The sequence below is a fragment of the Pristis pectinata genome, chromosome 1 (genome assembly GCF_009764475.1).
Source record: "Pristis pectinata isolate sPriPec2 chromosome 1, sPriPec2.1.pri, whole genome shotgun sequence".
Lineage (NCBI taxonomy): Eukaryota > Metazoa > Chordata > Chondrichthyes > Rhinopristiformes > Pristidae > Pristis > Pristis pectinata.
In genome coordinates this window covers 20,558,291-20,795,552 of record NC_067405.1, presented here as the reverse complement: position 1 = coordinate 20,795,552, position 237,262 = coordinate 20,558,291, and the positions used below count along the sequence as shown (strand labels likewise).

At 39.6% G+C, this 237,262-nt stretch overlaps 2 protein-coding genes across 9 annotated transcripts; one reads left to right on the top strand and one right to left on the bottom strand.

Annotated features, from left to right (window-relative positions):
- Positions 1-15,014: 15,014 nt before the first annotated feature.
- orc4 (origin recognition complex, subunit 4) lies at positions 15,015-89,039 on the bottom strand. Of its 8 annotated transcripts, none has more exons than XM_052026947.1 (15): positions 88,988-89,033; positions 85,983-86,058; positions 77,068-77,277; positions 72,731-72,804; positions 61,549-61,639; positions 54,591-54,666; positions 50,406-50,491; positions 46,035-46,083; positions 41,368-41,519; positions 35,115-35,288; positions 31,567-31,653; positions 27,567-27,675; positions 25,771-25,866; positions 23,601-23,665; positions 15,015-18,134 (listed from the first exon to the last, which is right to left on the bottom strand). In XM_052026947.1, the coding sequence occupies exons 2-15, from the start codon at positions 86,037-86,039 to the stop codon at positions 17,952-17,954; spliced, it is 1,509 nt and encodes a 502-aa protein (XP_051882907.1). In that variant the 5' UTR covers positions 86,040-86,058; positions 88,988-89,033; the 3' UTR covers positions 15,015-17,951. The 8 variants fall into 8 exon arrangements, with proteins under 8 accessions (XP_051882907.1, XP_051882917.1, XP_051882908.1 ...); XM_052026957.1 differs by lacking the exon at positions 77,068-77,277 and adding an exon at positions 76,633-76,763 and having other exon boundaries at positions 88,988-89,029; XM_052026948.1 differs by having other exon boundaries at positions 88,879-89,008.
- A 182-nt stretch (positions 89,040-89,221) lies between these two features.
- mbd6 (methyl-CpG binding domain protein 6) lies at positions 89,222-234,101 on the top strand. The gene is given in 13 exon segments (XM_052025728.1): positions 89,222-89,524; positions 168,172-168,863; positions 175,494-175,596; positions 177,850-177,932; positions 177,934-178,028; positions 180,659-180,723; positions 180,725-182,317; positions 182,319-182,393; positions 182,395-182,755; positions 189,940-190,932; positions 203,850-204,064; positions 207,044-208,255; positions 232,098-234,101. Coding segments are annotated over 12 exon segments (4,977 nt in total). The 5' UTR covers positions 89,222-89,524; positions 168,172-168,753; the 3' UTR covers positions 232,170-234,101.
- The last annotated feature ends 3,161 nt before the right edge of the window (positions 234,102-237,262 follow it).

Genomic DNA, 237,262 nt, shown 5'->3' with positions numbered 1-237,262 from the left:
GTTGTATGGCACACCCAACACTTGCAAGCTTAGCTTATCTCCCCCTCAGCCAAATCGCACATTGTCCTGACTTGGAAATATATTATTGCCCCTTCACTGTCACAGCGTCAAATCCTTTGAACTTTTTACCTAACAGCGCTTGTAAATTCCTTCACCACAATGACTGCAGCAGTTCAAGAAGGTGGCTTATCAGCACCTTCAGGGGCAATTGAGATGGGCTATAAATATCTGTGATACCCACATCTCAAAACATTTTAAGGAAAGGAATCTGCAGTTAAACTCCAAAACACTTGGAGTTTAGCTTGTGCCAAACACCTCAGTTCCAATAGTTTGAACTCAACTACTATAACCCACTTGTTCTCAAGAGATTCTGGAAAAAAAAGTTAACATTTAATTAAAAAAATTAAAATCTGAAATTCCATTTTAGCAATATAATGACTGTAAAACTGTTGTACAAAATCGCATTGAGTAAATGCCTTTATTCACCCCTATCATATATTTGAACCGGTAACCAATTAGTATGCAGTTTACCCATTCTAATTAGCAGTTTTTAATTCTGTATGCTCTAGCAGTATTCAGTACTCTTGATAATGGCTGCCTGCAAGAGATGTGAGCTTTTATGGTGTTCTGGTTAGTGAGTGGGGATGAACAGGGCATTGCCCAAATCTCTCTCAAACTAAAGGCTACAATTATAAAGTATAGAAATAGGGAATGGAAGAAATGAATCAACTAAATCCATGTGCCTACTGGCATTTTTTTAAATTTGTCTGTGATTACAAAGACCTATAGCAAGTTTTTAGATTTTTCTATGTAAGCTGCTAAAAGGAGGAATTTGCAGGTTTTTAGATTGGTTACAGTGACAAGTGAAAATTATAAATAGATAAATGTAAACCACACACAAGCTAATAAACTTTGGTAAGAAGAATAGAACAAGAAGCAGAATGGGTTTCTGAAGAAAAATTAAAGTATTACAGCATTTTACATCAGTAAATCACTTAAAATTGTCATCAAAATACTGGGAATTTACTAAGGGATCAAAAATTGCAAAGCTATATTAAATATGCAGCATCCTAATCAGTTTATAATTGTGAGCTTTAGCAATTCATAATTCTATTCTATAAAAAGGTTGTACAAGCACTGATCATTACAGCCAAGATAGGTTTGAACTGTTCAGGACTCTAACAAGGAGCTTTGGCGATAGTGAACTGTAAAATTACAGATGGTTTGAACGTGGTGAGAATGTTTAGATCTTGGAGAATCCAAAAAACTTTTCAAATACAGAATAGTAACTAAAATCCAAAAGGAAAATTTGACACAATGTAACTGAGATGTATAATGTTCAACCACAGGAAGAGGTTGGGAAAAACACCTTAAATGATTTTGAAATGAATTGATTGCATAAGAGGGAAGTGAAAGAATATTTTGTTGAAAAGTGGAACTGATGTGGATGGATTGGGAAGAAACTAGTTATTAATAAACACGAGCACGTGCTAGTTAGGGTAAATATTTTTCTGTGCTTTTGTATCTGGTGCTTGAATATTCATGGTTTTAACTGATCAAAGTAACACTCCAAAGGCCCATTTGGAAATTCATTCTACCAGTGAAAAGCAAAATTCTGTGCCAACAATAAACATCAACATGCAGATCTTACATTTTCAGTTCATTTTGCTTTCAGAGTGCTGTGCGTGGCTTTTGAAATGCTCATCTTGGTTACTGACCAACCCCTTTTCGCAGTTGTATGGTAGTTGCATGATAGTGGTGAAAAACGCCAGAAGAGTTAAAATGCAGATGGAAATTGGATTTTTTTTTAAAGAAGTATTCACCATTATGAAAGAAAATGAAGATTTTATTGAAGTAATTAAGATAAAGCCTGAAGTAGTCTCAAATTATTGTTTTGATTTACTTGCACATTATAGATGGTAAAAGTTGATGCATCATTCAAAAGCGAATATTTTTCTTATAATTGAAAATACTTCATTTAATGAATACTAATAAAAAAAACTGGAAAAAAATCCTCTAAACTGGAAGAAGTTCCCCCAAAATGAACCAAAAAGATTCAAGCCCCACACATTTAATTCAGTTATGGTATGGGCAGTCCACCCTCGGGTTCCTTGTCATGTGTTTGTGATGCAGCCATTAATTCAAACCCTTGGGTTGCTGCAGATCACCTGCAGGTAGTAAGCCTCCCACAAAGTGAGGTTTATACTCAAACTATGTTTTAATTTCCCAAGAGGTATTAGCTTATGCTGATGAAGTATCAAAATGTTTATGACTGTGATGGATAGAAGACAATATGTTGGAAATTTGGCTTGTCCAGTGTTTAAAGAGTATTTTTAGTTTTCATATTCCAGAGAGAATTTTTGAGGAGAATTTTTTGAGAAAACTTTGGAATCTTCTCTGGAGGAATAGGGTGCTTCACTTTGGATCAATTTTTGTATATTTCAACAGTAATTGCACTTCAGAAATCCACTGATTAGTTGATTCTGTTCTCACTATGTCATCTCATCTACATTGGAAAGACCAAACACAGCTTGCGTGACCACTTTGCCGAGGACCTTGATTCAGTCTGCAGGGGTGACCCTGAATTATCCATTGCCTGTCACATTATTTCATTCTGCTGCCACTCTGAGCTCTCTACTTAGCCTCTAATGCTCCAACAAACCATAACTGATATTCAAGGAACAGGCTCTTTACTGCTGACCAGGTACATTACAGTCTTCCAATGTGACCATTGAATTCAAATTGTTGAATCCACTGCCCTTTCCTGTCTCCCTGTTGGTTTTTACTTATGGTAATTTCAGACTTAGTCATCACCTGTTTACACTGCTTCTTCAGACGCACTAATTTGCTATTCACTCACCTTTATCACCCAAAAACAATGCCAGCACTTGTATCATTAAGTCCATTTGTCACTGGCATCATTATCATCACCAACCCTTCCCCAGGTTTAATGTGCTTAATTAATTGATTCATGAGTATACAGGTTCCATTGTTACTCAGTTTGTCTGGCTGCAAGTTACTTGGATTATTATAAATCTTTGATAGGAATTGCATGCTATCTATTACAATTGATCACGGTAATAAATTATACATTTAACTGAATGAGCCAGCACAAGAGTAGAAATAGTCTTGGGTAGAACCTCTCCTTTCTCTCTCAAACTTTCCAATTCCTCCTTTCTCCTCACTCCCCTCCCACCCTTGCGTAGAATGGTACAGTTCACTGTTATCAGACTTTTAGGTGGACAAATGAAGGGATGTATAGTGGCTTGGATCATCCAGTTACCTAACTTTTCCATGCATATTTGAGAGGTTGGGTATTCTGGATGCTTACAGACCAGGTCCTCAAGGGATAACCTATTTTGTTACTGCTAATATTTCCCCCCCAGTTGATTTTTATTTTTCCTTGCCCTGAAAACTGACTAAATCTTGTATTAAATTTTCTTTGGAATGCATAAATTTGTGAAAACGTGGTCCTAAGTATCACTGCAAGTTTCACTCTTCCATGCAATTACACTTGAATGTCTGTTAATGTAAGCATAAGCAAAGGCCTTGTCATCTTTGCTCTGTGATCCTCGGTGACTTTCTTTACAGCTTCTGTTGTGGAATGTGCAACTGAATTTATTTGATAGTTGAATAAAACTTGGTGTAATGTACTGCATTTGATGCTCACAAAGCAGTTCCATCTGTATTGGAGAAAACAAATTTCTTAGATAGACAGATTTCTTAGATTCTTAGACCAAATTTCTCAGATTTCTTAGACTCTTAGATAGACACATGAATGATAAAGAAATGGGGGGCTATGTGGGAGGGAAGGGTTAGATAGAGCAGGATAAAATGTCGGCACAACATTGTGGGCCGAAGGGCCTGTACTGTGCTGTAATGTTCTATGTTCTATTGAGCTCTGATATATTTAGCAGAAGCAGTTTGGCATTCTGATCAGAAGATCAGCCAGAAGAGTGGATTTGGTTCTGGCAGTGGAGCAACTTCACATTTTGAACAAAAGTGTCTGTTCAATTTTCAACAGTAATATTAGCTAAATTTAAGGGGGAAAGATGTACATGCTTGAAATATCCAATAAAAACAAAGTCAGAACAAGTTAGATATGTTTGTATATCACTCATCCTGGTAGTAGGTAAATTGTTCTATTCAAGTGTAATTACTTCATCTGAACAGATGTTCCTGCAGGCTGTGTAGATTTGAGGGTTGGAATAGACATCTAGAGATGGGCAGTTTTTAAACAACTTTGAAGTTTGAAAGTACTTTGCAACCAATGAATGTCACCCTTGTTCATGCAGGAAACATGTAACTATTTTGTTTACAGAAAGATTCCACAAGCAATATAATGCTAACCAAGCAATTTATTTTAGTGATTTTTTTTGTTGAGGGATAAATATTGGCCAGGACTAGAGATAAATCTAATGTTAAAGATTTGGAAGAGGCCCGTCATATGAGGTCTGAAATCACAGGTACAAAGGACTTGGGAGTCCTAGTTCAGGATTCCCTTAAGGTTAACTTGCTTGCAGGTTCAGTCAGTGGTAAAGAAGGCAAATGCAATGTTAGCATTCATTTCAAGAGGACTAGAATATAAAAGCAAGGATGAGGGGACTTCAATATGTGGGTAGAAGGGGAAAATCAGGTTGGTAGTGGAGTACAAGGAAAGGAATTTGTACACTGTCTACGAGATGGCTTTTTAGAGCAACTTGTGTAGAGCCCACAAGGGAAGAAGTGGTTCTGGGTTTGGTGGTGTGTAAAAGACAGACTTGATCAGGGAGCTCTAGGTGAAGGAACGCTTAGGAGGCAGTGTCCATAATATGATTATATATCCACCCTGCAGTTAGAGAGAAGCTGAAATCTGATGTAGTGATATTACATTTGAGTAAAGGTAACTACAGAGGCATGAGGGAGGAGCTGGCCAAAGTTGATTGGAATGGGACCATAGCAGGGAAGATAGTCGGGCAGCAAGTTCTGGGAGTAATTTGGAGGACACAGCAGAATTTCATCCCAAGGAAAAAAAAGCACATTAAGGGGAGGACGAGGCAAACATGGCTGACGGGTTAAGTCCGGGACAGCATAAAAACAAAAGAGGAGGCATACAATATGGCAAAGATTAGTGGGAGGCCAGAGGATTGGGAAGCCTTTAAAAGCCAACTAAAAAAATTGCAAGGGAGGAAAGGATGAAATAGGAGGATAAACTAGCCAATAATATAAATGAAGATTCCAGACCTTGTGTATCTTAAAGAGGGAGGCAAGAATGGACATTGGGCTACTTGAAAATGATGCTGGAGAAGTAGTAACAGGGAACGGGGGCATGGCGGAAGAACTAAACTACTTTGCGTCAGTCTTCACAGTGGAAGACACCAGTAACTTGCCAGAAATTCAAGAGAGTCGGGGGGCAGAGGTGAGTGTAGTGGCCATTATTACGATTATTAAGGAGAAGGTGCTGGGGAAGCTGAAAGGCCTGAAGGTGGATAAATCACCTGGACCAGATGGACTACACTCCAAAGTTCTGAAAGAGGTAGCTGAAGAGATTGTGGAGGCATTTAGTAGTGATCTTTCAAAAATCACTGGAGGCAGGGAGGGTCCCAGAGAATAGGAAAATGAAAAATGTGTCTCCTCTGTTTAAGAAGGGAGGGAGGCAAAAGACAGGAAATTATAGGCTGGGTAGCCTGACCTTGGTGTTTGGTAAGATGGTAAGAGTCCATTAGTAAGGATGAAATGTTGGTGTACTTGGAAGTATATGATAAAATAGGGTGAAGTCAGCATGGTTTCGTTAAGGAGAGATCTTGCCTGACATATCTTGAGACAGTAACAAGCGGGTTAGATGAAGAGTCAGTGGATGTTATTTACTTGGATTTTCAGAGGGCCTTTGACAAGGTGCCACACACGAGGCTGATAACCAAGAGCCCATGGTGTTAGCGACAAGGTACTAGCATGGATAGAAGATCGGTTGACTGGCAGAAGTCAGAGTGGGGATAAATGGTCCTTTTCAGAATGGCTGCCAGTGACTAGTGGAGTTCCACAGGCGGCAGTGTTGGGACCACAACTTCTCACTTTCTACATTAATGATCTGGATGAAGGAACTGATGGCATTGTGGCCAAGTTTACAGACGATACCAAGATGGGTGGAGGAAAAGGTGGTGTTGCAGTGACTGAGTCTGCAGAAGGACTAGGACAGGTTGGGACAGTGGGCAAAGAAGTGGCAGATAGAATCCAGCACAGAGAAGTGTGAGATTATGCTCTTTGGTAGGAAGGATGGAGGGGATGAAAAGATGGATTTTCTAAATGGGGAGAGAATTCAGAAATCGGAGGTGCAAAGGGACTTGGGAGTCCTTGTTCAGAATTCCCTCAAGGTTAACTTGCAGGTTGAGTCAGTTGTAAAGAATGCAAATACTATGTTGACATTCATTTCAAGAGGACTAGAAATATAAAAGCAGGGATGTACTGCTGAGGTTTTCTAAAGCATTGGTCAGACTGCATTTGGTATATATTATCTATTTTGGGCCCTGGAGGATGTGTTGACCCTGGAGAATCCAGAGGAGGTTCACAAGAATGATCCTGGGAATTAAAAGCTTAACATATGAGGAACATTTGATGTCTCTGGGCCTGTACTCAATGGAGTTCAGAAGGATGAGGGGGATCACATTAAAACCTACCGGATACTGAAAGGCCTGGATAGAGTGGATGGGGAGAGGATGTTTCCATTAGTAGGAGAGTCTAGGATCTAAGGGCATAATATCAGAATAAAGGGATGTCCCTTTAAAACGGAGATGAAGAGGAATTTCTTCAGTCAAGGGGTGGTGAATCTGTGGAATTCATTGCCACAGAGGGCTGTGCAGGTCAAGTTATTGGGGGTGTATTTAAGGCAGGGATTGAGAGGTTTTTGATTGGTAATACGGTTAAGGGTTATGGGGAGAAGGCCAGAGAATGGGATTGAAAAAAAAATCAGCCATGATTGAATGGTGGAGCAGATTCCATGGGCCAGATGGCCTAATTCTGTTCCTATATCTTAGGATCTTATGACATTCTAAGTACTGTGCTGGCTTGTTTAAATCTTAAGACGGTCATCAACCCACAACTACTAATTTGGACATGGAAACTACTAATTGAACCGTGGTTGGCATTATTACTATACATGTTTGTACAAGATTTTGGATACATCTTTGATGTAACATCACCTGAATGTTTTTTTCCCCCAGTCAGAACCTTTTTGAGTACGTTATCAACTGGATGAGATTTGTTTCATCTACATACTTCCATAAATGCCACCTGCAGAGGGTGTGTGCAGCCCAGCATCTTTATCATTGCTGACTCACTGACAGCAAACCAGAAAGTAAAAAAAACATACCTTCTATTTAGCTTTTTTTTGCAAAAACCTGAATAAAACATTACAGGAAAACAGATGTATTAGAAATTGCTTCCAATTTTAAAATTATGGAATATACAACTGTTATACAATCCACAGAAAATTTTCACAGTTGAAAGCTCTTAAGAATTGGCACTTAATACACCGTTAAAACTCAGTTACACCACATTCCACAAGGTTTAAGATTTTGTGGGATTTACAGTGAGAATAGTGGTCGTGTTAAATAAATTGCTGTTCGTTACACTACAGCATGCCCTATGGAGACTGGATAACTTCTATATTTCCATATTTAATTGCTAAAGGTTGCTGTTCTAATTAGGGTAATTATGGTGAGTACTGATAGTTTTGCCAACACTGGAAATGTTAGTGCAATAACTCCTACCAACAGAAGGGATTGAAAACAGCAACACATTCGCCAGAACTTGCATGGATTGCCTGGGTCCACCAAGTTTATTTCCACAAATTAACCATCTTAATTATTTTGTTGGAATGATCATCAAAATTTAGATACCTTTGATTCCATACTTGGAGAAAAGTGAGGACATGCATAAGTCAGGAGCCCTCGTACACAAAACCAAAAGATGCAGCAAACTAGATTGGTAGTTTATCCACCGATTTTTTTTTTTAAAGAGTCAAAATGCACATTTTTAGTGATTTCAGATTTTTATGCTATTGCCTTTCAGAAAATAAAAAGTATTAGTCTTTCATGAATGTACCTGCTGATCTGTACGATTTGGGCTTCTGCTATTTCATGGAATTATTATAGTCCATCTGCACTCCTGGTCCTGCATTTTTCTTTTGCTGCACACACCCTCTGCAGGTGGCATTTATTTAAGTATGTAGATGAAACAAATCTCATTCAGTTTCTAATGTACTCAAAAAAAAAAAATTCTGACCGGGGAAAACACTGATTTTTATTTCTACCACCCCAGATCCAAGATTAGCGAAATGAAACAGCTTTTCCTCAGAACTTGTTTGAATTGATTGTCCAAAATGTTGAATCTTTTTCTCTGGCCCTTGAACCATATGCTGATGGGAACAGCTTCCCTCTTTTTACCTTGCCTAACCCGGCCATAATCCTGTATACCGCCATCAAATCTCCTCTCCACATTGTTTTACTCAAAGGAAAACAACACTAACTTCTCCATTCTAACTTCTGAGTCGAAATCTCTGGATCCATTCCAGTGCATGTTTCCCGCACCCTCGTAACTTCATGTCCTCCCTAAAGTTTGCAGCTGGAAGGGTATATGCTGAGGATACATGGGGTCACTAATGACATTTATGGAACAAGTGTGGAACAGGAGACAAGATAACAGGTAACTTTTTAAACTTTCCAATCATTTTTTTTCCGATTAGTTTTTGGTGGGAAACAGTTATCTTTGAATTACTGTATTGGAATAGTATTGCATTGTGCTCAATGAAATTGCAGCAAAGCATTCCTATCTGTACTAAGAAGAGTTTATATTTTCTAGATTTACTATTGGTTACTTAACTTTTTTAATTCATGAAATCAGGAACATTGACCAAGTCTGGGTAATTAATGAGAGGTTAGGTTATTTGCCTTTGATTATTAGTGATAAAAGGGGGTCAGACTGAAAGGCAGAATCTCAAAGATGGTAATCTCTGGTTTACCACTCATGTCATGAGCCAGTAAGGGAGCTACACAAGGTGGATTAGTTTCTTTCCAACAGAGCTGGGCCTAAAATCCTCATGGGGACAGTTGTTCATGTCATCAGCAAGGGCTAAATCAGCATAGCAGGAGGATGGGAAAGTATCAATCGTTTCAGATGAGAAGGTGGCAAAACTGTATGCATAAGGTAGGATTTTTGGTAAAAGTCTGAAGCAAAGAGGAAACAAAGACTGGAAAGGAGGCTCAGGAAAGGACTGGAATGATAGCTCAACATTCTTGGTTGCAGAGTTTTGGGATGAGTGAGAAAAGAAGGGCTTAAAGATGGGGCTGGATTGGTTAAGGAACCAATTACAGTTGTGAGAAAGGGTAATATACTAGAAAGATCAACAATTGTAATCCATATGGGTTGAACATCAGAAATAAACAATGAGTCAATCTCATTGCTAGAATTGTATTAACAGTTCCCAAATGTCTGGTATCAAAGAACAAATAGTAGGCAGGCTTCTGAGAAGTAGAAAAATAACAAGGGAATAATAGATTTTAATTACCCTAAAATTGACTCTGACTCTGTTATTAACATAGTAAATGGTACAGAAGGTACAGAATTCTTGAAATGCATTCAGTAATTAATGCTTGCGAAACCTAACGAGAGGGGACGGTCCTGGCCTTAAATTCAGGTGGAAGGGAGAGCACATTTTTGAGGCAGCAATTGAAATTCAATTAAAATTAGTATTTTTGTGGAATAGAGAAAAATAGATCAGGTGCTAAGAACCCAAGGGGCAACTTCTTTGCACACAAGGTGGTGAGTATATGGAATGTGCTGCCAGAGGATAAGATGAGATATTTATTTATTAGTCACAGTGAAATGCATCTTTTTGCGGTAGAGGCAGGTACAATTACAACATTTAAAGGACAATTAGAAAGGGCCATAGATAGGAACAACTTAGAGGGGTATGGGCCAAACACTGGCAAATGGGACTAGCTTAGATGGGCACCTTGGTCGGCATGGACAAGTTGGGACAAAGGGCCTATTTCTAGGCTGTATTGCTCTATAATTCTAAGTGTTCCAAGTTGGACTGAAGTCAATTTTATCAGGGAAAGAGGTAATTCACTGGAAACAGGAAAGTCACCATTTGATTAATAGGAAGCATTTAAGGAGGAGGGAGGGTTCAAACCAAATATGTTCCCAATAAAAGTGGGCACTCTCAAATTTAGACCCCATGGATGTTGAGGAACATGCAAGGTAATATAAAGCAAAAACAACAGGAAACTGGGACAAATAGACCTTAATACTTCAGACAGCCTGGAGGAGAATAGGAGATACAGTATTGAAATTAGGAAGGCAGGCAAAGAGGGTGCATGGTGGAAAAAAAACTGGCAAGGTAAAATCCTGTTTACTAAATGTGAAGGAAATCAGTATAACAAAGTTTGTCCAATCCCACTAGAAATCAAAAGAGTAGATGGAGCGTGGCAGCAAAAGACCTCTAGTTCCAAATGAAAACTTTCCATGTGCCTTTTGCAAAGAGAGATAAAAACAGATCTTGGATCAGATCATGCCTCCTTTAGAGCTGGCGATTTCATGGAGCACCAGCAACTATCTGCCGCTTACTCTTCATCTCGTCTCCAACTGTGTCTGGTGGCACAGTGCAGACGTTTTGAGCAGACGCGCCAAATGGACTCCGCTTCCAGCCCATTAGCTTTGTGCCAAGACTGGCTGGTGTAAGAAGCCCTGAGGAGGAAGGCAAGTTCCAGATAATCTTATTAAAGCAAGTTTCAGAAAAATTTAAAACTGTTCAAATTTCTGACAGTGGAAATCTGCCAAAAGACTGTCATGTGTTCATGAAGTGGAGCTCAAGTTATGCTGCCTGAGGCTTCCTTACCACCTGCACTCCACTGTGTTTAACAGGAAGATTTTGGGAGCAGGGGGGAAGGGTAGCCACCTGTTTGACCCTCCCCCACCATATCTAGACCAACTTGGGACAGTCAGGCTGAATCCAAAGCAACCTGGCTCATTGATAGTAAAGAAGAATTATGGTGGAAAAACACTCGGAATGGTAAACAGTGGAAAAGATGACAACGTTAAGGGGCATTGATCATTAAAATGGATAAACTGCCAGGCCATGAACTCTGACCAGCCAATCTTCTTTGGCTGCAGGGATCGTGCTGGAGGACTGCAAGATTGCTAATGCGGTTCTGTTGATTGGAGAAAGGATGGTAGGCAGGGAAGACAAAGGTTACTAGAATATTCTTTGAGAACAGGATATATGATTCATATTGGAGCCACTGAGAATATTGTTAAATTCATTTGGGGAAAGGAGCACATGATTTGATGAGTTAAGAGGAGGAGACGACAGGGAGGGGGTGGACAATATTGAAAAAAACATCCATGTGCAGGACCAAATGATTATAGAACGTGTGCCTTTATGCAGCAATTGCAAATGTGGCTTTCCCAACTTTTTCATCAACTAAATTTGTTAACCGGCTGAAAGAGCAGATGGTGCATGACTAGCTGTTAAAAGGAGGTACGGATCTGTAGACCATGGCAGTTTACATTGCCTGCACATTCCTTTCTACAACAGAATAATGTTAATAGTTAAAATGTGTGTGATCTGTAAGGTATGTTTAGGCCATGGTGCTCTCACAAACTCTGTTCAGCTGGTCATTTAAATCCCACTCCACAAAACCTCCAACTCATTCAGAACTCTCTATTGCCCACGTTCTGCCGTGCATCAAGGATTCTGACTGACCGTTATAAGACCATAAGACAGGAGCAGAATTAGGCCATTCGGTCCATCAAGTCTGCTTCATCATTCAATCATGGCTGATTTTTTTTTTACAAAACTCCATTCTCTCACCTTCTCCCCATAACCCTTAACCCTTTTACCAATCAAGAACCTCTCAATTTCTCCCTCAAGTACACCCAATGACTTGGCCTCCGCAGCCCTCTGCAGCAATGAATTCCACAGATGCACCACCCTCTGGCTGAAGAAGTGCCTCCTTATCTCAGTTCTAGAGACATCCCTTTATTCTCAGGCTGTGCCCTCAGATCCTAAACTCTCCTAATGGGGACGTCCACTCTTATCCAGGCCTTTCAGTATCTGGTAGGTTTCAATGAGATCCACACCACCTGCTCCCCCACCCCCCCAAATCCTCTGAATTTCATCAAGTACAGGCCCAGAGCCATCAAATGCTCCTCTAAAAATCTACAAATTCTCTTCAAGCCTTGGGTACAGCTTTCTCTTTCCTACTGAGTCTCTCCCCTACATTCTGCTCTTATGTCTTATGGTCTTATAACGGTCAGTCAGAATCCTTGATACACGGCAGAACATGGGAAATATAGAGTTCTGAATGAGTTGGAGGTTTTGTGGAGTGGGATTTAAATGACCAGCTGAACAGAGTTTGTGAGAGCACCATGGCCTAAACATACCACACACATTTTAATTATTAACATTATTCTGTTGTAGAAAGGAATGTGCAGGCAATGTAAACTGCCATGGTCTACAGATCCGTACCTCCTTTTAGCAGCTAGTCATGCACCATTCTGTCACTGTCAGCTTTCAGCCTCACACTATTGTACTTCATTCGTGCATTCTACCTGGCTGGCAGGGTTAACGTGAACCACAAAAAGAGCAAAATTAAAGAAATGAATTTTGTGGTTGACAACTTAACTTGATTTTATTACTCAATTCTGCTATTAAATTTTTGGAATAAATCTGTAACTTAAGCTTCATGAAATTCCCTGATCCTTCACCAGAAAAATAATCAACGTTAACTGCTGTTACCATCATGGAGTCAGTTGTACACCACTGAAGCATGTCCTTCGGCCCATCGTGTCTGTGCTAGCCATCAGGTATCTATACTCATCCCATTTTCCAGCATTCACCCTGTATGGTGGTTCAAGTACTCATATAAACACTTGAATGTTGTCCTTCCACCAGCCCCCTCTGGTGATGCATTCCATATTCCAACAACTCGAGAAAAAAAATCTCCCTGAAATCCCCTCTAAATTTCCTATCTCTTACCTTAAACCTATGCCCTCCGGATATAGACGTCTGTGAAGGAGAAAAATTTTCACTATCTACCTATCTAGTCAGTCGTACAGCATGGAACTAGGACCTTCCCTCCTCCCACCCCCCCCCCCCCCCCCCCCCCCAAGTCTGTCAACCATCAAGTGCCCATTTACACTAATCCCATTTTATTCACTCCACACTCCCATCAACTCCCCCAGATTCCACCATTTACCTACCCACTAGGGGCAGTTTACCAACCTACGCATCTTTGGGTCATGGGAGGAAACCCACATGGTAACAGGAAGGAAGTGCAAATTCTAAACTAATGGCACCGGAGGTCAGGATCGAACCCACATCCCTGGAGCTGGGATACTAGAACCCTACAACCTGCACAACTGCATCGATGTCCCTCATAATTCTGTCAGGTTCCCCTCCCAGCCTTCTCCACCACGTGGAAAATAAACCCAACTTGTCTGGTCTCTCCTCATAGATGCAAAGCTCCTTCCCAGGCAACGTACAGGTCAATCTCCCCTCTACCCTCTCCAGTGCACAAACATCCTTCCAATTGTGTGGTGACCAGAAAAGCACTCTAGTACTCTAGCTGTAGCCTAATGTGTTATTATTTCCTCCCTACTCTTTATATCTTCCCATCACATTTATTAAATTCCATCTGCCATTGCTTTGCCCACCTCACCAACTGATAACTTAATGTTGTCAAAAACTAACCTCGTCTCTATTGTGAACAGCACCAATTTTCAGGTCACCTGCAGCCTTACTAATCAGACCTCCTACATTAACATTGTTGATGTACATAACAAGTTTCCCACAACCAATCCTTGTGGTGTACCACTGCTCACAGTCTTCCAATCATAACAGCAACCTTTGCCCGTCACCCTCTGCCTCCTATCACCAAGCCAATTTCAGAATCAGGTTTATTATAACTGACCTATCGTAAAATTTGTTTTGCGGCAACAGTACAGTGCAAGACATTAAAAATTACTGCAAGTTACAAACATAAATAGTGCAAAAGAGGACTAATGAGGTAGTGTTCATGGGCTGTTCAGAAATCTGATGGCAGAGGGGAAGAAGCTGTTCCCGAAACCTTGAGTGTGGGTCTTCAGGCTCCTGTAGCACAAAGGCTTTATTGACATCCACGTGGATTACATTAACTATTGCATTACCTGACACACTTAAGCGATGTCTCAGGAAGGCGACATCCATCATCCGGGTCATGCCCTCTTCTCGATGCTGCCATCAGGCAGGAGGTACAGGAGCCTGAAGACCCACACCTCGCGGTTCAACAGAAGCTTTTTCCCCACTGCCACCAGGTTCTTAAACCGACCTGAAAAACACTAACGCTACCTTGGGCTCTCTTTCTTTTTCTCTCTTTCAACTTGCACTAATATCATCATGTTTATTTTATTGTTTAAGTTATGCATAATTTATGTCAAATTTTGTTAATTTATGGTTGTCTCTAATGTACTGTGCTGCTGCAAAAACCTAATTTTCATGCCATTTATACGCTGTGTATGTATGCCTATGACAATTATCTTGAACTTAATCACCTCCTTAAAAAGTTCAAATTAACCCTTAAAGCCATGCTGACAATCCTTATCGATTCCTGCCTCTCCAAGTGCAGATTATTTCTGTCACTCTCAACTTTTTCTAATAATTTTTATTGATGTTAGATCACTGGCCTGTAATTACCTGTCTTATCCGTGCTGCTGCTCGTGACTAAAGGTACAGTACCACATTTGAGGTTCTTCACTCAACTGCCACCTTGCCTTCAGCCAGAGAAAATTTCAATGTCTCTGTCACAGACCTAACAATCTCCTCCTTTGCCACCCATGTAACTTGGGATACATCCCATCAGGCCCTGGGGATTTATCCACCTTTAGGCCCACTAAGACATCTAAAACCTGCGACATTTTGATGGTAATTTCTTCTGGAACTTCACCCCCGCCACCCCCTCCACCCCCCCCCCCCCCCCATCCCTGAAGTCTCCAAACCACAATGCCCTTCTCCAAATGACATTGTGATGAGAAGTGACAGATGTGAGAGAGTCATTTAAGACCTTACCCACATTTTAATTTCAAATCGGCCCTACTCTTTCCAATTGTTCTATTGGCTTTAATATACTTAAGTTTTGTGGTTTTCCTTGACCATGCTCACTTCTGCTGTTTCATGTCTTCTCTTCACCCTCCGACAGACCGTCCCTGGGTTATGAATGGATTTTTTTTAAAAGGCATCCATAAAATCACTCGATCTGGTAACCATACCTTCACAGTATTGTAATGAATGAGGGCTAATTAACATGAACATTTATTTATCGTTTTCCTCTGGATGACAATTAGGATGTTCCATGTTCAATGGCTGGTTTCCATGAGCTTGAAGTATCAGTGCACGTTTCATTGTTAACTAGAGTGTCGTCCTCTTTCTCCTATTAGCATGTCAACTTTGGATCTAATTTGCCAACTCGCTTTGGATACCACAGGCTCTATCTTTTTGGACCAGCCTTCCAGGTGGCCAAAGGTCGACATGCTAATAGGAGAAAGAAGGTGATACTCTATTTGCACAAGTGTCAATAGAGGCGATTGCTTGTCAATTTTCAAAGCAATTCTCTACAGTGGCCTCATGCAGTGAAACTGGAAACCTGTATCCTTAAAAGACAATGCTGTCTGATTACTGTGGGGAGGTTGCATGTAAACAGGGTTTCTTTTCCCCCCTAAGAATGGGTCTTGTTTGAATTTAATCATATTTATTGAAGCTCGTTCCTGTGTATGGGTGTCCATAAGTTGGGTGTTGGTTACCTGGGGAGGCTGTGTAACTACTTTGTACCACCCATTAAAGACAACTAATACATAGTTTTTTTTAATGATAACATGCTCTAGAACAAGCCTATCCCCATCCCTGAAATCTGTGACTAAAGTGTCTTTACTCTTAAGTTAATACTTTTGTTTTTGTGTACCACCCTACTCTTTTAGACTTCTTTCAGGTCTCTAAACCTACCATAAGCTATTTTTTTAAATCCAAACCTTGATATCCCTTGAATGCAGAGTCCCTTGGGCTTGTTGGCCTTGCCTTTGACCATTATGGAAAATGCTGGCACTGAACACCAACTATTTCCTTTTTGAATGACTGTCACGTGCCACATGTAGATTTATCTGCAAGTAGCTGCTCCCATTCTCCTTATGCTAGCTCCTGTCTTGTATTGAAATCAACCTTCCCCTAGTTCTGAACCTAGGGATATAGAGGGTTTGATTTAGTATTTGAAAGTGAGGCCTTTCAGGAGTATAAAATGTTTAGGGTATATTTAAAAAAAAGTAATTGGGGCCACAAAATATCACCGGCAAACAATATTAAGGAAAATCCCTAGATTTTGTAAGAACAGTACAGTGCATTCAGCCCATGATGTTGTGTTGATCTTGAAGTATTAATTGCGAGAGGGTAGCCAGAGAAAGAGTGGGACAAAGGGGAAATCTGTGCATTGAGCTGGAGGATGTGGATGAGGTCTCAGTAAATGTAGATAAAAAGTATTCACCTAAGATGTTGTTTTTGCAGGTTTTACAGAGGGGGATAATGTTATTCCTGAGCATGTTAACCTTAAAAAGGATGTAAATAATGTCTCATAAAGGTGGATAAATCTCCAGGCCCTGGTGAGATGTATCCTAGGAGGCAAGGGAGGAGATTGCTGGGGCTTTGGAGATACTTAAGTCTTTGTCCACAAGTGCATACTGGATGGCAGTAAATATGGTACCTTTATTCAAGGACAGCATTGGAAAGCTAGTTAATCACAGGCTAGGGAGTAAAACAACAGTGGTAGGGAAGTTATTGGGAAAAATTCTGAGGGTCAGGATTAATCTACACTTGGAAAGGCAAGGGTTAATAAGGGAAAGTTAGCACAGCTTTGTTAGTGGGCGATTATGCAGGTCGTCCCCAGCTTACAAACTGCCTGTATGTATGAATGAGCATGTGGGAGATGGGTGTGAGGGATTTGCTGGCTGCTGCTGGGCTGTAGGCATCTTCTGCTGTGTGGGAACTCTGCAGCTGCATTGTCTGATTGTGAACTGTTTGGATTACGAACAGTTCACAGGAACAGAACCCTGCTGCAAACTAGGCATTTTGAATGAGTGTTTTTCTTCCCAAGTATCAAAATATATTGGTGATGTGTGATGTGATCTGCATGGACTTTAAGGCCTTTGACAAGGATCCACATGGAAGGCTGATCCAAAAAGATAGAGTCCATAGGATCTAAGGGAAGTTGGCAAATTGGATCCAAAGTTGACATGCTAATAGGAGAAAGGGAACATTGGAGGGTTGCTTTTGTGATTGGAAGCCTGTGACCAGTGGTGTACCACTGGGATTGGTACTAAGACTTATGCTGTTTGTCATATACATTGATGAACTGGATATAAATGTAGGAGATATGATTAGTAGGTTTGCATGTGACAAGTAAATTGGTGGTACTGTTGATAGTGAAGAGGATAGTCTTAGGATACAGAACAATATTGATCTGCTGGTAAGTTCACAGAGCAATGACAGATAGAATTTAATCCTGATAAATGTGAGGCGATGCATTTTGAAAGGTCTAATAAGGGCAGGATATACACCAGGAAGGGTCTGTTTCTTACTGTTTGACTCTGACTCTACAAATATCATTGCTGAGAATGTACCATTCTCTGTACTTCAACATTTACAAACATGAAAGCTCATTTCTTAATGAGGGTAAATGTTAATTTGCACATTCATAAAAGTTAGCTATTTTTCTGGGATTTCATCAAAACAATTTTCAAATTACTGCTATAAAAATTTAATTTTTCTGGTAGGAATATATATATATATATATATATATGTAGGAATATATATATATATATATATATACACACACACACACATACATACATACACAGATTAATTCCATAATTTATATATTCCAATTTCAAGTGGCTTATTCCAGAGGCGATGATGCCCAGAGACGGACGTCTGTTGGACACTGCGGATACTTCTGCAGTGCATCCATTATCTGACTGCTGTCCAGTAGTAGTTTCACCAGCTGGTATTCTTTCTGGGTTCGGACTGATGCTCCTTCCATTGGTTTAATCAACTCCAGTTGATGCAGGTGTTCAAACGCCTAAAGTGAACAAAAGAAAAACAATTTGGCTATATACTAACAAGGGAAAAAACTGAAGTGGAAGAAAGATGATGGTGTTGGAAGGGATAATTGCCTTCTGCATCAACTGACTGGAATTTCAACCAAACTATCTGCAGACCAGCAAACTGAATCACATCAAAGACGTTAATAGGTGTTGGCAAGTTTATAATTTTCCTTCAATTTAATTTTTAATTGATACATTGAAGAAATGCGACTGTCACGAGGCAAGAGCAAGAAAATTTAAAACTCGGCACCACGGTATTGATATTAATTAACTTTCATCAGATTGAATTTTCGAAAATGATCTTCTCATAAAAGCAAGCATGTTCATACTAAATGAACTGCTCAGTACATACAGTAGATGGAAATTCCACAAATTTCCCCTGCAAAGCAATTTTTTCTGTTAGTTGTAAGTGCTTGATGACAGAAGTGGGCAAAATGGACAATTCCTCCAGCTTTCATGCACAGTTCAAAGCTGATGTCTGAAAGCTGCAGTCAGCAGTAGTCTTCTGATTCACACTGTTGCTGCTTTTGCAGATTGAATCTATGAAATCGGTGATTTAGCCTGAACTTAAATTTAAAGTGAGATTGTTAAGTGGAGATAATATAAAGGATACTGTTCTAAAAGGGGTGCAGGAGCAGAGGGACCTGGAGTAAAGGTGTACAAATCATTGAAAGTATTGGTTTATTATTGTCACTTGTACTGAGGTACAGTGAAAAACCTGTCTTGCGTACCGATGTACAGGTCAATTCATTACACAGTGCAGTCATATTGAGTCAGTACAGAGTGCATTGATGTAGTACAGGTAAAAACAATAACAGTACAGAGTAGAGTGTCACAGCTACAGAGAAAGTGCAGTGCAATAAGCTGCGAGGTCACAACAAGGTAGATCGTGAGGTCACAGTCCATCTCATTGTACAAGGGAACCATTCAATAGTCTTATCACAGTGGGGTAGAAGCTGTCCTTAAGTCTGGTGGTACGTGCCCTCAGGGTCCTGTATCTTCTACCCGATGGAAGAGGAAAGAAGAGAGAATGTCCCGGGTGGGTGGGGTCTTTGATTATGCTGGCTGCTTCGCCAAGACAGCAAGAGGTAACGACAGAGTCCGGGGGGGGGGCTGGTGTCCGTAATGTGCTGGGCTGTGTCCACACCTCTACAGTTCCTTGCGGTCCTGGGCAGAGCAGTTGCTGTACTAAGCCGTGATACATCCAGATAGGATGCTTTCTATGGTGCATCTGTAAAAGTTGGTGAGAGCAGGCTGAAAAGGTGGTTGATACGGCACATAAAATGACAGGCTTCATCAGTAGGGGCATAAAGTAGAAAAGAAGGGAAGTCAAGCTGAACTTCATACCAGTTGAGGCTGGACCAGGGTTTTATAATGTGTTCAGTTCTGGTCACCTCATTAAGACGTGAGGACATTAGAGAGAGACCAGAAAAGATTTATGAGAATGGGGTGCAGTTCTAGTGTTATAAGGGTAGAAAGGAGAGGCAGGAACTGTGTCCATTTGAAAAGGAGAAGATTGGATTTAACAGAAGTAGATAAACTGATCTGAAGATGGTGGATAATGGAAGGATACTATTATTGGTGGAGGAGTTGAGAACTAGAAGAGACTAGAGGAGGCACAGTTGTAAAATAAAGTGGAATCTGTTTTTAAAAAAAACACAATATGGTTTGCATCTGGAATGCCCGCAGACGTGGTGGAGGCAAGTTTCATTATGGACTTCAAGACAGAAATGGATTTAAAAAAAAATATTGTCACAAACCAGCAACAAAAGAAACACACTGTGCATGATTCAGTGTTAAAAACTATTTTATTAATCACTACTTATGATAATATGTAAAATAAAAGTAAAAATGTTAGTATGTTAGAATTCAAAAATGTTAAACCTTGAACGTTAACCCCAAAACTAAACTCGTCGTGTGTGTGTGTGACAAAGTCCAAAACTCCCAGTTCCGGAATGGTTCTTAAAGTTCAGTTCCGCAAGCCATAAGGTGAAACATGAGCAAGGGCTTCTTCAACAACCACCGTTGTCTGAAGATAAGATGTAGATGTAGAAAAACATAGAGAGAGTACATACGAAATCCAAATGTCCCATGATGGAACCCAAACGACACTTCAGTGTTTACTCGGTAGTGACTTCCTCACCCCGAAAAGCATCTGAACCGTGGTCGTCCACACACAAATACCTGTTTCCTTCTACAGGTCAGCAACAAAGTGAACTCCACTGGATTACTTCCAACTTCCATACATGGATTTCAGTGGCAAACACAGTTATTGTTTCTCATCCATCGATAGAGAAAACAAGCAGGCTGGTGTCTCTCTCCCTTCTCTCTCTCTCTCTCTTTCTTCTTCAACGTCATTACGTCCTTTATCTTCTGTTGACGTAAGCACGCCCCACACACACAAACACACACACTCTCTATCTTAAAGGGACTTTCACTGAGTCCGTAACAATATTCAAAGCTTTAGAGAAGGAACTGGGAGGTAGAACTGGTGAGGTGTTCCAGTAGAGATCTGGCATGAAAATGACGGGCTGAGTGGCCTCCTGTGATGCAACCATTATGATCATTTAGTCAGCAGGAATTGAATTTTTACCGTCATTTTTTTTAACTGTTTGAGGTTATGGAGGTCATTCGATGCTGACATTTTTTTTCCCCCCAAATGCTACATTTAAATGAATCTTGCTATTTGTTTCTCACCTAGTCCCACATCATAATCTAGCCACCCTTAAGAATGCTTGTCTGACTGATCAGCCTGTTTGCTCTCTACCATCCCTGACTGTATAGGCCCCTATTCATGATGCAAGTTCAAAATGATTGCAAGGGAGTAAATTTACCCACTACAACATCGTGAAAAACTTTTTAACGCAAAGGCCAGTGCTGTCCCTTTGCTACTGCCTGTAAAATACAGGCTATTACCTGTATTTAGTGAATAGCTAATTGCAGTATCTGAGGTCTCCATCAGTCCTCACACTGTTAATAACTGCGGAAGAAAGTCAGGGCAGCTTCTAATCAACTAATCCTAGGATTAATAATGGATAAATGAATGAACATTACTTTCAACAGATGGGTTCATTTTTCTTAATCACATTTAGCATTACAGTGGTCAACTCCATAGGTGAATGCTTATCACTTAATCACACGATACCAAAGTATGAAAAGCTTTATTGGATTACCCAAAATAGTTGGCGCCTCGACATTATAAGCAGTGCCTTTGTGACTCATTTTATCAGAAACTGCTCCATTTAAGGCAGCTGCTGAATATGTAAATAATGTTCATGCTGGGGCCTTCAACATGCAGGGTTCTGAACTTCACAAGTCAGAAGTTTGCAGAACCTTTGAGTATAAGATTTACCAGAATAAGAGAATAAAAATAAATCTGAGTCTTATTTCAGAGACAAGAAAGTTACAAGGTTAATATTACTGAAGTACTTAAAATTATGAAATGCAAGAGCCAGAAATGGCAGATTCTTTTGCTAATGTGGTGATGAAACTTTCCAATAGTACTCAGATGCATTTTTGTACATTCTGTTCAGAAATTGGATTTGAATGAAAGGTTCTGTATTTTATCTTTAAAATCAAATGGAATAAGTAAAAAACTTTGCTTCAGTTCCTAGCATTTGTTTCCATGGAGAGATTGTTCCCCATGCACTAAGTATGTAATGTTATAATTTAAATTGATGTACTGATGTTGAAAGCAGTAGTTGAAAGTAGAAACATACAAAATTATCAGCAGATATTCTAAGATTCTATGCAAATAGCATTATATATAAATATATATTTTGGTGTTTATCTGTCCATTATTTTGATTTTTTTTCATATGTTGATGTAATTATGTTACACAGCATGAAATTATATTATCATCCAGATTGCTTCAAATAGGTCAATTCTTAATCCTCCCATCTAGCAACTCTGGAAGGACAGATTACAATTTATAAAACTACTAAACTGTTGAATGCAAAGAGTTAGCTGGGAGTATAGATAAATATTGGACCTATATTCTTCAAACATTGCTTATTCTATAGAAAATAATACAGCCAAGAATATACTGCAACTGTTTGAAGGCTGCAGGGAAGTCAGCCAGGGTTCTTGTTCTTGATTACAATCTAGTAAAATTTACCAGAAAGGAGTTTTTCTTATAATCAGATTAGGACTGAATTTGGCTGGTTTGTCACTGATCCACACAAATCATACACAATGTCTATGAAACTTGGACTGAATGTTTACTAGTGTGTGAGATTCCACCTTCAGGAGAAGAGAGCATGCAGATTAAGAGTGGCAGAGAGAAGAAAAGTAGCATAGGGGAAAAAGAATTTAAGGTCATCAAGAAAACAGAAGCAGGAGTAGGCTCCTAGGCCCTGTCATCCCTGCCCCACTATTCAGTATGATCATGGCTAATCTATGCTGGCCTCAACTCCTTTTCTGTGCCCCACAATCCTAATCTTTCAAACTTATTTATCCCCACCTTAAATATATCTATGATCTGTCCGCCACAACCACCAGGGGTAGAGAACTCCAGAGATTTACTACCCTCAGAAGAAATTTCTACACATCTCAGTTTTAAATGACTGGCCCCTTACTCTGTAGCTATATCCCTTTGTTTGTGACTCTCCCAACAGTGAAAACATTTTCCCTAAAAGTGGTGACACACTAGAAAGGGTGGTGAAGCAGGCATAGGGGATGCTTGTCTTCATTGGTCAGGGCATTGAGTAGAAAGGTTGGGATGTCACATTACAGCTATACAAGGCATTAGTGAGACTGCACTTGGAGTAGTGTGTGCAGTTCAGGTCACCACACTATAGAAAGGATGTGATTCAGCGAGAGAGGGTGCAGAAAAGATTCACAAGGATGTTGCTGGGAGCAGAAGGCTTGAGTTCTAAGGTGAGGGTTGATAGGCTGGGACTGATTTCCCTGGAGCAAAGGAGGTTGAGGGGTTACCTTATGAAAGTTCAAAAAATCATGAGGGGCATAGATAAGATAGATAGTCAGTTTTTCTCACAGTAGGTTAAGGTGAGAGGGGAAAGTTTTTCCACAAACTGGGCAGTGGGTACATGGCACTGGATTTGCTCTGTGCTGCATACTTTGTTTATTGGTATCGATAATTGGTTTATTATTGTCACTTGTACTGAGGTACAGTGAAAAACTTGTCTTACAAACTGACCTTACAGGTCAATTCATTACACAGTGCAGTTACATTGAGTAAGTACAGTACAGAGTAAAGTGTCATAGCTACAGAGAGTGCAGTGCAATAAGGTGCAAGGTCACAACAAGGTAGATCATGAGGTCATAGTCCATCTCATTGTGTGCCACTTTGCTTGTTGATGTCCTGCTCACTATCCTGTTCCACCACTCTCTCAGCTCCTCTTGATTTATTAAACATCCCGTTATTGGAGCCCTCCATTCACCTAGTTAGTTTGATGTTTACATAGTGTAAGTTTTCTTACCTTCAAAATTACGGGCTTCTCAAAATGCATAGAATTAGACTTCCTTTGTACAAACTTCTGAAATTCTGTAATGCAAGAACAGGTGGTAAAGTAATGGTAGATTTTTCAGCACATCTTTCAAAATGGATGAGTTAAATTCTTCAACACATTTTTAAATAGTTTATTACCCCTCAATTTCAAGTCATCTTCTTGGATTGGAGAGGAACTTCTCAGCATTTGTATTTTTTTAAAAAAACTAAAGCCTCCAAATTATCTACTACTGTTATTAGCCTAAAGTTTAGTATATGCAAAAATATTCTGAAAAAGTTAAATCAGATCAACTTTTTGCCAGGAGTTCTAAGTTTTGTAAATCCAATCTGGTTAAGTTTCATCCATCTTTTCCTATTATCCTGAATAGTTGGTGTATTTTAAACATTTTTTTAAGTGAGGGACATGCATATAGTGTACACATACACCCCTAAAATCCCTGGACACTAAATTCATTCATTTGATGCAACAATGCATCAAAGCAACAGTCAAATAAATATGACTACCAGAATTTAACCAGCTTAAATTCATTTGTAACCCAAAGCACAGACAACCTTTATCATAGCCAGCTAGATGACAGCAATGACAGCACACTTAAAATCCAGATGTCCTTTAAGAATTCAAGCCTTCAGTGATATTAGTCACCAAGACAGAACTGTACTTTGTTTGTAATAATTGGCGTAAGTTTGGCAACTTTCTACCACTGTTTTCCCACAGAAATATAACCTATTTATTAGGAATGAAAAACTGGATTGTGTATTTTACGACACATTCTATCATCAGATAAAGGTGAAATGTATTTTCAAAAGAAAGGACTATGGCTACAAATTGAGTCATTTTTCTTTATTTATTCACTTTCAGGACTGGGCATTGTCGACAAGGCCAGCATTTATTATCAATCCCTAAATGCCCTTGAAGATGGTGGTCAGCTGCCTTCCTGAACCAGTGTTAGTGCTGCTGAATAGGGAGTTCAGGATTTAGACCCAGAAAAATCTTAGTGTGACTTGGAAGTGATCCTGCAGATGGCAGTGTTCCCATGCACCTGCTGCCCTTAAACATCTTGGTAGTCGAGAGAAGCTTGGGAGACACTACCACAGTATCCCACTTAAGTAACTCTGGTGCCCCTTGATGAGACACATTACAGCTACACCTTTTCCCTTGATCTAATACTATCTTTATCTTTAACCTATCTTGATAACCACAGTGGCAGCACCTTTCCAGCTGGGCATTTTGCCTTTAGAAAGTTATGTTAATTCAGTTACCCATTGCTTGTTTTCTGTCTTACCTTCTAATGTAGTTTCCCAATCTACCTAATCCATCTCGAGCCTTATGCCTCAATTTTTTTTAAAAATTCAGATTTAAGACCCTAGTTTCAGCTTAAACTAAATCTTTTCCAATCATTAAATAAAATTCTATTATAATTACTGTTCCCTAAAAGTTCCCTAACTACCATATTTTCAATAAAATCCCAATCATTACACATTTCCTGCTCCACACTATTACTGCTAACTTGGTTTGTCCAGTTTTTGTATTCCTGTATTACTTTCATTACGTGCACCTCTAATTTCATTACACATAATTGGCCATGCATTACCACTACTGCTTGGGGGCTCTACAACCAATTCCCACCACTGTCTTCTATCTCTTGCTATTTCTTAGCTCCACCAAAACTGCTTCTTCGATGTGATTTTTCTGAGCCAAGGTCCTCCCCCACTACTGAATTTATCCAATGTTTAATGCAATCACAACACTGCCTCCTTTTCCCCTTTTTGTTTCTCTTTCTTCAACATTAAGTATCCTGAAATATTTAATTCCTAACCTGGTCACTTTACAACCATATCTCTTACAACTATTAGATTGTACCATTTATATTTATTTGTGCCACTAATTCACATATTATTTTCTGAAGGCTATATGCATTCTGATAAGAGCCCTTAATTCTGTTTATTTACCATTTTCCCCCTTTTTTTGTGTTCTGTCCCCTCCTGACACTCTGGTTTCACTACCCTGTTCGTTCTCCTTAACTCTAAGCAAGATAACTGGGGGCGAGTTCTGGTGAAGAGAAAGTTAAAGCCATTGTCTGCAGCCCTAGTTATTCAATTGCCAGGGCACAGGTCCCATTTGCTTTCTTAAAAAAACTCACCATTGTAAACCATTTCAAAGTTAAATGGCTGTCCTTCATAGGTGGAATTCAAGTGCTTCATGGCAATAATTAGGCAGAGTTCCAGCACAGATAGACCTGTAAGGAAAAATGGGGCCAGATATTAAAATTCACAAGATAATTTCAAATGAAGACTGTTTTAAAAATCAAAGGCAATTCCCAGGTTGACTGCAGCACATTTCTACAATGCTCAAAGATTTCCTCAGCTATTTGAAAAATTAGAGCATGTGTGCTAAAGTGAGATGGTGAGGGGAAAAAACAAATGAGGATGAGAGCAAAATAGTGTATTTGCACAAGATGTTCGATTGAGAGTTAATTGTGAAATGCACAAAGTTGTAATTTCTGATCATAGAGTTTCTCTGCAGGGCGAGGCAATTTTTCTACCAAATGACCAGCAATTTTTAGACTAAGCAAATAAGTAGCAAAAAAAAACAAACGAAAGCTGCAACATACAAGTAAATTTTAATGTGGTAAAAAATGCAAAAGGATTCAAAATACCTTTCCCTAGAAGAGAAACAGAAAACCTATATTAAACATTTTTAACATTTTACCATTTTCCCTCATTTAAACAGGTTATAGAGCGAAGGAAGGGAATTTCCTTGGCACAAAAAGCATCTATTCAGCCCAATGAGTGCATTGTCAGTTCCATTCCCTTGCTCTTTCCTTCTGAAAGTCCTTAAACTAATGCTGTCAGCATGGTGCAATAGAAACCAGGAATGTCAGTATTAAAAATACCATTGGATTTATAATCAAAGAGCACACAAGCACTTTGTTGGGGATGGCCTGGGAGAAGGTATTATCAGCATGTTCCCCATTATTCATGACTCATCTAAAAAATTTAATTGTTGTCAACTAGTTACATAAAAGCTAAATGGGACTGTATCACAAATTTACAACATAACAAAATTGCAAGCTCCTAAAATAAAAGCAGCATCCAGCCAATTCATAATACATAGATGCTGTATCTTCAATTGCTGCAATATACAGCCAACTAAATACTAAGATGTTAACACCGATTTTAGTCCTTGTCACAAACTTCATTCCCTAGCTACCCACTCCACATCTCTCTACAGGAGCTGTCTAAAACTGAAACTGACTATTTATGACCTTGGTGTTATGTTGACAATGTGTTCAGAACCGAAACCACCAAGCTCTACCTGTATTACATCTCCTGACCTTGCTCCTGCCTCAGCTTATGCTGCTGAAAATTTCATCCATGTCTTTAAGATCTGACTATTTCATACCTATGGCTAGCCTTTCTCGAAAATGAAGGTCATCCAAATTTAAACCACCTTTCATCATCTCTGTTCTCACTATCTCCCATTTTAGCATTGTCTCCATTTTAAAAATTTCTCACCAGTTTTTGAATTTTTCCATGGCTTTCACTCTTTAACCCTAACTACTTCTTGCTCTGCAGCTTTCTGACTTGTCTGCATGTTTCCGATTCTGGTACCTTGATCATCCCCAAATCACTCCATAATTGGTAGCCATAACTTCAGCTGCTGAGCCCCTAAGCCCTGCAATTCCCTATCCAATCCTCTCCACCTCTTTCCTGTTTACTAATAAAGCCTTCCTTTTATTGAGCTTTGGGCATCTGCCCCAATATCACTTTGTCACTCTATCAAGTTTTGATAACACTCCTGGTAAGTACATTTGGAGATTTGGCCAAGTCAGAAGGCTTGCATTACAAGTTCCTGCTCTATTTTCAATGGTTACAAACGTAGAGTATTAATCCTTTAATCTCTGGTTTCTGGACTAAACAACATTGTTCTTCTTACCATGTAGTATATTTGCTTTGGAATCCATTGTGTACTGTCTACTGGCATCCAGAAGATCCATTGATTGGATACTTGGTTTGGAAACAGTCACGTGACTAAGAGTGAACATCTGAAACCAAAATAACTAAACATTATTTGTAGTTCGTTCAAGATGTTTCCTTGGTGTCACAGAAAATATGGCAAAAGGCTTTTCTGTGCGGTTAATGACATTTAGCATCTGTGACATTTTGTTAATCACTGCTCAGTAAAACAGCAGTTCTATTTGAATAATGGGTCTGAAGGGTTATTGGAATGTGATTTAAATCATACTTAATCATTTCAGTTTATGACAAATTAGTCAGGATAAAAGTGTATAGGAACAAAGTCAGGAACAGGTCAAGAGCCAACTTTCCAGAGTGGGAGGGTTTAAGGTGGGTCCAAGCATACTGAATGGATACTGACAAGAATGGAACCTGCAGAAGGCCATTTACTACCAACTGCTGTAATACCTGAAATTATGAGGGGCAAAGATGGAGAAACAGTTTCCCTTCATAATGGCATTTATAATCAGAGGGCATAGCTTTAAGCTAAGGGGGAGATTTAGAAGAAATTGGAGGTTTTTTTCCATCAAGAGGATGGTTGAAACCTGGAATGCATCATCTGAGTGGGCAGTGAAAGCAGTTATTCTCATGAGATTTAAGTATTTAGATATGCATTTAAAACATCATGATATAGGAGGTTACGGGCCAAGTGCTGGAAAATTGGATTTGTATAGGTAGCTACTTGATGGTTGGCAGAGACACAGAACATAGAACACTATAGCACAGTACAGGCCCTTCGACCCACAATGTTGTGCCAACATTTTATCCTACTCTAAGATCTATCCAACCCTTCCTTCCCACAGACATATGAATGAGAGAAATGGGGGGCTACCTAAGAGTCTCTTAAATGTCCCTAATGTATCTGCCCTCACAACCTCTGCTGCCAGTGCGTTCCACGCACCCAACTTACCCCTTGTATCTTCCTCTAATCACCTTAAAATTATGTCCCCTCATGTTAGCCATCGTCGCCCTGGGAAAAAGTCTCTGACTGTCCACTCTATCTATTTCTCTTATCATCTTGTACACCTCTATCAAGTCACCTCTCATCCTCCTCCTCTCCAAAGAGAAAAGCCCGAGCTCACTCAACCTATCCTCATAAGACATGCTCTCCAATCCAGGCAGCATCCTGGTAAGTCTCCTCTGCACCCTCTCTAAAGCTTCCACATCCTTTTGCACCCTCTCTAAAGCTTCCACATCCTTCCTACAATGAGGTGACCAGAACGGAACACAATACTCCAAGTGTGGTCTAACCAGAGTTCTACAGAGCTGCAACATCACCTCACGGCTCTTGAACTCAGTACCATGACTAATGAAGGCCAACACACCATACACCTTAACAACACTAACGGCCTGCATGGCAACCTTGAGGGATCTATGGATGTGGACCCCAAGATCCCTCTGTTCCTCCACACTGCTAAGGGTCCCACCATTAACCTTGTATTCTTGTCTTCAAATTTGATCTCCCAAAGTGTATCACTTCACACTTATCCGGGTTGAACTCCATCTGCCACTTCTCAGCCCAGGTCTGCATTCTATCAATATCCTGTTGTAATTTACAGCAACCTTCTACAATATCCACAACACCACCAACCTTTGTATCATCAGCAAACTTACTAACCCACCCTTCCACATCCTCATCCAAGTCATTTATAAAAATCACAAAGTACAGGGGTCCCAGAACAGATCCCTGTGGAACACCACTGGTAACTGACCTCCTGGCAGAATATGCTCCATCTGCCACCACCCTCTGTCTTCTATGAGCGAGCCAATTCTGAATGCACAGCCAAATTTCCCTGGATCCCATGCCTCCTGACTTTTTGAATGAGGTTTCCATGAGGAACCTTATCAAACTCTTTACTAAAATCCATGTACACCACATCCACTGCTCCACCTTCATCAATGTGATTTATCACATCCTCAAAGAATTCAATCAGGCTCGTGAGGCATGACTTGTCCCTCACAAAGCCATGCTGACTGTCCCTAATTAGCCTATGCTACTCCAAATGCCCATAAATCCTGTCTCTAAGCATCTTTAGTAATTTGCCCACCACTGAAGAAAGACTCACTGGTCTGTAATTCCCAGGGTTATCCCTACTCCCTTTCTTAAACAGAGGAACAATCATCTGGCACTACTCCCGTGGCCAGTGAGGACGCAAAGATAATCGCCACTTCCCTCACTTCCCATAATAACCTTTGATATATCCTGTCCAGTCCTGGTGACTTATCTATCCTAATGTTTTTCAAAAGTTCCAGCACATCCTCTTTCCTCACATCGACATGCCCTAGTGTACCAGCCTGCCGTATGCCATCCTCTCAAAAGTCATGGTCTCTCTCTCTGGTGAATACTGAAGCAAAGTATTCATTAAGAACCTCCCCTACCTCTTCTGACTCCAGGCACATGTTTCTAATTTTATCCCTGAAATATTTATGAAACATGATGCACTGAAGGGCCTGTTTCCGTGCTGGATGATTCTATGTTTAATAAACTAAGAACATTCTTTTTTGGAAGAAATGAGCATTTATGTAAAATCTTTCATATCTTTGTCCCAAAGTGTTGCAAGAACAATACACTACTTTGAGGAATACTCACTGTTATTATGTAGGGAAATAAACATACAGGAAGGTTTCAAAAACATCAGTGAGATAGATAAAGATATCTAATAGTATTGACTGAAAGATAACTGCTGGTCAAGTCACTCGGTGAACTCCTGGACCTTTTAAATCTCTATGCTGGTTGACAATGGTTACAGGCCTGGATGGCTTACATTCCATTCACATACTTCAATAGCTCTCTTAAATTTTGTTCAGCAAGGGTTAATAGGCAGGAAACAGCATTTAATTTGATGTTTCTAAGTAAGGATTTCTCCATATTTGCAGCACCAAAAGAAGGTTCAATTGAAAGGTTTGAGCCAAGAGCCAAGTCCTCCCTTATAGGACATACAATATTCCACTGTAGAAGATCATAAATGTTAATAAAATATCATTCTTTTAAGATTATATCAGAAACTGAAATAGAAGTAGAGTGACCTTATATTTTGAACCAGACATTTTTTTGGGAAAGCACACCAAATATTGAAACTTAAGATAATTACAAACTTCAAATTTTATTAAGTAAGCTTCCTCAAAACCACCTTTCTTTTGGAAGCTAACAGATAATAATACTTCCTGGGAACTCAAATATTAGCTAGAATTACATAGTTGGCTTAGGTTGCTGTAATCATGTACAGTTCTACAATATTATCTATTTGTGCATTGCCAGATGTCATAGGCTATGAACAGATAATGCTGGAAATATTCAGCAGGTCAGGCAACATTCTATAGAAAGAGAAACAAAGTTGGTGTAATATTAACTATTTCTCTCCACAAAATGCTGCCTGACCAGCTGAGTATTTCCAGTACTTTTTATTTCAGTTCTAGCATCTGCAGTTTATCAATTTTCTTGGAGCCGATCCTTTGAAAAGTCATCCATGATCATATGACTTTTTCCAAGAGAAAAATTGGAAGCATTCCAAATCATACTTGTTCCAGTCATTAAATAGTACTAAAATTCAGCTCTCCAAAAAAACATTTCGTACTGTTTCACTAATCAGCTCCCTCTGGGAGTTGCATACCGCAATCAGAATCCCAAAGACAAATTCCTCAGGTTCAAGAGCACTTCTAAGATTTCAAACCAAGATAACTTGGTAAGAATATAAAACAACCAATACCAATCACTAGTTACCTTAACACTCATGGGCTGACTAATCAAGCTGAGTGTGGTAAGGATTTTTCCCATCCAGTCCCATCAAATAAGAGGACATTATGTTCCAGTGTAAACAAAATTCCATTGTGCAGCACCAGTAATTACTCTTATCAAGAAAATTAGTAAATTGTTACTTTAAACCTGTATGAAGTATGACTTTGAGTTAATAAACTCTTACCAATAACACATGCAGAGAACGGAAATCCTTACTAGAGTTGAAGTGCTTCTGTAGAATATCCACCACAGTCTTGTCTTTGCACAGTGACTAGTAGGGTAATAATATTTCAGAGGGTGTTAAATAACTAAGTAGTTCAGGCAGATTGCAAAACAGATAACACACAAAAGGAAAAATCGAAATTGACTTGCTTGGGAAGAACTAAGAGTATCGCTCATTGTACCCTGTTCATTACAAGGGGATCATCATCAGAAAGTGCTAGATTATTAAAAGTAAGACAAAGAGCCATGACAGTCACTCAGTAACCATGACACAAATAGGCAAACTTGTAAAGCATTACTTGTTTGTAATTCTGTTATATAGCAGTTGTTTTACTGATATCTATGCAATACCATATAATAGAAATTTTCAAAAATATTTCTATAGTTTCACTTGATGTACCAGCAAATATTTAAGAAAGTGAATAAAGTCATTGTTGTCATTGCTAGATTTTCTTTTGGGGCTCGGTTACAGTAACTGTCATCACAGTTTCTGCCAACTAACAATCAGTTTTTACTAGTTACTGAGAAGATAAAGCAAGTGAATAAAAGGAACTTCAGTGACAAAAGAAAACCTTTCTATATGGCATCAGGAATGGAAATAAAGGTAAACAAGTGCTTTTATGGTCAATGTGGCAACAAAATGACAATATCGTCAATGACATTGGAATCCAAGTTACTCTGCAGGTGCGGACTTGAATCAGATATCCCAGGAGGTAGGCCTGCAGTATCCAATGTCTTTTTTTAATGATCGACTACCCAGCCTAATTCAAGTGAAACTAGGACCAGTAATTTGGTAATAGGTGAATGAGGCCTTTCCTATTTGGTAATCCTGGAAATTACTGCCTTGAATAAATGAAATGTATAGATTTGAGTGAACACCAAAGATAACTCATACAAAATGTCAAGAATCCTTTTGTTTTAGTTATCTCTTGGGCACACAATTTCTTCTTAAGCCTCTTTTTCATTACCTTTGCATTTTCCTTCAAGATCCTCTTACAAAGCTAGTTGTCTGACCTTATCTAATGTCTCCTTTTGTTTAGTATTTATTTTTGGTTGATTATATCTCTGAAGCATCTTGCTTTGGAAACCTGTTTTGTTATGTTAAATGTGACATATGAAGACAACTTGTCAAAGTGACTCTTAACACATGGTGAAAGATATCAGCTCATTAACAGTTAAAATTGAGGAACAGGATAAACATAGTACTTATTTCCAAAATTGTCCAAGATTCTAAACACAGCATTAAAATAAATTGTGAGAGAGTTGTACATAACATTTGTGAACTAATGAAATCTAATTTCTTGAACCAAATAGCAATACCATTGATATGGAAGCTCATTTGAATAATCTTAATTCATGCATCCATAAACGAACACCATAATAGCATCCAGTTAGTTCATCAATGCTCAGTCAAGGGAAACTGGCAATTTGGATCTGAAATTGGTTCAGTAGCTGGAAGAAAAGGGTAATGATTGTGGATTGGGGTTCCACAAGGCTCTGTACTCATTCTTTAACTTTTTGTAATGTAAATTAATGGCTGGGGCAGGAGGCTCGCAACAGTAAAGATTGCAAATAAGTCAAAAATCAGTCATGCAATTGTAATTAAGGAGGAAAGTATTAGACTTCAGAAAAATATAGATGGCCTGGTCAATTAGGAAGCAGCAAATGGAATTTAATCCAGGGAAGAGTGAGATAATACATTTTGGGGAGGCGCAAAAGGTCAGGAAATATAAAATAAATGGGAGTGGTTTGGAGGAACAAAGGAAACTGGGAGTTTATGTCCACAGATCCCTAAAGGTGATTGGAAAAGGCCTATGGGATTTTATTAGCCAGTATTAGAATATAAGAACAGGAAGGTTTTTCTCTAGAATGGTGTACAATCCTAATTAGACCTGGTTCTGATCACCAAATTATAAGAAAGATGTGACTGCACTGAAGAAGGTGTTGAGGAAATTTATAAAGGTGTCAGGATTGGAAAAATCTAATGTGTGGAAAACATGAAACACCAGAAACTTCTGGAAGTCTATAAGATTATGAGGGGCCCTAATAAAATAAATAGGAAAGACTTATTTCTCTTGTCAGAGTGATCAAAAATCAGGGGGAATAAGAATTGGTAGAAAAATTAGAGGAAAGATGAAAAATCCTCGTCAATATTTGGATATATACTTGAAAAACCATGACCTGAAGGTCCACAGACCAAGTGCTGAAACCTGGGGTTAGGCTAGGTAGCCCTTTTTCAATGAGAAGAGCATGATAGGAGAAATGGTCTCCTCCTTTGCTGTAAATTCACTATGATTATTTTCCTACTTTTGTCACAGTAAAGAAATTCTCCACTCTTAAGGTGCAAAAATACACTGGATTGCATTAGTACACTACAGTTATGAATTAACATATACATTGGAAACAACATTTATCTTATTTGCATTATTTTGAAATAAGGTACCTAGAATGGACATTACAGCAGAATATTATAGCAATCAACCTCAGCACACTAAATTGTCACAAGATCACAAGACAAGGGAGCAGAAGCAGGCCATTCGGCCCATCGAGTCTGCTCCAAGGAAAAGGGAAAAAGAAATGGGGAATAGGGAGGAAAAAAAAACCTATTCTAATCCCAGTTTCCAGCCTTATCCCCATATCCCTCGATACCCTGACTGTTTAGATATCTATCTCTTCCTTGAACACCCCCACTGATCTGGCCTCCACTGCTGTACATGGCAAGGAGTTCCACAAACTCACCACCCTCTGGCTAAAGAAATTTCTCCTCATCTCTGTTTTGAAATTGTACCCTCTAATTCTAAGGTTGTGCCCTCTGGTCCTGGACTCACCCACCAAGGGAAACAGCCTAGCCACATCTACTTTGTCCTTCCCTATCAACATTTTAAATGCCGCTATGAGGTCCCCTCTCATTCTTCTGTACTCCAGTGAGTACAGTCCAAGAGCTGACAAACGCTCATCATACGAAAGCCCTTTCATTCCTGGAATCATCCTCGTAAATCTCCTCTGAACCCTCTCCAACGTCAGCACATCCTTCCTAAGATGTGGGGCCCAAAACTGCGCACAATATTCCAAATGAGGCCTCACTAGTGCCCCGTAGAGCCTCATCAACACTTTCTTACTTTTATACACTATACCTCTCGAAATGAATGCCAACATAGCATTCGCTTTCTTTACCACCAATCCGACCTGGTGGTTAACCTTTAAGGTATCCTGCACGAGTACCCCCAAGTCCCTTTGTACTTCCGTACTTTGAATCTTCTCTCCTTCTAGATAATAATCTACCTGCTTATTTCTGCTTCCAAAGTGTACAACTGCACATTTCTCAACATTGAATCTCATCTGCCATGATAGATATTGATAGAAATTATTTTTACCTTTCAGGTTAAAGGTTTTATATTCATGGTTCCTGATGCATTGATAATATTAATATGGAATCTATTCTTAAGATTTTATAAAGAGGCATTTATCCATTACAATTAGTAGAATTGATATTTGTAGGAAAAAAGTTACCTCAATATTTTGATTCCATTCTTGTGCGAATCTCCCATCAGGAAACTCTTTTGGTAAACTTAGTTGTTGCTGGAACACTTCCACATACTGCCTGAAGCTAAATGCATTCAGCAAATGAATTTGTCTGTGGGAAAATCTGGACTTCACCCTCTTCTCTAGCAGTTCCAAAACATCCTGAAGTTTCAACAGAAATATATGGTGTCAAATACTGTAAGAGACAGCTGAGGGATTGCTACCTTTCTTCAAAGTTGCTGAGAAATTAATCTATTAGCACTGGTGTAACATGGTTGCCAGAGTATCAGCAATCTATAGTACTCCCCTTACGACATTTGGATCCACTGAGTATTTTGTTAAGTCGATTAATCAAAGACTTCCATTGGTTACTTTCCTATCTGGTTCAATGTTTTGAAAAAAAATTTGGAATTCAACTTAAATTCTGATTGTATTTATAAGACGTGAAGTATGACAAGTAGTCTTGGATGAACTTTAAATTTTCGGTGAAATGGTTGGGGATTCTGAATCCAACATTTTCAACTCCTGCTATAGTTCTGTACTTTCACCATCACTGCTGTTTCCAGCTTATGATTTCCACTCATTTCCTTAAGATATGCTTTCAGCATGTCTTCTGACCACCATGGGATCTTTGCCCATGGATGAGTTGGGGAGAAATCTGACATCTGCACACAATGTCCAGTCCAGCAGAGCTGATGTACAAGGATCACTACCACGATGCTACTAACAATGGCTTTAGGAAGGAGACTGTCATTGGTGCAAGATCTTCTCACTTGATGTTAAGAATCTTTAAGGCATTGTTTATGGTGCCTCTTCAGACTCTGTCTTATCAGGAGGTCACCCTGGTTTCACATGCAGAGATGGCAAGTGCATAACAGACCTGGATTTCGGTGTCCTTTCAGTGAAAACATATCGGACCTGTTACTCAAAGAAACTGCTTGTGCTATGTATACTAGGTTGAATTTGACACTGTTGTTACTGAGATCTAAGAACTGTTTAAGGTCCATACCTGGACAGTTATTTGCGATGCATCGTGTCCAAGGCCTGAGGCAAGTTGATCTTAGTGAAAATCCCAGGTTAGTTAATTCTCTGCGAAAAGATCTTGTGTACACTGTGGTGATTCTCAGTGTGCGAGAGGATGGCACAGTACACCCCAAGAGTCTTTGTTAGGTGCAGGTAGGGGATTGTCTGGCAAGGTGATAGGGTTCTCCCCTTGCTGCTCTGGTAGCTGCAAAAGCCTTTTATGAATCTTGAAATGGGCCCACAAATGATAAAGAGAAATTGGTGGATCAGAGAGAAGAGGATCCTTCGCATAAGGCAGCTACAGCAAATAGGAGAACAAATTGTCTCATTTTCCATGCCACTGGGCTAGCATCCTCAATTGTCAAGGTTGTGTGGTGATGTGTACCAACTTCTTAATATTAAATGAAATCACATACAGGCTTTTACCACTGGACTAACATCTTTGAAACCGTTTACCCTATGGTGATGGACAATGGCATCAAAAACAGGACAAATCTAGTCTCCAGCTCAGGTAGTTAGATAGTCACCTGGGACCTGGAGGAGATGGTGCAATTTCAGCAGCTGTTGTTGCTACTAAGCAGTCCTCCGAGGATCTCCTCTGCTCATTCCCAAATGGGGATGGTGCTAAAAAAGGTGCCCTAAACTTAAGTTGTCTCATCCCCATCCACCCCTCCCACCACCATCACCACCCACCACCACCCCCCCCCCCCCCCCCCGAATGGAGTTCCACATCCATGAGAATCACCCTCCCTGTGGTTTAAACCACAGACAGTGCAACTTTTACAACATGGAGTTCTTGTATTTTGTTGGATTAACAGAGACAATGTACAACAGATAAGGTGTACAACAGATAAAAAGAAATGCTATGGTTGTCAGGGATATTGGGAGATACAGCAATACTGCTGCTGATCTGAATGTGGCAAGGTACCTGCACAGAGGTCAATTAATAGAAGGTAGATACTACACCATGTTTGTTTTTACAGGGAAAGCCTGCAACAGATAAATGCATTGAAGGTACAGGCTTTACAATTGGGAGTAAAGCTTGTTGAACAATTGACTCAATTTACCCAGTCTTTCAGGCTGAGCAACAACCAATTGCTTATGTCACTGGCAAATGTGCTCTTGCTTCATGCTGACAAGGACATGAAGGAACAATCCCATTCAGATCATAGAACATAAGACAGTGCAGCACAGTGTGGGCTCTTTGGCCCTTGATGTTATGCCGACTTATATGAACACCTACTCCTTGATCAGTCAAATCCTTCCCTCCTACACAGCCCATCACCCTCCATTCTTCTTACATCCATGTGCCCATCCAAGAGTCTTTTAAATTTCCCTATTGTATCAGCCTCTATCACCACACCTGGCAGTGCATTCCAGGCACCCACCACTCTGTGTTTAAAAAAAAAACCTACCTCTGACATCTCCCCTAAACTTTTCCTCCTCTGACCTTAAACTGATGTCCTCTGGTATTGGCCATTGCCGCCCTGGCGAAAAGGTGCTGGCTGTCCACTCTATGCCCCTCATAATATTATACACCTCTATCAAGTCACCTCTCATCCCCCATCACTCCAATGAGAAAAGCCCTAGCTCACTCAACTTTTCCTCATAAGACATGTTCTCTAATCCAGTCAGCATCTTGACAAATCTCCTCTGTACCCTCTCTAAAGCTTCCACATCCTTCCTATAATGAGGCGACCAGAACTGAACACAATAAGTGTGGTCTAACCAGAGTTTTATCGAGCCCAACTCTGCATCCCATCTATATCCTGTTGTAACCTATGACAACCTTCTACACTATTCCACAACACCCCAACCTTTGTGTCATCTGCAAATTTACTAACCATCCCTCCACTTCCTCATCCTAGTCATTTATAAAAATCAGAAAGAGCAGGGGTCCCAGAACAGATCCCTGTGGAACAACACTAAGTCATGGACCTCCAGGCAGAATACTCTCCAGCTACTACCACCCTCTGCCTTCTATGGGCAAGCCATAGAAACATAGAAAAACTACAGCACAATTCAGGCCCTTCGGCCCACAAAGCTGTGCCAAACATATCCCTACCCTAGAAATTACTACCATAGCCCTCTATTTTACTCAGTTCCATGTACCTATCTAACAGTTTCTTGAAAGACCCTATCGTATCAGCCTCCACGACCGTTTCCGGCAGCCCATTTCCACGCACTCACCACTATCTGGGTAAAAAAACTTACTCCTGACATCTCCTCTATATCTACTCCCCAGCACCTTAAACCTATGTCCTCTTGTGGCCACCATTTCAGCCCTGGGGAAAAGCCTCTGACTATCTACCCTATCAATACCTCTCATCATCTTATACACCTCAATCAGGTCCCCCCTCATCCTCCAAGGAGAAAAGGCCAAGTTCCCTCAACCTGCTTTCATAAAGCATGCTCCGCATTCCAGGCAGCATCCTTGTAAATCTCCTCTGCACCCTTTCTATGGCTTCCACATCTTTCCTGTAGTGAGGCGACCAGAACTGAGCACAATACTCCAAGTGGGGTCTGACCAGGGACCTATATAGCTGCAACAATACCTCTCGGCTCCTAAATTCAATTCCCCGATTGAAGGACAATACACCATATGCCTTCTTAACCTCAGAGTCAACCTGCACAGCCGCTTTGAGCGTCCTATGGACTCAGACCCCAAGATCCCTCTGATCTTCCACTGCCAAGAGTCCTACCATTAATACTATATTCTGCCAACATATTTGACCTACCAAAATGAACCACTTCACACTTATCTGGGTTGAACTGCATCTGCCACTTCTCAGCCCAACTCTGCATCCTATCTACGTCCCTCTGTAACCTCTGACAGCCCTTCAAACTATCCACAACACCCCCAACCTTTGTGTCATCCAAAAACTTACTGACCCATCCCTCCACTTCCTCATCCAGGTCATTTATAAAAATCACGAAGAGTAAGGGTCCCAGTACAGATCCCTGAGGTACACCACTGGTCACCAACCTCCACTCAGAATACGACCCTTCAACAACCACTCTTTGCCTTCTGTGGGTCAGCCAGTTCTGGATCCACACTGCAATGTCCCCTTGGATCCCATGTCTCCTCACCTTCTCCATAAGCCTCGTATGGGGTACCTTATCAAACGCCTTGCTGAAATCCATATACACTACATCTACTGCTCTCCCTTCATCGATGTGCTTAGTCACATCCTCAAAAAATTCAATCAGGCTCGTAAGGCAGGACCTGCCCTTCACAAAGCCATGCTGACTATTCCTAATCATATTATACCTCTCCAAATGTTCATAAATCCTGCCTCTCAGGATCTTCTCCATCAGCTTACCAACCACTGAGGTAAGACTCACCGGTCTATAATTTCCTGGGCTATCCCTACTCCCCTTCTTGAATAAGGGAAGAACATCTGCAACCCTCCAATCTTCTGGAACCTCTCCCGTCTCCATGGACGACGCAAAGATCATCATCAGAGGCTCTGCAATCTCCTCCCTCGCCTCCCACAGCAACCTGGGGTACATCTCATCCGGTCCTGACGACTTATATAACTTGATGCTTTCCAAAAGTTTTGGCACCACCTCTTTTCTAATATCTGCATGGCCGCTGCAAGTCCCCACTACAATCCCCCAGATCTTCTTCCATGGTGAATACTGATGTAAAGTATTCATTAAGTAGCCCGCTATTTCTTCCGGATCCATACACACTTTCCCACTGCCGCACTTGATAGGCCCTATCCTTTCGCATTTCATCCTCTTACTCTTCACAGACTTGTAGAACGCCTTGGGGTTTTCCTTAATCCTGCCCGCCAAAGCCTTCTCATGTCCCCTTCAGGCTCTCCTAATCTCAAGAAAGAGAACTTCCTTCCTTTTAGCCTTGTACTCCTCCAGATCTCTAACATGACCTAGCTCTCTGTACCTTTTATATGCTTTTCTTTTCCTTTTGACTAGATTTATTATAGCCTTCGTACACCACGGTTCCTGTATCCTATCATAACTCCCGTCTCATCAGAACACATCTATGCAGAGCTCCACACAAATATCCCCTGAATATTTGCCACATATCTTCCGTACTTTTCCCTGAGAAGATTTGTTCCCAATTTACTCTTCCAATTTCCTGCCTGAGAGCCTCATAATTCCCTTTAATCCAAGTAAACACCTTTCTAGCCTGTCCGTTCCTATCCCTCTCCAGTGCTAACGTAAAGGAGAGAGAATTATGTTCACTATCACCAAAATGTTCACCCACTGAGAGATCTGACACCTGACCAGGTTCATTACCCAATAACAAATCAAACACAGTCTCATGTCTGACCAGCATTCCCAAGGAGGACAAGATTGTTCAATAATCAGTCAGCTAGGTATCACATCTTTGGGACAGTGCTTTTGGAAAATGAATAGGAAAGGCCATTTCAGTGCAAGTAACCATGGGCTAAATTTTAAATTACTAGGAAAAAATCTCTAGCTTTGAAGATTTTAGCAGAGTAACATTCTCAGGATTTAAAATCTTAAAAAAAAATTGGTCAGCATTTATATGGTGGGCAAAAGGCCAGTTTCTGTGCTATATAACTCTGTGACCCTAATTCCACATTCTAAACGCCACTGATCACATTCAATATTGTGCCATGGTTCTGAATGTGCCGCTCATGACCAATTCTTGGGTAAAGAGATGCAGTTATTATTCCAGTTCAGAGTCCCTGCAGAGGTTATGCTTTCAGTTTTTATCTTGAAAATTCACATCCAGTTCCAGGACAAAATCTCACAGAAAGACAATGAGCAAATGGAAATGTAACAAATTCCTGGTCTCATTCATTTGCTGCTGAAAGCAAAATGTAGGCTTCTCTATGCTAATAGGATGCTGCTTTGAAGACAAGAGACTGCAGGTGTTGCAAAAAAAAAACAAACTGCTTGAGGAAGCCAGTGGATCAAGAAGCAACTATGGAGGCAAAGGGGTGGTCTACATTTTGGGTCGTGACCTTGCATCATGTCTGCTGATAATGCTGCTTTGAATTTTGCATCCTACTATTCACCATTATTTTCTCATCTTAAGCACCCTGATAATTTCAATTTCTAACAATCTCCAGCAACACTAGATGGTGACAATAAAAAAAACTGTATAGGAACAAAAAAACACAAATGAAAGACATACTTTAAGAGCTGAATCTGATTTTGCGAAAAACAAATGATGTTCATTTTCTTTTGGGAAAAATAAAGGAATTTCTTGTACACTTACCAGTCGACAAGTTAGACCTATTACTGCTACAGGTGTCTGGGCTGCCTGAGCAATATCAAGGAGGTTATAAAGCAATGTCTGATTCTTGTGATGAGCAAAGAGGTCAAACTCATCCAAAATAAAAAGCACTGGCCTACTGCTGCTGCGGTTTCCTAGAAATAAGAGTATCAAATATTAATTTAAAAAGACACTTGCAGTTTTCTTTTCCACATCAGTATTTAAAGCTGTTGTATTTTCTCGGCTTTTTTCTTCCTTTATCATTTTGTAAAGCTTTCACTCTCTTTAATTATCTTCCTTGGCTAAAAGTTATCATCTTTGTTTTGACTCAGACCATTCAAAGAAGGAACGGCAATTTCACCCGTCAGAAGAATATGGTCACTAGGTACATGCCATCACCTCTCAAAAGTGTCATCTCTACCACAATAAAGGACAAGGGCAGCAGGCACATGGAAAGAACATCAGCTGAAGGTTCCTGAAGTCGCACACCATTAGAAATAATATCATAATCCTTATGGTAGCTGGGTGTAAATTTTCCAACTCTTTACCCAACAGTTATATGGGAGTATCTTCTCCAGAAGGATGGTAGCTGTTCAAGGTGGCTACTCACCATCATCCTCTCAAGAGCATTTTGACTTGAGCAGTAAATGCTGATGTTGCTAGTGGCACCCACATTGGTAAATAATTTTTAAAAAACTCAAGGATTAATAGAAAATGAGAAGAATCTAAACATTCGAACAAAACTGCAGAGAAATCCAAAGCCCATTTTTATTCTGGTCTTGCTGGAAATCATTATCAACCCCATCAAAAGAAACTCAAGGAATTTCCAATTCTGAAACAATGCAGGAATTCAAGGAGTTGTCTTCTTCTTGATTTAGAATTACACAAATAAAACAATGGTAGATTCATAATACTTTAGAAATTATATCCATATCTAACACATATTCAGTTTTTATTTTTGATCATTGCCTCCTGTGTTTCCCTCTCTCTCTCACTCTCTCTGGATTTTCACTAATGGCATAAAGCATTCTATTCTTTTAACTAGAGAAAGACGAGTCAATTTTGTAGAGCAAAAACAAAAGTGCTGGCTGCTAGAGGAAAAACTTTGCACTCATCTTGGGGAAAATGTGCATCTGATAGCTGGAACCATATTGCCCAAGGTAGGTTTAACTGTTGCTTGGACTCTGTTCATGATTTAGAAATATCACAATTCCAGTCTAAGTAAGCAAAGGTTCATTAATACCTAGCATGCTCACTAAAATTAATCATTAGGTTTGTTTTCTTTTGTACTTTTTTCAAGCTACTAGCTTCCATCCTGCCATTTAAAAAGAACCTTTTCCTAAATTATCTTTTAATTTCTTCCTCCACCCTTTCAAAATGATCTTCCTATTTTGAGATTGCACAAGTGCGCTACAGCTAGACTCAAATCCAGTGGCAAACTAGGAAGTCAGATGGCACCTGACCTCTACATCCAGATGAAGGGCCTCAACGTGAAACGTTAACTGTCCATTTCCCTCTACAATTGCTGCCTGAACCGCTAGAGTTCCACCAGCAGTTTGTTTTTAGCTCTAGATTCCAGCATCTGCAGTCTCGTGCATCTCTGACCTCTAGGTTATTTCTGACTTCAGCTGTGCTCACACAACCATCTGAAATGAGCTGAGCCATGAAAAGGTCCCTGCAGCACTGCCTGCTATCAGCCATTGCTGACAATGATCACCTTCAATTACAGAAGCCATCCCAAAAATACTCCAGAGTAAACACAACAGCTGTTTCCATGGAGATCACAATGAAACTCGTGCCAACCTTCAACTAACAATTCCTACCCATTAATCTATAAGAGATTCAGGCATGGTGTACCTAGTGTTGCTTTTCCAAATAAAAAAAACTATTTAAAATAGTAGAATGGTTACAAAATGCATATAATTTAACAACAGAAAATGCTGTGACATTCTCTACAGCTTCACTTTCAAGGGGAAAGTGAAATGCATGTTATTTTCTTCTATAAGGAAGATCTTTCAAATCAATATTGAAGGTAAAACTAATAATGCAACTTGGAAAGAATCCCTCACGTTGAATGATCTTGTACCCAGAAATTCAGTTTGTGATAACATTTGCGATTCATTAACTACAAGCAAAGGGAAAGTAAATTAGCTTGATCTATCCAAGAATTTGAGTCACTAGGTCTGAACCTGTCCTTTTTTTTGTTTTTGTATTCATTCTTGGTATATTTAGTTTGCCCTATGTTCAGCAATATAGAGGTCTTGGTTAGTTGAATTACTGAGGACAGGCTGAATTCTATATTACAAATGGAAAGGTTCTTTAGAATATGCATAGCTCCACAGCAAGTGATACATAAATTGACAGAGGCCATGAAAATCAATATAAAGAAATACTGCAGATGCTGGACACCTGAAATAAAAACAAAGTGCTAGAACCACTCAGCAGATCAAGCAGCATCTGTGGAAAGAGAAACAGTCAACATTTAGACTTAGGCCAAATGAATTACCCATTTCTGCACTGCAAAGATTATCTAATGAGACCCAAGCCCAAAGGAACCTACGATTCCAGGGAAGGTTTAAATAAGGAAGGTTTAAATAAAGAAGCTTTGCACAAATGCTGAATGGTTGTCATTGAGGCCAAGGGAGTAGTAAACAAATGTACAGCTCCAGGGGAAAAAATGTACAGAAGAGGGAAAGACCAGTTTCATCAGTCACAGCCTCCCATCAGCAATTTTTAAAACCAGCTTTTTTAAAAAAATATATAATCATATTTGTTTTAAGGAAGCAACCTAAAAAGATAAAAATATAACTTTATGAAATAGTACAATTAAATAATAACATTTTTTGGACGTGCAGATCCAACATGAATTTATCCAGTGCTATTTCCATGGAACTCACAAATAGTTTCTTTAATGGTCTTGCATTAAATGTTACAATGAGATAAAATCAGAGGTGCCAGCATGCGATCTACTGGCATGAAAGAGACAAAAACAGAAAGAGGAAAAAGGGAAAAGTAATCTACACAAGACAAATGGGAACAGAATAATTTTCAGCATTTTGAGTGTACATGACTATTCTGTGAATTTTACAGATAAATAATTCTTGATTTTAAGAGGGCGTAGCAAATGTTTACTCCATCCTCAGTTTTCAGTTAGATTCAATTGTTTACTCTACAAATAAAATGTGCATCCATTTAACATCTTCTGTGCTTCTACTTAGTTACATTTTTGGATTCACTCCAGGTATGTTAGGTAGTGTTGTATTTTATACATTTTATAATACCAAACCAATACCAATAAATTGACATACGACTTTACAGTAACCACACCAGAAATCAGGACAGCTCCACTTTAGTAAGGCTGATAAAACATTGCAACTAACTTGTATAAATGCCAAAATATTTTATCTCCTCCAGCATGGGGGCCACTTTACCCCATGCTGTTTTAAGATCGTTGTACAGTCCAAGTTCAGAGAGGCTATGATTCATAACTTTGTTTTTGTAACTTATTAACATTAAACATTTGGGACTTTGGCTTAAGCTCTGATAAAAATTAAATACTTCTGGAATCTGATCGTCCAAATTTGAACTTTGCACAGCTGAACTAACCAAAAAAACACAAATCCTAATTTAAATTCCCAGATGAATGAGAAACACCTAAACAATTGAACTCCTGAAAGATTATTCTGAAAGATTACTGTCTCATTTACTTACTATTCCTAGGTTTGCCTACAAGATTGCGAAAGCTAAAATGGAGCAATGTAATTTATGTTCAAATGGCGATTCCCTGATGGCTGAGTGCATGGAGCTGAGCTGGACTGGCTTTGTCCTGGTGATCTCAATTAGAGCAGCAGTGAGGTGAGAACAGGGTCACCACACTTGGCATCCTTGTCTTCATGCAGGGAAGGAGAGCAAAACAGCTGGGTTTCTGCTCTCAAGTGACTCTGTGGGGACATTTGAGCAAGGAGGTTTACACTCTTGTTCAGCCAAATATCTCACTCAAATCATCAATGTATACCTATTGTGCAAACTTAAACATAAAGACCAGTCACCTGAATGAGTCAAAGAATTGTACAACACCAATGAGCCCTCTACGCTAATCACATTTGTCTGCATTAGGTCTGTATCCTTCAATGCTTTGCCTATTTCAAAGTGTCTAAATGCCACCTAAACACAGTAATTGTATCTGATTCCATCACCTCCTCTGGCAGTGAGTTCCAAATATCAACCTCTCTGTACAAAAAAAAACCCTCTGATTACCTTTAAAATTCCTTTCTCTCATCGTAAACTATTGCCTTCTTGTTTTGATACCCCTACCATTTCACCATAGGTTTTGACTATCTACTCTATCTATGCCTATCATAATCTTTTATCAAGTCACCCCTCAGCCTCCTTTGCTCCAGGGAAAATAAGCCCAGCCTATCCCAGTTCTCCCCATAATTAAAGTCCTCCAGTCTAGGCAACATCCTGGTCAATCTTCTACTTGCTGGTAACATGCTGAAAAAAGCAGAAAACAGGCTCCAAAAGTTGAAGTGAGGAAAATCAGCAGAGTAGAAACACAATAACAAGACAATCAAATTTGACTCATGTAGTGTTATGTAATTAACAACAATTATCTTAAAAATTACCAAGTGATAAACTTTAATGAAACAATCAACAACAAAAATCTGTACCTTTTTTCAAAGCTTCAAGAAGAAAAGCAAGATTTTCAGCAGAACTGCCCTGTAATTACAGCATAAATGTAGTCAGGTGCTTTTTCTTCCCCCCCCCCCCCCCCCCATTTGTCATGGATTTTGTGCATATACCAAAGAATTAAAATTATATTTAAATGTTATCCTCCAGATGTACTGCATGATGAATAAGATGTTGTATTTTTGCAATTTATGTAGTTGCAATGACATCAATTCAGGATTAACAGGCCAAGTTAGTTTTACATTATTGCTCTTTGGAAAGCATGAATAGAAGTTTCAAAATAAAACAGCAAATGCTGAAATCCAACATAAATAATGAAAATGCCAAGGATACTCAGCAGTTCCGGCACATCTGAAACAGAGTTAATGTTTCAGGTCAGTGACCAGTTCTCATGAAAGAACCACAATTAACCTTAGGTGTTCACTATGTTTCTTTCTCTAAAGATGCTGTTTGACTTGTTGTGTGCCCCCAGCAGTTTCTCTTTTACTTTGGTACTTTAAAAACAAAATCGATTGTATTAAGAACCACCATCAAGGACCCTCTCCAATGTATTGTTTAGTACTACAATCACACTAAATGGGATAGGCTCAGAAAGATCTGGCAACTCAAAACTCGGCATCCATTAAGACACGGTAGCAGCAGAAATGTATCTCACCACATGATGCAACCTCATTGCACACCTGGGAATCAACCCTAGTTCAACGAGTGCAGAAGGGCAAGCTGGGTGCAGCAGCAGGCATGCTTAAAACTGAAGTGCTAATCTAGTGAAGCCTCAACACAGGACTTGTTGAAGAATTCAGTCCCTTGGAATAGAGGAAGATAACCATCAGGTTCAGGTGGTTCTTCAGGTGCCTGAGGGGTCCAGTTTTGGATGCACAAATTCTTCGGCAGGGGACACGTTCCAGCGCAAGGGAGAGTATGTTGCAGCCCCAGGTTGGCCCCCTTCTCCTTTCTTCACCACACCATTCTGCCACAGCATCAGGTCATTGGGCCTTGAAATGATGTGTGCTTTGATAGGACGGATGACACCATGCCGAGCAGTTATTTGTGCCTTGCAGACATGGATTTTCTGGCCACTGTGAGACGTTGGCCTTGATTGTGTCATTCTACTGTTTCTTCTGGGTGCCATTTGAGCATTGGCCAACAGAGCTGGGAGGAATGAGTCTGGCAAGCTAGAATGTTTGTGGGTATCTGAATGCAATGGCTTAGCTATATGACCTTATTCCTCAAGAGCAAGTCTTTGATGGTGGTGGATGCAGCTTCATGGCCTTGCATTAGTCTGATGGTCCTACCATTTGCTCCACAGGATTCAATACAGGCACCACTAATGGAAACTCTCAAAGACCTTGATATGAATTTGGTAGATGAGCAGTATAGCTGGCTGCAGTGTAGGAGGGTGCTCAACATGACGGTTCTCTAAACTAGGACTTCTGTCAACTTCAAAAGGTCCCCATTTTCAAAAACTTGTCACAGAACTACGTGTGCGCTAAACAGTAAAAATGCCATGCACAGATAGAGCTAAGAGATCTCAAAGAAAAATGATCAAATCAAATCTCTGTATTTCTGATATATCTGTTCATGAATGGTGGGGGACAAACAACTAAATGGGAGGAACTTGCAAGTACGTTTCTGTCCTCATCAATAACGGGCCCAATCATGTTCAGGCAGAAATGCCATGAGGCTTCCTCGTTACATCCAAAGCATCTAGTCCTCAGCCAATTCAATTCATTCCATGTGCTGTGAGCATTGGATACATGACAGGTTAGGAGATTAGGCAGTATTATTGTTGTAACAGAGAAGGCCTACAATCCAGAACTAGACAGGTAAGTAACCAAGCTGCTTTTGCAATTACAGCACTGGCATCTATCAGGCACACCTCAAGGATGCGTGCTTAGCCCACTGGTCTACTCTCTCTATACTCATGACTGTGTGGCTAAGCACAGGTCAAACACCATCTATAAATTCGCCGATGATACCACTGTTGTTGGTAGAATCTCAGATGGCGAGGACGACACTTACAGGAGCGAGGTAGATCGGCTGGTTGAGTGGTGTCGCAACAACAACCTTGCACTCGTCAGCAAGACCAAGGAACTGATTGTTGACTTCAGGAAGGGGAAGTCAGGAGAACACACAACACACAGTCCTCATTGAAGGATCAGCAGTGGAAAGGGTGAGCAGCTTCAAGTTCCTGAGTGTCAACATCTCAGAGGATCTATCCTGGGCCCAACACATTGATGCAATCACGATAAAGGCACGTCAGTGGCTCTACTTCATTAGGAGCTTGAGCAGATTTGGTATGTCAAAGATTCTTACAAATTTCTGTAGATGCACGGTGGAGAGCAAACTCACTAGTTGCGTCACAGCTTGGTATGGAGCCTCCAATGCACAGGAGCACAAGAGGCTGCAGAGGGTTATAGACTCAACCAGCTCCATCACGGACACAACCCTCCCCACCATTGAGAACATCTCCAAGAGGCGGTGCCTCAAGAAGGTGAGATCTATCATAAGGACCCTCACCATCCGGGACATGCCCTCTTCTTATTACTACCATCAGGGAGGAGGTACAGGAGCCTGAAGACCCAAACTCAATGATTCAGAAGCAGCTTCTCCCCCTCCGCCATCAGATTTCTGAATGATCCACGAACCCATGAACACCTTTCTTTTACACTGTTTATTTATTTTTGTAATTTATAGATTTTTTATGTCTTTGCACTGTACTGCTGCTGCAAAACAACAAATTTCACGTCATATGTCAGTAATAAAAAATCTTATTGTAATGTGAATCTCTGCTCAATCAGTCTACTCGAAATCATCAGCAATAACCTGCTCACTGACCAACAGAGGTTTCGCTGGAACCACTCATAGAAACATGGAAGGAGAAAGAGTGGGCCATTGCCCTTCTGGCCTGCTCTAGCTTTCAACATTATCATCCGCTCTAGTACCCTGCTTCAGCCTTTCCCCATATCTCTTCATCCCTTTTATATCCATCTCCTTACTGGATATATTTAATGTCTTAGCCTCCACTGCCCTGTGGTAGAGTTCCAGAGATTCATAATCTTTTGGCTTAAGAAATTTCTGCTGATTTTGGTTCTATATGGCATACTCATAATCTAAGGCCGTGACCCCTAGTTCCAGATTCTCTAGCCTTCAGGAACATCTACCCTGCATCAAGTCCTTTCAGAATTTTACAGGTTTCTATGAGATCTCCTAAGCTCCCCAGAATACAGGCTTGATCAACCTTATGTCTGCTTATATATTGGACCTGCAATCCTAGGAAATAATCCAGAAAATTTTCATTGCACTCCCTTCAGAAAAGGAGACCATGAACTGCACACAAAACTCCAAAGGAGGTCTCACCAGGCCCTGTGCAGCTGCAGCAAGGCATCCTTGTCCCTGTACCTAAATCCTCTAACAATGAAGGCCAATGTACCATTTACCTTTCCAATTGCTTTTGTACCTAAAAGCTTGCAAGAACATCCAAATTTCGTTGCACCTTCTCATTTCCCAATGTGTCACCATTCAAATAATAATCTGTCATTAGAACCAAAGTGAATAACCTCCCATATATCCAAGTTAAAATGCACTTGTCATTCATTTACCCACTCATACAACTTGTCTATATCAAACTGGATCCCCTTTGCATCCTCCTCTTAGCTCACAATCACACCCCCAACTCCTACCCGATCTACAACACCTTTGTGTTGTTTGCAAACTTGGAGAGTTTGGTTACATTTAGTTCCCTCGTACAAATCATTGATACGTATGTTGTGAATAGCTGGGGCCCAAGCATTGATCATCATGTTAACCCATTAGTTACCACCTACCACCTGGAAAAACACATGTTTATTCCTACTGTTTCCTACCTGTCAACTAATTTTCAATTCATGTCAGTATACTACCCTCCCAATACATCTCCTCCAACATCAACATCCTGGAACTCCCTCCCAATAAAGCTGAGGAGTAACTTCACCAGAAGGTTTGCAGCATTAAGGAATGAGTGACACACAAACCTAGAAAAATCCCAATTGTGAAAAAAGGAAAGAAACATGATGGGAATAAATGTAATTGGAATAATTATAAGACATTTGTGATTTTACACACTTGCAATATTAGTTCTAACATGTGGAAACAGCAGCACATTTAGATACTTCTGCAAAATTTTTGTTAAAAATTGATGTCAAAGGGTAGATCAGGTCTACTGATGTTAAAATTATTCACTTACAGGAGTTAACTCATACATACTGAAAGATGTTGGTTTTAAGACTTTCATTCCAATTTTTAAAAGGCTATTGTAATTTTAGGTACAAAAACATACAAAATGTCACAATTGAAAAGTCAAATAAATAACTCACAAAAACTTTATCTCCAACAACATTCTCAAGCTGAAGCTGCCTTGTGATTTCTTTCAGTGCAATCTTGTCATCTGTTTGCAATAACCCTAAGATGTAAACAAAAATCATGACCACAATAGTCTTACTACTTCAACATTTGTACAAATGGGGAATAAAAATAAAGCTATTTCCCACAAGAAAAATTTCTCCTATTTCTTTATGACATAGAAGGGCCCATAAAATCAGAGCAATCCCATCAATCCCAATCCACTACTTATGTCCCTGTAACTTATTCTCTCTCACATGCCCATTAACTCCCCATTCAATTCTCCTACCACCCACCTACACTAGAGTGCTTTGTAGCAGCCAATCAGGTTTCCAAGCAGCTGTCCTTCATTGTGGAAGGAAATGGAGCAGCTTGAGAAAAAAAACCACACAGGAACAGGAAGAACATGGAAATTTCACACAGCACCGGAGACCAGTCCTGACCCCAGATCACTGAAACCGTGAGACAGCAACATTATCTTCAGCACCAGAGTTGATCGGTGACAATAAGTAAAAAAGTCCTTTTGTGTTTAGAAAATATTTCTCATTCAAATAAGCTGCAGAGAGAAAGCTCATAGATGTAAATTAAAGTGCCAAACAAATTTTCCTAAGATCACTTGATAGTCAAAGGACCACATTTGAACCTTGAGATGCAAGTAAGAACAAACATAAAAGATGGTTAATAATAGCAAATAGTTTTCTTTTCGAAGGTTTTTGTTATTGTTGCTTTTTTATATTAAAAATATATCATTCAACATCAAAATGTTTCTGTAAATACATAAATGAAGCTTCTTTACAGAGACCAAAACAAATAATATAAAAATGAAAACAGAAGTGAAATTAATTGAAGACAACAAAATGGACAAGTACCTATCTAATAACAACCTTTAAAGAAATGCATTATACCTTTAAACATAGTAAATTTTATTAATCCAATATGTTCTTTTTGAGATTGTATTATTGACCAGATATAGAGGGAGGAAAATATATGATGGTGTAATTAGACTTTCACAAAAGGTCTTCAATAGAGAACTGCTTGAAAAAAAATCATGAAAGCAGCATGGTATAATGGAATATGATGGAGTAGCCATTGTAGTTAAAAAGTAGTCATCAATTACAATTTACTGTGCTGAAGGAAGAACGTGAAGGAGAGAAAATGTGATTTATCCATTCATGTTCCTGATGCATTTTAATTAACTTGGAATTCAGTCGGTCCAACTTTAGATCTGGAAATGATACGAAGCTAGGGAGAGAAGTCAGGTGGGCTGGAGAAAATTGTCATGGTCTAACCAAGCGAGTTCATCAAATTTGCACCTGGATTAACCAGGAACAAGTTCCATACTATACAATTTGAAAAGATAATCACTTGGCATGTTTATAAACAAAGATTAATTTATTTAAATTAAACACAGTAGTAGGCCAAACACTATGTCCTTGTGCTGTCAGCTCAGTAGTTCTTTCACCATGTGGAAACTAGAGGAGAGTTGAAACTAGAAAGTTGAGCTCTCCACTCCAGAATTTATCCCAAATCCCTGAGTTTATCCATTTTTTTTTGTGTTGAATGCCTATGAAATATGTCTTTGACAGTTTAAGTACAACATATCAAAGGGTTTTCCCCACAGTCCACAAAGTGGTGACACTTCCTCAATATATCGAAGATTTGTCAACCAAGACTACCTCTTGCAAATGTCGATGTACTACTATACAGATGATATTTATAAGAGATAATTAATTCCATAACTAAGAAAAATTATTCTGCTGTTACCCGTGTGTATGTGCCACCTTTTGAAGATAGGCACCAAGCTAAGTTGTTCCCAATCTCCATGGACCTCATAGGGTCAAGCTCATTGCAACAGTCCTGAGGCTCACAAATTCCTTCCAAAGGTTCAATATTGGAATATCAGTGGTCCCTGGGGTATTATTCGCTTAATGCACTTTCAGTTCATTTGGATTGATATCATCCGCATAACAAAGAAATTGATATTGCTTGGTTTATCTCTGCTTCAGGTAAGATCATTATTTATAACTTTTCTTGTAAATAGTTATAAATACTGCAGTTTATTTAAGTTTGGGCTCGTGTTCAGGAAGGTTTAACATTATTCTTTATAAGCTACCAACTTCTGGCCTCAAATACAAGAAATGCTGGAAACAGTCAGGTCAGCTAACAAAGGGTGACAGAGGGTCCCTGAATTGAAACATTAACTCCGTTTTTCTCTCCACAGAGGCTGCCTGACCCGAGTGGTTGCAGCATTCTCTGACTTTATTTCAGATTTCCAGCATCTGTCGTTTTTGGAACTGCTCCGAGAACTGGCATAGTCCTGATGGTCTCCTTCTATGTTTTACAGAAATATGAGAAACATCTCATATGATCCCATGGCATAACACAGCCACAAGTGTAGAAATGTTCTACTGGGGATCAAAGAAAGGAAAGGGTATTCTGAAGTACAGTTTGTTGGTTGGCTTATCTCAGTTTATATTGCAGGACCACTGTAAAATTAGACAAAAATGATTTAACACAATTCAAAATCCCTCCTCCTGAGCTGCAGCTAGGATGCAAAGAAGATAATAAAAATAAACATAGAACAGTACAGCACTGGACAGGCCATTTGGCCCACAAAATTGTGCTGATCTTGATGCTAATTTATACTGAATGTCCTCCTCCTATGTATCATCCATCTCCCTCCATTTCCTTCACATTCATGTATTTTTTGAAAAGCCTCTTAAGCTCCACCAAAATGCCTGCTTCCACTATTACCCCTGGAAACCCATTCCAGGCACCTTCCACTCTCTGCATAAACAAGGAGATTTATCAGATGACATCATTTTCTCTTCCCCACTCCTTGCCCTCAACCGCTTCAGATAAGGTCAAGAAAGACTTTTCTTAAAAATAAACTTCAGTAGTAATATATAATTGTCCCTGAATGCAATAAGGGACTAATTTTCAATCTGCAGCTGGAGTATACAAACTGCATTATTGGTCAAGCACCTATTCCAGACACTAAACTGTTTCATTTTCCAATGTAAACAAATAAACAGTAGTTTCTACTGCAGACACCAGTCAGACAATGCTAATTTTATGTATTGGCATCAAGCTGAAAATTACTTTCATCATCTCAGATTTCATTGTTTACTCCAAATTCTCTCCAATCCAATTGATTAAGACAGCTTCACTCTATACAAAACCCTATTACACTGTATTAACCCTGTGCGAAGTACAGGAAGGAGATAGAGAGCTTAGTGGAATGGTGTCATGACAACAACCTTTCCCTCAATGTCAACAAAACTAAAGGGCTGGTCATTGACTTCAGGAAAGGGGGCGCTGTACATACACCTGTCTACATCAATGGTGCTGAGGTCAAGAGGGTTGACAGCTTCAAGTTCCTGGGAGTGAACATCACCAACAACCTGTTCTGGACAAACCACGTGGATGCCATGGCCAGGAAAGGTCACCAGCGCCTCTACTTCCTCAGGAGGCTAAAGAAATTTGGTTTGTCCCCTTTGACTCTCACCAACTTTTACTGATGCACCATAGAAAGCATCCTATCAGGATTTATCATGGCTTGGTACGGCAACTGCTCTGCCCAAGACCGCAAGAAGCTGCAGAGAGTTGTGGACACAGCCCAGCACATCACGGACACCAGCCTCCCCTCCTTGGACTCTGTATTTACCTCTCATTGTCTTGGTGTAGCAGCCAGCATAATCAAAGACCCCACCCACCTGGGACATTCTCCCTTCTCTACTCTTCCATCAGGTAGAAGATACAGGAGCCTGAAGGCACATACCACCAGACAAGGACAGCTTCTACCCCACAGTGATAAGACTATTGAACAGTTCCTTTATACAATGAGATGGACTATGACCTATGACCTCATGACCTCACGATCTACCTTGTTGTGACCTTGCACCTTATTGCACTGCACTTTCTCTGTAGCTGTGACACTTTACTCTGTACTGTTATTGGCTTTTTTAACCTGTACTACATCAATGCACTCTGTACTAACTTGATGTAACTGCACTGTGTAATGAATTGACCTGTAAGATCAGTTTGTAAGACTAGTTTTTCACTGTACCTCAGTACAAGTGACAATAATAAACCAATACCAATACCAATAGATCCACAGGTAAAAGATACATAACACTCTTTTGGAAAATGTTACTTACCATTTAAGTGCACTTGCAGAAGATTTTCCTCAATTTGTTTCATTTTCTTCAGTTCATTTAACACACTCTTCAGCAGCTAAAGAAAACAAAATAAGGGTTCAACACTTAAGAAGCCAAAGCTCTTTCTTTGGCATTAACTATTAAAGATGCAAGATTAAAAAAACTCAATAGCACAAGGCACAGACACAGAAGAAAGACAAATAACTTGCACCCATTTGAGAGGTGGAGGGTGCACAAGACCTCTGATCAATCATTGTAGAGAGGTCTGGGCACAATGTTGTTTCTGGTCTTGGAGCCAGTACCTGCTCTTCAGTTTTTGGAGTAGCTAGTATCAGTTGGAGCTGGCCATGAAAAGATGCTATGTGTCAATAGATGATGCTGGAAGTCCTTCTGCAGATGGCAGTTTATTTGAGAGGACAAACACAGAAGGGAGTAAACAACTCATAAGTCACTCTAGAGATAATATGGAGAGGAGCGGAATCATAGTTTAACCATAGTGGAGAATGAGATGGTCAGGAAAATTCTTGAGGCATACACATGAACAGAAGTGAAACCATGAGTCTGGATTCTGTCTTGGTAGTGGGTTTAGATTTTTTAAAATTATTTCAATTTAATTATTAATTATCATTTTTATCAATATGGGGTATTGTGATTTTAAGTATGATTTAACACAATGTATTCTGTAGTATTTTGTCTTTTTTAGGATTCATGTACTCTGTATTTTCTATGTGGAATTAATAAAGATATTGTAAAAAGAAAGAAAATTCAGTCCGAGCTTCAACATTGTTACATTAATACGTATACCATCTCTCCACAGCAGAATACCCTTAAGTTTAATTTTAAAAATTAAGTGTTGATTATGGAAATCTGAAATAAAAACAGAAAATGCAAGAAACACTCAGCAGGTCAGACAGCATCCATGCAAAGAGAAACAATGTTCCTGGTCAAAAATCCTTCATCTTGCCAAAGGGCTTATTTAAGTTCCAGACAAGTTCTTCAAGATAGAGCCAACTTTTCAGGTCAATGTCCTTTTCATTAGAACTGGGAAATATTTGGAAATATGCATTTTTTGTTGCAGCAAATGGGGAGAACAAGTGGAATGTCTACAATAGGATGGACACTAAGAAACTGAATGAAGCAATAATAAAAGGATCTTCAACTCAAAACATTAAACATGTTTGTCTCTTCACAATGTACATTGATCCACACAGCATTTCTGGACATCTTTGACATTTGACATCCTAACCTATTCTGAGTACGTCAGATTACATACGTTTCACATTTTAACTTGTCCTGTTGTCCCTTCCTGGCCCCTTGAAATGAAAGGGGGCTTAATATTGAGGTCATTTAGTAGTAAGAGTAACCTCTATTTTGAATCCTAGCCAACTGGAACCATTAAAAAAAAACAAGAATTATTACTTTTGACAAGCATAGAAATGTTGTGACTGCATTAAAGCTGCTCTGACAAATGTTTTGCTGAAAACTTCAGTACTGCCACTAGAAGTCTCAACCTAAATCTAGAAATTTAAGCAGAACTTTCCCACTTTGCATTCCACTGTATGCAGTTCACTATTCTACATGCTTAGTTGATTGCTTTAGCAGTGATCACATATGTCAAATGCAATTTACTAATATTACTAGATCTCTTCCAACTTGATTCTTACTCAACTTATGGTACAATAGTTTTCCATTTAAACATAATTTTATCTTTCATTGTTCATAGAATTGCACATTTAAGTCTAACATGCAGTCTAAATCCTTGGCTGTTTCTTCAAATTCAACTGTTTTTGTCCAGTTTCCCCCAACATTTTAGATATTTGAACATCTGATCAGTCTGCATCGAATCCAGTGCGGTAATATATATCAGAAATTGTATTGGTTCTAATAATATCTATGACAGCCTAGGTAGTGCATTGCTGCAGCTCAACACGATTCCCTTATCAAGTACTGGCCAAAAGATAAAAATAATTAAGACTGTTCAGCAATTTAAAAACATTAATTACAAAGTAATCACACTGTTAATTGCCCAGTAACCATCCTGGAGCAACCCAGTCTTTGCGTAGATTGTAATGTGATGCTTTGTGCTTTATTAGGTCTAATCATTTGTTTGCAAACACTGAAAATTGGCTTTACCCCAATTCCTTTCTTGGACTCACTTTAATAAGAATAGATTCTCTTGTCTGGGATTAGGCAGTTGAATCACAGCCTTGGCAATAATGGTGCTGCTGGTAGTGGTGACTGAGGGGGGTGGGGTGAGGTTTTTGCATGTTACATCACAGCAAAAAAAACAAATCACATTTATTTCCATTACGCTAAGTTTAAAAAAAACTGTTATTAACATTATTAAACATGGGGCAGTTTAGGACCACAAGGAATCCTTAGTTAAGATTGTTTTGGAAGAATGGAGTTTAGGATCTAGAAGGAGCCTTTTGCTGCAGTCAGATCACAGATGTAGAATAAAACAAATTCTAAAACAATTTCTTTCTTTTATTTTCAAGAACTGTCAACAGATATAATTCATGCCTCAATTTTCCTTCAAATATCCATGCTCAGTAACTGCAATTTATTTTACCCTTCTAAAAGCTTCACAATTGTAGATCAGAATCCAGGAGGTATGATTAGTACGTCTGCAGACAACACAAAAATTGGTGGAGTCATAGACAACAAAGAAGACTGTCTAAGGATACAGTGGGACATAGATCAGCTGGAAGGTTGGGCAGAGTGGTGCCAGATGGAACTTAATCTAGATGAGTGAGAGGTAATGCACTTTGGGAGGTCAAATTCTGAGAGGACATATAGAAGGGACCTTAGGAGTGTTGATGTACATGAGACCTTGGGGTGCAAGTCCGTAGCTCACTGAAAGTGGCGACACAGGTGGATAGGATAGTTAAAAAAAGAATTTGGTATGCTTACCTTCATAGGCCAAGGCATGGAATATAAGAGTTGGGACATTATGTTGCAGTTGTACAAAATATTGGTTAGACTGGACTTGGAGTATTGTGTACAATTCTGGTCACCACATTACAGGAAGGATGTGGTGGCAATAGAGAGAATGCAGAAGAGATTCATCAGGATGTTCCTTGGAATAGAGGACTGTAGTTATAATGAGATTAGATAGATGGGTTTATTCTCACTGGGGGTGATCTTATAGAGGTTTACAAAATTATGAGGGGCACAGATAGGATAGACAGTCAGAATAGAGACACAAGAGACTGCAGGTTCTGGAATATGGAGCAAAGCACAATCTGTTGGAGGAACTCAGCAGTACCTGTTGGGGGGGAGGAATTGTTGACATTTTGGGTTGAGACCCTGCATCAGAACTCAATTTGATAGTCAGAATCTTTTTCCGAGGTAGGGAAGTTTAGAACTAGAGGCTTAAGGAGAAAGGGGAGAAATTTAAAGGAGATCTGAGGGGTAAGCTTTTCCACACAGAGGGTGGTGAACAGGTGAATATTTGGAATGAGCTGCCTGAGGAGGTGGTGGATTAGACGAGGTAAATATGCATAAACAAGGTGAGCCATAAGCGCCCATTTCTGTGCTGTACGTTTCTATGATTAACACAGAACAGAACATAGAACGGGAACAGGCCCTTCGGCCCATGATGTCTGCGCCAAACACGATGCCGAATTTCACTGAATCTCTTCTGCCTGTACATGGTCCATATCCCTCCATTCCTGCATATTCATGTGTCTATCTAACAACCTCTTAAATGCCACTATTGTATCTGCTTCCACCACCACCCCATTCTATGGGATTTTTCTTTCAGTCCCAGGTTGCTTTTGGTTCAAGTATTAATCTTTGCACACTCTATTTGGATGGGTCACTTTCTTTCATAACAACCAAGGAAGGTTGCCCCAATTATAGTTTACTTAAATGTTTGAAATATTGGGTAAAAATTTTATTTAGTTTTAAGGGAGTTAAAAGTCATCATATCAGTGATCTGTGCCGATAACAGACTTGTTGAAGCAGGCATGGCCAAAAACACAATTTCTTATTCCAATAAAACATAGTTGTAATAACAGTATGCCACACGTGACCATTCTTTGCCTCATTATGATGTTCCCCCAAGGCTTATTCAAATAGCCCATTTTTTGGAATAGATGAAAATCAAAATTTATTGTGCCCCACAATGCTGCCCAGCTCCATCTCTGTGGAAAAGCACTGCACTTCTCAACTATTCAAAGGCTACTGACCACCATGATTCTGGACTTTTTTTTAATGCAATAAGCCACAGGCACAATATTTTGCCCCAGCATCTACTTTGGCAGTATTACATTAATCTGGATCCCTCCAGCAAAATAGGAAGTTCCAAAAGCTCATTGCTTAAAAACTTTTGAAACATTAATTGCTAACCTCAAATGATTTTCTTTCACTGCACATTATTATTTTTCAAGCAATACTTTTTCCATTTTCTGAACGGCTTTAAAGAGGTTGAAGCCATTCAGTACAGGAGGCACAAGAAATTAGTTACTTCGACTCCTGAGGAACATCAAGTGGAAGCAAACAGATATGCTATAAATGGAAATGATGCACCTAATGGCATACACACTATGATCTTGAAACAGTCCTCATGGATGGTAAATGTAACTGAGGTTCAATGAGGGTGTGGGATATGGATAAACTTTAATTAGATTAGCATTGGTAATCAGCAGTTTAGATTAAGAGTCATACAGCACAGAAGCAGGCCCTTCGGCCCAATTCATCCATGCCGACCAAGGTGCCTTCCTGAGCTAGTCCCATTTGCCTGCATTTGGCTCATATGCCTCTTAACCCTTCCTATCTATGAATCTTTCCAAATGCCTTTTAAACATTGTGATTGTACTTGTGTCTGCCTCTACCACTTCCTCTGACAGTTCATTCCATATACCCACCATCCTCTGTATTAAAAAATTGCCCCTCAGATCCCCTTTAAATCATTCACCTCTCATCTTAAACCTATGCCCTTTAGTTTTCTCCTCTAGGAAAAAGATTGTGACCATCCACTTACCCATGCCCCTCATGATTTTATAAACTTCTACAAGGTCACCCTCAGTCTCCTTCGCTCCAGGGAAAACAGTTCCAGCCTATCTAGTCACTTCTTATAATTTAAGCCCTCCAGTCCCAGCAACAGCCTTGTGAATCTTTTCTGCACCTGCTATAGCTTAATCTCATCCTTCCTACATTGCTGCAACCAGACTGCACACAATATTCCAGGTGAGGTCTCACCAACGTACTGTGCTGTGGCAACATGACGTTTCAACTCTTGTATTCAATGTCCTGACCAATGAAGGCAAGCATGCCATACACCTTCTTCACTACTTTATCTACCTGTGACTCCACTTTCAGGGAACTATGTACTTATATCACTAGGTCTCCCTGTTCTATAACACTGCCCAGGGCCCTGTCATTTACTGTGCAAGTCCTGCCCTGCTTTAACTTTCCAAAATGTATGCCTTGCACTTGTCAGAGTTAAATTTCATCTGCCATTCCTTTTCCTAGTTGGTCTAGAACCTGCTGTAACTTTCAACAAGCTTCTTCACTGTCCACTACACCACCAATTTTGTTATCATCCACAAACTTACTGATCATGCCACTTACATTCTCATCCAAATCATGAATTTACATGACAAACAACAGGGGACCCAGCATTGATCCCTGTGGCACACCACTGGTTACAGGTCTCCAATGTGAAAAACAACCCTCCACTACCACCCTCCGTATCCTATTGGCTAGCTCATGCTGGATCAGGTATGAGCTCAGCTTCCGAACCAGCCTACCAAGTGGTACCTTATCAAAAGTCTTGCTAAAGTCCACAGAGACAACATCTACCCCCTGGTCATCAATCCTATTGGTTACCTCTTCGAAAATCTCAATCAAGTTCATGAGACACGATTTCCCAAGCACAATGCCATGCTGACTATCCTTAATCAGTCCTTCCAAATGCAGAGAGATCCTGTCTCTCAGAATCTCCTTCAATAACTTACCGACCACTGATTATAGGCTGACCAACCCATAGTTCCCTGGCTTGTCCTTGCAGTCCTTCTTAAATAAGAGTACAACATTAGCCACCCTCCAGTCTTCCAGTACCTCGCTCATGGCTAAGGCAGTACAAAAATCTTTGCCAGGGCCCCAGCAATTTTTTTCCCTTGCTTCTCAAAATGTCCTAGGATACACTTGGCCAGACCCTGGGGATTTATCTACCTTAATGCACCTCAAGACCACCAACACCTCCTCTTTCATAATATTGTAATTTCTCAGTTAACTGTAATAATGTTCAGGACTCCTACACAGTAATGCCAGAACAGATGAATTCAGCAATGTCGTTCCAACTGCAATCTGACATTGGCACCCAACAGCAGAGCACCAACTTGCTGCAGTTTCCAAATCTGCCTGCTGAACCTGTGCCTTCAGCAATACCAATTATCTCTATGGAAAGAAAGGGAGGGAAGTTGCAAGTAATTTAAATTTTTCAATTCATTGAGTTAATAAATCTATTGAACTGTCATACATTGTCCAGTGTAAAACAGCATTTAGGTTTTAAAATAATCTTCTAAGCAATTATTAGTACATCAAACTTTTAAGAGTTGAATATTTTTGAATGTCTGTAAATCCCAGAGACATTCACAAACATTAAAACTCTGACATCTTTGACAGACTGTCGGCCTGCAGATATGGCTTAAGCAGCTGTGAAAGCATTTCTGTGCACAGGGCTTGCTATTTATGGTTGAAAGGCCCTCTTCAGTCTGGATAACAAAATATTTTACCTTCCACAGTGATTAGCAACGGCCCAAAACAAAAAAAAAGAACAAAACTCAGAGCAAGTAAGCTGCTGAAGGCATTACTGCTTTCTTCCTATAGATTGTCAGACTGTCTCCTAATACTTCATCCCACCTCCCCATCCCAGCCTGAAATACAGCATAAAATTTCCCATCACTGAGAATCCCACAAATGAAGAACAAATTGCTCAATAAACTCATACCATAGTTTTTCCTGCTCCTCGGGGACCAACAATTAGGACAGAGTTGCTTTCCCCATGAACAGCTGTTTGTTTTAGAAGATCCAACAAATTTCTGAAAAACAGTGAAGCAGCAGATAACAAATTTACATACATTAACAAAAAATGGTGTTTCACAATACAACTGTTTGTCCTAGAATGGAGCACTACATCCTCACATCACTACATCATTATATTTTCCTTTTATCCTGCTGAATTTCAGTTCTGTTTACTTCTTTGCACTTCAGCCACTTGGGCTAAGCACAAGTGTAGTGGTGGTTGCAAATCCACCATAAAGTACCAAGTAAGGATAATCATGGAGGCAGAGATTCGAAACGAGTACTTTACATCAGCCTTTACCAAAGAAAATGCTACTACAGTCACAGCAAAGATGTAATTAACATTCTGTGTGAGCTAAAAATTGACAAAGAACAAACACTACAAAGGCTTGCTGCTTTTAAAGTGGATAGAACACCTGGTCCAGATATCAAGACAGCAAGGACTGAAACTGCAGTGACGCTGACCATAATGCTCCAAACATTTATGTTTTAGGGACATTGTTTGAGGACTGGAAGTGTTACAGTCTTGTTCAGAAGAGGCGTAGGGATAAATCCCCTGCAGGCCAGTCAGATTTACTTGAGTGTCATAGAGTCTCAGAACTGTGCAGCACAGAACTGGGCCCTTTGGCCTACCGTGTCCTTGCCAACCTTGATGCCCATCTACTCTAATCCCATTGACCCATATTAGGACCATATTTTCCTACACCTTGCCTACTTTAAATATCTGTCTAAATAGTTCTTAAATGTAGTAATTGTATCCGATTCCACCACCTCCTCTGGCAGTACATTTGGAATTGGAATTGGTTTTTTATTGTCACTTGTACCAAGGTACAGTGAAAAACTTGTCTTGCATACCGTTCATACAGATCGGTTCATTGAGGTAGTACAAGGTAAAACAATACATAATGCAGAGTAAAGCGTCACAGCTACAGAGATAGTGCAGTGCAGGTAGACAATAAGGTGCAAGGCCATAACAAGGTAGATTGTGAGGTCAAGAGTCCATCTTATCATACTAGGGAACTGTTCAATAGTCATATAACAGTGGGATAGAAGCTGTCCTTGAGCCTGGTGGTACATGCTTTCAGGATTTTGATCTTCTGTCTGATGGGAGAGGGGAGAAGAGAGAATGTCCCAGGTGGGTGGGGTCTTTGATTATGCTGGCTGCTTTACCAAGGCAACAAGAAGTAGAGACAGTGTCCATGGAAGGGAGGCTGGTTTCCATGATGTGCTGAGCTGTGTCCACAACTCTGTGCAGTTTCTTGCGGTCCCGGGCAGAGCAGTTGCCATAACAAACCGTGATGCATCCAGATAGGATGCTTTCTACGGTGCATTGATGAAAGTTGGTGAGTGTCAAGGGGACATGCCAAATTTCTTTAACCTCCTGAGGAAGTAGAGGCACTGGTGAACTTTCTTGGCCGTGGAGCCTGTGTGTTTGGACCAGGACAGGCTATCGGTGACGTTCACTCCTAGGAACTTAAAGCTCTCAACCTCAGCACCATTGATGTAGACAGGTGTATGTGCACTGCCCCTTCCCTTTCCTGAAGTCAATGACCAGTCTTTTTGTTTTGCTGACATTGAGAGAAAGGTTGTTATCATGACACCATGTCACTAAGCTCTCTATCTCCTTCCTGTACTCCGACTTATTGTTACTTGAGATATGGCCCACTATGGTGGTGTCATCTGTGAACCTGTAGACGGTGTTGGAGCAGAATCTGGCCATGCAGTCATGAGTGTGTAGGGAGTAGAGTAGGGGGCTGAGGACACAGCCTTGTGGGGCACCAGTGTTGAGAATAATCGTGCCGGAGGTGTTGCTGCCTATCCTTACTGATTGCAGTCTGTTGGTCAGGAAGTCAAGTATCCAGTTGCAGGAGGTGGTGCTGAGTCCCAGGTCTTGGAATTTGGTGATAAGTTTGCTTGGAATTATAGAAATGAAGGTGAAGCTGTAGTCAATAAACAATAGTCTAATGTAGGTGTCTTTACTGTCTAGATGCTCCAGAGATAAGTGTAGGGTCAGGGAGATGGTGTCCACTGTAGACGTGTTTCGACAGTAGACGAATTGCAGTGGGTTGAGGTTTTCTGGGATACTGGACTTAGTGGGTGCCATGAACAGCCTCTCAAAGCACTTCATCATGGTGGATGTCAGAGCCACTGGGTGGTAGTCATTAAGGCACGTTACCTTGTTTTTCTTCTGTATCGGGATGATAGTGGTCTTCTTAAAGCAGGTGAGAACCTCAGATTGAAGCAGGAAGAGGTTAAAAATGTCTGCAAATACCCCTGCCAGCTCATCTTCACAGGATCTGAGGACACAGCCAGGGACACCACCTGAGCCAGATGCTTTCCACAGGTTCACTCTCCGGAAGACTGATCTTACGTCCTCAACAGTGACCATGGGCTGAGGCTGTCGGGGTAGGTGGTAACATACCAATCCTCTTCTCTTCAAAGCATGCATAGAATGCATTAAGCTCATCACGAAGGGATGCGCTGTTGTCAACGATGCTGCCCGACCTAGTTTTGTAGCCCGTTATAGCACGTAAACCCTGCCACAACTGACAGCTGGTCTGGGACTCTATTTTGGACTGATATTGTCTCTTGGCATCTCTGATAGCTTTACAAAGGTCGTATCTCGATTTCTTGTAAAGGTCAGGGTCACCTGATTTGAATGCTGCAGTCCTGGACTTCCGTAGTGAGTGGATCTCCCGGTTCATCCATGGTTTCCGGTTTGATAGCAACCGCTCTATGTAAAAAAACTTACCTCTTAGATCCCCTATAAAATTCCTTTCTCTCACCATAAACCTTGTTTTTGATATCCCCACCATAAGGAAAAGGTTTTGACTATCTACCCTTATAAGCTTATCCCCTAACCTTCTTCACTCCAGGGTAAACAAGCACAGTTTATCCAATCTCTCCCCATAACTTAAGTCCTCCAAACCAAGCAATAGGTGGGGGAAAATTCAATAAACAATTATAATGGTTAACATTAGGAGTCAGCTGGACAAGTATGAATTGATTAGAGAAAGGCAGGATTTGCTTAAGGCAAATCATGTCTAACAAACATTGTAGCGGCTAGCTACACACTACGAAAAGAAGACACAGGGTCGCTGGTTTTGAAATCAGAGGTCGAATGCCAACCAGGGCGCGGTGCGCCTTTAATAGCCAAAAACTTCCCGCGCTACAGTTCCCGCGCTGACGTCACGTGCGGGTCACCTGACCTTCCTGTGCGCGGACTTTCCCAGCTCAACAATGGGGAAGAAGGAGGGCCCCGCGCCATCTTGGATTGGGGCCTCTGACGACGTTGCAATGTCGGGAGCCAGTTCGATGCCGGTGCGGTGTGTCGCTACATAACCCCCCCCCACAATTGGCAATACCGTCGCGAAAACCAGAATTAAATAAACTATGACTTGAGTGGCCTGCCCCTGCGCCGCGCTCGCTGTACCACCATGGGTCAGTCCGAGTCTAAATGAGCCGGCTTCAGCCGGTCAACTGTAAACACCTCCTCGCGCCCCCCAATGTCCAGCACAAACGTAGACCCATTGTTCCTGACGACCCAGAACGGCCCTTCGTACAGCCGCTGCAGCGGTGGTCGATGCGCGCCCCTCCTGACGAAGACAAACTTAGTCTTGGAGGGAAGTCAGCATACGGGTCGGGGCCTGTCCGTGTCGTGAGGTGGGAATCGGGGCCAGGCTTCCAAGCTGCTCGCGCAGCCAGTCAAGCGCCACGGCAGGTCCTTCCTCTTGCCCCCGAGGGGCTGGTAGGAACTCACCCGGGACGACTAAGGGTGTTCCATAGATGAGGCATGCAGGTCCTCTTTTGGCGTGGTGCGTATCCCCAGCAGGACCCAGGGGAGTTCGTCTACCCAGTTGGGCCCCTTAAGGCGGGCCATGAGTGCCGACTTCAGGTGGCAATGGAACCTCTCCACCAGCCCATTGGATTGCGGGTGATAGGCAATGGTGAGGTGGATCCGGGAACCCCACAAGTTGGCAACGGCAGATCACAGGCCGGAGGTGAATTGAGCTCCCCTGTCTGAGGTGATATGTGCCGGGACACCAAAACGGGCCACCCAAGTTGACAAAAGGGCCCGTGCGCAGGACTGGGTGGAGGTATCTGCGAGGGGAATGGCTTCAGGCCAGTGGGTAAAACGGTCGACAACCGTGAGGAGGTACCGCGCTCCTCAGGGGACTGGGAGGGGGCCGACCAGGTCGACATGGATATGGCTGAACCTCCGGCAGGTAGGCTGAAAATCCTGCAAGGGGGCCTTGACGTGCTGCTGTACTTTCAAGGTCTGGCAGTGAGTGCAGGACCGGGCCCATTCACAAACCTGTTTATGCAGGCCATGCCAGACAAACTTGTCTGACACCATCCTGACAGTAGTCCGGACAGATGGGTGTGCAAGGCCGTGGATGGCATCAAACACCCGTCGGTGCCAGGCAGCTGGGACGATGGGGCGGGGTCTACCTGTGGAGATATCGCAGAGCAGGGTGCGCTCACCTGGGCCTACCAGAAGGTCTTGCAGTTGCAGGCCCAAGACTGCAGTGCGATAGCTGGGCATCTCCATGTCCGTTCGCTGTGCCTCCACCAAGGCGCCGAAATCCACCCCCGGGACAAAACTTGGATGGTGGGCCATGACAGTGCATCCACGACCACGTTCTCTTTCCCAGACAGATGGCGGATGTCAGTGGTGTACTCTGAGATGTACGACAAGTGCCACTGTTGCCGTGCTGACCAGGGATCTGAGACCTTGTTGAAGGCGAAGGTCAACGGCTTGTGGTCGGTGAAAGCTGTAAACGGCCTGCCCTCCAAGAAGTAACGGAAGTGTCTGATGGCCAGGTACAACACCAACAGCTCGTGGTCGAAGGCGCTATATTTGAGCTCTGGCAGTCGAAGGTGCCTGCTGAAGAACGGCAGCGGTTGCCAACGCCCTTCGATAAGCTGTTCTAGCACGCCTCCGACCACTGTGCTGGAGGCGTCGACCGTAAGGGTAGTCAGGATGTCCGTGCAAGGATGCACCAACATGAACCACATCCGCCAAGGCCTGCTTGGTTTCAATGAACGCGGTGTGAGCCTCTTCCAACCAAACAATGTCCTTGCCTCCGCCTGACAGGAGAGCAAACAACGGGCGCATGATGTGGGCCGCGGATGGTATGAACCGGTGATAAAAGTTTACCATACCGAGGAATTCCTGCAGGCCCTTGATGGAGGTGGGCCTGGCGAAATGGCGGATAGCGTCGACCTTCGCGGGCAGGGGCTTGGCACAGTGTTTGTCGATCCGATGGCCCAGGAAATCGATTGTCTCCAGTCTGAATTGGCATTTGGCTGGGTTGATGGTCAGGCCAAAATCCCCCAGGCGAGAAAAAAGTTGGCGGAGGTGCGTGAAATGTTCCTGGCGGCTGTTGCTGGCGATCAAGATGTCGTCAAGGTATACGAAGGCAAAGTCAAGGTCGCGCCCGACCGCGTCCGTGAGTCATTGGAAGGACTGAGCAGCATTCTTGAGACCAAAGGGCATCTGGACGAATTCAAAGAGGCCGAAAGGTGTGATCAGCGCCGTCTTTGGAATGTCGTCTGGATGCACCGGGATCTGGTGATACCCGCGGACGAGGTCGACCTTGGAAAAAATGGACCGCCCATGCAGGTTTGCAGCAAAGTCCTGAATGTGCGGCACGGGGTACTGGTCTGGGGTAGTAATGTTGTTGAGGCATCGGTAATCGCCACAGGGTCGCCAGCCTCCGGCTGCCTTGGGGACCATGTGTAGTGGAGAGGCCCATGGGCTGTCCGACCTGCAGATGATCCCTAGCTCCTCCATTTTTTTGAATTCCTCTTTCGCGAGGCGGAGCTTGTCCGGGGGTAGCCGCCGGGCGTGGGCGTGGAGGGGAGGGCCCTGGGTGGGGATGTGATGCTTGACGCTGTGCTTGGGCAAGGTGGTGGAGAACTGGGGCGTTAGTACGGACGGGAACTCTGCCAGGACCCTGGCAAACTCGTTGGTCGATGTGGTGACGGAGTCAAGGTATGGGGCCGGTAGCTTGGCCTCACCCAACGAGAACATTTGGAAGGTCCTGGCATGTACCAAACGCTTACCCCGCAGGTCAACCAGCAGACCGTTGGCGCGAAGGAAGTCTGCCCCAAGGAGTGTTTGCGCAACAGCGGCCAGGATGAACCTCCAAGTAAAGTTACAGGTGCCGAACTGGAGGTGTACCAACCGGGTGCCAAAGGTCTGAATGGCGCTGCTGTTGGCGGCTCTGAGGGCGGGTCCTGGTGTGCAGTTACGAGTCTCGCGGCTGTTGGGAGGCATGACGCTGACTTCGACTCCGGTGTCCACTAGGAACCGACGTCTGGAACGCCTGTCCCACACATGCAAGAGGCTATCCGGGTGGCCAGCCGCCGTAGCCATCAGCAGCGGCTGGCTCTGGCATTTCCCGGAAACCTGCATGGTGGCCGGCATCTGTGGGTGTCAGCACCCCACCGCTGGTGGTAGAAACACCATTGGTCGGTCGGTGTCTCAGACCTGGTGGTGGGCGGGAAGCGTTCGATCGCCGGGTCTGGCCTGCTGGGCCGCTGGGTACGTGGCGTGGCAACACGCTCGACAGACGCCCCGCTCTCCTTTTTCGCCCGCCAAAGGACATCCGCCTGGGCGGCCACATTCCGGGGTTTGCTGAAATCGGCATCCGCCAGGAGCAGGTGGATGTCGTCGGGTAACTGTTCCAGGAAGATCTGCTCAAACAGCAGGCAGGGTTTATGCCCATCTGCCAGGGCCAACATCTCGTTCATGAGCATCGAGGGGGGTCTGTCGCCCAACCCATCGAGGTGGAGTAGGCGGGAGGCCCGTTCGCGTCGGGAAAGGCCAAAAGTCTCGAGAAGGACGGTCTTGACCTTATCGTACTTCTCCTCCTCCGGGGGCACCTGGATGAAATCCTCGACCTGGGCTGCGGTGTCTTGGTCGAGGGCGCTCACCATCTAATAGTACTTGGTGCCATCCCTGGTGATCTGGCGAACCTGGAACTGGGCCTTGGCCTGGTCGAACCAGACACTGGGTCGGAGGGTCCAGAAGGTGGGCAGTTTAAGGGCTACTGCCTGTACCTCTTGCTGTGCAGACATCGTGGGTCCAAAAACATTTGGGCCTGTCGGGGTCACCAATGTAGCAGCTAGCTACACACTACGAAAAGAAGACACAGTCGCTGGTTTCGAAATCAGAGGTTGAATGCCGACAGGGGCGCGGTGCACCTTTAATATCCGAAAACTTCCTGTGATGACGTCATGCGTGGGTCACCTGACCTTCCCGCGCGCGGGCTTTCCCAGCTCAATGATGGGGAAGAAGGAGGGCCCCGCGCCATCTTGAATCGGGGCCTCCGACGACGTCGTGATGTCGGGAGCTGGTTCGATGCCGGTGCGGTGAGTCGCTACAACATCATAGGTTTTTTTTTGATAGTATAATGGAGAAAGTAGACAAATGAAAGATGGTTGATGTGCTTTATAATCATGTCCATAAGGTGTTTGATTAGGTGTCACACAACAGTCTTAACATCAAGAATGAAGGCCATGGAGTAAAAGGGCTGTGTCAGTATGCACAAAAAAAAATCAGCTAAGAGAAGGAAAGAGAGTAGTAGTGAAAAGTTGTTATCTAGACAGAGAGGAGGACAATAGAATTCCCCAGGTGTTATTACTCAGACAACTACTTTTCTTAGTTTACTGAAGACTTGGACATGGGTGTACTGGGCACAATTTCCAAACTTGCAGATGAAATGAACCCTGTAGGCATAGTGAATTGTGTGCAGGATAGATATGGACTTCAGCAAGCTACAACAATGCTGGTGGCATGGGCAGAGAGGTGGCAGTTGAAATTTTCTGCTGGAATCTGTTAAATTTTAGTAGGAAGAACGAGAAGAGTTGATTTAATGAAAGGGCAAAGTTCTAAGAAGAATACAAGCACAGGGAGGTCTGTGAGTTGAGAAGCATAATTTGTTGAAAATGGTTATAAAGAAATTGGTTACGAAACATACAAGCTCCTGGGCTTTAGATGAATCTTGTCAAAGCACTGATGCAGCCACAGTTAGAGTACTGCACCTCGATAGACTAGAATAACTAATGTTACTTACCTTGGAACAGAATCTGACAAAGGTATTTTGAAATCATGAAGAGAACAGATGGAGTCAAAAGACAGAAACTGTTCCTACTACAGGAGGGGTATAGAACTAAGGAAAATAGAATGAAGATGATTGGCAAAAGAACCAATACCAACAGGAGGAAAATCAAGTGCTTAGGATCAAAAGGGAGCTGGACAAGTATTTGAAAGGAACAACTGGCACTACTATGGGGAGAGGGTGAGAGTGAGTTTTGCTAGATTGCTCTTGAATGGAGCCCCTACAGATTTGACTTTCTGTAATGATTCTATGATTCTACATTTCACTCATCTTAAGTCAACAGAGCTCAAGTTATGATGTAAAACCAAATACTAGAAACAGGATATCAATCACAATGACTTCTATTTTTGAACCTTCTCTCCTAAATGTCAGTTCCAAGGCAACACTGAAAGATTTAAGATTTTATTTTAATAAAGTATTGAAAAAATACTGGTCTTTCATAAATGAGAGTCACTATGCAATTGAATAAGATTGAGCCAATCAAAATGTCAACATTTATGACTGGTTAGTTACATCTGATTAATTTACATAAGTTTATTGAAAAGGTCACTGGTATGTCATAGGAAAAAATATACAGATTAAAAGCAGAATATTCTGGGAATACTCAGGAAGTTATGCAGTACTTGTAAAGAAGTTGAAACTTAAGATTGGCGAATGTTTTTTGCCATTGTCGTTAAAAATTATCCATTTTTATAGAAACACGCATAAGGAAATACAAGTTAATAAAAAAAAGTACATTAAAGGAAATGTACTCAGACTAAACCTGATTGGTGAGGGATTTGTCAATGAGAAACAAAACCCTCAGTATTAATAATACAGATGCAAAGATAAATTTTCATTATTTGTTAGGAGGCAAAGTACAGGTCCTCCACAGGTTACAAACGCCCAACTAACGGACACCCCGTACATATGAATGAGCATTTGGGAAGCCAGAGGGATGGATCAGGATAGATTTGCCGACTCTGCTGGGTTGCAGGGATCTTCTGCTGAGTAGGAATGGGCATTTCAACGTGTTTCTCTCCCCACCCTAATTATTGGCCACAATAATTGGGGGCTGGGTCGAGCTGAGAACACTGAGCAGACTCACTTGCTCACTCACTGAGTCAGTGAGGTGGCTGACAGCCACTCTTCCCACACCTACTCACTCTCCCATCAAAGCTGTTTCTGTCATCCTCTCCCACACACTGCTTTTGTTCATTTTCAACATAAACAGTTTAGGTTACAAATGGAACTCTGTTGTAACCTGGGGACTGCCTGTAGATTGTGAAGATGGGAGTGGGATCTTGGGTGGGCAAAACCATGGGAATTCAGAGAAATGCAAGTCTATGTACCTTGGGTCAGAGAATGAATAGTACTATTTTCTTAATGGTAGGGGCTAGGAACAATGGTGGTGCAAAGGTTTAGATGCCCAAGCACACAAACTACAAAATATTAATGCATGATCAAAGAGATTGGAAGAACATAGGTCTTTATTTCAAAAGACTTTCTTTCGTAAGACCATCTTATTTAGGAGAATTTAAGATATGGGGCATATCTTAAAATTGTGAGTGAAATCAGGATTGACACAATGGGAAGTAAAAATTAATAACATTTTCCACCAAAGGGTTGCAAACTTTTAGATAATTAAAACTTTTAAGACTAAGATCAACAGATTTTGTAAAGCAAACGCATCAAGAACTATGAAGAAAAGCCAGATAAATGGGGTTGAGATATTGATCTACCATGATCTAATTGGATGGCAGAACAGATTTGAGAACCGTAATGGGCTACTCCTGCTTTGATGCAAGCTGACAGATGAAGAAAGGCAAGTTGAGCAAAGTATTGGAGGGTTTTGTAGCATTAATATTGAATCAGTTTGTGCGAAAGAAGAAAAAGACAATGGATAAAAGCCATGAAACTGGAAAGGGTGATAAAAAGCTAAGAAACATTTATCTACATCAAAACCACGATGTAAATTCCATCTTTTGAAATCCTAGAGCTTTGTTGTTCCTTTCTGCAACAAGATACAGAATGTAGTGTACTGCATGTTATTGTGCAAAATACATTACAATTACACAATGCCTAAATAAAGACTTTTCTGTGGGAACAAGTATAAAAATATTCCAAAGCAGTCAATAAAATCATTATTTTCTCTTGCCATTTGAAACTAATTTCAAGCATATAAACTAGTCACAAAATATTCTTAAACTGGATTGCAGAATCTACAGAAAACAATCCTTAATGATTTACCTTCCAGTTTAGCATTCCAAAAATTTCTTTGCCCTGACCAGTCTCCTTATCTTTCCATGCAATGACTGAAACCATGACATTCTACTGAATGAAATCATTGGTATTAACTGCTTTCCAACAGATTCCAGATTTGCTACACTGCTAAATTTTTTGACATCCAGAAAAAGGAATGTGTACTTGAATACATATGTTCAACCAAGCGAAAGCACTCTCAATGAGACACTATTGCTTGCTAACAGGAAAGAAAAAAAAGAAATCAAGCTTCATCAAAGCTATGACACATATCAGCCACGTTAAGCAAACTTCCTATTGACCACATAAAGCAAATATCCCAGTGGTTGGATTCTATGATCCCACAGTAAAAGTCTATAAATGCAAGCAGCAAAAAGTCACAATGCTGTTCACAAAAAAAGAGTAAATCCTGGAAATAATCAGTTCTAATGGAAGGTCATCAACCTGAAATATCAACTCTGTCTCTGTTGCCGCAGATACAGAGTGAATTGCTAAGTACTTCCAGCTTTCTCTCATTTTTATTTCAGATTTTTAGCATTCTTGTCTTTCTATTAACAAGAAGTTATAGGGTTAGAAATTTTAAAAAATACAAATGCAAGAAATATAACTGAAACAAAAGATACGTCAAATTACAAGTACTATTTGCAGTTCAAAATAACTTTTTTGACTTTTAGGTTAGTTACTTAAAGTGTGGTTCATGCACAGCATTATGATGCTGCTGATTCATATATCACTTACTTGTACTGAGCTTCTACTCCAAATGGTTTACAAGGGAGATGGTGGCAGAATCGTCTTCTCAATGTCATATGAACCTGCATTTCCAATGTAAAATAAGGTAATCATGTTATGAGTAACCAGCATTGCACAAATCTACATATTCTGTCAGAAGCAGAGACCATTTTGCTTTCATTTGTATTTAATTGAGATACAAGTGGTCACCAATGCTTATTAGAAAGCAGAAAGTTTAAAATTAAAGTGTTTCTCATTATTGGACTGGTAAAAGAATATTAGAAACAAATCCATTTCTAGTTGGTATGGTACTGCTAGCAAGAAAAAGCACAAAAGGGACAAAAAACAAAGCTCTGGCAAGAAAAGGTAGAGCAATCCATTAATGCTGGGAATTCCTGGGTCAAGGAGAGCTTTGCTGAACATTTTAGAGGGCAGAAGCCAGAATAAAAGGGTAGGGGGAAGGGGAGGAGCACGAGCTGACAGGTGGTAGGCGAATCTACTATCCCCTCCTATCAGATTCCTTCTTCTTCAGCCCTTTGCCTCTTCCAACTATCACCTCCTAGCTTCTAACATCATTCCCTTTTACCTCCCCTCCCCCACCTACCTACCTCACCCAGACTCATCTATCACCCACCAGCTCGTGCTCCTCCCTCTCCCCTTTTATTCTGGATTCTGCCCTCTTCCTTTCCAGTTCTGATGAAGGATCTCGGCCCAAAACGTTGACTGTTCATTTCCCTCCATAGATGCTGCCTGACCTACTGAGTTCCTCCAGCATTTTGTATATGTTGGCCTTACAAAGCCAGCAGCTGCGTTTGAAGACACAAGTGACTGCAGATGCTCATCACCTTCCAGCCTTCAGTTTGAATGAAGATATATACTTTTGTCTCTATTATCAATAATAAATGTTCAAGTGATAATTATTAACGGTTGTTTTCAAAATATGGCATTCCAGTTAGGTACAATTTCTTATCCACTAATTCCATTTTAGACATTGAAAAGCTATTTGCTGAGAGGTTCCACAGGGTTCAGTGATATGTCATTGAAAAAAAAGATCAAAAACTGCAAATGCTGGAAATCCAAAATGAAAACAGAAAATGCTGGAAATACAGCATCTGTGGAAGGAGAAATACCGTTAACATTTCAGCTTTAAGACCCTTCACTTGGAAAATGTTTGAGTTTGTGTGTTTAGGGAGGGCAAACAATGCAGTGAATGGTTGGAAACTGAAAAGAAGGAACACAGTATCACAGATCCCTTTGGGAAGCTAGTCAGGCAAATAAGATGGCCAAGAAGCTACATGGAATGCGTCTTACTGGCCAGAGCACAGAATACAAGAGCAAAGAGGCCTTACTAGAATTGTATTAAATATAGCTATTAACTCATGTGGTTAACATGATTGCAAATGAAAATAATGCAGCATTGCCATTTTCAAAAAAAAAATTCCACAGAACTTCCTTGGAGTTGCATCAGTCATGTCACATTGGGATATGTGATGTGAATTCCAAGGCAATGTCTCAGAGAGAGATCTCATCGAATGATGTGCTGAATGGCCTAAATCCATTCCTAGTTTTCCCCAATAACATCAAGGGATGAAACAAGAACTACTTTTGGCCACTTAGTTCATTTTCTAATAGGTATTAGTGCAGAATAATAGTGCAGAAAGCCAAATCTAACCAAATGCCACTGACACTCTCAAGGAAGCTACAGCAGCAGTTGATGTAGGAAAATTGAAAAGCCCAAACTGGGCTGGTAATGATTAATAATTTTCCCATGGACAAATTGTTGATATATTTTGGCTTGGAAATCTTTATATAGAAACACCCTGCTATGATATTTCCCAGGATTGATACATCTCCTGAATGAGCACATCCTTATCAAAAATATTCGCATTCCATTGTTATATAACAGTGCAATTAAAATGGTGATTAGTTCCAATATTCTTTTTTAAATAGCACAATTCTTCTTTTAAATAGCATGATTCAAGTTATAATATGCAATAGGTGGAGTTAAAATCTGGCAATTTCACATACTGACATTGCTCTTCAAATACTATCCTTAGGACTGCTCTCAGGAGATACAAGGATTTCTACTTATCTTGCTTTGGAACCAGTTAATGGATGCACAGGAGGTTAATCTGTTTTTCCTGCATTTCACAAGCTCACCACCATGGTGACTTGCTTTACCTCAGTTTTTCCAAATCATATACATCATAACACAAAACAAATGAAATATTGAAAATCTGAAATAAAAACAGAAAATTGGATTTCACCTGAAATGTTAACTGTTTCTCTTTCCATTGATGCTGCCTGACCAGTTCAGTGTTCCCAGAATTTCCCACTTACACACTTTAGTTGTACGGAGAGTACAGGTGAACTCTGCATTATAGTTGTTTTAGTTACAGAAATTCACCCTTACTGAATTCACAAATCACTAACCAAAATGTTTAGATACAGAATAAAATTCACTCTCACAGAATATGTATGAAAAAGAATCAACACAAAATTAATTTTTTTTTCCAATCTGCATTTCTTGTCACATGCAGGTGAGCTTCATGTTACAGAAAAAAAGCAAATATGGACCATTTTCTAGGAACACCCCCACCCACCCTGCGAGTCACCTGTAAATAGATGGGAACTAATCGGCATGCAACAGCAGTTTGAAGCTGACCCTACCAAATTAGATTGCCTCCATTCAGTTAACATTTTCTTTGAGTCATACATGGGAAGCCTAATCTTAACATGATTGTCCACCAACAGGCTATGATATAAAGTATTTTACCAATTCCTTCCTAAACATCTTCTGTTCATCATTCCCAAACACTCTAACAAACTGCTGCAGATGCACAATTGAAAGTATCTTGACTGGCATCATGGCCTGGTGTGGCAATTTGAATGCATAGGAACGTAAAAAGCTGCAAAGAGTAGTGGACTCTGCCCAATACTTCACGGGCACATCCCTTCCCACTATTGGTAGTATCTACAGGAAGCACTGCCTCAAGAAAGCAACATCTATCATCAAAGATCCGCGCCATCCAGGCCATGCTATCTTCTTGCAGCTACCATTGTGCAGGAGGTACAGAAGCCTGAAGTCCCATACCACCAGGGTTCAAGAACAGCTATTTCCCTTCAACCATTCGGTTCTTGAACCAACTGACAAAACCTTAATTACTACAGTTCAGCAACACTATCACGATGTTGCACTCCAATGGACTTTTTTTTGTTCTAATTGTGTTTGTTCCTGCACAATTGTGTATAATTTATGTTTTTCTTGTGAATGCTGCTTATATGAAGCTATGTGCCTGAGATGCTGCTGCAAGTAAGTTTTTCATTGCACCTGTGCCTATATGTACTTGTGCATGTGACAATAAACTCAACTTTGACAGGTTCCCAATTTTGAAAAGCTAATTGTTTCAATTATCCTCCCTCATACCTGATGAACTGCTATAAAGCCATCCCCAATCTTAGATTTGAAGTGTTTTGCATTAACCAAGTTCTACTGACAGTCTTCCTATAACTGTGCAGTTCACAAAATATTGTTTTCCTGCTTGGATTATTTTACAAATGACATATCACCCGGGAGTTCTATTAACACAGCAAGTTAAATGTAATGCTTAATTCAAAACTGTGAGAGATTCACACAAAAATAATTAATTAATATATCTGGTTTGATTTAGAGCTTCCTGCAATTAAAGCCCCGACAATCCCTTAACTCCATTGTTCCCTTCCACCTCCTTAACACCCCCAACCCAGAACAGTTCAGCAAAAAAATTGAAAGAGCATTTGGTTTCTGACTTCATGGAAGAACACACAGGAATACTCCTGGAAATATAGAGAATTATGGGTCTAGACTAAGCGAGCTCAAAGAAACTAGCAGAATACTGGAAAATTAATAAAAGGCAGTAAGCCCTCAGGACCTGATGACTTGCATCCTCAGATTTTGAAGGTGGCAGCAACAGAGATGTTGGATGCACTGGTTGTCATCTTCCAACACACCACAGATTTTACTACACATCCCATAGATTGGAAGGCAGCAAGTGTAATAACACTATTTAAGAAAAGAAACAGAAAATAAGGAAAAATAGATCAATTAACCTGTTGTCAGCTGTAGGAAAGATGCTAGAATCTATTAAGGAAATGATAAGGCATTCAGAAAATAATAACAGGATTGGACAGAGTCAACTTGGACTTAAGATGGAAATCAGGGTTTGACATATCTGTCAGAGATTTTTTTTGTTTGTTTGCTGATTACTAAAGACCCAAACAGGTAGATATATCCTTCAGAACTTGCCAGCTCAGTCAGTGGTGGTGCTATCAAGTCACTCTTAATGACTGACGTAGAAGTCACTCACCCAGTGTACATTTTGTTCCCTTGCTTTTGTCCGTGCATCCTCCAAGTTTTGTTCAACATGGAAGAGCACCAATTCATCAGCAGGGGGAGCACGGGAGATCATAATCCAATGGGGCAGTATGATTTTCGGCTGCTCCCCACCTCTCAGTAGGGCCAGGTTAAACCTGGCGCCTGCACAGTAGTTTCTATTCAAATGAATAGCAGGAATCAGCTGTATGGAGAAAGGCAAGTAGTTATGTTTTTTTTATTAATGTTAGCTTTAATGATTTTAGTGTTTTTAATGTATGGATGTGTTTTAAATCTATTAAACGTAACAAAAAATAATATTTTTTTCTACTCAATGCTTGTGAACTCTAAAGATGGTCACATTCAAGGGCTCCAACCACACTGACCACTTTGAAGCCTGCAAGACTGCTCCAATGCTTCTCCAAGAATTAAATGTGCTTTCATGCTTTACCCTGGATTTTCCTTGACTGATATTAGACTAACTGATCTGCAGTTACCAGGTTAATCACTCTTTCCCAAACTGAAACTTCTAACACAGGCACTTGTCCTTGAAGACAACACACCACAACAGTTGCACACCATCCCTAATTTCAATGTGGTCATTGATATTTGAAGATTATTTCTTCCATTACTATTATAATACTTGTTCCCCATTACATCCATGGCCAAAAATGAAGTATTATGGAAACATTTACCCAAGCACCAACAGGAGGGGTAGGCCTCTTAAGCCTGCCTGCCATTCAATATGATCATGGCTGATCTGCTGCAGGCCTCATCAGCTCTTCTGTCCCAGTTTCCCAGAGCTCTCAATTCCCTAATCCTTCAAAAAATTTACCTATTTCATCTTTAAGTACCCCTATGACATAGTCTCCACAACATTTCAGGATGGAAAATTCCAGAGATTCGCCACCAATTTGCCACTTTTCAGCTCATTGGACAACATCTCTCTCAGAACCAAACTCAGTAAACCAGGAGACACATTTGAAAAAATTGCTATAAAGTTTTTAAGATTAGAAAGCACATTCATATATGAAACAAAGTGGAAATCATTAAAGCTAACTTAAATAACAGTACTGATGACTCCCGCATTACAGGGGAGTTGTGTTCCTAGAAAATGTTCCATAACACGAAGCCCAGTCATCTGTGTATGCATCAAGAAATGAGAGTTGAAAAAAAATTCTACTGACTTATCTGCAAATTTTTGTAACCCCATCGGCCATCGCACAGGGATTGCCTATATTGCCAACTTAAACCATTCTTCAATGACAGTCAGTTCAGTGTGCCATAGAACCATAGAACAATACAGCACAATACAGGCCCTTCGGCCCACAATGTTGTGCCGACCTTCAAACCATTCCTAAGACTATCTAACCCCTTCCTCCCATATATCCCTCTAACTTAAATTCCTCCATATGCTTATCTAACAATCTCTTGAACTTGCCCAACATATCAGCCTCCACCACCACCCCTGGCAGCGCATTCCATGCACCAACCACTCTCTGGGTGAAAAACCTCCCTCTGACGTCTCCCTTGAACTTCCCACCCATTACCCTAAAGCCATGCCCTCTTGTATTGAGCATTGGTGCCCTGGGAAAGAGGCAATGGCTGTCCAGTCTATATATTCCTCTCAATATTTTGTATACCTCTATCATGTCTCCCCTCATCCTCCTTCTCTCCAATGAGTAAAGCCCTAGCTCCCTTAGTATTTCGTCATAATCCATACTCTCTAATCCAGGCAGCATCCTGGTAAATCTCCCATGCACCCTCTCCAATGCCTCCACATCCTTCCTATAATGAGGCGACCAGAACGGGACACAGTACTCTAAGTGTGGTCTAACCAGAGTTTTGGAAAGCCGCATCATTACTTTGCGGCTCTTAAACTCAATCCCGCAATTTATGAAAGCTAACACCCCATAAGCTTTCTTAATTACCCTATCCACCTGTGTGGCAACTTTCAGTGATCTGTGGATATGAACCCCAGATCCCCCTGCTCCCAGAATACTGCCATTTACCTTGTATTCCATCTTGGAGTTTGTCCTTCCAAAGTGCACCACCTCACACTTCTCCAGATTGAACTCCATCTGCCACTTGTCAGCCCAGCTCTGCATCCTATCAATATCCCTCTGTAAGCTTCTACAGCCCTCCACACTATCCACAGCACCACCGATCTTTGTGTCATCTTCAAACTTGCTAACCCACCCTTCCACCCCCTCATCCAAGTCATTACTAAATATCACAAAAAGTAGAGGTCCCAGAACAGATCCCTGTGAGACACCACTAGTTACAGCCCTCCAATCCGAATGCACTCCCTCCACCACAACCCTCTGCTTTCTACAGGCAAGCCAATTCTGAATCCACACTGCCAAGCCTCCCTGGATCCCTTGGCCTCTGACCTTCTGAAGAAGCCTACCATGTGGAACCTTGTCAAACACCTTACTAAAGTCCATGTAGACCACATCCACTACACTACCCTCATCAGTCTTCCTGGTCACCTCCTCAAAGAACTCTATCAGGCTAGTGAGGCAAGATCTTCCCTTCACAAATCCATGCTGGCTGTCCCTAATCAGTCCATGATTCTCCAAATGCTCATAGATCCTATCTCTAAGAATCCTTTCCAACAGCTTGCCCACCACAGACGTAAGGCTCACTGGTCTGTAATTCCCTGGACAATCCCTACTACCTTTTTTGAACAAGGGGACAACATTCGCCACCCTCCAATCCTCCGGTACCATCCCTGAGGACAACGAGGACTCAAAGATCCTAGCCAATGGTTCAGCAATCTCCTCCCTCGCCTCACGAAGCAGCCTGGGGAATATTCCGTCAGGCCCCGGGGACTTAACTGTCCTAATATTTTCTAACAGCTCCAACACATCCTCTCTCTTGATATCTACATACTCTAGAACATTACCCTTACCAACACTGTCCGCAGCATCATCAAGACCCCTGTCCTTGCTGAATACTGAAGAGAAATATTCACTAAGAACCTCACCCACTTCCACAGCTTCCAGGCACATCTTCCCACCTTTGTCTTTAATCGGACCTACCTTTACTCTAGCCATCCTTCTGCCCTTCACGTACGAGTAAAAAGCCTTGGGATTCTCCTTAACCCTACTCGCCAAAGCCTTTTCATGTCCCCTTCTCGCTCTCCTCAGCCCCTTAAGTTCCCTCCTTGCTACTCTCTCACGAGCCCTGTCTGATCCTTGCTGCTTACACCTTACATATGCTGCCTTCTTCTTCCTAACTAGTTGTTCCACCTCCCTTGTCACCCAGGGTTCCTTCACCCTGCCATTCATTCTCTGCCTCACCGGGACAAATTTATCCCTAACATCCTGCAAAAGATCCCTGAACATCGACCACATCTCTATAGTACATTTCCCTTCAAAAATGTCATCCCAATTTACACTCTCGAGTTCTCACCTTATAGCCTCATAATTCGCCTTTCCCCAATTAAATATCTTCCCATCCTCTTTGCTCCTATCCCTGTCCATGACAATTCTAAAGGTTATGGAGCAGTGGTCGCTGTCCCCCAAATGCTCACCCACCGATAGATCTGTCACCTGACCCGGTTCATTAACAAAAACTAGATCTAATATGGCATTCCCTCTAGTCGGCCTGTCAACAGACTGTGACAGGAATCCGTCCTGGACACACTTAAACTCTGCCCCGTCTAAACCTTTGGCACTAAGCAGGTGCCAATCAATATTTGGGAAGTTGAAGTCTCCCACGATAATAACCCTGCTATTTTCGCATCTTTCCAAAACCTGCCTCCCAATCTGCTCCTCAGTATCCCTACTGCTACCAGGGAGCCTATAGAATACCCCCAGTAGAGTAACTGCTCCTTTCTTGTTCCTAACTTCCACCCATATTGACTCTAGAGAGGATCCCTCTACATTATCCACCCTTTCTGCCGCTGTAATAGTGTCCCTGACCAGTATCGCCACCCCTCCTCCTCTTCTTCCCCCCCTCCCTATCCCTTTTAAAACACTGAAAACCAGGAATATTCAATATCCATTCCTGCCCTGATGTCAGCCATGTCTCTGTGATAGCCACAATATCATAGTCCCATGTACTTATCCAAGCCCTCAGTTCATCTCCCTTATTCCTGATGCTTCTTGCATTTAAGTAAATGCACTTTAGCCCATCCGCCTTACTACTTTTATAGCCTGTACTCTGCTTCTCCTTCCTCAAAGCCTCTCTACCTGTTAGATCTGACTTTTCCCCTTCTTCCTCTGACCTACTCCTCCAGTTCCCATCCCCCTCGCAAACTAGTTTAAACCCTCCCGAACCACCCTAGCAAACTTGGCTGCAAGGATATTGGCTCCCCTCAGGTTCGGGTGTAACCCGTTCTCTCTGTACAGGTCCCACCTTTCCCTGAAGAGATCCCAATGATCCAAAAATCTAAAACCCTCCTGTTGATCTCTAAACCCCACTGATGGCATGCTTAACTTAGTAGGAAGATTGTGTATTTAAGTCCCATTCAATAACAAAAATCTAAACTGACACTCGTGTTGAAGCACTGTTGACAGTGCTGTCTTTAAGGCCAGGACTTGAGGGACTGAGTTACAGGGAGAGGTTGGACTGGCTACGACTTTTTTCCTTGGAGCTTAGGAGACTGAGGGGTGATCTTATAGAGGTGTATAAAATCATGAGGAGCATAAATAGGGTGAATGCACTCAGTCTTTTTCCCAGGGTTGAGAAGTCAAGAACTAAAGGTCACAGGTTTAAGGTGAGAAGGGAAAGATTTAATAGGAACCTGAGGGGCAACTTTTCCACCCAGAGGGTAGTCAGTATATGGAATGAGTTGTCTGAGGAAGTGGTTGAGGCTGGTACAATAATAACTTTTAAGAGGCAGTTGGATAGGTACATGGATAGGAAAGGTTTAGAAGGATATGGGCCAAATGAAGGCAAATCAGACCAGCTTGGATGGGCATCATGGTTGGCATGGACCAGTTGGGCCAAAGGGCCTGTTTCCATCCATTGTACATGACTCTAGCAAGAACCTAAATAAAACAAAGTATTGTCAATAGAGTCACAAGAAATTCTTCAGATGCAGGAATCTGGAGCAATACACAAAAAGTGCTGGAGGAAATCAGCAGGTCAGGCAGCATCTATGGAGGGAAATAAATAGTCGATGTTTCAGGCCGAGACACTTCATCAGGACTGGAGAGGGCAGAAGCCAGAATAAGGTGGTGGGGGGAGAGGGAGGAGTACACGCAGGCAGGTGACAGGTGAGTCCAGGTGAGGGGGGAAGGTAGGATTGGGGGGGGGGGGGGGAGTTGTAATAATCTGAGAAGTGATAGGTAGAAGAGGCAAAGGGCTAAAGGGCTGAAGAAGAAGGAATCTATAGGAGAATGCAGTGGCCCATGGAATAAAGGATGTAGGAGGGGAGGAGAGGAGATGGGCAGGTCATCAAGGCAGGGGAAGGGAGCTACAGGAATAAGGGAAGGGGTTACAGGAAGTTGGAGAAATCAATGTTGAGGCCATCAGGTTGGAGACTCCCAAGGCGGAATACGAGGTGCTGTTCCTCCAACCTGCATCTGGCCTCAACGTGGCAGTACGGGAGGCCATGGATAGACATGTCAGTATGGGAGTGGGATGTGGAACTTAAGTGGGTGGCCACTGGAAAGTCCTGGCTGTTACGGCGGATGGAGCGAAGGTGCTCAACAAAGTGGTCACCCAATCTGCATTGGGTCTCACCGATGTACAGGAGGCCGCACCGGATGCAATAAATGACACACTCGGACTCACAGGTGAAGCGATGCCTCACCTGGAAGGATTGTCTGGGACCCTGAATGGTGGTGAGAGAGGAGGTGAAGGGACAGGTGTAGCACTTGGTGAAGTTACAGGCATAAGTGCTGGGGGATTATCAGTGGGGAGGGACGAGTGGACAAGGGAGTCGCGGAAAGAGCAGTCCCAGCAGAAAGCAGAGAGAGGAGGTGAGGGGAAGACATGCCTGATGGTAGGATCCCGCTGGAGGTGGCAGAACTTGCGGAGAATGATGCGTTAGATGCAGCGGCTTGTGGGGTGGTAGGTGAAGACGTGGGAAACCCTCCCTGTCCCTTTTATGTCATTTGGAGGGGAGGGGAGGGCAGATGTGCAGTAAGTGGAGGAGATACGGGTAAGGGCAGCATTGATGGTGATGCAAGGGAAACCCTGGTTTCTGAAAAAGGAGGACATCTCTGATGTCCTAGAATGGAAAGCCTCATCATGCGAACAGATGCAGCAGAGGCAGAGGAAGAGGATGGCGTCCTTACAAGTGACAGGGTGGGAAGAGGTGTAGTCAAGGTAACTGTGGGAGTCAGTAGAAGATGCCTGTGGTAATCTGTCTCCGGAGATCTAGAAAGGGGAGAGAGGTGTCAGAGATGGACCAAGTGAACCCGAGGGCAGGGTGGAATTTGGAGGCAAAGTTGATGAAATCGATGAGCTCAGTACGGCTGCAGGAAGCAGCCCCAATGCAGTCGTCAATGTAGCAAAGAAAGAGTTGGGGGACATTACCGGTGTAGGCTTGGAACATGGACTGTTCCACGTAGCCAAAGAGGCAGGCATAGCTGGGGCCCATCCAAGTACCCATGGCTACACCTTCAGTTTGGAGAAACTGGGAGGAGCTGAAAGAGAAGTTGTTAAGGGCGAGTACCAGTTCCACCAGACGGACAAGGGTGGTGGTGGAGGGGAACTGGTTGGGTCTGTTATCAAGAAAGAAATGGAGATGCTTAGGCCTTCCTGATGGGGGATGGAAGTGTACAGGGACTCGACGTCCATGGTGAAAATGAGGCGGTCAGGGCCAGGAACTGAAGTTGTTGAAGTGATGGAGAGCATGTGAAGAACTGGAAGTGTAGAACTGGAAGAGCCATCCAGCACAGAAACTGGCCCTTTAGACCATGCCAACCAAGGAGTACTCTTGAGCTAGTCCCATATCCCTCTAAACCTTTCCCATCCATGCACCTGTCCAGATGTCTTTTAAACATTGTAATTGTACCCTTCTCCAAAACTTCTGGCAACTTGTTCCACATGCCCACTACCCTGTGTGTGGAAAAACCTACCTCTCAGGCCCCCTTTAAATCTTTCTCCTCTCACCTTAAGCCTATGCTCTCTAGTTCTAGACTCCCCGGCCTGGGAAAAAGATTGTTACAATCTATCTTGTCTGTGCCTCTCATTTTATAAACCTCTATAAGGTCACCCCTCAGCCTTCTTCACTTCAGGAAAAACAGTGCCAGCCTATCCAGCCTCTCCTAATAACTCAAGCCCTCCTGAACCATTGGTTACTTGGATTATTTTCTTTCAATCAAAATCAAGCAATGCAATGTACAATTAAGATTTTTGTTACAACCAGTTTACTTTCTCCAAGTCAAACTATCAGACAAAAACTTGGCTCACTTAACAGTGACGAAGTCAGACCATGGGCTCCAGTCCCATCCCACAATTTTACTCATCTACATTACAATTTTTTTTAATGGATTTAAATGTCATCTTGTAACTGAAAATTAAATCTGCTGAGTATCTCCAGCATATCTTCCATTTCACAACTCCAGCAACTGCAGTGTTGTGAATGTCAATGTTCCAGCATCTTTTTTTTTCTTCCTTTGTCACCAAACTTTATTCATCTTCTACTCACTTCTCCTCCAAACAAAACCATTTGCAATTATAAAGCCTTCAACCTCTCTGCCAGCACTATCACTAACTGTATCACATCTCTCATGGTCTTCACCCTTTGTTCTCTGCCACTAAAATGTGCTTGTTTTCTAACTTTGCCTAGTTCATACAAAACATCATTGTCCCAAAATAATAAATCTGTTTCTCTTGAAAAGATGCTGGCTGACCTGCTGACTACTCTAGCATTTTCTGTTTTTATTTTATATTGTCTGCGTATTGCCTTGGGTCAACTTGAAAGATCAGACACAAGAACTCAAATTGGAGCAGGAGTAGGCCACCAAGCCCCTCAAGCCTTCCCACCATTCAATATGATAACAGCTGATCTATGAGACCACAAGATACAGGAGCAGAATTAGGCCATTTGGCCTATCGAGTCTGCTCTGTCATTCAATCAACACTGATTTTTTTCCAACCCTATTCTCCTGCCTTCTCCCCATAACCCTTAACCCCCTTACCAATTAAGAACCTATCAATCTCTCCCTTAAGTACACCCAATGACGTGGCCTCCACAGCACTCTGTGGCAATGAATTCCACAGATCACCCTGTGGCTGAAGAAATTCCTCCTTGTATGCTGGGTTCAACTCCAATTCTGCATAACCCTCAAATACTTGACCTTTCAAATATTTATCTATCTCCACCTTAAATATATCTAATGATCTGGCCACCACTCCCTCAGGGGCAGAGAATTCCGGAAAAGAAATTTCTATGCATCAGTTTTAAATGACCAATCCCTTACTTTACAGCTATTATCCCTTGTTCATGTCCCTTCCACAAGTGAAATCATCTCAACATCTACATATCAAGCCCTCTTAGGATCTTATATGTTTAAGTAAGGTCACTCCACATTCTTTTAAACTCCAAGGAGCAGTTGAAGAGCAGATGTGTTCTCCCTGTGTCCAAGCCAATACTTATCCTTCAACCAACATTAAATGTTGACCTAATTGTTATTCTTTTGGAATTTGTTGTGTTAATTGGTCACTAAGTTTGCCTTAATACAAAACAAAGGATATGAAAGATGTCCTAAAGATGCAAGTTATTTCTTTAGTAAACTACGTTTCTACCATTAGTGCATTAACTGGGGAGGATTGGGGGAGGATAAGGAACACCGTAAAGCACAATGTACTCATCTTCAAACAATGTGTTTTTAAACCACAATTTTTCAGTGAAAATCTTGTATAGAAATTTAGCAAAGCAAATGCACTCAAAACCAATTTTTGTATCAAATGAAAAATCATATAAATTAGTTTATATATACAAACCTCAGCAATGCACTCTCCCAAAGATAAACTGCTGTCCTTAGTTTTTCTTTTGCTCATGATGGAAATTATTCACAAACTGCAAAACAAGTTAAGAATAAACAGGATCCAATCATTTCAAATGTTTCACAATTGAATGTTGATTATTCTATCAGAAATATCTTCAGCATTAAAAGTAAGGATGATTTTATCAAAGTTTACTTCCTGCAGACAAGTTTTTATTGACAATTGAGGTTAAATTGCAAAGAAATCGCAGTTTTTGAAAATTAGAATTTGCGGTTGTAACAAACTACTGGTCTGAGATCTTCTTAGTTTGCTGTACAGCCTCAGTAGGTTCGTTGACAAAGCTGTGCATCCTAAAATCTCTTTTTAAATATTGCAAAGGCAATAATCAACAACATCCACGAACATGGGTAGCAACACTGAGTCTCTATTTCAATTGACATCACACAGCTCATGGAGTTATGCTCCAGTCAATGAAAGATGTAGGAAAACTGCATAGAAAAGGGTGGAGGTGGGTCATTGCAATTCCAACTCATTTAGGTGCACTCAAAAATTAGACTGGAACATGGCGAAAAAGTTATACCTTCAAATTGATGCATATTGAAAATGACATCATATAATTAATTCAGACAAGTTTTAGATTATTTCTGCAATAATGCTCAATTTATTCCAGAAATTCACGCTCTACACTGCGAATACTAATTTGATTTACCCCTCATATAAAATCCCACTTGATTACCGTAATATCCATTACATGCACCTCTAATTTCCACATTTATACATGGCCTATGTCACTACTAATATTCAGTGGCCTATAAATAATTTCACCAATGATTTCAATCCTCTTTAAGAAAGCTACTGTAACTCCTTTTCCTTGTTGTATGTTCTCTTTAAATACTAATATTGTACCCTAGAATATTTAGTTCCCAGCTTTGATCAACCTGCAGCCACATCTGTAATGGCAATTAGATCAAATCAGTTTACATCTATCTCTAAATTAATTCATCTGCCTTGTTGCAGATGCAGCGTGTATTAAGATAAAGAGCCTTTAAATTTAGCCTTTTAATATTTTTTTTCTGAACTGAGAGTCATAGAACATGGAAACATGCAATCCAGCCCACCATATCCATGCCAACCATTGAGTATCTGTACTAATCCCATTTTCCAACACAAAGTTCTGTTGCCTTCTATGCCTCATCAATTCAAGTACTTGTCTAAATACATCCTAAATGTTGTGAGAGTCTGTGCATCCACCACTCCATCAAGCAGCGTATTCCAGATTCCAAATATTTTCTGGTGAAAAAACTTCTTCCTCAGATCCCCAGAAAACCTTCAAGCCTATGCCCTCCGGTTCTAGTCATGCCTGAAAAAGTTTCATATTAGGTCGCAATTGGAGTACTGTGTGCAATTTTGGTCACCCTGTTATAGGAAAGGTGTGGTTAAACTGGAAAGAGTGAAGAAAAGATTTATGAGTATGTTGCCAAGACTTGAGGGCCTGAGTTATAGGGAGAGGTTGGCCAGGCTAGGTCTATATTCCTTGGAACGTAGGATAATGAGGGACAATGTTGAAGAGATGTTTAAAATTATGAGAGGCATAAATAAAGTGGATGGTAACAGTCTTTTTGCCAGGGTTGGGGAGTCCAAAACGAGGGAACATAGACTCAGGTTGAGAAGGGAAACATTAAAATGGACCTGACGGGCAACCTTTTCCACACGTAGGGTGGTGAGTACATGGAACGAGCTGCCAGACGAAGTCGTTCAGGCAGTATGATAGTGTAATTTAAGAAACACTTGGATAGGTACATAGAGTGGTGGGGCTTAGATGGATATGGGCCGAATGCAGGAAATCGGGACTAGCTGGGTGGACACCATAGTTAGCATGTACTTGTTGGGCCGAAGGGGCTGTATCCATGCTGTATTGCTCTATGACTCTATGTCTCTTCTACTTGAGAAGTCTAGAACTAGGGGTCACCATTCTCAAAATAAATGGATTTTAGGAATTCTCGATCCTGGAGGGCTGTGGAGACCCAGTCATTGAATGGATTGAAACCAGCGATTGATGGATTTCTGGATTTTGGAGGAAGCACGGGATACCGGAAAAGACAGCAAATTGGCAGTTAAGTAGAAGATCTTCTACGACACTATTGAATGGCGGAACAGCCTCGAGGGGCCTACCCCTGCACTTATATCTTATGATTCTGTTATATTATCATGCAATGAAAGTGACTGCAGTCCAAACGAAATCCCTTAATTAGTTCTTTCCACAATGCATAATTTCCGTTCCTCCATAATGACACGTTTTTGACAGTACAAAGAAACGGCGAATTTCAGAGATCTGCTGTTCCTCTGCCCAGCTCTCTTTCGTTAATCAGCTGTCAAGCCACTCGCTCCGCAGATTTTCTCTGTACTAGCCCAAGCTGAAGTATTCCAAACCCGTTTTCATAACACAGCACAGACGGCGGAGAAGCCTCCCAGGAGCGCCCATCTCCGGGAGTTGAATCCCCCAGAAGCTGCAGCATCCGCAAGGGCCTTTGATCCACACGAACGAATCAGAGACACCGATCACAAACTATGCAACTTGAGAGAGGGAGGGGTGGGGGTCAAAAGAAAAACAAACCCCAGAAGCCGCGATTGCCCCGGCGCTCACCCGATCCCTTGCTCCGTGGACCGGACTGGCGTCCGAAGCTGGCGGAAACACTCAGCCGGGTCGGGCAGCACCCGCGTCGCCGGTCGTCAGCTTCCACCACCTGCACACGAATGGGAAGCCCAAGTCTCTCTCACCCTGGCTGGAGGAAAGAGCAAGAAGACACCTCCAGGAAGCCCTCCCGGTGGAACAAAGCAGCCGAAGCACCGTCCCCCAGTTGACTTTTTACTTATAGTTAGTAATGCATTTTACCCGGCAAAAAAAAATTCGCCGCAGATGCGCTGGGAGAAGACGGCAGGGCAATCGGTTCTTCCTTACACGTTAAGGTCACAAACAAATGAATCAACGACCCACGTCCTACCTCAGCCAGGCCCGACCGTCGCTCGGGTAACGGAGACGTGCCTTCGTTAGCCCCACCCACCGGTCCTTTCCCCTCTGACCCCCTGCGACCTGGCACGTCACTCGGTTAGCAACCTCCTCCTTACCACCCCCCCCCCCGTCGCTCCCCCCTCCCTCTGCCACCCCCGGAGCATTTTGGGTAATCTCCGTCTTGGGACATGCGCAGTGCACTGGGTATTTTCAGCTGCAGGTTTTTTTCTCTCTCTCTCTCTCGTTCTCTCTCTTGCCCCTGTCCCTCTCTCTGTGCCTCTGTGTAAAGCTTCCACAAAAGTCTCCAGAAATAAAGCGGCCGTTTCCCTTTTTTATTGTTGCGATCTCACATTCCCGACCGGATACATCCCGAGCGTCTGAAAAACTTCCTGGATACCTCCCTTAACAACCAGCCGACCTCCCGGGCCTGGCCAGCAGCCTTTTAAGTGCCATTTCAACCCTTTATTACCCTTTGTTTTTGACTCTTTTTAAAATAAAAAAGAAAACCTCGGAGAGGAGGAAGTTGAAGGTAAGTGATTGCAAAGCAATTCCAGCCTCTTTTTTAATTAAAATATCTTATTTTTTTTAATGAAGTGTAATTTTTACACTGCAATATATAAATATTTCTCAGTGTTAAAATGCACTCTTATTAGAGTTGGGAGTTTGGAGGGTTTTGTTTCGCATTTTAGAGAGGAGGAACGTTACCGTTTCTTGAAAATGGGGTTTAATCTGGTTTAAAGGCTTCTATTTATCCGCCCCCTCTTTGCTGCTACTGCTGCTGATGATGATGATGCTACGTTGCAGGCCACGGCCATGCGTGACTGCTGTTTACAACAGTCCAACTTCAGATCTTGTAGGTATCAGCCCCGCAACATTGAGAACGTTTGTTCCTTCTCGATGAAAAATATGTTTTCGCAATTGAAATATCTGGAGCTAGTTTACGGTAGTGTTTGAGTGTATTATCCAGTCTTTTTTTCTCAATGTGTTTAAAATGTGAATCGTCTGTTAGTCAATATTGAGTCATGTTTTTGCTCTTTCATATTTTACATATTTATAGGCCCAGTAGGATGTGGATTACAATCCAGAGAATGTTGATGTCAAAGGAAACATGATGTTGAAGGATTTAAGTGTTGAGTTTTATTCTCTCACTTTAGTGTTATTTTTGATAAAATGAAATGACATTTAGCTTTATAAAAATCTAAATGCACAGAATAGTAAAGTTGATGCCAAATGGATGGATGTATTGAGTACTTAAATTCTATCCATTGTTAAATACTATTTTTTTTCTAAAAATGTTTATACAAATTTGAAGAGGTGGGAGCTGAGATGTAGGTTGAGTTTACAAGTTAAGTATATGGCAGCAAGTAATTTAATACTCAGTTTGCTCTTTCTATTTAATGCTTCATGCTTCCATTTTGTTTTGTAGCTATAAAAAATTTGACTATATTGCTGGAGAAGTTGCTTTAAAATGTGAAATATTTTACAGTATATGGGATTGTTGTACAAAGTCAAAGATCTTTGTAGGCTTGTGTTGAACTATATTCTACAATTGCATACTATTGTTAGGCTTTATATTTTGTGCATGTGGTTCTACTGTTTTCATGGTTCTCAATACTTGATACATTCCTCTTATGTGCTAGGCATTGTTTTCTTTGGGAATAACGCAGCTTGAATAGAAGGTAACTAATGGAAACTTGGAACCAAATGAACCCCATATGGTAGATACGATAACTTGATGTTTCAGTCGGACAAATCTGCATTATCGAAAGGCTCTTGACAATTGACCAGTCAGTTTGTCCTACTAATAGAGCCAAAATGACTAAAACTGTTATGTCATCTTGTTGTACTTCAAGCAACTCCACGTTCTTTATCCTAATGTGTAGTGTAGTCCCAACTCAATGACCAGCTCTGGTAAGCTGCAACTATTTAGCTGGTTTAGTAGTACCCCTGCAAATGAGGGTCTGTAAATCTTTAATTTTGTCAGTCTGCGCATACATATTCCATTTGCCCAACTCTAGTAAATTTAAGTGCTTTGTATATCTGAGGTGAAAATATTGGACCCCCAGAAGCCCTCCAGGTTAGTTTATATTTCTCAATAGCCTAATTTAGAGGTTCTCTAGTTTGACTTTTTGAATGTATCTGGATGCCTCAATAACTTAAAAGTATACTGATTTAATTTCTCTCTTTAAGGTTGTCTGTTGGGCACTACTGAAAAGTGGATATTATTGACCTGATTATACAGTATACCAAAATGTTGTTATTTGCATAGATGCTTTGTTTTGAATTTTCCTTAATTCAAGTAAGTTTAAGTCAAATAACATTGATGCAGCAATAGGCTCTCATATTATTCTCAAAGGAGACTCATTTACACAGTGCCTCTGTGTGTGGGGTGTGTGTGTATGATCGATCAAAATTTAGGACTGTTTTATTAAAAAAAACTTTCAAATGTTAGGCCAGTCTTCGAACTATACCAGTAGTAATTAAATCTTACAGAACAAAATATGTATGGTCTCAATAAATATTGTTCCAGAAGCACTTGTATTTTAATTTTTGGAATTATATTTATAAAAATTGGAAATATGTGCCACATTAAAGTATTTTGTTCTTTTTAAATGCTATAGTTGCCAGGAGGGAATTATCAAGAAAGTGCTGCTCTTGTAGCTTTTTATGCATATGGCAATGGTAGCCATCAATACACTATTCCAAACATGCCTTCACTGTTTGCATTTTTCACAAATTAATTTCCTGTTTTGTTTTAAAATGAGCATGGTTCAGTATTCTATTTTTTCCTCAAAATAGCATGATATTGTTATTTTACATTAATTATACACTACATTTTATAATGGATGCAGTTCTGTACATGTACCTTCCTTGGATTGTATCGTTACTTTGACTGATTTGACTAAGACTATCCACTGAAATTTGATTCTTTTGTTGTCAACAACTCCAAAAAAATTTGTTTTAGAAATGAGTTTAGCACATTTGTGTAGAAATCATGTGACACACAATAGTTGTATTGCTATATGGTTTGTGATATGCATGCTTTCTTACTGCTTCAGTTGTTTATGAAGGTAAACTGAAATTGTACGTCATCATTCTTGAAAAACAATTATTTTATTTGATCAGTTTGCCAAGTTGGGAACTTTAAAGTTGTTTCTATTTGATAATTATACAAATTTCTTAACAGGGAATTGATTGTTCTATGGAGATGCCGATGTTCAGGTTTCGAATGGCGTGGTGATATTGTGAATTATATATCTTGTGAAAATTCTCAACACACAAGTCCCTTCTGACTTGTGCAGCAGGGAACCCTTTCCTAGATACAAAAGATAACTCCATAAAGCAGTATCACAGCAACAATTTATTCTGTTCCAAAATGCAAATATCTCAGTATTTTTCTAAGTGGTTGGAGGTTTGGTTGTAAGCATGTACTGTTAACAGTGTCCATTTGGGAGAGACTTTCCACAAACAAAATTGTGAGCGGCAAGAATCACTTGCTAAAGGTCCATTGAACTCTTTGCAATAGCACTGGCTTGAGCTCAAACAAAAACTGTTCCAAATTCAGTTAAATTATCTAAAAATCATAGTTATTTTGTTTCAAAAAAAATTGGATGTCTATCTTGACAGGATTAATTAATTGCTTTTAAAAAAGTTAATGTGTAAGCTTATTACATTTTTTGATTAGAGACCGTTTTTCCAAATAATTGGGTTCTAGAACATTGAGAATTGCTACAATTGCCGGCACATTCTTTAACATGTATGTATGTATTTATCCATTATGGGACAGACCATTGGAGCAAAGTATGTCATAGTGCAAAGCATGTGGGTGGCCTCTGAAATACTCCTGCCTTTTGTAGGAATTGGTCAATATATTGATATTTTGTCTCTGAAAACAATTATGTCATGCAGAAAATATGAGCATATTCAATTCTTTGCTGAGACCACCAAAGCAAATGGAAATTAATAGCATTGATGAAATAAAACCCAACTTGTAATGAAAGCAGGGACTGAGGGTTATCTTCTGTGTGAAGGAATCTGTTGAACTGACACATACCTAAAACTGTTGCATTGAACTTGTGGTCAAAATCTTTTTACCTGCTAAGGTAAACACGAAACTTATCGTTTTCGGTGTAGTGTGCTTTATTTTTTTCTGTCAGAAAGCTGCTTAATTAGTATTTTGGGATTATAAAATTAACTTCAGATTTGTTTTTGTGTAGTCTTGGAATAATACAGACAATTAGAAAAGTCTACACTCATTTGGGGGAAAAAAACTGAGAATTTTGTTCTTTAGTGAGTGCAGAATTTATTCTTTTTGTTCTTTGCAGTTGACTGTACTGGCTGCTATTTTTAAGTTTGATAATTAAAGTAATAAATGACAGGGCAAGGAAGACCAGATTTTGTGTTAATCTAAATACAACTCGAAGTAATGGAAAAGTAAACCTTCGAGGATGGAAATCTAAAATAAAAAGTGGGAAATGCTGGAAATACTCTGGCCAAGCAGCATCTGTGCAGAGAGAATCAGTTAGGTGTTTAGAAAAAGTTATGGATCAAGCTCATTTAAAGTTGCATGGAGGACTAGAGAGGACAAAGGGAATGTCTGTGACAGGTCAGTCACCAAGAGAATTAACTTGAAGTTTGTGGTCACCCTTGTGCCCTATCACAGACATTCCTTTTGTTCTACCCCCTCTCCTCCTCTGCAACTTCAACTTTATTCACTTTAATGAAAGGTTATTGGCCTGAAACATTGTTTTTTTTCCACAGATGGCATCTGACCTATGAGTATTTTCAGCATTTTCTGTTTTTGTTTAAGTGTTATAGTCGTTTACTGCACAGAAGAAGTATTTGCAGCCCATTGAGTCCATTCCAGCTGAAAAGGGGCAGTTTAATTCTATTTTCCAGCTTTTGATTGGTACAAGTTGCATCATATGAATGGTCATCAATGTACTTTTCCAATCTGAGGGTTTCTGCCTCCACCCTCTCAAGGAGTGAATGCCAGAAGCTCCAGTAGGGCTAGGTACCAGGTCGGTTGCAAAATTATGATGTATGTAGATCACCTGGACTTCCATGTGGTCCCTCTGTTTAATGCATTTGGGGAGGCAAACAAGTTGGAGGGATTACACAACAAACAATAGAATACTAGAGTGTAGAAAAACGGTGATTTTGAAATGCATGTCCGCAGGTCCCTGAAGGCAACATTTCAGGCAGACGTAGTTAAGGCATGCAGGATATTTGCTTTTATTGACCAAGGAATAGGATACAGGGACATTGAGGTCCTGCTGGACTGTTTAAAATATTAGTTGGGCTGCAGCTGGAGTACAGTTTGAAGTTTTCATGGCCATGCTGCAGGATGTTGCCAGGGCTGGAGGACTATAGTTATGAAGAGAAACTTATTAGGGTAGGGTTGTTTCCTTTGGAACAAAGAGAACTGAGGGGAGATTTTGTGGTGTATAAAATCTGAGGGACCTGAATGGGTTGAACGGGAAGGACCTATTTTCTTTAGCAGAAAGTATAATAACTAGGAGTAGATTTGAGTTAATTGGTAGAAGAGGGGAAAAAAAACATTGAATTAAGTAGCGAGGTTTGAAGGGGTTTAAGTATGTAACGTAGCACAAAAACAGGTCATTTGACCCAACTAATCCATACTAGTATTTATTCTCCTCTCAAGTCCTTCCCCCAACACCTCAGTCATTCTTCATCAAGAGCTTTTTGTGGAACCCTCCATTTCCTTCTGTTTCTCATGCTTGTCCAACTTTCCCTAAAATGTATCTCTACTGTTAACTTTAACCATACTCTGTAGTAGTGCAATCCGCATTCTCACTACTTTGGGTACCGGCGTTTCTTCTGAATTCCTAATTGGATTTCTTATTCATCATTTTATAATGGTGGACTCTGTGCTTTTCCCCACATTTGGAAACATTCTGTGTGCATCTCCCTGTCAATATTTTTACTAATTTTAAAGACTTCTATAAGGTCGCTCCTCAGCTGCCTTTTCTCAAAAGATAATCCAGTCTGTTCATATTTATGAAACAAAATATGGACTTTTGATGAATGCACTTTTATTCATAAAACTCTCGTACAAGTCTGATCATTCTATTTGCATTATTTCAGCATGACATCGCTTTTCTTTTGAATATTTCTTGGGCAAAAGTCCAAGGTTTTTCGTAAATACAAATTCCATCACCTCTGCAATGTTGGAGATGAGGGAAACAGTCTCCTGAAGTTTGATGGATTCTGAATAAGTGGGTAACTTTATTTATTTTCATTCTTAAGCTTTATTTCTTCAATTTTCTTTAACATTCTCTTAACCATATTGTTTTATCTTGCAATGATATGAAATAGTAAACCAGTAGCCTTTAGACTTGGAGGAATTGGCTGTTTAACCAGAACAGGTTAACTGAAGTCAGTGGTACAACGGTACTGATACCCTGGAAACCAAATCTTTGGGCATAGATAAGGTAAGGATAACAATTAAGTAAATATTTTTAGACATTCATGGCAGGGCAGGTCATGTGTTACAGCTATAGTGTGTGGAAGTCAATGGAAACCTTTCTTGGAGTAAGTGTCTGAGGCTTGAGGAATTTTAGCTCTGATTTAGCTGGAGTCTGACATTTTGATGCTGCATCAGAGAGGGGGAAAATGACTTGGATACTTTTGTTTTGAGGGGGCGGTTACCCCCTTTGATTAAGTATTACATAATTGGTCGGTCAAGCGGAATAGGAGGGTACGACTACAAACAAGGCAAATCTGAGAACCTCAAGGGTAGCATTGCAGGAACCTCGACTATTGCACGTGACCAACAGATATGCAGTTCTTGCAGCCTGTGTGGATGAGAGCAGGTGAGTAAACTGACCACACTACCACAGTACAGTGGGACATTCATGTTGGGAGAGTGAAAAGGAATGTAGTGAGAATGGGACAGTATAGCTCAGGGGATGGATACTGTTCTTTGCAGCCATGAGTGTGAATCAAAGTTGTTGCTGACCCAGTATAAAGATTAAGAAGAAACTTGAAGGGGAAAGATAGTTATCGTGTTCTGTGTGGTAACTAATGGCGTAAATAGGATAAAGAAGAAAATTTTGTTCACAGGATGTGACAAGCTGGTGTCCAAACTTGGGAGAACCGGAAATATAGTAATCTTTGGATTACCATCTAAACCAGGTGCAAATTTGCATAGGATCATTAATGTCAGAGAATTGAATGAATGGCTCAGTGCTGGTGTGGGAGAAATGGGTTTCATTTTATGGGGCACTAGCTAGTTGTTCCATTGGGATTGGCTTCATTTAAATCAGCCTGGTCCCAGAGGCTTAGCAAATCAAATCAATAGAAATGCAGATAAAACTTTAAAGTAAATGTGTGGGTGAAGGCATGGTGAGGGGAAATTTGAAGTTGGAGAAAGAACAAATGTGCAAGTCTGCACAATGAGTAACCAGAGTCTGTTAGGATGGAATAGGGCATTAAAAACAGAGGAATCTATGACTTGGTGATTCAAGTGCTCATCTAGGTACTTATTAAATGTTGCTTCCACCACCCCCTCAGGCAATGTGTTTCAGTCTCCAACCACCTTTTGGGTGAAAAAATTCCTCCTTAGTTTCCCTCTAAACCTCTTACCCTTGAATTTTAGAACCTCTATGCCTGTCATAATTTTGTATACATCAATCAGGTTACTCCTCTGCTTCGAGGAAAACTAATTTTGCATATCCAATTTCTCCTCAAAGTGAAACAGTCCATCCCAGGCGATGTTGTGAATTTCCTGTGCACCCACCAGTGCAATTGCGTCCGTCCTTCCTTTAGTGTGGCAATCACAACTGCAGCAATACTCCAGCTGTGGCGTAACCAAAATTTTATAAAGCTGTGCCATAACCATCCTACTCTTGCATCCTATACCCTGATTAATGAAGGCAATCTCATATGCCTTCCTCAGCACCTTATCTATGTACTGTCACCTTTTGGGAATCTTTGGATTTGATCCTATGTGCCTGTGCTGCTGCAAGTAAGTTTTTCATTGTGCCTGTGCATACATGTGCATATGACAATAAACTCAACTTTGGACTTTACAGCAAGGTTCCTCTTTATTAATACTCCTTGGGTCCCTATCTTCTATTATGTCTGCCTTATTAGCTTTCTGAAAGTGCATCACTTCAGTTATCAGGGTTAAATTGCACTGCCCATCTTACTAACTGATCAATATCATCTTGCAGTCGAAGATGATCCTCCTCATTATCAACAATTTTTCTGTTGTTTGCAAACTTAACTACCTCTTACATTCATATCCAAATTGTTGATGTAAATAACAAACAGCAAGGGTCCGCGCATCGATCCCTGTGTACATCAGTCACAGGCACCAAGCATAAAAACAGTTCTCCACCATCACCCACTGTCTCCTATTGCCAAGCCAAGTTTGGATTGAATTTGCCAACTTTCTTTAGATACCATGGGCTCTACCCTTTTGGACCAGTCTCCTCTGTGCGACTATACTGAAGTCCATGTGGACGACATCAACTGTGTTGCCCACATCTTGTTGCCTCACATTGGTCAGACAGGATCTCCCCCAATCAAAGCCACTCTGTCTATCTGTGATTAATCCCTCTTTCCATGTGTACTGAATCCTGTCCTTCTAATTCTTTTTCCAGCAACTTCCATACCACTAATGTTAGACTTGCAGATGTGTTGGGGGTTTTCAGAGGTTGTAGCTAGCAAAATAGGTAAGGAAAAAATATTTGATGTGGTGTATTTGGACTTTCATAAGGCCTTTAAGGTGCCATACAAGATTTTATTGAAGAAAATTTGAACGCATTATATTTATGATAATATACCAGCATGTGTGAGAGCGATTGGTTAACAGATAGAGAACAGGAGGAATATATAGGTCACTTTTGGATTGAGAGGGAGTGATTAGTGGCATGCCACAAGGATCAGTACCAACACCTTTACTTCAGTCTATATTAGTGATTTGGAGGAAGGCATCATGTATACTATATCCAAATTTGCTGCTGATATGAAGCTAGGTGGCAGTGGGAACTTCAAGGAGGAAACCAGTTTCGGGGTCTATAAGCAAGTTAATTGAATGGCAGGAATATAGCAGATGAAATATAAACTGGAAAAATGTGACATCATCTATTTTGGTAGGAAAGAAAAGCAGAATATGCTTTTAAATGGTGAGAGATGGAAAGGTATTGATATTCAGGGAAACCTTGGTACAGGAATCACAAAGTTGATGTATTGGTACTACAGGCAGCCCCCCAGATTACGCAACGATTCTTTTCCTGAGAACTGTCCGTAAGCTGATTTCTCTGTGAGTCAGAAACTTCCGTTTTCTAGAGTAACCCATATCGTATGGCTCTACAGGCAGTCTCCAGGTTACAATGGGGCTCCATTCCAAAGAACTGTTTGTAAGTGGGAAATGAACAAAAGCAGTGTGTAGGAGAGGATCGTAGAAATAACTGTGGAAGAGCAAGCAGGCACAGGAAGAATGGCTGCCAGCCGGCCACACTGACTCAATGAGTCTGCTCATCAATCCCAGCTCTGCTTAGTTCAACCCAGCTCCCGATTGTTGTGGCTCAGGTGGTGAGGGGAAGGCACAAGGAACTACCCTGTTCCCACCCAGCGGAAGCTGCTTGTAGCCCTGCCGCAGCTTGTAAATCCACCCCACCAGTCTCCCAAACACTTGTTCGTATGTACGAGTGTCCATAAATCGGGCATTCATAACGTGAGGAGGACTGTATGTACACTTGCTATAAATATTTCATTTCCTTCAATAATTACCTTAACACTACCTATAATTAGGCTAATGTTATATATACAATATCCAGTCATTAATGAATACTATGAAACATTATTATTAATACTAGCTTGAGAAATGTTTTAAAAATGTATAGAATTTGCATGAAGTCAGATTTTTGAAATTTGTGTCATTCATAACCCTGGGAGCCCCTGTATAAGCAATTAGGAAGGTAAATAGTATGTTGGCCTTGCTTTGCAAGACGATTTGAATTGGAATTGGCTTATTATTGTCACTTGTACCAAGGTACAGTGAAAAACTTGTCATGCATACCATTCATACAGATCAATTTATTACACAGTGCATTGAGGTAGTACAAGGTAAAATAATAGAGAATGCAGAGTAAAGTGTCACAGCTAGAGAGAGCGCAGTACAGGTAGACAATGAGGTATAAAGTCATAACTAGGTAGATTGTGAGGTCAAAAGGCCAAATTATCATACTGGGGAACTGTTCAATAGTTTTATAATAGCCGGATAGAAGCTGTCCTTGAGCCTGGTGGTACGTGCTTTCAGGCTTTTGTACCTTCTGCCTGATGGGAAAAGGGAGAAGAGAGAATGTCTGGGGTGGGTGGGGACTTTGATTATATTGGCTGCTTTACCAAGGCAGTGAGAAGTATGGACAGAGTACATGGAGGGGAGGCTGGTTTCCATGATGTGCTGAGCTGTGTCCACAACTCTCTGAAGTTTCTTGCGGTGTTGGGTGCAGCAGTTGCCATACCAAGCTCTGATGCATCCTGATAGGATGCTTTTTATGGTGCATCAATAAAAGTTGGTGAGTGTCAAAGGAGCAATGCCAAATTTCTTTAGCCTCCTGAGGAAGTAGAGGCACTGGTGAGTTTTCTTGGCCATGGCGTCTACATGTTTGGACCAGGACAGGCTATCGGTGATGTTCACTCCTAGGAACTTGAAGCTCTCAACCCTCTCGAACTCAGCACCATCTATGTAGACAGAAGCATGTGCACCACCCCCTTCCTCTCTAGCTTGAATTATATAGTGCCTTAGTGAGATCACACCAAGAGTAATGTCTGAAATTGTGCGCACATCTAGTCTCCTGCCAAAGCAAGATACCAGTATATTAGTTATACAGGAAGCATCATGAAGGTTCACCAGATTGATTCCTGAGATGGCAGTTTCCTCTTATGAGAGGAAACTAAGCTGACTAGATCTTTGCTCTTGAATTCAGAAGAATGAGATGGGAAGTGAATGTACAACATTGTAAGGGGCTTGACAAAGTAGATGTAGAGTATGAGTTTCCTCTGGCTGGGTTGCCTGGAACCACTGGTTACACTTTCAAAGTAAGGAGTCACCTTTTTATGATAGAAGAAATTTCTCCGCCCAGAACCTAATGAATCTTTGGAGTTCTCTTCCCAAGGAGACTGGACATTCAATCGCTGAGTGTGTTAAAGGCAAAGAACATTACGTTTTTAGAAACATAGAAAAACCTACAACACAATTCAGGCCCTTCAGCCCACAAAGCTGTGCCAAGCATGTCCCTACCTCAGAAATTACTAGGCTTACCTATAGCCCTCTATTTTACTCAGCTCCATGTACCTATCTAACAGTCTCTTGAAAGACCCTATCGTATCTGCTTCCACTACCGTTGCCGGCAGCCCAGTCCAAGCACTCACCACTCTCTGAGTATAAAACTTACCCCTGACATCCCCTGTATACCTACTCCCCAGCACCTTAAACCTGTGTCCTCTTGTGGCAACCATTTCAGCCCTGGGGAAAAGCCTCTAACTATCTACCCGATCAATGCCTCTCATATAAACCTCTATCAAGTTCCCTCTCGTCCTCTGTCACTCCAAGGAGAAAAGGCTGAGTTTCCTCAACTTGTTTTCATAAGGTATGCTCCCCAATCCTGGCAGCATCCTTGTAAATCTCCTCTGCACCCTTTCTATGGCTTCCACATCCTTCCTGTAGTGAGGTGACCAGAACTGAGCACAGTACTCCAAGTGGGGTCTGACCAGGGCCCTATATAGCTGCAACATTACCTCTTGGCTCCTAAATTCAATTCCCTGATTGATGAAGGACAATACACCATATGCCTTCTTAACCACAGAGTCAACCTGTGCAGTTGCTTTTGAGTGTCCTATGGACTCGGACCCCAAGATCCCTCTGATCCTCCACACTGCCGAGAGTCCTACCATTAATACTATACTCTGCCATCACATTTGACCTATCAAAATGAACCACTTCACACTTATCTGGGTTGAACTGCAGCTGTCACTTCTCAGCCTAACTTTGCATCCTATCTATGTCCCGCTGTAACCTCTACATCCACTACACATCCAACCTTTGTGTCATCCGCATCAAACCCATCCCTCCACTTCTTCATCCAGGTCGTTTATAATAGTCACAAAGAGGAAGGGCCCCAGTACAGATCCCTGAGGTACACCACTGGTCACCGACCCTTCAACAACCACTCTTTGCCTTCTGTGGGCCAGCCAGTTCTGGATCCACACTGCAATGTCCCCTTGGATCCCATTCCCTCTTACTTTCTCAATAAGCCTTGCATGGGGTACCTTAACAAATGCCTTGCTGAAATCTATATACACTACATCTACTGCTCTCCCTTCATCAATGTGTTTAGTCACATCCTCAAAAAATTCAATCAGGCTCGTAAGGCAGGACCTGCTCTTGACAAAGCCAATAGTTTTTTTGATATTAAGCCATCTGGAATTGGTGCAGGAAAATAGAGCTAAGTTAGAAGATGAGTCTGAACTGTGCATGAGACTGTCATCCATCTTTTGCTGGAACATGCACACAGATCTTGAAAGAGATGCAGTGGGTTTTAGAACATGATCTTATTGAGTGGTGGTGGAGCAGCTGTGAGGGGATGAGTAACCTTACTCCTGCATTTGTTTCCTTTGTTTGTATGCAAGGGCTTTAAACTGGCCTTTCTCCATTGTTATTTCAGCAACTACACCAAGCTTCAGTGCATCTTTCAACAAGTAATCCTGGGCTATGGAATGTGCCATTCCACAACATTTAGTCATGGACAGCACCTTGCACTGGAAGCCCAGCAATTTTGGGCAGAGCAGACATCTTGTACAAAGTTGATACTCTTTTGGTGTTGGTCTGTTTTTCCTGGTGGCCCATGGGCACAATTAGTAAAGTGCAGAGCTGTTCAAAATGAACCTCGACAAAGACCACTGCTTGGTTCTGATGAGGGGTCTTCAACCTGGACCATCAGCTATGTTTCTCTTCCATAGGCATGACCTGATCTTGCTGAGTATTTCCAGCATATTCTGTTTGTATTTCAGATTTCCAGTGTCTGCAGTTTTCTTTGAATGTTCAAAACCCACTACATCTCTTTCAAGAACTTTGCATGTTCCAGCAATAGATGGATGACAGTGTCATGCACAGTTCAGGCACCTTGAGGGCAGTGAGTGGTGGTGCTGAGACAGGTCCCTTACCATTACTAATCAAGTAAGGCCTTGTTGGATGTTTAAAAGTTCTGGCATTGAGGCATCCTGGCAAATGGCTTTGCACAAAACTCGGGGAACCACCTGACTGATTATTTTCCTTCAGGGCCTGATTAATCCGACTTCAACAAAAAACAAGGTGCTGTTGGAACTCGGTGGGTCACGCAGCATCTGCAGGACCTGAAGCATGGTCTCGACCCCAAACATCGACTATCTCTTTGTCCCCACAGATGTTGCTTAACCCATTGAGTTCCTCCAGCAGTTTGTTTTTTGTTCCAAATCCCAGCATCTACAGTCTATCATGTCTCCCTTAATCAGACTACTGACTGACTGACCCAAGGTCAAAATTGTTCTTCTCCACAAACTATTCTACAAGGGATACATGATATGACACAGTCCAGCTGAGAGAAAGATTCCATGGCCATGTGTCCAGACCATCCTTCACAACATTGGGAACAAAATTTCAGCACAAAGTTACACTTGGTATTTGTCACCCCAGGGTCTCTGCACAGCTTGATAAAACTACACACAAATGTAGTCACCAGAATGAGGGCCATTCAGGGTACAATATTCCCCTTGTTTCTGTGGAGACTTGTACATCCTATTTCTACAGATGCAGTCCATTTATGATCTCCAAAAAATGTAAAAAAGAAAAATTGGCTTGGGCAACTGCTACAGTATAGGTGTCAGGTTAGGGGTAGATTGCATTTCAGAGAGCACCTTGCACCTGATGGCCAGGTACTGCCTTGCAATTGAGAGAGAGTTCTGTTGTTGCAATTCCAGTTTATGCTTTGTATTGGCTAGTGTTCCAGATCATGACGCTTAACACAGCTTTTGTGTATTATATTCCCAGCACCTTTAAGTGATCAGCCCTGATGAAGTTGACAAAAGAATGGTTGGACCAGAAATGGTTCATCTGTTTGTTATGTATATCTTTACATTTCTCCCATCATTCCTGGTGGACATTCTTTGCACAGTCAATAGTGTCATTATCCTTTTTATAATATGAGAAGAACTCTATGCAGTAATTAAGTATGGTCTAATCAAGGTTAAATGAGAATTCAGCATAATTTCTCCACTTTTTGATTCTGTTCCTCCAGTAGTAATCCCCAGGGCTTGATTTGTTTTTAATAACACTGCTAAACTGTGGCAGAACTTTGAGTGTTTGGTGTATTTGTATGGTAAGATCCTTATTCTTGTATCTCAACTAGCAAGTTCGAGTTATAAATGACCTCACTATTCTTTATACCACCACTTTTTTTGTTGTTGTTCTTTAGCCAATTATTTGTCACTGAAGTTTAGGTATATTTTTCTGTAGATTGTTGCAGTCCTCCAAATTCTCATCCCCACCACCAACCCCAAATTTCATATGATCTGTAAAATTAAACTTGTGTTTTGATGATGGAGTCTAATTCATGAATGTAATTTACAAAAAAAACCCATGGTCCTGGCAATCATCTTGTGGGTGATTGGTAGGGTCACTACCCCACTTTCTTCCATTGCGAATGACTACCCTTTATTCCAAATTTCTGATAATGGCAGAAACCCTCATTACCATCTTACTCAAATCAAAATTTGGAGAGCTGTGGACCAAAAGCTGGAAGATGGGATTAATCTAAATAATCCACTTTTAGTGAGATGGACAAAATGGCTTTCTCCTGAGCTGTACATTTCAAAGATATGGCTCTCTGAGTGAAAAATAGTTTCCCGGGTCTCAAATTCTACAAATTCCTTTGATCCATGTACCTTGCTTATTAATGATTTCTCGAAGGAAAGTTCTACCTGACTCACCATTTTTAGACCAATAACCACCACTTTATGGGGGAAGGGGAATCCAAGCTAACATGACTTCCTCTAAACTAAACTCTCCAACTAATCCTGGCATTCCTAACTGAATCCTAACTGATAAATCTCATTTATATCTGTTGATCTAAACTGTAGCAGTACTCCAACTGTAGCCTGGCTAGTGTTTTGTATAATTCTAGTGTGACTTTCATGCTTTTGTATTCAATACCTTGCTCACTAAAAGCTGCTATTCTGCATTCCTTCCCGACCATTTAGTCCATCTTCTCTGCAACCTTAAGGAATCTGTGGGCTTGCATTCCAAGGTCTATCTGTTCCTCAAGATCATTCAAAATGCATTATACTTTGTATTCCTTTGCTTTGTTTGGCCTTTCCATGCTTGTACTTCTCCAGTCCAATTCCATTTGCCTCTTCAGTGCATAATTGACCAGACCATTAATACATCCCTGCAATCTGTAGCTTCACTATCAACTGTATAGCCAGGTTTTGTTTATGTGCAAATTTTTTAAATACTACTCTGAAAAACAAGAAGCCCAGCACTCTGCCTTGAAGAGCTCTACTGCAAACGTTCATCCATTGCCATAGAGCCAGTTTTGGATTTGATTTGCCATTTTCCCTTGAACCCCATGGAGTTTACTTTTATGATCAGAAAAGTAAATGGGATCTGGCAAATGCACGTTAATGGAATAAAATGTACTGTCTTCCGCAATCTCCCTTGATACTATCTCAAAGTCAATCCAATTAAATGTGACCTCTGGAATTTTGATATGGCACCAAGATAGTGAGAATTTACTCACATTTGGAAGAACATGGCTAATTAGGAGCAGTCAGCATGGCTTTGTGTGGGGCAGTTCATGTCTTACAAACTTGATTGAATTTTTTTTGAGGAGATGACCAAGTTGATTGAGGGTGGGACAGTGGATGTTGCCTACATGGACTTTAGTAAGATGTTTGACAAGATCCCTCATGGTAGGTTGATCAGGAAGATTAAGATGCATCCGATCCATGGTGAATTGGTAGTCTGGGTTTAGAATTGGCTTACCCATAGAAGGCAGTAGTGGTGGAAGGCTCTTATTTTGGCTGGAGATTTGTTACCAGAGGTGTTCCGCAGGGATCAATGCTGGGACCTTTGTTGTTTGTGATATATATAAATGACTTGGCTGAAAGCATGGATGGGTTGGTTAGTGAGTTTGCAGACAACACAAAAACTGGTGAAGTTTTGGACAGCGAAGAAAGTCATCAAAGGATACAGCAGGCGATAGATCGGTTGCAGTTATGGGCAGAGAAATGGCAGATGGAGTTTAATTTGGTGAAGTTGAGGTGTTGCACTTAGGGAGGTCAAATGTGAGAGGAAAGTGTACAGTTAATGGCAGAACTCTTAACAGCATTGATGTACAAGAATCTTGGGATCCAAGTCCACACCTCCCTGAAAGTGGCAATGCAAGTAGATAGAGTAGTAAAGAAGATGTATGGCATGCTTACCTTCATTGGTCGGTGCATAGAATCTAAGAGTCAGGATGTCATGATACAGTTGTATAAAACTTTGAGGCAGTGTTTGGAGTATTGCATGCAGTTCTGGTTGCCCCATTACAGGGAGGATGTGGAGGCTTTGGAGAGGGTTCAGAAGAAGTTTACTGGATGTTTCTTGGATTAGAGGGTATTAGCTATAAGGAGAGGTTGGACAAACTTGGATTGTTTTCTCAGGAGTATCAGAGGCGGAGGGAAGACCTAAAAGAATCTTGTAAAATTTATGAGAGGCATTGAGAGGAAAGACAGAATCATTTTCCCAGGGTGGAAGTGTTGAATACTAGAGGGCATAGCATTAAGGTGAGAGGGGGAAAGTTCAAAGGGGATATACTAGGCAAGGTTTTTGTTTGCACAGTGGTAGGTGCCTGGAACACACTCTCAGAAGTGCTGGAAGCAAATACAATAGCAATGTTTAAGAGATATTTAGACAAGTACATGAACAGGTAAAGAATGGAGGGATACATTCTGTTGCCGGCAGGTGGGATTAATGTGGATTGGCATCATAGTCAGCACAAACGTTGTGGACTGAAGGGCCTCCTTCCTGTGCTATACTGTTCTACGTTCTAATATTCCAGGCCTCTGGATACCAGACCAGTTATTTGGAATTGGTTTATTATTGTCACATGTACCTAGGTACAGTGGAAAAACTTGTCTTGCATAATGTTTATACAGGTCAATTCATTACACTGCATTGAGGTAGTACAAGGTAAAACAATAACAGAATGCAGAATAAAGTGTTACAGTTACAGAGAAAGTGCAGTGCAGGTAAAGAATAAGATGCAAGGTCATAAGGTAGATTGTGAGGTCAAGAGTCTACTGTGCTACTAGAGTTTCTGATTTTTCTGCAACTAGCTGTTTTAGGAGATCCAGTTACAACCTGGGAATATTTCTGCTAATATATTTGTAAAATTCTTTGCTGTTCTATTTGTGCGCTGTTTGAGTTTCCCATTTGATTTGTTTGCTTTATTTCATATCAATTTCATGACTGTGCCCCTTAAATTCTCTCCAATATTATTTTTTCTGAATTTTTAACTGCATTGCTTAGAAACAAAGCAGTTTTGTTTCCTAATAATCTTGGAATCATGGGCAGATCATTCAGTAGTAAAATCAGGAAATGCTCCACACAGACACACAGTTGTAGATGCTTCTTATGGGAGACTTCAAAGATAATTGAAACATTGAAGGAATAATTTTATCAAGGTTATGGAGAAGAGACAGAGTTGGGTTACAGATCACCCATGATTTGTTTTGAGAGCCATAGTTAAGTTATTTTTACATCTTGAAGTGGCAATATGTTATCATGCCAGGGGATTGGTCTTTGGGTATTGGAAGCTGAAGCACATTGTTGGGGGAGAATAGAGGAATTATCTTGTAATATGCCTAACTTTCTTGGAATTGGCACATAAGTTTGCCTTCCTCAGCTCAATGTTTTCTTTAGAAACCAAAATTAACCCAGGTGGGAATGTTATTTCAAATGTTGAAACGTTTTTAAACTTTAAAATAGGATGTTTCTTATCACTATTAGTTTCAAGGCTCGAAGTGAAAGGTTTGTAGAGGAAATGCAGACTTTTGTTCTGTAAGTGACTTTTTTCCTTTAATACTGATATACAGATAAAAATAGTTATGTTTGATACTGGATTTATGAAAGCATTACATCACCTTAAAAGCTGATGTTCTGCAAGTTGGTTGGATATTTGAATACAATGTAATTTGTTCATATCAGGACTGCATTGCTTTTAATGCAAGATTAGTGGTATTTTGGGATGTTATTGGTGTTGGTTTATTATTGTTACGTGCAGAGATATGGTGAAAAGCTTTTGTTTTGCATGCCATCCAGACAGATTATGCCATTCATTTCTACATCAAGGTAGTACTAAGGATGCAGAATATAATGTTGCAGTTAGAGAGAGAGTGTGTTGCAGGTAGACAAATAAAGTGACTGGAGATTCTGCAGATGCTGGAATCTGGAACAAAATGCATGAAATGCTAGAGGAACTTGGCAGGTCAAGCATCAGTCCTGATGAAGGGTCTCAAACCAAAACGTCGACTGTTTTTTCCCTCTGTAGATGCTGCCTGACCTGAGTTCCTCCAGCATTTTGTGTGTTGCTGCAGGCAAATAAAGTGCATGGGCCATAATGAGGTAGATTGGGAGATCAAGAGTTCACCTTTTAGTGTATGAGAGGTTCATTCAACAGTCTGATAACAATGGGATAGAAGCTGTTCTTGAGTCTGGTGGTACATGCTCTCAAGCTTTTGCATCTTCTGCCTGACGAAGAAGGGAGAGAGACCAGGGCAGGAGGGGTCTTTGATTACATTAGCTGCTTTCCTGAGGCAGCGGAAAGTGGAGATGGAATCGATGGAGAGGATGCTTGTTAGCGTGATGAACTAGACTGCATTAACAATTCTCTGCAGTTTCTTATGGTCTTGGACAGAGCAGTTGCCGTACCAAGTTGTGATGTATCCAGATAGAATGCTTTCATTGGTGCATCTATAAAAAATTGGTAAGAGTCATTGGAGGTGTGCTGAATTCCCTTGGCCTTCTAAGGAAGTAGAGGCATTGGTGTGCTTTCTTGACCCTAGCATCCATGTGCTGGAGCAGGAGAAATTGGTGACATTTACACCTAGGAACTTGAAGCTCACAACCATCTCCACCTCAGCACCATTGATACAGATAAGGGTGTGTACTCCACTGACTTCCTGAAGTCAGTGACCAGCTCCTTCGTTTTGCTGACATTGAGGGAAAGGTTGTTGTCTTGACATTGGACTCTCTATCTCCTTCCTGTACTACTGTTGTTGTACTGTTATTTTCCAGTTGGTCGTACTGCAATTTAGAGTATTAATTTTGTGTGCTGCATAATTTTGCTAGGACATCAGCCTTGTGAAGAAATATACTTTGGGCTTGGTTTACACTAAGTACTTTCAGATCAAAGATCACATGCAGTCCAATCAATGTACTGTGGCCAATGAAGCATCCTCTTTTGAAACCTTTTTAAATGGATATGCAGGAAGTGCAATTGCAAATTGAGAGCAGCAGGTATGTCCTAATATGGCACTGGTCTAACAATAGCCTTAAGTGCTCCAAGTATCCATTAATATCCATATGATTCTTGGCCAAATTTATAAAAATGAATTGGGTTAACTAATAGAACTGTAGTCCGAGAAGTAGGAGGATGACACCTTCCAAGATATGAGCTTTGAAATACACTTTGATTGTCAACTGAGTATCAATTTACAACAATCGCTGTACATTTTGGTATTGTGTTAGCCTCAAAAGGTCTAGAATTTTGTGCACATGCACAAAGTCATTTTCCTCTCTTTAGAGGTCAGTCTGCAAGAAGTGGTTTGCAGGGCTCAGTACTTGGTCTCTTGTTGTTTGTGATAAATAATAACAGCCAAGCATTAAGTTTTTTTTTCAGGAGGGCAGTGGAAATCTAGATATTGCTGTTATTTATTGCCTTTGAGAGTCACCATCTGCTGAAGGTACTTCCATTGTGCTGTTGCATGGGGAATTCAAGAATTTTAAAAAAATGATACCAATACATTTCCAATAAAGTGGTGTGTGGCTTGCAGGGGAACCCGCAGATAGCGGTATCCCCATGCATCTGCTTCCCTTTGTCCTTGGGGATGGAGGTTGCAGATTTGAGAGGTGTTGTCAGAGTACCCTAGGTGACTAACTACAGTGCATTTGCTGTTTGATGGGAGTGTCATTTAGGGTGGCTGATGGTGTATCAGGCAAGTGAGATGTTTGTTTGTACTGAACCTAGTTTTTGGAGAGTTGTTGGAACTGCACTCATCAAGGTAAATGGAGAGTATTCCATCATGCATTGGACTTGTGCCTTGTAAGTGGTAGTAAAGGATTTGGAGTGTCAGAAGGTGAGCTACTTGTTTCAGGATACCCAACCTTTGACCTGCTCTTGTAGCCATGTTTATTTGGCTTTTTAGTTGAATTTCTGGTCAATGGTACCTCCCAGGATGTTAATGGTTGAGGACTTGGTGCTGATATTGCCATAGAATGTCAAAAATAGGTTAGATTGACTCTTACTGAATATTTTCATTGTCCAGTACTTCTGTGGTGCAAATGTTACTTGCCACGTCAATCCATGACTGAGTGTTTTCTAGGTCTTTCTGTGTGCAGGTATGGACTGCTTCATTTACTGGAGAGTTGCAAATTCACCTGCACCTCCCTTAATATCATCTACTGCATTCGGTGCTCCAAGTGTGGCCTCCTCTACATTGGTGAGACCAAATGCAGACTAGGTGACTGTTTCGCAGAACACCTGCGCTCTGTCCGTAATTGCAATCTGTATCTCCTCGCTGCCAGTCACTTCAACTCTCCCTCCCACATTATCACAGATATGTCAGTCCTTGGCCTCCTCCACTGACAGAAGAATTCCAAGTGCAAACTGGAGGAACAGCACCTCACTTTCCATCTTGGAACTTTGCAGTTTAACAGCGTGAACATTGAATTCTCCCACTTTGAGTAATCTTTCTCTTCCTACCCCCCCCCCCCCACACACATACACACACACACACACACACACACACACACACACACACACACACACACACACACACACACACACACACACACACCCCAACTATACCTCTTCTTCCCTTTCCCAGCCTATCTCTTCTTTTCTCTACCCCCCACCCCTTTCTTTTCCTTTCCTTACCTTTGACCCATCCCCTGGTGATCTGCTCTCCCCTCCTCCCCCCACACCTGCCTATCACTATCTCTTACCTGCATCTACCTATCACCACCTTGTGCCCACCCTGCCTCCCCTCTTTTGTCCACCTATCACTGCTCTGCTTTTCCCTCCTATATATTGGGCTTCCCCTCTTCCTATCTTCAGTCCTGAAGAAGGGTCCTGACCCAAAACGTTGACCACCTTCTTTTCTCCATGGATGCTGCCTGGCCTGCTGAGTTCCTCCAGCATGATCGTGTTTTTCATCTAGATTCCAGCATCTGCAGCCCTTTGTTTCTCTAGTTGCAAATCAAATTGAAAATTAGGCACTCAGCAAGCATCCCCACTTCTGACCTTTGTGATGGAAGAAAGGCTATTGATGAAACAACTGAAGATGGTTGGGCCTAGGACACTGCTCTGAGGAACTTCTCCACTGATGTCCTGGGCCAGGATGATTGACCTCCAACAGCCACAACCATCTTCCTTTGTGCAAGGTATGACTTCAACAATTGGAGCGTTTTCCCCTTGATGCCCATTAACTTCAGTGTAACCAGGGCTCCTAGGTGCCACACTCAGTAAATCCTGCCTTGATATCTCAGGCAGCTTCAGCTCTTTGGACTGAAGCTGTGATGATGTACAAGGCCATCCAATCCTGGCAAATCCAAACTGGGGATCAATGTGCAGATTGCAATGAATCAATCAGATTCATAATCATTGAAATTTGTTGTTTTGCAGCAGCAGTACAGTGCCAAGACACAAATTTATTATAAATTACAAAAATAAAAAGTGCAAAAAAGGAATAATGAGGTAGTGTTCATGGGTTTATGGACCATTCAGAAATCTGATGGCGGAAGGGAAGAAGTTGCTCCTGAATCATTGGGTGTGAGTCTTCAGGCTCCTGTACCTCCTTGCTGATGGTAGTAATGAGAAGAGGGCATGTCCTGGATGATGAGGGTCCTTAGTGATGGATGGATACCCCATTTGATAACAGGGTCAAGGGCAGCTTCCATCACTGTGTTGATGACTGAGAGTAGATTGGGTGGTAATTAGCCTGTTTTGGATTTGTCCTGCTTTTTGTGAATAGGACAAATTGGGAAAACCAATTACTGTAGCAGATAAATGCATCCTTCAAGTGATGAGGGTATGGTTGAGAGAGGTTTGGAAGCTGACCTGGAAAAATGCAGCAAAAAGACAATACTTTTGTTTGTTAACTGTTTATTAACTGTCTGTTAACTTATAGCTGAAAGAAATTGGGGAAAGAAGGTGAAAAGTTTGAATGATGCAGAAAATATCTGCACTTTGCCATTGCTTAGTGGTATATGCATTGATGTTTACAGGAGCTGAAGTAAAAGGCTAAATTAGTTTGTTGTCTTTATTCTCAGAAGGAAATGTTCTCATCCCATTTACCAAACTAATCCAATTGCCTTGAACTTTTTTTTTCTGCATTTGATTTCTTAAACAATTCTCACTTTCACATATGAGTCTTAACTGAACATTTGTGCATCATTTTACCATCCTACCAGTCCCAATCCTCTTTACAACTGATGTTCATACATCAGGAAATAGTGGGCAGTACAGTGGTGCACCTAATAGAGTTGGTGATTTGAAACACCATAATCCTGAGTTTTGGTGCTATTTATGTGGAATTTGTCCATTCTCCCTGTGACTGTTTGTCTTCTCTATGTGCTCAGGTTTCCTTCCACAACTCAAAGACTGGTAGGCTAATTGCCCTATTGTATGAGCAGTAGAATATGGGGAAAATATAAAAATGGGATTAGTGTAAATGGGTGTTTGGTCAACACTGAACTGGTGGGCTAAAGGGCCTGTTTCCACGCTGTATGACTCAATGATAGTGAAGAGCTGCTGAAAAGGCAATGGTTCATTTTATCCCTATTGTAGTTGAGGATAATATTGCTACTCATTCAGCTACCATGCTTGGGATCACTTGACTCTATAGAAATAACAGGCTGGACACCCATCTGGACTGTGTATGATTCAACAGCTCGCTCAGTAAAAGCATTAAGAGTTAGTATCCCTTTGTGTATGAGCTTAGTCATTGACTAGTATCACGCCAAGGATGATCATTGTGGGTTTTGACTGGTCATCCATTCTTGGGAAATCTTTTGCAAACATTTCTAATGGAAATTGCTGAAAAATAAGCAAACTCTTTCTTTTGGTAATATTGTTTTGCTCTGTTGTTTCTCTCTTACTGTCTCTCTGTATTGAAATCTGAGATTGCCTTAGTCTCCATGGTCCGGCCTCTAGATTTACAATGCTAGCAATTTCTAGCTAACAAGCTTGAAGTTGTATGTGGTCCAATACTCAGCCAAATAATCAAACAGTTTCTTTGTTACAAATTCCAGTAGTTAATATTCCTAAACCAAGCAGGAAATAATTGTTCATTGACCAGTGATATGTTAGTGATTATGTACAGCAGGCACCTCAAGGTACTGTAAGGATACCACCAATGAGTGAGGATATGCAGCAACACCTCTGCCGCGATTATCCTCAGAACTGCTGCCCCACAAGGCTGCATCCTCAGCCCCCTACTTTACTTCCCTATTCACTCACGACTGCATGGCAGATTTGTGCTCTAACTCCATCTACAAGTTTGCAGATGACACCGCTGTAGTGGGCTGGATCTCAAATAACAATGAGTCGGAATACAGGAAGGAGATCGAGAGCCTAGTGACATGATGTCATAACAGCAATCTTTCCCTCAGTGTCAGCAAAGCAAAAGAGCTGGTCATCGACTTCAGGAAGTAAGTTGGTGCACATGGTCCTGTTTACATCGGTGCTAAGTGGAGATGGTTGAGAGCTTCAAGTTCCTAGGTGTAAACATCACCAACATTTTGTCCTGGTCCAACCATATCATGGCCAAGAATGTGCACCAGCATCTTTCCTTCCTCAGGAGGTTAAGGAAATTCAGCATGTCCCCATTGACCTTCGCCAATTTTTATAATTGCACCTTGGAAAGTATCCTATCCAGATGTATCATGGCTTTGTATGGTAACTGCTCTGCCTGACACCGCAAGAAACTGCAGGGAGTTGTGAACACAGCTCACCACATCACGTAAACCAGCCTCCCCTCCATGGACTATTCCTACCCTTCTCGCTGCCTAGGAAAAGCAGCCAACATATTCAAAGACCCTCCCACCCTGATTATTCTCCCTTCTCCCTCTTTTCCCCCATCCCTTCCATCAGGCAGAAGATACAAAAGCCTGAAAGTATGTACAGTACCACCAGGCTCAAGGACAGCTTCTATCCCGCTGTCCTCTTGGGTGATAAGATGAACTCTTGACCTCACAATCTACTTCGTCATAGCCTTGCACCTTATTGTCTGCCTGCACGTGCTTTCTCTGTAACTATAATAGTATATTCTGTTATTGTTTTTCCCTTGTACTAACATGATGTACTGATGTGGTGAAATGATCTGTATGGATAGCATGCAAAACAGTTTTTCACTGTACCTCTGTACATGTGACAATAATAAACCAGTTACCAATACTATCTCCACAAAATATAATTCACTGGAAGGATAAGTGAACCAACACCTGCATTCTCTCCCAGGCCATCAAGCCCTAGTTAAACTCAGTTGGCAACATTGGATAAGCACTTTATTTGCATGTCCGACACCAGACTCCTGGAACAGACACTCTATTTCTGGCCCTTTCACAGGAAGAGTTTACCAGGTGGACAGAGGAAAAGATGTGAGGACGTACTCAAAGCACCTTGAAGAAATGGAATATCCCTGCTGATTCCTGGGAATTTCTGGTCCATGACCCCTCAAAGTGGAGGAGGAGTATCCAGGAGGAAATTGAGAAACTCGTCCATGAATCAGGAGCACATTGAAGCCTTGTGTAAGCCACCTTGAAAAGTACCCACCCACCCGCTCCACTAAGTTCATCTGCCTCATGAGCCTCCTTGGAACCTACAAAAGAGAAGAAACTAGTCATCCTTGTTCCCAAGGGACTGCCTAAGAAAAAGAAATCAAACCAAATCGCCCTTACTGCCTTGGTCCTTCCCAATTGCAAAAGCACTCTAAATGACACGTGCGTACTATTTGATGTAAAAAGACCACATTATCCATGAAACTCCTGTTGTAAGTCAGAGAGGAGGGTTAGAGTAAAAGAGGAAGTAAACCGGATGATATTGTACTTCAATTCATGCAGTATATTTTGAAATTGAATTCAGTGTTGCATGGGGTTACACCACTGCATGCTTAGTAGCTATTTCAGAGCTATTTTCAAAGCGTCAAATCACATTCCAGATATTTTGTTTATTGTTGGATTTCATTCAGCTCATATTAGGAATGTAATTTATTAACCATATTCAAGACTATTAATTGGAGGGGTTTGCCTCAGTGGAAAGTGCATAATTTATTTGTGCTGTTTCCTCATTTGCCCAACCCCATTTCAGAGATGCTTTATCTTTGTTAAAATTGGGAACTAAGTATATTCTGCACCGCCAGTATCTGTATTGAGAAGTATCAAGCTGTTGTTTGTAGGAACTTAAGCTAATTAAGTTTTTGTTGGAATCAAATTGTGGCAGTAGCTGTGTACAAAGCACTTTGTGTAAAAAGTACATCAACAGTTTGTCCTTGGTATTTAAAGTATGTATGCATAAGATAGCATTTCTCAATCACCAATTTGTACACTTTTCATTGTAATAAGCAATAAATTGTGAATGTGACAATCCCTTAAGCAATTGCGAATTTCTATTGTACTTTACAAACAGTTCAGATATGAGCAAAGTTCAGCTGGAAAGCTTCATCATTTTAAATGGTGGTGACAAATTTATCAAATGGAGGCCAAGGTAACTAAAACAGTGAAACATTCTCGCCAATGACAGGAACATCAATCTTATGATCTACTTGTATTAAACCTCTAAATATAAAATAGTATAATACTATATTAATGCACACTTACAAGGTTCAATTATGATTTTTTATTCTCTGTGGTGTTTGAGATTCTGAGCTGCCCTTGGAATGACTGAAAGTTTTTCAACTTTTAACATCTGCTGATAATTTTATCATTTTCGGTTTATGCGTGGAGTAGCAAAACTACTGGTTGGTCATTTTTATTATAATTAAATTTTTGAGTAGGATTAGGGAAAGGAATTAAAATTGACCACTGTATTTAACTTCAGAATTTTTGAGTAGAAACAGTTTCTTTTAAAATATCCAATTGAACTGTATATCACAGTGAAAACATACCTTTTGGATATTGTTTTTGGTCTTCTGTCAAATTTTGGTCAAACAGTTGAAATGAACTGTTTAAAATTGGTGATAGGCTGCTGTACTTCTATTAGCTGCTTCTCATTGTAATGTAACCACACAAATTAACTGTAATGAAGTGCTTCGAGAGGTTGGTTATGGCGTGAATCAACTCCTGCCTCAGATGACCTGGGTCCACTCCAGTTTGTCTACTGCCACCACAGATCAACAGCAGATGCGATTTCTCTGGCTCTTCACTCTGCTCTGGACCATCTGGACAACAGGAACTCGTACATCAAGCTGCTGTTCATCGACTGCAGCTCGGTGTTCAACACAATCATCCCATCCAAGCTCATCGTCAAGCTTCAAGACTGGGGGCACTATACCTCCTTCTGCAACTGGATACTCGACTTCCTCTTCAGCAGACCTCAGTCAGTGAGGATTGGTAACAACATCTCCTCCTCGCTGATCATCAACATAGGTGCACCTCAAGGCTGCGTGCTTAGTCCCCTGCTCAACTCTCTAAACACACATCACTGTGTGGCTAAGCATAGCTCCAATGCCATATTCAAATTGCCAATGACACTACTGTTGGGTGAATCACGGGTGGCAATGAGTCAGCTTACTGCAGCAAGGTGGGACACTTGGTTGAGTTGTGCCACAAAAACAACACCTCACTCAACGTCAGTAAAACTAAAGAGCTTGATTGTTGACTTCAGGAAGGGGAAGGAGGGTGAACATGCACCAGTCTTCATTGGGGGATCGGCAGTGGAGAGTCGGCAACTTTAAATTCTGGATATTAATATGTCAGGTGATCTGTCCTGGGCCCAGCACATAGATGCAATCATAAGGAAAGTGCACCAGCATCTTTTCTTAACTTAGGAGGTTAGGCTTGTCATTGAACACTCCAGCAAACTTCTGCAGATGTACTGTTGAAAGTATCCTGACTGGTCGCATCGTGGTCTGGTACAGCAATTTGAATGCACAGGAACGTAAAAAGCTGCAGAGAATATGGACTCTGCCCAATGCATTATAGGCACATCCCTCCCCACTATTAGTAGCATCTACAGGAGGCACTGCCTCAGGAAGGCAGCGCCCATCATCAAAGATCCCCACCATCCAGGCCATGCCATCTTCTCACAGCTACCATTGGGCAGGAGGTATAGAAGCCTGAAGATGGACACCACCAGGTTCAGAAATGGCTACTTTCCTTCAACCATTCGGTTCTTGAACCAACTGGCAAAACCCTAATCTCAACAGTTTAACAGCACTATGACCACTTTGCACTAAAATGTACTTTTTTTTTGTTCTAGTTGTGTTCTTTTTGTAAAAACAGTGTATAATTTGTTTAATTATGTTTTTCTTGTGAATGCTGTTTACATGCTGTGTGCCTGTGATGTTGCTGCAAGTTCTTCTTTGCACCTGTGCATATATGTACTTGTGCATATGACAATTAATTCAACTTTGAATTTGAGAAATTAGATTTTTAAATGCTTCAAATTAATGCTCAACTATAAGGTCTGTTTTGGTTCAAGCAATAAAAATCAGGTTAAATTGACGATGTACCGTATTGGAATTAGACTATTGCAGAGCTTTTATTCTACTTCTAGTTGTAATCAATAAACCTTTGAGTAAATGTTGAGAAACAGTGATTGGGTATTATTAACTGTAGTTCTGGTTTTACTTTCCCCTATTATTCAAAATAATAAAAAAAGCATGCACATTTTAGTGTGGACATTTGCCTAACATGAACAGGGAAAACTTGTACCTAATTCAAAATCGTGTACTTAAGGTATTTTTCTTGAGTAGGTAACTGAGGTCATGTCTAGATCTTCAAGATCTATCTTGCCCAATAGTATTATAAGGGATTTTTTTTGCCTACAGACTGTGGGTGAAAGTTGTTTAAATTTCTTGCCAGTGCAGTCAAATCACTGTTATTGGCAATTTGGTATTGGTATTTAACTGATTTTTTAATGATTGCTCGGCCACTTTCCTCGGATAATCTGTCCTGTTTTTAACCTCTTATTTATCCATATTTTAAGGCATCTACTGTACATTTTCCCACATCATCCAAAAATGTTTTTCACATCTATGTAAATGACATGTAACTCAACTTCATCACCAGCTCCCTCAACCCCTTCCCTGCCTTTTTAAATTGTCTGACATCCAGTATTGGATGAGCAGAGTTTTCTTCCAACTAAATATTGGTAAGACTAAAGCCACCCTTCTTCATCTCCATACCAACTCAATCACTCTTCCTGAAAACTGCCCAGAACTAAGCTGAACTATTTACAGCCTTGTTATATTTGACCACAAGATGAATTTGTATCGTATATCCTTGCCATCACTATTCCTCGCTCCTTAACACAGCCCATTGGTTGTTCAAACTTTGTTACATATCTTCGTTACATCCCGACTTATCTATTCCTCTGGAGTCCCAGCTGGCTTCCCATAGACTGCTCTTTTAAAACGCGAGGTCATTGAAAATTCTGCTGCCTCCCCAATTCAATCCTTGTCTCATTCATACCTCACATCTCTATTTGCTAATTTACATTGAATCCCAGTTAAGTAACACCTTGATTCTGAAATTCTCTTCCCTTCAAATCCATTTGTGTTCTCACCACATTCTATCTCTGTATTCTGCAACATAACTTTCCAGGATATCTGTATTCCACTTAATCATCTCTGAATTTAATTGTTCCACCATCAGCAATTGTGCCTTCATCTGATAATCCTTTTAATCTCTCAATTTCTCTACTTCTCCTTCCTCCTTAAAGCCACCTTCTTTGATCAAACTTTTAAGCACCACCTTTGATATGGTCTTTCCTGCCTCATTTTGTTTGATAGCGTTCCCATGAAGGACTTGAGATGGTTTGCAGTTGTTGAAGGTGCTATATAAATGGAAGTTGTCTTTTTTTTACCATTTGCAGATTAGTCTTTCAACAATGTGTAATTTTAAATTGATATCATTCAAATTTATTCTTAAAGTAATCTTAAGGAATGTTGTAACTAGGTGTTACGGATTAGGTTGCTATTTGGTGGCTGTCCCTTTAAAATACACTACAGTAGAGTAGTGTGTGTGGTGTCATTACGACGGCAAGAAGATAACAACGTGCTGACGTTTATTGTTCAGGGAGTCAGTCAGAAAGAGGGAGAGAGAGGCACTGACTGCTGGTCTCTGTATCAATGGATGAAGAACAATAACTGCGTCTGTCACTACAATCCACGTATGGATTTTTGGAGCAATCCAGTAGAGTCCACTTTGTTGTTAACCTGTAGAAGGAAACAGGTATTTCTGTGGATGGCCACGTCTCGAATGCCTTTCGGGATGGCAGATACTTCAGAACAAAGCAATGGAGATCATCAGTGATTGAGGTGTCGTATGGGTTCCAACGTGGAACATTTGGATTTCATAGATTCTCTCTATATTCTCTCTCTACATTTCCTCTTGAGTCATCGGTGGTTTTGCAAAAGCTTTTGCTCAAGTCTCACCTTATGACTTGCTGAACTGAACTTTGAGACTTATTCCTGGACTTGGGGTTTGGGAATTTGCCACACACTTTGAGTTTAGTTTTGGGAATTATATTTGATATCTAATGTTTGTAACTTTTCTTATTATTATAAGTAGTTATTAATAGAATAGTTTCTAGCACTTATACATGACTCGGTGTGTTTCTTTTGTTGCTGGTATGTAACACTAGGACAAACTCCTTTCCTCCTCGCCCCATCAACCATTTGCCATCACCTCTTTTTAAAAAAAAATGCAAATCCTCAGTATACATTCAGAGAATTATGTGACAAACAATACGTGGTGTTTTCTGGAAAATGTGTGAACAGTGAATTAGACACCATGTTTGAGCTAAATCTGTTTTTTCTCAAGTTATTACATCAGGATGTGAACTATTGTTGGTTTGTTGCAGATCTTGCAAAGGTGGGAACACTGACCTTTTGAGTGAAGTGCATCAGAGAAATGTATTGCCCAAAAGTAATGCTGGCTTTAGTGGCATTTTTACTGTATATATTAATACCAGTACAATATGTTGAACATATAGTGCCAAAATTTCTCACTGCTTTTAAATACCGATGTAGATCAGGTTTCCACTAAATGACATCCTATCTATTCTGATCATTAAGGCTCTGTTCTTGCGTGCTTCAGTATTTGTATGTGCCATGAGGTGTCTCAGATTTTGTGTGAAGGCTCCTCTGAACGGTGTGGCTGTTTTGTTTATTAAAAGATAATGCTCTCTGAATCTAGTTTTCCAGTTTTGTAGTTTTCTACTTGCATTGTGCTATTTTTTTTTAACCGTTATCCACTATTGCAAAAAAAATTGACTTGGTAGAGACATGACTTTCCAGTTTATTGCTGGCTTTATAGGGTTTGTATCCATTTTTATTGCTGGCTTTATAGGGTTTGTATCCATTTTAGGTTATCTAAAATAATATGAATATTTCTTGACAGGATGTGCAGAAATCCATTGTGTATTTCAATGCACACAATTTTGGTAGAGGTACAAGTAAGTCCACTTTTTAGTGTTTGATATTCAAAGGATATCATTTCAAAATTATTTAAAAACTGTCCTTTTTATGGTGGTGTCTCCTTGTACACCAATCAAGTATTGTGCCATTTCCATTGTTACTATAACTATCTGTTACTAATGGAAAGGATTTGGGCTGGTCTGACTTCATCAGGGTATTGAGTATAGAAGTTGACGTGTTATGTTGCAGTTGTACAAGATGTTGGTGATGTGAGGTTGCATTTGGGATATTGTGTTCAGTTTTGCTCACCCTGCTATAGGAAAGATGCCATTAAGCTGAAAAGAGTGCAGAGGAGATTTACAAGGATGTTGCCAGAACTCGAGGGACTGATTTATGGAGAGGTTGAGCAGGCTGGGACGACTTTTATTGGAGCATAGGAGAATGAGGGGTGATCTTGTAGAGGTGTGTAAAATTATGAGGGGCATAATTGTGAATGAGCACAGTCTTTTTCTCAGGTTTGTGGAATCAAGAACTAGAGGGCATAGGTGAGAAGGGAGAGATTTTAATTGGAACCAGAGGACAACTTTTCACCCAGAGAGTAGTCAGTATATGGAATGAGCTGCCAGAGAAAGTGGTTAAGGCAGGTACATTAACAACATTTAAAAGACACTTGGACAGTTACGTAGATAGGAAAAGTTTCGAGGGATATGGGCCAAACCTGGGCATACGGGACTAAGCTTAGATGGGCGTCTTGATCAACCTGGACCAGTTAGGCTGAAGGGCCTGTTTCCATGCTTTAACTCTAATATAGGGTCTTTTGGGATATCCATAAGTACTTTAAAGCCAACCAGAGGACTTAACAGTATTATTAGCTAAAAATGAACAAGGGAGAGCAAAAGTACTATCTACTGCAAATAGAGAATGAATTTCAGGTATTTATTTTAACCTGGTGCTTGTCTCGTTTATATAGTACTGTGGAATTATAAACTCTGAAGTGATGCTGGAAATTTTGAAGGTATTTGGATTGTTTAGAATGCAACTAGTATCACTATTTTGCAGCGTTAGCTAAGGAAATGAAAATATAGATTTGCTGTTGGTTGAGCTGCATTACCATTAAAGTTTCAGTAAAATGCAGCAATATGTGTCTGAAATGTTCAAGTTCCACACTCACGAGTTCAACTTACTATGATGGATAATCTTTCCTGCTGGACTGCTACCATGCACCCATTATAAATTTGAGCTTGTAGAATACTCTGCTATATTTATCCCAACTTGCACTTTAACCCATTTACATGTCATCCCTGTGCTTGCTGATCTGTACTGCCTAAGAACACCAAACAACCTTACCTGTTCCCCTCATTAATCTTGTTCATTCCTATAATCTTGCAAAATCTTTGCCCATCTCTAGTTCTGTCTTGCAAATAAGGAATTTTTATAGCTCCTAGACGACAGGGATAGATCAAACCCTTTTCATCTCCTCATTAATACACTTAAAGCTTACCTCTATGACCAGACTGATTGCATATACTAATATCTCCTTATATGGCTTGTCAGATCGTGATATCAATGATGAAACAATGTTTTGAAGATCTCTGACTTTAGTATTAATAGGAAGAATTTCAGTTTTTCAGTTTCAATTTGGGAAGCATGACAGCACACCTTGAATGCATAATCTGGGCATGCAATCAAGTGCAGCATGTTTAGTTCAATGTTAAAAATGTAATAAACTATCCAAAGGATAACAAACTAATTTTTTCATTAAGTAGATGATTCAGTGGATTTTGGATGAAGAGATGATTCATTCACTTTTTTTTGCTGATGTATCAATCAACAGTTTGAGTCTACCTACATTGTCCCCTACACAAAACAATACCAATTGTCCAGTAACAAACAATTCAGTTAAAACCTGTTTTTTTTAAATTTGCAAATCTTTTTTTCCCTCACCCCAGCTGTAGACTGTCTCTTACAAGGAAAATGTTCCAGTTATCCTCTGGAACTTATGTAAGCCTGAAGCATAAGTGACTGAAGAATGTTCAGCTATTTCCCTTGGCTCTAGGATTGTCTATTTCCCTAGGATTGTCTATTTCCCTAGGATTCTGTCCTTGGCTAGCAGGAGCACATAACTTATAACAGTGACAGTCCTGGTTCTTGGCCAAATGTGGGAGCATTTTCCCTGCCTGGCTTATAAAAGGGCATTTGAAATCAGCTAAGTCCTAACTTTATCTTGGATTTGCCAAGTTTACTTGGTTCTCCTCGTGTGGTGTGTACAACTATTGATCCATGGGAAAACTTTTAAATTAAAGTTTGAATACCGACATGAGAGTAAGGGAAAGAAATGTTAAAGAAAATGATATTAAATACCCCTGCCAGGTGAACTACACAAACATCTCTCAAGAATGTTGACTGAAATCTAAGTGAAGTTTAAGGAATGCTTCAAAAGAGAATGCAGGGAGAGGAAGTGCAGAGGCTGGGGGAGGGAATTTCAGATAATGAGATGTAGGTTGCTGAATGCCACTTGGTGACCAATGAATTATGAATAACAGAACTTGAAATATTCAGTTTGTAGAGAGGAAAAGTTACAAGTTTACTAGAAATGCATTGAAATAGTTGAAAATCTGAAGGTGATGGACGCGTTCAAGAGATGCCATTTTTGGAGGTGTTCTAGCTCAAAAGAAAAGTATAGATTAAAGAGAGAAGCCTACAGGTTGGAACATAGTTATTATGTCATTAACATTGAGAAGGGATTATCATTTAGAGTATGACACCAAAAGAGACCATTTGGCCCATCTCATGTGCCAGTTGGAAAAAAGGGTTCATTCCATATTCCCAAATCTGTGGCTGTTGAAGGACACATCCAAGTATTTTTTAAATGTGATGAGTGTTTCAGCATCCACCACCATTTTAGGCAAGGAGTTCCAAACCACTACCACCCTTCTGGCTGAAAAATGATTTCATTCTCCAAACCCCTCTAATCCTTTGTCCAGATGTTTTAAATCTTTGGTCTCTGGTTTTTGATTCCTCTGCTAAGAGCAATAGGTCCTTTCTATTTATCTGCACCCCACATAAATTTATACATCTTAATCAAATCTCCCCTCAGCTGCCTCCATTCTGAAGAAAACAACTATGCCCCCCTCCACCCGCCCCAAATCTTTCTGCCACCTGGATTTTGATTTAGGCCAATTTCATGATATGGCAGGAAAGATGGACATTGATTTGAAGAAGAGCAATGGAGTTAAAGAATTTTGAAAAGCAAAGGATTTGTTTGCAATGATGGGTTTAAAACAAAAATATGCATGGTCTGGAGTGCGATGGTGTGTGGAGTATAAAAATGTTTTGATATTACAATTTCTGTCTAGAGCTTAATTTTAAAAATCTTCATAGTTTTTCTGAGTAAATATTATGTACTTGAGGAGCAGTTCTTATCCAACTCTGATTAGGATAAAAACTTTCAAGAGTGTTTCCTAAAGTGGACCTGGTGAAATTATAACCAGGATGAATGGAAAAATGAATTTGCAGAAAAAAATGAATGAATGTGAAAAGATGTGGCAAACAGATTTCAATACAAATCCAAAGTGAATGATTTCCCATTAGCCTAAGATGGATGCGTGTACTTTATAAATGGCTGGAAGGAGTGAAAGTCCCAAAAAAATTTGGTCCGTGAATATGGATTCTTGAAACATCATAGACAAGTATAGAAAATAGTCAAAATGGCTAACAGATTTTTAGATACGAAAGAGTAGTTATGTTGCACTTAATCAAGGCATTGTTCAGACTCTGCCAGAAGTACCATGTGCAGTTCAGAACGCCACACCTTTTGGAAGGGCATATTGGTCTTGGAGGGAATGCTCATGAGAATGATACATAGACTCAGAGTTAAATTGCAGGCATTTTAGCAGATTCTGCTCTTACCCTTCTAAGTGACACAGGGGCTTCATAAGCTGCTGCAGTACATCTTTATAAATAACATTCCAGCCATAGTGTGCCAGGGATAAATGTTAATGGCGGTCATTCAAGTTTGTCCTGGATGGTGTGGATGGTGTTGAAATTGCTCTTCTCCAGGCAAATGGAGAATATTCCATTTAGGTCTGCAGGAGATTAAACCAGCTGTCAAGGTAATGCCATCAATGTCACTTGCTATTTTATCAGCCCATGGCTGAATGTTGTCATGGCCTTGTTGTACAGAGGCAAGGACTGCTTTATTGTCTGAGAAGTTGCGAATGGAGCAAAATATTATGCAGTCAATCAGCAAGCATACACTTCTCTGACAACTATGTGAGGAAATGTGTTGTCGAACTTTAGAGATACAGGTCCGATGTTCACAGACTTATCTCAAAGTGGTGTTTAGGTTGAATATATTATATCTGAAAATGGCAAGATGGCATTTTCCTGCCTCCTGTCACAGTCCTTGATTCATCCTGGAAAATGTTTTTGGTTTCATCAACTGATGTTTGGAACATCTTAAGTGAAATATAGTCTGAGACATTTGAGGCAGGGTAGGGGTTGTGAATGATTTTTCCATCAATTTGTAGATCTTTGGAACTTTGAGCAGAGAAATGGCAGATGGAATTTAATCTCGGCTAATATGAGGTATTTCAAATGCATGAGGAAAGTGTACAGTAAACAGCAGGACCTTTTGGAAGCACTGATGTACGGAGTGATCTTGGGGTGCAAGTCCATAGCTCCTTGAAAGTGGCAACTCAGGTAAATAGGGTGGTATGGCATGCTTGCCTTCGGTCAGGGCATTGAGTTTAAAAGTCAGAAGTCATGTTGTTGCTGTATAAGACCTTGGTTAGGCCACATTTGGAGTATTGTGCAGTTCTGGTAACCACGCTATAAAAAGGATGTTTGGATACTTTGGAGAGGGTGCAGAAGTGGTTCACCAGGATGTTGTCTAGATTGGAGCATATTAGCTATAAGGGGACATCGGATGAACTCATTTTGTTTTTTTCTGGAGTGTTGGAGGCTGAGTGGCAATATGATGAAATATGTAAAATTTGAGAGGCACAGAGAGGGTAGATGGTCTTTTTCCCCAGGGTGGAAATGTCAAATACTAAAGGACATGGGTTTAAGGTGAGAGGGGGAAGGTTTACAGGAGATTTGCAGGGCAAGCTTTTTTAACAGTGTGGTAGGGCCTGGAGCGCGCTGCCAGGGAGCTGGTAGAAGCAGATATGATTAACAGCATTTCAGAGACATTTAGACAGACACATGAACAGGCAGAGAATAGAGGGATACATACCATGGGCAGGTAGATGAGATCAGCTTAATTTGGCATCATGGTTGGTAAAGACCATGTTCCAAAGACCATCGGCCCTGCTCCTGTTCTGTACTGTTTTTATGGTGGGGGGGCAGAAGAAGAGTGGATTCCCCCCATTAAGTGAATGTTAAATTTCCACCCTTCTAAGAAATATTTTCTTGGGTTATTTTTTAATAATAATGCATGTGCAGTGATTGTGAAAAATTTTAATGCATTTTGGAAAAATGCAGTCTACTCAATCACAGCATACATCTGACAACTAAAGTGTTTTGTTGGCATTGGATACATGCCTAGCAGGCCTGCATAGAAGATAAGATTAACAGTTGTGCAGAATTAAATGCAAGTATTGTAAAGTAAATTTAATCTTTTTGAATTTCATATTTATTAAATAATGTTCGTTTCCTCTCCCCTGCTCCTGAAACCAATGATTTGCAGTGGATTATGGTTACATAGAATCTAGTGGCTCTTGCATACCCTAATCAAGTGGACAAAATATTTAATAAAGTGATATGTTACTTATTTGGATAGTAGCTCAGCTGTGCCTCATTTGCTTGCTCAACATGTTTATTTTTAAGTGGTGATTATCAGGTAGTGACCAGGATCAGGAACTGCTGTTTACATTTTGCCTCCAGAGCCAGGGATAATGCAAGTAAATCTGGCAGTAACTTTCAAAGAATATAGTTGTGAAGTGTTTGCAGTTGTCCTGAGTATAATTTGTAATGTTTGGATAGAGGTGGATAGGGTCGGCAATAGCAAGAGCCACTGGTCAAGGTTGACATTTTGGAGGGTTGCAGGCAATGGGAATGATAATCAGGCAAACGCATCTTGTGGTTTAAAAATGTCATATTTAGTCATTGAATTGTTTATTTTTGACAGGCATTTTAGAATTCAATCTTGTAATGAAGTTTCTACCTCCAATATGCCTTGAAAAGGCCTTATTCATTTACAGTGACACTTTTTTATATCTGCACTTGTGCTTGGGTAATTCATATTCTTTTTTGTTTGGTATTGATGTTTTTGTGTGCATGGGCTGCATTTCTAAATTCTAGCTAAGTATTTAACTTGTGCAGAAACCAAATTAATAAATGTTTTATTGTGCGGGCAGTATAAGTAATTTCATGTTGTTGGACTACCTTGCCAAGTCTTTCCAACTGTATCAATAGTACTTGAGGTATTGGAACTTAATATGCAGATGCATGAGTACAAAATTTATTTTTAAATTAAGATTTGTGAACCAGTTCAGATGTTGTAACAATATGTGCATAATTTAAATTTAATTTATGCTATCCTAAAAATTAATTGGACCACACATTAGTTATCGATTAACTGTCCTTGACGGGAGGAAATTTGGATTTGTACTGCAATGATTTGATTATTCAAAAAAAAGTGCTGTGCACTAATCATTATCAAAGGAATATGTCATCGTGATCATCATCAACATTAGGTTCATGCTTATAGAAACCTAGCAGCTTTGTAACACCTCTCAAATCTAAATGAAATTAGCAAATTCCACAATTTCTGCATTGTTCAATTCCCACAGGTTGGGGATCAGTCTTACCATTCTTTACTAAATCAGGATTTTTTTTCCCCCTGTGGTTGGTGATCAGAACTAAATGCAGTATTCAAGGTGCAGCCACAGTACAATTTCAGCATTGTTGCCTTAGATTGCCATTCTGCTTGTATGAGAATATTCAGGATTTTGTTGGCTTTGTAATTGCTCCATAATGACTGGGAATGTTATTATCTTTGTGTATCCTCCAGCCTCTCCCCAAGTTAATTCAAGGATGTTCCCCATCATGTTTTCTTGTATGTTGGTCTCATCTGGGCTAAGGTTTTTGATAAGGTATGTGATAAGAACATGGTTCAGGTGTGCAACTGGAGACTGGTCAGGAGCTTAGGTGCATAACAGGTAGGTGGGTTGGAAACCTGGGCAGATGCATGGCTGGACCTGAAGGAGCACATTCAGAATGGGGTAAGTGTGTGACCAGAGCAGAGGTCGGGAGCATGGTCAGAATGTGGTTAGGCATGCAGCCAGACCCAGGAGTCAAGTGCATGGTGGGAATGTGGTTCTGGTGTTTGGCTAGACCAGCGATGGGTGAAAGTGGGTCAGAGACATGAGCAGGTGCCAGAGCCAAGGGCTAGTTGTGCATTAGCAATATGAGACCAGGGTATAGCTGGAGCTGGGGTTAGCAACGTGGTGGGATTGGTTACTTGCATGGCTGAGGTGGGATTGTGGGTCAGAACTGTTGGTCAAGAATGTGGGTTTATGTGCAGTTAATCTTGTTATTAAGGCTGTAATTATGTTTTTGTAAAAAAAAAATGACAGTTGTATCTGCAATTACTGTTGGGTCAAAATGACTGTGCTCACTACATGTCAAAGTTTTCTTCTAAAATGCTAAATTTCAATAAAACACTTTTTTGGTTGTTACTAAATAAAATGAGATTCAGATTATTCATTTTACTTAATACCTCTGTTCTGGCATTTTGTGCACTAATACACCATCCAATTTTAAAAAGCCCTTACTTTAAATTCTTGGTCTATAAGTTAATAGCAAGATGTTGTAGTTATCCTATAAAACCATTCCCAGCCCTTGTCATTCTCCTTTCTTCCAGGCAAAAGAAGGTTCTAACAATTCCTATTGTAAGTTATTAGAAACGATTGTATTGCCACAATGATTTAATTTTTGTACTTAAATCTAATCATGCTAATAACTAATGTGGCCATAATTGTTTGACCCAATTTACTTTTGCACCTACCCATCAAATGTGCGTAGCTTTTTTTTCATGTAGTTGGTTCATTATTGTCACGTGCCGAGATACAGTGAAAAGCTTAGTTGCATGCCATCCAAACAGGTCACCTTATACAAGTACAATGAGGTAGTACAAAAGGAAAAGCAAAAATACAATGACAGAATGCAGAATATAGTGTTACAGTTAGAGAATGCAGTGCAGGTAGTCAAATAAGGTACAGGGGCTGTGTGATAGGTAGATTTAAAGATCAGGATTTCTTTGTCTTGTTTCTATTTACTGTTATTTTTCACTTATCACTTTTGTTTAAACCATTCCTATAGATGGGGAAAAGCTCTGGCCTAGTTAAGTAACTAATAGTCAGTTTTGTTCACCCTTCATTACTCCATGTTCAGATGGCTGGAATAAGTTTTATGGAATCTAAGTGGACTAATGTTAATGAGTATCTAGTTTATCTGTTGATGATAAGACTTGAAGATCATCAATCATGCCATTATATAAATATTTCCACCAGATCTGTGTGAAATTCATGGGGATCCTTGTGCAGTAGTTGTAATATAGCCCCACCTCCTATCTTGCAGGATTTTAAAGCACCATTGATTATATCCTTCAGTTTGGTCTTTAAAGTGGTGTCACTGTGGTGAGCATGCCTTATTGATATGCTGTTCCACTCCCTTATCGATGAATGATATTGTTCAAGAACATATTTTCCATACCTGAATTGCCAATTGTTAATAAAAACTATAGCTGATGTATCAGATTTTATTTACAAGATAGGACTCCCAGCATCAAAACTATGTTCGTCAAAGCAGTGCTTTATAGCTTGTATACTTTTGAATGCTGATCAACAAGCTTTTACTTTGTTCATTGAGATTAATTAATATGTCAGTGGACACAAGTGATTTACAGCCATCTTGAAAACTATTTCAAGCATATAAAATTTTCATAGGTGATTGGAAGGATGTAGCTGGCAAAAGCATGAATGACTCAAAAATCTACCTTAAATTGACATGAAATGTAGTATAATGCTCTGGTTGGGTAAACAAAATGTCTCTTGGATAGTATTAGTTTTCACTATGGCCACATTAGTCTTTTCATTTTTTGCTGTTAATGGTAACATTCTAAGTACCTCATTGTGAATTTGTGCAAGTAGTTTCATATATACATAGACAAATTATTGATAGATGTAGATGTTTGCGGCCTTTAATCACCAAATTAATCAATCTCCACAAAGCTGCAGTATTATCCACAAAAAATTGATTGACTTGCTGTATGGTAGCTTTATTAAAGAATGATATTTTGACAGTTATTCTAATGGGAAACTACATTTTCCAGTGAAACCTTGGTAATGGTTATTGTCACTCTTTGGCTTTTAACAATAAACAAATGTTTTTAACAATGTTTTTATTTCGGATTTCTAACATCTACATTCTTTAAAATTAATTTTTAAAGAATCCCATCTGGCTTCAGTATTAATCAAAAAATCTATCAAGAAGATTAATACATATTTGTCAACTATTTTTGAGAAAAAATATATCCTGTATCTGACTGTTGCCATTTAATTGTTTCAGGCACAAAAGTGGTCATTTTAGTATGTTTCCTGAAAAGCGAATGTGCATGTCCCAATTTGTTCTGGTGATGAACCATGCTACCTTCATTGTTTTTCATAGGGAAAAGATGTCATGTTATCTGCTTCTCATGCAGTTGCTGTTGTATTTAAAGACATTATTACATATTTTATGGTGTCCAGTAATCATTAATCTCAAAGCATCAGCGATAAATCTTCTATTTTCCTTAATCAGAGGGAGCATATGCAAACCAAGTGCAACTGCCATTGAACTATTTGTCTCCCTCACCCCCCCCCCACCCCCAAGTTCAGCAAAAACAATTGATTTGCACTGTGCATTGTCTCATTTTAAATTATGACTTTTTTCCCTCTGCCATTGTTTCATTCCAATTGCACCATTTTACTCTTGGTGTAGATCAGTTCTGTAATGCCAACATTGCACTTGCAGTGTCAAGATACTTAATTTTTATTTCAATTTGACATGCCTTCATCCTATCCTGTGAATAAGATAATTAATTTGCAAGTGCAGAGAGCACTGAATTACAACCGACAAAACTTTCCTTTGGCAAAAGCAATCTCCACCAATAGAGCACTGTTGCACAAGAAAATGCAAAGTAAAATACCTCAAATGCTGGAAAATGTTCAGGCAGGTCTGGTATTATCAAGGTGTTTAATGCTGACTTCATAATTGTACCAAATATTAGATTGCCAAAAAAAGCATGTCTTTAAATACAAGGTTGCAGCAAATCAAAAGATTTGTATGTATTTATGGAAGGACAGACCTGACATAAATTTTTGCTTAGTTAATACAATGCAACTCTTGTTCATTTAACCTATAATCAATTACAATGATGTGATATGAATTTTGATTGCTAATATTTTTCTCTACAACCTTAAAGGTGTGTTTTTTAAAAAGTAATTATGTTTAAGATTGAAAAGCATATTAAGTCTTCAGTACCACAAATGAATCTACATTATTTTTCTAGTGTTATAGCTTAATTATCATAATGAACATTCTGAGAAGTTTAATACTTTGATTTGACCCATAAATATGTTTCCAAATCTCTGAATGTTCCATGACTCCTCCGCATTACCATTATGCTTACTTTTATTCATGGTTCTCCCACTCATTAAACCCCAGATGGATAGAAATGCTGCAGGAGACAAAATTTTGCTTGTGTTACAATTCAAAACTTTGTAATCGTGCACTATAACATAACTCTTTAGTATAATATCTGCTTTGTTGCAGTCTTTTGGCATCTGAGAAGAGCCATGAGCTTCAGTTCAAAATGATTTGGGTTAAGAAACCAACAACTATATCTGAACCTCGGTGTATTCAAAGGGTGGCTTATTCAGATTTAATATTAACCTATTGCCCAAGTTTACTGCAACATGTCTGTTTTTTGCCTTAATGTTGCTTGGATAAAATTAAAAGAAAATCCATTTTAGCATTAATTGGGATTAATGTCAAATTATTGTTTGACAATTTGACAAACTATTGTCAAATTAATGTCAAATTCTCCACAGAAAGTGAAGACACAGAAATGTGAAGTTTTAGAACAAGAGCTCAATATGCCAATACACAATCTGCTGGGAAGAACTCAACAGTTCAAGCAGCATCTGTGGGAGGAAAAGAATTGATGCTTCAGGTTGAAAACCCTGCATCAAGACTGAGACAGTCAGTATAAAGAGGAGAAGGGGAGTGGTGAGAAAGGATTCTGAGGTGATTGGTGGACTGAGGAGGGGGGTAAGATGTCAGGCAGGGTACTGCCAGGTAAGGGACATGAGTGGGGGTGGAGTTGGAAGACAGCGACAGGTGAAATGATATATGGAGGCAGACAGAGGAAAGGGTGGGGGAGAACAGATGGAGCAAGGTAGGGGAGGGGAGTGTGAAGATAGGAGACAGCTGCTGGAGGGAGATGAGCAGGAACACAAAATACTACCAATGCTAGATTCTGATAAGTAAAGGAGGTGAGAATGGGAACCATTAGGGGAGAGATGAATGGCAATTGGAACCAGTTTGGGGGGCAGGGGCGGGGTGGGGGTGGGGGTTTGACGTGTGTGAAGTGGGTGGATGAAACCAGGAGGGGAGTGAAGGGGGGCTGGGGTGTGGGAAAGAGGACAAAAATGGGAGGACAGGAGGAGAGGAGAGGAGGGTAAAAAAAAGGTTCCTGAATTCAACATTCATGCCATTGGGCTACCCAGCAGAAGAGAGTCACGGAGCACTATAGCACAGAAACAGGCCCTTTGGCCCATCTAGTCCCTGCCAGCCTGGTTTTCTGCCTAGTCCCGTCTACCTGCACCTGGACCATAGCTCTCTCATTCATGTACCCATCCAAACTTCTCTTAAATATTACAATTGAAACCCGCATCCTCCACTTCTGCAGGCAGGTCATTCCGCACTCAGACCACCCTGAGTGAAGTAGTTTCCGCTCAGATTCCCCTTAAGTATTTCACCTTTCACTCTAAACCTATGACCTCGTCGTTCTAGTCTCACCCAACCTGAGGGGGAAAAGCTGACCGATACCTCTCATAGTTTTGTATACTTCTATAAGATCTCCCCTCATTCTCCTTCCTGTGCTCCAGAGAATAAAGTCCGAACCTATTCAACCTATCTCTGTAACTCAGGTACTCAAGTCCCAGCAACATCCGTGTAAATTTTTTCTGCACTCTTTCAAGCTTGTTGATCTCTTTCCTGCAGGTTGGTGACCAGAACTGCACACAATACTCTAAATTTGGCCCCACCAACGTCCTATACAACTTCAACATAACATCCCAACTCCTGTACTCAATGCCCTGATTTATGAAGGCCAATGTGCCAGAAGCTCTTTAAAGCCCCATCTACCTTGTGATGCCACTTTCAAGGAATTATGGATCTGTATTCCCAGGTCCTTTTGTTCTACCACACACCTCCGTGCCCTACCATTCACTGTGCAAGTCTTACCCTGGTTGATCTTCCCAAAGTTCATCACCTCACACTTGTCTGCATTAAATCCCATCTGCCATTTTTCAGAATATAAGGTATTGTTACTCCAGTTTACGTTGAACTTCATTCTGGCAGTGGAGAAGGCCAGGGATGGACAGGTCAGTGTGGGAATGGAAGGAGAGTTGCAATGGTTTTGCAGCTGGGAGCTCGGGATGGCCATTGTAGACTGAGCATAGTTGTTCTGCGAAGCAGTCGCCCGGTCTGCACTTGGTCTCGCCGACGTAGAGGCCATATCGGGAGCACTGGATGCAGTATACGAGTTTGGATTAGATGCACATGAACCTTTGCCATCATCTGGAGGGACTGTTTAGTTCCTGATGGTGGCAAGGGAGAAGGTGTAAGAATGTGTTACATCTACTGCAAGGGCAGGGGGACGTGCCAGGGGTCAGGGATGGATGGGTGTGGAGGGATGAGCACACTAGGGAGGGAGTGGTGCTCCCTAGGGTGACAGTAGCCAATCTGTCACTAGGGTGACAGTAGCCAATTAACCTACCAGCATGCCTTTTGGCGTGTGGGAGGAATCCAGAGCACCAAGAGGAAATCCACACAGTCCTAAGAGAATGTGCAAACCCCATACAAACAATGCCTGAGATCAGGATCGAATCTTGGAGCAGTGAGGCAGCAGTAGCACCTGCTGCACCTTCATGCATCCAGTATACTGTATTTTCTGAAGTGTTTAGATGAGTGGAGTTAAAAAGTATTAATTTGATTAATTTATCAAGTAATTTTGTAGTCATTTGAATCTTACATTTGATGATTTTCATTCTTTTCTGTTGCTGCCCACTTTCCTGTTCAGCTATAATCCTGCTAGAATGTTAATTTTAAGCTAAACCAGTCTAAGTAAAACACATTTTCATATAAAGTGCCTGAGTTATGACTCATGAAATGCATAAATTACCTTTCATTATCTGTGATAATGAAAGTTGTTTGCATTTAAAATACTTTTTTCCGTTTGACACTCCTCTGTTTTTCTTAAATTTGAAATGTCTGCAAAGCTGGATCAAAGGATGTGTTTAATTTGTTGCCTATTTTAGCTGATTAGAAGTTGTTAGGCAAAATTCTGTGCTGGGGAAAAGCACAAATGCATTTGATTTTCACCTTTTATTTGTCCATGCCGAGTCCAAATTTCTTTTATTTATACAATTACCATTTTGGATTCTTGTTATCTGTAGCCATATTTTATTAAGAATGTTTAAGTTCTTCCTAATTTATTCAGATACTTAACAAGATTTTCCAATTCAAAATTAACAAAGTATTCTGAAAATATTAAACAGCTGTGTTGAAATGGGTATCAGTCTTTGATTCTGCTGTATTTTGTGTTCTGGTAATAGGTGTACTGTGCTGATTTGTTTCAGAGCATGCAATTTGAATTAACAAGTTATGAAAGTGAATAGTTTCAATATGTGATTTGTTGTTGTTGTCCTGGACCAGAACAGTCCATTTTTCTTTGTGAATGCTTTGAGTAGGTTAATCCCATACCACATGTTTGGACAGTATAAAATTGCTTGTCCATTGAGTTTGGATATTAGAGTGGAATGAGTACGAGAAAGGAGGAAAACTGAATTTGTGGAGCATGGGGAAGCTGAAAATTTACCTAGTTCCATTGTGCTAGCACCATTTCCTTGAATGAAAAACTATTTTTATATCCTCCATATTTTTGTACCCTAAGCAATTCTCCCATTCCACACTGACAAATAAGAAGTGATATACAAAATGTAAGAATCTTTTTTCTAGGCAGGAATAATTCAGATGCATAGCTAATTATGAAATTATTTAAATAGAGTAATTGAGTGCTGATACCTGGAAATGTGCATGGAATTGTTAGGGTGTCTTGTTCATAAAGCAAAAAGCATATATAAAAAAATAAATATCAGCATGAGCCTGATTGAAGATGTGGCACAGCAGGTATTGAGGATAAAGAATTGTATCACTACACACATTTTATGGTGTGCTTGTGCTGTTAGGTAAGGCTCTGAAATGTGACCAAGAGGATTGATGAGGGCTGGGCGGAAGGCATTGTCTACAAGGACTTCGGTAAAGCCGTTGACAAGGTCCCACATGGTAGGCTGGTCCGGAAGGTTAGATCACAATGGGATTCAGGATGAGCTAGCCAAATGAACACAGTAGAGGGTTTTTCAGATAGGAGGCTTGTGACCAGTGGTTTTCCCCAGGGATTGGTGCTGGGTCCTCTGTTAGTCATATATATTAGTGATTTGGTAGATGGAATTTAATGCCCAAGTGCAAAGTGATGTATTTTGGGAATTTAAACCGGGGCAGGATATACTCAGTAAATGACAAGGCTCTGGAGAGTGTTGTTTAATTGAGAGACCTAGGGGTACAAGTATATAGTTCCCTAAAAGTGGTGACACAGACATGGTGAAGAAAGCATGTTGCCTTCATTCTTTGGGGCATTGAGTGCAAGAGTTGGGATGTTGTGGTACAGCTGTCCAAGATGTTGGTGAGACTGCAGGTGGAATATTGTGTGCCATACTGGTCACCATACTAAAGGATAAATGTGATTAAGCTAGAAAGGATGTAGAAAAGATTCACAAGGAGGTTCCTGGTACTGGAGGCTTGTTATAAGGAGAGTTTGGATAGGCTGGGACTGTTCCCAGGAGCAAAGGAGGCCAAGGGCTATCTTTATATAGAAACACAGAAAAACTACAGCACAATTCATGCCCTTCAGCCCACAAAGTTATGCTGAACATGTCCCTACCCTAGAAATTACTAGGCTTACCCATAGCCCTCTATTTTTCTCAGCTCCACGTACCTATCCAAAAGTCTCTTAAAAGACCCTGTCGTATCTGCCTCCACCACCATTGCTGGCAGCCCATTCCACGTACTCACCACTCTCTGAGTAAAAAAAAAACTTAGCCCTGACATCTCCTCTATACCTACTCCCCAGCACCTTAAACCTATGTCCTCTTGTGGCCACCAATTCAGCCCTGGTGAAAAGCCTCTGACTATCTACCCAATCAATATCTCTCATCATCTTATATACCTCTATCAGGTCCCCCCTCATCCTCCGTCGCTCCAAGGAGAAAAGGCCGAGTTCCCTCAACCTGCATTCATAAGGCATGCTCCGCATTCCAGGCAGCATCCTTGTAAATCTTCTCTGCACCCTTTCTATGGTTTCCACATCCTTCCTGTAGTGAAGTGACCAGAACTGAGCACAGTACTCCAAGTGGGGTCTGACCAGGGACCTATATAGCTGCAACAATACCTCTCGGCTCCTAAATTCAATTCCCCGATTAATGAAGGACAGTACACCATATGCCGCCTTCACCACAGAGTCAAACTGTGCAGCCGTTTTGAGTGTCCTATGGACTAGGACCCCAAGATCCCTCTGATCTTCCACACTGCCAAGAGTCCTACCCTTAAGACTACATTCTGCCATCATATTTGACTTAACAAAATGAACCACTTCACAATTAGCTGGGTTGAACTGCATCTGCCACTTCTCAGCCCAACTCTGCATCCTATCTATGTCCCTCTGTAACCTCTGATAGCCCTCCAAACTATCCACAACACCCCCAACCTTTGTATCATCCGCAAACTTACTAACCCACCCCTCCACTTCCTCGTTCAGGTAGTTTATAAAAATCACAAAGGGTCCCAGTACAGACCCCTGAGGTACACCACTGGTCACCGACCTCTACTCAGAATACAACCCTTCAACAACCACTCTTTGCCTTCTGTGGGCCAGCCAGTTCTGGATCCACACTGCAATGTCCCCTTGGATCCCATGTCTCCTCACCTTCTCCATAAGCCTCGCATGGGGTACCTTATCAAACGCCTTGCTGAAATCCATATACACTACATCTACTGCTCTCCCTCATCGATGTGTTTAGTCACATCCTCAAAAAAATTCAAACAGGCTTGTAAGGCAGGACCTGCCCTTGACAAAGCCATGCTGACTATTCCTAATCATATTATACTTCTCCAAATGTTCATAAATCTTGCCTCTCAGGATCTTCATCAGCTTTACCAATCACTGAGGTAAGACTCACTGGTCTATAATTCCCTGGGCTATCCCTACTCCCTTTCTTGAATAAGGGAACAACAGCCGCAACCCTCCAATCTTCTGGAACCTCTCCTGTCTCCATCAACGATGCAAAGATCGTTGTCAGAGGCTCTGCAATCTCTTCCTTCACCTCCCACAGCAGCCTGGGGTACATCTCATCCAGTCTCAGCGACTTATCCAACTTGATGCTTTCCAAAAGTTTCAGCACCTCCTCTTTGCTAATATCTACATGCTCAAGCTTTTCAGCCCGCTGCATAAAATCATGAGGGGTGTAACAAGGTGGAGAGTCAGTCTTCCCAGTCTAAAACCGGAAGGCATAGGTTTAAGGTGAGAGAGGAAAGATTTAAAAGGGACTTGAGGGGCAAGTTTTCAGAGAGTCATGTGTACATGGAATGAGTTGTCAGAGAAAGTGATCAAGGTGGGTACAATTAAAATGTTTAAAAGACATTTGGACAGGTGCATGAATAGGTAAAGTTTAGAAGGATTTTAACCAAATTCAGGCAAATAGGACTAGCTTGGGTAGGCACCTTGATTGGCATGTTTCAGTGCTGCATCACTCTAATTGGAATCCTCACTAACATCACAGCATGTGTAAAAAGTCAGGGTTAACAACAATCTTGTTTGAAGAATACCCTGGTTAAGGGTGATCCTAGGAGAGCATTTTATATTTGCTTTGAAAGTTTAAAAACTTAAGTCTGAAACTAGAGTCTTAAATTTAAATAAGACGAATTATAAAGTTATGCTGTATGGACTAGGAAAGGAAATTGATAAGATATTAAGCAGCAGCAGGCATTCAAGAAGGTACCTCAGAAATCTCAGCAAAGATGTATTCCATTCAGAGGTTAAAAACTCCATGAGAAAGATGATCCATTCTTGGCTAATTGAGGAGAGAGAAAATGGATTTTATATACTGTATGTGTATATTTTATAGATAGAAAGTACTCAAGGTAAACATTACTCCTTCTGAGAATGAGACTGAGGAACTAATAATGCAAACTAAGGAAATAATAGAGATCTTGAGCAAATATTTTCTGTCTTCACTGTAGAAGATATTAAAAACTAACCCAGTAGTAGAAAATCCAAGAGCAAAACTTGAGGAACTTAAAACAGTCACTTGGGAAAAGATACCAGGCAAACCAATAGAATTGAAGACCACCAAGTTCCCTGCACCAGGTGATCTGCATCTGAAGGTCTTTTAAAAAGTGGCTGCAGAGAATATGGATACATCAGTTGTCATTTTCCAAAATGTACAAACTGTTTGAGAAAAATTGAAAATATAATTCTCCTATTCAAAACAAAAAGGAAGACGACAAAGCAGGAAGCTTTAGGTCACATAGCCTGGCATCATTAATCAGGAAAATGTTGGAATATCAAAATACAATCAAGTAGTCAACATGATTTTTGAAAGGGCAATATTATTTGACAAATTTATTAAGACTTCTTGGTGGATAAAGGGAAATCTGCAGGTATGTAACATAAATAGAAAATGCTGGAACTATTTGCGTCTCACAGCATCTGTGGAGAGGGAAACAGTTAACATTTCAGGCGTATAAACTTTAGTTGAAATTCTACCCTGGTCTCTGCCTTTGGTCTGAACCAGTTAAATGTAAAAGCAGATTTGTACAAACATCCTATATACTGTAAACTTAGAAGCATATAGGTCCTATCATGCATCTGTCAACTCTGAGCAAGTTATCCAATTAGTCCCTTAGATGCATAGTCCTGCAAAAGTTTCCTTGTGCCTGCTGTTTTCTTTTGCTTTAACATTGTGACAAAGAATTAACATTGTGTCAGAAATTAGATCCTGCATTTTTCGCACTTGTGAATGACTTGAAATGAAGATTAGAAAAAATTTAAATTTTTGGTTTAACATGCTAATGGCTTGTTAGATTTTCACATTCTCCAAGGGTTCAAGTATAATGTATCAATGGGAATAAATTGAATTAGAATATAGATTTATGTGGAATTCCATAAAGCTTGTTGAAGCATAATTGTACATAACACTTAAACTTGTCAAAGTTTCTACTGTGTAATTTATTTAAAAAATAAATCCTGCTTCCAATTTGCAACATCAGAACAAGAGTAGGCCACTTAGCCCCTTTAGCGTGTTCGACAAGATCAATGACACAAATACATACACCTACCTTTTTCCCAATTACTTAATAGCTTCGTTAACAATCTTAGATTTAAAATTAACAATTGACCCAGCATTAATTGCTGTTTATAGTAGGCACAGTAGTGTAGCGGTTAGTGTAACGCTATTACAGCGCCAGAAGCCTGGGTTTAACTCTGGCCACTGTCTGTAAGGAGTTTGTATGTTCTCCCCATGCCTGCGTGGGTTTCCTCCGGGTGCCCTGGTTTCCTCCCACATTCCAAAGATGTACGAGTTAGGAAGTTGTGGGCATGCTATGTTGGCACCGGAAATGTGGCAACACTTGCGGCCTGTCCCAGAACACTCAACGCAAAAGATGCATTTCACTGTGTGTTTAGATGTGCATGTGACTAGTAAAGATATCTTCTTATCTCATCTCCTCCACACTATATTAGTATTTACTAATTTCACTCTTGAAAGACCTGGCTCTAGCAGCCTTGTTTTCTGAAACCCTTTGAATTCAAACATTCCCCCCACAGCCTAGGACTGCCTGCTTCTATCTTCTCCCCAAAATATCTACAAGAAGGATTGTCCCGGTAGACCTATTGTCTCTGCATGCTCTTGCCCCACTGAGCTCATATCCTTGTACCTGGACACTATTCTGTTCACCCACCTCTCCGGCACCCCCCCCCCCCCCACCCCCGTCCAATCCCTTCCCACCTACATCCATGACATCTCACACTCCCCAACTCTTCCATAACTTTAAGTCCTCTAAGCACACACAACCTCATCTTCACCATGGATGTCCAGTCCCTATATACCTCCATTCCCCATCATGACAGCCTCACTGCCCTCCGATTCTTTCTTGACCAGAGACCGAACCAGTCCCCTTCCACTAACACTCCTCTGCATGGCTGAACTTGTCCTCACTCTAAACAACTTCTCTTTTGATTCCTCTCGCTTTCTACAGACCAACGGTATAGCTATGGGCACTCGCATGGGCCCTAGCTATGCCTGCTTTTTTTGTTGGCTATGTTGAACAGTCTCTGTTCCAAGCCTGCTTCGGCCGCCTTTTTTTCTCTGCTATATCAACAACTGCATTGGTGCCACCTCTTGCACCCGTGTGGAACTTAACAGTTTCATAAATTTCGCCACTAATTTTCACCCAACTCTCCAATTCACTTGAACCTTCTCTGACACCTCTCTCTCCTTTCTCAATCTCTCTATCTCCATCTCAGGAGATTCTTTATCCACCAACATCTTCTACAAACCCACTGACGCCCACAGCTGCCTTGATTACAGTCCAAGGACGTTGTCTCTTTCTCTCAATTTCTCTGCCTCCGCTGCATTGCTCCCATGATGAGGCTTTCCACTCCAGGATGTCTGAGATGTCCAACTTCTTTACTAACCATGGCTTCCACCCACTGTGGTCGGGAGAGCTCACACCCACATCTCTGCCATTTCCCCCACATCTGCTCTCACCCCACTCCTCTCAGACCCAACAGGGATAGGGTCCCCCTTGTCATCACATTTCATCCTACAAGCCTACATATCCAACACATCATTTTCCGCTATCTCCAAAGGGATCCCACCACCAAGCATATCTTCCCCGCCCCCCCCCCCGTCTGCCTTTTGCAGGGACCACTCTCTCTGTGACTCCTTAGTTCACTCCTTCCTCCCCGTCCATCTCGCTCCCACCCCAGGGACTTTCCACTGCTCCCACTATAGGTGTAACACCTGCCCCTACATCACCTCCATCTAGGGACCCAAACAGTCCTTTCAGGTGCAACAGATTTACCTGCACCTCCCCTAATATCATCTGCATTCAGTGCTCCAAGTTTAGCCTTCTCTACATTGGCGAGACCAAACGCAGACTAGGTGACCATTTTGTAGAACACCTGCGCTCCGTATGTAACCGTAATCTGTATCTCCCTGTTGCCAGAAACTTTAACTCCCCCTCCACTCCATCACTGATATGTCAGTCCTCAGCGACCTCCACTGCCAGGAGAAGTCCAAACGCAAATTGGAGGAACAGCACCTCATTTTCTGCCTTGGGACCTTACAGCCTCACTGCATGAACATTGAATTCTCCCACTTTAAGTAAACTAAACCCCCTCCCCACCCCCCCCTCCACTATGCCTCTTCTTTTCTTCCCTTTCTTAGCCCCTCTTTTTTTCTCCTCGCCAATTATTTTTTTCTTCCCCCTGCCCCCATGGGGCACCTGCCTCCTTTGACCCATCCCCTGGTAAATCTGCCCTATCCTCCTCCCCCACATCTGCCTACTACTATCTCTTACCTGCATCTACCTGTCATTACCCTTGTGCCCACCCCACCTCTGCTCCTTTTGCCCATCCACCTCTGCTCTTTTGTCCACCTATCATTCCTGTTTCCCCACCCCCCCCCCCAATATATTGGGCTTCCCCTTTGCCTATCTTCAGTCCTGAAGAAGAATCCTGAGCCAAAGTGTTAACCATCTGTTTTTCTCCACAGATGCTGCCTGGCCTGCTGAGTTCCTCCAGCATCTTGTTTTTCATCTAGATTCCAGCATCTGTAGTCCTTTTTGTTTTTCTTTGACAGCTTCTGGCTTTTCATCATTTTTAAAAAGTACTGTTCTTTTGTTTTTGGATCCATGTCTTCACATTTGCTCATGTTGAAATCCATTTGCACCATTTTACTCATTCACTCAATTTGTAATAAATTTTTGTAATTTAACATTGCCATCCACATTCCTTACAAGGCCACCTGGCCATGTGTTATCAGCAGTCTTGGATGCATGACTTCCCATTCCCTTCATTGTTAATCATATGGTTAATAATTGTGGTCCCAACACTTGTCCTTCTCTGACAACCCTTGTTACATGCTGCTAATTTGAGTGCCTGTTCATTATTCCTATCATCTCTTGTCACTTGTTTCCTAACCAGGTCAAGTCACCTTCAATTATCTTAGCTTCACATTCAGACTGCTATCTTATGAGGACCTTTACCAGATAACTTCAGGAAGTCTATAGAAATTCCCCTCTATCACCAAAAAAGGTCAGAGAGGTTCATTAGACAAAACCTAACCCTTATAATCCTGTGCAGCTCCGATCAATGTTTTTGTTGCATAGAATTCTTGGCACTGATAAGAACATAGAATATATGAAGGAAGATAAGACCATCTGGTCCTTGCACCACCTCTTCTAGTAATTAAGAAATGAGGCATCATATTTCCTGAGTGCCATTTTCCTGCATTAACCTCCATATTACTTGATTTCCTTTGCATCCAAAACACACTCTCTGTCTTGAGTACACTCATCGACTGAGCTTCTACACCTCTTTTGAGCAGTGAATTCCAATGATCACTACCCTCTGAAGAAATTTTGTCTAATCTGTCATGAATAGCTGATCCCTTCTTTTGAGATTGTGACCCCTAGTTCTGGACATTCCAGCCAGGAGAGATATAACTCTATATCCATGCTGTTCAAGTCTCTTAAGAATTTTGTACATTTCAACGAGATCAATCTGTTTTCTAAACAGGCCTAGTCTGTTTAATCAGTCCTCATATGACAAACCCTATTCCCCCATCCCAGTGATTAATTTGTACTCCCTCAATTACAAGTACATCCTTTAGTATACAGGCCAGTTCTGTGCACACTGTTGGTGGTCTCCCCAAGGCCCTATATAATTGGAGCAAGATGTTTCTACTTTTGTATCAAACCCTATTCCAATGAAGCTCAACATGCCATTTGCTGCCTATATTGCTTGCTAAACTTGCATATTAACATTCAGTGGTCCACGTCTGGTCCCTTTTTGAATTCCAACTCCTTTCATTCTTTCACCATGTTTTTAAAAAAAAGCTCCTTTTCTATTTTTTTTTCCTTCCAAAGCTTATGCCTCACGTTTTACACATATTCAAACTGTTATGTTATCGTCCCATTACCAATGTAGATTGTGAACAGTTGGGCCCTAGCACCAATTCCTGCAACACTCTACTTGTCATTGCATCTCACCTCAAAAATTACCTGTTTCTTTCTTCCTTCTGTTTTCTGTCCATTAACCAAACTTCTGTTCATGCATTACATTCATGCAATGCTGTGTGCTTTGATTTTTTTAATCACTTTTATGGAATCTTATCAGAGACCTTTTGAAAGTTCAAATATTGCATCATCTTTGCCATCGTCTTTTCTGCTAGTTATAACCCCTGAAAATTGCAACAAGACGGTCAAAGATGATTTCCCTTTTATAAATCTATGTTCACTCTGCCCAATTTTGTTTTTTAAGATTTTCCTTATTAATAGATTCCAATATTTTATTGCTGCTGGTGTCAAGCTAACTGGTCTGTGGTTTCCTGCATTTTCCATCATTTATTAACTGATGGGGTTACACTCAGTGCTATAAGCTGGTCTTGTATCAGAGTTAAATGAAACAACCTCTCACCATTCTTTGCCCATCAGCAGATGTGCCCAGTTTATTATAGACAATTGTAGTCTCATTGCTTGGAAGCTTTATCAAAATCTGGAACCTGAGTAACTGCTTTGCATTTCTCCCTTTTTAGAAGCTGTATTGAATTTGATCTTCAATCACCATTGGATAAGTGTTCACTCATTAGTATGTTGACTAAATCTGGTTCATAATGTAATACCAAATGTAATGACCTGTTCTCTTATTGGTTCTAGGATGCATTATTACAGAAAATTATTATGAATAGACTTCAGAAATTCATGATTTTCAGATATCAGGTTTACTGGGTATGAGGGCTGGGTACCTAATGCCCACTGGGGCTGAGCTGCTTGAATCTTTTTTAACTTTGTGTACCATTTTAAGTCAAAGAAGACAATTCCAGGCTTAAATTGCACCTCTCAATTTGATGCATATGATGTGCTGGTGCACAAAAAAATGTAAGGTATTTGCAATGATATCAGTTGACATGCAATGCTTATTTGACATTACATACAAATTCTACTGTGCATATGAGGCCAGTGAGAATGCAGAAACAGGTTTTAACTGGAGGGCTGAGGGCTGAGGCCTACTTGCTATTAATTGAAGGACTTTAATCTACCTGGGCTGCCACTGGGAATCTGAGGAATCATGTCTTCACCTTTCCATCCTTGCTGATTATCCCCAATTCTCTCACTGTTGGCATCCTCTGTTCCACCCATCATCAACAAACTTAGCAATTGATACCTGGGAGTACAAGTTTGTGGATACTGTTCAAGTACAGCCTGTTTTAGCACCGTGTGCAATGCCCACTATTTAGGGAGTGGGAACTTGGATGTGCAGGGAACTTGAAGTGAGATATAGGCAGTGGTTTAGCTTTTTTTTTAGTAATTTAGATGGACATTAAATAAGAAGGTGTATGGTGTGCTGGCCTTCAATAGTCGGGGGGATTGAGTTCAAGGTCCGCGAGGTAATGTTGCAGCTCTATAAAACTGGTTAAGCCACACTTGGAGTATTGTGTTCAGTTCTGTTCACCTCATTTATAGGAAGGATATGGAAGCTTTGGAGAGGGTGCAGAGGAGATTTACCAGGATGCTGCCTGGATTACATAACATGTCTTTATGAGGAAAGGTTGAGCAAGCTAGGGCTTTTCTCTTTGGAGCAACGCAGGATGAGATGCGACTTGATTGAGGTGTATAGAGATTGAGAGACATAGAGTGGATAGCTGGCATCTTTTTCCCTGGGTGGCAATGGCCAATACCAGAGGACATCTGTTTAAGGTGAGTGGAGGAAAGTTTAGGGGAGATGTCAGAAGTAGTTTTTTTAAACAGTGGTGAGTGCCTGGAATGCACTGCCAGGAGTGGTGGTAGAGGCTGAGACTTGGATAAGCATGTGGATGCAAGAAAAGTGGAGGGTATGGGTTGTGTAGGAAGAGAAAGATTAGATTGATTGTGGAGTAGGTTTACATAGGTCGGTACAACATCGTGGGCCAAAGAGCTCGTAGTGGGCTGTTCTATGGACATGGCAAGGCAGGTAATGTGTTGCAGCTGCAGAATATGGGAGCCATTGGAAATCATTGATCAATGCCAACCACTACTGCAGCAAATGTCTACTGCTTAAGAGAATTCTGCAAGGAGCTAATCAGATACTGCAGTAGAAGGGGGAAGCTACCTAGGCGGCAGTCACTCCCATTAGATCAAGTATTGCGGAATTGGTTAGTGAAGAGGGATAGAAGGCTGTGACAATAAGTGAGGTAGGTGTGAGCATTAAGAAGGAAGCACTGGTGGAGCCTCAACCCTTGCTGTTAGCCCAAAGGTATACTTTCCTAACTACCTGTGTGGCTGCAGGGAGGATGATTTACGATAACCAAAAACAATATGCTTATTCCTACTCTTTGTTCCCTGTTGACTCTGGGTTGTACAGCTTACAGTTGATTGCACCTTTTACTTTGTACATGTATTTAAACAAAGAAACATCTGCCCTCAAATAGCTTTGTTTCATAAACATTTCAATGTACATTTGGAATTGTGTATTGAAATGTTTTTGAAACAAAGCTATTCGATTCATAAACTTCATTTAGTATAAGTAGTAAATGGGCATCTTGGAGGGAATTTTAGTAATGACAAAGTGGAAGATCTGCTGAGTAAATTCAGTGCAGGAAAACTTCACAGATGAAGCAGACTTGGAAGAGGAGCAATCAAAAATCATGTAAGATATAGTTGAGCTTAGAAGAGCTGGCAATTTGTCCAATCCATGACTGAGTATTAAGGTCGTACCTGCCAGATCTAAAAGATGCACATGTTACTTCTATTCCTACTCACTGGAAATGTAGCAGAAACTTCAAATTGTAAGATGCTTTTTCAAAAAAATGGTGTTATTGTGTGATGAGGAAAGGAAATGTATCAGATTTTAACATTGTCCAGGAATGTGCAGTCCTCATGCCTACTTTTGTAATTGCAGTGGTTTGATTTTTCATAAACAATCCCTTACATATTCTATTCAAATTGTTCAGAGTTAGCAATTAATTAGATGTTTCTACATTTTAATGCACTGTTAAACTAGAAGTATGTATAGCAGTGTTTTCCAAGTGTTATGAACCAGCAACAAAAGAAAGACACTGAGTCATGATCCAGTGTTAGAAACTACTTTATTAATAGCTGCTTATGATGAGAATAAAAGTAAAAATGTTAGAAGTAAAAATGTTAAAATCTTAAACATTAACCCCAAAACTAAACTCATAGTGTGTGTGTGTGTGGCAAACTCCCAAACTCCAAGTCCAGGAATGGTTCTTAAAGTTCAGTTCAGCAAGCCATAAGGTGAAACATGAGCAAAGGCTTCTTCAACAACCACCGTGGTCTGAAGATAAAACGTAGATGTAGAGAGAAATAGAGATATTATGAAATCCAGATGGTCCACGATGGAACCCAAACAACACCTCAGTATTTACTCAGTAGTGATTTCCTCACTCTGAAAAGCATCCAAATTGTGTTTCCCTCCACAGGTTAACGACAAAGTCGACTCCACCGGATTACTCCAAATAATACATACGTGGATTGTAGTGACAGACACAGTTACTGTTTCTCATCCATCAATAGAGAAACTAGCAGGCTGGTCGCTCGCTCACTCTCGCTTGCTCTCTCTCTCTCCTCCCCTGACTGACTTCTTCAACGTCATTCCATCCTTTATCTCTTGTTGACGTAAGCCCTCCTCCTCCTCCTCCCTCTCACCACTATGCTCTATCTTAAAGGGACATTCACCAATAGTAACCTAGTCTGTAACACAAACTTCAGCCAGTGGTGTGGTGAACAATGCACTGCATGGCACAATAGTCAATGTGAAGTCTCAATGCCTTTTGGCTCATAAGAGACTTTTCCTACATGTTTGACATTTTCCAAATACTGAATGAAAGTGAATTTCAATCACAATCCTGAAAAGGCAGTTGGGGATAAGTGACTGATACCTTGCATGTTTGTGAAATGTGTCTATTTCTGACTTAGCTTCATAGTTCAGTGTGGAAAACTAAAACCACTGAGGGTATCTCCACACTCCTAGCATTTTGTTTTTTGATTCATAATTCAATGTTACTGGCAGGGATCTTTGAAAACAGAAGTTTTGAGAACCACAGACGAGAGACTGCAGATCATGGAAATCTGGAGCAACACACACAAAATGCTGGAGGAACTCAAGCAGGTCAGGCAGCATCTATGGAGGGAAATAAACAGTCAATGTTTCAGGCTGAGGACCCTTCATCAGGGCCGGAAAGAAAGAGGGCAGAAGCCGGAATAAAAGGGTGGGAGGAGGAGGAGCAGCATGAGCTGGTGGGTGATGGGTGAATAAGTAGAAGGAGGTGGGGAACCAGAGGGAGGAAGGTGTGGGTCTCTTCCAAGTGAGGCAGTCCTTTAATGCATGAATCCACCGGTGTCATTTATTGCATCCAGTATTCCCAGTGCGGCCTCCATCAGTGAGACCCAACGCAGATTGGGGGATCACTTTGTCGAGCACCTTCGCTGCATCTGCCTTAACAACAAGGATCTCCTGGTGGCCAGCCATTTTAATTCCCCTTCCCATTCCCACACTGACATCTGTCCATGACCACCTCTACTGCCAAGTTGAGGCTAGATGCAGATTAGACGAACAACACTTCATATTCAGTCTTGGTCGTCTCCAACCTAACGGCATCAACATCTATTTCTCTAACTTCTGGTAGCCACTCCCCTCTGTTCCCTGCACCCCCTCACCCCTTTGTTTCCCCTTATCCTTCTGGCCCCTTTACTCCTCTTTCCTCTCCCCCTCCCTCGCAACCTGCCCATCACCAACACCTTCCTCCCTCTGGTTCCCCACCTCCTTCCATTTTATTCCATGGCCCACTGTCCTGTCCTCTTGGATTCCATCTTCTTCAGCCCTTTGCCTCTTCCACCTATCACCTCCCAGTTTCTCAATCATTCCCCACTTCTCCCCCCCACCCTGCCCCACCTACCTACCTTTCTCTTCCTCCATCCACCCCCCCACCCCCCTCCCCAAAAAAAACCTGGATTCACATCACTCATCAGCTTGTGTTCCTCCCCCTCCCCTTCCCACCTTTTATTCTGGCTTCTGCCCTCTTTCTTTCCAGTCCTGATGAAGGGTCTCGGCCCAAAACGTTGACTGTTCATTTCCCTCCATAGATGATGCCTGACCTGCTGAGTTCCTCCAGAATCTTGTGTGTGTTGACTTGAGAACCACAATAGATCGTGACAAAGAATAACACCAATTTGTCTCCAGCAAGACAGCCCTTAATGGGAATAAGACATAATTGATTCACTGGCAAGTCCATTTCCCTGTTTGTTCCTCTTTCAAATATTTGTCCATTTATTCCTTTAAAAGATTCCTTTAATCTCTACCTCACCTATTCCAGAGCTCCAATCATCAATAAATTGCTTGTAACTGTGCCTTTGACTTTTCTAATGCCAAATGACCAGTTGATCCCTTCATAATCTTAGAATTGTGCAGCATGGAACAAAGTCATTCAGCCCGTTGGCTCTGCTCTTTCAAAAAAAAACAATTCAGATATATTCTGTTCTAAGCTCCTTGCCCATAACACTGCATATTTTTTTCTCATCTAGCAATTATCCAATTTCCTTTTGAAGACTGCAATTGAATGTGTATCCACCATGATATCAGGCAAAACATTTTGAATGTTAATTATTCAATTCAATAATGTTTTTGTTCCCTCTCCTCACTTCTGGCTCTCCAGCACTTTCCATTTTGTGCAGTAATTGTTATACAAATAACCAAATTTTCATCTTTTCATGCTATGTTATTACATTATAACCAAAAATGTTTGTGTAATGAAAAAATATCCTGGATCAAGTCTACCAGAGGCTTCATGCACTCTTTGTCAGGTAATTCACAATATCGTTTTTTACCTTTCAAATATTCATCATACAAGTGGAGGGAATCTTGCATTCCAATTAGGTGGCACGTGTTTGAGCATTGTGCTAAAATTTGGTAAGGTACAGCTATTCCTGCCTCCCGATAAATGAATGTCTTAAAAAAAAATTCTCACCTAGACTGATAGAATCAGATGTCATGCAAGAATTATCTGTTTCTACGTTGTACTTGTATTTGGAGCACTATCATGCAAATATTCCTTTTAAAATCTCTATCCTAAAGCCAGTCATTGTTATGTTGTGCTAAACCTTGCATGGTAGCAGTCATGCTTTTTTACACACTTAATCAAATGAGATGTAGAACCTGTTTTGATCATTGCTTAGTTCGATTGCATTAATAATTATTAATAACTGCACTCACATCTACTGTGATGAAATGCTTCAAGAGGTTGGTTATGGTTAGAATTAACTCCTGCCTCAGCAAGGACCCAATTTGCCTACCATCACAGCAGGTCTACAGCAGATGCAATCTCACTGGCTCTCCACTCTGCTTTGGAGCAGCTAGACAACCGGAAGACATACATCAGGCTACTGTTTATCGATTACAGCTCGGTGCAACACTATCTCCTCAGTACTAATAACCAAGCTTCAAAACCTGGGCGTCTGTACCTGGGCAACTGGATCCTCGCCTTCCTTACAGGGAGACCACAGTCAGTTTGGATTGGCAATGGCATCTCCTCCTTTGTTGACTGTCAACAAAGGCACACCTCAAGGATGCTTGCTTAACCCACTGCTCTACTATCTCTACACTCATGACTGTGTGGCGAAGCACAGCTCAAACACTATCTATAAATTTGCCGATGATATCACTGTGATAGAATCTCAGATGGTGACGGTGAGGCTTACAGAAGTGAGATAGATCGGCTGGTTGAGTGGTGTCGCAGCAACAGCAACCTTGCAAGACCAAGGAACTGATTGTGGACCTCAGGAAGGAGAAGTTGGGAAAACAAGCATCAGTCCTCACTGAGGGGTCAGTGGTGGAAAGGCTGAGCAGCTTCAAGTTCCTGGGCATCAACATCTCAGAGGATCTACCCTGGGCCCAACAAATTGATTCAATCACAAAGAAGGCACACCAGTGGCTCTACTTCATTAGGAGCTTGACCAGATTTGGTATGTCACCAAAGACGCTTGCAAATTTCTATAAATGTACGGTGGACATCTATGTGATTCCTTGATAGCTCAGGCCATCAAGTACTAGCAGCATTCTTGTAAATCTTCTCTCATCAAGTACTAGCAGCATTCTTGTAAATCTTCTCTGCACTCTTTCCAGTTTAATGATGTCTTTCCTATAATGGGCAACCAAAACTGTACACAGTATATTATTATATTTATAATAGATTTCTTCGCACTTGCAAGCCCATAATTTTTCAATCAGTCCCGTTTCAACTATGCATGCAAGTTTCCATGATGGTGATATGAGCTTGATGTGTGGAAATTATTGAATTGTCTTTCAGATGAATTTAATTCCAAATTATGGAAGTATTTGCTATTTATAAAAAAATTTTGATTTTTTTACCATTTTGCACCATCCCTAAGGAATAAACTATGCAATAAACAAACTGCTTCATAGGTTTAGTTGCCATGTAATGAAAAATTAGTCCAGCAATAGGATTTTAGTGGAGTATATTGGGTATATTGCATATTTGAATTATATAATTTCTGCATTATGATCTGACAGTATGGCATAAAATGTATCCTGTCAAATTTTGGTTCAACTGATCTGTCCTTGATCATAGCGATGGAAGCTATTTGAGTAAAGAACTAAGAGTACGTTAAATGAAAAATGTAAATGTTAAGGTTGTTGCCATATGTATGGTTTTTGCGGATCTAATTTGTAACCATATTCTGCCATTATGGCACAACTGCAGCAATGCTCTAATTGTTAGTTTTACAAAACTTAAAGGACTGCCACACTGATGCATTCAACTTGGTTCTGCATTCTCAACACTAAAATCAAAGATTGCTGTAAATTATTTGCAGAAGAAAAAGTTTAGATTGTTTTGAGAATAGACCCCTTTGTAAACAGAGTGGAAATTAAGATAGATGAACCTCAAGTTTCTAATTGAGTATCTTCATACTATGACTCTCCTTTCAATCAGGCCATTAGTTCTAACTAATGAGAACCCCTGCTTTCCCCTACAGTGGTAGTGCTGTTCAACACTACCTCTGCCTTTTAGGTGAAACTGAAACCATCGTATGACCTGCATTGCCTTACAGAACTTTGTATGCATATATAGATTAAAATGCTCAATCTTTGTTTCAATCCCTCTGCAGGTTTGCTCCCACCCATTGCATTCCATTGATTTAACCCATTCAAATTGGTTATCCTCATGACAACAGCCTTTTTTCATTTCACTATTAATGAATGAGTGCTTCATCAAATAACTGGGTTCTACTCTTATTGGATTTTCTTCCTGTCCAAACCTTAATCTTTTACAAGATTCCTCTTTTAAACTCAATGTTCCTTGTAAAACTCTAATAATCCACTACCTCACAGTTTGGAAATCCTGTGTGTTTGCTCCCTTTACGCTCACTGGAGCCCTGGTTCCTGTGCTCCCTTTGAACTTGGTTCACTGGAGAAAAATGTACTGTAATGCTGCCTAACATCCAAAAAAAAGAAGTTAGTGTGATGGGATATTAATAGAAATAATGTCCAATTGTCCATAAAATCTGCAAATCCTGCACCACCGAAGTCCCAAATATGCTGGATTATTGGAGTTTTACTGTATTTTGTATGTTTTTGTTGACCTTCTAGAGTTACCTGTATCTACTGACCAATATCTTTGAAAAATTGCTTTATTTCTCCATGCTACCAATGTTACCAATGCTATTTAGAAGTTGTGCATTGCCTTTGACAAATTACAGATCAACTATAACTCAGCTTTTAAATGCATATTGTTCCACCTGAGTGCTGTATGTTCTTGAGTGTGGATGCCTGAACAGGCTGGTGATCAAGCTGGTTGTTTCAGAGTTTCATAGTTTGAGTGTACTGTAGCACTTGATCAAGTACAAAGAATAACAAATGTGTTCCTCTTACAGTTAAGCATTGGTGATCTTGTTCAGAAAAATGACTGCTGAAGGGAATTGTCAAAACTACACAATGAATTATGTACAGCTTACCTCTGAATTATATTTGCCTCTGACTCTTTTCTCCACTATAATAGATCATCAGATAGGCTCTGGCTATAGAATGGAAAAAGAAGTTTCTTTCTTTGCAATTTGTTTTGTATGACATTTGGACTTCTCTCTTGTATATTAACTTGGTGTTAATGTGATTTCAGTCAGCAGTAACAACATTTGAACAAGAGTAGGTATTCATTCTTTAAGAGAAGAGTAGTGGTGACAACTTGGAATGCCTTCGGTCTACCAATTCATTTCACATCTTTTTCCTAGACTCTTGATCAACTGTACTGCATTTTCCAAAAGTAGTCTTTATTTTCAAATGCAGAAAATACAAAACTGTAAAATGACATTAAAGAAGCTGGAGTGAGAAATTATATTTACAATTTGTGCTATTTCCCAATGAATTTAGTTGTGCACTTATTGGTTCATGATATCATAATGAATTACCTGGAGGATTATCTTTTTTCCCCCGATTTGAAGCCTTTATCAAGCAGATGAATTTCCTTGAGATTCTATTGAGGATGACAGCAAAAGGCATTCTATTCGAGGATGATTACAAAACAATATCCAACTCTATACTAGTGTACAATGGCTATGCAGCATTAGAGCATAGATAATAGATTATAACCCTTAATTTTATCTTCTTCCCATAGAAACTTTATGCACAGAGAAATGTTTTCTTTTAATTTAGTAACCAATGTTTTAATTTTTGTTAACTTATCACTTGGTTCCATGGTCTTGATTGCTGTCTTAACATTTTTAGAAAATAATTTTTAGTCAAATGGACTTTATCACTTGGTTCCATGGTCTTGATTGCTGTCTTAACATTTTTGGAAAATAATTTTTAGTCAAATGGACTAAATTGCGTATGATTTGAGATAAAACAAGCTTGCTTTTTCCTTCTGTTCTGATATCTATAATTAATATTTGAAGCATTTCACAAACTTTCCCAATCTTCTGATCTCCATTGTGTTGCAGTAGAATGGAAAATACATGCCTTAAAAGGAGGGAAGAAAAGTTCTGTATCGTATGAAAAGCTTCTTTGCAATTCAGTCTAACTTTCATATTGCCCTGGCTGACCCACCAACATCACAGAAACAAGTTTCTCACAGCTGTTTTGAATCTGATGGTACACAAACTGTGACTATGTTTCATTCAGTAAAGCAATAATTATGCTTACAGGGCAATTAACTGGGAGCAAAAGAACTTCAGGAGATCCTGGGGTCAAGAAAGATGTTACATAAATGCATGTCTTTATTTTTTGCTGATTAAATTAATCGGGGCTGAAATTGCAGTTGACAATTCTTAAATGTAAACAGTGGGCAAACATAAAGAGGGCATTGATTCTAGGACCTGGTGGTGAATTATGCAGACTCATCACAGATTAAATTTAATGTGCAAAGGTGTGTAAAGTAATACATCTTGGTCAAGCAATATAAACTACATAATGTTATGAAACTTAGTTTATGGACACCTGAAGCTGAGTGTACACTTGAAATAAATTAAAAGATGTAAAACTCTTGACCTGAGGTATAGAGTACAAAAGCAGGGAGCTAAGCAGTCTGTAGGACATTAGTGGCATCAGTTAAACATGAAAAATAAATTAACCTTATTGTAATTGAATGCACATTTTACTACAAAATAGATAAATGAATGCACGCACACACAAAAATGAATGTTGCAGCAACATGGTTGTGTATACTGAAGGTTGGAACCTAAATATTTCAGGATATTTGAGTCTTAAAAGAGACAAAATTGAAAATGAGTGGGTTGGTCATAATGAAGGATGAGATAACGACAGTAGGAAGAGAATTTGATAAGTTTTTGCTTTGAACATCACTTTCAATCTCTTACGTTTTTTAAAAAAAATACAGCATTTTATTTTCTCCTAAAGTAGATAGCCTCACACTTTTTTACATTGTACTTCATATGGCATGTTGTTACCCTTTTGCTCAACTTGTCTATAACCTCTTGAAGCCTCTCTGAATCCTCATTGCTACTCGCATTCGCACTTAGTTTTGTATAATCAGCTCACTTGGAAATGTTGCATTTGATCACTGGCAAAATCATTGATCTAGATTGTGAATAGATGGAGACCAAGCACCGATCCCTGTGATAACCCATTGATTGCAACTTGCCAACCTGAGAAGGGCCTGTTTATTCCCATTTTTATTTTCTGTTGATTTTAAACAACTCTCAATTCACACTAGTTTTGTGTTGTAACCTTGTTGAGCAACCTCTTACATAGGCCTTTTGTCAGAAGCTTTCTGAAAATCCAAATGTACCATTCCATTGATTCCCCCTCATCTACTGAACTAGATCCATTCTCAGCCCCATCAGATTAATGAAACAATATTTTACTTTAATAAATTTATGTTGACTCTGGTCAAAGATTACTATTTTCTGTGTCTTTCTTTCAATCCTTTATTACAGGTTCCAGCATTTCTCAGGTACTAATATCATGTTCATGGGTCCATAGTTCTTTTTCCTTTCTCCTCTTTTCTTAAATAATAAGGACTCCTTTGTTATCCTCCAATCTGCAAGAATCATTTCAAACTGTATTAAATTTTGGAAGATAAAAACCCAGAGCATCTATGAACTTCATAACCATCTTTCAAAACTCTGCGATGTTAGATTATGTCCTTGAAATTTATCATTTTTCAGGCTCATTGGTTTCTCTCGTAGTATTTCTTTACAGAACTAATTTTTTACTTCTCCTTTGTATTGAATCCACCCTTCTCCAATGCAGTGTACCACCACATTACCGAGAGGTTGCAGTCCAAGGAAAGCATCTGCGTCACAATTTTCCGTAAAGTAAATCCTTTTGTCCCCCATTTGAAATCCATGTTATGTGGAGACGCATTCCTCTGGAAAATTTTATATAGTTGGTAGGCAAGAGAATTCTGACTATATTGTAGGTAAGAAAAAAAGGTTTGTTTATGTAACTAGATATGGATATTACATTGTTTGATAAAGTATTGTTGTGCAAACCCTGTCAGTTTCCAAAACACATCTCAGGTGGCCTCCTGCTGTGAACCAGCAGCTTGTGATCATTGTCCTTTGTGCAATAATTGAGTTCCCTGCAGCAATGCACACAAAATGCTGGAGGAACTCAGCAGGTCAGGTGGCATCTATGGAGGGAAATAAGCAGTTGACGTTGTGGGTCGAGACCCAGCATTTTGTGTGTTGCTCCAGATTCCAGCATCTGCAGAATCTCTTGTGTGTCTGAATTCTCTGTATACATCTTGTTTATTTTTTTCACATAAATTCTGTTAGGAGCAAATTTTGATTTTTTGGTTGTGATTTGTGAATTCTGTTACTTGAACTGCCATAACACATGTACACTGTATTTCAGCTACATTTGCCAAACAATGAAAGTGTTATCTAGTTCCAAGGGAAAACCAACCTTGTAGAGTCATAAAAAGATGCAGAATGGAAACAAGCCCTTTGGCCCACTGTGTCTGCACTGACCATCAACCACCTACTTGCACTAATCTATTATTAATCCTAGTTTTTTTTAATTCTCACCCCATTCTCATCAACTGTCCCAGATTCTACCACTCACTGACTCACTAGGGGCAATTTACAGTTGTCAATTACTCTATGAACCTGAATGTCTTCAGGATGTGGGAGGAAACTGGAACACATGGAGGACGCCCACACAGTCACAGGGAGAACATGCAAATTTCACACGGACAATACCAGAGGTCAGGATGAACCTAGGTCTCCAGTGCTGTGAGGCAGCAGCTCCACTAGCTGCACCACTGCCAATCTATCCAAGCTTCACATTCTATTAATTTCTATATAATTATTACTTCCAGGTATATTACCAAATGACAGTAAGATGTTATTGTAAGCAAACTTGCATCCATAACATCCTATTTTTCTAGAGCTGAGTTGAGAGGGAGGGCTCCTGTCATGAAGGCAGTTGACCAACTGTATCATCAAAAAGTCCTAATAAACTAAAACCAATGGGTGTCTAAGGGGAAAAACACTCCAACGATTGGAGTCGTACTTAACAGAAATGTGGTTGTTCACTGTCAGTGATCCTAATGCCAGGACATGATTGCAGGAGTTCTTTACCGTGGGCATACAATATTTATAACACAAAAATGCCAACCAATGACCACTTGCAACAAGAGACTCCCTACTCTAAACGTTCGACGGTATTATCAGTGCTAGTTCTTGAACCATCAACATTTGGAAAGTGAATTGCCTCCTGATGCCCCAAAGCCTTTCCATCACCTGCAAGGTATAAGTCAGCAGCATGATAGGATACAGTCCACTGGCGTGGATTAGTAAAGCTCAAACAACTTTCAAGAAGCTTGACACCACCCAGAGCAAACCAGCACCCTTAATTGGCACCCCATCCATCATCCTAAACATCAGCATACGTTGGTTGTAGTAAACTGGCAACCTGCTGTGAAATAAAATACTTTCATGTCAATGAATTGTGTTATATATTTTGTAATGTACCTGCATTAAAAATGTTAATTCCTCAGGCTTTAAGTTGAAGCTTGTGGCAGATGTTTATCCAGATAATGAAAATCAAGAAGAACATTATGAGGAGATCTTGCCTGACAAATCTGTTAGAATTCTTTGAAGAGATAACAAATGGGTTAGACAAAGGAGAGTCAGTAGATATTATTTTCTTGTATTTTCAGAAGGCCTTTGAAAAGGTGCCACATATTAGGCTGCTTAAACAAGATAAGAGCCCATGGCATTGGAAGCAAGGTACTATATATAAGATACAAGATTTCTTTATTACAGTGAAATGCATCTTTGCATAGAATGTTCTGAGGGCAGCCTGCAAGTGTTGACCTACTTCTGGCACATGCCCACAACTTCCTAACCCATATGCCTTTGGAATGTGGGAGGAAACCTATGCAATCACAGGGAGAACATACAAATTCCTTACTAGCATGGAAAGAAGATTGGCTGACTGGCAGAAGTCAGAATGGTTCAGAGCTGTGGATATCAACTATATGGACTTCAGTAAGGCATTTGACAAGGTCCCACATCATCGGTTAATCAAGAAAGTTCGGATGCATGGGGTCAGTGGAGAATTGGCTATGTGGATCCAGAACTGGCTTGCCCACAGAAGACAGGGTGATGGTTGAAGGGACTTATTCAGGCTGGAGGCCTGTGAGTAGTGGTGTTCCACAAGGATCTGAACTGGGACCTCTGCTGTTTGTGATGTACATAAATGACCTGGATGAGTATGTTGAATGGTGGGTTAGTAAGTTTGCAGATGATACCAAGATTGGTGGAGTTGTGAATAAGTGTAGAAGGCTGGCAACGGATACAGCGTGATTATAGATGAGTTGCATATGTGGGCGGAGAAATGGCAGATGGCGTTTAACCCGGATAAATGTGAGGTGTTGCACTTTGGTGGGACTAATGTCAAGAGGCAATACACTCTAAAGGGCAAGACCCTTAACAGTGTTGAAGAGCAGAGAGACCTTGGAGTGCAAATCCGTGGCTCACTAAAAGTGGCTACACAGGTAGATAGGGTGGTAAAGAAGGCTTATGGAATGCTTGCTTTCATTAATCGAGGTATTGAGATTGGGAGTCAAGAAGTTATGATGCATCTCTATAGAACTCTGGTTAGGTCACATTTACAGTATTGTGTACAGTTCTGGTCACCTCACTACAGGAAGGATGTCGAGGCTTTAGAGGGTGCAGAGGAGATTTACTAGGATGCTGCCTGGATTAGAGGGCATGTGCTATCAAGAGAGGCTGGACAAACTTGGATTCTTTTCTCTAGAGCGGCGGAGGCTGAAGGGTGATCTGTTGGAAGTGTATAAAACTATGAGGAGTATAGATAGGGCAGACAAGCAATATCTTTTTCCCATTATTGAGCACTCCAACACCAGAGGGCATGCATTTAAGGTGAGACGGGGTAGAAACAGAACAGACTTGAGGGGTACATTTTTTACTCCGAGTGGTGGATGCTTAGAATGCGTTGCCTGATAAGGTGGTGGAGGCAAATTCATTGGGGGCTTTTAAGAGGGGCTTGGATGAGCACATGAATGAGAGGAAAATGGAGGGATATGGGATTTGTACAGGTAGAAGGGATTAGCTATGCCAGCACAACATTGTGGGCTGAAGGGCCTGTTCTGTGCTGTACTGTTCTATGTTAGAAGGGTCCTTTTCAGGATGACTGCTGTTGACCAGTGGAGTTCTGCAGGGGTCAGTGTTGGGACTGCAACTTTTCACTTTATACAGTGGCATGCAAAAGTTTGGGCACCCCTGGTCAAAATTTCTGTTACTGGGAATAGCTAAGCGAGTAAAAGATGACCTGATTTCCAAAAGGCATGATGTTAAAGATGACACATTTCTTTAATATCTTAAGATTACTTTTTTATTTCCATCTTTTACAGTTTCAAAATAACAAAAAAAGAAAAGGGCCCGAAGCAAAAGTTTGGGCACCCTGCATGGTCAGTACTTAGTAACACCCGCTTTGACAAGTATCACAGTTTGTAGATGCTTTCTGTAGCCAGCTAAGAGTCTTTCAGTTCTTGTTCAAGGGATTTTTGCCCATTCTTCCTTGCAAAAGGCTTCTAGTTCTGTGAGATTCTTGGGCCGTCTTGCATGCACTGCTCTTTTGAGGCCTATCCACAGATTTTTGATGATTTTTAGGTCATGGGACTGTGAGGGCCATGGCTTAACAGTTGGAGAGGTGTTCTTTTCATGAAATTCTGCACCCTTTTTTTTCCCAAACTTTCCTGCGTCCTCACCACAAAATTCAGCGTCAGAAGTTTGCAAAGAAACATCTAAACAAGCCTGATACATTTTGGAAACAAGTCCTGTGGACTGATGAAGTTAAAATAGAACTTTTTGGCCACAATGAGCAAAGGTATGTTTGGAGAAAAAAGGGTGCAAAATTTCATGAAAAGAACACCCCTCCAACTGTTAAGCACTGGGGTGGATCGATCATGCTTTGGGCTTGTGTTGCAGCCAGTGGCAGGGGAACGTTTCACTGGTAGACGGAAGAATGAATTCAATTAAATACCAGCAAATTCTGGAAGCAAACATCGCACCATCTGTAAGAAAAAAAAGCTGAAGATGAAAAGAGGATGGCTTCTACCACAGGATAACGATCCTAAATATACCTCAAAATCCACAGTGGACTACCTCAAGAGGCATAAGCTGAAGGTTTTGCCATGGCCCTCACAGTCTCCCAACCTAAATATCATTGAAAATCTGTGGATCGTCCTCGAGAGCGGTGCGTGCAAGACGGCCCAAGAATCTCTCAGAACTAGAAGCCTTTCTCAAGGAAGAATGAGTGAAAATCCTCCAAACAAGAATTGAAAGACTCTTAGCTGGTTACAGAATGCGCTTACAAGCTGTGACACTTGCCAAAGGGGGTGTTACTAAGTACTGACCATGCAGGGTGCCCAAACTTTTGCTTCGGGCCCTTTTCCTTTTTTGTTATTTTGAAACTGTAAAAGATGGAAATAAAAAAGTAATCTTGCTTAAGATATTAAAGAAATGTGTCATCTTTAACTTTATGCCTTTTGGAAATCAGGTCATCTTTTACTCGCTTAGCTATTCACAGTAACAAATTTTGACCGGGGTGCCCAAACTTTTGCATGCCACTGTATATTAGTCTTCTAGATGAAGGAACTGATGTCTGTAAACTTGGCCACAATGATGATAGCAAGATAGGTAGAGGAACAGGTAGTATCGCAGAGGCAGGGAGTCTGCAGAGGGACTTGCACAGGTTGGGACAGTGGGTAAAGAAGTGGCAGATGGAATACAGTGGAGGGAATTGTGGGGTTATGCACTTTGATAGGAAGGATAAAGGTGTTAACTGTTTTCTAAATGGGGGAAGAGTTCAGAAATCAGAGGTGCAAAGGGACTTGGGAGTCCTAGTTCAGGATTCCCTAAAGGTTAACTTGCAGGTTGAGGTGGTAGTGAAGAAGGCAAATGCAATGTTAGCATTCATTTTGAGAGGGCTAGAACATGAAAACAAGGATATACTCCTGAGGCTTTATAAGCTGTTGTTCAGACCCCATTTGGCATATTGGGAGCAATTTTGGGCCCCGTATCTAAGGAAAGATTGATGGCTGCCTTGGAGAGGGCCCAGAGGAGGTTCACAAGAATGATCCCAGGACTGAAAGTTTTTTTTGCATGAGGAGTGTTTTATTGTCTCCAGGCCTGTACTCGATGGAGTTTAGAAGGATGGGGTGGGATCTCATTGAAACCCACTGGATACTGAAAGGCCTGGATAGAGTTGATATGGAGAGGATATTTCCATTAGTAGGAGAGTCCAGGATCTGAGGGCACAGCCTCAGAATAAAGGGGCATCTCTTTAAAAACTAAGATGAGGAATTTCTTCCAGAGGATGGTGTATGTATGGAATTTGTTGCCACAGAGGCCAAGTCATTGGGTATATTTAAGATGGAGATTGACAGTTTCTTGATTGGTAATTGGATTAAGGGTTACAGGGAGAAGGTGGGAGAATGGGGTTGGGAAAAAAATCAGTCATGATTGAATGGTGGAACAGATTCCATGGGCCAAATGACCTAATTCTGCTCCTACGTCTTAAGGTCTTATTAGGCTATTTATGTATAAAGAACCAGTGGTAGCAGGCCAAACCTTATCTCAAGACCCCTCTTTTAAAAACTGAGCAAACACGTATTGTTGGGTCCCAATCAACTCTGATCAGATATCTGGCCTCCAGCTGAGGCATGTGGGCATTTTTCTGTGGCTTCCAAATCAAAGTAAAAATGTGAATGGTTATGTTATCTTTGACTCATTCTTCCAGCAAGATGAGAATACTGAACAAATACTTAAATTGAAAATAATTGACAGCTGTGTGTATCAGTCTAATTTTGGATATGGCCATAGGTGAAATTAGGTTGTGGAATATTTGTACTTTTTGAGGTTATTCTGTCACCAAGGTTCAACAAGAGTGACTTTACCTGCTAATACAGCTAGATTCAACTTTGATTATTTGCTTGCAAGATGTGGGCGTGACTATCAAGAGCAGCATTTGGTGTCCATCTTGAACTCATGTCGTTGTGGCGCTTAAGGTTCCTCCATGGTACCTTTAGGTTGAAGTTCCTTGATTTTTGACCCAGTGACATTGGAAGAATGGCAGTGCCTTTCCAAGAAAGGATGGAGTGTGACTGGAAGGGTATGTTAGACGTATTGGGTTCACAAGTTGAATAAAGCTTAGCAAGTCGCTGCAGCACATCTTTCAATGATGCACATTGCAAGTATGGTGTATTGGTGTTGGAAAAGTTGTTTCCTTGGCAGGTTTCCCAAATGTCTGTTAAATTGAAGAAACACATCCCGTTTAAGTGATCAATCATAATTAACACACTATGAAGTCATAATCATATTTGGTAATATTACTTTTAGGGTTGTATGAATTGAAAATACTTTTGCTTTTTGCTTTTTTTAAAAAAACAAAAACTAGTGGTGGTATGTATATTGTGTGATGTCCAGAGTGGCAGAATGATGGATAACATAATTTCTATGAATATTAATACATTTTTTATTTTTGTCTTGGTTGAGTTGAAGAAAGTAAGACCTATCAAGAACAGTTATGATCCAAAGAATAATTTGCATCTTTAATGACAATTCCAAAAGTAACACTGGCCTCCATTCTCTCATTCTGTCTAGTTGATTTAGTAATAAACTTGTATTTATGAATAGATTCTGTTCTGCTGAGGCTTTATAAGGGTTTTGTCAGTCTGCATTTTGAATATTGTGAGCAATTTTGGGACCTGTATTCAAGGAAAGATGTGCTGGCCCTGGAGAGGGTCCAGAGGTGGTTCACAAGCATGATCTCAAGAATGAAAGGCTTAATAGCTGAGTGTTTTTGATGTCTCTGGGCCTAGACTTGAGTAAAAGTAATACATTGCCACTAAAGTATCGTAAGGCACAAATATTTAGTTTGACTAAACTACAAAATGAATTATTACCTTTATTGTTTTCAGTGCATTCTTGACATTAAGAATGATAATTCTATTTTGCTGTTCACAACCAGAATTTTTCACACCTACAGTTAATGAAATGCTTTTGAAGTATAGTCACTATCATAATCTAGAAAGTGTAATAGCCAATCTGCACACAGCAAGCTCTAACAAGCAGCAATTTCATCATTGCCAGATTATCAAGTTTTCTGATCTTGGTTGCAAGATAATACTGCCTGAAAACCTGGAATAACTCATTTGTTTGTCTAAAATAGTGCTATAGAATTTTTGCATTTATTAAGAAGGCACTGTTGCATCTGAAAGAAGATGCAGGACAAACAATGGGGAAGATTAGGGTTGTGGCTGAAACTAGGTCTCACATTTGGAGCATCATTTTCATCCTAATTGATAACCCAAGAGAAGAATCTTTGATACACCATATCAGTGAAAATTGTTTTTAAAGTCCCTTTGGTATTGCAGGAACCTAAGTAAACCAAATATTTGTATAGGCTTTGCTTAGTTTTCCTCAACCACAATTTTGAAGGGCCAAAGAAATTGTTCAAGATAGTCTTACCTGATTCTGGTTTTAAAGTGCACTGATCATTGCAGGACTTTTTCCCTTTTCTAAAACAGTTTGTTAAAATAGTGTTCATTTTTGTGTTTGCCAACTTTTGCCAAATATTTTGTAATACCTAAACGCTCATAACTCAAAATTAGCTGTCATTTAGTACCATATCAGCCTGGAGATTTTTAATATATCTAGCAAAGGCTTGTCTGCATTATCCATGAGGTAATTGTAAACTTCGCCATCTATTTAATTAACATTATCCTTATTTAGTATTCATTTTTATTCTTATTTAATGGAAGGAAAGGAAAAACTGAGTGCTTATTTTAAAAACTTAAAAATATCATCTCATAGAATAGTTTTTTGACCAGTTTTGTTTACTCCTAAACTGAAAATCAATATAGCATTAAAGTTCTTACTAATGATGTGCTGGAGTTATAAAGCATATTTCTGTATTGAAAAGAGTTCAAAATAATTTTAAGTTGGTGATGTGAACCAAAGATTATTATCAGAAGTTTGTTCTGTGTGTTGACTATTTTTGGCCTGTCCCAGCATTACTTTATCGAATTTTTTTTTGTAGGAGTAATACTTCTCTTGAGCAATATTTTGCAACAAAAGAAGCAGTATTTAGCGGGACTAAAGAGATATCTGACAAGTCTTCAGGAATCTGATAACATTTTAAAATAGTTGAACTAAAACCTGATGGAAAGAGTTTCTGTACTTATTTACTTTGCAAGAAAGATTGGTGGTGACATTTATCTTGCTGTTCAAGTGATGCGTGCATTATTAATTACTTTCTGTGGCAAATTTAATAGACCCCATCAGCAACATCGGAACCCATATGAGTGGAATGAAAGCAAGTCAACTTCAACCCCGAGGGACTGCCTAAGAAGAGAAAGGTTGAGCAGTCATTGCGTAAAACCAACAACCATGAAAATCTGGAGATGGAGACTGGGCAGGCACGGTAGTGTAGCTGTTAGCGTTACACTACACTATTACAGTGCCAGTGACCCAGGTTCAATTCCGGCGGCTGCTGTCTGTAAGGAGGTTGTACATTCTCCCCGTGTCTGCGTGGGTTTCCTCCGGGTGCTCCAGTTTCCTCCCACATTCCAAAGACGTACGGGTTAGGAAGTTGTGGGCATGCTATGTTGGCACCAGAAGCGTGGCAACATCTACGCAAAGATGCATTTCACTGTGTGTTTTGATGTACATGTGGCTAATAGAGATATTTTATCTTTTTTTGCAAAATTAATGTTGGAGTGGCATAAATCATACAGCAATTCGTACTTTTAGGGGTATCTCATCCCATCTACAAGTTTCTGGAAAATCTGACTGCATGAGTTTCAAGCACCTTTTGTTTTAAACTGCAGATCATGTAGGAAAAGGCACAAATTGATTTCTGCATTTCATCAGTATTTCTCTAGATTGATTTAATGTTTCCTTTCAAATTGAGAAAATAGGAGGGATTCCATGTAAATTCTGGTGCAATATTTTGTAGTTATAATTGGTAGTCCAATGGCAGGTAATCCTGAGCATGGAACAAGAAAAAGAATAGATTTCTTCTGAAAGAAAGATATTTTTTCTTTTGCAACAAACAAAATGCTGGAGGAACTCAGCAGGTCACACAGCATCTTTGGAGGGAAACCAACAGTCGACGTTTCGGGCTGAGACCCGTTGCTCCAGATTTCTAGCATCTGCAGTGTCTCGCGTCTGTATTTTGTGTGTGTGTGATGGTGATGGAGGAGGGGAGGTTGATTGTTTTAAATCTACATGTTCTACAATGGTGTCATCTTTACTGTATTTTTTAGACAAGGCTGATTTTGAGGTTTTCAGCTATTTGTTAGCAGGATTTTTTAATTTCACTTAACAACATCAGTGACTTGTATTTACATGGCATCACTTAAGATAGTAAAATATTAACCCTAGTGCAAAGCATCTTGTAAAATAAAATTTGGCAGTAGGATAATTTTGGGCAGATAAGCTTAACCAGAGAGCTAAGTAAGATTAATTTTGGAATTCCAGAGGATGATGTTTTGATTGCTGAAGGCATAGTTGCCAATTTGGGGATGATTAAATTTGGGACATGTTCATGGTTGATCAGGAAGCCAAAATGGAAAATTGCAGATATATCTGCAGATTGAAGGTTCAGAGAAGATAATGAAGAGAGGGAAGGGTGAGGCTATCTTGGAAATTTGAAAATGAGGATAAGAATTTTAAAGCTAAGGCATTGCTTAATGGGAACCAGCTAATGTACATTGCGTACAGGCTGATGGATGAGTGGGCCTTGGTGCAAGTTAGAAGAGGGGCAATAGAGTTTTTGTTTTCCATGAACAAGAATAGAATGAGGGAAGCCAACCAGAGTGTGATGGAACAGTCAAATATGAACTATGAAATATCGGGCTTTTGACCCTTTCCTTCAAACTAATGGTGGAGGTATTGTGATTTCACATATTCTCTCTAGGAAGCAAATATCCGAGCTGGAAATGGTTTTCATCTGGTGTGTGCACAATGCCATTGGTTGACTGATAATTTATTATTCTACTTCGTGCATCATACAGTTGTTCCTGATCTTCCTAACTGTCTCCTTATTTTTAAATCTGTAATTAGTTCCACTGTTACGTATCCCTTTGATCATTCTTCCTATCCATCACACTCACATTCTTCAAATCCTATGAATATCTCCCTTCTGCTCTGCAACTCTTGTCCTTCTTAAGTTTGTAATTTTCTTCCTGCATTAAAAAGCACAATAGATATTACTTTTTGTAAAACTGAAAAGCCTTTATTGTCTCTTGGTTCCAAAAATTCATGCGCAACATGGAATACAAAAAAAAAATGACGAGTTAAAGAAAATGGCTTGTAGCACTCTTAATCCGAAGCAACAAACAATCCGCTGAAGGAACTCAGCAGGTCAAGCAGCATCTGTTGGTGGGGGGATGGGGGCGGGGAGAGATGAGGGAAGGAATGGTTGATGTTTCTGGTTGAAACCCTGCATCAAGACAGATGCAGTTCAAGCTGAAATATTAACAATTCTTTTAACTACAAGCCCCCCCTACCCCCACAGATGCTGCTTGACCTGCTGAGTTCCTCCAGCAGATTGCTTGCTGCTCCAGATTCCAGCACTTAGTCTTGTGACTCTTCAGTTGATCTTTATTTTTTTTTGTCCCAATCACTTAACTTCTGATATATTCTGTAAAAAAAAAAGTAACATATTTACAGAAATTAACATGCACGTAAATCTGTTTCTATTTCCTTTAAGTGGAAGTTCATGTCCTAGTTAGCTAACATGAACCCAAAATACATTCTTCAAAATGTAGATTGGTGAGTGATTGTGCAGGGAACTGAATAGGAATCCAGTTACCCAAATTTTGTCATACGTAAAAAGAAAAATATTGTTCTTGCCTAATTATAAATTTAAGTATTGGTTTATTTTATTGTTGTAAAGTAATAGTTGGTGAATTAAACAATGTACAGAGAAATTATCTTGTATAACTAAATGCATCAGTTAAATATTGAGTGCCTCAGCACTTTGTGTTAACATCTATTAAAATTGCTTCTGCCTTTTGACAATGGTGAGAATGCAGTGCAAATCAAAGGGAAAAGTGTGTTTTTAAATTTTATATTTTAGCTTATATGCAGACCTAATTTAAAATTTAGAAGCAGTCTTTACATTAGAAATCCTTAAAACTAATTTTGATTTTTTGCCATTTTATGCAGCTTTTTATCTAGAAAGCCAATGACATCAACTAGAAAAAATGCATAGAAAATTCATAAGGGCTAGTTAATATAAATATCTTAAGTAACAAGTACTTGCCAAATAGCCAACCTCTGGTAACAATCTTCAGCTCAGTACCGTGAAAGATGCCAGTAATTATTTATACAAAAGCATTCAGAAATTAACAAAAGATTTTTTTTAATTGGTAAATTGGTTTATTATTGTCACATATACTGAGGTACAGTGGAAAAACTTTGTTTTGCATGCCATGCATACAGATCATTCAGTGCATTGAGGTATTACAAGGAAAAACAATAACAAAGCAGAACAAAGTGTTACAGTTGCGGAGAAAGTGCAGTGCAGGCAGACAATAAGGTGCAAGGCCATAATGAGATGGATTGTGAGGTAAAGAGTCCTCGCAATCTTGTGGGGCACCAGTGACAATAATCGTGGTGGAGCTGTTGCTGCCTATCCTTGCTGGTTGTGGTCTGTTGGTCAGGAAGTCAAGGATCCAATTGCTGAGGTGTTGAGTCCCAGGTCCAGGAGTTTGGAGAAGTTTGCTTGGAATTGTAGTATTCAAGGCAGAGCTATAGTCAATAAACAATGGTCCAACATGGGGTGTCTTTACTGTCCAGATGCTCCAAAGATAAATGTAGGGCCAGGGAGATGGTATCCACTGTGGGCATTTCGGGGGTAGCTGAATTTCTAAAAAAAAAGTTATTAATAGCTATTCTGTCATTATTTTTATAGCCTGATGTTGGGAAGTTATGAAAATATTTATGACGTCCATGCACTGAGGTGCTGGATGTAGAACATAGAAAAAACTACAGCACAATTCAGGCCTTTCAGCGCACAAAGCTGTGCCGAACATGTCCCTACCCTAGAAATTACTAGGCTTACTAATAGCCCTCTATTTTTCTCAGCTCCATGTACCTATCGAACAGTCTCTTAAAAGACCTATCGTATCCGCCTCCACCACTGCTGCCAGCAGCCCATTCCACGCACTCACCAATCTGAGTAAAAAAACTTAGCCCTGACATCTCCTCTATACCTACTCCCCCAGCACCTTAAACCTATGTCCTCTTGTGGCCACCACTTCAGCCCTGGGGAAAAGCCTCTGACTATCCACACGATCAATACCTCTCATCATCTTATATACCTCTATCAGGTCCCCCCTCATCCTCCGTCGCTCCAAGGAGAAAAGGCTGAGTTCCCTCAACCTGCTTTCATAAGGCATGCTCCGCATTCCAGGCAGCATCCTTGTAAATCTCCTCTGCACCCTCCCTATGGCTTCCACATCCTTCCTGTAGTAAGGTGACCAGAACTATATTCGGTCTTCAGAGATGGCTTAAAGTCAATTTGAAACTCTTCTCACCTGATTCAGATAGTAAAACAAAGTGGTAACTAACGGTCAATGAACGGTCAGTTGGATTGTATGCAACTTGTTTTATTATCATTTGCAATATAGACAGGTACTCGACATCAGCAGTGAATTAATTTGCTTTGGTATAGTAAAATATGCTCTGCATCTTCATGATGTTTGACAAGTACTACATTTCATGGTTTCCTCTGTAACGTTATCTTAGAGAAGCTGCAAAGGAAGCAAGTCCATTGGTAATTTTCTTCAGTATACATTTTCTCTTGCATCTGACCTACTTCATTAAATGCTGCAAAAGAGGTGCAGGTTCTAAATATTTAACACAATTTCATACTCCTGATTCTGATGATTGTGTTTTTTTGAAACGTAACCTATTTCAACAAATCACATTTTTTCAGTTATTTACGGAATAACTTGATTGTTTCTTGACTTCTCATTGACTTTCTCTTGTGTTTGCTCTATCTCATGTAGTGTTCCATTTTGAAGTACAGAAACATGGCAGACAATTTAACCAATATCTTGCTCAAATAAGAACACCAAACAATCCTTTGCATGCACGTGAATGGTAAATGTGAGCTTTGGAATGTATGATGCTCCATATCTGATGATGCAGTGTGTCCCTTAGAGCATTTGGTAATGTGCAGTATATGTGTGTTGACTACTGATGTCATTTTTTTATATGGATTACTGGGGCTGAGTCACAATTTGAATTTGGAGCAATGTAATTACTGTTTCAAATTATGTATGATCTTTACCGAGTAATTTCAAGGACAAACGTTGACATCGGTCAATTTATCTGAATTCTCCCATTTTTTTTAAAACAAGGAAAACTATTTCATCATAATTCAAATGTTTTCTAGTTGGTTCAAGTTGCCTTTAGAGTATTATTGTTTCATTAGAATCCATAAATTTAACTGCATATCAGTGTATAATATGTGCAAGGTTAATGGTATGAGACCACAGTTATTTATTTGATTAGTTATTTGCTAATTTTGTACAGTATCAATTTTCAGTTAAATAATCTAAACTTGTATTTTTACAGGATTTTGTATGAAGAATGAATCGTTCAAAACTTCTGAAATGATGAGAAGTGAATTCAGAAGGTTGCTTTCTTAAACGTGCGAACCATCTGGCTTGAGATTTGCTTAACAAAGTATGTTCATTGAAGGATGCGGCCTACTATGGATTCAATTAGAAGAAGATTACATTGGTCTTGAAAGTCAACACTAGTCTGCAGGAATAAGTAGAGCTGAAAATACTGCTTTATTTCATAACATAAATTATCCTGAAGCTCAGAACCGAATTGAGGATTTTTGGGAATCATGTACATCGTGATTGGGAAGCAGCCGGTTCTCTCCATGTAGCACTACTGTACAACTCCTAACACTCTGAATCATCCAACAGCATTAAATGAATGTGGATTATTATGAGACAGTGACTTTATACAAAATGGTGGTTTTTGAAGAAATGGTTCCTCATTGAGCCCGAACATCTCCTTGAATACTTCGTACAGTGGGCAAGCACTGTACCATATGGTCACGTTTCAGAGACCATGATGACATGAAATCCGAAGGTATCATCTGACTTTTGATATCTTTGGGGTGTCACGAGCAGAAACGTGAAAATGAATGGAGGAAACGAAAATGATGGTGAAAAAGATGGTGGGGGATCAGCAGTCCAAGTTCCAATTGGATGGCAGCGGCAAGTTGATCAGAATGGAGTGCTGTACATGAGGTATGTTGTTCTGCATTTATTTTAATGTGCTAAACTCAGGAAACAGTACGTGGAGGAGAGTATGACTTTCAAACTTGGTTCTGGGTCAAGTACAGAGTGAATTTAAAATATCAAATAATTGCTTTCTGATTGCTTATTTATGGCATTAAATTTTTCACTGATTTTTGTTTTCAGTGCCTCCACAATTGAAACTGAATTCCAATATGTAATATGTCTGTCTTGCTATTCATTACTCTGTGACCTATTTAGAGGTCAATAGTATATTCACTTTCAACACGTAACTTTTTTAGGTGATTGAAATAAAGTATTTAGTTTTTCAAAACTTTTTAAGGAAAACTTACTAAAATGTTCTGTCGTAAATGAACCTTGGAACTTAGCGGTTAACTATTCAATAGTGGAAGGCCTCAGATTTAGTCTGTAATTAATGTGGAGTTACACAGTCTTGAAAGATACTAGTGAGGCATAAGGAAATTACAGTGGGTTTGTTCTTGAATAATGTGGAAAAATTAGACAAGGTATGTTCTTCCTGGTTTCTCTCGTTTGAATTGTGCAAGTGGATCCAGTTTGAAAGTAGCGTTGGGGTTTTCTGTAATATTACTTGGTCAACGGTCTATTTCCTAAACAGATTCATGGAAAGTAAAGTTATGGCCAATCTATTTTAAGTGATCTATCAGCACATGTATGGTCAAGAGTGACTGAGGTGAATTTCACAGCAAAAATTGACCAGATACAGATTTTGTATTGAATGTATCTTGTGTAACTTTGAAAGATTAGAATGATGCATGTAGTCAGTGGCTGATTAAGAACATCTGAGCACTGCTCCAATTTTAATAGTTCTTAGTAAATTTGTAAGTCTTGACTTCAATGTTCCAGACTGTGCTGTGGTAATAGATCCCTGAAATAGCAGAGACATCACATCTGTCCTGTGCCAAAAACAGAAGGAACTTTGTTAACCCCTGCTGAAAAGTGGGCATGTGTCGATGTTGCACTAGGATAGGACATGGTTGATGTTACCCACAGCTTAATAACATAGACTGGCAGAGACTGAGTAAAATTTTCCAGATTTATAGTTAATTTAGCAGGTTGATGTTGGGTTTCAAGATTTTGATAGTGATTTAAAAAATTTCAGATCTCAATAAACAATGTTATGCCTAAATTTCAGCCAATAAATTTGGGATCGATTTATAATTTACCATGTGGACTTTATTGTTTGTAAACCAGCTTTAAAGATCATTTCCTAACCAATGCAAAACTCAAATTCAAAGGACTGAACCATTCCAATTCCATTTCAGCATAGATCATGCAGCCCAAACTCAACCAAAAACATCACAATGTTTCAAAGTGTGCAGATGAATAAATAGAAACTGTTTTCAGAATGGAAAAACAGTTGGACAAAATTATCATGACCTGAGCGCTGCTGTTCAATGATCCAGATTTGTCTCTGTTTTTGAAGCACTCATATGCATAGATAAAACCTGCACCTAGGTCCATGCAATAATACAAGCTGTGATGTGCTTTGCTGATGGTTATATTTGTAACTCTGAAACTTTTTAAAATGGTTCTATTATATCATGCCTCTAACAGAATATGCTCAGCTCCCAAAAATGGTGTTTAAGATATTTTGTTTTATATTTGTGCCAGGTCTAAAGTAAGCTGGTTTCATTATTTGCAAGAAGGTCTTTTCCTTGCTCTGTAGCATTAGTTACAAATGATTAGCGAGTTGTAATGGTTGTGCAAAGTGACTAGTGTGATTGGTGCAGTTCCAACAGTGCAGCTATAATTCTCTGAAAGCATATCTGATCCTGAGAATTTTTCTGAATAATGGCAAAGTCCTTTAAAGAGCTATATAAGTCTTAATATATTAAAGATGTAGATCACGTGAACAAACTGCAATGAGATGTGAGATGAATTTTACAGATTTTAATTTGCATTTGTACAAATGTATTCAAAAATGTGGAAGTTTTGAAGGTCTGGGTGTTTGCCAGAAGAACTGACAAGCATTCAGAATCAGGTTTATTATCACCGACATATGTCATGAAATTTGTTGTTTTGTGGCAGCAAGACATAAAGACATAAAAATTACTCTAAGTTACAAAACTAAATAGTGCAAAAGTGGAATAATGAGGTAGTGTTCATGGACTGTTCAGAAATCTGATGACGGAGGGGAAGAAGCTGTTCCTGAATCATTGAGTGTGGTCTTCAGGCTCCTGTACCACCTCCCCAATGGTAGTAACGTTAAGGGGGCATGTTCTGGGTGGTGAGGGTCCTTAATAATGGATGCCACCTCCTTGAGGCACTGCCTCTTGAAGATGTCCTGGATGGTGGGGAGGGTTGTGCCTGTGATGGAGCTGGCTGAATCTCTGCAGCCTCCTCCAATCCTGCGCATTGGAGCCTCCATACCAGGTGGTGATGCAACCAGCCAGAATACTCTCCACTGTACATCTGTAGAAATTTGCAAGAGTCTTTAGTGACATACCAAATCTTCTCAGACTCCCAATGAAGTAGAGCCACTGGCGTGCCTTCTTCGTGATTGCATCAATGTGTTGGGCCCAAGATAGATCCTCTGAGATATTGATGCCCAGGAACTTGAAGCTGCTGACCCCTCAATGAAGATTGGTGTGTGTTCTCCCATCTTCCCGTTCCTGAAGTCCACAATCAATTCCTTTGTCTTGCTGACACTGACTGCAAGGTTGTTGTTGTGACACCACTCAACCAGCCGATCTATCTCACTCCTGTACGCTGCCTCATCGCTCAGATTCTGCCAACAGCATTAGTGTCATCGGTGAATTTATCGATAACGTTTGAACTGTGCCTGGTCACATAGTCGTGAGTGTAGAGAAAGTAGAGCAGTGGGTTAAGCACGCATCCTTGAGGTTGTTGTGACACCACTCAACCTGCCAATCGATCTCATTCCTGTAAGCCTCCTCATTGCCATTCTCTGAATACTTAATTACCCTTTAACATGTGACTATAATATTAGAAGTTTTTTTGTACATGTATGTTTTAAATGCAAATCATGTGCTTAATATGTTTTACCTCTTGGAATTTTAATCTAACTGTGGTACAGGACTTTTTTTGACATTGCTGAGCAACTTGCATCATGATTTCTTCTCCCAATTTTTCAAAAGAACTGTGGTTTGTCCTGTCTCTTTGACAGCACAGAATGCATTGTCCAATATGCACAAAAGAAAATCAAATAAGAAAAGTACATTTTCCATCAGTTTTTAAAAACTATTTATACAGCACAGTGACTGGCCCTTCTGGCCCAATGAGTCCACGCCCCCTTTTTAAACCATGTTAAACCTACCTGTACGTCTTTGCGATGTGGAGGAAACCGGAGCACCCGGAGGAAACCCACAGAGAATGTACAAACTCCTTACAGACAGCAACAGGAATCGAACCCCAATCGCTGGCGCTGTAATAGCATCGTGCTAACCGCTACACTGCCATGCCACCCTCGACATTAGAGCTACAAAGTCTCATAGCATGGTAACAGGCCATTCAGACCTCTGTGTCAGTGCTGGCCATCAAGTACTTATCTACACTAATCCATTTTCCAGCACTCGGCCCATAGCCTTCTATGCTGTGGTGTTTCGCTTATTCATCTAAACATTTCTAAAAAGTGAGAGTACCTGCCTCCACCTCCCCCTTGGGCAGTGTGTTCCAGATTTCAACCACCCTCTGGATGGAAAAAACACTTCTTGCACAAATCCCCTCTAAACTTCCCAACTCTTACCTTAAAGTCTGTCCATTTGATTACTGAACACTGACTGGGAACTGGCTGTCAGAGCTATTTTTTGGCAAACAACCCTGTGCAAGTAATTTAAATAAAATGATTGGTGGAAGAATAAACCCTCTCTGCATCCCTGTGCTATGGTGGGCTTCCAAATTAATCTCTGCCTTTTTATCCCAACTCCCCCTAATTCTTTTCACCAACTATTAACAGAAGCAAGGAAATTGTCAATGAATAAAGTAGGTTGATTTATGGCTGAATTACGCTGTAGTGTACAGTGGTACATCTATTTGGGCAAGCTGATGTCTAAAGTGCCAACTGAGGCATTAATGTCACCAAGAAAGCTATAGGCAGCAAATTCTACATCCATCAGCATTACACCCAGGTATAAACCTAAATTGCATGCTTGGGCCCTGCTATAGAGCTTGAAGCTTGAATTTTCAAGTGTTACTGCTGAGCTAAGGCTGACACTAAACTTGCCATCTAACTTTAACATTAGAGAGAAGTGTTTCTTGGTTGTAAAATTACATTGCCTAGTTTTAAAATTAACCTCATTAATATCCAGTTTGTGAGCATTAACCATGATGAAACTACTTCTAGACCAGCAAACGAATATGAGAAAATAAAATGCAGCTGAAAATTTTGAAATCAGGCAGATTACACTTTCCCAGATCAGTGGGTGTAATGAATGCAGCAATAGTTTAACTGTCATTGATTTTTAATGTTAAAATTTACTTTTTGTAGTAATACAGGGATGAGTGCATTCATTAATTATGGCTATTTTTAGAGTACAATGGAAACTATCTTTTGTTAAACTGAAATTCTGTTGATTGCCAAGCACCATCAAATTGCTTCTAAGGTTAATATGATAAGCCGTATGGCAGATTTCTTACCAATTAAACTTTGGAAAGCATTGTTGGATCACCAAGCTGTGCTCATTACTGATGAGGAATATGCAAAAACCATCTTTTTTCCAATTTCAGTAATTTAGTGAACATATACTGCATTCTCAACTAATATTCAAATAGTTATCAATACATATCAAACTCTGAAGCAAGATACTTTGGTTAACTGGTTTTCAATTCTCTCTGCTGTCATCTTTAGAAAAGAAACAACATACAATTATAGTACTTTTTATTTCTTTAGCCCAAAGTGTTGTCAAGCCAGTTAATTATTTTGAAGTGCAGGTACCATTGCCATCTTGGCAAAAGTATTCCATTAGCAGTAGGGAAATGTAAGACCATTTAAACTTATGTGGTGCTGCTTGAGGAATGGATTCATATTTGTCAGAAGCCACAAGGAACTCCATCTCGCCTACCAGCCCCCACTCTTTGAACAATACTATAGGATCTTTGGCTACCTGTACAGATGGAATATCATTTACAATGCAAATGAAAAGTGGCACCATCAACATTACAACATTTTCTCAAGACTTGTACTGCAAGGACCTCAAACTTGCAGTATCTGTTTGAAAAGACAATATTACTAACAACCTAGCTGACAAAATGACATTTGTTTGAAAACAAGCACAATGGCAATCATTCCTTCAATTGAATTATTTTGTTCTCGACCACTATGAATGTTCCAGTTTGATTTAAACCCAAATTCATAAATTTGATGAAAAATATCTGAAGTAACTCGGGTAATTGTATCCTTCAAAGGTGCTTAGTAAATCCAAATTGTGGCATTAGTGATGGTGGCTTCTGCTTCACAAATAATTATTGGTTTTGTGGCCTGAACTTGATAAGCCACCAACTGACATGAGGTTACATTAGCAGCAATAAGTCAGTGATCTAATGTACGTTCAAGGGTTTGGTTTGGTATGATGCCAATACCATATCAATGTATGAAGTAAATGGGAGAAAAGGCCACTCAGCATCAAGTCTGCTGTGCTATTTAATAAAATAATGGCTGATCTGACTACAATCTCCACTACATATTCTCATTTACCCTTTATAACCTTTCACCCCCTTATGCCAAGAATCTACCTACACCTGCCTTAAGTATTCAGTGTCTACTTCCACCATCCTTTGCAACCTGCTGATAGAACATAAAATTCACCTCGCCTCTGCCTTAAAAGGGTGATCCTTCATTTGTAAACAGTGACCTCTAGTTCTAGATTCTCTCACAAAAGGAGACATCCTCTCCCTATCAAAACTTCTCAGGTTCCTAAATGTTGCAGTTGAGCCCCCTCTCAGTTGTCTAAACTCCTGCAAATGCAAACCTAGCCTTTCCTCATAAGCTACCCACTCATTTCAGGTATCAGTCTGACCTATTTTAGATGCTAGCATTTTCCAACAGGAGGGCATTTAACAATGCACAGACAAGTAAACAAACACAGAACTAGAATCATCTGGAAATTTGTAATGAAAGAAAAATGGGGGTTAAAAAAAACACACTGGCACTGCCGACTTGCTTGACCTGAAAGACAGAGGGAATGTAGTTCGTATTTTTATGGTTAACTAAAAATCTTGTATATTTTAGGATTCCATATTCTGTGCAATTCTCTTTCAAGTGATGTATGCTGTTTAATCTTGTTTGAACTTTTGGTTGCTTACCCTTTACATTCTATGGTTTTGGTGCCTTGGAACTCAAATAGGTGTAGAATTCCAAGGACGTGGCCAATCCCATCCTATATTCCACATGCATTTTATCCTATCCTCTGATCTAGATCCTCATTGCTTTTGAGTTGCCCTAGCTTAGAAGAGCTTAAGCATTTTAATCTACCTTGGCTCTGCAAACTTCTCTGTCTCACATTCACAACTCCAAGCAGTTTATAAATGGGCCATTTAGGCCATCAAGTCCATGTTGGTAAAATAGATTAGCATCAAATTCTCAAAGTCGTAACTTGTTTATGTGTAGAACTTTACAATGTCTTTGTTTTTCCTTTTTTTTAGTCCAAGTGGCTCTGTATTGGCCTGCATCGAGCAAGTTAAAACATATCTACTTACTGATGGAACTTGCAAGTGTGGCTTGGAGTGTCCTCTTATTCTTTCAAAGGTAACAGGAAATTGGAATATTTCTCATTTTTAACAACTATTTGAATGCATTCCTATATAATGAACTATAACAGAAAAACAAAAACTATTTATCATACAAAATACAAATATTACATATTACTAAGCATCATAAGTGTGACTGCATGGACTCCAGTAGACTTCATTAAATGTGTGGTTAAAATAAGAGGTCACATCAGGTACAGCACAGATTTAGAAGCACCAAATCAAAATACTGAAGCTGGTTGACGATGTGGCTTTTTAAAGAATTGAGAAACTTAACAGTGAAAGGCAAGGATAACTAATAAAGTGTGCCACAAAGCTTTTCAAATTAATAAAAGAGCAATGGTGATGAAATAGTGATGTATAATGTTTTATTGAGTTGAATATAGTGGGAGTCAGAGATGAATGTGAAACGTGAAGTCTGTAAATATTAAAGTGCCTGGCCAAGGAAGTCAGTAGGATATACGTGGTGGATTTCAAATTTAAAACATGGGACACCTTGGCTATAGGAAGTAAATGAAAATTCAAAATAAGACTGACCATAATGCTGTTGATACACTATGGAAAGAAAAAGTTAATTATGGAGGAGACCTTGGCCGATGAAGGCAAGTGATTATTTGAAGCTGAGACTTTTAGTGCTACCCAGTGCAGAGAGAGGTGATCCCAAAAGACACTTCCTGTTTGGAGGATTTAAAAGGGCCTTCACGGTCGAGGTTCCAGAGAGACACTTCAGCAATAAATAGATGCTAAATTATACATGGTTACCCTGCACAAGATGATCCATTTTCCTCATAGCTAAGTGAATCTGCTCAGCGATTCATCGAATGTTAACTTGTAAATCTAAGGATTACTGGCTGGAATTGAGACAGACAGACTAAAATTCTAAGTGCCTTGTGGATTCCTCTTTCTTTCCAAGCTCTTTTCCTCTGTCCTTTTTAGGTAAGAAATCACTGTGTTTTAATGGTATGTGAAAAATGTATTTTTGTGCATGATAATCCAAATGTCAATCAGTTTTATTAAAGATTCGATTGCACTATTCAAGAAAGAACAAGCTATGTTACTTTTTTTAAAAAAGTTAGCAGGTTATTCACCTCATTACTTAGTCATTCTGATCGGGTACAAATTGGCAAGTTTGTTTTCCTTCATTATAGCAGGGATTCAGTTCATTCATCATGAAGTGCTTTAATAAAGTTAAGGTGTTATATGAATACTTTTTATCTGGAATTATTAATGTTTGAGATGCTTTCACCTGGTGTTAGTAGTCTTGCTTTAAATCCTGGGGAGCTGTCTTCCTAAGACCATCAGAGCTACAGCAGTTCCAGAAAGCACCCCATTACTAGCTTACTAGAAGAAATAGAGATGTTCAATAAATGTAGCTTTTCTGGTGTTATCTATATCCTACAGGCTTTTTTTTAAGCTAACAGTAACCACTAGAAATAGTGAATTTAATTTGCTCATGTTGTCTATTTCATAAACAGTGTTCTTCTTGAAATTATTACCCAAGAAGTCATTTAAGAAATACTTTCACCAAGCACAACTGATGGAATAACAAACACTTTGATGTATTTGTACTGTACATGGAAACAAAGTGCTAATTTTTATACTGCTTTTTTTGTAATTTACATGGAAATTGAACAGATAAGGAAACATATTAGGATGCATAATACAAACATGTCATCTCTTATTTTTTAAATTAATCATATACAAAATTGCATTGCAAACAAAGTCTTGTTCCCTTTGATCTTGTCTTTTTTGGAGCAATTGATCTGCATCCTGTTTTACAGTTCCACTTTGGTTAATACACAGCCGAGAAGAGGCAACTTGAGTTGTGGCCATGAACCCAAACTGAATGTTAATAGGAAAGGGAACAGGAGGAGCATCTGTGTTTCTCTCTCCATAGATTCTGCCTAATCTAACCATTTCCAGAATTTCCTGTTTCGTTATACAAAATACAGAAATTAATTCCCTTTGGCAAACATATCAAAGTTGCCAACTGTTGGGTTAAAGTTTTTGTTTTATCAGTAATGTTGTTTACAACTTCTGAGATGTTGTTTGATGAAATATTTAAAACTTAACAGTCTCATTGCACCTTTACAGCAGGGTGGACGAAGATGTGCTCAGTGGTTTGCATAATATATTTGTATAAAACTGCTGGTCCCCAAAGTGAATTTACTTTTCCCTGAGAGAATATCACTACATCCAGAGTTAATGTTGTATCAGTGAAGCAGTAACAGAAGTGTTGTCTTGATTTAAGGTGTTCACTTTTGATCCTGGAGCAACCGTCAAGCAAAGAACAGCAGAGGATGTCAAAGCTGATGAAGATTTGACAAAACTTGCATCCACAGCGAAAAATCATTGCTGTAGCTACACTACATAAAAGTATTGAGACACCACATCCTTCCTTGCTTCTAACAAGCCCAGGTGGTGGAACAAGTAAGTTTTCAGAAACTGAAATATTCAATCTGTTTAGGACTCCGTGTGGATTGTGGTTTGCATTATTTTAAAGTTGCATAATCTTTTTCTTACTTTTGTATTCTTCAATGTTTGTTTTTTGCTCTAACCTACAGCAGTGTTTTAGTTACTAACAATAAAGTATTCTTCTGATTTCCTTGAAGCACAGGAGAAACTATAAACTGCAATGTTGACAACATACTTTAATTGACTCAGATACAAAGTTAATAGCTTATAATAAAAATAAAACTTACAATGATTTAAACTGCTTTTCAAACGGAATGGAGTGAATGAAAGAAAGCAACTGGTATTGCAATATTGTATTCAGTGTCATTGGCAACCGGGTAGATGGGAATATCTAATACTGCTTTGTCTCATGGCTTGGGTAAAGGAGGCTTTATTAAAACAAGTGACCACTGGTATTACAGAAAAACTGGAGAAAATGATAATTAGGGGACAATAGCACAGCATTGGAAGTTACTTGGATGAGTAAGAAGAAGCTGGACCATTGATATAGAGACGCAAGTTTGAGTCCCATCACAGAACCTGGGGAATTTAAATTCAGATAAACAAGTACCCTTAAAATGGAAAAATTCTGGAAGTCATACTGTGTAGTTATTGCTGTTATTTGTTGGATAGCACAGTGTTGCTGCTAGTAGAGCTGCTGCCTCAGGTCCAAGTTCAATCCTGATCTCTTCCACTGCTTGTGTGGAGTTTGCACATTCTCCTTGAGTGTGAGAGTTTCCTCCAAGTGCTCCAGTTTCCTGTCCAATCCCAAATATGTGCTGGTTAGTAGGTTAATTGGCTGCTGTAAATTACCTGCATGAGGGTGGGTGGTAGAATCTGGAGGAGTTGATGAAAATATGGGGAGAATAAAATGGTATTAATGTGAATGGGTGCTTGATAGTTGGTGTGGACCTTGGCAGGTCAAAGGGACTGTCTCCATGCTGTCAGAGTCTGTCTTTATGATTATGCTAAATTAAGTTTTCAGTTGCTTGTCTGATGTTGAAGAAGGCTCTGTTGATATTAAGTTTTATGGGAGCAAAATATTGCAGGATGTTGGAAAATAGAATCTAGAAATATATGTGGGAATATGTCAGCAGATAAACTGTCCATGCATGTTTCCTGACTTGCTATGTATTTCCAGCTTTTTGTGTTTTTACTTTAGTTTCTTAAGTTCTTTCAAGGTATATTTAAATACAAGAAGTTACTTTTAAGAATTTTGACTCTTTATTCAAGTTCTAAGTGTATCTTAATTGCTGATAGAACAAAAAATAAATTTTCATTTGTTCTAAGGCTTCAGCAGTATCAAATTACAGTTAAATGCCTTGTTTAAATTTTTGTTCTTGAGGTACAGGTAACATTTTTACCTCCCATTTGTAGTTAGCCCAGCAGCATTACAAATAAACTCCAAAGTTGTTAATTGGATTTACATAAGTGACAGATTTTTATCATGGTGGCAGTTTGCTTCTCTGAAGGACATGAGTGAACCATAAGGGTTTTTGGAAAAACCCAACCTTTGCTTATTGTCTGGGCAAATCCAGACGTTACTGGAGTTTTATTATTTTGCCATTTGCCCCTCTGGCACTTGAACTTGTGACCTCCAGGATAATGACTAAGCTATTGTACCCAAATTGACTGATGAGGAGGGGTTTATGACAGCACACAGCAGCTGGTAATATAAAATGCATTCTGTGCTGTTGGCAATAGATATACAGGAAAACCTACCTCGTCTTTATCACATTGCCTGGGTAAAGTGGGGCTTCATTAAGAAAAGAGTCTTGTTACAGATAAAATTGGAGAAGGGTGATTGTGCTAATTTAAAATTTTAAAGCCTTAATTTGTGTATTTTTAAAAAATATTTTATGTGCAAGTTTGTTTTTCTAACCTTGTGTTGTAAACATTGTAGATTTGAAAAGAATATCCAAAGTGAAATTACCAGAAATGGAATTCTGTTTTAAGGCTGCATGTTAACATTTTTATTAACTTTCCTTACTGACACCAAAAGAATTATTTAACAACCATTTTCACTAATGTATTTTGTGAAGACTTTTCAAAATCTTCATTGGCCCATTCTGATTATTTCAGCAAAACTATGCATGGTGTGTTTACCTTTTCTTTCTTTTTGATGTTCTCCATTCATGAAAGGAGTAACACATTTTTGTGATAGTTCACAGGAAGGAGCAGCAGCAGCCATATAGTTTCTCACAGCTATCTAGTAACCAAGTCCTATCTTGTTAAGAGTTGTTTGAGCATCCTCTGACACTTGCATGAGGCTGTCACAGCCACACACAGTCCTGTCTTTGCCTGCTGTTCAAATGTCTGTGACCCAAACAAAATTGTCAACCAGCAGTCATTGGTGAGAATCTGGCTGTCTTTCTATCTTGTCACCCTTTGATTTCTGCACTTTTCCCACCAAACCTCCCTCTTTGAATCCCCCAAACTCCAGTGCGCCCTGATTTTTTTCATTTTTAGGTCAATTTTAACTTGGGCACAGTGAAGCAAGTAAAGATTGAGAAAGTAGGTTGAGGCAGCGAGATGAAGATTATAATGCCTGTCCTTAATTGAGTGATCTGTCTAGTTCTTTGCTCATGATTGTGCTTTTTTTCCAGGTGGAACTCCGATGGTACAATCACGGGCTGCGACTCCTAGAGCAATGAGGATAAGTCACAAGAGTAGTAACAAATTCTGCAGTGCCAGACTACAAGAATACATTTCTGCCTAAATTGATGGGGGGTCCAAATGCTGCAGCACGGCTTTATCAACAGGACCTGTGTGGAAGTCCCCAGCAAGAACTTCATGGTTATTCTAGGCAAAGACTAGGTAGCAATGATCAAGGGCAAAAGTCTCCATATCGTGGAAGTCATGGTGGTCTGTCTAGCCCAGCATCATCAGGATCACAGATCTATGGAGATGGTTCCATATCTCCCAGGACTGATACAATGGGAAGTCCTGACGTGTTTACAAGAAGTAATCCAGGCTTTCATGCTGGGCCAAACTCCAGTCCTATTCACGTAAATAGAATTCCCCATTCCCCACCCACAGTTCTGATACAGAATTCTTCGTCCCACTCATCCTGTGCTATGGCTGGTAGGACTTCTATACCTCTTTCACCGACAATGACTACAAAAAGTCCAGTAATGAAAAAACCCTCTTGTAATTATTCATCGAATATGGATATGCCACGAATTATGTTTCACAAACCTCCCCAAGGACCCCCAACATCATGTGCTCTCCAGAAAAAGCCATTGCCCTCAGAAAAAGATCCATTAGGTATCCTTGACCCTATACCAAGTAAACCTAATCCAGTACTTATTAATACATCCAATTTCCAGACAACCATGCACTCTCAGGTACCTATGATGAATGTAAACATGCCTCCTGCTGTCGTCCCTCTGCCAAGCAATCTACCATTGCCAACAGTTAAGCCTGGCCCAGTAAATCATGGAACTCATGTACCACGGGTTCAACATTCAACTTCCACATCTGTGTCTCCTGCTCCAGTTACCTCTCCAGTACATATGATTGGACCTGTAATGGGAAGAATTGAGGCATCACCACAAAGGTCGCGGTCATCATCCACATCCTCTGATCATGGAAGCTTAATGATGCCACCTGCAGGTCCTCAGTCAAGCTGCAGTGGAATAAAAGTCCCTCCAAGGTCGCCAAGGTCATCCATGGGTTCTCCAAGACCATCTATGCCATCTAGTCCATCTACCAAGCCTGATGGACTACTTCATCAATACAAAGATGTTTCTAATCCACTGTTGGTTGGAATGAACAATGTTTTGAATCCTCAAAATAACCCTTTGTTTCCATCTGTATCTGTTGGAAATGTACAACAACAAAAGGGTCAGCCAGGTTTGCTAGGTATGCCCTTAAATCAAATTTTGAACCAGCATAATGCCGCCTCATTTCCAGCAAGCAGTTTACTTTCAGCAGCAGCCAAAGCACAGCTAGCTAATCAAAACAAACTGTCTGGTAGTAACAGTACTGGTGGAGTTGGCAGTGGTGGCAATAGTGAAGGACACAGCACTTTAAATTCCATGTTTCCACCGACTACAAACATGCTGCTTTCAGTTAATGAAGGTCAAAGTGGACGTGCAGCACTGAGAGACAAATTAATGGCACAGCAAAAGGACCCTTTAAGAAAGCGGAAGCAAGCTACCCCTACAGTATTGAGTATGCTGAAACAGTCTCAGATGAGCAGCTCAGGAGTTCCAAAGTCTGTGATTGACTCGTTAAGGAAACAAGGACAGAATTCATCTGTGACTATGAACTAATACATGTCTCCAGTTACTTCAGTCTATGAGTTCACAGAGTTCTCAAATCAGTGGCAATAGCAGTGGCTAGTTGTGGTGGTTCCACTGCAGGTATTTCTTGTTCATCCAACCAACATAACTTTTCAAATACCAGTCTGAACTCAGGTTCCATTCATAACCTATCAGCTCAAAATTTAACGAGAGGGGAAAGTATTTCTTGCCAGAATACAAATAGTAATTTAATCCACAGTTGTCAGGGCCTAAACAATCAATTTGTTGGGTTAGTCGGACAGCCCCATGATGGTGGCAATTGTGGGCTGCTTCATCAATCTGGAATGACTTTGGGAAATAGTTTGCATTCCAACCATCATTCAAGAATTGCAGCCTCTTCAACAGTAATGGTACCAAACAGTAGTGGCATTTGTAGCCAAACCAGTGCTGACGCAGGTATGGTTTTACACTAATCCATTGAATTTTTTTATTTGACATTTTCAAATTTTGTCACAAGTTTCAACTCTGGGTATATAATTTGTCATTAGTTTCATTTTTGGCTCAAGGATTGTAATGTTTTCTATATCATAAAGTTCTTTGAATATTTGTCAAGTGCTGTTATGTAAATTGCAAAAAAGTTTACAAATACTTTATTGTAGTATGGCATCATCTCACTGACACAAATACATATAACCAAATAGTTTGAGCAGGAAGTAATTTCTATATGATTTTAAATGTTTTTCTTCAAGATTACAAGTGCAGAGCTCTAATGTGGCTGATCCTTTAATTGGTTCATTTATTTTAATCATGCACATTCAGTTTTCATTTATGTGACTATATGCTTGGTGTACAATGAATAAAAACTTAGCTAATATTTGCTAAGTTTTAATGTGTTTGAAGCCTCATGAAGATCATTTCCCCTTTGCTAATGTGAATTTTTGAGTAGGAAAGGAAATTGAAAGCAAGCATGTATTTCAATTGAGCTATTGATTGAAGGTATCCTTTAAATTTAAAATTTAATTTATCCATTTTTATTCACACGTCATTTGAAGCTAGAGTCATATCTAGCAAAGTATCTTCCATTTTTAAAAAAACAATAATTATCATGTTGGTTAATTTTGGTCCATGACTAATATATTGCACACTGAAAAGAAATGCAATTTTTACATGTTTTCTACCCATTTTGGAAAAAAAAATCAAATGCTGGTAGTTTGTACAAAAGCTGAATATCTCCCAGGCTTTATGAAACACAAGTTTGAATTGTTAACAGATTTGGCTTCATGCATTCTAGGAAGGATGACTATGTATCAAGAATTTTGTTGTATTGTTGTACAACCTTTGTGACAGCATTTGTCTCAAATAAGCCAAACTGTTAGAGGAATGTGTTAGGCGGACTGGCTATATTTCTCTGCAGAAAGGAACATCAAGTAAAATGACAGAAATCTCCATGTCTTCGCATAGATTTTCAGCTTAAAGCAGCCACAACAAAGCTGGTCAAAATGGGGAGAACAATGTACACTTAATCTACACTTAATGTTTTCCTAATTGAATTACATCTGCATGATAAGAAATGTAGAGAATACACTGGGGGGGTGGGGGGGGGGGGGTGCAGAGGGCAGAGTTCTCTTTGTATATAATTACTGACTTTTGCTATGTGTATGTTAACTTTATCTTGTAACAACATTTTCCTCAATTTTCTTGCCCTCATCAATGCTATCCTCTGTCAGGAGGGCAGGATGGTCCATCCCATGGACATCTCCACAGACGACAACGTTGTTCCTTGGTCAACCTTTCAGGAGGTATGCTTGTGTGCTGTAGGAATTGGGCCCATTTTCCTTTCCCCATCACACAAACCAAATAAGTAATTCGAGACGGCACAAAGTAAAATGTACTCCATATAGAACAAGCAATATTAAAAATTCTAAATGTGGAAATGTTGCTGAAGCTAACTTGTTGAAAATGTGCTTGCTGCATGTATCATTATCAATACCTCTTAAGAAGCTTTTGCATTCGAATTGAAACTTTCATTTTCTGTTAATCGTGAACATATTTTGATACCATCATGCATCTTCATTTCATATCCAGGGCCTAGATTTAAATTGGAATAAAATGACATTAAAAATCTGTCTTTTGAGGAATATGAAAGGATTTTCCTCTGCAAGTATTTGCATCTTACCTTTACACAAATGTTCAAAATGGTGACTGAATCTCAGTGAAGAACATAATCTGACGCAGTTTTTGTGACCCAATGAAACCACGGGAGCAGACAAAAGCACAGAGGTGACAACATTCGCTAAAAATTATGGATTATTTATTGTATCCATCAATACATACTAGGAGTTGATGGCTCAACCAAAATGATATAATGGTAATCACAGCTGAGTTTCGGCAGACACAACCCAGTGGTTTGTTTGTGTCAACTAAGGGTACCTCGTATCTTATTTGAAATGTAATGTGGACTATTCTCACTCGAAGTCAAAATTTAAAAGTTCAAACACAAACATCACCTCCTTCATCAAATGTAGGATTTTTGCAGTGAGCTGTGTGGCATGACATACATTAAGATGTGATATACTGCTGTCTGACATCTTTCTCCAGGTGCTGTATTATAATATGGAGGCGGAAGCTTGAAGAATGATTTTCATAAGACTGCCAAAGTGCAGTCCTAGTATGTTTTCTTCTTAAGGTTAGCATAAACTTAATAAACTAAAGGTTGTTCAGGATTCTATAAAGAATGCATACAGATGAGTTGCACCTGAATTAGGAGCAGGAATAGGCCACATGGACCCTCTCGTCTATGCTACCATTCAACAAGATCAACTCTGCATACCTGCCTATAAGCAGTAACCTTTTACCCCCTTAGTAAGAATCTGTCTACCTCTACCTTTAAAAATTATTCCTGAATCCTGTTTCTACCACCTTGGAGAAGAAGTTCCAAAGACTAACAACTTTATGAAAGAAAACAAAATTCTTCTGCCTAAAATGGGTGACCTCGTATTATTTTATAAATAATGAACCCCCCCCCCCATTCTAACTTCATCCACAAGAGGAAACTACCCTTTCCACGTCCACTGTCAAAACTCAAGAACTTAAAAGTTTCAATCAAGCCCCCTTTCACTCTCTTAAACTCCAGTAGATAAAAACTGAGCCTGTCTAACCTTTCCTCATAAGATAACTCACCAATTCCAGGTTCTACATTGAACTACTACCATTATTTTAACCTCGTTCCTTAAATAGGGAGACCAAGACTGTGCATGATACTCCAGATATGGTTTCACCGATGCCCTATATAACATGTTATAATCTCTCTAGCATATAATTCTCCTTCCAGTAAACAATAATAATCTGTTATGTGTTGATGTTGCAAATGGTTTGAAATCGTTTTGGTGCAAGCAAGGTGCAATATAAACCACTTCCATAAATTAAACACTGTCAAAGTTGTGATAGCACAAGTCATTTATTAGCACATGGATGGCTTAATCAAACTGATATATTCACTACTTCCTAGATTCAAGAATGGTGAATTGAATATGGTGCAAAATAAACTAAAAATGTGCAAAGCACAAGTGCAAATATTCGTGTTCAAATCATGAAAGTTCCACAGCTTTAGAAATATTCTAAACTGAGTCCCATGGGACTGAGGCGCCATTTACTCAGTCCCATGAACACTCAAAATTTAAACATAGTCATTTAAAATTCAGCCTCTCTCACATGCATTTTCTGGCTCCACATTCAAGATATTTAATTTAATCCTCTTATTCTTCATTTGTTCCATAGTAAAGCAGGTAACTTGATTTTGGATGCATTTCCACTTCTGTGTAATGCTTTTTCATTTTGTATCACTGGACAACATCTAGGAAAGTGTGTGCTTCACTTGTTACCTTAATGTTTTCTGGTTCCATTCCTATTGCATAATATAATGACCGTAGGAAATATCGTAGGATTAGTTGTAGTATGTACACATTGGGGAAACTGAAAAGAATAAGATTATAATAAAGTATGTATGTGTATATATTTTATTTTTATATGCAACTTGTTTTATTTTGTATAGTTGACATATTTGTACATTTAGAAAAATGTTATACATAAAATACATCTGTGAAGCAAAATTAACTAGTTTTTCACTTATGATTTGTCAAATTAATCACTACAATTCTGAATTCTAATCCTTAAGTATATTCAAGATTGTTGTTTACTGTGGATGACGTGCGATGAATATGTACACTATAGCTACTTTATATAATGAATTTATTTAGGTTTATTATGCACTCACTGGCTCATGATTGTGAAATTTCCACGCTGATGCTCATTTAGTTACTAAATTGACATCTTTGTTCAAATATTTTAATAAAATATTATTGAGCTGTTGACAGAAAATTATGAAACCTCCATGCACAAATGCTGTTTGATTAAAATTTTGATGCATGTAGTTTTTTCAACTTTGGTTTATCTAGCAATAGTAAAAATGGAATGTGATTAAAGATAAGAAAGTTGTTGTTAACCAGGCAAATTTTGTCAGCGCATACTTAGCATGCTTGTGTCCACATATTTTAGGAAAAGACAAGCTAATACACTTCAGTGTTTCTTGGTATTTGTGTGTCAGTGCTCTCCATTGAGAACGATCGATGTTAGAGCTAGAATTACTTGCACTTCATGCAAAATGTTCTCCAAGATGAAACAAAATTAAGAACAAAATGTATGATTGTATGCCTCAACAAATATCACTTACAAGTTAACAATCACTTCAGTGATAACAGATGAACACCATTTAATCTTGAGTAAAATTGTGCTTAACAATCTTGCGTAGCATAAAACAAGATTAAACTTGACTTTAACAATAATTCGCATTTATGTAGCAAAGCATCCAAATAATGATTTCGGGCAAATGTTTGGGTTGAAGACAGCAGCTCAGAAATGTGAAAATGTTATTGATCTGTTATTTTGGAGCCTTTGGTGATACTGTTTTGCCAATAAACTCTTTAGATCTGGCTAGTTTGATGTGGAGATCTGCCTAGGTTTGTTGTTCTGATTCTACAATATTTGATAAACTACATAGAGATGTATTTAATGCAACTGATTCAAGCAGTGTTGATGTTGTACAAGCTGATAATTGAACCACTTGGGATCCTAGTGTCAGTGTTGTGTTTTGTGTTTTAATATACAAAATTTGCTATTTATGTTTGATAACAACTTGCATTTTTATGGTGCCTTCATCACAAAAAATGTCCCAAGGTGATTCATAGTTGGGAAAATGAATGTTGTGACTTGCTAAACATATTAGACATTGCCCAGGACACTTTACCAGTTTATGTCATTCTCAATTCCTAATTTTATAATTGCCTCAGATTATTAATCTATTATGAATATGCAACTAGAAAGATATATAATTTGTAACTGGTGGCAGTACTTGGACAAAGTATCTATTGGCTAAAAGCAAAATGAGAATATTGTTTCATAAATATCTTGTGTTGAATGGTTCTACTTCCCCTTTATCCCCCTGCTCCATGAAATACATTGGAATCAAGTTGCAGTGGTATGATGCCATATCCTAACTCTGGACCTTTCAGTATTTAATCATGCTTCTTTTTTAATATTGATCCTTGCTGAACCAGGAAATTAGAGACTGAAAGAAGTTACCTGCCAGGCTGTATTGTGAAGGAAGTACATCTGGCTCATGAATTAATCTAATTTGGTCTTAAATCTTCCCCATGAATTGATTTTACAAACAAGACTGTGCGATAAACTGAAGAATGTTGTAACAAGGACCTACAGTATATCTTGTGCATTCATTTTAGGATTATCATGGAATTACAAAATTTTGCAGCACAAGAGGAGGTATTTGGGCTAACCGCACATATTCCAGGTCTCCGAGAGACCTTTACAGTTATTCTCTTACCCTGCTCTTGCCCTTTAATGTTTCACATGAAAGTATTCTTTTTTAGTAAAAGCTATTGTGATTTCACTTCCATCATAGTATATTCTGCCTCTTTAAATGTTAATTTCATCCTTGATGATCTAGTTCACAACTTAACTCTCTTAACTAGCAATACATCTTTTCTGATTCTTCTTAACAAATCCTCACATCTTTTTCTCAAATCATCAAATTCTCTTGACTTCAAGTTTTTCTAATCTTCCCTTCCTCTCTCAGCCTTTCTGTAAACCTGCCCATGTCTATAACCTTTGAAAGTGAGATATCCAGAATAGGCACAATTTTCTGACAAGTTTAACAGATGATTTGTATTTGTTCAGTACTTTGTATTCCAAGCTGTTTATAAAAATCTAGGCCAACATGATGTTTTATTCATATTTAATAACGTCCCCTCAACTTTAATTTTTATTCCTCTTTTTTAATCATATAGTCTATGTCGTCATATTTTTCTTCCCCCCCATGTATTATCTTTCTCAGCATTAAATTTGATTTGATGTCTATCTGCATATAAAGATTAATCAGTCTTTCCAGCTATCTGCAACTGCTTGTCTGTAGAAATTTTGAAGTTGCAACATACCAAAATTTAATTACTTGTATGTATTGAGAAGGACAAAGGTCCCAGCTAAATATGATATTTTGTATCCATTCCAGGTGGGAAAAGCATTTACTAATCACTTCTAAGCTGCTTTGTTCTTTAAACATCATCTAATCCCTGTTTCCCTTGCTACTTTTAATATATATAAATACAAGTAAATATTTAATTTTCCTGTGTAGCACCTTAACAGATGCCCTCAAGAAATCAAGGAAAAAGAAATCAGTCCAGTGGCCACCCTCATTATATTAAATGCAAACATTTGATATGATGCCTAAACTTCAGTTGTTTCTGATTTTGACTGATGAGTATTGATTTGGGCAAATCCATCTTCTGTTCCATTTGAATATTGGCACAAAAATGCTTGTATTATGCACTGACATTTACCCATTGTAGTTCACAGGTTTCCAAAGGCAGCTCAGAATATCAGTTACTTTAATTTCATTTTTATCTTCAGATACAAATTTCAGGAATGACTTATTTCTTGTGTGCCTTGGACAGATTGACAGCAATAACGAAAGGTTTAAGAATTTAAATTGTCTGAAGTTCAAAAAAGATCATTTAAAGCCAATTTGAAGTATTGACCACACAAAAAAAAATTAGAGGTGCTTTCAAAATTTTTCACACTCAATTTATCCTAAATGTACTTTGCAACCTATTTTCATTTAAACAACGTGTTTTGGTTCCATAAGTTCTAATTTAGTCACTATTAATCTTTCTGCTTTGAGCATTACTTTTGATTTGAATTCAAATGTCTCTTGTATTGCCTCATGATATAGCTTCCTACTTTTGTTATGAGAGAGTATTTTTTCAGCGTAATATTTAATAGTTTTACAGCTTATGTTAGATTTAAATATTTTGTTTATGATGTTTTAAGAATGGATTTAATATACCCAAGTTGTAACAGACGAAATGAAGAGCCGGCCAATGTGACAGTCCTCTCTTTGGAATCATTTGGAAACTGGATAATCAAACCTTCCAGTAATTAATCTTTCTGCAATGTTGGTTCCCGTGTTGAATTGTTAATGTAAAAGTCAATATGTGAACTGCATTCATTGTAAATGGTAAAACAAAGAATTGAGATATTTTACTCATCTTTAACCTGTCTGTGGGTTTCAGGTAGTTCTGGCCAGTCAGCATCCATGGCCATTGCTGGCACCAACCAACTTGCCATTACCAAGACAACATCCGTTCTGCAAGATGGAGTTATAGTTACAACAGCAGCTGGAAATGCATTACATAGTCAGATCCCCATGGGGGCCACACTTCCCGTCATTGGTCAGAACCAGGCTTTTCAGTTTGGACATGCTGTCCCTACGAGTAGCAATCATACCCACCCTGTGAACCCAAATCTCCTTGGCTCTCTGTCCATTCCTTTAGCAATGAACCAGCAACAGCTCCTGAACCAGAATATGCTGAACATGTTACCTACATCAGGAGATGGCAAAGGAGAAGTCTCTGTTAATCCTTTGGGAATTCTGAACCCAAATTTAAATGCAGCTTTGACTTTGCTTCCTGGTGATTTGGCTGGACAGACTTTGCAACCTGTTCAACTTTTGGCAACGTTGTTTCAAAACCAGACACAGACTACAATGCTACCCCTTACATCATTTAACTTGACTCTCCCAGATTTATTACAGCAACAAAACCACCCTTCACCTTCAGTGACACAGATCCAACCCTTGCCAGATCATTTGCATAGCAATCAATTAGTTAGTAACAGACCAGAAACCCTTTTGACAAACCCTCTGGGGAACCCTTTACCAAGCCTTTCAAGCAATGACACTACTACAAACCCTCTCCTCCTCCCAGCTGTCACAGCAGCCCCGGGACTAATGGCCCTGAATCCCCATCTGTTGAGAAGTGTTCTGCACTCTCCTTTGGACCATGGTACTAATCATTCTGAGGTTTCCATAGCAACCTCATCCCAGGCAACCACTACTACTACCACATCGGTAGCAGCACTTGCTGTCTCTACTCTTGGTGGGACAGCAGTTATGTCAATGGCAGAATCGCTGCTACCTATTTCAGCTGCTGGGCATGCAACAGGACCTACAAAATTGAACAACTCTTTGCTACCACACCTCCCTTTGCTAGGAGCCAACCTTCTTGGTAAGTTTTGAATTGCCAAGTGATTAGTACATTTTACTTGTGTAAATGCAACAGACATTTCTGCAACGTAAATTTTGCTCCCTATTTAAAATATTCCTGGGGGGGGGGTAATTATTGAGGGTATTGGAGGAAATGTATTGATCAGAAAAATTCCTCTTCACCTGCTACATATTGAAATGTATTAATGATGAGATACTCCATTTATTAATATTTCAAATTCACAAAATCAATTGGTATTTTGAATATTATTTTACATGTGTAATTGACTGCAATGAATATTACTGCAATGTAAATTTTGCTCCTAATTTTAAATAAGAAAATACTTGGGCGATGGAAAAATGTTTTGATCAGGAAAATTCAGATACCTGGTACACTGAGAAATGTATGTAAAGTGTATTTGTTTTGGGAAACTTTATTTACTTATATTTCAGGTACTTCTATTGCCATCTCCACATTTATATGCAGAGTTCCCAGCAACTTTATTTTGGGGTGAATTTATTAGTGAGTACTATGTAGAACTAAGACTTATTTCAGTAAAAAAACTGAATCTCCTGGATTGACCCATGAAGGTGGTGTGCATCATATTTAGTAACATGAAATATAAAATAAAAATACTTTTTGGTTCGCGATAGTCTGGTGGAAATATGATGAACCACTGTCTGCTGTATGAATGAGAGCTGGCGTTATTTAATCTGTTTAATTTCAACAGATATTTTGTATTATCAATTACTGATTTGAAAGCAGGAAATTGCAGCGAATAAAATGGGGTATCTGGGACTTGAGTGAACTGGAATAGCAGCTGCATTTCCTTAGCCAGTTAGAATGAACGGTTGTGAAATGACCAGCACAAGGACTGATGAGTAGAAATTAGAATGACTTCAATGTGACAATAAGGATAAAAGAATAAAGAAAGAAAGAGACTGAATTAAGAGTGTGAAAAGAAGCAGAAGTTAATACTAAATTTCATATTTTTAAAATGTGCAATAATGATTAAAACCTTAAGAAATGCAACTCCACATTTGTGACATTTGGTATTCATTGGGAGAATTTAACAATGAGATCATTAAGATAATCTGATAACTATTCTGGATTTAATTAAATATGCCTGAACCTTGTGGTTACAGAACAGATTCCTTGCTGCTTTTTCAGATTAGCTATAAATTTGTGACATAGACCATAACTTGTGTTACTCAATGCAGATCAATGGTGAGCCAAACAAGAAGATGCCATTTTCACAACGTTATTAACAGTATATGGTATCTTAACCAGCAGCATTGCATCTCCATATTTACCACACATTGCCCTTCACTTGAGTTGCTGTAGTATTTGCACATGAAGAATGATGAGCCTCACTGTTACTTTAACACAAAATTATGAGCCAAGATAAAGAACAGAGGAAGAAGTATTTTCAAGAAATTCAGTTTATTTCTGGTCTATACTAATATGCATCTGCTTTTAAATGAATTGCCATGAATGATAGATTGAGTCTTCAACTATTTTATAGCTTTTATATTTCAAGTAAGGTTTTTGCTTGGAATTTGGTGAAAGAAAACCTTTCTAACAGCTGCCCTTGTGTCTGCAATTAATGAAACTGAAATATAGTTGAGTTTTTGAAATGATGCACAACTGACAACACTCTCAAATTTGAGAGTACATTATCTTTCAAAGAGTGCTGAATAACTTGGTTTTTATGATCCAAATTTTTTTTGACTCTCTTGATGCACTTTCCAAATAACTTAGTAAGAGTTCTTGTACAAGTAAAAGGGATTTATAGTACTACCTTTTAATTTAACAAAACATGATAGTATTGCATCAAAAGTCTCGGTGGAACACAATTGGGTACCTGCTTGTTCTCAAGCCTATATCTTAATCCATTTTCTCCCTTTTAAAACAAAAACCCTCTTCCATTTGCAGCATTTATTGATTAGAGGATCTTGGTCAATTCAGTTGATTACAACTTTCATCCACATTCATATTGCCTCCAATTTTGCTTTCCTGGCAAAATGCACTGATATCTTCTCATTGACTACCATTTTAAAATTGTGTGGTTATGCGCTCTGTTTTGCTGCCAGCCTAATACTTTTTTTAAATCAATGTGTTCTGCCATTACTCCAGCTAGCCAGGAGCCTGTGAATATTAGTTATTCCACAGCAGTAAAAATAATTTACATAAAATCTAAACAGTGAACCATCCATGGCACTTAGACTGTTTATGAATCTGTTTTTTGTTAGCTGCAGCTTTGCTTTTCAAACTTGGAAATGTGTTCCTTAACCAATTAGAACTTACTGAATTGGAGCTGTAATAGTTTGAATTAGGCAATGAAAAACCATTTACTTTCCATGAAAAATCTAGTTGTGCATCAATGTAGCAAACCAATTTGAACAAAACAGAATTCCCCAGTCTGGCACAGTAATGTCCTTTGCCTTAGTCAAATTTTATTTGACGAAGCTTTATTGTTGGTTTTAATATACAGTAATTCTATGAATATTGCATACAGTAGTTCTGCTGAGTTTCTCATCCCAAATTGTTTCCAGCAATAAGATGGTTTATCTCATCTTGCTAATAACAAGCACTTGGCCCATAACCTATGTTTCAATGTAACTTTTATCCATGCTGCTTGTTACTTCTGGACTTCTCAATAATGTTGGAATATGCAAACAAGGAACAGCTTTTTGTTTTTACAGAGCATTTTTGAGATTGCACTTGAGTACAGTAAGCAGTTTTGGCTCCATATCTGAGAAAACATTTGTTCTGGAGGTGGTACAGAATATATTCACCATATTGTTTCCCAAGAGTTATCCAATGAGGAGATATCGAGTAGGATAAACCTATACTATTCAATTCAGTCACTGAAGTACATACGATTTGAGAAGCTGCTTTCTCTGACTAATCCAGAATTAGGGAACAGAAATATAGAGGAAGGGGTACGTCATTCCAGAGGGTAGTAAATTCCTGTAATTTTTGACCCCTGGGTTATGGGTGCTCAGTGAGTATATTGAAGTCTAAGATTGGGAGCTTTAGATGCCAACAGAATCAAGCAATGTGTGGATTGAACATGAAAGTGCATTTGAAATAGAGCATCTGCCATGATCTCATTGAGGATTCCTAATGTTTTTACTATGTAAACTTGAGCAGCAGAATGTTGAACGAACCAAGTCCCATTTTATGTACTGTCCTGACTATCCATTGTCCTTCCACTAGCTGATTAATTCACTGGTGTTTTCATTGTGTTATTTGAATCACTTAATTTCTGCCCCTATTTGTGTAATTTTTCTTACTCATGCAACAACTCTGCACCACCTCAACTCTTCAAACCTACGCCCACCCTTTGCCCTCCATTGGCTGCCCTACCTTCAACCTTGCAAGAGTCTGAACATGGTCTGGAATTCTTTCAATAACATCCCTCTGCTGTCTAACTCCCATTGTCCTTTAATACCTTGTGTGGTGATGTCCCTTTATCCATTTTTTTTAATCATGATATGTTTGCTTTTTATATTGCATGTCTGAAACACCATGGGACAATTATTCTATCGTAAAGGCACAATATAAATGCAAGTTATTGTTTTATTGCTAAGTCCATGGCATTATCTATGTACATTTCACACTAGCTTTGCTGTAGCATTGTAGAGTTCATTGTAGCAAAACTAGAAATGTTTTGCATCAATTATTTCACATCAAACCATTGGGTTGGCACCAGTTGTATTACCATTGCGAAAGTAGTGTAAATCAATTCGTGCATTGAAAATGCTTTATCTATTTGAGTTTGACTTCCTCTTGTATTTTAAGAAGCCTGAGGGAGGGGTGAAAATAAACAGACAAGAGGTATATTAATTGGTCATCCAATGCTATCTTTTGTTTTTAAGTGTGTAGATTATATGAGATTTGCAGTTCTGGATTTTTGGTGCATGGAAAGTGTTAGAGGAAAAGAAGATCAAAAAAATGCTGATACCGAAAATCTGGAATAAAAATGGAAAATGAAGGAAGCATTCAACAGATCAGGCAGCATCTGTGGAAAGAGAAACAGTTAACATTTCAAGTTGAAGACCCTTCATGTCCCATGGTGTTCTGATGAAAGAATGACCTGATAGTTAGCTCTGCTTTTCATTCAGTAGATGTAGCCTGACCTGCTGAATATTTACAGCATTTTCTCTTGGAGTAAAAGATGCTAGCAGGAGTCTCGATTTTAACTTTGGAAGAAGATGGAACCTTTGAAAGTATGATGGAACAAGATGGAGGAGTGTGGGGGAGCAATGGTCTCGGAAGAAAAAAGGAAAGGTGAACTTGTGCTAGCAAATATCAGTAAGAAGATTGCAGTGTATATAATTGAATTCATTGCTGAATAATAAAACCAGATGTTCTGTTTTTCTACTGAAGGCAAAACTGTAAGTTTCTTTGGCTTTTTTTCTGAAATTTAGAAATAAATAGAGCAATCCTTGTACACCAATTTTATTTGCAGCTAGATGCAATAGTTTACTAATGAGTGTGATTTTTTTGACTCAAGCCAGCTGAATGGTATATTTGGATAAAATGAGTTACATGAGATGAGTTTAAGCAATCTCAGCCTAATTTCTGAAGTATGCATCCAAAACCTATAATTGCAGCAACAAAGAAAAAAAATGCAGCTTCACTTGGCAACAGTACTGTCTAATGTTAGAGAAATGAGAATCTCGCAGTACAATCAGATGTGAGGTTAATGAAGTACTAAGAACTGGGAATATGGAGGGTAATATCCTATCTATTTTTGTAATATTGCCCAACTCCATCCAGTCCAACCTGCTGAAATTGCTTCATGACCTTTTCAAATCATTCTTTATGATTAATAGAAATTTGAGGCAATGGAGAGACCCTACAGCTAATCATATCCATGACTTTTCTACATCCCCATCTTGTGTTGGGTAATCTTTGCAGGTTATGACACTGCATGTGTTCACTTGGGTGCTCTTCAAATGTGTTGAGAATTTCTAGTTTAACCTTTTTGGGCAGTATGTTCTATATCACCACCACTATTTAAGGGAAATAATTTTTTTTGCAGCTCCCTTGTAATTCTTTTGCCCCTTTTCTTAAATTCTAATCATTGACCCTCAGATAAGAGAAGAGTCCTTCCTGTCAACCCACTGTAGGCCTTTTATAATTTTATATACCTTAATTCAATCTCTCCTCAGCCTCCTAAAGAAAAGAACCCTAGCCCAATCACGCTCTCCTTATGACTAGTTCTCCCTGTTTGGTAACAACCTCATTAATCTCTTCTGCACCCTTGCTCATACTATTGCATTCTCTGGATATAAGCTCTCAAGATCTTTCTGTCCCTCTATATTGTTCATTATCCTATCATAAAAAAAACATAAGAAATAGAAGTATAGTTTGATTATTCAAACTCCCATGCCTGCCATTCAATAAGATCATGCCTGATCTTTTATCTCAAGTGTGACTTCCTTGTGCTCCTTGTATTTCTTAATTCCCTTAATATCAAAAAATCTAGTGATCCATTTCTTGAATGTACTTAGCAGCTGAGTCTCTTCAGCCCTCTGGCTTAAAAAAAAACAATTTTTGTGTGATTCCCCCCTCACTTTGTTTGCCCACCCCAAATTTTCATAATCTCACACTTGGTTGGACTGAATTCCATTTTCCACACCTAACCAATCCATTGATTGTGCTGCAAATTTTGGTATCATGTGCAAACTTGTGTGCAAATCACCGATTAGCAGGGGTTTGGCATTGACGACTGGAATCTCACCTCCATAGAATGCATCGAATGCACCCACCAAGCCCATCCTGACCATCAGGCTCCCATTTAATCAAGAACTAGAGTATATGGGTTTAGGGTGAGGGGAGAGATTTCATAGGAACCTGAGGCGCAACTTTTTCACCCAGAAGGTGGTCTGCAAATGGAATGAGCTGCCAGAGGAAGTGGTTGAGGCAAGTACATTAACAACATTTAAAAGACACTTGGAAAGGTTTAGAGGAGGATGGGCCTAACAGGCAAATGGGACCAGCTTGGATGGGAATCTTGGTCAGCAAAAACCAGTTGGGCCGAAGGGCCTGTTTCTGTGCTCTGACTCTACTTATAATAATCCTACACTCCTACTATCCATGTTATCAATCCCATCCTATCAATGACACAAAAAAAATTCTCACTGACTATTTTTGGGGAACCTGTATGGTATTAAATGATTTTGCATTGTCCTTGAGAATTTTCCAATGATTTGCCTTCCATCAATATGAAGACAATTATTGTGGCATATAACTGTTCAGTCTCTTCCTTTCTCCCCTTTTAATACTCTAGGAATTGGCAGTCTTCTAGTTTTGTGATCTTGTGCTTGCAGCCAAAGAGAATCGGCTGACTACCTCCCATAAGCTTGTGTTGAACATGGCTTCCTGTTGAGCAATGCCTCACTGAAAACAATGAGAATTTTAAAATCAAGTCCAGGGCTTTTCCACCCCCTTCTCAAATCTTGCATGATTCGGAGATATCCACACTCCTCCACATTTTGGCCTTTTTTTGCATGTCTCTGATTTTAGATGTTCCACCACTGGTGAGCATAACCTTCAGCTGCTAAGACCCTAAATACTGGAATTCAGTCCCTACTCTCTGCTTTTCTAATGTTTTTCCTTCTCTAAGATGCTGTTGAAACCAAAGTCCTCATCCAAATTTCTGGTCTTCTGTGCTTTTATATCCTTGTGTAGCTCTATCAAATTGTTTTGATAATGCTCTTATGAAGCATTTTTAATTAAATTCAAGCATTGTGTAAATGCAAGTTATTGCTAAGGTTAGATAAACTAAGATGTTCCCAAAATTATATTCCCTTAAATGAGTGAATAAATGCACCATCTATATTATGCTAAGAAGTACGTGGAAGAAATGCTTAGGTTCGGAGTCATTTGATGAGATCTTTAGCCTCAGTATATCTGTACCTCAGTATACCTTCAAGAGAGAATTTTTTTCAGGGAAGGAGGATATTTATTTTTTTTTAAAAAAGCAGCAGTTCACCTGAAAAAAAATTCTCTCTTGAAGGTATACTGAGGTACAGATATACTGAGGCTAAAGATCTCATCAAATGACTCCGAACATAAGCAACCTGGGCAAAAAATGGGCAACCTGGAACAAAAAAATGTGGCATCCAAAACTAATTTACTGACTTTTGACAGGAGGAGGAGGAAGAAAAGTTACATGACTCAAAAAAACAGATTTCAAGATGTTGAGTTGGATCGTGTGAAATTAACAAACTACTGAAAAATATTTGAAGCTATTGAAGTGAAGGGTAATTGATATGGATAATCTACATCCAGAAGTATTAAAAGGAAAATGACAGAAATTAGTTGAGCATTAATTGCACATGTAAATGTGGAATTCTGTAAGAATAAATTTTACAAAATGTTAGACATTTGTGTAACCTAGTTAATATCAACAGGCCTGCTGAGCATTCATACGAGGAAATTGTATTAGAAGCTAATTTTTTTAATCATCTCAAATTTATGCTTTCTAAAATCTGTCATTTTATTCCTCACTAGCCTCCAATATTTAAGCTTTTGCATTTTCCCAACTCTATTCCAGTTGAATTCAGCTAGACTATAAATCAAACTTTGGAACAGCTAAGCACCAACTGAAGAATTAGGTGCCATATTATTCATTTATGATCGACTTTTGGAAGAGCCATTCTTACAAAATACCACTGCTGGTCTTTAGTGATTTGCGCTCTTATTGTTTGCTTATCTGATTGCTACAGCTCAATTACAAACACCTATGTATTGTCTTCAAATTATCTACAATACACCACATATTCCGTGTATTTGCATTGATACTATGTTGAACAATTTGGTTAATGGTCCAGAATAAATATGACCCTCAAGATTTCTGTTCAAAAGTTTGAAGATTCAGATGCTGCGAAATCATTCCACCTTTTTACAAACCCACGAACTGCAATAGACACTCCAGTTACATTCAACATACTTATAAAGAAAAATACGTGTTAAGTGCCATAAAGGAGAACAATAACAGCAATTAGTATTGCTGCCTCACCACTCCAGGGGCCCAGGTACAGTCCTGACCTTGGATCCAGTTTGTGTGCAGATTGCACTTCTCTCTGTGACTATGTGGATTTCCTCCAAGATATTAAGGATGTACTGGTAGGTTAACTGCCTACAGTAAATTATCCCCTTCTTGACAAAAAGAATCAGGGTTGTTGCTGGGCATGTATGAGAGAATAAGTGCAGGGAAATAAAAGAACAGGACTAATGGGATTGCTCTCCCCGCTTCCTTCTGTGTCCTTACAAGATAATTTATAATATTTAAAATGTTAAATAAAAAAAAATTCTATCTTTAACAGCTGTTGTATTTGCCAATGTCTTTCACCTTTTTGACTGTTTCTTGCAAACAGTAACATACTCAAATGTTGTATGTACCAACAACCTGGAGTTTAATTATGCCATATTAATTTCAAACATAAATATAACAAATTTTACATTGCAGGTTGATCTCTGCCAAATTAAATGGATTTAAGATTTTAAAGACACTGGATTTGAATCAGGTTATCCCAGAGTACATAAAGAGATGGAAGAATGAAGTCATTTGTGAGATGGATTGATATTTTCAATAGCTCACTGCTGTCTTTCATAGTTCCTAAAGACCAGAACAGCTCATGTGATCCTGATACTTAAACAGTAATTGGAGTTGGGTGTGGGTGGTTTTAGAGCAGGGAGGGTGGTTAGTGGTGGAAATTGAACCTTGACAGCTGCAGAATAATGAAGTTAGATTAATTTTTGGAGGAGATGTTAAAATGTATGTCACAACAACTAATACTTGCAGGGTGCTGCAGTCAGTTGAAGATACCCAATGTGTAGAAGTTCATGATCCACTCATTTTAGTGAATATTTTGATAAGATTACTTAAGAGGGTGCATGAAATCCAGAAATGGCTGTTTACTTTGATTTCCAGAATGTTATCAGGAAATATATATGATATATCAGAAGAGAGTCTAGTGAATTGACTTGGTTCCTTGTATCATACATTTTATCTTTTGTCGTTTAACTCTTCCAACTAGATACTAGCCTTTTAGTATTCATTGACTATGATATTGCAGTGATCAATTTCCTTGTCTATGCCTTCACCCATAACTGAGTTCCTTATTCTCAGCCAAACATATTCTCTCTTATTCTGGTTAATCCCCAGAATATAGTCCTCATCTTTGCTCACTCTGGTTCAAGTGGTTCAGTCATGAGCGTGTCTGGAGCACAGCATAAGATCTGATTCAATCATATTGGGGCACCTTCTCTGCATAACTTGCCGGCATTCCAGGATTATCTGGGAAAACTAAGATTTATACCCAGCCTTTTCCCTTCTACCTTCACTCTGGACTCTTGTTTTTCCCTTCAAGTGCTCTCAAAGCTCACCTCATTTACAAAATGCATCTCCTGCACCCAAGTGTTGTCATCAGTCCTGTTGTTAACAAGAAAACATTTTGAAACCTGTCTTTTTGAAAATACCTGTCTAATCCAAACTCCAATCTTCTCCATCTCCCAAATTTTTGAATATTGTTACCTCTCATTCATTGCCTATATTCACCATAGCTCCTTAATTAAAATCTTCCCTAATCAGGTTTCCACAATGGTCACAGCATTTAAACAGTCTTAACCAAATCAAAACTGGTACCTTAAACAATGATGACCTTACCATAAAATCTTCCTTCTGCCTCTGACCTGCTTTTGACATATTAGACAACATCATCCTTTTCTAATGTTTTTCCAACCTTATCCGTGTCAGTAGATTTTTTATTTCCACTCCTAGCTGGAAGTTCTTTAACATCAGTTTCTTTTCTGTCCCTAAATATAATATGGAAACTAAGAAATAGGAGCAGACCAAACAACTCTTGAGATTTAAGATTGTGGATGATCTCCCACTTCAGTACCATTTTCCTGAACTGTTCCCATATGTGTCAATTTGCTTCATGCCTAGAAATCGATCAATCTCTGTTTAGAATGAACATAATGACTTTGCTTCTACTACTGTCCAGTGTAGAGAATTCCAAAGCTGAGTGATATTTCTCCTTATCTCAGTCTGGTCCTTGATTCATCAGCCAGGGAAAACATGCTTCCTACATTCAGCCTGTCAAGACCTATTCTCAATCTAGTCTACCTCTTCATTCTGAATTGTCCATGAACACTACCTCATTATTCCCCTCTTGCACAATTTATTTACTTTTGTGACATAGTAATTTTTAGGTCTTGCACTGTACTGTTGCCACAAAACAAATTTCATGACATATGTCAGTCATAATAAATCTGATTCTGATCTATGTACTGTTCCAGTGCCAAACCATCTCTGCATTACCACATTAGAACCATGCACTGTTTTGTTATCAGAGTGCTTGTCTGATATTTTACTTCAATGAAACGTGTTTAAGAGTCATCCATATCTTTGGACCCAGACACTATTTTAGGCCTATTTAAAATTGTCCACAGTATCTATGGCCTATTTTAGATGGATTTCTGACATTCCATCATCATTGCTTCTGTTCACTCCTCTGCCCATCTGCTGAAACCTTCATCCATACCTTTTATCACCTTCATCTAACACCAATATCTGTTCTACTGGCTGTCCTCCAAATCTTCCACTTCCTTTAAACCAACTCATCCAAATCTATGCTGCCCTTATCCAGAACTCTGTGGTTTTTCAACTCCCTAGGCCTCTTAACTAAACTCAACACATCTTAAAAGCCTATGCACCTCTTCCTCTTAAAGGCAGTCATTTATCACTCCTATTAATCTTTAGTTTTGAGCTCATATTTCCCTTGCGATGATATGTAGGTCTATTTAAGATTTTTTTGGTGTAAGCTAACAGAGTAACAGGAGTTCTCAAAAGTATTTGGAAGCTATTGGAGCACCTTTCTGTTCAATACGCTCATCTGTCCTCTCAATATAATACACAAATATTACAGTAAAGTTTGGAGGAATTGAATGGGGTTCATGCCAATTTGAAATGATCTAAATTATTTAATAAACAACTGATGTTTAATGTGGCAAGGTTCTGAGTTGTGTCAGGCACTGATTCAGGAAGGCTTGAGGACTGGCTCATTTAAGAAGCCAAATTAGAGCCATTGTATAAACAAGAATAGAACAAAACATTACAGTGTGAATCAAGATTATGGAAAGTACCCAGAAAGCCAGTTTACACTGCAATGGCATTAAAAAGTCATTTGGATAATCATTAAATATAATGGAGAAGAAAAGAATAATCTGACAGAATTACAAAGGAAGCTGTTAAGGTTTTCGTAAGTTCTGAAGTCTGTGTACAGAGGACTGCGAACTTAAGCTTTGATTATATAGAAACTTCGGTACAATATGGTTTTGAATATTCTGTCTGGTTTTGAATATTCTGTCTAGTTTTGGACCTTGTGCTTGGCAGTGGATATCAAGTTGATAGATGCATACATTCAGATACTTGTTTTCTGGACACTTGTACATTTTGTGAAACTGACCTTAAGATATGCCACGTCCTTGAATTTCAAAAACTTTGACATAGAAGCAGGATATATAGGTTGAATGCCAGAAAGTAATTTTATATGAAGGTGAAAAACAACCTGCAAAGGTAGTGTGGAGTGGTGTTTATTGGTGGACTTGACAACTTCTGAAAAAGATGGACTTTAAGACATTTTGGAGTGGTGAGACATTTGATCATAACCGACACATCACAGTAACCACGATCTCATCAACCTTGATTAATTTCACTTTGTTGATTTTTTTTTTACTTATTTTTCCTCATAACTCAAATGCAACTATCCCACTGGTTTAGTTTCTGCATTGATTTACAGGCTGTACAGTTGAAACAGTTGTTCAATTAGCACCAGCAGCTAATAGTTCTTATTCCCTCATTTCATATCCTTACAAAATGGATGGGAAAGTAAAGCAAAGGAGATATTTTATTAGTTTAGACATCACCTGAAGCATAGATTAAAAGTGGTAATGTGTTCAAGATCTGCATTCATAAATTTCTAAATCTGCAAATTTACATTCAGTAATTTATGTTAAGAATGTTGTTGGTCCTGAGACCAGTCAATTTGATTCAATAACACTGTAAACCCAAAATAATGATGAATGTCTCTCAAACATCAAAAAGCCTTTTGCACACAAATATTTTGCAGTTAGTGACTCAGGCTGTGTAGACAAACAGCAAAGTGATTAATGATGAGTTGATCTGATTATTACTGGTGTTGAAGGGTACGATGTTCAGTGAAGTTACCTGATCTTCATTTATGTTCTGATTTTGAAAATGAGCTTTAGGAGGAGTACACCTTGTCTTTTACGTCCATTTCTACTAGTAGTCCAGGAATTATTGCTTAATGTCTTAGTGTCTCCATTGACATAATCAGTGATACCCATTTTTGAGTTTAGGTCCAGAAAAAGGATCCCTTCAAAGTAATCACAGGAAATAAAACTAGATTAATTTTTTTAAACCTATTGAAAAGTTAACTAACATTCTTGAATTAACTTGCCGGTAGATACCAGCAAACTTAATGAAAAAACAATTGGTTAAATTTAGTTCTTAATTACCAAATGATACCATGTACTTCATTAGTTGTTAAATGTTCTGCATGTCTTGAATCCATGAAAGATGTAATGCTCATTTAAGTCGTTTATTGGTAGCTATCCTATGTACATGGGGAATTTATCAAAATGTGATTTTTGTTTTGTTTTACTGTTGAGACATATGATGAGCCACCCCAGCTTCCCAGCAAACAAGAGTATCAAAAGATCACTTTCTGTTTAATTGTTCTAAGTTTTTATCTGTTATTATTGCAAAACTGAGTTCATTTGCTAATTTATTTTTCTTTAATTGATTACTTGTATATTTGTTTCAAAATTGTTCAGTTGATGCTTGCAGATTGCACCACTAATGCACTTCTGTATTTTATTGTTATGTCCAGGTGACGTATCTTCATTCAACAATACTTTGAACAACCCACAATTAAGCCATCTCCAGACCTTGATCAACAGCAATCAGATGCTTCCTCAGACTCATCATCAACTTTTACAAGGTCTGCAAGGGACTCAGGGTCTTCAGGGGTTTCAGGGTCACTCTTCACTTTCGGGCCCAAGCAACCCTCTAAACCCCATGGCATGTGTTTTTCAAAACTTCCAGGTAAGTAACTTGCACATTCTCTTCTAATCTTGCGTCTACCAATTACTAAATTGATGAAATGAAAACAGAAAATGCTGGCAGGTCAGGCACCATCTGTGGAAAGAGAGTGAATGTTTCAGGTCAAAGACCCTTCATCAGAACTAAGAAAGTAAGTTTATCTAGGTAGCAGAGATGGTGGGGGAGGGCAGTAGGTGGAACAAAGGCAATGTCTGTAATAGGTTGAAATAAATAGCCATTAACTGGACAATTAAGCTCCTTTGACAGTGCAATGTGTTGCTAATTGGAATCGGTTTATTATTCACATGTACCGAGGTGCGGTGAAAAACTTATCTTGCAAACTATTCATGCAGATTAATTCATTACACAGTGCATGGAGGTAGTGCAAGGTAAAACAATAACAGAATGCAGAATAAAGTGTAACAGTTACAGAGAAAGTGCAGTGCAGGTAGACAATAAGGTGCAAGGTCATAACGAGGTAGATTGTGAGGTCAAGAGTCCATTTTATCATACTAGGGAACAGTTCAATAGTCTTATAACAGCGGGATAGAAGCTGTCCTTGAGCCTGGTGGTATGTGCTTTCAGCCGTTTGTATCTTCTGCCCGAGGGGAGAAGAGAGAATGTCTGGGGTGGGTGGGTTCTTTGATTATGTTGGCTGCTTGAATGTTGTGAAGTCTGAGTGATGCTGTATGGTCTGACCTACTAGGATGCGCCCAGTTAGCCAGAACATACAAATGGGGAAAAAAAGGAAGAGAGGAATGGCATCTCAAATGGCTAGCCTGATACAACCAGAAAGTGTGCATATTATCTGAAGTTGGAGAATTCAGTATTGAGTCTGACAGGCTGCAATGTGCCCTGAGGAAAAATGATGTGATGTTCCTGAAGCCTGTGCCTGGCCTTGTTGTAACAATGAAGGAGGCCGCAGACAGAGGTCAGAGTGAGATTCTAGTTTTCCCAGATTTTGTCTTTATTTCAAATTTCCCGCAATTGCAGTTTTTAGATTTTCTCTTGTTACTGAATTGCTAAACTGAAGACAAATAATGTCTTCAGAGGTGGTTACTTGGGGTCATATTTTTAAGATGTGACATCCCCCTCACCCACACCCCTCAAATCTAATAACAATCCAAAAAATGCATAATAAGGTTCTGTATGTACAAGCATACTTTGCCTCATAACACTTAAGGATATTTGCATGTACACCTCAAATTTAAATCCTTGCACATGCCCCTGATAAACAGTAGATTTTTGCATAATTTTTATTTCATTTGCAGAGGTTTCTGTAGCTGAAACTTGATATTTTTAATGGACAACTGCAAGCTACCCATAGTTGGTAGCATATTACTTTTAGTAGTATTATTAATAATACTAGTGTTTCATTGCTAATTACCAGTAAGAAACAAAAGGCTCTGCCCCTTGGATAAGTACTGTTTCTCATTTTTATTGATTTAAGGTTCTTCATTCAAGGTGTGCCTCAGGTATTTATGTTGCATTTCTCCCATTATTAATAATAATAATTATTATTATGTGAGCATTATCGTTCTTTAAAGAAAAGATTTAACGCATGAATACCTTGCTGAGCTTTCCAGTCAATATCTGAAAATGTCAATTTTACCTCAGAGTCTGGTTCAATGAGTCCCAAAATAATGCAAATTCACTTTTCTTGTGCAGGGAAGATCTGTGCACTGAATTCATGATTATGGAGGGTTAATGTACCAGGCATTTTGCTTTATATTCAGTTTTTCAATCGGTATATTGAAATGTTGCCTTGCCTCTCTGCGTTGGATGAGTAAATGTAACCAGTGTGGGATGTTGTTATGTGAACTTTGAAGTACTTAGGTTTGGTCGGCAACATGCAGAGCCATTGTAACTTGAGACATTGGTGGGAGAGGGAAGGGTAGACACAAAAGCTGGTTGGTGATAGGTGGAACCAGATAAGGAAGGGATGACGGGCAGGTGGGGAGGAGTTAAGAAACGTAAACCAAGGGAGAGGAAACCCAGGTAGATAGGTATGTGGGCGATGGGTAGACTGAAACAGGTGGGAGAGTGTGATAAGTCTTGGTAATGAGGGGCATTGCTATGGTGTGGAAGATGTGAACAAAGGGAGAGAAACCCTGGTTAGATTGGAGGGAGTGGGGAAGGAACATGGGGGAGTGGGTTACTGAAATTGGAAAATTCAATGTTCGTACCAATGGTATGAACACTGAATTTTCCAGTTTCAGGTAACCCACCCCCATCACTCCACCCAGGATCTCCCTCCCTTTGTTCACCTTTTCCATCCCTCCCCCACCTGATTCCTTCTACTCATCATTCCTTCCTTGCCTGGTTCCACCTATCATCTGCCAGCCGATGTCTTTACTCTTCCCTCTCCACTTCCCCTACCCAGTTACATTTACCTAAAATATCTTATTGCTCCACAAATTTCCACCACCACCTACCTGCCTATGCCTCAGCACTCCCCTCACTTCTACGTACTGGCTGTCTTCCCTCTGCACTCTCAGTCCTGATGCAGGGCCTGAACCTGAAATGTTAACTGTCCCTTTGCCTCCACAGATGCTGCTTGACCTTCTGAGTTTATCCAGCAGTTTCATTTTTTAAGTACTGATGAAATGTGTCTCAATTCGGTAATGGAATAGCAATTTGAATACCATATCTGTAATTTTTTTTAAAAAAAGGAACACAGTAATAATTTCCTGGATCAACAGGAGGGGCTGAAGAAAAACTATAATAATTTATTAAAAACAAAACTGGTTCAAATGGATGTCTTAACTATTCGGCACAGCTTTGTGGGCCAAAGGGCCTGAATTGTGCTGTAGGTTTTCTATGTTAACTATCTTGAAAGAATTATTCAGAACATTTTTATAAACTGTTCTCGTTAAAGTTTAGTTTTAATTAGTGTAGTTTAAAAAATTTACTTAATGCATGTACAGACAAATTACACATTAGAAATATCTAATGCTGCAGTTGATTTAAATTTCTTCCCAGGTGAGCTCAGCCCATGATGTCTCACTTCCAAATGCACCTGTGAACTCTGAACCAGGAACAATATTACTCTCCGAGGCCTCCCATACTGCACCTCCCACTTTTCATGAGCTACCCGGTGACCAACATCGAATAGAACAGATTCAAGCAAAGCAAGACAGAGAACAGGCACCGACTGTTGGTCCTCACGACCCTTCTGTTGATGCTATATACAAAGCTGTGGTGGATGCTGCAAGCAAAGGAATGCAAGTTGTGATCACCACAGCAGTGAGTAGTACTTCACAAATGAGCCCCATCCCGGCCCTGAGTGCCATGAGTGCCTTTACTGCCTCCATTGCAAACCCTGTGAATCTTTCCAATGCAGTCAATGCAGTGATTCATGGGAAAAGACTTTCCAGCATGGAGAACGACAGTCGACTCAACAATCAAAATATCCTGGCAAATAGGCATGCCAGAGGAGTGAGGTTGCGCAAAAATTCCGAGCAGGCAAAATTCACTGCTGAGGGGGAAGGATTTGAATACTTCAAATCACCAGGTCGCAACACTCCTAAAAAACAATGGGAAACTGAACAACAGCCAGTTGATGCAGCGTTGTGGAAATGTGAGAAGTTTCTAGAACACTCTGGCCAAGTAAATCACAGTCCTTCAGCTGAAAGGATGCCTTCCTTTCAGGGAGATCAGACTGATGCAGGATTACAGCAGAAAAACTGCCAGCTGGACAAAAGATTTCACGAGGACAGCTTTAGGTTTAATAGTCAAAAAAGACACATTGTTAACATTAAAGAAAAACTAGAGAGCACTGTGGAAAGATGCACACATATCAACGGAAACCGGTCTCAGCAGAACAGGAACTTTGAGCTGCTGACAGCCCCCAAACAAGAACTTGCCATAGAGGAGCAATCTCCAAGTTCTTCAGCTAGTTTGGAGGGAATGCCAGGCTCTTTGGCACATGAGTATATTTACAATGGAGATTATAATTCAGAAAACATTAATGGATGTGCTCCAAGTCCGTCAGACACTAAAAGCATAAGCAGTGATGATGATTTGAGGATTCCAGATTCACCATCTAACGAATTAATACACTACAGACCAAGGACGTTTAATGTTGGTGACTTGGTCTGGAGTCAAATAAAAGGATTTCCTTCCTGGCCTGGTAAACTGGTGAGAGAAGATGAAGTACACAGTTCTTGTCAACAAAATACTGAAGAGGGGAAGGTAAATAATACAGTAAGCATCAGTTTTTGCATGTCTATTTTCACTGTGTTATCTAAATGAGAATGTGCTAACCTGCAGTGGACTCTAATTTCCTTTGTTTTATGTTATCTAAAATTAAGAATGGAAAGAAACAAAAATACCTATTTTGGTTTCTCTAAAATCTTTTTTTCTAGAGTAATTGTATTTTGACTGAGTATTTTATACAGAGCATAATTTGCTGGAGGGTTTTAATGTCCCAATTCAAAAATGTAGAAAACATTACTCCTCTACATCACTTAATGTAAGCTTTGCTAAATGTAATAGCAGCAGTTTATTCTTTAAGATGTATAAATTAACTGATAGATGTATTTATACCTTATAAATCTAGGTCTATTTTTAACTGTTTTCTTCAACAGTTTGATGTGCAGTGTGCCAATAATCGAGATACGGAAAAATACAAGAATGTTTCAGTATAATAAACTTTCCAAGGCACATCAAGTAATTAACAGCAAAAAATAGAATCTTAAAACCTATTGAAAAAGTGTATATTTTGCAGCAGGACAACAGAGTGGTGCAGCAGGTAACACTGTTGCCTCACAGCTCCAGGAACCTTGGATCAATTCCAACCGTGGTGCTGTCCATGTGGAGTTTATACATTCGCTCTGTGACTACATGGGTTTCCACTGGATGCTGCAATTTCTTCTGACATCTAAAGATGTGCTGGAGGGTTAATTAGCTATTGTAAATTACCCCTGGTGTGAATGGGTGACAGAAGAATCAGGAGTGAGTTAGTGGGCATGTGAGAAAGAATAGGTGAATAGGATACAGGGAGAGTAGGTAGGTGGATGATATGAATAGGAATGCTCTGAGATCTCTCATAGACATGAGCTGAATAGCCTTCCATGTTGAGAAATAAAAATATGCAATATGTATATTTTGTAAACACTACCCATATTCTGTGAGCAGAGTACAGCCCGACTCAAAGAATTTAAATTGGTATTTATAAGAAATGGAACTGGATTGTGTTCAAGGAGCTAGGAAAAGAAATGGATATGAGTTCTAATTGTTGGAAAGAATGGAGCAATGAGCTTTAGCATTTTAAAGAGTGATTAATGGAAGAGAGAATAGAGCCTAAGCAAATATTAATGTAGCAAATTAATTTAGTAGTTAAGAAATCTGGCACTGGCAAAAAAAATGAATTGAGGCAATACTAAATGCATCTTCAGTGTCTTTGGTTTGTAGTTGTAGTTGGATATATTATGGGAATGCAATAGATGTAGTGTGTATGCATTCTCAGAAGACATTAGATATGCCTTGTTTATATTAAAAAAAAATTAAGTCTAAATGTACCACATCAACTGGTTCTCCCTCATCTATGCTGCTCATTACAACTTCAAAAGCTCTAACAGATTTATCGTAAAGCACCTCCTCCAATGCCCTGGGATGAGGGTCATCAGGTCGTGGCATTATGTCACCTTTCAGTAACATTAATTTCTCCAGCACTTTTTTTTGCCTATATTAATTTCTTGGTGGTACTCATTCAATATAGGCATGTCATTCTCCACTTCTTGAAGGAGGTTTTCTGTGTCATTCATAGAGACAGGCAGAAAATATGTGTTTAATTTCATTGCCATTTCCTTGTTCCCCAATGTGTCAGGTTGATCAGCCTGACATCAGTGGTGGGGAAGTTACTGGAGGGAGTTCTGAGGGACAGGATATTTGGATAGACAGTCTGATGAGGAGGAGTCAGAATAGAAAGTCATGCTTGATGAACCTTTTAGAGTTTTTTGAAGAGGTAACCAAAAAGATAGATGAGGGTAGGGCAGTGGATGTTGTCTGTTTGGACCTTAGCAAGGCTTTCAGCAAAGTCCCGAATGGTAGGCTGGTCTGGAAGGTTAAGTCCCATGGAATCCAGGGAGAGCTAGTTAGGTGGATTCAAAATTGGCGCTCGGAGGTAGGAAGCAGAGGGTGGTGGTTGAAGATTGTTTCTCAGAATGGAGGCTGGTGACTAGTGGCGTGCTGCAGAGTTCAGTGTTGGGACCCTTGTTATCATTATTTATATAAATGATTGGATGCGAATACACAGGGCTTGATCAGTAAGTTTGCAGATGACATGGAATTAGGTGTTGTTGATCATAAAGAAGGTTATCGTGGATTACAAGGGGATTTTGATCAGTTAGGGAAGTGGGAGGAAGAGTGGCAAATGGATTTCAATACAGATAAGTGTGAGGTGATCCATTTTGGAAAGTCAAACCAGAATAGGACTACTACTATGAATGGTTGGGCACTAGGGAGTGTAATGGAACAGAGGGACCTAGGAGTACGAGTGCATAGTTCATTGAAATCGGCGGCACAAGTAGACATGGTGGTGAAAAAGGTGTTTAGCATGCTGGTGTTCATCAGTCGGGGCATTGAGTATAGGAGTTGGAACATTATGTTGCAGTTGTACAAGTCGTTGGTGAGGCCACACTTGGAGTACTGTGTACAGTTTCGGTACGGTGTTATAGGAAAGAAGTGGTTGAACTGGAAAGAGTACAAAAAAGATATCCAAGAATGTTGCCAGGACTAGAAGGCCTGAGTTGTAGGGAGAGGTTGGCCAGGCTAGGTCGTTATTCCTTGGAACATAGGAGAATGAGGGGTGACCTTATAGAAATGTTTAATCAAAAACAGAAGTGCTCATCTTTCCACAGATGTTGCTTGAATGGCTAAGTTCTTCTAGCATTTGTTTTTTTCCCAGTAATCCAGAGGTTTATTACCTTTTGTGGTTCTGTTTAATTTGGATCCAAATGGCACTTATTCCTTCAGCAGGACTCCTGTCTTGTGTCAATGGAAATATAGGAGGAATACACAGGAAAATGAGCCAACATGGGAGTATCTTTTAGTCACTATGTCACACTGAAATAATGAAAGGTTTAGTCATTGAGCAAAAAGTTATTGGACAAGATAGTACAATCAGAAGTCAATTGACCAATCTTGTTTAGAACCAAATATACTCGTGTGAGGCTTGCAGTAGTGAGTATTATGACTGGAGAATGATGACTGTGAGGAACTCTCAGTAAAAGCAGATCCAGTTGCCATCAACCATGTTGACAAAGGAAGCAGTGTGTGACAGACAGCACATGGGTGGAAAGAAAATTAGGTTTGGGTGGCATTGTGAGGACCTGACACATTTCTTTCTGGAGCAGAAGGTGTGATACTTCATGGAAGTGTAGGTGGTGGGGCAGAAAGTGAGGTACTTTATGGGAAATGTAGAATGGGGGGAATTTGCATCACAAATGCCCTTGGTTAATAATCAAAAGCTACGGATGTTGGTGAGGGATATAATTTGCAAATTGGGACAAGAGAACAGCAATTTTGAGAGAGAACACGATGCATGAAATCACTTGGTATTAAAAGTGTGTTTGTATTTCGTTGTGAAGTTATTTAATCATTAAAGAACTATTAAATGCATCTTAAAGCAAAAAAGACTTTTAAAAATTATGAAGTACCATCTCATCTGTAAATGAAAACATCACAGCAAATGCTTCAAATATGAAGAGTGAAAGCATAACATTTTTCCTTGGATTAAAAATGAAGAAGCTGATTTTGTGAATTTCAGTCAACAGGTGTGATCAAGTTTGATGTATACATTATGTAACCTCATGTCTTGATTATATTTTCATAGATTTTTTAATATCTACACTAATGCAAAAATGTGATGTTGAAATTGCATGTCATGCATTGTTGTTAGATGCCATTTAAACTTAAATGAAATTTGATTTTAATTTGTGCATGATTAAAATTATGCATTGCACATATTGTTTAGGAGATAATGGAAAAAGTGTTAACAGTCAAGATGGAGATTTCCATTTGTCATAATGTAAATGCTGCATGTTTCTTTCATCTGCAAATATTTAATAGATTGCAGTTGAATTATTAATTCAACAGCAAACAAGATTAAGGTGTTACAAAAGCAAATGACTGCGGGTGTTGGAAATCTATCCTGAAACAGAAAATGCTGGAAATACTCAGCTGGTCTAGAACTATCCATGGAGAGAGTAACACTGTTAACATTTCAAGTAACTTCATCAGAACTGAAAGATCATCAGCCTGAAATATAAACTTCTCCCCATAGATGCTGCATGACATGATAGATATTTCTAGCATTTCCTGCTTTATTTCAGATTCCCAGCATTTTGCTGTATGATTAAATAACATTGAATAATTTTGCATCATTTGCATTGAATTGGTTTTAAATGTTTTTGTAGGAATTGTGCTCAAACTGAAATTCCATATCTGCAAACCTTAAAGCAGCAATATTTTAGAACTTTTGTCAAAGTTCATCAACAACCTTCTATCATTTGATCAGATGTGAGGATGTTGATGATTTCATAATACTCAGTTCCATTCACAGTTTCTCAGCAAGTGAAGCTATCCATGCTTGCATGCTTCAAGACCTAGACAACATTCAGATGTGGACAAGTAGCACTTGCAGCACCAAAGTGCCAGGCAATGGCCACTTCCAACAAGAAAGAGTTGAATCACCTCCCTTGACAATCAATGACATTACCATCATCAGTTCCCCTACCATCAACTTCTTGAGAGTTACCATCAACCAAACATACAAATGGGACCAGTTACATAAACATTATCACTTCAAGAGCAGGGTCACAGTCTAGATATCTTGTGGTAGGTAACTCGCTCCTGATGCATCCATTTGCAAGGGACGTGTCAGGAGCAGATGAGTTTACCATTCAGGATAAAGCAGCCTGCTTGATTGGCGCTCTGTCTACATTAAACATTCAGACCCTCCACCACAAGTGCAGTAAACTGCGGGTGTGTACAATCTACAAAATGCAGTGCGTTTACTCACCAAGGTTATTCCAACAGCACCTCCCAAACCCGCAATCTCTAGCTATGGTCTTGGGGAACATTCCCACCACCTGCAGGTTCCCCTTAGTTCACACAAGGAAATAGCTCTGTTTTTTCATTGTACTGGGTTTAAATCCTAGACTCCCTTCCCAAGAGGGAATGAGTGCAGTGGTTCAAGAAGGCAGCTCACCATCACCATCTCAATAGCAGATAGGGTTGGGTAATAAATGCTGGCATTCCAAAATATGAATAAATTTAAAAAAATAGAATATTTTTAAGTGTGGGTATCTGAAGCAATTTTATTGAGGCAATTAGAAATGATTTATCAGAAAAGATGAACATTTTTATTTAGCATCTATTCAACACCTGGAAGTGACACAATTTTTAACTAAAAATTATTTTTACAAAAACTATACAAAATCATTTTTTTGTCATTGGTGTACAGAAGACAGTTTCTCATTAAATTTTAAACTAAAGTTTTTATAATGTATTACTAGAGAGCTTGTGCCAAAATTAATTTTAACTTGGGATTCTTCATGAAGATTGGCAAAAAATATAATTGCCAAAAATTTAAGATTAATTCAGTCGAACATGTAGCCAGTTTTTTGTTTGGGGCTGGCTTCTAGTCTAGTTCAAACTATCACAGCAGATTGAAGAAATTCAATTTGCACTAAGCATAATAAGAAAATTTGCTGCAAACTTAGTAAATATGAAAAAGTGCCAGAAAGGTGCACCGGGTCAGCCAGCAGAGAGAAATGGCAGTTTAATAATTCTGTTGTTTGATTAAATATCAGTAAAGTTAATTTTTTTCTCATGGATGGATCTCTTGCAAAATATTTTTCATTCAACATTGCATTATATTGGTATTTTATTTGTTCATACTGTAGATATAATTGAATATTTGTCAGTTAAAATTACGATTCTGAGTAAAAATAGTGTGCTCTTATGAATTGCAAAACAGCCTGGCAGAATAATGTTGGAATGGTACTTCAGATTTAATCATGACTGACTTGGAAATTGTCAGCACACTATTTGTAAGAAAACAGGAATCATTTTACCTAATCTAGCAGGCCGTTTCAAAATTGTTTACAATTTCTTTTAAGTTTTTGATCCAAGCATAAAACTTACTGCAAATTGGTTAATGTATTTATCAGGATTTGCCAGTATTGGTCTTGCTCTTTGTTCCACAAAACTTGTTTCCTCAATTAATATTTGACTGCTATTAATTATAGGTTATTTTCAATGGAGCTGCAATCATTTGGAAATATTCTTTGATTTTCTAGAATGAATGTAAACAGTGTTTGCATGTCCCCTTTATTGAGAAAACTGAGTATGTGATAAACCAACATAGGCCAATCACACACACTCTGGCTATAAGAGCATGTTAGAGAATGGATTCTGTGTAGCTAACTCATTTTAAGACTCCTGAAGCCTTTTCCACTATTGACAAGGCACATCAGAAGTTCAGCATACATTCCACTAAGCATAGCTCTTGCTCCACCCCTTCCCATTCACCTTTTTATACTGGCTATTTCCCCTCTATCTTTCAGTCCTGATGAAGGTCTCAATCCGAAACATCAACTGTCCATTTCCCTCCTCAGATGCTGCCTGAGTTTCTCCAGCATCTTGTGTGTTGCTCCAGATTCCAGCATCTGCAGTTTCTTGTGTCATCATTATTTCTTTATTGTCACTGGGTCTAAGTTCTAGACCTCTAACAGTCTTATGGGAGTGCACTTGAAGGACTGCTGCATTTTATCATAGGCAATCAGAAATGACTAAAATGCTAGCCTTCCCAGAAATGACCTCATCCTGTAACTGAATAATAAAAAACTAATTTCCTTTATTCTGTTATGTCTGTCAAATAGACAGCTAATTGGAAACCTCAAGGTATATTTCTGGCAAAGGACTAAATGTATTACTACAGTGTTGCATACATGGAAATTCATAGATCTAAAGCACAGCAACAGATCGATAGGCCCACCAGTTTATGGCTGTAATTTTCATGAGTTTGGAGAGTATTAAGTGAAGTGGAAGAATTCAAATGCTGATTAACAGTCTGACAGACTGCAAAATCGACAAATTCAGTCCACACATTCAACTTCACTGGCATGTTCACTGGGGGCCAAATAGTCATCTGTGCTGTAAATTTTGATCAGTTATATGACCTGAATATTACTTCCATAATGGTGACCAGTTTTTTTTTGCTAACCCTACAGGGAAAAATTTTATGGGATCTTGAGTAAAGGGTGAGTTTGCATGTCAGGCACCAGTGTCCCACTGAACTTCAGTCCAGAATTTGGAACCAGATCGGAGGTCTTTATTTGTTCTGGTGGGATTTGATAACTGCATTTTCTAACTTATGGGTGCAATTGCTACTACTAATGCTAAGCTCACTCATTGACCTTTCAATAATTAGGTGCTTCCAAAAGCAACAAGAGGCTTTTGTTCACCTGTTGCAGAAATGACCAGGGCTTGCATAGAATTCATGGCTTTTGGGACAACACAGTGACACATCTCGTGTATTATCTGTAGAGTTTGCACATTCTTCCTACAATCATGTAGGTTTACCCTGGGTGCTGTTGTTTATTTTCCCACATCTCAAATACGTACAGATTTGTAGGTAATTGGCCACTGTAGGTGAGTGGTAGAATCTATGGGGAATAGATAAGAATGTGGGGAGAATGTAAAATGGAATGGATACTTGATAGTTGGCATGGACTCAGTGGGCCAAGGGTGTGTTTCCCTGCTGCATAATGTTGACTTTTTCAGGTCCAGCCTGACTTCCATTCTTGGGAGTCGATGGTTTTGAAGGTTTTGACAAAATGTATGCTTAATAATAATGCATTTAAGTTTGGATTTATTTAAATATTATGTCTAACTCTTGTATTGAAGATTTAGAGTTTTGTCCTCGTTTCCATACATTCTACTGCATTTCACTTCAATGCATTGTCTTATGAACAAAGATTGGTGAAGTTTGGCTTGTATCACCAGAACTTAGAGTGCAGCGGAACTATGGAATCCATGTACTATTACCTTCCATTCTTCCTTTCATCCTAGATTGAAAAATTAAATATACTTAGCCTCAGGATTACTTGATTTCAAATTTGAGGGCTTTCAGAAGTCTGCCTCTGCTTGCTTCCATAACAACAGGCCAAGCACCTAACAGATGCATGCACTGAATTTTCCACACATTCATTTGCTGTAAACCAGCATTATAATAACTGATCACTTCTTCGCAAGCTTCGGATTTTCCAACTTCCCCTTCTCAATTTTGTTTGCTGGCAACAACCTATTCCTGTATCAATCTACTTCAGAAGTGCTCTTGTCACCCTTACCAAAAAAATCTCAAATGCTGCATTCTTGCCAATGGCACCTTTTATCTAAGCACTTGAATACATTTGGAAGAATATTATGAGCCATCAGCAGTAACAGAATTGTGTTTCACTATAATCTGTAACCAACAAGCTTTGATATGCAGCTCCCTAACATTCTTGGGGACCATTCTGGTTCAGGAAAGAATATAGAGCAGCCTGCCAGCAGCAGCACAAGATGTACATTAAAAACATGTTGACAATCTTATGAAGTTCCAACTTACAATATAAATGTAAGCAGAGCAGCAGCAGCATGCATTTGGATTTAAGCTAGTTACAGGAGGACTATGTTACTAGAAATTATCTTTGCAATCCTGACATCCAGTTATAAACTGGTTTGCAGTAAAAAAAAAACCTGAGAAGTTGTTTCCATGAACAGCTCCATCCTTGATGATGGTGGAGCCCTGTGCATGAATGCATAGACAAGGCTGAAGCTTTCACAATCATTTTCAGCCAAATGTGCCAAGTTCATGATCTATTTTTGCCTCATCCTAACTAATATCATCACTATTTGCTAATCTTAAATATACCATAATAATCTTTGCCTGCAGTTCTCGGGCAGTAGTGGTTACTCCAGCCAAGCTGCTCCAATGTAGCTGCAGAACTTGGAACTGCATAACTAAATGGATAAATGCTTATGTTGAGGTATCCATGAAGAGCAGCACATTCAGTTCAGCTGTTTATCACCCTGTCAGTTTAAAAGTAACGATGCAAGTGCTGGGGGTGGGGGAGGTACGTACAATGCTGTTAAGTGGCAGTTACTCAAGAATGACCTGATCACTAATGATAAGGTGGAGTTCTGTCAGAACCATTTGGCTCCAAACCCCCATGGTGGCTTTGGTACAAAAATGAACAAAGGAGATGAATTCCAGAAGTAGGGTGAGAGTCAGCGACCTTGACATCAAACAGCATTCGTTCAAATGTAGTATTGGGTAACACTGTTAAAATTAAAGGTAGAGGAGTGAGGTTGAGAGTGAGAGGGAGGAGCTGGGACAAGGAGGTGGAAGTAGTGCTCTGGTTGAAGTCATAGATAGCACAAAGGAAGCTGGTTGAGGTTGCTGGGTGCCAGTTATTAACCTCAAGATGATATTGTGGTGTTTCTTTCAGGAAGTGTTTCAAAATCATCTTCGTTCTATCATAAAATTCTAAAATAGGAATAATTTGTAATTGTACAATGCTTGCTTCCAGTTATAATTCCTTAGATAAAATCAACTGTGCCTGCATGCAGCATGACATGGACAACAACTAGACTTGGGCTGATGAGTGCTGAGTAGCATTGATACCACACAAGTGTTAGGCAATAATTGTCTCCAGTGCAAGAGCCTAACTCCTCCCTTTGACATTCAAAAGCATTACCATCATTAAACCATCAATTTCAATAGAGGGAAAAAAAACCTAACAGATGATATTGTAAGAAAACCACAGAAGCAGTCAGATGTTGCATGCAATATTTGGGTAAATTTTGATTTCAGTAACTATTCGCAATAAGGACCTTTGTTTATATATTACACCAATAAATATATTGCAAATACATACGGGACTTCAATGATTTGTTCTCTTTTATGTGCTTTTTTTTTAAGTGAATAAATCTCAGTGAAGAATTTGGCATCCTGCCCTTAAAATGTGCTGTGTCATGCATCCCAAGGACTGTTCTTTTGATAGCACTCCCTCTACAGGGCTGCATTATTTTATTTGCAAAACTATTTGTTTATACAGCTTTCAAACAATTTTTTTGTTGAAAAGTAATTTAGAAGCCAGGTCTTTTATTTCTGGTACTGATCTTAAATCCTACTTCTAAATCTTCCAGTTGTCAGAATCCTTTTGTGTTTGATTCAATCAATTTGGAAACAAAAAGAGAAAACCAAGTGCTTCTCACAAATGAGCAAAATGGTCACTTTTTAATTGTTTTTGGAAGGATGAATAGCAACATTACTTTATTTCAGAGGGAGAATAAAGTACGCATGGAGAAAGAATTGATGGAGGTAGTTATAGAATGCACCCTACTGCTGGATGGAAATATTTCTGCAGTAAACCCTAACAATGCTCTACAATTCTACTGCCTTCAGTAGCAAATACATAATTTAGGAGTATTAGGCTTGGCCCTTTTAAGATTTTGTACTTTCATGTCTATGACCAATTTATGCTGCTTACTATCGTAGGTATATTTCTGTAGCAAAGGGACATATTTGTGGGTTTGGAGTACCTCTCCTATTTACATTAGTCATGTGTGTTTTACATCCGTAACACCAAAATACCTGAACTTTTTAAAAAAAAAGTACTGTTAGATTTGGAATATCCAAATATGTTATAAAACCAGTTTATTTGTGGGGGAGGGGGCAGTGAGATGGGGAGCATCATGTCTTGTCCTCCATTTTTTCCTTAGTTTCCCCCTTTAGTCCATGCAAAGTCACATGCATGGTTATCAGTGAAATGGTCCTGATGTTAGTTAGTGATTTTGATTTTGTGTCAGAAATCTGTCAATGAAATGCTTTACCTAAAAAAAAAATGATCAATTCAAAGAGGATAAACTGAAACCGTTGGAAGAAAAACTTGTACACACAGGACACATGTTTACTCCTGTGCCAGCCTTAATCAATAAAACCAAGTCATGAAGTAACTTACTGAGTTACACAACATTGCAAATTCTTTAGCAAACGGGGTTTTGTTTGACTGTTTGTATTTTGTGGTAAGGCAATGTGCTGTGATGAATATTTAAAGTTTTGTCAGCCTAAACTAGGATGCTATTTAAAAGCCAGTTTCATATGTGGCAACATTGCACCCATGAGGAACTGTTGCAATCAGCAGAGATGTCAGTCATTGATGAAAGCAAAGGTCACAAAGCCCTGTCAATTGGCTGCTCATTTTTGTCCAAAGTTCTTATCAGTTTAGTATCACTGATCCTCTTAATAGCAAGTTTCTTAATTCCATTATAAAAAGATTGAACATTGCAATAAAATAATAGCTGCAGAATGTTAGCTGGCATAGTGACTTGTCCTGCACCAGATGAGAGCTGAATAAGAGTAGAAGCATCAAGGTTTAATGAAATGTTTAAAAATCCAATGGTTCACTAGCCTCTGGGTAAATAAATGCCTTTTCATCTCTGTTCTGAATGGTTTACGCCTAATTTTGAGCTTGTGACACTGGTTCTTGATGCTCCAGTCAAGTGAAACTTCAACTGCACAACAGACCTGTCCAGCTCTGCAAGAATTTTGTACATATCTGAGATCACCTCCCATTCTTCTGAATGCAAGAGAGTAAAGGCCTCATCTGTTTAATTATTCATATCATCCTGCCTTTCCAGGAATCAACTTAGTAAGCATTCATGGCATTCACTTTATCACAGATATATCCTTTCTTATTGTAGCGAGACTAGACCTATAGATAATATTCCAAATGCATTCTCACCAATGACAGCCAATAAAAACAAAATTGAGGGAGAGAAGCTTCAATTGCTGGCCACACAAAGCTTCACCAGATGATAAACCTGTCTACGAAGAACCATCAGCAAGTTCTGAACTTGTGCATTTGTATACAAATCCTCGTGCACACTGGGAGGTATTAGCAGAAGTTCAGTGCAGAAGTGCTGCACTTCTGATCAATGTCTGGCCCATTCTTTTCTGAATAAATTCAAAACAGCTGTTTATTAGACGGGTAAGGAGGAAAAACTATTCAGGATGTTCCCTCACCGCACACCCGCGCCCCCCCCCCCAAACATACACCGCTCTACCCGAAGTCTTTTCATGGATTATTTGAAGGGAAGCTGCCTGACCACCTAAATTTGTCTTATTTTACTAATTTGAACCATTCTAATGTTGGGCCAGTATCCTTAAAAACCATTTCAAATTAAACCATCAAAAGGATTTGCCGTTCTAAACCATCTGATGATCACTCTCAGTTGTCTTATTGGAAGGCTGAAATACTAAGATCTACCAGTATACTTTGTTTTACCCAATCCAGTTATATCGGCTGTCAATTTTGATTTTCTTTAGCACAGCCTCTGTTTAAATGCATCTTCATATCCAGAACTATATACAGTGTGCAGATGCAGTCTGCACTGAGCAATGTGTATCTTCTAATTTGCAGACTATTTTGTCCACACTTTAATACTCTGTGTGTCTTTTTGATCGCTGTTGTGCAGTGATTGATCAAGTTTACCACCAAATCCATGAATACTCTATCCTGAAAGCTAGTTTTCATTCTTGCTATTCAACAATGTACATAATCAAAAAGTGAAAAAACTGGCAATGCTAGAATCTAAAGTAAAGGCAGAAAATTTTGTGAATACTCAGCAGGTTTGTCAGTATCTGTGCAGATTTGACATTTGAGGTTATTGATGTTTCATCAACCTGAATGGTCATTGATGCTGCCTAACCTGGTGAGTATCACCAGCATTTTCTGCTTCTATTCCAGATATACTGTATACGTATTATGCTTTTTTTCAGCAGTACTTGTTTTGTGTATAGTTGCATCCATCATTGTTCTAGCCAAGGTATCATCAATCATTTGCTCCTCCAAGTCTGCTACCATAGCTAATTGGTATTGTCAATTTCTGTCAAATATTTTGTGTACACAGGATGCATCTTTGGTTGTTACTGTGGTTTCAAACTTATCCTAATTTTGAATGTAATATTTTTTGAAGTACAGTTAAAACTATTTTATAGCCATTTCAATAAAATAGGGTAAAGACATTTATCTCACCTCTGCAGAGTCCAGATAGAATGGAGCATGTTTTATAAATTCAAGGCTGCTGTATTGACCCTTCTGATCTCTGCTTAAATTTGCAAGATTCATCGTATGGAAGGATGGGTTTTTCCCAGTAAATCTTTTGTTTCATCTACCATTCTGAGTTGGACAGAGAGAGAGAGAGTGCGCATGGGTTGAGGGCAATAGTCACCAAGTCCCTGTTGTTTCATTGAGTAAAGTGACTGTACCATGTTCTGACAAGCTGCGTCAATCACGTATTTGACTCCTAATTTGAATTCATGGAGGGTGGAATGGTGTTGATCAGAGTAAGAAAACAATTGGGGTTCTAGCATCAATGAAAACTGAATTTAGCAAAGCTCATTGTGGGTGTAGAGAATTACGTACAACTATACTGAGCTAAAAGTTAAGTTATTAATTGTCTTTTGGTATTCATGCTGATTATGTATTGACTACTTGGGAATATTAATCCCAGTGAAATAGTATACCAGCATATTCTGCCGTATTTATAAGAAGGAGATAAGGAGTGATCTAAAAATGGAAGAATTGATTAAAGCCAGTTGCTTTCAAAATATCTATGATACTGAATTTCCACAAAGTAGTTAGTCTGATTACTAAATGGCCACTTTTTTGCTCCAGTTGGGTCCAGTTTTCACATCCTTTAGTGATCCAAAGTAGTGTTTTTTATATATACTATTATTTGCTAGGAGCTGTGTCGCAACATTTTTCCTATTTTTATTTCTCTAGTGCTGGTCAGCCAGTTCATATCATTGACCATTCTCACAAAGGGAAGATTATATACAGTGGCATGCAAAAGTTTGGGCACCCCGGTCAAAATTTCTGTTACTGTGAATAGCTAAGCGAGTAAAAGATGACATGATTTCCAAAAGGCATAAAGTTAAAGATGAGACATTTCTTTAATATTTTAAGCAAGATTACTTTTTTATTTCCATCTTTTACAGTTTCAAAATAACAAAAAAGGAAAAGGGCCTGAAGCAAAAGTTTGGGCACCCTGCATGGTCAGTACTTAGTAACACCCCCTTTGGCAAGTATCACAGCTTGTAAACGCTTTCTGTAGTCAGCTAAGAGTCTTTCAATTCTTGTTTGGGGGGATTTTCACCCATTCTTCCTTGCAAAATGCTTCTATTTCTGTGAGATTCTTGGGCCGTCTTGCATGCACTGCTCTTTTGAGGTCTGTCCACAGATTTTCGATGATGTTTAGGTTGGGGGACTGTGAGGGCCATGGCAAAACCTTCAGCTTGTGCCTCTTGAGGTAGTCCATTGTGGATTTTGAGGTGTGTTTAGGATCATTATCATGTTGTAGAAGCCATCCTCTTTTCACCTTCAGCTTTTTTTTTACAGACAGTGTGATGTTTGCTTCCAGAATTTGCTGATATTTAATTGAATTCATTCTTACCTCTACCAGTGAAATGTTCCCCTGCCACTGGCTGCAACACAAGCCCAAAGCATGATCGATCCACCCCCGTGCTTAACAGTTGGAGAGGTGTTCTTTTCATGAAATTTTGCACCCTTTTTTCTCCAAACATACCTTTGCTCATTGTGGCCAAAGAGTTCTATTTTAACTTCATCAGTCCACAGGACTTGTTTCCAAAATGCATCAGTCTTGTTTAGATGTTCCTTTGCAAACTTCTGACGCTGAATTTTGTGGTGAGGACGCAGGAAAGGTTTTCTTCTGATGACTCTTCCATGAAGGTCATATTTGTGCAGGTGTCGCTGCACAGCGGAACAGTGCACCACCACTCCAGACTCTGCTAAATCTTCCTGAAGGTCCTTTGCAGTCAAACAGGGGTTTTGATTTGCCTTTCTAGAAATCCTACGAGCAGTTCTCTCACAACGTTTTCTTGGTCTTCCAGACCTCAACTTGACCTCCACCATTCCTATTAACTGCCATTTCTTAATTACATTACAACTGAGGAAATGGCTACCTGAAAACACTTTGCTATCTTCTTGTAGCCTTCTGCTTTGTGGGCATCATTTATTTCAATTTTCTGAGTGCTAGGCAGCTGCTTAGAGGAGCCCATGGCTGCTGATTGTTGGGACAAGGTTTGAGGAGTCAGGGTATTTATAAAGCTTTGAAATTTGCATCACCTGCCTTCCCTAACGATGACTGTGAACAAGCCATAGCCCTAAAAAGCTAATGAAGGTCTGAGACCTTGGTAAAAGTTATCTGAGAGATCAAATCTCTTGGGGTGCCCAAACTTTTGCATCGTGTTCCTTTCTTTTTTTCACTCTAAAATTGTACAAAACAAAAATAATACACTAATCTTGCTTAAAAAGGTTGAAAAGAATGTCTCATATTTAACTTTGACTTTTGGAGATCAAAAGTCTACTCAACTATTCACAGTAACAGAAATTTTGACTGGGGTGCCCAAACTTTTGCATGCCACTGTATCTGCACTCTTTAAATTTAATTCGCTGTCTGCATGTAAGCAAAAAGATAATTGAGGAGCTGATTTGGGGGGGAAGGTTACGAAATAAGTGATATAAGTAGTATAATGGATAGTATTGCTTTGAAACCCAGCCCATTACGTTTGAATTGGGTTTCTGGGGAGAAATCTTAAAGGAATAAGTGGTTAGAATAGTCTACCTGGGTTGTGGAATATAATAAATGTACAATTGCAACTCAATCTACAATTGCATGTAGAGCTGATCCATTGAAAAGAGATCAGCATAGACAGGATTAGGAGATGAGATTTTTTTGTTTTCTCATGTCCTTATATGGTGGATATTAAGCACAGAGAATGAGATTCCATTGACCTATAGTTACAATCTTTTCAATTTAAGCTTTTTGTCATATAGCATTAGATTTCTAATACAATACCAGATAAACAACTGGGAGATCTGCCATTAGACTGAATTGATAAATAATTGCTCTATTGCTCATTTTAGAGAATTTACTTTCATTTTAAAATGGACATCTGATTTATTTTAGCAAATATATGTACAGGGTACACAGTTGTTTTATACTTCTAAAATATTTAAGTTTTTCACAGGACACTTCTCAAGATTGAGTTGTTTTCTCAATGATTGAACTAGAATCGTGTTTTTTTTTCAAACACAGCTTGCCCTTACACTGGATTTTTTTTTAATTTTTAAGTTCCTCTTACTATTGAGTGCATAGAGAAAAAACTACTAACCTGAGTATTTTGTTTAATTACTGTTACATACTCAGTCAATTATTTGAATTAAACAATATAAATAACAGCAAAATGTAAATTTAGTAATCAGCAATTTTAAATTGAATAATTTTATGGGTTTAACTGAAGATACTTAAAATAATTATACACTCATGTGGACGATTAATAGAATAAACATCTTAATATTGATTTAAGTATTCACGTTTCTCGAACTGCGCTTGCACTATTTATTTACATCTTTTACTAAAAGCTAAGTCAAGCAAACCTTTAGACTGGCAGTACTGTGAGCCCAATTATCTTTGCAAAAATTATTTTTTTTCTGAAATAAGGTGAGTAGTAGTTTATACATCAAAATAGTCAGCAACTGAATTTGGATGCTTTGTGCATTTGACTTGAATCACAGATGGAGCACAGAAGGAGGGCATTCAGCCCTTCAATTTCATACCAGCTCTATGCAAGAGCAATCCAGGATGTCTCCTATTCAATGGCCCTGCAGATTCTTTCCTTTCAAATACTTATCAAGCTTCCTTTTGTGTGCTACAATTGAATCTGCCATCACTACAACCCCTGCAGTCCATTCCAGAACTAACTGTGTAATAACCAAGATTGTCATTTTTTGGTCTCTTGCCATCATAATTTTGTCTTTGGACACTTGACCCTTCTGCAAATATTTCATCCCATCTACTCTCTCTGGACCTTCAATTTTAAATGCTTACATCGGATCTGCTCTCATTTCCAAGGAGAACAAACTTAGGATCTAGTCTATCCACTTATCGAAGTCTCTTATCCCTGGAATCATTTGGTTAAATCTCTTCCTTGCTCTTGTACTCTGCATGTCTATTTTTAAAGCACTGGATCCTGTATGCTTTAGTAGTTACTTTCTCAACTTTCCATGCCACTTTCAAAATTGGCGTGCCTGTTTTAACATAGAACAGTACAGCACAATACAGGCCTTTCAGCCCACAATGTTGTGCCAACCTTTAAACCTCACCTAAGACTATCTAACCCTTTTCTCCCACATATGCCTCTTTTAAATTCCTTCATATGCTTATCGAATAATCTCTTGAATTTGACCAACGTACCTGCCTCCACCACCACCCCAGGCAGCGCATTCCGTGCCCCAACCACTCTCTGGGTAAAAAACCTTCCTCTGATATCTCCCTTGATCTTCCCACCCAGTACTTTAAAGCCATGCCCTCTTGTATTGAGCACTGGTGCCCTAGGAAAGAGATGCTGGCTGTCCACTCTTATCTATTCCTCTTAATATTTTGTACACCTCTATCATGTCTCCTCTCATCCTCCTCTCCATAGAGTAAAGCCCTAGCTCCCTTAGTCTCTCCTTATAATGCATACTCTCTAAACCAAGCAGCATCCTGGTAAATCTCCTCTGCACCCTTTCCAACACTTCCACATCCTTCCTATAATGAGGCGACCAGAACTGGACACAGTACTCTAAGTGTGGTCTAACCAGAGTTTTATAGAGCTGCATCATTACCTCGCAGCTCTTAAACTCAATCCCTCGATTTATGAAAGCTAACACCCCATAAGCTTTCTTAACTACCCTATCCATCTGTGAGGCAACTTTCAGAGATTCTGTGGATATGGATCCCCAGATCCCTCTGCTCCTCCACACTACTAAGAATCCTGCCATTAACTTTGTACTCTGCCTTGGAGTTTGTCCTTCTAAAGAGTACCACCTCACACTTCTCCAGATTGAACTCCATCTGCCACTTATCAGCCCAGCTCTGCATCCTATCAATGTCCCTCTGCAATCTTTGACAATCCTCTACACTATCCACAACACCACCAACATTTGTGTCGTCTGCAAACTTGCCAACCCACCCTTCTACCCCCTCATCCAAGTCATTAATAAAAATCATGAAAAGTAGAGGTCCCAAAACCGATCCTTGTAGGACGCCGCTAGTCACAGCCCTCCAATCTGAATGCTCTCCCTCCTTTTATGACATCTACCAAATGCCTTTTGATATTTCACTTCAACTGCATTTCCCTCACCTCCCTCTTCAGTTACTCAATTACAGTGGGAGAAAAACATCTAGTTGGAGGCAATTTGCTTAAAGCAAATCAAAGTTTGCCTTCTGTAATCAATCCATGTTTGTCCAAATGATGCACAAAATGCTGGAGGAACTCAGTATCTATAGAGGGAAGTGGGCAGTTGACATTTCAGGTTAAGACCCTTCATCTGGACTGAAGGAAAGAGGAAAGACACAGTTTAAAAAGATGGAGGGAAAGGGTGGAACAAGAGCTGGGAGGTGATAGGTGGATCCAGGTGAAGGGGCTAATAGGCACATGACGGAGGGGGGAGAGTGGGAATGATGCTGGAAGCTGGGAGGTGATAGGTGGCAGTGTTTAAACTTGGAAAAAATTAGGAGTGGTACTGTTGATCCTTCGTTTAAACTTGAGGAAGTTTGAAGTCCATTTATTCAATATTTTCACATGATATAGATCCCCTTATAATAACCTTTCAATTTAGAGGAACGGAGTTGACGACATAATATTGCTCTGTTTCTATTGAGAAATTTTAGTCCAGTTTTTTGTTGAATTTTTTTTCTTTAGCTTAGTTTGGTTTGGTATATTGTTTATAATTTTTCTTATTGTTTTGGGGATTTTTTTCTTTCTTTTATATTTTATAATAAATCTTTTTCTTTTATATTATATTCATTCACTAAGAGATCGTTGGATCTACAGTTTTTTCTATATTTTATTGTTCTTTATGATTATCCATGTCATGATTGTTCTCCTGATCTTTTTGTATTACATGTATAAGCATTGATGTATTAATCTGTATTAATTTGAAAACTAATAAAAAGATTGAAAAAGAAAGGTGGCAGTGACAAAGGGCTGAAGAAAATGGAATCTGATAGGAGAGGAAGGTGGAGGATGGAATAAAGGGAGGTGCCCAGACAGAATATGAAGTGCTGGTCACTTCACCTGTCTGAGTGACGAGGAACTTTGTCCCTCCTGTTTGTTGTTACAAGAACTTACTGCGTCACCCAAGTGAAGCTGACTTCTGTAGTTAGGTTTATCCCACACCCTTTATTGGAAAAAGGTTGCCACATTTGCATTTTCTCTCATCCTCGGGCTCCATCTTCTGAACCTACTGATTATCCTATAAATTAGATCTCTTAATTTTCTATTCTTAGAAGGAATTAGTAGATTCTACAGTAGAAAGTTTTTAATTGAGTTTTGAAAGAAAATCTCAGTTGAATTCACTGCCTAATTGTATGCTTGATTCTAATATTTTTAACTACAGTGGCATTTACATATCCGTATTTTTTCCTGTCATCACACTTCAATTTTCAATGTGTTTTAATTAACAGTCTTTTCCCATGAAAGTTGAAGTATTGCTCATACTTCGGTTCTGTGAGTATTTTACCAAATGTAATTTCATCAGATATTTGTACATTTTTTGGGCAAGACTCGAAGTGGGGTTCACAGAGCAATAAAAAAAATAAGTTATTTAAAGAGAACAATCCAGAAAAGCTTAAAACCTTAACACCGGAATCATGTAGATGAACAGATGTTTCCTCTTTCATTGATCACAACCATTGTGCCACCCTGCTCCTTGACCAAAAGGTAAGGAGGTATCTATGAGCTCATGCATGGACTGGTTAAAATGTCTATGAATGCACTTTCACAAGAATGCAGGATAAACCTAGTAACTACAGAGCAGTCAACTTCACCTGGGTGGTGGGGAAAGTTCCAGTTAACAATAAGCAAAAGTCAGGGACAAAATTCATAATCTTTTGGACAAACATGGATTGATTGCTCAATGTGATATTATAAATTGAGAGAGAATAGAAATATTGAATTAGAGAATTACCCCATGATGTAGAGAGTGGCACAATAATATGTGATTCACCAGTATTTAGCACTGAATATATTCGTCTGCTTGTTAGAGCAGAGGTAAATTTAATTTGCACCATGCTTAGAGTTAGGGTACTGGAAACAGCAAGGGAAATTCAGCAGGGAGCAAATAAAATTTATGGCTTGAACTCTGCTTAGTTGAAACTATTTGTGCATTATAGCTAATATTTTTTACCATTAATACTGTCATTACCATTAAACTTCTAATGCAATATTGCATGTTTACTGGAACATCATTCTTGTTACCAAATTGCCATTCCTGATTTGCATTACAAGCAGCGATATCTCTGCATTCACTTGCACTTCCTCCAATCCAGTGTACTGCATTTGGTGCTCATGACTGGAATTGGTTTATTATTGTCACATGTACCAGGATACAGTATTTGTTTGATGTGGTCTTCCCTACATGGAAGAAACCAAGCACAGGTTGGGTGACCATTTTGTGGAGTACCTGGGTTCGAGCTGCAAGGACAAGTGAGCTTCAGATGCCTCTCAGTTTCATTCTCCTTCCCACTCCCATTCTGACTGTCTGAATTGTTCTGACATTGCCCAACGTAAGCTTGAGCACCAGCACTTCATCTGTCTGTGTACGTTAAGCTGGACTCTTATCAAATTCAACAATTTCAGTTAATTTACTTTTTTCTTTTTGTATCAGAACTGGCCATTTCTGCTGTAGGTCATCCATCTGTAATATTGAAACTCAAATTTCCTTCAGCTCTGACCTCCATTTCAATGTTTGTTTCTTCCCCCTCTTTCCCTCCCAACCAGATGGCTTCATCAACAGCCGACACCATGGTTTTCTTTAACATCTCAGAAATTCTTTGTCCAGTGTATTCTTCCTTCCCCATCTTCTCTGCAACATAAAATTATCTTTCCCAGTTCTTTCAAAGGATCTTCAACCTGAAGTGTTAACTCTGTTTTTCCTTCCACAGATGCGGCCTAACCTGTCAAGCTTTTCCAGCATTCGCTGATTTTATTTCCAATTTCCAGCATTCTTTTTATTTTCACGTTTCTATCTTGTCTGAAATTAGTAATTTAATCTTTGTTAATTTGAAGAATATTCTGAGTAGCTATTCCATGATTGTATTGCTTTTTCTATGCTTGCTTCATTTATTAGACATTTGGAGAGAGTTCCTTAAGTATTAATTGGTTCATAGGTATCACAAACTCGGAAATGACCATTTTCCAATATATCATTATCTCATATCAGAAGCTGAGATTGACCGACAAATTGTTGAAACTGAGAAAGCAGCAAGTTGTGAACTTGAAACTGTGTGCTAACACCGTACACACTCAAATAGTTTGCAATCCTGAGATGGTTTCCCAAGTTGTAGTTGAATTCCAATTTACTGCGTTCTCTGCTTCAGATTGTGAACCTGACCTGAATTGAAACTGCCTACCTTGAAAAAAAGACCCTGTTCCTGAGGTGCATTCCTGTAGCTGAACTGAAATGAACCTTTTTAAGAAGTAAAATTGAGAGAGAAACTTAAGTGCACAGACAGAAATTAAGTGCATTATGACTGACAACATTCCTCTGATCTTTCTGGGCTAAACGGTGAAAGATTAGCGCTTGGATTTTCACTATGTGAAAACAGTTTTGTCATAATGGGAGGAGTATTCCATTCAGTTACATGGTAAGTGAATTGGAAAATTGCAAACGTTTCCATATAAATGCAAAATACCAAAGCTATTGATTTGAAGTACAGAAAGTGCATCTTAGGGACATAAGTTCAAGTGTGCTCTGTCTGACCTGTAAACTGGATGTATAATGTCTCGTGCTGGTGGCCATGGGCATGCTACTCATGCTGTAAGATCTGAGAAATAGTCGCTGAAATTTAAAATGCATACTCGACTTCCCTGATTGCAGTATGGCATGAATTGTAATGGAATGTTACTAACATTCTTCATTCTATTTGAGCCACAGCATCTTAACGTACTCGTGTTTATTTGTTGAAGTTCACATTCAAGTTTGCTCGAAGTAAGTTCCACCATATCGACCATGACACAAAATCTGATACTTGGGAATATAAAAGTAATTTGCCAACTGTTTGCATCATTCTGACAACTAGGCTTTAAACTAAAGGGGACCCTTTCTTGCATCCAGTGTTATTTTTGTTGTGTATAGCTGTTGACATGTGATGTTGATGCTTGTGATTCCAACATCTTTTAACTTTCTTTAAACTGTTGAAGTATACATTTTTGGTAGGAATATAACTGAAGAATGTCAAGACACTTCTTTATTCAGATGTATCCTTTAGTAATTGAAGGAAGCGCCTCATCTTCATTTCCTCCAGTTACTTATGGGTATAGCTGAATAGTATTGGTCACTTGGTTACCATTTATAAGACAAAGTGACTGAAAGCAAATCAGACAAACAAATCTAACACATTGCAATCGTAGCTGTTTTTGGTTTCCTCTGGATCATTGATGTAATAGATTTGGTCGTAGATAGCAGGTTAAATACCCTGGTCACCCTGGATTCTCTGCATGGCTCACTCTAGGTTTGAAATTTATTAATTTGACATAGCTCACTCCTAACACAATGTAAGCACATAAGTTGCAATTGTGATATAGTTTTGAGTGGAAGTTACATTAGTGATGGAAATTTTACATTAGTAAATTTAGATGGAATGTTCAACCAAAAGGTCATGTAGTTGTTTCAATGGTTTACATATTAAACATTTAATGTAGAATTTCCAGTGGGTGGCCAGCCTAACAGTTTAACCAGTAGCAAACTAATATGTCATTTCTTGCCATTGTTGGTTGCAAGATCTTTGTTTACCAAAGGTTTGTCGTCTTTATGAACATAAACGCCTCAAAGTAATACTTTATTTTGAATTTTGACATCTGATAATAAATGAGTCTTTGGTCTCACTGAAATCCTTGTTTGTTTGTTTGTTTTGGATATATGTTTCCTCTCCAAGTCTAGAAAAAGAACCTAAAAGAAGTTGTTTATTTGATTCCTTTCACAATCACAAGAAACCCAAACACCATTTCCTTCATATCAATATTTTGCTGCTAGCTGATTCGTGATGCTCATCCAGTAATTTAGAATCCACAAAATGGATTGACTGAACAGACTGTTTAAACGTGGAAAGAAGTTGGGTGCAAGTAAATCATAGGCATTCCCCACACATCATTCTATTGTCCATTGAAATTACAAGAATGGTATAATTATTCCCTGCTAAATAGAAAAGCCTTCATTCTCTTCCAACTTGTGACATTGAGTTATGAAATTAAGTGATTTGTCTAATGTTAAGCAGATGCTCTAAGTACCTTGTATACATTTTAATTCTGGTAAGTGTCAAATTTTCAAGAAGGCTTACGCTTGGATCAAGATTTCCACTAAATTGGATAAAACTGACAATGTCCAGGATTTTTATTTCCCACTGAAATATTCAATCAACAATTTAATTATAAAAACATAATGCAAAGTGAATAGATTCCTAAACATATAGCCATAATGAATTAAGTAATTCAATGCTTCAAAATTGATGAGAAATGTGTTTTATGTTTGGACCAGGAATTTGTACTTGAGTGCTAAATAGCATTCAAGAAATCATTTATGAATTATTGAATACAGAATATGGAAGTCTATGCTTCAGATTTGTGTTGTCTAGCCTATTCTCATCTGTGATCTGCAGAAAATTTGAGACCATGGTCTTGACAATGCAACCATCTCAAAATTTATTTGGGAATCATTGGCAGTAAATTATTGATCCAATTTCTTACTGAGGATAGGCCACAATACACAAGATTCTGGTCAGGACTTAATCCAGGCACCAAAATAATTTTGTGCTTAATATTCTTGATGTACAGTTTTGTATCTTATTTTAACGTCATTTGGGAAACTTATTGCACTTGGAGTTAATCTATAGTTTAATTTGCATTATACAGGTCCACCAGACGCAACAGAAGGAGAGACAAGTCAAGTCACCAAAAGCCAAGAGGCGAAAAATTTCTAGATAACGTTCAATGTCTTCATCACTGATATAGGGTGGAACTGTATGTATATAGAGTCTTAATATCCACGACGCTACAAGGTGCTAATGAACCGTGGTACAGTGTTTCTTCAATAATGAGCAAAGATTATATGCTGGATAGCTCATCAGAAACCTTGTGAGATCATGGTTACAGTTTATCTACTGCTTGCCTAAAAAAAAAATGACATTTTCTACAATACTAAAATCAAGAATATCAAAAATTGAACAGTCCAAATGTTTCTGACAAATTTTCATGTGTATATAGATTATGCAAAATTTCATGGTAATATCAAATTGTAAATACTGTATAAAGTTGTCATGTACAAGCATACTTAATGCACAGTTTATCTTTTTCTTGTACAAAATAGTGTACAAAATTCTTTGGTTTCTATTGAGTACACATACAAGAGATTACCAGTGTAAAGAGGATAAATAAAAATGCCGCTTAAAGCTTTTATATGCAAGATGCTGTTTTTGTATTTAGCAGCAGATGAGGCATGGTTATGTGATAACTTGATTATGGCAGACACTTCACACCACCAATGTTCATTTCTATTCTGTTTAGAATTCTGTCCTTTGTGCAATGGCATGGGGGTCTACTGCAGTCCTACATGCAAACTTCATGTAAAATTAAGTCTTTATTCCCTCACCTTTTCACCATTCTGAATTGATGTGTACTGTTTTAATGGTATTGTCTGTGTTTTCTTATCAGTCAGCTTTTTTGCTGTTTTATGTCAAAACAAATGTTTTATTCATCAAAAATGCGTGCTTTTATATTTAATTTTGCTTCTCTTTGCTTTATTCCTGAACTGTCTTGTAATGACCAACTTTGCTCTTTGTTTTGACATTGATTTGTATTTTCTCACATGTATACTTTACATTAGTAGAACATGTAAAGTATGTTGTGCACTTGATTTTAATTGGTTGATGGCATTTATGTGGATGATAGGACTAGTTTGTTCCAGTCCATGCAAGTTCTATAGGGTTTTATGGTTTCATGTAAAGGACAGTAATTGTAAATATTGTGAACATTACAGGTCGTGCAGTGTTGTAACATTTTTAATAATGTTGCACCTACTTTACAATTAAAAACTGGTCACTCATACTTGAATTTCTGCTTGTGGAGCCATTCTTTACCAACATTTCAAGGTAAAATAGGAATCCTAATGCAGTGTGGCAGGCCTATTTTTAACCCTTTTATTCCATGAAGATTTTTTTGAAAAATCCTTTACTGTTTACAAGGATAATAATTACATTTGTATTTTGAGGTGGTCATCACATTTTTTTCTACACTGAGTAAATGGCGTGACAACAAGTACAGTAGAACAATTTTGTACACTGATTTACCTGTTTGAACCTCTTGGCCTAGAAAATGAAAGGCAATATCAAACTAATACTGGATTTTTAATTTAATTGTTTTCCTTCCTGGTACTGAATTGGCCAAGGGTATTGTCTGATTTGTCAAAGCTTCTGTGAAGCCATCACCGAATTAAAGTACAGATTGGATCAGCGCAGTGATGGATGAGAGTGGATTCATCGACAGCACAAACACTAAAGTTCTGGTTGGCAGTCCAGATTTTCATTAGATCTCATTTGGTTAGTTTAACCTGAAAACATGTAGACCAAGCTTTTTGCAGTTGTTCTGAAGGCATAGTCCAGCTTCAGCAACATCTCTAGTATGCACGTGTGCAATTAAACACAAAAATCTGGACCTTGTTGTCAGTCATTCCCTGGTCCTCTAAAGGTTGCACTTCTTTGCAGTATTCTTCAGCAACATCTTAAGTTTCAATGAACACATGTGAACATGTGTTCTCTTTGAATTATTATCCCTGTAAAATCCCTTGAAAACCTTGAAAATGTACTTCATTGCCTAAGCTCTGAATTTTTAATATTGCACTAAACCATAATTACTGCTTGGTAAAATAACTTGCCCCTTTAGAGAACTAATTTTGTATGTGGATTGTAATTCCCTCAGATAAATATTTCAAATAATGGCTTTCAATTTTTTTTTATTACTTTAAAATGTTTGCTATTTCATCTGCTACATCAATCTTGTGTACATTCTTTTATTTTTTATTCTCTATAAAATATATTAAAATGTTAGTTAATTGTTCCTTTTTTGTGAGTATTCTTCAATGTGATTGGCTGCTCAGCCAGTTTGATGACATCATTTCTGGATGGCTAAGGTCTCCCATAATGGCACCACTGATGGAACATGCATATACCACAGATCATTCATCTTTGTGCTTAAGTTTCTTCAGGATCAATGGTGAGCACCATAAAATCTTAAAATATATTTTTTTTTATGGTACACATACCTTCAAGATTTTAAAATTAAACTTTCAAATATAGGTAGCCTCTGTCTTAAAATCACATTCAGGGCAGTGTGACCACATTTGGATATTACATTTCTGAGTTCTCTTGACCACTGTGATTTGGGTCCAAGTGATTTATACCTGTATTTGGAGCAAGTAAGTGCTGGAGTCCCTAAAAATAAAAGGATACAGGAAGTACTCAGCTGGTCAAACAGCAGCAATGGAGAGAGAAATGGTCAATGTTTCGATTCAAGAACGCTTCAATATTGGAAAAATGAGTGGTTAAGATGCGGAGACGATGAGGTGTGGAGAGAGCATAAGATATGTTCATGAGTGTTCAGACTGAAGTTGTCAAGGTAAGATGGATAGTGAGAAGGAGAGTGTGCTGCACCTTCAGTTGCACAGCAGAGTGCTGTGAGAGGGAGTGGTTGCTGAAGACGGATGTGTGGCCCAAGGAGATGTACGAGACAATAGTCTGGTTAGAATGGTAAAAAGGGAGGGGAGGAAAATCTTCACCATGAATATCCCATTCTTCTGTACCTGCATCTTTAAATAGAGACCTAACCAGTCCTCTTCTACCACCCACTCCCCTTTGCCTGGCTGAATTTGTTCTTAAAATGAACAACTCCTACTTCACCTCCACTCCTTTTGTCCAAGTCAAAGATATAACTATGGGGACTTGCATGAGCCCAAGCCAGGCCTGTCTCTGTTAGAAACATGGAACAGTCCATCTTTTAGTTCTTTTTTCTCTCCTACTCAGGCCTTCTCCCTTAACCTTTTGTCCATTACATTGATGGCTATATTGTTGCTGATTCCTGCACTCAAAATGTGAAAATTTCATTACCTTTGCCGATTTCCACCCTGCTCTCACCATCATCTGGCCCATGTATGACTCTTGATGTCTCTTACCTTCATCTCAGGATAGATTAGCTACCAATATCTCCCTTCTTGAGGTCATAGGAATTTACAAAGATATGGAGAGCTATCTGAGTATTCTTTTTTGATCCAATCTGTTCTAGTTACTCAACAGGCATCCAGAGCTGTTGCACCTTAAAACCTTCGGTATTGACTCAATTTATTCAATCAGTGAGCAACAGTATAACCCACATGAGCGAATGTAAAGTATGGCACTATAATCACGCTTTATAGCCAGTGGCCTTTGAGAATGTCACTGGTACATCTTTACCTATGTTAATTTCACAGCTAAAATACCTGTGAACTTGGATGAGGAAGCTGATCAGTGGCAAATATAGAGAAATTCTACCTACAATATTTATGAGGTAAAAATAAGTAAGAGAGAATTTGAGGGAAAACTTGAAACAAGCTGATATGTTTATTTGCTAGTCGTTCACCAGCATGAAGTGATAATAAAACAAATAAGACAATGGTTTCCATTTCCATACCTTTTCAATACCCAGATCTCATGATGGAGGTACACTGCTCAGCTTGTGACATTACTGCCTACGATTTTATATCACTATATAAAGCCTTAAATGCAATACCAAGCAATGTAACTGATTTGCAAAGTTTAAAAGAAAAGCAATGAGAAACTAAGTACAGATCTTACCCTTAAATACCTAAAGAGAAAAAATCCACTGAGGTTTGGTTAGAAACAACATTTTCATCTTGTTCCCTGCTTTATTTTGAGGTTTGTTAAAGAAGGAAGCAAGTGGTTCCCTCATCTATGACCTACACGGGTTCTGTTAAGGTCTGTTGTCTCTGCAGGAGGTTGAAACCATGTTTCTCTATCTGGTCAGCGATAAGGTACTTATTTCCTAAGTTGGATGCGTTCTATTGTTCCTTCTTTAAGGAGAATGGATTTGTGTCCAGGACACATATCAGCTGGAGTTTCCCAGGCATGATTGAAAGGTTGCTTTCACATGGGTCCTTGATGCAAACTTATTGGGTCAGATGTCAATTTGGCATAGTGTTAGTTACAAACCCCCAAAATATCATCTGAAGATCTGTTGAAGAATAATCGATTTGACACTCATTGAAAGTAGCCTGGTATCATTTCATCAATAGTCATTCACCAAAGATGAATGTCTCTGTAATTAAGGTCTTTTCTTTAAAAAAAGTACAAGCCATCATATAGGTAATCTCAAGTACGGCATAAAGAATGTCCAACTGTATATGAGACGAGATCTTTTTGGGGAAGTAAAGAATGAATTACTTGATGCCATGGAGGACTTGAGGTCACAGGAATTTACAAAGATATGGGGATCGATAAGTATTTTTTTATCCAAATTGTTCTATTTACTCAACAGGCATTCAGAGCTGTTACAACTCGAAGAACTAGGATCATTGAGATTCCTCTCATTTTTGGGAGCACTTGGACCCCTCTTGTAGATAGTAATGTGCTGCTAAGGAGCACTAAAGGTATGTATAACTCAAATAGAGTTTTATTTGGCCTCAGGATTGTGGTTCCTGTTATTGTTATCCAAGATCTTAGTCTCTCACCTCTATCTTAAGGTCACATTTCCATGAGAAGAATACTACATTTTAACTGGTGCCTTGGTGTTACCTAAGAAACACATAGTTCTCTTCTTGTTATTAAACTTATTGTCCTCACTAAGGCTATTTTAATAGTTTTTACTTTTGAAGCACATGCCTCCTTCCCCCCGCCCCCCCCCCCACCCATTTTATTTTAAAGTTTGCTTTCGCATGGGTCCTTAACACAAGCCAATGGGTCAGATGTCAATTTGGTATAGTATTTGTTATGAACCCCCAAAATATCATCCTAGGATCTGTTGAAGAGTAATAG

Bases quoted from the DNA above. Each gene is read 5' to 3' on its own strand.
- orc4 (XM_052026947.1), bottom strand. From the start codon at position 86,039: ATGAGCAAAAGAAAAACTAAGGACAGCAGTTTATCTTTGGGAGAGTGC. The intron at 77,278-85,982 runs GTTTGTATATAT...TTCTCCATACAG, and splicing joins TGGGAGAGTGCATTGCTGAG to CTGATTCCTGCTATTCATTT. The intron at 61,640-72,730 runs GTAAGTGATATA...ACTGTTTTTCAG, and splicing joins GGAGTAGAAGCTCAGTACAA to AAATTTGTTGGATCTTCTAA.